General features: G+C 57.4%; 12 protein-coding genes across 27 annotated transcripts; 3 read left to right on the top strand and 9 right to left on the bottom strand.

The window, feature by feature from the left end:
- Positions 1-3,319: 3,319 nt before the first annotated feature.
- On the bottom strand, positions 3,320-11,974 carry ASB1 (ankyrin repeat and SOCS box containing 1). Its single transcript, XM_055120742.1, has 5 exons — positions 11,841-11,974; positions 9,567-9,708; positions 8,841-9,143; positions 4,085-4,470; positions 3,320-3,779 (listed from the first exon to the last, which is right to left on the bottom strand). Exons 1-5 carry the CDS (start codon positions 11,881-11,883, stop codon positions 3,652-3,654), a joined length of 1,002 nt encoding a protein of 333 aa, XP_054976717.1. The 5' UTR covers positions 11,884-11,974; the 3' UTR covers positions 3,320-3,651.
- A 3,020-nt stretch (positions 11,975-14,994) lies between these two features.
- Positions 14,995-46,714, bottom strand: TRAF3IP1 (TRAF3 interacting protein 1). Of its 6 annotated transcripts, XM_055120731.1 has the most exons (16): positions 46,501-46,714; positions 44,334-44,402; positions 43,947-44,108; positions 43,343-43,492; positions 42,889-43,260; positions 42,125-42,196; positions 41,749-41,824; positions 38,784-38,879; positions 37,045-37,146; positions 36,154-36,174; positions 35,481-35,556; positions 34,724-34,807; positions 34,511-34,634; positions 33,153-33,263; positions 18,006-18,229; positions 14,995-16,379 (listed from the first exon to the last, which is right to left on the bottom strand). In XM_055120731.1, the coding sequence occupies exons 1-16, from the start codon at positions 46,621-46,623 to the stop codon at positions 16,220-16,222; spliced, it is 2,022 nt and encodes a 673-aa protein (XP_054976706.1). In that variant the 5' UTR covers positions 46,624-46,714; the 3' UTR covers positions 14,995-16,219. The 6 variants fall into 6 exon arrangements, with proteins under 6 accessions (XP_054976706.1, XP_054976699.1, XP_054976700.1 ...); XM_055120724.1 differs by lacking the exon at positions 38,784-38,879 and having other exon boundaries at positions 18,006-18,250; positions 35,481-35,559; positions 46,501-46,713; XM_055120725.1 differs by lacking the exon at positions 38,784-38,879 and having other exon boundaries at positions 18,006-18,250; positions 46,501-46,713.
- A 23,520-nt stretch (positions 46,715-70,234) lies between these two features.
- Positions 70,235-71,463, top strand: HES6 (hes family bHLH transcription factor 6). The gene is made up of 3 exons (XM_055121184.1): positions 70,235-70,429; positions 70,498-70,579; positions 70,680-71,463. The coding sequence occupies exons 1-3, from the start codon at positions 70,235-70,237 to the stop codon at positions 71,105-71,107; spliced, it is 705 nt and encodes a 234-aa protein (XP_054977159.1). The 3' UTR covers positions 71,108-71,463.
- A 10,839-nt stretch (positions 71,464-82,302) lies between these two features.
- Positions 82,303-109,318, top strand: ILKAP (ILK associated serine/threonine phosphatase). Of its 3 annotated transcripts, none has more exons than XM_055120733.1 (12): positions 82,303-82,448; positions 89,715-89,780; positions 90,244-90,300; positions 93,061-93,180; positions 94,261-94,387; positions 96,218-96,324; positions 96,660-96,753; positions 97,100-97,187; positions 99,021-99,142; positions 107,580-107,699; positions 108,920-109,001; positions 109,112-109,318. In XM_055120733.1, exons 1-12 carry the CDS (start codon positions 82,394-82,396, stop codon positions 109,250-109,252), a joined length of 1,179 nt encoding a protein of 392 aa, XP_054976708.1. In that variant the 5' UTR covers positions 82,303-82,393; the 3' UTR covers positions 109,253-109,318. The 3 variants fall into 3 exon arrangements, with proteins under 3 accessions (XP_054976708.1, XP_054976710.1, XP_054976709.1); XM_055120735.1 differs by having other exon boundaries at positions 82,410-82,448; positions 89,715-89,803; XM_055120734.1 differs by lacking the exons at positions 82,303-82,448; positions 89,715-89,780 and adding an exon at positions 89,884-89,923.
- Positions 109,319-114,388: 5,070 nt separating this feature from the next.
- Positions 114,389-123,194, bottom strand: KLHL30 (kelch like family member 30). The gene is made up of 8 exons (XM_004620656.2): positions 123,115-123,194; positions 121,011-121,800; positions 119,437-119,572; positions 118,028-118,114; positions 117,254-117,409; positions 116,772-116,960; positions 116,014-116,159; positions 114,389-115,657 (listed from the first exon to the last, which is right to left on the bottom strand). The coding sequence occupies exons 2-8, from the start codon at positions 121,782-121,784 to the stop codon at positions 115,406-115,408; spliced, it is 1,740 nt and encodes a 579-aa protein (XP_004620713.1). The 5' UTR covers positions 121,785-121,800; positions 123,115-123,194; the 3' UTR covers positions 114,389-115,405.
- A 4,039-nt stretch (positions 123,195-127,233) lies between these two features.
- ESPNL (espin like) lies at positions 127,234-142,776 on the bottom strand. 2 transcript variants are annotated; one of them, XM_055120698.1, is made up of 9 exons: positions 142,483-142,776; positions 141,422-141,612; positions 140,005-140,191; positions 139,134-139,316; positions 135,978-136,109; positions 131,770-131,935; positions 131,717-131,736; positions 130,148-130,342; positions 127,234-128,664 (listed from the first exon to the last, which is right to left on the bottom strand). In XM_055120698.1, exons 1-9 carry the CDS (start codon positions 142,774-142,776, stop codon positions 127,234-127,236), a joined length of 2,799 nt encoding a protein of 932 aa, XP_054976673.1. The 2 variants fall into 2 exon arrangements, with proteins under 2 accessions (XP_054976673.1, XP_004620714.2); XM_004620657.2 differs by lacking the exon at positions 131,717-131,736 and adding an exon at positions 130,843-130,955 and having other exon boundaries at positions 131,821-131,935.
- Positions 142,777-143,536: 760 nt separating this feature from the next.
- SCLY (selenocysteine lyase) lies at positions 143,537-157,320 on the bottom strand. Of its 4 annotated transcripts, none has more exons than XR_008627262.1 (13): positions 157,180-157,320; positions 156,237-156,349; positions 154,981-155,081; positions 154,090-154,246; positions 153,185-153,312; positions 152,465-152,629; positions 152,231-152,337; positions 148,731-148,767; positions 147,321-147,404; positions 147,067-147,166; positions 146,328-146,403; positions 145,711-146,109; positions 143,537-144,957 (listed from the first exon to the last, which is right to left on the bottom strand). XR_008627262.1 is itself a non-coding variant. In XM_055120732.1 (12 exons), the coding sequence occupies exons 1-12, from the start codon at positions 157,230-157,232 to the stop codon at positions 145,938-145,940; spliced, it is 1,293 nt and encodes a 430-aa protein (XP_054976707.1). In that variant the 5' UTR covers positions 157,233-157,320; the 3' UTR covers positions 143,537-145,937. The 4 variants fall into 4 exon arrangements, 1 of the variants encoding a protein (XP_054976707.1); XR_008627264.1 differs by having other exon boundaries at positions 143,537-144,967; positions 145,870-146,109; XR_008627263.1 differs by having other exon boundaries at positions 145,870-146,109.
- A 2,356-nt stretch (positions 157,321-159,676) lies between these two features.
- On the bottom strand, positions 159,677-165,760 carry LOC129399688 (thymosin beta-10-like). Of its 4 annotated transcripts, XM_055120738.1 has the most exons (3): positions 165,369-165,760; positions 162,029-162,071; positions 159,677-160,161 (listed from the first exon to the last, which is right to left on the bottom strand). In XM_055120738.1, the coding sequence occupies exons 1-3, from the start codon at positions 165,608-165,610 to the stop codon at positions 159,949-159,951; spliced, it is 498 nt and encodes a 165-aa protein (XP_054976713.1). In that variant the 5' UTR covers positions 165,611-165,760; the 3' UTR covers positions 159,677-159,948. The 4 variants fall into 4 exon arrangements, with proteins under 4 accessions (XP_054976713.1, XP_054976714.1, XP_054976711.1 ...); XM_055120739.1 differs by lacking the exon at positions 162,029-162,071 and having other exon boundaries at positions 165,369-165,401; XM_055120736.1 differs by lacking the exons at positions 159,677-160,161; positions 162,029-162,071 and adding an exon at positions 163,308-165,273 and having other exon boundaries at positions 165,369-165,624.
- On the bottom strand, positions 165,632-182,045 carry UBE2F (ubiquitin conjugating enzyme E2 F (putative)). Of its 2 annotated transcripts, none has more exons than XM_055120746.1 (10): positions 181,781-181,922; positions 179,283-179,416; positions 176,943-176,972; positions 175,414-175,479; positions 169,395-169,462; positions 168,960-169,030; positions 167,696-167,753; positions 166,804-166,836; positions 166,328-166,390; positions 165,632-165,833 (listed from the first exon to the last, which is right to left on the bottom strand). In XM_055120746.1, the coding sequence occupies exons 2-10, from the start codon at positions 179,398-179,400 to the stop codon at positions 165,783-165,785; spliced, it is 558 nt and encodes a 185-aa protein (XP_054976721.1). In that variant the 5' UTR covers positions 179,401-179,416; positions 181,781-181,922; the 3' UTR covers positions 165,632-165,782. The 2 variants fall into 2 exon arrangements, with proteins under 2 accessions (XP_054976721.1, XP_054976722.1); XM_055120747.1 differs by lacking the exon at positions 181,781-181,922 and adding an exon at positions 181,933-182,045 and having other exon boundaries at positions 165,633-165,833.
- Positions 182,046-206,793: 24,748 nt separating this feature from the next.
- RAMP1 (receptor activity modifying protein 1) lies at positions 206,794-223,400 on the bottom strand. Its single transcript, XM_055120749.1, has 3 exons — positions 223,284-223,400; positions 217,428-217,566; positions 206,794-210,100 (listed from the first exon to the last, which is right to left on the bottom strand). Exons 1-3 carry the CDS (start codon positions 223,339-223,341, stop codon positions 209,845-209,847), a joined length of 453 nt encoding a protein of 150 aa, XP_054976724.1. The 5' UTR covers positions 223,342-223,400; the 3' UTR covers positions 206,794-209,844.
- A 7,841-nt stretch (positions 223,401-231,241) lies between these two features.
- Positions 231,242-262,631, bottom strand: RBM44 (RNA binding motif protein 44). Its single transcript, XM_004620660.1, is given in 14 exon segments — positions 231,242-231,383; positions 231,650-231,795; positions 235,522-235,807; positions 245,026-245,099; positions 245,201-245,277; positions 249,160-249,285; positions 249,968-250,079; positions 252,958-253,042; positions 253,161-253,183; positions 253,278-253,461; positions 254,717-254,893; positions 256,341-256,399; positions 258,789-260,360; positions 262,620-262,631. Coding segments are annotated over 14 exon segments (3,075 nt in total).
- LOC129399692 (ubiquitin-like protein 5) lies at positions 254,278-254,681 on the top strand. The gene has a single exon (XM_055120750.1). It carries the CDS (start codon positions 254,320-254,322, stop codon positions 254,539-254,541), a length of 222 nt encoding a protein of 73 aa, XP_054976725.1. The 5' UTR covers positions 254,278-254,319; the 3' UTR covers positions 254,542-254,681.
- Positions 262,632-276,871: the final 14,240 nt, after the last annotated feature.

Raw genomic sequence — 276,871 nt, 5'->3', positions numbered from 1 at the left:
TGTGTGTGTGCATATGTGCGTGTGCATGTGCGTGTTGGGGGGGGGGAGTCCCCCCAGGATTATCCCCCAGACCTGGGTGACAACACAAACCAGCCCGGGGTAGCCAGCTAGGCACTTGGCCCCTGACTCCCTGCCCGCCTGAGCCCCCGGACAGAGCACACCTGGGCACCAAGTGGGCTGGGCAAGCACCTGGCTCAGCTACGGTGGGAGGCCAGACAAGGCAACACGGGTGCCCCCAGGAGGCCCCTGAGAAAGGGAGCCCCCAGGGTACCCTTGAGCACTTGAGACTGCTCCAGGAGGAGAACCCCTGGGGACCACCCATGACTCCCAGGGGCAGCTGGCGGTGGCATGAGAGGAACTGGGGGAGGGAGTGTGCTGGCAGGATCCAAGGTGCCAGAAGGTTCTGCAGGCTCCAGGAGAGACAGCCCAGCTCTTATAGGTGTCTGGCTGCCAGGTGGGGGCAGGGGTGCACCTGCCAGTCTGCACCAGCCTCCTCCTGCACGCCGCACACACGGACACACACAGACACATGCCACATGGACACACACATGAACACATGCACACGGATATGCACACATATGCGCACAGACATGTACACATGCACACACGGGCACACACGCACACAGATAAGCACATACACACACACATGAACAAGCACACAGACACACAAGGTCAAGCACACAGACATGTACACACGTACACACATAATGCACACACACACATATACAGACACGAGCATGCACACATGCACCAGACATTTGCACACACGGGCACACGCACACAGAACCACGCACACATGGGCACAATCAACACAGACACATGCACATAGGGACACACACATGGACACACGCACACGCGCACGCACACACCGCACAGGGCTCACTGCGCCAAGTCCTGTGCCGGATCCGGCTGGGCCTTGGCAGCAACTGGCGGTTCTGTGCTGCTCCCCTCTCTGGGCCTGGCGCCCCAGCTCTCGCCCTCTGGGTTGGTGGTTCCGGCCCAGGGACCCACCCCCGCGCTCCTATTGGCCCACCCCACCGGTGACACAACCACGGGCAGGAACCGGCATCTCCAGGCCATGGGCCGGTCGCGCCCATCACACTCCTGCCAGCTGGTCTCTGGCCGAAAACCAGCGTCAGGCGGTGCGGGGCTCGGACACGGGCCGAGTGGCCGCTGCTCTGCCCTGCCACCCTCGCTTTCCTGTCCGCTGTGGCCACCGCGCGTTGGCCTCTGCTCTGTCCTGACTGTGGCGCTGGCCAAGCCCACCCTGTCTTCCCGCCGGTCTGTTTCCTGAGGCGGGGTGGCCCCTGGTCAGCTGCTGCTTCACCACATTCCTGAGCCTCTGTGGCCACCTGTCACCTTACCGCTCGGGTCCTGATAGGTTCCCAAACTTGGTGGCTACTCACGGTCACTCTAATGGTCTGTCCCTCTGTTCAGGGGGAAGGACCACGCCCAGCTGTGCTCGGGGCATACCCGGGCTCGGCCATCACTCCTGCTGGGGCTTGAGGGGTCCCTGTGAGGTGCTGGGGGTGGAGCCCGGGTTGGCCACGTACCGGGCAAGTCCCTCACTGTACCGTCTCTCTGGCCACAGTTGTCCTTCTAAAATCTATGAAAAACAGCCTGGAAAGGCCCCTTTGGCCGCCTCAATGCTGGGGACGGAGAGTCTGCGGGTCCAAGCATGGGCGCTGGCCACAGGTGGAGGCGGTGTGGGTGGAGGACACTCACCAGCCCCAGACCCAGCTGGCTGTCACGGTCACCGGGGCAGGCGAGGGCAGGGCAGGGTGCAAGCAGGAAGGAAACATCTGAAGAGCAGACAGCAGAGAGGATGCGTTTGTTTGCTCATTCCCAGGCACTACAGCGCCCTCACACACTCTCCACCGTCAAAGCCACGGGGGGACCGAGGCCACTCCCAGTGGCCCACTGGAAGGCAGTGTCACCCTGCTTGAAAGCCCTGGTCTCTTGGGGCACCCTTCTGAAATCAGAGACCCCCCCCCAAGTACAACAGGCTTATCTGGCAGCGTAACCGCAACATCCGGGGGGCCCTGGAGGATTCGAAGCCCCCTCCCCACAAGAGACTCCCCGGCTGGTGCATTTCACCTCCAAAGGCTTTTGCACACCTCCAAAGTGTGCAAAGGCTTTTCAGCAGGCCCTGATGCAGGGAAGGGTCAGGGCAACTAAGGCCCGAGGGGGAGGAAGCACAAAGCGCTTACTCAGCCGTGACGTCAGAAGTCCCTCAGCAGGCGCAGTGACGCCAGACGTCCCTCAGCAGGTGCAGGTGACGCCAGGATGCCAAGGGTGGAGAGGCAGCACGGGGATCATCCGTGCAGGCAGAGTGTTCTCTCTCTCCTTTCTCCTCTCCTCTCTCCTCTCTCTCTCTCTCTCCCCATGGGTGCTCGCACCCGCAAGCTCCACTCCAGCCAAGCACTGGCGCCTGGAGTGAGGTAGCAGAAATCACCCCCATCCTGTGAAGGTGCAGTTCCTGTCACCACTGCACCAGGAAAGGGGACGGCACCCCTGCCCCCCCCCCAACATGGGCACAGCAAAACCAGGCTGGGGAATAGGGGCCAGGGGTGATTCAGCTGAAGAGGCACCTCGGGGGAGAACCGCGCACTGGGCCCCCACCTGCCCGCCACTCTGTGCCGCGCAACACGGACCCAGAGATGGGTCCCATACAGCCCCCTCCCCACTCCCACCCAGCCCTGCAAGCACCCCACGGAGCCCCTGCCCTCAGAGCTTCCCAGACCCCCCAAGATCAGGAGGAGATGGCGGACAGACCCCGCTCAGACCAGCCCCTAACGCCCACGAGGTCGGCGGGAACGTGGCCCACAGGCTAAGCGGCTACAAGTCTTCTCGTGACAGACTCAAACCAAACCGGGTCTTGGTACCTGCCCACTTCTCCAGCCTGTGGCCCCAGGAGCAGCGGCCCAGGGTAGCCGCACCCTCGCGCTGGCAGATGCTGGAGCCCTGCCCAGGGCTGCAGCGGGGTGATTACAAACGACACACCCACATCCTACAGGCGGCACTCTGCCACCCTCTCTGGGATGGGGAGCCAGCTCAGGACGCAGCTCCAGGAGGGAAGGGCAATCGCTGGCCACGAGGGCTGAGCCAGGGCCCCCGGCCTCTCAATGGCCTCGTGAGCGGGAGCCCCTCGGCGGGCACACAGGCTGTCCTGGTCAGAACGGGCAGCGCTGCACAGCCGTCCCGAGATGTGCCAGGCCTGGGTCCTGCCTTGGAGCCGTCTTCGAGCCAGGAAACCATCTTTGAACGAGCAGCGTGTAGGTGGGTGGCAGAGAGGAAACAAACCGGCAAACTCAAGAAGTGCCTTTGTGGGGTCATCCCCTACCGGTCCCTTTCACCCAGGGACTGGAGCTTTAATGAACAGTCACAGAGGCCAGGCCAGACAGTGCGGTGGGGAGGGCGCTGGCCTGCACACGGCCGACCCGGGTCCCGTCCCCGAGTATTGCCAGGAGTAACTCCCGAGTGCGGCGATGGGAGGAACCCCTGAGCATCACTGGGGGTGGCCCCAAAACAAACCAAAGCGATCACCCGAACAAACCAGTAAAGCCCGTGGGTCTGCAAAGTGCTGGAGTCTCCCTGTGGGAGCAGGAGCCGCGGCCCCGCCAGAGTCACCGCACGCACAGCAGGGCGCCGCTACTCGTGCAGCAGGAACCTCTTCACGGCGTCGGGCAGGGGCAGCGCGGGGATGAGGTGCAGACGGGTCTTGCCCAGAGCGGCTCGCACAGCCACGCGGCACAGGTCCAGCAGGCTCCTGGGGACACCTGGGCAGTGGGAGGGAGGCACACGAGGGGCATCAGCTCCAGGGAAGGGGGCAGCGCCGGGGCTCCCCGTCTGTGCCCTCCTGCCGACCAACATGCTGTGTCCCCGCGAGCCCTGGCAATCACAGACGGGCACCGCGCAGGCAGGCGGCCACGGGCAGGCTCGCTGCAGTGGGGAGCTGAGACGCGCCCAGGGTGACGGGCCGTTCCGGGAGGTCGCGGCCCTGGGCGGGCTCACTGAGGGGTTCTTGCTGCCACGTGGCCCGCCCCCACCCGGCCCAGCAGCCCAGGCCGAAGGGGCCACTCACTTCTCGCCTCCTTAAAGACCTGCAGGGCCTCGGGGTCCACCTTCCGCCTGCCCCTCGACTCGGGGCCCAAGGCGTCCCACTCGACCAGGCTGAGGTCGGCGCCGAAGTCCACGAGCAGGCTCACGAAGGCCGCCTCGCAGCCGTGGCGCAGGACGGCGTCCAGCACGCAGCGCGGCGAGTCGCGGGGGAAGCTCTGCGTGAGCACGGGGCCGCTGCAGTTGAAGTCGGGGTTCGCGCCGGCCTGCAGCAGCAGCTTGAAGCACTGCAAGTTGTGGTAGGCGGCGCTGATGTATAGGGGGCAGACCACCAGCGAGGTCAGCCGCCGCGAGAAGGGGGGCCGGCTGTCGGGGCTCAGGTGGTGGCTCACGTCCACATCGGCCCCGTACCTGCGGGGAGACGGGAAAGCAGCTCGCCGCCACTCGGGCCCCTAGATGCGGCCTGGGCTTGGGAGCCCTAGGGAGTCCCTGGCACCACAGACATGGCCCAAAGTGGGGGCCCCAAGCCAACCCCCACCCCCGCAGTCAGGGTCTGAGCTCGGGGAGCCCCAGAAGCCCCCAGCACCTACGGACACGGCCCACAGATGGTGAGCACAGAGGCCGCAGTCTCCAGAGGCCCTGCTGGATGAGCCCGATGTGAGAGCAGAGAAATCTGCGTCCCTCACCCATGAAGCCCTGGGTCCCACCCGCAGCAACCATGGCCGGACCAAACGCGTGAGTCTGAGGTGGGCTGGGCAAACGGGAGGGCAGGAGCGTGGGAGGCAGGAGGGCAGGAGGGCAGGAGCGTGGGAGGCAGGAGGGCAGGAGGGCAGGAGGGTGGGAGGCAGGAGAGCAGGAGGGCAGGAGGGTGGGAAGGCAGGAGAGCAGGAGGGCAGGAGAGCGGGAGGGGGGAGGCAGGAGGGCGGAAGGGCAGGAGGGGGGAGGGGGGAGGGGGGAGGGGGAGGCCGGGAGGGCGGGAGGACAGGCTCGCAGCCCCTCGCAGCCCCAGACGGTAGGCTAGGGTACACAACTGCACAGCAAAAGAGACTCCTGGGCTGATTCGCTGGCGTCTGGAGGACAATCCAGCAGGCTGAGGTGCCTTCCCCAGGGCAGCCACGCCGGGCTCAATACCCAGCGCCCCAGAATCCCCTGGGTCCGCGAGGCACGATCCCTGAGCACAGAGGCAGGAGTAAGCTCTGAGCACTGCTGGGTGTAGCCCCAAATAACCAAAAAATTTCTATTTTAAGATCATGCCCAGCCTACACATGGCCCCTGAGCACCCACCGGAGTGGCCCCTAGTTAAAAACGAGAGAGGAAAATCAACCAAGCTCCCGTCACTGACGTACACACACTCCGGCGTCTCCTCTCTGTGACCGAGGGGCACTGCGCCACAAGTCCCTGGAAAGCAAGCGCAGAGCCAGCGCGGGGCACTGCAGGGATGGAGCCGTCAGTCAGAACCATCTAGACAGTCAGGCCCTCTCCAGAGACACGGGAGGAGACCGACAAACACACTGTGCGTATGCACAAGCTGCCTATGGGCGGTGAGGGGCCAGGATCCCTGACACAGTAAAGACGAACCTCGAGCAGAAGCCAGGGACCCACACCAGGAGCCAGCCTCTCCCTGAGGGTGCGGGACCGACACCAGGAGCCTCTCCCTGCGGGTGCGGGGACCGACACCAGGAGCCAGCCCCTCCCTGCGGGTGCTCACCTACTGAGCTGAAGGTGTGAGAGAGATCAACTGGGAAAGGAGCTGATTGAGACCGAAAGGGAAGGGGTGAACTGGCTCTAGTCTCTGAAGATGCGATCTGCCACGTGCAGTGAGTACCAGCTTGCGTCATGTCTCCAAGACAGCCCCGCGCTCTGGGGCCCCCTGGGGCCTCCCAGTCCTGAGGTCTGGGTGGGGAAGGGGAGACAGAGGACGGGGCAGGGCACCAACATGCAGGGCCGTGATGGAAACGGCCAGCCAACGCTCCCTCCGGTCTCCACAGCACTGTCCCCAGAGCCACCCTGGCGTCCAGGCAGCACGGGGGGGGGGGGGGGGGGGGACACGGAGACCCACACAATGTGCTGGCGTGACCACTGCAGACGCAACACCTCGGAGCTGCAAAGCGCAGCGTGACATCCCCACGACACTCCAGGAGGGCAGGAAGCAGGCCCAGGGCGGGGAGAGGCTGCAGGACGCCGCTGGCGACCCGGGGGAGCGCCTCTCACTCAGAAAGACACATGGCCAGGAGCCAGCTCACTGCACCCCGCGCGTCCCAGAACCCCCCACTTGAGTATCACTGGCACAGCCACCAGGCCCACGCCGTCCATCAACCTGACCCCGCACGCACAGGGACACCATCCCCACCTTCACACAAACATCGGTGACCCGACTCTGGGCATTTTCAGCAGCAAACGGGACCCACGAATGCCACCGTGCCTGCAGAAGCTGTGGGCAGCAGGCCTGGAGGAAGCTGTCCCCGCGCCTCCTGTCCAGGCCCCAGGCCTGCGGCCGGGCCACAGAATCCCACACACACCCCACTGAAAGGCCCAAAGGGATTCTGGAACCCCCACAGAATTCAGACTGACCCTACCCCAGGAAATTCCAGGCTGACTTTCCCTCTTCTGTCTTTCTCTCACACAAGACCAAGTTTTATTCCCCTTCACACACAGTACATGATGGTTCAGAACTAATAGTCCAGTAATCGTTAAAGAAAAGCAGATCAAATAGAGCTTGCCAATCCTTAAGCTTAAGTTTCCAGCAGAAATAAATAAAATCAAGGATTAGAACTGAGAATTGGTTCAGAATCTGAATCTGCCTTTTATTCGTTTTTCCGGCACACGACTTCAAAGACCCCAACTGTTCTCCTGCGTCTCGGGTACCGGTCAGCCTCTCCAAAGCAGGGAGGCCCTGGGGCCACCTTCTCACCCGCTAATGCAGTGTCTCCCACCGTGGGCTAGGAGGATCCAGCCGTGGCGTCAGCCTCAACACAACTGTGGGAGCACTAGGTGTCTGTTTCTAAAGGAAAGAATATTTCGGAGCCAGAGCCATAGGACAGCAAAAGGGTGTCGCCTTGCACACGGCCAACGCAGGCTCGATCCCCGGCATCCCATATGGTTCCCCAAGCCCGCCAGGAGTAATTCCTGAGTGCAGAGCCAGGAGGAATCCCTGAGCATCGCCGGTTGTGGTCCCCCAAAAAGTAGAAATAAATAAAAACGAAACTTCAAAAAACTAAATCAAATACTAAAAGGAAGAGTCTCTCCAGTGAAAAAGGGGGCGGCAGGCCCAATCCGTCCGGTAGCCCAACCGAAGCCACCTGAAGGGCGCCCACCTCCCCTCATGCGACATCGCCTGCCCTCCCCGCCCGGGCCCAGGGCTGAGTCCAGGCTGGGGAATCCACACCTGCCAGTCAACTTCCTTCCGGGCTGGCCTCCACGGCCCTGCTCTGTCCACCGCACCCGGAGCCGGGAGCTGTCCCTCAGCCTTTCCACACTGAGAACTGGCCCCTGACACTCTGTCTCTGTCGAGCCCCGGAGACACGCGACAGACAGGGAAGAGGCGTCAGCGTCACAGTGGGAAGAAGACATAAACCCTCTCCCGGCAACAAAACACAAACGAAACCGCCCACAAGATGAAGGGGTGGGGGCCGGAGAGACAGTCCCGCGGTGACAGTGACGAGACTCCCGCCAGGAGAAGCGCAAGCACCTCCAGGTGTGGCCGCGGCCTAAACCCAACAAAATCCTTGAGCACGGACGAAGCAGGCATGGGGGAGCCCAGGGAGGCAGGAGCGCAGGGCACGGCCACCACAGGCCGGCAGACACGCCCGCGCTGGTTCCAGCGCCCACAATGCTGTCTGACCCGAAAACTCAGTTTGGTTTTTCAGGGCTGCTACGGAGATCCCGGCCGGCCGAGAACTCAGCTTTCGATCCTCCCCTGAAGGCCCTCAATAAAATGCTTTGATTCCCCCTCAAATATATATTAGCATTAGCTTGGAGTTTCCTGGCTGTTTGGGCGGCTGCACCCGGCAGAGCTCAGGTTACTCCTGGATCCGCACTCAGGACCACTCTGGGCTCCGAGACACGCGGGCGGGCTGCTCGCGAGGCAGTCTGTACTCTCTGCCCCCAAATCAGTATTTCTGACAACTCAGAGAAGCCTCAAGCGGACAGGACTGGCCCGCGAGAGCTAAGAAAGCAGCACTCCTCAGCTTTTACACGTGTGACCGGCACCTGTCCTGCCTGCACTGTTCCGAAGGGGCGTGGACCAGGGGGAAGCCAGAACACACGCGCTCAGAATGCTCTGGTCGGTTCTTCCCAGAGGTGCTCAGGGGCGCATTCCCTCGACTCCTGACTGGGCACCCCAGCCCAGGGATGGTTGGGTGGGCAGGCCCAGCAGCGCAGGGGTCAGCATGCACGACCTGGCTCCCCAAGCTTGCGGACTCTTTATTGGGTGGGGTCCCCAGGCCAGCCTCGGACCTACCCCGGGCCGGCCATGGGCCAGGCAAACACCCACCCACTCTGCTACGCTCCAGCTTAAGTTCATCACCTTAATCAAAACTTTCTCCATAACCACAAAAACAAAGAGGAAGCCAACTTCCCTGGGGCAGGCAGAGCCCCACGGCAGTCCCCGGAGAGTCCCCTACCCGTGGGGGGGATCAAACACTCAACTTGGAAGCTCAAGAATCCGTGACATGAAAGTAAAATAAAATCAAGGAAAGTGGGGAGCGGGGAGATAAAGTCCACCAGGAAGCAGAGGGGCAGGCTGGGGAGCCAGGCGAGGGTGGGCCCCGGCCCCGACTGACCTGACCAGCACCTGCAGGATGTCGGCCCTGCCCACCCGCGCCGCATGGTACACGGGCGTGCTGCAGTGGTGCCGGCTGCCGTTGGGGTCAGCACCGGCCTCCAGGAGGATGCGCGCGCTCTCCAGATGCCCGTTCACCACGGCCATGTAGAGGGCGGTCTGGCCCTTGACGTCCACCAGGTCCACCTCGGCCCCCTTCCGGATCAGGAAGTCCACACAGTCGCCATGGCCGGCGGTGGCGGCAATGCGCAGCGGCGTGCAGGGGAGCCAGCCGCAGCACCACACGGACTTCTCGTTGATGCGGCTAGAGACAGGGAGCCGGGCGGTGAGGACAGGCGGCACCCCCTCGAAGGCCCTGGCGGCACTGCAGTGGGTCCCTTCTGCTCTGCCACAGCCACGCAGGCCCCACCCGGCACCTCCCCAGCCACTGGCAGAGGCACCCAGGGCAGCAAGCAGAGACCGAAGGACCGAGCCCCCCAGCTCTCTCCTGCAGCTGCGCACCACGGCTGTCAGCAAGGGGCCGAGCACGGGGGAGGGGCAGGAGCCATGAGAACGGGCACACTCCTGCCCCCTGCTCCTGGGGCCGTCGGCGGCCCAAGGCTCTCCCAGCCGCTCCCCACCGAAGCTGGCAGGGAAAGCGCCACCGGCCTGCAGTGATGAAACTGGCCCTGGGGGGCTGGGAGCAGCTCGGGAGCGCAGAGCAGACAGCGGGGGGCACGGCGCCCACCTCTGGTAGCCCTCCTCCTGCAGCAGGCGCCGCAGGGTCTGCAGGTCCCCCACGTAGGCCGCGTCATGGAGCCGCGTGTCGTCACAGTGCTCCAGCGGGTGGTCACAGAACTGCTCCCTCAGCCACTCCTTCAGGCGGGAACCTGCACTGGAGACGGAGGGCTCCCGTCACTGCACAGACTCAAGAACCCGAGGCAGGACGGCAGGCAGGGTACCGGCCCGGCACACGCTGACCTGGGCTCGATCCCCAGCACCCCAGAGCACCTCCCGGCCCGCTGGGAGTAGCTCTCAGTGCAGCCCCCAAAATACCCCCCACACCCAACTCTCCGGATCATCACCACTGCCGTGCTCCAGGAGCTTCCGGAGCAGGAAAAACCAATCCCCACAGCGGGAGGGCACCTGCCTTGCACGTGGCCGAGCCAGGTCTGATCGACACCACATGAGCCCCAGAGCCTGACAGGGCCAAGTCAGGCTGTGGCCGAAAGACAAAGAGAAAAGATCCCCCTCTCTAGCACACTCCTGACTGCAGGTATGAGGTGAGGGGGTGTGTGAATGAGCCAAACCTACTTAAGATCCTAAGCAAAATGTTGTAGCACTGTCGCACTGTCGTCCTATTGTTCACTGATCGATTTGCTCGAGCGGGCGCCAGTAGCATCTCCACTGTGAGACTTGTTACTATTTTTGGTTGTTACTATTTTGGGCATATCGAATACGCCATGGGGAGCTTGCCTGGCTCTGCTGTGCGGGCGAGATACTCTCGGTAGCTTGCCGGGCTCTCCGAGAGGGACGGAGGAATCGAACCCGGCTCAGCCGTGTGCAAGGCAAACGCCCTCCCCGCTGTGCTATCGCTCCAGCCTAAACAAAATATTAGCAAGGTGAAATGAAGCACATGCCCAAGTAAACTGACGCTAGTTTCCAAGAACGCAACATCTTAATACTGGACAAACATGCAACGGTCTCCTGTGCACAGAAGGACACCAGAGAGGGTATTCGATGGCACACGTTAGTACGTCTGAGGACTGGGGTCTGGCCCACAACCGCATGGCCTCCCGAGCACCAGCTGCCCCGACAATGGGAAGCAGGGGGAGGGGTGGCCCTGGACGCGGGAGGGAAGAACACTGACAGCTTAAAATTCAGCACCAAACACTGCCGCCTGTCTCTGTACTGGTGTGGGGAAAGCCAGAGCAGTGACCACAGGCCGCTCACTAAACTGTAACTGAGGGCTGGCACACCGCCCGCGAGAAGGTGCGGTGCCAGGAGATGCAAAGTGACCCCAGATAAATTAAGTGTCAACAAATGGGCCAGGAGTGATAGTGCAGCGGGGAGGGAGTTGGCCTCGACACGGCTGACCCGGGTTCCATCCCTGGCATGCTATATACTCCCGAGCACTGCCGGGAGTAATTCCTGAGTGCAGAGCCAGGAGAAACCCCTGAGCACTGCCAGGTGTGGCCCCAAAAAGCCAAAAGAAAACAAAGTTTCGACGAATCTCTTTACGGTTCTGATGTGAGATACATGATCCCCCCAAAAATTCAAAAAGTTCATCTGTGAATATGAAGACCTTGGTAGGAGCAACCTGGGCTACAACAAACCCTTTCGGGGTCGCGCTGGTATGATACAGGCACTTAGGCACGGTGACCTGCGCCCGGCGCTCCGGGGCGTGGCCCCCAGAGACGTAAACAAGGACACGAGTAAGGATTAAGATGACAAACGATTCTTATGGAAACGTGGGAAAATAGGACCGTGACTTTCAAGCGTCCAAAACGGTGTTCCCAGAGGGGAGGGGGCCGGCGGGACAGTGGTCGGCGCAGAGGCGGGAGGGGGCTGTGGGGGGTCGGGCCCGCAGAGGGGGTGTCGGGGCCCCGCAGTGGGGCTGGGGGGGGTCGGGCGCCGCAGGGGGGGTCGGGCCCCGCTGTGGGAGGGGGTTCGGGCGCCGCAGGGGGGGTCGGGCCCCGCAGAGGGAGGGGGGTCGGGCCCCACAGAGGGGGGTGTCGGGGCCCCGCAGTGGGAGGGGGGTCGGGCCCCGCAGGGAGGGGTCGGGCCCCGCAGAGGGAGGGGGTCGGGCCCCGCAGAGGGGTCGGGCCCCTGCCGCCCGGCTGCCCCCAGCACCCCCAGCCGCGACCCGGGCCCGGGAGGGCTCGCGGCGCTGGGGGGTCGCAGGGCTCCTGACACGCGCGGCCCGGCCGGTCAGCGCCCGCGGGGACCCCCGTCCTCCCGCGGCCACCCCAGGGCCCGGCCCGGCTCCCCGCCCCCTCGGCGGGTGGTCGCGCCACGTTACCTGCCGGCCCGGGCCGCAGCTCGGGGCCGCCGCCCTCCGCCATGGGCACCGCCAGCTCCGAGCCTCAGAGCAGCTGCTTCCGGGGCGCGACCCCCGCGGGGCGACTTCCGGCCGCGACCCGGACATCCGCTTCCGGGCCGTGGGGGCGGGCCTTCCGCCGGGCGTCTCCTCAGAGCCCGGCCGCGGACGCCCTGACGGCAGTTCCGGGGCCATCCCGGCCCGCCCCGACCCCCGAGCGTGGGCCCGAGTAGCCGGGACGCGCCACGCGTGACCCCAAAACATCCCGGCCCGTGGGAAAGCCGGGCGGCTGCCTCACGGCGGAGCCGGAGCCAGGGCGCGCGGGGAGGGCGTCGCCCGCCGGGCACAGCCCCCGCGTCACCCACTCGGACGCCGTGGCCGGAGGTCAGCGCGGGGACGCAGCACCGCTGGGTGCAGGCCCCCCGGGGCCAGGCCGACCTCCCTCCCGTCGGCCTCCTCCGGGGTCCCTCCTGGGGGACTTGGACACGGCGTCTGCCCCACTCGGCGCCCAGGAGAAAGCTCAGCCCGCATCTCTCCCGAGAGCCCTCCGGGGCCCTCTGCACGCCAGCAGCGCCAGCGTGAGGCCGGCCCCCTCCGAGCACCGGAGCAAGAGTCCCCGGAAACACGGGAAGGGAGCGGAGGAAGGGGCGAGAGGAGGCCGGCGCCTTCCTCCAGAGACGCTCTGACGGGGTAGATTTCTTTTCTCCAAGGTCACGAGCGGGAAACAGCCCGGGGGCGGGAGGCCTGGGCTGTCTGAGCCCTGCAGCCTCCCTGGGGCGCCACACGCCCCTCCCCTCTGGCCGGCCGCGCGCGCTAAGGGCTTGTAATCACATCCTGCGTTTCCTTTCCCAGCCAGAAAGCGTTCCGGGGAAATGCCGGGGCGCCTGTTTCCTCGAGGAAGTCTGTTTAGTGTAAGGCCCAGCTCCACAGGCGGAGGCAGCCCCGCCGAGAGCAGGCCAGCCGAGAGCAGGGGTGCCTGCCCACCTCTGCTGCCCTCCCACTGCCCTCCCACACAGCCAGAAGCATCGCGCGAGGAGAGGCTTCAAAGGTGCCTCTGGGGGGGACGGGTGCACAGGGGCCAAAGGGGGAACCCTGATGCAGCTCACGTGGGACCACTCCGCTGTCACTTACAGTCATCTCCCCCTCACTGAGGGTCCCTGAGACCGAGGTCAGTGGCACAGTGACATTCTGGCAGGTGCAGACTCGGATCCAGGAGCACCAGTTTGAAGGCCGTAGGAGGGGGGCTGTTGGTCTCAATCCTGGCCCGGCAGGGATAGTCCCTCTCCCCTCCCCTCCCCTCCCCTCCCCTCCCCTCTCCTCTCCTCTCTCTCTCTCCCCTCTCTCTCTCTCTCTCTCCTCTCTCTCTCTCTTTTTCTCTCTCTCTCTCCTCTCCCTCCCTCCCTCCCTCCCTCCCTTCTCTCTCTCTCCCCACAGAGCGTGCAGCTGTGACATCCCGCTCCCATGGCAGGGGACAGTGTGACCTGTCACAGGTCTGCTCTGGACACAAGGCTCCCAGGGGCGCAGGCCGGGCAGCAGCTGACAGGATGCCTGAGCAGGGACCCGGCAGGTGACTCGCATCACGCATGGTCGAGCTCAGTGGAGGGTCCCACAGCCCTCCCTACCCTGCCTGACCCTGGCACCACCAGCCCCTTCCGCTTTAGGGCTCCCGTGCACCCGCTCCTACCGGAAAGGCCAGCTGGCCCGGCTTCGGGTGACCACGGGGCAGACACTCCGTTTTCAGTGGAGTCTGAAAACTGGCACATTTCCTTCCTCCGCTGTGAAGTCGGGGTACGCTGATGACAGCCGAAGTGGGGGCCTGCACCCACTGGCTCTTCCACGCCCGACACCGCCCAGCTGGGAACTGCCAGAACCAAGGGCTCTGCGGTGACGGCTCTGGAGGCAGCACCCCGAGACCCACATCTAGGGGCACTGTACCGTGCAGGGCTGCTGAGCAGCTCAGGACCCGGAACTGGACACGGGCAATCCCTGTGCTGGCCAGAGTTTGAGGGTCACTCTGGCTCACTCACTGCACTGCCTCCTCATGGCGCTCCTGGAAAGGCGAGGTGAAGGCACAGCCAGGGGGTGGCACTGTAGGGAGCACCCCTGCCTGGGGAAGGACCCCAACACATCCCCTGTCCACGTCACTTGGCTTCACTCATTCCCGCCCACCCCATGCAAGGCTCAACACAGGGTCCCTCCCCCACAGGGACCCTGAGTCCGAGAGGACACTGGGATGTGGGCTCCAGGCATGGGGCCCCAGCACCCCCTGACCTCCGGCCCTGATGCCGTGGGTTGTGGGCTGATTTTTCTCCTTAGCAAGACAGTTAAATGACACGGAAAGGAGACTTCTGAAAGGAGCACTGCTATGGGAGACTGTGTCTGGTGCTTCGTGGAAACTAAGTATAAAAATCAAAGTGAAACGTCTCCAGGCGGCACTCGGGGCACAGTGCTGGACACCACCAGCCGCAGAAACCAAAATTGAGCACAAGAAACCAAACAGCTCAATTTTTTGTCTGAATCATTTTTCTCAAAAACTATTTCCTTTGGATATACCCTAGTGCCTTTTTGATTGTTTTCATTTGCTTTTGGGCTACACCCAGCGGTGCACAGGGGTTAGTCCTAGCTCTGCATTCAGGGTTCGCCCCTGGCAGGCTCAGGGGGCATGAGGGATGTCCAGGATTGAACAGGGGTCGGCAGCATGCAAGGCGGGCGCCCGCCCTATGGCCTACCGCTTGGCCCCACCAGCTCAACTTTTAAACTGAAATCCCTACAGCTGGATTTCAATCCTTCCCCCACACTTGTGAAACTGAAATAAAGCTTAAAAGAGATGAGACCCCTCCCCTCCAAGGGTTCTCAAGGTGGGACACAACAGTGGGACTGGAGCGGCCCAGGCAGGGACACACAGTGACCACACACAGTCTCCCGACACTGGATAAACACCCTGAGATTTCTCAAAACCATTTCACCTGTCTGAACTTCAGTTCACACAGAAAAGTGAAGTGTCACACTAGGAGTGAAAATGTGTGGATTCCCGAACTTCCTTAGGAAGAAAAATAAAATGCACGTTTCAAAATCAGAGTTCAGATGCATATACATTTTCTTTTCAGGTGCAAACTAAATTCCACAACCCAAAGGCTTAGAGAAAAAATACGTAATCATCTTTAATGATTCATGTATAAAACAAAAATAAACTTTATGATACGATTTGACAGACTACTTCATACAAAATCTTACTGGCATACAATGTGTGTCATTTTTTTTGGAAACACAAAAGTTCTAGCACAGATACAAATTCACGAAAAGTGGCGCTTTAACTGGAAGCAACTGGTGCAGACTGCTGTGCACACGCGCTGAGCGTGCGGGGCTCACGCAACACAGCAGGTGGCGGGGCTGTGCGGGTGCTGAGGAGAGACTAGCTTCCTGGCGCGAGACTTGGGCAATTGCTCGTGAACTGCCGGGCGGGTCGCAGGCCCACATGCAGAGCCTTAATTCCAGACCCTGACGAGCATGGGGCTCCCAGCAGTGTGAGGCGGGACCCCCTGAGCAATGCCAGGGACCCCCCTCGCCACGGGAAAAGAAACTAAATCATGCCATTTGTGGTGATCCTTCAACAAAATATTTTGGGATCATCCAAACACTTAACATGTCAGCTTTGGTCTCTGATGAGCAAGATGGAAAAACGGAAGAGTCAGGTCCATCAGGGATCTGCGTGGTGGGGTCCCCAACACCAGTGAAGGCCAGAACCGGCACTTACAGTATCAGACATGGGAAAAAGGAAACAAAAACCAGGTTTTAAAGACTCTTTGCTTTAAAAAACAATTTCCCCAAAAATGGTAACATAAAACATGTTGGGGATCAGAACATCCTTTCAGGAACAAGTGGCCCTGGACCACCTGTGTCGGGGTGCCGAGGGTGAACCCCAAAACTGGGCAAAAAAGCTCTTACAGAGAACTGGGTTCCTGCATGGGGTGCACCTGTGCCTCTGAAGGGGGCCCTGGGCCCAGCAGGGAAAGGGAACTGCAGTCCCTGACAGCCACAGCCTGGACACTGTCCACTCGGCTACGCTCTCTACTTGGTGACAGAAACCCGAGCGAGAGGGAAGAGGGGCCAGTCGGGAAAAGCTCCTGGAAACTGAGTGGACATGACCTTCAGGGACAAGAAAGTGTGCACGCTCCTCCCAGGGAGTGGACGCTCCCTGCGCCTCCGTCGCTGGCCGGCCAGACCCGGAAGCTGCCCTCTGTGTGCGCCACCAGTGCGACCTGGGGCCAACGTGCACGGAAACGCAAGAGCCCCGCAAAGAGACGCCTCACACCTGTGTCTGCAGGAGCGATTTATGGCGGGTAACGGGGGTCCCAGGACGCTCAGCGTCTGGCGCTCAGGGTGTAGACCAGCTTCTGGATCTTCTCGTCGTTCCTGAGGATGTTGGCCTTCACGGCGCAGATCTTGTCCTGCTGGTCTCTGATGAGCTGCTCCAGCTCCCCCAGCTCTGCCTTCAGTGGCTCCACGGCGCTGTCGGTAATGCTGGCGGGGACAGGGCAGCTCATCAGAGACCCCAGAAGCACTTTCTCCCCCAGAGGAAAGGGGTTTGGCCTGTGGGTACAAGATGCAGCAGACAGGGACGACCCCCCTCCTGGGGGCTCACCAGTCTCCCTGCGAGGGCTCGGCACAAGACAAACCGCCAAGGGGCTAACACTTCCAAAAAGGTGGGACACCCAGGGAAGGGGGGCCGGGCCCAGCAGCACCCAGAACCCCACCACAGAGCAGCCACCTTTCTGGCCGGAGGAATCCCCGGCTCGCTGCTGGCCAGGGTCTAGGACAAGGCTGAGAAGGTGCGGGTGGTAAGTGCCTGCCCACACTAGCCACCTACAGGGCACACACTGACCAGCTGGGCAGTGCCCATGGGCCCATTAATACCAGGTACAATGACGTTTTCGGCTCCCAAAGGAGAGCTGGGCTGATAATGAAAAGCAGTATGTCTGTGGGGCTGAACACACCCAGTGAACAGGCAGAACAGCGTGGCCTGGCACAAGAGCACTGGATGCAAGAGCTTTCACGGAGGCGAATCAAACCAAGTAAGAGTTGAGTGCTCCCTGCACCCGGACACACAGGCACAAACATGGACAGGCAAGCACAGTCGGGCAAATACGGGGTGCAAACAGGAAAGGGGGCAGAATCGGACAGACAAACACGAACAAGCAAACATGGGACACAAACACGGACGGGCAAACATGGACAAGCAAACATGGGACACAGATACAAACAGGCAAATATGGAGGGACAAAACAAGGCGCAAACACGGGCACAAACACGAATGGGCCAACATAGATGGGCAAACATGGGGGCAAACACAGGTGGATTAACACGGCCGGGCAAACAAGGGCTCAAACACGGGTGGGTCAACACAGCCGGGCAAACACGGGGCGCAAACACGGGTGGGTTAACACGGGCAGGCAAACATGGGGCGCAAACAACGGGTGGGTCAACACGGCCGGGCAAACACGGGGCACAAACACGGGTGGGTTAACACGGACAGGCAAACATGGGGCACAAACACGGGTGGGTTAACACGGCCGGGCAAACATGGAGAGCAAACACAGGTGGGTTAACACACGCAGGGAAACACGGGGCACAAACACGGGTGGGTAAACATGGCCGGGCAAATATGGGGCACAAACACAGACAGGCTAACGCAGACAGATGCGCAAAGCCTGCCCTGGAACACCCCCACGCTGTGCCGGCCAAAGCACGCCTGCAGCGCACACGCCAGCCGTCAGCTCCAGTAAGCCGGCAGGAGGCCCGCACGGTCCAGGCAGCTCTGAGCTCAGGGCAAACAGACCCTGCACCTGCGGGGCTCTCACCCATGCGGGGGGCGGGGGGCGCGGGGGCTCCCCAGTGGTGCTCAGGGTCACTCCTGGTACGACTGAGGGGCCAGGAGGTGTCAAGGATGGAACCAGGAGCAGCTGCGTACAAGGCTGGTGCCCCAGCCCTGTGCTCCTGCCAGCCCTGGCAGGACACCTCACCTGTGTGTGAAGCCCACCAAGATACGCCCTGTGCCAGCTAGTCTGGGGGTTCAGAGAGCAGGAGGGAGGGCCTGAGACTGCCCCGCCCCGCCCTTCCCTCCCACCCACTCCGCCCCTCCCCTCCCACCTCTGCTCCTTCTGCAGGGCCTCTGCGTGCTGCCGTCGCTCCTGGCGCCACAGGCCAAGCTCGTTGTGCATGGCGTCCACGTCCTCCTGGATGTAGTCCATGACCTTGCCCAGGGGCAGTGCACTCCTGCACAGGCTCTGGATGGAGGTGCGAAGCTTCTCGATCTCCTTGGTGACAATGTCCTTCTCCTTCTTCCACGCGGATTCAAAGACAAGCGACTTCTCCTGGGCGGGAGACACACGCGCCTTCAGTCAGGCGCAGGGGGGAGCACTGTGGCGAGCACCCACTGATCACACTGCCTGCCGGCATGGCTGGACACAGGGCTCTAGCAGGCTGCCACCCTCCCCAGTGACAGAGCGGAGGGGTGGGCTGGTGAGAAGGGTGGAGGCCTCGGACCCGCGTGTGTGGGGGGTGGGGGCAGGACAGACCAATGGAGACACACAGGGACAGAGTCCAGGGCGGGTGAGGGCCCGACCCACACCAGAACACAGAGACACGGGTTGGAGTAGCGTCACCGCCAGTGCCAGCGGTGTGTCAGGTGCAGACCGTGCGAGGACCAGGGCTGAGGCCCCTCCTGGTGCCAAGAGCCAAGTGGACAGTGGGCACCGATGCACACGGCCAGAGCAGCCTGGAGAGCTCACAGCCGGCAGAGAGAGCCCACCCCCACCTGGAGCTCAACAGAGGAAAGGTGAAGGCTGGGCACGTAGCAGGAGGGTGGGTGTCCCCCTGTGACGAGACCTGAATGGGGGACTCAGCAGAGTGGGCCCATCCTGGGGAAGGAGCTGACCCCGGGGTCACAGTGGCGAGTGTGAGCTGCAGGACGCATCTTGGGTCGGATGCCAGACAGAACCGGGAACTGGACACTGTGGAGATCCCTCCTACTCCTGCCGCAGGCCACAACACACCCAGGGCAGTGCCCTCTGCACACCCTGGCCCACCCCCCGGAGCCCCCAGACTGTCTCAGCTGAAAGCGCCCCATCCTCCGAGCCCAGGCCGCTCCCCTCGCCCAGAGGCCTACCGTGAAGGAGCGTGAGGCGCCCACTCGCCCTGCTGGGGGCTGAAAGCAGGAACGTCCGCGCTCCTCCGGACGCCCTGGCAGTCGGCTGGCTCTCCACCGCGTGGGGCTGTGCCCACCGGCTTCCCCCAGGACAGACTTTATTCCACTAGGAGTTTTAGAGGAAGATACGACGCAACTTACAACAAGTAAGATCAGCAATTCTTTTTTTTTTTTCTTTTTGGGTCACACCCAGCGATGCTCAGGGGTTACTCCTGGCTCTGCACTCAGGAATTACCCCTGGCGGTGCTCAGGGTACCATATGGGATGCTGGGGATCGAACCCGGGTCGGCCGCGTGCAAGGCAAACGCCCTACCTGCTGTGCTATCGCTCCAGCCCCAAGATCAGCAATTCTTAACCACGAACTTTTGTCCTCACGAGCATCCCTGATGGAATTCTAAAATGTATCGTAGCTATAGTTTAAATTCTATAATTCTTTTAAAATACACCAAATAGATTCTCGGTCCAAAGCATGCACCCGCCTGCGTGCCAGCAGCCCGGGCGGCCTCGCCTGCCCACTGTCCAAAGCCGGTCCCGTCCAGCCGCAACCCTAAGGCAGGGGCTGAGAACAAAGCAGTGGAGCGGTGCGGGGCAGGGGGCTCCCATGCAGGGCAGCAGAGTGGCAACCCCTCTTGAAGGCCCCTGCCCGCGGTGCCCGCCCAGGTCTACCCCAAACACAAGGGTGCCAGGAGCAGACCCCCGAGGGGCCTCCGAGTCGGCGGCTGCTCAGTCGCCTGGGCTCGGGCGGCAGAGAGTGTCTTGGGCACGAGGCTGGCCATGAGGGAGCAGGGGGGAGGCGCATGCAGGGCCCCACATCCAGCAGGGGCCTGGCACCACAGCCAGGGGGTGCCTATGCCCTGCCCCCACCACACATACGGCAGACACGCGACAAGAGAAGCAAAGAGGGGGCCTGAGACCCTGAGAAGGAACAGGATGGGCAGGATGGACAAGATGGATGGCCAGCAGTGCAGTGAGCCCATGAGAGGTCCCTGGCTGTCCACCAGTCACTCTGCCAGGCCTACAGGCCCCGCTGGAGGGGGCACAGCTGTAGGGAGCAGAGAAGGGCGGCACGCAAGGCACCTGCTCCCGCGCTCAGAAAGCAGCAGACTCGCTGGACCCCAGGACACGGAGAGTGACAAACCAACCTAAGACCTGGGGCACTGGGGCTTGCCTGGTGCAGCCCGGGGGCGGGGCCTGTTAGGGGCGGGGCCATGAGAGGCGGGACTGTTAGGGAGGGGCCGTGGTGGGCGGGGCCTGTTGTGGGCAGGGCCGTGAGGGGCGGGGCTGTTAGGGGTGGGGCCTTCCGGGGCTCTGTACCAAAACAGCTCAGCCATCAGGAAAAACCACACACAGAAGGAGCCGCTAACTACAGAGGGGGGGAGAGAGCTCATTACAGAAAGAGGGAGTGCGAGAGAGGGAGTGCGATCACACAAGGGCCGAGCAGCACTCCTGAAGGAGGCGAAGAATCCAACCCAAACATCCCTGGCAGGGGCCGAAGCGATAGTCCAGCAGGTGAGGGCGTTTCCTTGAGCACAGACGACAGGTTCAATCCCGGGCATGAACCCCGGCATCTCCTATGTCCCCTGAGCACGCCAGGAGTGATCCCTAAGTCTTAGGGTTCCCCCACGTCACAGTCTATTTCACTGTGAATTATACAGTGCAGAGCGGGAATCAGCTACGAGCACCCCCAGGTGTGGAACAAAACTAACAAAAAAAATAAAACCTTGGTGGCAAGACTCGAGCAGAGGTGCTCAGTGGGGCAGGCCGGGCAGGGCAGAAGAGTGACCCGGGCAGGGCAGAAGAGTGACCCCAGGTGAAGGACAGCAACTGCCAGAGAATCCTCTTCGCCAGACAGACGCGAAAGGCACCTGCCCTGCATACGGCCAAGCCCGGCTCAATCCCCGGCACCTCTTAGGGTTCCCTGACCATCACCAGGCGGGATCCCGAGCACAGAGTCGGGGGGCAGCCATGAGCTCCGCAGGGCGTGGCCCCCAACCAAAAGGAATAAAAAGTCCTAAATGCCACAGCAAGTGCAGGACGTGAGAATCAGGAGTCGAGGTGCTGCCCCGGGCCCTGTCACAGCCCCGAAGCTGCCCAATAACCCCGGAAGAAAGCCAGCAAGACAGGGGGATGCGGGGGGACAGTGAGGCCCTGGGCGTCCCATGGCTCCCAGTCGCCTGAGTGTGGGGCTCCACCCTCCCGACTGTAGGGTCCCACGACTCTGCCCTCACCCAAGGCAAGCCCAGCCCGGCCCCACTGAAATAACCTATTTTTCTTGCCCTCCAACTTGTCAAAGAAAGTCACGCCAAACTCTACCCTGGTCTTTGGGGCGGCAGAGCTGAGACCCGTCTGCACAGGCTGCGCAGACCCCGCCCCGCCAGCATGTCTGTCTGCAAGCGCTTACCTAGTTTTACCGAGCACACAACACATGAGTGAGCGCCGTTTGTGCTGTTCGAAATCTCCATTCCAGTGCCGGAGCGATAGCACAGCAGGTAGGGCATTTGCCTTGCACGCGGCCGACCCGGGTTCGATCCCCGGCATCCCATATGGTCCCCCAAGCACCGCCAGGAGTAGTTCCTGAGTGCAAAGCCAGGAGTAACCCCTGAGCATCGCTGGGTGTGACCCAAAAAGCAAAAAAAAAAAAGAAATCTCCATTCCAACATCGCTGCCAACTGTCATGAGCCCCTTCCCACCCCCCAGCTCACAGCAGGACCACTTCCTGCAGAACACCCCTGAACAATCCTGCCCCAGGCCAGGGGCTGGCTGCCTCTGGGCTCCAGCCCCCACCCTTCCCAAGCCTCACTTCCGTGTGGATGTCACACTGAGAGCTCCCAAAGCTCTGTGGGGGCCAGAGTCCAAAGGACACACTCCCTCTGCAGAGGGAGCCCCGGACGGGACCCCCAGTGCCCCTCAGGGAAAGCTCCTGGAACCCGCTGTGATCTCTGCACAGGGGGTCTGCAGTGCTCACACACCACAACTCCAAGCTGCCACAGAAATCCAGGTGGCCAAGGGTGTGCCAGGGCCAGGCCCCACCCGCCAGCCCCTCCCTCCCCAGCCTCGGGCAGACTCTGCTTCCTTCCCGAACAAGGGCCCTGTGGAGGCTACCCCACAGACCTCCCACAGCTCTGTCTACTTCCATGTGGGCACACACACACAAGAGAGAATACATGTGTGTGGGCATGCATGCATGTTAGCACATGCTAATACATGTATACGTGGGCACACATGCACATAAGAAAATACATCCATGTGGGCACACACACATGCTGACACATACCCATATGGACACACACATACATGCTGACACACATCCATGAAGGTGCACACACACATGCTGACCAACACCCATGTGGACACACATACACGTAGGTGCATAACCATTTGGGCTGACACACACCCATTTGGGTACACACACATGCTGACACCCACATGGGCACACACATGCTGACACACCTATGTACGCATATACATAAATGTTGACACACCGATGTGGGCAAATATGCATATGTGCACTAACACAGTGCACACTCACATGCATGCACATGTGTGCACTCACACAGGTGTATGTAACCGCACATGTACACACATACATGCACACATACGTGCCTTTCTTTTCTCTAGCTCTGATCTCTGAGAGGCCAGGGAGGCAGCCCCCGGAGCCGTGAGCAGACGCCCCTCAGGCAGGGCAGGGGCGTCAGCAAGGGAGGATCCTGAGGTGTGATGAGCAAGTGGAGAGACCCAGAACCTTAGGCTGAGGACAGGGCTCCGAGTGGGCTCCGGCCTGCATGGGTCAAGCCGGCGTTCAGCCGGCACCGGAAGGCGGAAAAGCAGAAGCTCCTTCGTAGGCCATTATGGTAAATGAAGGGAATCTGAGCAGCAAACCCACTGAACACACGTGAGGCCACACGAGATCCTAAGGGCACACGGGACACAGAACCTCGGGCCCCTAAGGGCACACGGGACACAAAACTGCGGGTCCCTAAGGGCATAGGGGACGCAAAACCGCGGGTCCCTATGGTACACGGGCTGTGAGACCACGGTCCCTCAGGAAGGAAGCAGCACAGACTAGCCTCAAGCTGCTTCAGAGCAGCCCAGGAGTGGCCGCAGAGCAAGGAGCCCATCCTGAGGTACCTGCGCAGGGCCAGACACTAGCACAGCTCTGGCTTAAAACCCTCACGGTGGGGAAAGGGGGGGCGGTGCCCCAGCAGGTCAACCTGGGGGGCGGGGGCGAGTGCATCAGCAGCCTGACACCCCAACACTGACACCCCAACATTGCCGCTGTGCCGCTGCTGGCCACACCTAACAACTCAGGACCAAGTGTCCCTAGAAATTAAACGGTCAAAGTCGGGCATGTGGGAGGCATGCCCACAGAGCACCTCCTCCCACCACACAGGCTTGTACAAGGCCTGGACCCCCCGAAACAGCGGCCGCGACCCCTCGGGCCAACGCCAGCGCCCCCACAGGAGCTCTTCCACCAGCCCTGCTCCAGAGACCCGTAAGTGAACCTCAGGAAGGTCAAACGTTGCAGTTACCCTCAGACCCGTGCAAGGCTGAACACACAGAGGTACGTCAGAGTGGGGTGGGTCAGCCTGGTGCCTGCCAAGCAGAGCCCAGCTGCCGCCTGCCCCACAGCCAGCGCCACCACCATGCCCTGGCCAAACTCCACCATCGAGAACAGCCCTCGATGTTCCTCGATGTTCCACATACTCTGCTGGAAAATTCGTATGTGGGCTTTTGTTTTGTTTTGTTTGCTTTTTGGGCCACACCCTGCGATGCTCAGGGGTTCCTCCTGGCCCTACACTCAGGAATGACTCCTGGCAGTGCTTGGGGGACCATATGGATGCCAGGGATTGAAACCAGGTTGGCCACATGCCAGGCAAAAGCCCTACCTGCTGTGCTATCGCTCCAGCCCATGTGTGGGTTTGTGACTGAAATCCCCAGGCTTTCTCAGGATCAGGACAGGCTATCTCCCCCCACTCCCCTCTACTTCCAGACGCCTCAGCAGTCACGTCCACACCCCAAAGTTGCCACCCAGTTAAAAAGCTATGCCAGCCTTACTGTCCTGATAAAAATACCAAACAAACACCATGAACAAACAAATGCCTTGGACAAACACCATGACCTCTTAGCACCTGTACTGCAACCATGGGCTGGAGCAATAGCACAATGGTAGGGCGTTTGCCTTTCACGCGGCCGACCCGGGTTCGATTCCTCCGCCCTTCTCGGAGAGCCCGGCAAGCTACCAAGAGTATCGAGCCCGCACGGCAGAGCCTGGCAAGCTACCCATGGCATATTGGATATGCCAAAAACAGTAACAATAATTCTCAAAATGAGAGACGTTACTGGTGCCCAGTCAAGCAAGTCAATGAGCAACGGAATGACAATGACAGTAACTGCAAACCATAATGCACAAAAGGAAAAGGAGAGAGAGAGCAAGAAAGAGGGACCCAGCCTCCCTGGAGGCTCCCTCCATACAGGAGACTGGGGGTCAGGGGTGGGGGGTGGGGAATGGTGGGAGGGAAACAGGGGACACTGGTGGTGGGAAATTTACACGGAGGGATGGGTGCTGATCCTGTATGACTGAAATTTAATCATGAACAGCTCTGTAAGGGTCTATCTCACGGATATTCAAGATATTAAAAAAAAAACAACACCTGACAGCTCAAGGCAGTACTGGTTAGAGCTCAAGGCCCAGAATGTTCTGTAGAAAATGGGTCCAGGGGCCGGAGCGATAGCACAGCGGGTAGGGCGTTCGCCTTGCACGCGGCCAACTTGGGTTCGATCCCGGGCATCCCATATGGTCCCCCAAGCACCGCCAGGAGTAATTCCTGAGTGCAAAGCCAGGAGTAACCCCTGAGCATCGCTTGGTGTGACCCAAAAAGCAAAAAAAAAAAAAAAAAAAAAAAAGAAAATGGGTCCAGTTCCAGGGTTCCAGGCCACCTGTAGCTCTGCTGAGGATGACAGGAGAGGAACCCTCGGGGGTTGGGCGTGAAGGGGGCGCTGTGCCCTCAGGGAATGCTGGGCCTTCTGGGGTCTGATGTGAAGGGGATGCTGAGCCCTCAGGGGAGTGTCACATGAACACGTGCTCACAGCATTGCGGACAAAAGGTAACAGTGAGGCCCAGGAGTCAGGGGGAGTGTCCAGACCTGGGCCCACCCAGTATCCATGACCTGCATGGTCAGGAGGAGCACAGGGGGAGTCAGAGAGACGGGGCTGGGGGGCCCACAGGGAACCCGGCAGCTCACACCCCTACCCGCCGTCATCGTCAGCTCAGATGACCAGAGAGGCCCAGAGCTGCCCTGGGCCCACCTCCACCCCCTTTTCCTCAAGAGCACCTTTGAAATAGGCCTCACCAGCCCCATCTCTCCACTTAGCAGGAGGCTTGGCCGGGTTCAAGGCCGGCCTCTGACTCACACCAGGACTATATAGGGCCCTGAGCACAGAGCGAGGAGTAAGGCCTGAGCACGGCTGAGTGTGGTCCAACCTCCCCTACAAAACAATACCACTTGTATCACTTGTCATCCCGTTGCTCATCAATTTGCTCAAGCGGGCGCCAGTAACATCTCCATTTGTCCCTGTCACATGCTAGTATAGTCCAATGGTGTCTGCTCGCTCCAGGAACACGAAGAGCCTCAAACCATTCGTTCAGGGTGCCACGCATTCTTTAGACATCCCGTGAAATCTAGTTAGTAAGAGCTCTAGTCAAGCAGTCATCTCTAAATCGCATCAGGTGTTCAGCCCATCTAATTTTTGACATCTTGACAAACGAGACAGCATCCCTGATTCTCAATTGTCGACAGAGGTCGGAACTCTGGATTCCTTCTCTCACTTGAGTGAAGCATGATACTCCAAGCATAGCTCTTTTGATTCCTCTTTGGGATACCCAAATAGCATTCTCATCCTGTTTGCATAGGGCCCAGATCTCTGAGGCATATGTTAGTGTAGGAAGAACAGTGGAGTTGAAAAGATGTGCCTGGAGCCAGAGGTTCTTCGTCCTCTTAACCACTTCTTCGAAACTCTTGAAGGTGTTCCACGCCACTGTCTTCCTCCTGCACAGTTCAGGTGCCAGGTCATTCATCATGTTGAGTTCTCAACCTAGGTACACATAACTGCTGCATTCGGAGATGTTCATTCCGTTGAGAGCAAAAGGAACATCAGGAACTAATCCATTTCTCATAAACATTGTCTTCGTGAGATTCAGTTGTAGTCTGGCCTTTCCACACTCATGGTTAAAGTCAGCCAGCATTCTTGCAGCTTGGCTAATGTTCGGTGTTATTAAAACGATGTCACCAGCGAAGCGGAGGTGGCGTAGTTGCTGACCATCTATCTTCACTCCCCTTCCTTCCCATTCCAGTTGTCACATGGTGATCTCAAGGATGGCACTGCAGAGTTTTGGTGAAATGGTACTGCCCTGCCGAACCCCCCTCTTTACGTCAACGATCACTTCCTTGTAGAATGGTGAGATCCTAGTGGTGAATCCATAATACAGCTCTTGGAGGATCCTGATGTACTGAGTTTGAACGCCCTGTTTGGCTAGGGCTTCAATGACCACTTCAGTCTCAACAGAATCGAGGGCCTTCTTTAAATCGATGAACGTTAGACAGAGCGGCATCTTGAACTCTTGCGAAACCTCAATGAGTTTGGTCACCATGTAGATATGGTCGATCATGTTGAATCCTTTCGGAACCCGGCTTGCTCGCATGGTTGTCCTTCGTCTAGTGTTCTGCCAATCCTATTCAGGATGACTCGAGTGAACAACTTGTAGACGATGGACAATGGGCAGATTGGGCGATAGTTGCCAATATCGTGTATGTCTTCCTTCAATAGGACCATCCTGTTGGTTTTCCATTGGGATGGAACCTTGCATTCAGACAGGTAGCGTGTGAAGAGCTGAGCCAGTGTATTGACGAGTACTGGCAGCAAATCCTTCAGGTGTTCGGGTCTTACCTTGTCTGGACCGGGTGCTATACGTGTCTTTACTGATGAAATGGCGTGTCAGATTTCGGAAGGGAATGACATATCCATCCTGCAGAATTTGTTTTGTGGGCAGGTAGACGTGGCTATTGAAGAGATCCAAGTAGAAGTCATGGATAAACTTTTCCATTGCCCTTCTGGAAGATGTGATATATCCTTCAGGACGTCAGAGGGCAGTCATCTTGGTCTTACACTTAGCGAAAGACAGGCGGGCGTTGCGAATACTTTTCCCGGCTTCTGCCGCATCAGCCAACACTGCTGCTCTTCTGTCTTTGAGGTATTCCTTTATTGCTTCTCTGCACAGCTTTGCGAGCTCGGACGTTAGCTTGTGATTGATTGCCTGAGGCTCTCACCAGACCACATTGGCAAATGAGCTCGAGAGTTTCCAAAGCAGGCGTCTGTTTGTGGCTTTCTCTCTCTTGGCATTCCTCGCACAATCATAGAGGTGCTGAACCAGTCAATCGTATTCCTCGTCCATGTTGTCAATGACAGTATCTTCCCATATTGCCACAATAGTGCCAGACAGATCCCAGTGGTGGTCGTTCTGGGAGTTCTCTTTTTAAACTTTGGAGTCCTTTCTCCCCACTATGTGAAGTACAATTTCGCATGAAGGAGACGGTGGTCTGATCCTGTTTGGAATTTTGAGACAATAGCATCATTGGTCAGGCAAAACCTTTGATTGAATATGATGTGGTCAATTTCATTGTGGAACTGTCCACCGGGAGACTCCCATGTCCAGCGTTTAGATTTGACCTTCTGGAACTATGAGTTACCATGGATGGTGTTGGTCAATATGATGAACTCAGACAGTCTCTCACCCTGTTCGTTCCATTCTAGGCCGTGGGTCCCAATGTGGAGTTCTCGGATGACCTTGTTGGTCCTATCTTGGCGTTAAAATCACCGACAATGATCTTGTAGATGGTGTAGTCTTTTTTTTTTGGGGGGGGGTCACACCCGGCAATGCACAGGGGTTACTCCTGGCAGTGCTCAGGGGACCATATGGGATGCTGGGAATCAAACCGGGTCGGCTGCATGCAAGGCAAATGCCCTACCCGCTGTGCTATTGCTCCAGCCCCCAGTGTGGTCTTCTTTATAGAACTTCTCCAGCTCCGTGTAGAACTTCTCAATTTCTTCTTCATCGTAGTTGGTTGTTGGTGCGTAGACAAAGACAGAAACTACCGGCAACAAGCCACATCTACTCAAACATAAGGGTCCAATCCGGGCTGTTAGACATTCGAACGAATCAATGCTCATGGCCAAGTTCGTGTTGATGAGGATACCGACACCACCGAGGCCTCTACTGTTGCATATTCCGATGAACAGTTCTTCTCCAGGGTCGAAAATAGCATGATGTGATCGATACCTTCCCATATCGGTCAATCCAATGACCTCGTACTTGATCTTCTGCTCTTGCACCATCAGGTCTCAATGGATGCTTCCAATGCCAACATCATGTGTTAAAATTGCAGACAGTCATTTTAATCCTTCTTCGTTTTGGCGGTCTAGTTCGGCCCTGAGACTTTAGCAGCCTCTCCTTGCGTCCTTCTCAACGCTGCCATATTGGGGGCTCTTCCAGGGTCAGGGCAATGGGCCTCATTCCCCTGACCCTACAAAACAAAACTGAAAAAACTGTTTCCTGTATACCAAACCAAACCAAAAATATTGAAAAGCAACAATTACCCCAACTCTCAAAATCTAACAAAACATGGACGCTCCCCTCGCTCGCACCCTGGAGTACAAAGTGTTCTGGACTTAGACAAATGAACGAAGAAAATGACGCAAACACATACACATACGGTCACATCACTTCCCCCTTCAAGGGACTGTGAATTTTCCTGGACATTCAGCATCACGTCCCAGCCACCCCACAGCTGAGTCAGTCCCCAGAAACGGCGTTGACGCCAGGACATCAGACAAGGCTGTCTGGCAGAGGGGTCGTGTGGCAGGACCCGGGCACTGGGCTGGGCCGGGGTACTCCCACGCTGAGCCCCACCCCCCACGTTCACTCCCTGCAGCAAATGGTAAACAGTTCCCAAGGGCAGGTAGAGCCGGGGCGGAAGGCAAAGCTCAGGCCGGGCAGGAGTCAGGGCCACCCACTTCCTCTCCGCCCTCTCTGGTTCCACCCAGGCAGCCCTCCACTGCCACCCCATCCGTGGAAATAGGGGCATGGGGCGCGGGGGTGGAGCGTGGGGCTGCCCCACGGCCATGTCCTGTGACCTCGAGGCCTGTTTGAGTCGTTACTGAGACTCCACCAACCGGTGAGACCCCGGCCACGGGCCACTGCCCCAGGCCCCTACGAAGAGCCACGAAGGCAGGGCCCAGCCCCCACTCACTGCCCACTGCGCCCCACATCACAGAGGCACGTCCTCCCAGAGCTCCCCCAGCTCAGGGTCCACACCCACGAGGGGGTCAGGGCACAGCCCCAGCACCGGAACAGCAGGCCCTGGAACCTGCCCCACCCAAGCCACGCCCCCAGACGCAGCAAGGACCCGCAGGCCCAGTCCCCACCCAGGCCCCGCCCCCACCCAGGCCCCGCCCCCACCCAGGCTCCGCCCCACCCAACAGGTCCCACCCCATCCACAGGCCCCATCCATCTCAGGCCCCGCCCTGCCCCATCCACCCCCCTCTCAAACACCACCACCCTGCACTGCAGGCCACCAACCGCCCCAGACAGTGAAGAAAATCCGTGCTGGCCACTGAGGAAGGCTGTGGGATGTGCTGGACTCGTGAACACAGAGGGTGTGGGCGGGACTCACCATGGCACTGTGGCTGGCACCAGGGCAGAAAGGAGCTGAAGTGTGGTGGGGGTGCTGCCTGGCACATGCCCACTCGGGTTCCATCCCTGCTCCCACAAATGAGCACCGAGCACCGCCGGGAGTGACCCCTGAGCACCGCCAGGTGTGGCCCACAAAACCCCGAAGTCTTGAGCGTCCCAAGAAAGGTGGGAGGCTGGGGTGAGGCAGGCGGAGCTCACGGCCTCTCAGTCCCAGGGGCATCACGCTTCCAGCAAAGGACACACACGGCCGCTTTCTCCACGAAGACCACTCGGTTGTCCTATGAAACCCAACTGAATTATCAAACCCCGCACTGGGGTTCCCATGGTTCCACGCTGCCTTTCCACTTCTGTGACACACGCATGGCATATGCCTGTACATGCCCTTGAGTGCTACTGTCCGTATCTCCGCCTTCTCTGCCTTCCTGGAGCGTGAGACAGTTACTGGAGCAATAGGACAGCGGGGAAGGCACTTGCTCTGCATGGAGACCACCCAAGTTAGGTCCTGGGCACTCCAACTGGCCCCTGAGCCTGCCAAGAGGGATCTTAGAGTGCACAGCCAGTAGTGAGCCCGGAGCACTGCTGAGTGTGGCCCCAAAACAAAACAAATAGAATAAAACACAAAGCTCTGACAAAAATCAATGTCAGCAGTTCAGCTTAGCTGTTATTAATTCACCAGACAAGAAATATCAATGTAACTTAAGTGAAAACAAAATTCCTAGGATAGAAAAGAATATCTGATGATGTTATATACAAGTACAAACATCTTTCCCAGAAATACTTTCCCGCTCCAGAAGGATCGGAAGAGCTTGTGCTCCGCGAAAGGATTTGTAGTGAAATTGCTCCATCTAATGACCAACATAAAAAATGTTTTGTTTTGTTTTGGGGTCACTCCTGGCAGCGTTGAGGGGTTACTGACTCTAGCTGCCACCCCTTACATGCTGTTTCTTATAATATTCATATAACACAACATACTTGGATAATTATAATGCAATTGTCATATTCTATGATAGAATCTGTTTACAATGTCATTTTATCCATCAAGAAACACTTCAAGATACAAGCAGCTCTCTCAGTCCCTGAAAGTCACTCCTTCCGGACTGTCTCCTGCTCTTGGCTGCCCTTGGCGGCAGTGACTCGACGGGAAGAGCTATCCAGCCTCCCCAGATACACCCCTCCCACAGAGGTGAGGCGAGGCATAGGAGCCCACAGAAAGATGCTGAGTCTGCGTCGAAGTCAAGAATCTAAGTGACCAGGACGGGTTCTACAGCGGGGCGGGCGTCTGCCTTACATGCCGCCAGCTGGTTCGATCCCTGACATCCCATTTGGTCCCGAGCACTGCCAGGAGTGATTCCTGAGCACAAAGCCCGAGTAAGCCCCGTGAGGGGATAGTGAGAGACAGCGAGGAACAGTGAGGGGACAGTGAGGGTGCTGTAAGGGACAGTGAGGGACCATGAAGGCGGCTGTGAGGGACGGTGAGCTGACAGTGAGCAACAGTGAGGGTGGCTATGAGAGGTGTTTAAGTGATAGAGTGGCTGTGAGAGGCAGTGAGGTGATAGTTAAGGCAGCTGTGGGGGACAGGTGACAAGTGAGGGCAGCTGGGAGGACACTGAGGGCATCTGTGAGGGATAGTGAGTTGACAGGAAGGGACAATGAGGGTAGCTGTGAAGGGCAATGAGAGAACACTGAGGGCAGTTGTGAAGGACAGTGAGCTGACAGGGTGGCTGTAGGGAATAGGGCGGTTGTGAGGGGTAGTGAGGGGACAGTGAGGGCGGCTGTGAGGGGCAGTGAGGGGACAGTGAGGGCGGCTGTGCGGCAGAGAGGTGACATGAGGGTGTCTGTGAGGGCTGAGAGGAGACAGTGAGGGCGGCTGTGGGGCAGAGAGGTGACATTGAGGGCGTCTGTGAGGGCAGTGAAGGGACAGTAAGGGCGTCAATGAGGAACAGTGAGGGGACAGTGAGGGTGTCTGTGAGGGGCAGTGAGGTGACAGTGAGGGCAGCTGTGGGGCAGTGAGGGAACAGTGAAGGGCGTCTGTGAGGGACAGTAAGGGGACAGTGAGGGCGTCTGTGAAGGACAGTAAGGGGACAGTGAGGGCGTCTGTGAGGGACAGTAAGGAGACAGTGAGGGCAGTGAGGGGCAGTGAGGGGACAGTGAGGACGGCTGTGGGGCAGAGTGGTGACAGTGTGGGCGGTGAGGGACTGCCATCCCAGCTGGAGGTACCTAAGAGCAGTGCCTCTGAAGCGTGCATCACCACCTGCCAAGGCCACTGGTCCCGTGACAGCAACGGGAAGGGAGGAAGGAAGAGGGAAAGGAAGCAGGACTAGGGCCCCGAGACAGTTCCGGGGCTGGGTCGGGCCTGTTCATCCCAGAAGCCCAGACCCTCCAGCACCACAACCCCGGGCCCAGCACCCAACACCGGCCTGGGGCGGGGTGTGGCCAGGAACGGGCCCCGAGATCCCATGAGCACCCACGTGGCCACCCATGAGCACTGGGGCCCTGCCAGAGGGTGCAGACACCAAGCCAGGGCACGTGACAGCAGCGCAGGGCCAGGAGAACGGGAGGCACGGCAGATGGGGGCAGAGGGACGCCACAGCAGGGCCGCCACCACGACGACCTGGGAACACGGGCTGGGCTTCAATATTCCTGCCCATTTCCATTTCCTGTCTCGTGAAACGGGGACCATGTGGTCTGACCAGACACAATGCCAGCAACACAGGAGGCTGTGACAGCGGCACGTGCCACAAAGCAAGCGCCTTCATCTCCTTCCCCTGCCAGGGTCTGAACTGCTCCAGAGCTGACCCGCCCAACCCAAGCCTCTTCAGGGGCAGCCACCTCTGCCACCTCAGTGGGGCACACGCAGCCCCACACCCCAGCACGCAGTCGCGTGAGGACCACAGGAACAACACCTGAGTGTCACAGAGACCGGGGGAGAGCACGGGAGGGCAGGGGAGGGCAGGGGAGGGCAGGGGAGGGCAGGGGAGGGCAGGGAAGAGCAGCATCTTTCTCAATGCGCATGCGGCACCCCGCACAGCGGCATCCAGCCAGGATGGACCAAGGAGCAGAGGGAGAAGAGGGGTCATTTCCCCAGAGCAGAGGCTGGACCTGGAGGAAAGGCAGCCCTGGGGTCCACTTAGTGGTTTGCTGGCCTTGTCCCCGACGCCACCCAGGAGAGAATGGGGACACGGCGAGGGAAGCGACATCTCACTAAGACCCCTGTTTCCTCCCTTCCCACTGGGTCGGGTGCCTAAGTGATGAACTTCCCCGGAGAGCCATCAGGGATGCCCGAAGGGAAGGGGGCGCTGAGAGCACAGGGAACGGGGACTCTGAGGCTGCAGGAACAGGCTACCTTCTCGCCGGGCCTCAGCTGCTGCACCTTCTCATAGTCCTTCTTGGTCTCCAGGATCTTTTTGACGAGCCCCCCGTGCCGCTCGTCCTCCTTCAGTTCCATGGCCGGTCCCTGAGGAAGGGCGCGAGAAGCACAGCTGGGGGCGTCGCAGTGTGCCGCCCACACCCCTCCCGCCCCCGGCACCACCGGGCACAGCCCCGACGGCCCCGGCCCCAACTCGGGCCCAGATACTCAAGCACCCCTGGCTGGTCGAGTATCACCAGGAGAGGCCTTGGGCCCCCGAGTAACGCCAGGAGACCCCCCAACCCCCCAAAACAGAGCCAGGCCTGGTTTGGTTTTGGGTTTTGGTATAATCAGCAGTTACTCCTGGCACTGTGCTCAAGAATCACGCCTGGTGGGCTGGAGTGACAGCACAGCAGGTAGGCTGTTTGCCTTGCACGCGGCCCACCCAGGTTCGAATCCCAGCATCCCATATGGTACCCTGAGCACCACCAGGAGGAATTTCTGAGTGCAGAGCCAGGAGTAACCCCTGTGCATCGCCGGGTGTGACCCAAAAAAAAGCAAAAACAAACAAACAAAGAATCACGCCTGGCAGTGCTCAGGGGACCATATGGGGTTCCAGGGATCGAACCCTCCCCCTGTGCTGTGGCTCCGGCCCCCAGAGTCAGGGTGCCGAACTCTCAAAGCCACACCTCTGGCACCGCTTCCGGGCAACTGCCAAGCCCAAGAAGATGGAAGGGACAGGATCAGAGGGACAGTGTGGGAGGACACAGGGACAGGAACAAATGGGCAGGGGGACACAGGCAGGCATCTCATGGCTCTGAGCACTGGTTGTGGCCCCTACGGAATATACACATTCACATAATACATACACTCACACAGCTTCTCACACACACACATACAAGCTTAAACACATATGTGAGCTCACTTGCCCATACATACAAGCTGACACACACATGCTCAGGATACAAACTCTCTCACACACACTAATACATACAAGCTCACACACACGCACATACAAATGAACTCACACATACACACATGCATCATATGAACTTACACATATACGTACAAGCTCACACATACTCATACGTATGAGCCCACACAAACTCATTGTACGAACTCTCACACATGCTCAACATACAAGCTCACACACACACTTATGCATGAGAGCTCACACAGACATGCTCATACGTATGAGCTCACACACATGCTCATATGTAGGAGCTCACACACACTCATGTACAAACACACTCACATAAACACTCATATGTACAAATTTGCGTGCGCGCGCGCGCGCACACACACACACACACACACACACGCACACACGCACACACTCGAGCGCTCCTGCTCACCGACTCCAGCTCAGCCAGCTCGGAGCCCTGGGGGGCAGCTTCCACCACGAACTGATCGTCATCTTCGCTGTCGGCGCCCTGACTGTCGACGATCACGTTGGAGACGGTCTTCCCGTTTCCAGCCCTGAGGAGGAAATCCCATGAGAGGCCGTGGGTGCCGAGCTCACCTCCGGGGTCAGCGCGGCCTCGAGCCCGCCCTCGGCTGGGTCTTACCTGTCGGCGGTCGGCACCTCGGCGCTATCCTGCCGTCGGACCCGGGGTGGAGCAGGCCGGGTGCTCCCCGGACGAGCTATCCTTCTGAACCAAATGTGGGCAAAGGGAGTGGGATGTCGGTCAGGCTGCTGGGGGCAGGCCGGAGAGCCAGCTGCTGCCCGACCCCCACTCCCTGCACACTGCCCCCTTGCCAGGCACTGCACCCCTGCGGCACATCAGATGGTGACGGTGCCGTGACGCCTGAGCCAATGTAGCTGTACCAGCATCACCCACATTTCTGAGACAGTCGGTCCCTCCTCCATCCCCCAGTCATATTAACAGTGTACAAACGGTTTCTCACCGTCATAAAAAAACACAAAGGTAGAGAGATGCAGGGCTGGAACAGGAAACCAGGGCGTAGGCCCCATGTGCGGCACGGGCAGGGGCGGAGGACGCAGACCCCACCAGTGCAGAGCAGGGGAGGGGGAGGGGAGCATGGAACCCCCAGTGTTGAGCAGGGATAGGGGAGGAGGCGGCAGAGCCCCTTCCCACGGTGCCGAGCAGGGGTGGGGGAGAACATAGAAACCCCAGTGCCCAGCAGGGCTGGGGGAGGTAGGCGCAGACCCCTCAGTGCCGAGCAGGGGTGGGGGAGGAGAACACGGAACCCCTAGTGCCAAGCAGGGCTGGTGGAGAGCGTGGACCCCACAGTGCCGTGCAGGGAAGGGGAGAAGGCGTGGAGCCCAAGCGCCGAGGCAGAGTAGAGGCGCAGGGGACAGACCTGACAGCAGAAGTCAGCTCAGTGGGCGCCTCTGGGTTCTCGGATGCCTCGGGCTTCCCCGGCACAGCCGCGCCCGCTTCTGCGCACAAGAGCAGCTGGTCAGGAAGGAGGGAGGGACGCGCCCTGGGGACTCCCTCCCTGCAGGGCCCTCGAGGGCAGGCGAGGCCAAGCCCTCCCGCCCTCCCGCACCCCTCAGGGCCCCTGCGGCCCGCCCCAGCAACTCGGACCTGCAAGGCCCCGGCTCAGGCGGAGACGCCCCAGCGCCACTTGCTGAGGCTCCCAACAAGCAAACAGAAAACTGGGGCTCCCCACAGCTCGCTAGGAAACAGCAGCAAGAAACGGGGTTTGTGGAACAGGAAACCAGGGCGTAGGCCCCATGTGCAGCAGGGGCAGGGGCGGAGGACGCGGACTCCACCAGTGCAGAGCAGAAAACTGGGGCTCCCAACAGCTCGCTAGGAAACAGCAGCAAGAAACGGGGTTTGTGCTGCTCTCGGTTCGCTTAAACGCGCACGAGGCAGCTCCCGCCAGCGCCAGCGAGAGAACCCAGATGTGAAGACGAAACTGAACTTCATCCCCTGGGAGAAACCCCTGAAACGGACCCTTCGGACACGTCGACCCGGGAGGGGTCTGAGCCTCGGGCACAGCACAGCGCCTGCCCCGGCCCGTCTCTCACCTGCGTCGCTCGGGGAGTCTCCTGGAAGAACATGGGACAGGTGAGAGCCCGCCACGGCACGCACTCAACCCTCCTGGGCCAGGCCGGGGCGCCGGGGCCTCAGCTGGCCCCTCCAGCCAGAAGTACGGGGGACCCCAGCAGGACCCCAGGACACTGAGGCCAGCTGAGGGGCCCAGCAGGGCGGTGAGCCCCACGCCGGCCTCTCTCCTGACATGTCCCCCCGGGTCTTCCACCCCCACCGCGACCAACCCCCCATCTCCATACCCAGGCACGCGTCCGGCGCCTGGGCAGACAGCCACGACCCACCCCTCTGCCCCTCAGCAGACAGACAGACAGCGCCCGCCTCTCCCCTCCGACCCCTCGTCAGACAGACACAGACACAGCCTGTCCCTCCCCTCCCGACCCCGGGGCTCCTGACCCTACTCCTTCCAGGTGAGCCCCGCACCCCCCAGTGACGCAAAGGTCCCCTCCCGTCATGCAGTCTGGGGGTCGCAGCTCAGACTGGGGAGCCCCGGCCCTGATTCTGAAACTTGTTTCTAGAAGATTCCAGCCCTGTCTAATGGGCCTGCGGCTCATCCTCTGAGAAATCAGGGGCCATAGGAGAGGCCATGAAAGGACAGAATGCCACGGCAGGACGAGCCGGGCACAGCGGCCCTGATGGCCGAGAGCTGGGGGAAGGGACAGGGTCGTCCCATGTGGGGACTCTGGGGGGACAGGGCCGTGCCAGTGTGGGGACTCTGGGGGGACAGGGCCATCCCATGTGGGGACTCTGGGGGGACAGGGCCGTCCCATGTGGGGACTCTGGGGGGACAGGGCCGTCCCAGTGTGGGGACTCTGGGGGGACAGGGCCGTCCCAGTGTGGGGACTCTGGGGGGACTGGGCCGTCCTTACCTTTCTGCTTCTCTGTGGCCTCTGGTTCGGAGTTCCCGGGCCACAGGCTGGCCGGGTGGCTCTCGGGAACACTGGGTGAGTGTCCATCGACATCCGCAGGCCCTGCCATGAAAAGACAGAGGGTCAGCACCCACACACAGGACGCTGTCCCCACACAGGCAAGCGACTGCCAAAGAGAGTGTCCCCCAGAGTGTCGCCCAGTGAGTGTCCCCACGCGTGGCATCTGGGCAGTGGTCACCCCTAGGTGCCCCACACAGAAGCGGGAGACAGATGGCATCCACACTGGAAACAGCCCAGGCGGGCCCCCGGCCTGTCGCCCTCCCCGGGGAGCTGCCAGGCCAGGAGAGGTGCGGGAGAGACACACCCACGGGTGACCCTTCCTTCGCGAGAAACAGGAAATGTGGGACCCGGGAAATCCAGCACCGAGGACAGTGTTCCGGAACACCCAGAGCTGCCCCATGAGCCTGGGAGACCCCCAGGTCGAGTGGCTGCAGCCGGGCTCACCCGACTAGGGCTCCAGAGTCCTGCTCCCCGTGGGCCACGCAGGCACCAGGGGGCTGGAAGACGGGGACACGCGGCAGGGAGAGGCAGCGCTCAGCCACCAGGGGGCACCCCACTGGGCATGCATGACCGCCTGTCACAGTGAACCCCTCCGCACGCCAGGGACAGGAGCCCGTGACAAATGTTGCTCCTCGCTCCTATTTCATAACAGCAGGACCTCTCAGGGGCGGGCAGGGCCCAGAGGACAGCGGGGACCCCTCTCTGGCTTCCCCCTGCCCAGCCCACACCCAGGGGAGCCAGAGAGGGGTCCTCACTGTCCTCCGGGCCCTGCCCACCCCCGAGGGGTCCCCGCTGTCCTCCGAGCCCTGCCCGCCCCCGAGAGGTCCCCGCTGTCCTCCAGGCCCTGCCTACCAATGAGGGGTCCCCCCACTGTCCTCCAGGCCCTGGCTTCCCCAGAGGGGTCCTCACTCTTGTCCTCTGTGGCATAACCCCGCTGTGCCCGAGTAATTGCAGGGACAGGCCTCCAGGGGCCTCCCGGCTGTGGCAGGCAGGGCAAAGCCCATGCACGTGGCCTGTGGGGAAAGAAAGCCCCTAGGAATGCCACCTCTGCCAGAGTGGCACTGGCCCGGGTCCCATGGGTCGGGGGTCACACACTGTGCGGGCACCAGGAACAGACCAAGGTGCGGCCCAACAGTTCAAAGGTCAGAGAATACACGCTGGCAGGAAAAAGGGTTTGTTTTCCCTCAAGTCATGGTTCACACCACGTGGTGCCCTGGACGCGCTCAGGACACCTCAGGTTCAGGGAGTTGGTGCAGCACAGCAACGGGAACCCCCAGACACTGGAGTGCAGGCCCCGTGCCCCGGGCACCCGCTAAGACACAGTCCCCGCCCCAGGAAAGGCCACTGAGACCATGGATGGACGCCAGCTGAGCTGAGCTCTCTGCGCCCTTGAGGGAGCCGCAAGACACGAGCAGCCATGCTGTGGGACACACACTGGGGATGGTGGCTTCCGGGACCGCAAGCTCAGAGCATCGCGGGACATGGCGGGGTCAGGGCCTCGCCCGGCGCTGGGACACGGGGCCAGATCAGGGCCTCGCCCGGCGCTGGGACACAGGACGGGGTCAGGGCCTCGCCCGGCGCTGGGACACGGGGCCGGATCAGGGCCTCGCCAGGCGCTGGGACACAGGACGGGGTCAGGGCCTCGCCCGGCGCTGGCCGCAGGCGCACGTGCTCCTTACCTATCTTTGGAGCTGCCACTTCCTGCTCTGCTCCGTGCCTCCCTCCGCGCGCTATGGGATCTAAGACTTTAGCTGAGATAAGAGCTTCCTTCCTTCCTGACAGCGAGACAGCGAAGAGCGTTAAGGGCTCAGGGCCTGTGCCTGCCAGCTCCCTGGCACTGGTGGGGTCTGTGCCCGGCCACCCAGGCCACCGGCTCCCTCTATGGTGAGCGCCAGTGTCCCCAGGCTGGGAGGCGCACCTGGACCCCGTCCCGACCGGCCTCCGGCTCCTCTGACCATCACGGTGCCCACGGGCGGGCAGGTCTCTGCTCAGACCCCGCAGACGCCACGTCCACCACAGCCTCTGGCCCCTTCCTGCCTCCGCCCCCACCTGCTAGCTCCCCCGCACATTCCCTATGGCTGAGGGGCCACCCAGTGTGTGACCCCAACCCATGGGACCCAGGCCAGTGCCCGCCAGCCCCGGAACTGTCCCCCTCCCTGCACACTGCCCACGGTGCCCCTGGCTCTGACGTGCACATACTGAGGAGAGCGCATGCCATGGCCGAGTCTCAGCCCATCTGCCCCAGCTCATGGGCCCCATACAGCCCCCGACACTGCACGGCCCCCTCACCCCAGCAGCTGTCTGCAGGACCCCAACTGGCCCCTCTATACAGAAGGGCCTCATGGCCCCCGGACTCTCATCACAAGGAGTCTTGAAGCTGCAGTGGCAAGGACAGCCTAGAGACAGACAGACAGATGGACGGACAGCCTAGAGACAGACGAACAGATGGACAGCCTAGAGACAGACGGACAGACGAATGGACAGCCTAGAGACAGACGAACAGATGGACAGCCTAGAGACAGACGGACAGACGAATGGATAGCCTAGAGACGGACAGATGGACAGCCTAGAGACAGACAGATGAACGGACAGCCTAGAGACAGACAGACAGATGGACAGCCTAGAGACAGAAGGACAGGTGGACGGATAGCCTAGAGACAGACGGACAGATGGACGGACAGCCTAGAGACAGACGAACAGATGGACAGCCTAGAGACAGACGGACAGACGAATGGACAGCCTAGAGACGGACAGATGGACAGCCTAGAGACTGACAGATGAACGGACAGCCTAGAGACAGATGGACAGATGGACAGCCTAGACAGAAGGACAGGTGGACGGATAGCCTAGAGACAGAAGGACAGGTGTACGGATAGCCTAGAGACAGACGGAGAGATGGATGGTCTATGGACAGATGGATGGACGGCCTAGAGACAGATGCACAGATGATCTAGCGACGGACGGCCAGATGGACAGATGAGTGTGCACATGTGAGCGTGCATGTGTGCATGTGCTGTGTGCACACACATGCTTGTGTACAGGAGAGATGTGTGGTTGAGAAACATCTGGATGCAGCAGCCAGTCAAGACTAGCTCGTGGGGCTGGAGCGACAGCACAGCGGGTAGGGCGTTTGCCTTGCACGAAGCCAACCCGGGTTCGATTCCCAGCATCCCATATGGTCTCCCGAGCAACACCAGGAGAAATTCCTGAGCGCAGAGCCAGGAAGGAGTAACCTCTGAGCATCGCTGAGTGTGACCCAAAAAGAAAAAAAAAAAAAAAAACTAGAAGAACAGCACGGGAAGGCAAGAGCGCAGCCACAGGAGCGTCATGAACCCGAACCCAGCAGGCGGGGACACAGGAGAGGGGCCCACACATAAGCCCAACTCTGGTCCCCACCACCATGGCCAGGAGAATGCCAGGTGCAAGCTCAAGGTGGGCCCTACTAGAGACTGGTCTTATTTTCAAAAAGGGCAAAAATAGGAATAAAATAAGTAATTCTGAGTCTCACTCTGTACCAGAAATTACTGACTAGAAAGATTAATGATGGAAACGTCTGACAAAGCACAGCTCCAGCTCTTAGTTCTCTGACAAACTACCAAGAGGAAGGAACAGTCTAGAATGGGAGTGGGGGGCCCGCATCCAGGGCGGGGCAGGATGTGGAGAGGAGACCCGAGAAGGCCGCACCCTCCCTGCCTCCTAGACAGGCCTGTGACAGAGCGCAGGACAGCTGCGGCCCAACATCCGCTGGGGAGTGTGCCCCCCTGACACCGTCCAGAGAAATGTCGGCGTCCCAGAGACGCTCACAGCACAAGGGGTACCCCACCTCAGGGTATCGTGTGTAGGGGCTCCCACCTCAGGGCATCATGTGTAGAGGCCTCCACCTCAGGGCATCACATGTAGAGGCCCCCACCTCAGGGCATCACGCGTAGGGGCCCCCACCTCAGGGCATCACGCGTAGGGGCCCCCACCTCAGGGCATCACGTGTAGAGGCCCCACCTCAGGGCATCACGCGTAGAGGCCCCCACCTCAGGGCATCACGTGTAGGGGTCCCCACCTCAGGGCATCACGTATAGGGGCCCCCACCTCAGGGCATCACGTGTAGAGGCCCCCACCTCAGGGTATCACGTGTAGAGGCCCCCACCGCTGGGCATCACGTGTAGGGGCCCTCACCTCAGGGCATCACGTGTAGGGGCCCCCACCTCAGGGCATCACGTGTAGGGGCCCCCACCTCAAGGAATCACGTGTAGGGGCACACACCTCAGGGCATCACGCGTAGGGGCCCCCACCTCAGGGCATCACGTGTAGAGGCCCCACCTCAGGGCATCACATGTAATAACCCCCACACCACAGGGCATCATGTGTGGGAGGCCCTACCTCAGGTCATCACCTATGGAGGGTTCCTGCCTCGGGGCATCACATGGGGGACCCACCTCAGGGCACACGCGCGGGGGACCCTGCCTCCCGGGCTTTCAATCCCACTTTGAAATGGCGACAAAACTCCACTCAGGAGCCACCAAACCTACATGGGCAGGCGGCACCTGCGCCTGCCCCCCTCCCACCCCTCGTCCCTCTGGCGCATCGTCCCTGCACCCCCAGCCTCCCCCCGCCCATGTCCTCACTGACAAAGGAGGAGGGTCCTGGTACCTTCCAGGGAGTTCTTGGGAAGCCGCTTTGACGCCTTAGTGACCATGGTCCTGGACGCCCTGCTGGACGGCTCGGCCTCCGAGAGAAGAGAACAGGCGATGTCGGCACAGCACGGACAGCACTGGCCTGTCACCCCCACCCACTGGATGCCTGCCCAGTGCCCTCCCGAGGTGCCTCACCCCTGCAGCCGCCGCCCTCGGCCACACATGCTCCATCGCACACGGGACAGCCCGGGACAGTCTAGTCCCCTCCTGGCGCCGGTCCCGCGACCGCCCGCGCCTTCCCCACACCCAGGCAGCACAGGGAGGTGAAGGAGAGGCTCCAGTCGGTGCCCAAGCCCACCCCGACTCGGCGCTGCCACGGGCAGGGCGCTCACCTCGGGGTCAGCCTGGCCATCCTTGAAGGCCCCGTCGAGCAGCTTCCTGCTCGTCTCCCCGCTGCCTGCAGACTGCGGGACAAAAGGCCTCCTCAGAGGCAGGGTGAAGCACCCGTGAGGGCAGGGGGAGCCCCCAGCGTCCGCCCCACACCCGCGGGCACAGGCAGAGAGCGTCTCAGACACCCCCGACGACTCTGCGCGGCTGCAGGCCGGACCCCAGCAGAAGCCGCCTCCCAGGCCCACAGCCCCCAGGGCGTTACAGAACAGGGACACCCCTCATGACGGGGCCTACTGAATGCAGCCCCTGTCCCTCAGGGGGTCCCCAGCACATCTCACCGACACCCAAATTCCTGCAGTGCATCACCACAAACACTCCACTGCTTCCCCAGCCCCTGCACAGCCATGCACACACCTCACAGCCCACATGGGCATACACGGACACGTGAGCATGTACACAGGGGCACATGCCCACTGACGGGGGTGACTCTGTACACAGGGGCACATGCCCACCGACGGGGGTGACTGTACACACGGGCACATGCCCACCGACGGGGGTGACTCTGTACACACGGGCACATGCCCACCGACGGGGGTGGCTCTGTACACACGGGCACACGCCCACCATCGGGGGTGACTGTACACATAGGCACATGCCCACCGATGGTGGTGGTTCTGTACACACGGGCACACACCCCTAACAAGGGTGACTGTACACCCGGGCACACGCCCACTGACAGGGGCGACTGCACACACGGGGGCCTCACCTTCTTGTCCGCTCGGTCGTGCTCCCTGCTCTTCTCCCGGTCAGGGTCCCGCATGTGCTCCCCGTTCCTGAGCCGCCGCCGGTCCCGGTCCCTGTCCCTACCCTTGTCCCGCTCACGCTCGCGGTCCCGGTCCTTCCACCGCTCCTTCTCCCGCCCGCCCTCGCTCCTGCGCTCCCGCTCGCGGTCCCCGTCCTTGGCCCGCTCCGTCCGGGTCCGGGCCCTCGTCCTCTCGCGCTCTCTCTCAGCCTCCTTGTGCCTCTCACGGTCGCCGTCCCTGGGCTTTTCCCGCGCGCGGCTCTCCTCCCTCGGCTCCTCCTTCCGCCTGTGCTCTCGGCCGGGGCTGGCCTCACCGGCCTCCGGGGCCCTCCTATCCTGCAGGGTCCAGCGGGTCACACGTGAGCGTCTGCGCATCGAGCCCTCCCCCCGCCCGCCCCCCAGGCCACTGGCCACTCACCTCCCCGTCCTGGCGCCCTCGCTCTCCGTCCTCCCGCGTGCTCCCACTCCTGCCGTCAGCCTCCTGCGGCCTGGAGGACACGGGCGGCCTTCCTCGGGCGTCCCCCTTTTCCCCGGCTAACACTCTCTTCACAGCCTCGTCACTGCTCAGCTGGCACCGGGTGGAAGGAGGTGGGGGACAAGGCTCAGCTCCCACCCACGCCGCCACCTCAGCCCCAACCCGGAGGATCCGCTATCCCGGGACCAGCCCTGAATGGACCGCCCGGAAGCGCCCAGTCAAGGCACACAAGCATCTCTCCAGGCCGCACACCCTCGGCCCCTCGCACACACTCAGGGGCCCGCGCCCACTCCCGCACTGTGTGGGCCGAGGAGCCGCACCCCTGCCCCGCAGCAGACGCGCCCAGGCCTGCTGGCCGGGACCCTGACTCCACCCCCAGGGCTGGCCACAGGCGTGGCCTTCATGTGACCAGAGCCCAGGAAGGCACACGGGGAGGGCTCGGAGGGGACATGGCCAGCCCCAGCAGGGGGAGAGAGACGCGGGGTGGGCGCAGGGAGCAGGGGTGTGTGCAGATTTGGTCCCTTGAGCCCAGCTGCCTGAGTCCCACCTGGTGGAGGCAGCAGCGCCCAATGGCCTGGAGCAGCTCGTTGGTTCTCTCGGGGTCATGGCCGGCCACAATGCGGGCGGGCCTGACTGACAGTGGCTCCCCGGTCACCAACACCACCACCTCGATGGCCTTCTGCAGGAAGCTCATTTTGGCATCTTTGTCCTACAAGGGCGGAAGGGGCAGACTCGCACCCCTGCATGAGATGCTTCGAGCCTCGCTGTGCCCCCGGAGTGCTCCGCTCGGGTCAGCTCAGAGAGCCACTCCCAGAGCAGGAACCCCGTGAACGCCCTTCGCCTGTCCCGGTCCCCCTGACCCACGAGGTACAAGCCCCGGGGGAAACACGCTGGCCAGGAGAGGACGGACTAGAAGGCGCTGGGGCCAAACTACCTTCACGTTGTCGGACTTCATCTCAGCGTCCGTGTACAGGCCCTTCATGAAGCCGGTCACCCGGATCACCTGAGAGAGAGCAGGGAGGTGCTAGAGGAGAGGGGGAGGGGAGAGAGGGAGGGAGGGAGGGAGGGCGGGAGAGGGAGAAGAGAGAAGGGAGGGAGGGAAGGAGGGAGGGAAATAGGGGGAGAGAGAAAGGGAGATGGAGGGAGGGAGAGGGAGGGAGAAGTAGGGAGAGGGAGGGAGGGAGAAGGGGAGGGAGAGGGAGGGAGAAGGGGAGGGAGAGAAGAAGGGAGTGAGGGAGAGGAAGGGAGAGGGAGGGAGTGAGGGAGAGGGAGGGAGAAGGGGAGGGAGAGGGGGAGGGAGAGCGCCCCTTTGGGAACCCCGGGCCCAGAGCCCCCAAAGGAACAGGTGTGCCTGGTGCAGGGTCGGGTGCGGGGTGGGGGCCACACAGGGTCACACAGGCTTGAGGAAAGCAGCCCAGCCCCAGCTCACTGCTGCCCACCCCCCAACCGACACGGTGGCCCCATTCACGCCCCGCCTGAGGCCAAGTTGGCGGGGCCTGAGGGGCCTGCACAGCCCTGGGGGCTGGAGAGCCCCGGGGAGCAAGAACACGGCGTCCCAGGAGGGTCACTGGCCCTCTCCGACCCCAAGGGAAGGAGGCATCGACCTGACCTTCAGCCCTATCGCTTCTGTCCTCTCCTGAGCCCGCAGTGTGTCCTCCAACCAACTCTGGGGGTGCGACCGTCCCTGTTCCTCCCGGCACACCCACGGGCCCCCCAGCACCATCACCAGACAGGGGAAGGCCAGACTGAGCAGGGCGCGGCTCCTGGCCAGTGCAGGGCCCTGTCTGGAGAAGGGGTGGGGGCGGAGGGCAGGGCAGACGGGGGAGGCCTCCAGGGGTCGCGGGCTCCACGCCCCTCAACCTGAGCAAGTGCCGCATCTCCGTCCCGGGCCTTCCACGCCTCCCCCCCGGGGTCTCCCGGGAACTGCGACCAAGAATCCTTCTGTGGCTTTCGGACCACAGCTGGCAGTGCTCAAGGCTGACTCCTGGCTCTGTGCTCAGGGACCTGATGGGCGTCGCGGACCAACCCAGGTGTCCAGGTCAGCCGGGCGAAGCAAGCGCCCTCCCCGCTGCACCACCTCCAGGGAACCAGCCCTCCCACGTGTGCAGCGAGCCTGGGGTTCTGGCGGGCGGCACTGCTCTGCGGGGCCAGAGGGCCAGCACGGCCCCCTCCCCACCCAGCAGGTGGCCACCCTGAGGAGGGGACGGGAGAGCACTCTGCCCCTGGCAGGCAGGGGGGACCAGACCACAGGGCGGCCACTGAGCCAGGAAGCCGGAGGATGGTGTGGGGGGGGCAGCGCCGGGAGCCCCAGCCCTGCTGGCCGCGCAGGGAGATGCAGAAGACGCGGCCGTTACCAGGAGCCCGGCGCCAACAGGGCACAGACACCTTCCCTCCGCACAGGCGGCCTGACCCCCGCCCCACGCACACACACACACACACACACACACACAGGCTCACCGGAGGGTTCTTACACACACACATGGAGATGCTCACACACACACACACGGAGGTGCTCTCTCTCTCTCTCTCTCTCTCTCTCTCTCTCTCTCTCTCTCTCTCTCTCACACACACACACACACACGGAGGTTCTCTCTCTCTCTCTCTCTCTCTCTCTCTCTCACACACACACACACACACACACACACAGGCTCACCGGAGGGTTCTTACACACACACATGGAGATGCTCACACACACACGGAGGTGCTCTCTCTCTCTATCTCTCTCTCTCTCTCTCTCACACACACACACACGGAGGTTCTCTCTCTCTCTCTCTCTCTCTCTCTCTCTCTCTCACACACACACACAGGCTCACCGGAGGGTTCTCACACACACACACACACACACACACACATACACACGGAGGTTCTCTCTCTCTCTCTCTCTCTCTCTCTCTCTCTCTCTCTCTCTCTCTCTCTCTCACACACACACACACACACACACACAGAGGCTCACCGGAGGGGCCGCCGGGGAAACGGCCCGGGGCAGGCCGGCGGGGCTGGGGGCTTAGGGAGAGGAGAGGGAGGGAAACCCGCGGGACCCCGGCCCGCCCCGACCCCGACCCCGACCCCGACCCCGGCCGGCCCCGCCGCGCCCCGCGCACCTCGGTGATGATGTCGTGCAGGTAGCGGAACGGCGGCTTGTTGAGCAGCTTCTCCGTCAGCGGCGGCCTCCGGATCACCTTGCCCAGCGCCTCCTGCGTGCGCCTCACCACGGCCGCGTTCATGGCGCCGCCCGCACACCCCGCGCCCCGGCCGCCCCGGCCCCGCAGCCCTCCGGCCTCCGCGGGCCGCTCCGCTCCCAGCGCGCAGCGCGCCGCGGCCCCACGGCGCAGGCGTGGGCCCGCCCCGTCGCCAGGGCGCCGCGGCCTTAGCAACGGGCGCGCGCGAGCCCCGTCCCACAGCGCAGGCGCGGTCTGCCCCGTCGCCAGGGCGCCGCGACCTTAGCAACGGGCGCGCGCGGGGGCCCTCCCCACAGCGCATGCGCGGGCCCGCCCCGTCGCCAAGGCGCCGCGGCCTTAGTGACGGGCGCGCGGGGCGCCCGGTTCCCGGCCGCCTTGGCGGTGCGCGCTACCCGAGGGAGGCGCCAGGCCCGGCCCTGCTGTCCCGGGACCCCGGCCCGGCCCCTCGGTGGTCGCTGGGCAGGCTTCGCCCCGACTCCGCAGCCACCGCCGGGCCCGGCTCACGGCGGCGCAGCTCCCGAGACTGGCCTGCGCCCCTGGGGCGCGTGCTCGGGGTCTCCAAGACAGAGCCGGGACATGGTCGGCGGGGCTCGCGCGGCTCCTCCCGCGCCTGCCCGCGCCTGCCCGCGCCGCACGGAGCCCGGAGCCCGGAGCGGGGCGGCCCGGCGGCCGCTCGCACCCGCCGCCATCGCCACCGTTTGCCCTGCTGTGCTTCCGTGCACGCAGAGCTCACCGGGATCCCACTCCGCCCTGACAGATGGGGGGTGGTCCCCGCACTGCCCTGACAGATGGGGTCTCGTCCCCCCACAGCGCTCGGGGGTCCTGGGCCCCACAACGCCCTGACAGACGGGGCCGGTGCCCCCCTCTCTGCCCTGACAGACGAGGCCGGTGCCCCCTCTCTGCCCTGACAGGAGGGGCTGGTGCCCCTCTCTGCCCTGACAGGAGGGGCCGGTGCCCCCTCTCTGCCCTGACAGACGGGGCCGGTGCCCCCTCTCTGCCCTGTCAGGGGGCCGGTGCCCCCCTCTCTGCCCTGACAGACGGGGCCGGTGCCCCCCTCTCTGCCCTGACAGACGAGGCCGGTGCCCCCAGCTCCGCCCTGACAGATGGAGGGCCGGGCTCCATAGCGCCCCCTACTCTCGGTGTTGGGGCGCTGGCTCTCTCCAGGATCACGCGCCTGGGGTCACCTACCTCATCCACGCAGCAGTGCCTGGCGCCTTTCCCACAGACCCTGGGACAGGCCGTGGGAAGATTTCGCAACATGGGCCACAGGAAGCCCCCAAGGGCTCTCTGAGTAATGAACTGTGCCTCTGCTTCCACAGCACCCCTCGGCCAGAGCACCCCGTCTTCTGTTCCATCTTCCAGGCCCCGAGAATGCCCCCACCTTTTCCCACAGCAGCCCTGTGAGGGCTGGGATGGTTCCAGCCCGGTGGGCAGGCTATGGCAGGGCCCACCGGGCTGCCCAAGGCCAGCCGGTCAGCAAAGCTCGCCAAAATCCATCCTGGCCCCACGGCGGTGCTGCTTCTGGACACGCTCAGAGTATGCAGCTCCCCGCTTCCCCCGCTGCCTGGACCCCTCAGCCAGGCAGGCATCGCAAGACCTGGGCCTCTGTCCCCCAAAGCTGACCCAGCAGTGGGTGGCCAAGGCCGCCGACATCCTGACCCACTCTGCTGTGGGGACAGAAGCAAGGGGTCATCATCCCCACCACAGAGGGGTGCACCAAGGCAGGGTGTGGCGGCCCCTGAGGTGGGGTGCCAGCCCAGTCTTGCACTGACCTCCCACCTGGCCATTCTGCGTCCCCAGAGACAGAGACTCCCGTGGGACGTGGCCACCTTGGAGCCCTGAACACGGCTGGAGATGGCTGTGACCCCAGCCCAGCCTTACACACGCTGCCCACATCTCCCTCCGGACGGGCCGCAGAGCAGGACTCCCCTTGGCAGGGCCTCAGGAGCAGAGTGGCGGGCAGCATGAGTGTTGGACCGAGGGAGACGTGGCCCTGGTAGCAAGCCCTGGGGCTCCCCTCGTGCCACCTTCTGAGACCAGAGCCCGGAAGGCCCCCGTGATCAGAGGGATGCCGGCGAGTTAACCCTCTGCCAGCCACATCTCGGGCAGTACTGGGACCTAGCCTGGGCTGGACAGATGAGTGGCCGCCACCAGAATGAATCCGAGGACAAGAGTGCAGTGGCAGCAGGTTTATCAGAGCAACAGCACAGTCGGGCGCGTCTGCTGAGGACGAGACCCCTGTCCCCGGGTGGGGGGACTCGGCCCTTGGGGGTCTCTACTGTGAACAGCCAAGAGCCGGAGACCAGCTGGGTGCTCGAGGACCGGCACAGGTGTCCTTGAGACGGGCTGACTGCTCTGTCCTCTCCGCTCCGCTGCCCGCAAACGCCCAGCCCGGGAGCCCTCAGACTGGGTCGCGCCTCTGTTTCTACAGCTGAGTCTGGGTGCACGCTGGCTGTTCCCAGTGGCTGGGTGGGGATCCCACAAGAGCCAGGCCTTGGGGTTCGGGTGAGGCACTTTGCTGGGCGAGCAGGGGCACACGGGCACAATTTGGTGGTGCTACAGTCTTCGGGCCTCGGACAATGTGGGGGGTTCGGGCCCCAGCACCACGTGGTCCCCCAAGCACCGTCTTAGGCTAAGCACCACCGGCTGCGGCCAGAAGAGGGAAATGAAGCCCAGGAGGATGTGCTTGTTCCTGTCACGTGTCTCACTAGAGTCTCATCACGCAGGGAGCTGCGGGCCACCTGTGTTTTGGACTTAATGAAGGAAAAGCCGAATCCTGGGTCTCTGTGTGTTCCATAGTGGGCTGAGCTGCTACCCAACACCCTCTCTCCGGGAGCCGCCACCGCTAGCCTGCAGTGCCAGGGTGTGAGGACCGAACCTGTGCCAAGCTTGCAGTGCCAGGGTGTAGAACCACAGCTGCTCCCGCTTCAGGGCCCAGGTGACACCATGGGACCAGGAATCAAGCTGTGTTTGGCCCCACACAAGGCAGGCAACTTTATCCCTGACTATCTCTCCAGCTGCCTTTGTGTTTCTTTTCATTATTATCCTTGTTTTCACACTTTAAACGCCCTAATTGACAAAGCTTTTCAGAAAACAGAAACAGCTATGCCAGGTGTCCAACGTTCCAGCCACTCCCCCCACCAGGTGCCCTGCCCTCCACCAACATCTCCAGCCCCCCTCTGAGCGGGCACAAAATAATTTCCTTTATGATGCTTGCAACAACATACATCTCATAGCGGTGTTACTCTCAGTCACCCTCAAAAGAGGATTCGCTGAGCTTTTGTTTGGGCTCATTGGCTCAGTGGCTTCTGCACAACTTCCCCATCTCTTCGCTGTGCCCCACTGGGCGGCGCAGCCGTGTGTGTGGCTCAGACTCCGGGAGCGGTAGAACTGGGGTGAGTTGGCAGCCCCGTTGTCTCTTCAGATGAGCTTGGAGCTATGAAGCTGTTTACATGCCTCGGGGGTGGGGCGCAATGGGCCTCTGGCCAGGGCAGAAGCTCAGCCTGCCCCGCCCGGCAGGCTCAGAGATCTCAGGCCGGGACCTGGGACAGGGCTTCCCTGGGCCTTCAGCAGCCATGAGATCAGCCCACCGTCGTGCTTCTGTGCTGCCCCACTGGGCACTGTCACTCACGACTCCCTGGCACTGGGACAAGGGGGCCCCAAGCACAGTCCACCCCCGCCCCCCCCCCCCCCCCGCTTCACGCTGGGGTCTAGGGAACACATTTCCTCATGGGAATCAGCAACCGCCCACACATCCAGTGCTCTGCGACCTGCTTTTGAATGAAGTGTAAGATCTTTTTTTTTTTTTTCTTTTTGGGTCACACCTGGCAATGCACAGGGGTTACTCCTGGCTCTGTACTCAGGAATTACCCCTGGCCGTGCTCAGGGGACCATATGGGATGCTGGGATTTGAACCCGGGTCGGCCGCATGCAAGGCAAACGCCCTACCCGCTGTGCTATCTCTCCAGCCCCTGAAGTGTAAGATCTTCATGGAAAAGCCCAAATCACAGGCTTGCTGTGTGTCCAGTGCCCAGTGGAGCCCCACCCTGGCTGTGCCCGTGAAAATGCAGGCCAGGCGGGGCTGGAGGCCCAAGGACCCATTTTAGGCACCCCCAGAACATGCTTGTATGTCCTGGGGGGACAGAGGACACCCAACCAGCCCTTCCATCTGCTCCAGTGCAAGGACGTTTGTCCACTGGCAGTCTGAGCTCGACGCCCCCGCCCAAGGTCTCCCTTCACGCCCCCTTTTGTTCATTCCCTCACCGCCGGCTTCACCCTTCCTCCTGAGCCCACATGATGGTGACACTTGTCCAGAGCTGCCGGGACCCTCAGCTTCCAAAGGGCCTTTCCGGGGACCGTATGTCGGTTGGAACGTTTGGCTAAAGAACTAGTGTCACTGGCACTACACGGAGCCACAAAACAAATGCTGCCCCAGCTCCTGTGCCCCTTAGTAGGGAGAGAAGTTTCCCTGAGCCCCAGGCAGTGCCATTCCAGGGAAAGCGCCCTCCTCTCTGCCATGGACTCGACATGCTCTCTCAGACACCCTCCCACACAGTCCCCTCCACACACACACACACACACACACACACACACACACACACTCCCTCACACTCACAGAATCCCCTCCTCACACACTCCCTCACACACAACCCCCTCCTCACACACTCCCTCACACTCACACAGTCCCCTCCTCACACACTCCCTCACACTCACACAGTCCCCTCCTCACACACTCCCTCACACTCACACAGTCCCCTCCTCACACACTCCCTCACACTCACACAGTCCCCTCCTCACACACTCCCTCACACTCACACAGTTCCCTCCTCACACACTCCCTTACACACAGTCCCCTCCACACACACTCCCTCACACTCACACAATCCCCTCCACACACTTTCCCTCACACACTCACAAACACTCACACACATACACGTATATATACTCTCACAATGCTCCCTCACACACACTCCCACATCTATATATTCCTTCACATACTTATCACACACTCCCACACACATTCCTCACATCTTCACAGTCCCTCCCTTACACTCATGCCTCTCACACTCCTTCACACACACACAGTCATACATACTCCCTCACATTTCATCCCTTACACATACATGCACCCCCCCACAATCTCCCCATCGCCCCATCTCCCCCCAATCCTCCCCCCACCCCAATACACCCCGCCCCCACCCCCCACCCTGTCATAAAGCCAGGTCCACCCGTGACTTGCATACACCAGAGCCTTTTGGGCTTCTTTGCAAACACTGACATCATCGGTGAGTTCTGTTGTTTTGGAAACAGGAGCAAACAGTTCATCTGTGCTCCAGAAACATCCTCCTCCTGTTACTATTTTCTTGGTCTTGCTCCATACTCAGCCTCTCGTCTCAGCCCCACCTTTACTGTTGTACTAACAGTTCTCTTGGGCATGATCAGGTGTGGGAGGCACTAGACTCACAGGCTCACACAATGACGCACGGGATGGAATCTGTTCAGTGCCTCTTGGCCGGGCTCCTCATCCTTGGGACTTCTACCCAGTCCAGACTGCTCGAGCGTACCTGAGGGCTGGGGAACTCTCGCTGGGTGCTTGCCTGTAAGGAGTCAGCAGAGCAGAAGGGGAGATGAGGCAGGTTTGGTGATGGGCCTAAGAAGTGGGCAACAGGGCTGGAGCCATAGCACAGCGGGGAGGGCGTTTGCCTTGCACGCGCCCGACCCGGGTTCGATTCCCAGCATCCCATAGGGTCCCCTGAGCACCACCAGGAGTAATTTCTGAGTGCAGAGCCAGGAGTAACCCCTGTGCATCACCGGGTGTGACCCAAAAAGAAAAAAAAAAAAAAAAAAGAAGTGGGCAACAGCCTCCGGCCCGATGCAGTGGGAGAAGACTGTGGCGTGCAGGGCCCTGGCAGCAGGCACGGCCTGGCCTGCAATCCCATTCTCACTGAACGAAGGTATGGACAGAGTTGGGGCCTTGTGGCTGGAGGAGGGGGAATAAACCCTTTGCCTCTCAGCCTACGCGCCTGGAAAGTGCTGGCCCAGGCCGGCAAGCCTAGTGCAGGGCTGTTGGCCCGGCCAACTGCTCTTGGCACAGAGGAGGCAGCTCCCGGCTGCCAGGAGAAGCCTCTGGGCCTCCAGCCTGCCCCAGAGACAGAGGCAGCTCTGCCAGGCCCCAGGCCAGCCCACCGCCCCGCCATGTATCGGCACCTAGCCAGGCCCAGCCTCTAGCCCCGGTCAGGCCACTCAGCGACCCTCCTCTCCTCTCGTGCTGTGGCCAGCTGTGACAGCTGCTCTGAGGCCGTGTTTCCACTCTCAGGGTCATGTAGTACTTCCTGGCATCGGTCAGCTGGGCTGTGAGAATGAGGCCGGGGGTGGGGGCAGCAGGGAACTGTCTGTAGAGGGGGCGGAACGCTCCTCTCCAGGGAGCCAGAGGGGTGCAGTCAGTTCCTCCAGCCCCCTCCTGGGGTACAGGGACACTGAGTTGGAGGAGGCCCTCAGTGCCCTGCCCGTCTCACCTCTGCATGGCCACTCAGAGCCCTGGCCCTGGGCTGGTGCAGTGGCACCTCCCAGCAGAAACCCCCTCAGCTGCTGTAGAGGTGCTGGGGTCAGGGGCTGAGTGTGTGGGGGGGTGCCCACTGTCCCGGGCGGGGGAAGGCCCCACAGCAGGCAGTGTCCAGACAGGCACCTCGTTTGGGTTTGGGGTGTCCCAGCTTGAGAGGACCAGTGCTAAACAGAGCATCCTCCACGGAGTCATCTGGGTTTTATTGCTTATTTGGGGGGGGGGGGGCAGGATGGGAACCAGGAATTATTCCTAGAGTGTCCCATGTGCAGGCCAAGTGCTTTTGCCTGACCAGTTTGAAATCAAACTGGTCTGGGAAAGCCGGCCCGGCAGGAGTGCGTGGGCACATGCACATGTGTGTGCTCAGGGCAGCTGTGCTGGTGCTGGGGGTATGTGTCCAGGCATGCTTAGCAGGCTGATGGGTGAAGTGTGCACATGTATGCACGTGTGTGCTTGTATAGGGAGGTACGTACACACATGCTGTCTGGGCCACGTGTGTCACCACGTGTGAACTTGCAGGTGCTCACAGGCCCGCAGGAAGCCAGAGACAGACCCAGGTACTGACGGCATCTCCCCTGGGACAGACTCAGACACGAGCTCGATGGCCTCCCAGGGCCTCTGTCCTTTGCGAAGGGGCTACCTCAGAGCTCAGGGCCCAGGGAGGATCAAGCACACCCTCAACACCCTCACCACAGTGCTGAACCAGGAAATAACAGGAGACCTTAGGGGTTCTGCTTTATTTTGGGGGTCCTGCCCACGGGTCCTGAAGATCACTTCCAGCAACCACTTGGTCAACGGTCACGTGATTCCATGTTCGCCTGCAGGAGGCAGCCCTGCTCTAGCCCTGTGCTCGTCCCGCAAGACAAGCCCCGACAACCTCCCTGCCGGCCGTGAGAGTCGGTAACCCAAAGGGGGGCATAAGCCCAGCCCCTCCCCCTCCTGGGGCGGAGGTGTCCTCTGGCCTCCCAGATATCCCAGGGGCCTTACATGCTCCCTGGGCTCAAGAAAGGCCACTCACCAGCTGCCTGCTGGGGGGCTCCCCTGCCCTCTGCCCTCCGCCAGGCAGAGTCCCAGGAGGCTGTCCCCTGGGGAGCAGTCGGAGCTGGGAAACTCACTGGAATTCCGGGTTGCCTCAGGAGGGGCAGTGGGCGGGACAGGGGCCCACGGGACCCTCCCCCTGCATCTGGGGCCCACGGGGGCCCACGGGACCCTCCCCCTGCATTTGGGGCCCACGTCCGTCACCACCTGGCCCTTCCAGAAAATCTCTGCTGCACTGTACCCCTCTCCTGGGGGGCCCAGCAGGGCCTGTGCTCACCACTTTGTGTGGGACAAGGGTGCAGGCGGAGTCAAGGTTTTGGGTCATCAGGAAGACTCGGAGTTTCCTGCAGAGCCCGAGGCTGGTGCTCTCCACCACAGAAAAGGAGCTGTGGTTAGCCGGGGTCACTGCCCCAGAGAGAGACACCGCAGCCACCAGGCCTGGGACAGGCTACAGGAGAAAGAGAAAAGCAGGTGATTCACCACAGACGCAAAGGCCAGAGTCACCAGGTTGGACTTTGTAAGCAACCAGGCCTGACTGGGGGGTTAGTACTGACAGTGAGAGGGGAAGCACCACGGAAGGTTGAAGATAAACTCCGGAGATTAGGGTGTGCCTAAGTAAGGGGCAGTTCACTGATGAAGCCTTAACATTCGGTGTTACAGGGCTGGAGCGATAGCACAGCGGGGCTTTTGCCTTGCACACTGCCGACCTGGGTTCGATTCCCAGCATCCCATATGGTGCCTGAGCACCGCCAGGGGTAATTCCTGAGTGAAGAGCCAGGAGTGGCTCCTGTGTATCGCCGGGTGTGACACTCCCCTCCCCCCCAAAAAAAACAACACTCAGCGTTACTATCCCAGGGCCAGGCCCTGCGCTCAGGCCCCGTGGCCAGCACTGTCGCATGAGCGAGCAGCCGGATCTCTCCCTCGCTTTCTGCTTCCACACGTGATGCAGGAGGTCACGCCAGGCTTGGCCACATGCCAGGCAGGTGCCCTCACCCGGAACTAGCCCTTGCTCCCTCTTTTTTTTTTTTTTTTGCTTTTTGGGTCACACCTGGCGATGCACAGGGGTTAGTCCTGGCTCTGCACTCAGGAATTCCTCCTGGCGGTGCTCGGGGAACCATATGGGATGCTGGGAATCGAACCCGGGTCGGGCGCCTGCAAGGCAAATGACCTACCCGCTGTGCTATCGCTCCAGCCCCCCTTCCTTTCCTATGGGATATTCTCTACTCCTCCACCTCTCCTCTCCTGTCCAACATTCAGGCCACCAAGACTTCGAGACTTCGGACCCCCAAGAAGAACCGAGAGCGGTCCCCACCACTCCTCGGGACACTGGGCACCAGGCCGCCAGGGCAGTGTGGCTCCCGGTGTGTGAACGTGGGATGCATGTGATGTCTGTGCTCATGTATACATGTGTAGGCAGGCATAGGTTGCACACATGTATGACACAGGTGCTATGATATCTACCATCTGTGGCACATGCTGCAAACGTGTACATACACACCTGTATGGCCTGTGCACATCTGTAGCACATGGTGCAGACATGTGTGTGCATGTATGGGGTATGATTGTAGTGCTGGCATGTGCACACATGCATGATGTGTGAAGCCTATGCCATGCTGTAGCATGGCATGTACATGGACATGTGTGGCATGCACATGTGACACAGGCATGTGCACATACATTATGCATGCACATGGTTTTATGTGCACACATGTAATGTGTGGCACATGCCTGGTGTTGATTTGTGCCATGTGGTGTGGCTTGGACATGGACACATGAAGTAAGTGGCATTTTCAGGGTGCCAACACAGGGGCACTCATCATATGTGCACACACATGTAGCATGTGGACGTGTACAGGAGAGGTCCCTGAGTACAGACAGGGTCAGGAGTAAGCCTGAGCACCAAAACCTGTGACCCAAAACCAAAATAATAATAATAATAACAATAATGATAATAATAGATAGCTTTACAGCATGGTGCCAACCCCCAGGGACTGAGGCGTCCACAGCAGCCCCCAGCCCCATGACCCAGGAGCAGGCTGTCAGGGTTTCCCACTGGCCACACGCGGGGCTGGGCCATGTGCAAGGCAAGTGCGCTACCCACTGTCCTCGCTCTCCGGCCCTCTCTGCACCAGACGCAGGACGCCTCTCCTCTAGTGCTCTCCGCAAAGGCCTGAGAAGGGGAGGACCTGCCCCCCCCCTCAGCCCTGGGACCCTGAAACGGCCACCGCCCACCCTGATCCCCAGAAGTGCTCCCTGCGGGGTGGGGGAGGCTGGAGCAGGCAGAGAGGCCCCAGCTTGCTCCTCACGTTCATGCTCCCTTTAGACGGGGCCTGGGGGGTCACACTCGCAGAGCTCAGGGGTCACCCCTGCAGGGTGCCAGGGTTGAACTGCGGAGGGTCGCCCGCCCGCCAGTGCCTTACCCGCTGTCCCCCTCTGGTTCCCATGTGCTGCTGGTGTCCCCCTCTGGGCTCTGTCCGCCTGCCCTCCTGAGACAGCCTCGAGTGTGCAGTGCCGGGCCAGGCCCAGTGATGGCGGATGGGGAGAAACGGGTTCTCGGCACCCCTGGACTCCCTTCTCCCTCGCCAGGCAGCAGCCTGGGCAAGAACCCTCGGGCCCCGCACCGGGCGGACCCTCCTCCAAGATCCATGATGACGCAGCTGGAGTCAGACAGCTTCCTGCTCTGCCTCAGTCCTGAAACGTTGTGGGAGTCGCGGGGACGGGGACACCCAGCGATGCTCAGGGGCTCCTCTGGCTCTGCACTCAGTAATCACTCCTGGCGGTGCTCTTCGGGCCATATGGGATGCCCGGGTCAAACCAGGTCGGCCGCGTGCCAGGCGAGCGCCCGTGTCACCTGTTGCTCCCCAGAACTGGGCAGGTGGCGGCTGGCCGTTTTGGGGGACTGGGTGGTTGGTGCCCCCAGCTCAGCCGCCTTTCACTGACCGCCAAGTCGGAACAGGAGCCATGGACACGCGGGGGATGGACAGAGCCGGGTGTGTGGCGGGGGGTTGTGGGGGCCGGGGGGACTCGAGAGTTTGCCCCTGGAGCTGTCCTGCCTTGGCACCAGGCTCCACCCGCCTCGTTCGGACTCTCTGGGCCGCCCCCGCCTTCCTCCCCTTCACGCCCGCCTGGCCCCTCTGAGGTGCCCTGTGCCCCGCCTCCCTGCCCGTGTCCCCAGAGGCCCCTGCACAATCCCACCCCTCCCTGGAGGAGAGAAAGCCAGAGACCCAGCAAGGAAGGGGACGTGCCCCACACCCCAGACCCGGTGCCTCAGCCCAGCCGCGTCACGCCCAGCTGCTGAGGCTGCCCCCACCCTAGGCGGGCCTCCCTGAGCCCCGCGGGGGCCCTGCAGGTGCCTGAGTGAGGGCCACTCGCTGTCCCCCTGCAGCGGCGAGCGGTCTGCCAAGGTGGGCACGCACAGGAGCTCATCTGCGGGGATGCTGACCACGGGGAGGAGCTAATCCAGAGGGAGGAGCTGATGGAGGGAGGAGCTGATGGGGGAGGAGCTGATCCAGGGAGGAGCTGATGGGGGAGGAGCTGATCGGGGGAGGAGCTGATGGGGGAGGAGCTGATCGGGGGGAGGAGCTGATCTGGGGGAGGAGCTAATCGGGGGAGGAGCTGATCCGGGGAGGAGCTGATCCGGGGGAGGAGCTAATCGGGGGAGGAGTTAATTGGGGGAAGGAGCTGATGGGGGAGGAGCTGATCGGGGGAGGAGTTGATCAGAGGAGGAGCTGATGGGGGAGGGCCGCTGACCTGGGGGCGTTGTGGACACTGCCTGCTCCCACCTCTGGCCGGTGCATACATGCACACACACCGTCTCCCCCCTGTGCTCTGCCCTCACCACCTCCAGGAAGCCCTCGGGGCCTCACTGGGGTCTACCATCTCCTTCTGGCCTTCACCAGGGAGGATGCGATTGCGCTCTGCTGGGTGTGGGACAAGTGAGGGGCAGCGAGCTGTTTGCGCTGGCCAAGGGCAGACCACGCAGCCCCCCACCATGCGGCCTTCCCTTAGGAGGATCGGGGCTTCTCGAGCCCTCGGGGAAGCGGGCCTGAGCTCAGGAGGCGCCAGGCAGTGCCCCTGCCCCGCGGGCTGTTCTCAGGTGAGACCCCGCGGGCCGGGCCGCCCCGCAGGCCTTTGGGGAGCTGACAGAGGAGGCGCCCTTTGGGGATGTTAGGGCGCAGATCGAGATCTCCCTATAACGACAAAGAGACTCCAGAGACTGCAAGCAGCAAGCAGGGTTGATTTTAAGACTGGCTAGCCAGGGTCCAGCCGCCTACACGGACACGCAGGTCCAGCAGGTTGGGCAAAAGACCCCGAGCTTCCCCAAAGGAGATCTTATATAGGCCTTTCCCGGCCGTTACAGCAGAGCCCGCGCATTTCATAGCCAATAGATTTGTAATATTGCAAACTTTCTTAACCAATCCATTTAAAAGGACATCACTCCTTAGCCTATGGTTTTAGAGATCAGTATTCGCGCCAATATTCAGGAATGTCCCGGTTCTGGGGGCAGTTCTGGGTCTTGTGATATGGGTCATGTGATATGGGTCTGGTTATCTGGTCTGACCACCACCCTTCACCCTTCTTGCGAACCGGGGTGCCTGTATCTGAATTCCTTGCTCAGGGGCAGAAAATCAAGTTATTCTAGAATGCGGGCTCCTGTAAAAAGAGTCTTAAGAAAGCTAAATAGATTCCTGTGGTCTGTCCTGGGCCAGATCCTCACAGGGGAGTTCTCCCTCCCGCTGATGTTGGTGGGCCCCACGGGTGACTTACGTGAAGTGGGGAGGAGAAAGACGGTCACTTTATCCCCAACCGCCTCTACCACCCGGGACCCAGAGTTACTGGGTTCTTGTCTCGCTCGCGGAAAAGAATTTCAGGAGTAGACGAGCAGTGAAGTAAATAGATTTTATTCAGAGGTTTCTGAGGGAAGGAGGAAGGGATAAGTGGAAAAGAAAAAACAGTAGGAGTAACGCGCTCAAGAGAGAACGCGGGCTTCTCCAAGGGTGGAGGAAGCTCTACACACATCCTAGCACTGGACACGAAAGCATGAAAGTACACATCTCAAGGGGAGAAATGCGGGCGACACATGTGCTCGGGCACCACATGTGCTCGGGCACCACATGTGCTCGGTGACACAAGCACGTGGGCACAAGCAGCACATGGGCTCAGGCAGCATATGTGCGCCCTTCCTTTGCTCAAGGTCTCTTTTATAGGGTTTCTTCAACCTGCCCCCACCCACATGGGGTTTCTTTCCAGGTAAAAGTTTGTTGCTAAGGTTACCAGGGAGGTTGGGAGTGGTGATGGCCTTCTTTGGGGAACCTCCTGGAGAGGGGTCCATTATCCTCAGGGTCTGCTGATGGTTTCCTCTGGGTCTTTTGTTTTCTTGAATCTGCAAGTCTTAAGAGTCTCCTTCCCAGAGACTCAGTTAAATCTCAATTTTCATTGCCAAGGACCGTTCCCTACCTGCCTGCATCACCGCCAGCCACAGGCCGTGAGCAGGGCGGGCCGTGTGCAGGACAGGCCCCGGGACACTGCTCCACAGACTGGACGGCCCTCAGCACACACCAAGGCCCCCCCATGACCAGACCCAGACCGGGTGCGGGTGTGGGTGCGGGCGGCCTCTGCTGCGGGGACAGACAAGGCTCAGGGTCAGCTACCTTCCTGCAGGCCAGCGGGGCAGCGCCACCCACAGGGCCGCGGCCAAGGCCGTGCAGGGACCAGCTCTGTGGGGCTCCTGAGCCCCGGCCGCGGGGTCTGTGGTCACCTGCCTGTGGGTGTGGGCACACCCTCATCACCCGCCAACAGGAGCTCTGCCCTGGGCACGGCCTGGCCTCCAGTGGCCTCTGTGGGAGGCTGGCCTCGGGCGTCCGGCCAGCGCGGCCAGCAGCACCCTCGTGCACACAGGCAACAGGCAGCCGGAGCCGGGCCAGGAACGCCGCGGGAATGGGCACGGAGCCTCGGCAGGTGCCGTCCAGTCCTTCTGCTTCTGTAAGCGCTTCTGCTTCTGTAAGCTCGGGCCTTGTGGCCTCACCGGGCAGTGCTCGGGCGCTGCGCCTGCTGCGGTGCTCAGGGGCCCAGGTGGTGCTGGGCATCGAGTCCACGAGCTGGGTTCACGCTTTAGCGCCCTGTGGGCCGCCTTGGGGCCACTGTCGAATTTCACTGGATCTTGGGCCGGAGAATAGCCCAGAGGGAAGGGGTTTGCCTGGCACGCAGCCCACCCGAGTTCCATACCAGGAATCCCAGAGGGTCCCCCACATCTCCAGGAGGAATTCCTGAGCACAGAGCCAGGAGTTACTCCTGAGCATCGCCAGGTGTGACCCAAAAAGAAAAAAAATTTTCCTCTGTCCCAGGGGGAAGTATGGAAGAACCCGGCCTTCAGGGCCCTGCTCTGCTGCCCTCTGCTGGCCGCCGCTGGCCCTGCCGCTCCCGCCCACCGGCTGCTTCCCAGGGTCCCAGGGTCGGAGCTCACAGCCGCCGGTGGGTGGAGCCCGGACTGGGGGCTGGAGGTGTGGGTGTGGGTGGGCCTGGCCCCCGTTTGCTCTCTCTGCAAAGACCTCGTGTCTCTCACGCTCCTGATCACAGCCCCCTCCCCGCCCAGGATGCCCACGCTCAGCCGGAGACAGAGGCCCCAGGCCCTGTAGTGGACGCTGCTCCTCTCCCCCACACTGGACGCTGCCCCTCCCCCACACTAGACGCTGCTCCTCTCCCCCACACTGGACGCTGGCCCTCCCCCACACTGTACGCTGCTCCTCTCCCCCGCCCCCACACTGGACGCTGCCCCTCCCCACCTTGTTCAGCTGCTTCTGGACTCCGGAACAGCCCTGGGGAGAGAACCGGAAGCTGGAGTCCAGACATGAAGCTGGTCCAAGGGCACCCGTGGGGGTGTCACAGCTAGACCTCAGCTCCACAGCCTGGGCAGCACGGGGCACCCCGGTCCAGCTGCCCCAGTGTCCTTCCCTGCCTCGTGCCAGCCCCCCACCCCCCGCCCGTGTTCCCAGCCCCGGCCACTTGCACCTCCCCAGGCTGCCTGCCCGTGTCCACAGTGGCCGTCCCGCCCTGGCCTGCCCTAGACCCGTGGTCCCAGTCCTGGCCCTGTGTTGCCCAGCTGTCTGCTGTCCTCACCTGGCCAGCCTGAGTCCCCCACTGCCGTGTGTCTGCCCCCAGGTGGAGCAGGGGCGCCACCTTCTCAGAGCGCGGCCATGGCAGGCGAGGGGTGCGGTGTGGGCAGGGCCGCCGTCCTGCTCGGGAGCCCAGCCTTGCCGAGGCGTGTCTCGTGTGTGGACCCCAGCACCCCCATGACTTACCAGGGGCCGCCCTCACCCGCCAGCCCCCTTCCTTCCCCGGTGCCGGGCCCACTCTAGCACGGACGGTCCACTGGCCAGGGTCCCGACCACGCGGTGTGGACAGGGTCCAGGGCGACCGTCCGTCCCGGGTGTGTCCTGCTCCACGTCTGAGAGATGCAGAAACCCAGGCGCAGAGCGCCAGCCCCTCGGGCTGCAGGGCAGGAAGCAGGGCGGTGATTAACCCTCCTGGGGACAGCCAGGCCTGGGGGAGTGTGCGCACCGCTGTGCCCGCTGCCAGGCCGAGGCTCCACCACCCAGGCCTGGCCAAAGCCTGCAGGAGCTGCCCTGAGCCTGACGTTCGAGAGCAGAACAGCGGCTCGGGGCGCTCCAGGGGCACGGCCGGCTATGCCGGGCTCCCTCCAGCGGGCGAGTTAGCCGAACGGAGAAATCACCGTTAAACAGAACCACGCTGGGTAAGGCTGGGAGTCGGCGGGAGGGCACGTGCCCAGCGTTGCCCGCCCTGGGTTCCACCCCGGCATGTCCTGAGCCCCACCACCCCGAGGGTGACGCTGGGTTCCCGCCAGCACTTGCTGGACTAAGCAGGTCAGGTGCGGCCCGCAGGAATAAACGGTAAAGCAGAAGATCCACGTACCTTGTTACTTATTGATTCAGCTCGTAGAAAGTGAGTGTGTTGGGGCCAGAGAGAGGGCACAGGGTTAAGGCGCTTGCTGGCATGCGGCCAGCCCAGTTCTGTCTCTGGCACTGCAGAAGGTCCCCTAAACCCCGCCAGGAATAAGTCTTGAGAACAAGCCAGGAGGGAGCCCCGAGCACAGAGCCAGGAGCGAGCCCTGAGCACAGAGCCGGGAGTGAGCCCTGAGCACAGAGCTGGGAATGAGCCCTGAGCACAGAGCCGGGAGTGAGCCCCGAGCACAGAGCCAGGAGCGAGCCCCGAGCACAGAGCCGGGAGTGAGCCCTGAGCACAGAGCCAGGAGTGAGCCCTGAGCACAGAGCAGGGAGTAAGCCCCGAGCACAGAGCCAAGAGTGAGCCCCAAGCACAGAGCCAGGAGTGAGCTCTGAGCACAGAACCGGGAGTGAGCCCCAAGCACAGAGCCTGGAGGGAGCCCCGAGCACAGAGCCAGGAGTCAGCCCTGAGCACAGAGTCGGGAGTGAGCCCTGAGCACAGAGCCGGGAGGGAGCCCTGAGCACAGTTGGGAGGGAGCCCTGAGCACAGAGCCGGGAGGGAGCCCTGAGCACAGAGCCGGGAGGGAGCCCTGAGCACAGTTGGGAGTGAGCCCTGAGCACAGAGCCGGGAGCGAGCCCCGAGCACAGAGCCGGGAGTGAGCCCTGAGCACAGAGCCGGGAGTGAGCCCTGAGCACAGAGCTGGGAGTGAGCCCTGAGCACAGAGCCGGGAGGGAGCCCTGAGCACAGAGCTGGGAATGAGCCCTGAGCACAGAGCCAAGAGTGAGCCCCAAGCACAGAGCCAGGAGTGAGCCCTGAGCACAGAGCCAGGAGTCAGCCCTGAGCACAGAGCCAGGAGTCAGCCCTGAGCACAGAACCGGGAGTGAGCCCCAAGCACAGAGCCTGGAGGGAGCCCCGAGCACAGAGCCTGGAGGGAGCCCCGAGCATAGAGCCGGGAGGGAGCCCTGAGCACAGTTGGGAGTGAGCCCTGAGCACAGAGCCGGGAGGGAGCCCTGAGCACAGTTGGGAGTGAGCCCTGAGCACAGAGCCGGGAGCGAGCCCCGAGCACAGAGCCGGGAGTGAGCCCCGAGCACAGAGCTGGGAGTGAGCCCCGAGCACAGAGCTGGGAGTGAGCCCTGAGCACAGAGCTGGGAGGGAGCCCTGAGCACAGAGCTGGGAATGAGCCCTGAGCACAGAGCCAAGAGTGAGCCCCAAGCACAGAGCCAGGAGTGAGCCCTGAGCACAGAGCCAGGAGTGAGCCCTGAGCACAGAGCCAGGAGTCAGCCCTGAGCACAGAACCGGGAGTGAGCCCCAAGCACAGAGCCTGGAGGGAGCCCCGAGCACAGAGCCAGGAGTCAGCCCTGAGCACAGAGTCGGGAGTGAGCCCTGAGCACAGAGCCGGGAGGGAGCCCTGAGCACAGTTGGGAGTGAGCCCTGAGCACAGAGCTGGGAGTGAGCCCTGAGCACAGAGCCGGGAGTGATCCCTGAGCACAGAACCGGGAGTAAGCCCTGAGCACAGAGTCAGGGAGCGAGCCCCGAGCACAGAGCCGTTTGTGAGCCCTGAGCACAGAGCAGGGAGTGAGCCCTGAGCACAGAGCTGGGAGTGAGCCCTGAGCACAGAGTTGGGAGTCAGCCCTGAACACAGAGCTGGGAGTCAGCCCTGAGCCCGGCCAGATGGCCAGGACCCCAGGCAGCCCCTGCACTGAGCCAGAGGCTGTCCCCAACCCCCTGCGCAGGAGCCCATCACGGTCCAGAGGGGCGACAGGGACATGCTGAAGAGCTGCGGGACCCGCGGGTGTAGGCGGGCGGCTGCCCTACCCCCTGTCCACTGCTGTGACCGGCACTGGAGGGCAGAGACTCTCAGAGAGGCCGGGTGGGGCCTGCGTGCCCGAGACCCGGGACCCCGCGCCTCGTGTCCCCAGCGTCCCCCAAGTGAACGCCGAGTGCCTCTGAGGATGGTCCCCAAGCCCAGAAGGAGTGGAAGGAAGGTCATGAGACCCGGCGAGGGCACTGCCCGCCTGGGACACCAGGGATTCTCCTGAAGCCTTTGCTGAAATCCGATTTTTTTTTCTATTTTTTATTTTTTTAAAGAGGCCAAGGAGGGGGCTGGAGCTATAGCACAGTGGGGAGGGCATTTGCCTTGCACGCGGCCGACCCGGGTTCAATCCCCGGCATACTATAGGGTCCCCCAGCACCGCCAGGAGTGATTCTTGCGTGCAGAGCCAGGAGTATCCCCTGAGCATCGCTGGGTGTGGCCCAAGAGCAAAAAACAAACAAACAAAAAAAGAGGCCGAGGAGGTGGTGCAGGGTTAGGGGCCTGGAAGGCACCCTGAGGTCCTGAGGTGTGTGTCCCCCAGCTCACATCCTTGGGCCGAGCACGGGACCACCTTCCCAGGCCCCTGAGTTCCGTGGGGAGCAACCCCAGGCCCCTGAGCACTGCTTGGGAGCCCCAAATAACAATGATAAGAAACAAATGTGTGAAAAAGCAGGGCGAGCGCGGGCAGAGGAGGGCGAGTGAGGGCACAGGAGGGTGGGTGTGGGCACAGGGAGAGCAGGCACGGGCACGGGAGGGTGGGTGCAGGCACAGGGAGAGCGGGCACGGGGCACGGGAGTGTGAGTGAGGGCCTGGGAGGGTGAGCGCGGGCACAGGAGGGTGAGTACACGGGAGGGTGAGCGCGGGCACCGGGCTCCGGCCCTTGCTGGGTACAGCCACCGTAGCTTTCTCCCCGGCACCCCATCAGGCAGAAACCAAACTGGCCGTGGCATCAGGGAGGAGAGTGGCCCTTGGGTTTGCCGGGGGCCCTCTGCTGTGATCGGGATCAGCCCCAGGCCCCTGAAGTGCTCCCTCTGGGCAGGGACCCTGTCCTGTCTGTGCAGGGAGCAAGGGTGGCCGCAGGCTCTCCACACTCATGTCCAGCACTCAAGGTCCGTGCGGTCAGCACTTCCTCCCCCCTTAGCGTGTGCCATGTCATCCCTGGGTGGTCCTGGGCTTTGGACCAGTGTGGGGGGCCGTGCTGACCATCCCATGGGGGTCTGCCCTCAGCATGCCCTGCCCGCCGGGCACTCCCATCCCCGTGCCCCTGGACAGCCACCCCAGTGGGTGCCTGTGACTTCCGGGAGGCACTGCCCAGGCTCCCCGCCCACCTGCTGTGACCTCTTTCCTGAGGCCCCCACTCCCTGTACCCCTCTCGTGCTCTGGTGCCCTCCGGAAGTGGGGATCAGTCCAGGGGTGCTGGCATGAAGGAAGGGCGTTCCGGTGAGTCTGGGCTTGGGCACAGGCAGCTCGGCGGGACCCAGTGTCCAGGCCACTGGCCGGTCTCTGCAGTGAATCGCCATCAGCTCGAGCAGAAAGCAGAGGTTGGTTGTCATAAAGTGAGGCTCCAGATACGGAGGTCTGGGCTCTGCTTCTGGCCTTGTGAGGCCCTGACCCCTGCACTGCAGACAGCGCCCGGGTGGCCACCATGTCCCTGTGTGCCCAACTGAGCGTTTGTGGCTGTGAGTTGGTGTCCCCCAGGTCACCAGCCTCTGGCAGGTCCACACGCTCCCCTCATCCCAGCAGACACCAGCCCTGTCCCCCCAGGGGACATGCCCGCCACTACTGGTGTCTTCTCCTGACTCTCGCCTTTTAGAGAATTGGCGGATGAGGCAAGGATGCTTTTATGTGCAGTTGCGTGTATCAAACACGGGCTGGGACCACGATTAAAGAAAGACTCATTTTGAAAATCTCATCAACGGCCAAGATCCAGAGACTATAAAATAAAGCTCCTGGAAGAGAGCGATGCAGAGTCTCCTGCCCCCCGTGCCTGGCTGTCTTCACTGGGGACCCCTCAGAGGGGGGCAGGTTGAATCTCCCTCCCCGCCCTAAGCAGAGCCCTGGCAGCCAAAAACCTCCAGAACCCAGCCACAGCCGTGCTCAAGGCCACTCTACACACACGGACAAGCCTCGCCTAAGAGGGAACCAGCAGGTATGTGGGACGTGGCTGAGATCGCCAAGCCTGCTCAGATGGGGACTGGGCCTCCTCCCCCCACGTCCCCAGTTTTCCAGGAGCTTGGCAGTCACACCCACAAACTGCCCCCAGTGCCGTGTAATCTCATCAACCACCAAGATCCAGAGACTACAAACCAAACTCCGGGAAGAGAGTGTCGCAGTATTTCCTGGAGCACGAGGCCACAAATACGGCCACGCGACCGCTTATACTCTAGCCCTCTGATGAACCTAAAGTAGCACACATTTGTTTGGTTTTGGCATACTTGCTTGTATTCTCTTATATAAAGGCTTTAATGGCCCCAGAATGAAATACAACAACCTTTGCACACTTCCCTTATTGTGGTGGGAAGATGCTCGCTGGGGGGAGGGTGGGTGTTTGAATATTATCTGTAATGAGCTGTTATGAACTACTGTATGAAAACAAAATGTATTAAAAAAAAAAGTCAAGTCTGGATTTCCTCTGACAGGGTTTACCCCCGAGAGGCGTGGCCTGCTTGAGGGGAGTGGCCTGTAAGATGGGCATGGTCTGATAGAAGGGCGTGGCTTGTTGGTGGGTGTGGCCTGTTTGAGGGGTGTGGCCTCTCCAAGAGGCGTGGTCTATAATGGGGCATGACCTGCTTGAGGGGCGTGGCTTGTCAGGTGGGGTGTGGCCTGCTGGAGGGACTCGGAGGCCCCCAAATCCTGCACCCAGCCCAGGCTCACTGTGGGCCTTACCCCTTGATCGGGCCTCGAGAGTGCCCCGAGGCCTCTCTGAGTCCCTTCCTTTGTCCCTCAGCCCTTCCCCGGTCTGGCTGTGCCCTGGGGCTCTGAAGTGTGTGTAACTCAGAGTGTGGGGCTGGAGGTCTGGGCTGTGCCCTCCTGCTGATGGGAGAAGGTGGAGGCCCCGGGGCAAAGTCCCAGCTTGCACCCAGGGCCCTGTGTGTGGTCCTGAGGGGTGGGCTCTGGCTCTGAGTTTCTGGGTGTGGGACCCCAGTGCCTTTCTGCTTCCTCATAGAGGTCAGGGGCACCCCTGCTCCCTGGGTCTGAACCCAGAGGAGCTCAGCACCCCTAGAGGTTGCCCCGGGGTGCCTGGGCCTGCACCAGGCTGACCCTGCCTCTGTCCCCTGCCTCTGTCCCTGAGGCCACAGTCCTGCCCATTGTCCCTGCCTCTGGGGAGATCAAAGGGGCCACACACCCAGGCTCAGGAAGTCTGTGTGTTGGCAGGGTTGGAAGGTGGAGCTGGTCCAGGGGACAAACAGGAAAATGTGCCTCCCCAGGGGAGGAACAGGAAGAGCGCTGCCCAAATGACAGTGGGGAGGGCACTTGCCCTATGTGTGGCCCACCTAGATTCAGTCCCTGGTGTCCCATGTTGTCCCCCAAGCCCTGCCAGGAGTGATCCCTGAGTGCTGAGCCAGGAGTCAGCCCTGAATCCTGCTAGGTAGGGGCCAAAACCTGAATAAAAAAAAAAAAGAAGTGGGGGGAGGAAGGGGCCTTTTCTGCCTCTTTGGGGTTTTTGTTTTTTTATTTTACCAATTCCACCTGACTTGTGTTGGCACACAGGTGACTCTGCCATGACCAAGCCTTCCTTGCCTTTTCCAATGCTTTCAAACGTTGACGCCCGGGGGTCAGTGCTGCAGGGTTGCATCTGGGCCCCAAGAGAGTGAGGGCCACACTCCTCCAAGCTGGAGACATGGCAGAGGGGTTAAGCCTGACTGGCAGGGCAGAGCAGTAGGACAGTGGGTAGGACGCTTGGTTCAGTCCCGGGACCCTAAAGGGCCCCCAGCACCACCAGGAGTATCCCTGAGTACAAACCGGGGTAACCCCTGGGCACCGCCAAATGTGGCCCCCAAACAAAACTAGACAAAAAGACGACTTGCACGAAGCCACCCCAGTTTCAGTCCTCAGCACCACATACAGTCCCCCCATCCTGCCAGGAGTGGTCCCCGAGCACGGTGCTCCAAATACCCCACCCCAAGAGCAAACTTTCCTTCTGGGGAAGCTTTTATTGCTTTTTCTAGAGTTACTCATGGTCTTTCTTTTCTTTCCCATTTCTAGTTTGTTTGCTCCAACCATTTGCCCTCACCGCATGCCCCTCCTCCCTCCCCGGTGTCCCTCTGGTCTTCCCAGAGCCTCCACCCTGCCCAGGGACAGCTCAGCCACCACCCCAGGCCGTGGCTTCTGGGCAGGTGTGAATCCAAGTTCATGAAATGTCACTGAGGGGCGAGAGTGATGGGACAGCGGGGAGGTCACTTGCCTTGCTGTGCACGGCCAGGAGTAATCCCCGTGTATAGAGCCAGGAGTAACCCCTCAACACTGGCTCTGGCCCAGAGACAAAAGAAACATCACTGAACTGATTTTTCCATTTCAGTTTCTCACGGGGACTCCTGGCTGACTAGTGAAGGCGGACCCTGTGGTTCTGGGGTGACCCTGAGCCCCTTCCCTGCTCCACCAGCCCTTCCGCTGGCCGGGGGAGGGCAGCCAGGTCCCTGAGCACTGGAGGTGGGGTGGGGGCAGGCAGAGCTGAGGAGCTTCTGGACCACAGGGAGGGAAGAGGCAGTTTCAGACCCAAACAGGCCGGGTGTGGGGGGAGGGCTCAGGGCCTGCTCCCTTGGCCTGGTGTTTGCAGAGACCAGTGAGAGGACGTTGGGGACTTTCAATCCTCTGTGCTCTTGTGATGACCACAGTTGGGGTCACTAGGGGTGTCTGGAGCCCACTCTCACCTCCCTGCTCTAGACTCGGGCCTCTCCTGGGAAAGAGGCCAGGCAGGGTCCAAGGCCAGAGCCTTTAGGGGCACAGCTGGAACCCTGGTCACCGGCCCAGGCTGGATGCGGGGGTCTGGGTGGGTACAGCGGGAGCAGGGGCAGAGAATAACGGGGAGCCCAGAGCCCACAGGGAGGAAGTCGCCCTGCTGGGCGGTGGGGTCCCGCCCTGCGGGAGGGGGGCCGGCGAGACGGGAGGGTGCGGGCTGCGCCTGGGGCCCTGGCAGATGGGCGGCCGGTCGTCTGGGGGACACGGGCGCGGCCGCCCGCGGACAAAGCGCCCAGACAAAGGCGCGACCAACACCTGTCGCTCTTGGCGCGGCGCTTTTCTCCCGAGCCGCTGCAGCTGCCAACTGTCACGGGCATCAAGTTACGGGGACCAGCCGGCGCGGGGGGGGGGGGCGGGGGGGGCGCGGGGCGGGGGGCGTGCACGGGCCGGCGGGGGGGCGAGATCGAGGGGGGCCGGAGCAGAAGGACAGTGGGGGGGGGCACGACTGCAGGAAAGCGGAGGAAGACAAGGAGCTAGGGGAGGGAGGGGCGACCCGGGGGGGAGGAGGGGTGCCGGCCCGCTAGGGTCCCCGCGCCGATTCCGGGTCGCGGAGTCAGTCTAAGGTTGGTGTCCCCACGCATCCGTGCAAAAGGAAAGGAAGGTGGACCGCGGGGCTCTCCTTCCCCGCCCAGCGCTGGCCGCACGGGATCCCCTTCTGGGCTCGATGACCGGCCTTTCCCCTAGGAACCCGACCTTGCAGGGGCTTCCCGAGATGAATGGATGGATGGAAGGAAGGGTGGATGGATGGAAGGATGGATGGATGGATGGATGGATGGATGGATGGATGGAAGGAAGGGTGGATGGAAGGAAGATGGATGGAAGATGGATGGAAGGGTGGGTAGGTGGAAGGAAGGTGCAGTGACCGGAAGGATGGGTGGTGGACGGATGGAAGGAGGGGTGGGTAAGTGGATGGATGGATGGGCAGCTGCATGGATGAGTGTAGGGACGGACGGACTGACGGACCGAGGGCCTCCGGCTCCCACGCACAGCACTCCTGGGGGGCTCGCCCGAGCAAGGAGGGACGCAAACACACCCCGGCCACAGCCCCCGCCGGGTCCCCGCCCCCGTCGCTGTGGGCCCCGCCCCGCGGGTCCCGGACCCGGAGCTGGGGACCACGCCCGGCCGCCACGCCCCGCCAGCTGCCGGCCGACGCGGCGGCCGGGCCAGACAAAGCGCGCGGCTCCCATTGGCCGAGGCGCGCCTCGCGGCCGGCGGCCCGGGGCCCCCGCGGCCAATGGGCGCATTGAGATGCAAATGAGGCGCTATAAGGCGGCGCGCGGGCGACGGGCGGGCGGCGCGCGGCTCTGGGCGCGCTCCGGGCCTCGGTCATGGCTCCGCCCCCGGCGGACGGCGGCGCGGCGCGCGGGGCCCGGGAGGCCGGCGCGGGCGCCGGGCGGGGCGGCGGGGCGGCCGCGGGGCCCGCGGGGCCCGCGCAGGCCCGGAAGCCGCTGGTGGAGAAGCGGCGGCGCGCGCGCATCAACGCGAGCCTGCGGGAGCTGCGGCAGCTGCTGGCGGGCGCGCAGGTGAGGCCCGGGCCGGCCGGGGGGTCCCGCGCGCGGCCCGAGGCTCACGCGTCCCCGCCCGCCCGCAGGTGCAGGCCAGGCTGGAGAACGCCGAGGTGCTGGAGCTGACGGTGCGGCGCGTGCAGGGCGCGCTGCGGGGCCGGGCGCGCGGTGAGTGGGCACGGGCGGGCCCGGGCGGGGCCGGGGGGCAGCGCGGGGGCCAGCCCGGGTTCGCTCACCGCCGCGCCGCTCTCTCCCCGCCCGCGCGCAGAGCGGGAGCAGCTGCGGGCCGAGGCCAGCGAGCGCTTCGCCGCCGGCTACATCCAGTGCATGCATGAGGTGCACACGTTCGTGTCCACGTGCCAGGCCATCGACGCCACCGTCGCCGCGCAGCTCCTCAACCACCTGCTGGAGTCCATGCCGCTGCGCGAGGGCAGCAGCTTCCGCGACCTGCTGGGGGACGCCCTGGCCGGACCCGCGGGAGGCCCCCCGGGCCAGAGCGCCTGGCCCCCGGGAGGGGCCCTGGGGTCCCCGCTGCCCAGCCCCCGGGGCCCCAATGACGACTTGTGCTCCGACCTGGAGGAGGCCCCAGAGGCTGAACTGAGCCGGGGCCCAGCCGAGGGCCTGGACTCGATGCCCAACGCCCTGGGCAGCCTGACCTCGGCCCGCCTGGCCCAGGGCGTCTGGAGGCCGTGGTGACGGGCCAGCCTTCCCTTCTCCCGGGGCCCAGATTAGGGGTTGTTGCTCTGCCCTCCTCCGGAGCAAGGCTGGAGGGGGCTGCCCGAGGGCATGTCCTGGGCACATCCTGCCCCAGGGTGAGGAGAGGGTCGGGGAGCAGCCGGTCGCTCGGGGAGTCACCTGCTGGAGCCAGGCAGGTCACCCCAGGGGTGCGGCCTCTCCCCTGGTGGCAGCTCTGGCCTGGCAGGAGCTGGACAGAGCCTGGGGCTGCAGCCGGCAGAGCAAGGCGAAGCCTCGAGTGTGGTGGGCACCAGGACACCGCATCTGTGCCAGCTGCCCGCAGGTGGTTAAATAAAGGACTCTGGAGAGTTGCTTGATCCTGAGGGTTTCTGAGTGAGGGAGGTTGGGGGGGGGGTGGGAATCCCCAGGGCGCCTTCCCTGGGTGGAGCAGCAGGCATCTGGACTGCAGTGTTGGCTTGGGGCCATCCCCAGAATCACCACGCCCTGGGGACTCCCTCTGCTCCCCAGCCTCAGGGGCCGAGGGATGTTCTCTCCAAGGTCGATTTTAGGGCCCAGGTACAAGGCACATAATGCAGTGGGCTTCGGTCAGTCACTCTGGCCCAAGGGAACGCTCTGTTGGAGGATGAAAAGTCCCACCCGGCCCCTGGCTGGATGTCAGAGCGGCACCATCCAGGCTGCCTGGACGTGGTCTGTGGGCCCAGAGGGCCAGAAGCCCCGGGAAGCTCGAATGGGTGGGAACTGGGTTGGGGACAGGCAGGCAGGACCGATGGTTGGTTTTACATCACTGCCACCACAGTCCAGTCCACAGAGGTCAGCCGACACGGTCAGCCCACTCATGCATCACTGTCACAGTCCAGCCCACACACCGCCTGCCCCAAAACTGCTCATTTTTGCCTTGGGAGGGGGGACCAGGATGGGGCCCCGGGTTCTGCTTCAGGAACATGGACCCCACTACCCTCTGTCCCTGCGGGCGTCTGGCTGTGTCCTCCCCTCCTGAACCAGCCCTGATCAGATGGTCCCGGTGAGGGGCCCAGGGCGGGTGCCCCCGGGGTCGTGCTCCTCACTGGGCTATACTGTGACAGATGTCCTGGGCACCAACCAGCAGGCCTGATGGCAGAGGCCTCTGCAAAGGCCCTGATGCCATCTGGGGGCGGCAGCCTCGGGCTGCTTTGAAGGTACCCTCCTCTGGCGACACCCTAGCAAGGCTCAGTAGGCCAAGGGAAGTCGGCGGCTGGTACCAGGCCCCTCTGGCCTGTGCTGCCTGCCCCAGGGCAGTGACCACTGCTGGGCAGGCCCGGGACGCCCTCCCTCCTGCCCTGTCACACCACCTCTGTCCCCGGGACCCCATCCCTGAGCACTGTCTACAGCTGTGAGGGGCCCTTCTGCCCTGGCAGTCTGCCTCTCCTGCTGGCTCTGCCTGCCCTCTGGCGCTGCCCTCCCACCCGCACCGTCCATTCCTCCCGCCAGGGGTCTTTGCCATAGGTCTACAAACAACTTGTAACACCTCCCCCGCCTGCAGTCTCAGCATCACCCTCTATCCAAAGGCCCAAATTTGGGCACCCCGTGCCGCTGACACCATGCATTCAGGGCAGTTCCCAGCGCCTCCATCCCCGGTACCCTCCTCCCGCTGTCCCCGGCCAGGTCCCAGGTCCCCGTTCCAGCGGCGATCTCTCTCCATCCCTGACCTCCCTGCAGCCAGACACCCGCCCCCTCCCCGTCACTCCTCCAACTCCGCATCTACCCGAGTCATCTCTGCCGGTCCCCACGCTCTTGTCTTGCATTGCAAACCAGAGAGAAGGTGGTGCCGGTTGTTCTCCCGGGGCAGGCGACCAGACTGGGCGCTGGAGGTGCTGGCAGAGCCTCACGGTGCTCAGGGACCCCCGCCAGGCGGCACTGGCAAACGCCGGGAGGCACCGAGCCGTGGCCACGCCCAGATCCCCGGCGCGCCGGGAGGGCGCCGCCAGGCTTTCTGGGAGGTGTAGTTCCGTCATGCTTCAAGGAACCCCGAGCTGGGACTACGAGTCCCAGAAGCCTCCGCGGCTCGACCCGCCCCCCTCCCCCCCCCCCCCCCCCCGCTGCCACCTGCGCGCGAGGCTGGGGCGCGCGGGCTCTGGGCTTCGCCGGCCTCGACGCGACCCGTCCGCCTGCCTGGCCCCAGCCGCTTCGGGCCACTGAGCCCCCCACGAACCTGCCCCCGCCCCCCTCTCCGTGGAACGTGCGGCCCCCCCCCCCCAGCCCCAGGTGCTCGGCCCAGTCTCCTGCACCGGCAGAGTGCTGGAAATTTCTCCCGTCGCGCTTCCTCGCGCAGGTGGCCGTCCTTCTCGACGTCCTGCAGGCCCGCGAGCCCCTGAGCCCCTGCCAGGTGGACTGTGCTCGTGCTGGCCCCATGCCCTCCCGCCCGCATCTCCGGGCAGCAGCTGGGGACGCCTACTGTCGGGGTCGGCCAGGACTTTCCACATGGCTGTGGGGGGCCACATGCCCCCAGCCCCCTCTGAGTGACCACCGCAACGGCGGAGAGAACGCTCGGAGCCCAGTCTCACCCCAGTCCTGGTGGGCTTTAGCCGAAGGTTTCTGCGGGTCCCTTCCAGGTGACCCCAAGTTCTTCAAGGTCACCAAGCGCAACCGTAAATACAGCTGCCCGTGCACCTGCGCCCCTGAGAACCCGGGGAACGCACAGCAGCGCGGCGCAGCCTGGCCCGCGTTGGCCCTCACGGACACCAGCCCCCCTCCCCCTTCCTGGTCCTGCCGCACTGCTCCCGGACTGGTTGGTGCCCGCGGTGGTCCTTAAGGCTGAGTCCAGGGCCTCAGCAGCACACGTGGGAGGCCTGAGCCCCACCAGGAAGGAACCCCCAGGCCCTGGGACGTCTCCAGATGACACGCTCCCCACCCCCCAAAAAACAACTAACCAGGGCTCTGGGACTCGGGACAGAAGAAGGTCCAGAGCCTGCTGGTCAGCAAGGCCTAGAGCCTTCAGACTGGCCTCTCCGCCTGTCCCTGCGCGCCCTTGCCAGGGCCCTGACCCACTGCTCTGGCCCTCTGCCCTACGTGCTGCCCGAGCCCCCTGGGCCGCCTTGCTGCTCTTTGGTCCTGAGCATGGTCCAGTCTTCCTGCTGCTGTGTGCTGGCCGCCGGGGTCAGGGCCCCTCCCCGGCTGTGGCTTGCTTGAGCCGGAGCTCATCTTGGGGAGCTGAGCTGGGTGATGTGTGGGAGCTCAGGGCAGGACAGCAGAGACCTGGAGGTGGTCAGCGAGTAGGACACTCGCTCTGCATTCTGCTGACCGGGGTTCAGTCCCCAGCATCCCATGTGGTTCTCTGAGCACTGCTAGGCGTGACTCTGGAGTGCAGAGCCAGGAGCAAGCCCCGAGTACTGCTGCATGTGGCCCAAAAGCCAAAAAGAAAGAGAGAGACAGGGTTATGGTGCCGCCAGCAGGTAAACCTGCACCTGTGGGGCGAGTGCATCATACCCCAACAACTTGGGGCCAAGTTTACCAAAAATTAAACAGGTAAAAGTTAGGTATGTGGGAGCCACGCATACCTAATGAGCTCAGCTATATAAGCTCATTTATTGGCCTTGTTTCAGAGACCCATAAATCTCGAAAGAGATCAAAAGATGCAGTTATGGTCTGTAGTGCAGAGGTAGGTGGGAACCCGTGGCTGAGAGCTCTAAGCTCTCTTGGATCAGGACTGGGCCTCCTCCCCACAGGTCCCCAGTTTTCCAAAAGCTTGGCAGTCACACCCACAAACTGCCCTTGGCACCATGTAATCTCATCAATGGCCAAGACCCAGATACTGTAAACGAAAGCTCCTGGAAGAGAATGACACAGAATTTCCTGGACATTATATTCTATCCATAACAAGCAATACAAAATAAATCGTCTAGCATTGCCTTTTCGGCAGGTTTGAGTGGTGGTGAGACTGGTGTCAAAATATCGAATGTAACCAAAGTAGAGAGAGAGTATGGGGGATGTTCCCACCACACAAGCAGGGGAAGGGTTGGAACAGGGTGGGGGGATACTGGGGATTTTGGTGGTGGAAAGTGTGCACTGGCGAAGGGATGGGTGTCTGATGATTATATGACCGAAGCTCAAGCAAACATGAAAGCTTGTAGCTGTATCTCATGGTGGATCAAAAAAAAGAGGGGGGAGGAATAATAATAAAATAAAGTTAACATTCAGAATAGGATAAAAAAGAGAAAGTAACGTGGAGTTCATGCCGAATTCAATCAGCTTAACCAATGGCTGAATAAATAGCAGTACTCCTACATTATTAGAAAAAAAAAAAGAAAAGAGAGAGAGGGAGGGAGGGGAGGTGGGTGCCCAGTTTATGCAAGCAACAGATGACAAGGGTGGAGCAAGCTCTGCCCAGGAAGGAACATTCTGGAAAGAGGAAGACACTGAGGCCTTGGAGGGTGGGGGTGCAGCTAGGCTGTAGAGCTTTTGGGGGGAAGGAGGAGACCTCCGGGGCTGCACAGAGCAGTGCCGGGGGTAGGGGACGACTGGAGGCCTGAAGCTAGGCAGGGAAAGCTCAGAGGCTGAGTCCGTGCCCAGTGGGCATGGGCCCCGGGTCATCTCTCCTGCACCACACAGTCCCAGAGCACACCACTGGGTGAACACTGAATGACTGAGCACTGAGCTGTCAGGCCGTTCAGGGGACCCCCATGCTGCCTGCAGCCCCCAGACACCACCCTTTGATTTCTTTTTTTTTCCTTTTTGGGTCACACCTGGCGATGCACAGGGATTACTCCTGGCTCTGCATTCAGGAATCACCCCTGGTGGTGCTCAGAGGACCATATGGGATGCTGGGAATCGAACCCAGGTCGGCCTCGTGCAAGGCAAACGCCCTACCCGCTGTGCTATTGCTCCAGCCCCCACCCTTTGATTTCATCCCAATTCTCTGCACCATAGTGCCGGGGCAAGGCACACTCAGCACCCACCTCCTCTGCTCCGCCCTGCCCGGTCCTGGAGTGTCACAGCAGGAGTGTCACAGCATCCCTGAGGCAGGTCCTTCCACTCCACACCCACAGGGGATGGACACAGGTCAGATTCAGGCCAAAACAGTGGAGGGGATGCAATGGCCTTGCATGACCGGTGCTTGAGAGCCGTGTTCTGGCCCCTCCCCCCGCCCCGCCCACTGAAGCTCCTTTCGTGGGGGCCGGAGCGATAGTACGTAGTGCAGTGGGCACCTCCTGGGGTTTCCCAAGTGGCCAGGAGTGATCCCTGAGTGCAGCGCCAGGGCCGCCAGGCAATCCTGTCACCCGTTAGAGGTTCAGAGCTGCTCGGGCTGTGCCACAGGGCGGTCAGTGCACGCAGGGGTGACCCAGGGGGCCCTATTTTCAGGTTTGAATGGAAACTTCATTTCCTTTCACTGGCAGGAATGCCCTGACGTGGTCTCCCAGGTGTCATCTGAAGTCTTGCCTCGCAGTCTCTGAGCTGCCTTGGGCGGGCATGGCACTGCGAGTTCCTTACGGTCACTTCTGAAGGAACTGACCAGCACTGGAACGCCACACGTCCTGTTATGGCACTGGGGACCATGCGTCCTGAGAGGCACTGGGGGCCACGCGTCCACGTTAGATGCATCAAACATGACATCCGTTTCCCATCTCAAAGTACTGCTGTTCAGTTATGCTTTGAACTGTCTGAAGGTCAGGAGATGGCTCAAGGGCTGGGTGAGACTCCTGTGCAGAAGCCCCGAGTTGGATCCCAGCACCCACAGCCTCCACCACCACACTGACCATCCGAGCACTGAGCTTTCATGCCTGCACCAAAATGCCTGCCCAGAAGCACAGGGATCTGCCCTGTGCCCACTGAGAACTGTTTGGGAGTAAAAAAAAAAACAACCTAAACTGATGAGATTTCTTTTTTAAAATTTTGGGCCACACCTGGTGGTGCCCGGGATTGCTCCTGACCTGGTGGGGCTCAGGGGACCAAGAGCAGGTGCTGGGTAGACCTGGGTTGGCAGTGTGCAAGGCAAAACCCTCCACACTGTGCTATTGCTCCAGCCCATTTTGTTCCTTAGAGTAGTTATTTTCTCTTTCAATGTTTTCATGGAGGCACCATGATTTACAATGCTATTAATGGTAGGGTTTCATGCATGCAGTATCCCAACACCTGCCCTCAACCAGGGTGTCCCCCCAACCTACATCTCCACCCCTACTCCCCCCGCACTTTAGGCTCAGTCCTGTAGACCAGTTTTCAGGTTCTGATTTGACAAATAAATTTCCTCAGCACGATCCTCTCCAGATTCATGCACGCTGCAGCAACTTGCAGGATTTCATCTTTTCTTGCGGCCGAGGAGCACTGCACTGGTCACGTACCAGTGTCTGTCCCGTCATCTGATTCTCAGCCTTCATTCTTGGTCCCATGCAGGAGTTCTGTTTTAAACGCAGGTATTAGAGGGGCCAGAGAGATAGATGAATCGATGAGAGCACATACTTCACATATAGGAATTCCAGATTTGATCCCATAACACACGGTCCCCTGAGCACCACCGGGAGCTACCCCAAATCTGAATGAAGAGTAACTCCTGAGTACCACCTGGGTGGCACAAAACAAAACAAAATCAAGATTTAAGATAGAGATGAAGGTGGCTGGAGCAATAGTACATATGGTCCCCTGAGCACCGCCAGGGGTGATTCTTGAGTGCAGAGCCACGAGTAACCCCTGTGCATCGCCGGGTGTGACCCAAAAAGCAAAAAAAAAAAAAAAAAAAAAGGACTAGAGATGAAAATATTCATTCCTGGGGCTTGGAGGGCTGGAGAGATAGTACAGCAAGTAAGGCTCTTGCCTTGCAAATGGCTGATAGGGGTTCAGTCCCAAGCAACCCAGATGGTCACTGGAGCGCCACCAGGAGTGACCCCTGAACAAAGAGCTAGGAGTAAGCCCTGAGCACTGCTAGCTCCAAATGAAACAACACAAATATCTTGACTTCAAATGATTTTATTAAAATACTTTTATTTTGGGGGCCAGGGTGATAGTGCCAGTGGACAGGGTGCTGGCCTTGCACACGGCCAAGCCGCTTCTATCCTGTCAGGAATAGACAGTCTGAGGAGAGGTGCTGAAGAGTGGTTTATGGGAACTTTACTTCCCAGAAAGTCGACATCCATAGTGAGAAAACTCCCTGATGGGGGGCCAGTAACCACTCGTATCTCACTACCTCTCCCAGAGAAGATTCCTTAGAGATAAAGTCCCTTTAGAGCCCCTCAGCTCCTATGCTCCTATGAGCCACGTAGTTCCTGCTGGCTTCGCCTGGGTAGATTTCTGTAAACAATTCTCCCTGTTCTTCCTCTGATTGTTGGTCAAAGGCAATAAAGTGGGGATGCGACAGGCTCTCACTCCCCAAGGCTGTGAGCCCGAGCCCGTGCTGTCACTTTCCTTTCTTACTGTCTTGTTTTGTTTTGGCGCCTCACTCTGATACTCAGGGCGTACTGCACTCACGGATCACCCCTGGCAGGCGTGGGGATACTGGGCATCAAATGCAGGTTGCTGTGTGCAAGGCGAATTCTCTGTACTATCTCTCCGGCTGCGTCGTTTTCTTTTTTTGAATTTTATTGAATCACAGTGAAATAGTTACAAGCTTTCATATTTGGGTTATAATCACACAATGATCAAACACCCATCCCTCCACAAGTGCACATTCCCCACCACCAATATCCCCAATATACCCCCCTTTCCCACCCTCCTCTTGTCTCCATGGCAGATAATATTCCCCATACTCTCTCTACTTCTGGGCATTATGGTTTTTTTTTTCTTTTTGGGTCACACCCGGCAATGCACAGGAGTCACTCCTGGCTCTTTACTCAGGAATTACCCACTGGCGGTGCTCGGGGGACCATATGGGATGCCGGGATTCGAACCCGGGTTGGCCGCGTGCAAGGCAAACGCCCTCCCCGCTGTGCTATTGCTCCAGCCCCCTACTTCTGGGCATTATGGTACATCTTGTTCTCTTTTCTGATTTGTTACTTTTATTTATTCGGGTTTTTATTCAATTTTATTTCATTGAACGTCTCATTTTCTTAATCCTCACAGCACCCATTCCTACTTGTTCACCTGGGGCTGGTCCCTGGCACTATCTCTGGCACCACATCTGATTCCCCTGAGTGCTGCCTGGAGTGATCCCTGAGTGCAGAGCCAGGAGAAAGCCCTGAGCACTGCTGGGTGTGGCCCAAAGTCCAACCAACCAAATAAATAAAATGCTTTTATTTTAGGGTTTGGAGTGATAATACAGTAGGTAGGGAGTTTGCCTTGCACGCAGCTGACCTGGGTTCAATCTCAGGCACCCCATATGGGCCCCTGAGCACTGTCAGGAGTGATTCCTTAGCACAGAGACAGAAGAAGCCCTGAATACAGCTGGGTATTGCCCTTCCCCAAAAACCCTTTTATCGCAAAGCATCAGCTATAATGGAAAATTATTAATAGCGTTCTAGTTTTTTGCTTGTTCATTGGACCAAGGGCTGGCAGTGCACAGGCTTAGCCCTGCTCTGCACACAGGCTCACTTCTGGCGGGGCTTGGGAGACATACCGAGTGTGGGGAATAAAACCAGGTCTCTGTGCAAGGGAAGCACCCTCCCTGCTGTGCTATGGCCCTGGCCCCTGTTGATAACACTCTAAATGGCTTCTTGCTTTTGCCCAATTCATGTCCACTAGTTTCTGAAGCTGCATACTTTTCATTTTATGAATACTTATCTCTGATCTCTGAATTTAATGGCAATTCTGCTCCAATAGGTCAGAAACTTAAAGGGACTTCATTGGGTGTCCTTGTTTGGGGTTTCCTTGAGTTCATGGTCAGATGCTGGCTGGGGCTGCTGGTTCCCCTGAGGGATTCACTGACTTGGACATCTGCCATAGTCCTGTCTTGGCTGGTGGCCCAGCGGCCAGGAGGAGGTTGTTGGATACAAGGCAACAGGTGACTCTGAGGCTGGGGAGCCTCAGGGGCTTGAGTTCTCACTTTGTGACTGGCTTCCCTCAGAGCAAGCAATGCCAGGGAGCAGGTCAAAGCTGCAGAATGTTTAAAAATCAAGGCTGAGTTGTGGAGACCATGGGATGGTGCCTGTCCAAACCCCATCAGTTAAAGGGTTCAGGGTCATGCAGAGAAGTCCCTGAACCTTCCACGGTATTGGAGGGGTGGCAAGGATACATTTTAGATGCAGGTGTACAAGGGGAGATATTCCTGCAGAACACTCTGGAACAGACTGCCTGCCCCCCCGGGATAGCTGGCAGTGCCTGTGATACCAGGAGCCTGCCCTGTCTCCAGATTATTCAAAATTTCAAGATGAAACATTTCTCATTTTCCTCGAAGACCAATCCTGGAGTGGATTTAGTTGACCTGGGCAGGCACAGAATGGGAAGCAGCCTCAGTTTCAGCTTTTATTAGCTCTAGGGTAGGAAGACTTGTGTCACACACGAGGAGCTGAAAACCTAGGCATGCCTACTATGTGCCGGGTGCTGGGAACTGAACTTCCAGGCCTTCTACAGCTCATATTCCAGTGAAGATTGTCTTAAATACAGAAATAAATGCAACACTACATCCATGACAGAAGCTCTACAGGAGACGTGTAAGGGGGTTTCACTTGAGTTTCCAAGAAAGATTTTCATGAGAAATGTTCATGTGCAATGCACCTGACAAATGTCCTGAGGTGAAAGCTTCAAGAGATGAAGAGAAAGCTTGAGAGGAAGCTGTTGACTGTGGGGACAGAGTAGATTCAAAGGACACTCTTAGGGGTGGAGAGTGCATTTGCTAGGACTTGGGGGTGGAGACACACACACATTTGGCATTTGCTATTTAGCACTGCAAAACACGACTAAAAATTCAGTGGTTCAAAGTCAGTTACACATTATCCTGCAAACTCTGTGACTCAGGAGTCAAGGCACAGTTGAATCTTCCGTAAGAAACCAAGGTTGGGGCCAGGCCTGAGGCGTGAGGGTCCAAGTCCCCTGACTACTGCTGGGGCTGGGTTTTCTTGGACGGAAAGCCTGCATCTTGGGGGCTTCAGCCCGTGATGGGTGCACCCGGTATCCCACGGGCCCTCCTGGAAGGGCGGCATCAGGAGTCGGTGCGAAGGACTCATGTTACCCAACCCAGGCTAGTTTCACACTCTTGCAAATGGGTTCTGGCACTTCCAAGTGAAGGAAGTCTCTCAGAAGCCCTATGTTGGGGCGGGGGCCATGGGGGCCACCTTGGAGTCCATCCACCATGAGGGGTCCAGGGTAGGAACCAGAGAAGCGTCAACCCTGGAAGGAGATAGGTGGGGAGTAGGGAAGTTTCAGTCGGAAGCGCTGAGTTGAGTCCTTGAGCCGTCAGGTCGCGCCGGGTGGGAACTGAGCTGGACGGTGGATGTGGAAGCCCAGGCGCGCTCGGTCCAGAGGCGACGCCGCCCCAGCACCGGGGTACCCGCCCAGAGGTGGCGCAGAATCTTGGACAGAAACCCATCATTACTGGGTGGGTGTGGGGGACACCGGGGGCGCCAGAGGCGGAAACGCACGCGAAGGGGCTAGTGCTGAAACGCTGTGAGCGAAACGCAGCCGTAAGCTCTCAGCTGCATCTGTGATCCCGTTTAAAACACATTAAAAAATAACAACGGTGTGTCGGAGGACAGCGCAGCGGGGAGGGCGCCCGCCTGGCACGCGGCCGACCGGGTTCGATCCCCGGCACCCCACAGGGTGCCCCGAGCACCGCCGCGAGTGACCCCTGGGCATCGCCGGGTGGGACCCAAAAAGCAAAATTAAATAAATAAGTAACCACGGCGCTGGGACTTGCCAAGATGACGACCCAGCTCTGGGCGACGGGGCGCGCGGTCCCCGGTGGGCTTCTGAGGAGCCTGCGGGTGGGGGGCGGGGGCGGGCGGCTCGGGCTCCGTCCCCTCAGGGCCACGCTCCGGCCCGCGCATCCGGGCCGCCTCGGGCCGTCGGCAGCAGCCGGGCGCCCCCACGGGCCCGACGGGCGCCTCCGAGGGAGCCCTCAGGGCGCGGGAACATGGCGGCCATGGCGAGCGGCCTGCGCCGAAGGCGCCAGCGCGCCTGCGCGGCCCGGGCCCCGCCCCCGGCCGCCCCGGGGCGCCCGCGCGCGGGATTCTGGGGCGCCCCGGCCACGCCGCGCGCCCATTGGTGGCGTTCGGGACCCGCCCCCAGGTGACTGACAGCGCCGGGCCGCCGCCGCCGCCGCCGACCCGCTGCCGCCGCCGCCGCCGCCGCCGCCGCCGCCGCCGCCGCCGCCGCCGCCGCCGCCGCCGCCGCCGCCGCCGCCGCCGCCGACTGTGGAGCCACCGCCGCCGCCGCCGCCGCCCAGCCTCCGCCATGGACCTGTTCGGGGACCTGCCGGAGCCCGAGCGCTCGCCGCGGCCGGCCGCTGGTGAGTGAGTGGGACACGGCCCTGAGGCGGCGGGGGCGGCGGCCGGGGCGGCCCGCGGCGGCCCGCGGGGGTCGGGCCCTGGCGCCGCACCGGAGCCCGCAGCGCCTCCGCCATCTTCGCTGGCCCCGGGCCCGCCGGCCTTTGTGTGCGGGGCCCCGCGCCCCCGACGGCCGCGCCGGGCCGCCGCGCTGAGGGGCGCCCAGGGACCCCGCGCCGCGCACGGCCAGGCTCGCGGAGCCCGCTGCCGCTCCCGCCGCCGGCGATGACACTTGCCCCGCCCCGCGCCCCCCTGGAGCCCGCGTGGCCGAGCGTTTCTAGATGGTTCTGCCCGCGGCTGTGGCGCTTGCCGGCCGTGCACGGGCCCACTCGGGGTCGCAAGGCCTCGCGGGTGCCGTCACGGGCCGCGCGGGGCGGGCTCCAGAGGGGACCCGCGCGCCCCGGAGCGGGCGGTCATGCGGGGCGCGGGGCGGCGCCACGCGGACGCTGTCCCTGAGCCGCCCGCTGCTCCGGAGGACCCTGAGAGCCCGAGGGGAAGAAACGCCGCGCCACTCAGATATGGCGCGTTTTGCTGAGTTTTTGATTTTGATTTTGATTAGGTTCTTTGTTACTTTTGTTATTTATTTGGGGGGGGGGCGTCAAGCAGTGCTCAGGACGCCTGGGGGTCCCTCTGCGGGTCTCAGCCCGTCAGAGGTTCAGTGCGAGGGACTGGGGATGCCATGCTGCTCCGCCCTATGCTGGCAGCTTCCAGAGCTGCACCCGGCTGTGCTTGGGGACCGCTCGGCACCAGGGATGGAACCTGCACGGCTGTGCTGCTGTCCTGTCTCTGGCCCCTCTCCAGGTTTTGAATCAGTTTCAGTGTTAGAGATGACAGACTGCAAAGTTGCCACACACAGCACGAGCACTCAGTGGCACTGAGTGCGTGCGGGACACCGGGCCTCTGGACTCATGGACAGCACGAGCGCTCAGTGGCACCGGGTGCGTGCGGGACACCGGGCCTCTGGATTCATGGCCATAAGCTTACGAGTTAAGCCCTCCTGTGACTATTCCTACAATGCCTTTATTTATTTAATTTTTTTTTCTTTTGCTTTTTGGGTCACACCCTCCGATGCACAGAGGTTACTCCTGGCTCATGCATTGGTGCCCGAGGGACCATATGGGATGCTGGGAATCAAACATGGGTTGGCTGCATGCAAGGCAAACACCCTCCTACCAACTGTGCTATTGCTCCAGCTCCCAATACCTTGGATTTTTTTCGCCAATAATTTTATTTTGTTTGGGGCTGTACCTGCCTCTGTGCTTGCAAGTTATTCCTGATGGTGCTCAGGAGATCTTATGCAGTGTTGGGGATCCAAGCAGGCCCTCCTGCATGCAGAACTTAAAGTCAGCTTGTTGACATACTCTTTTTAGGGGAGGATGTGGGATGGGGGTGGAACCTTTGGGTCACAGCGAATGATGTTCAGAACTTTGTCCTGGCTCTGTGCTCAGTGGTCACTCCTCACTCCGGGCAATGCTTGACGAACCACATGTTCCAGGTATTGAATTTGGGTCAGCCACATGCAATGTAAATGCTTTAATTACACTATTTTTCTGGGCCCCCCCCAACTTAATTTTTTTTTCTGGTGGTGGAGATGGAGCCAGGGCCTCATACGTGTAATGCATGTGCTCTATCGTTGAGTATTCCTGATCCCTGATCCCATTTGTTAGATTTTTTTTCTTTGTGGGGTTATATATTGGTGGGTTTTGGACCACACCTATAGGATTGCTCTTGCCTGTGTACTCAGGGTTGACTTCTGACAGTGCTTAGGGGTCAATATGCAGTGCCAGGAATTAAACCAGGGTCAGCTACCTACAAGGTAGCTTGTACTTACTAGCCTCAGGTGTTTGGTTTTGTTATAATGTCATAACTGACATATGCCCCTAACCCCAAGCCCCTTAAATTTTATAGTCTGCAGGAAGTGTAGGAAGAATGCCTAAATGGGGCCAGAGCAGTAGTACAGCGGGTAGGGCGGCACGTGCCTTACATGTGGCTGACCCAGGTTTTATCCCCAGCACCTCATAAATTCATCCTCTGAGCCCACCAGGAGCGATTCCTGAGCTTAGAGTCAGGAATAAGTCCTGAGCACTGCCAGGTGTGGCCCCTGAACAAAAAGAAAACCAAAGTATCACTAGGGCTAAAGAGAAATTGAAGGAAAATAATTGCAGTGCAAATTATTAAAAAACTTATAATTAAATTTTATAATTAAAAATTATAAAACTCAAGGCTGCTTTCCCTAGTAAGTGAGAGACTCCAAGGGCCGGTAGCACAGCAGGGAGGGCACTTGCCTTGCAACAGCCCACCTGGGTTTGATTCTCGGTCTCCTGACATCACCAGGTGTAATTCCTGAATCCAGAGCCAGTAGTAACCCTTCTGGGTATGGCCCAGGAACCAAAATAAAAATCAGTGAAAAAATAGGCTATCCTATGTATAGCCTATTAGAAGTAAAATTAAAGACTGAAGCTTAATTACAAGAATTGTAAGTGACCCAGCCACAGGGGCCAGTGTTTGCTTTTGTGAACGATTTCTAGCTTCTGTCACATTTAAACTATCGAGTGCTTGTTTCCTTAGTCACTGAGGAAAGGATTAGCAAATCACTGAGGTACCATGGTTTTGTGTGTCCCCCCCAACTTTTTTTTTGCTTTGGGGTTATACCTGGTTATCTGGTGGTCTCAGGGGAGATACTGAGAGGTGACTCCTGCTATGATATTATGGTTTGCTCCTGGTGGTACTGAGGGAACCATGTGGTGTCAGGATTGGACCTGGCCCCTGCGTGCAGAACATATGCTACAGCTTTTTGAACATCTCTCTGTACCTTGCTTTTTTACCAAGCATATTTGGAAAATTTACTACATTGAGGAGGTCAGGAAATGGACATTCATTTGTCCCTTTCCTTGTGTGGCAAGGAAAAAGACAAATGAATGGCAACTTCTATTCCTTGTGTTGGGAATGGAAGTTGCCATTACTTTTGTCATGTTTAAACTACTTTGGCGCTGACTTAGCAGACCCAGTAAAGACCTGTGTTTCAACATGTTCACTGTGGTATCGTTAGTTACTGGTTTGGCCTACAGCCCTCACTTAGAAAAAATTACTCAGTGGCCCCAGTCCCCTGGAAATCTCCCTTTTAAGTGAACAAACCTAGAGGGCCCCCTAGTTGCACGCAAGACCCCTTGGATTGTTCCATGATGCCACAACCCCCTTGAGGGCACTGTTGGCCACTTTGGGAAACTGCAGGAGTTCAGTGGACAATTGAACCTTTTTCTCTCCTTTTTCGCTTCGAGCAGTATACAGTGGTGTTGGGGGTTGCTCTTGGCTGGACTTGGGGGACTAGGTGGTGGTGTAGTAGAACCCAAGTTCTCCACTTGCAAAGCATTCACTCGGCCCGTTAAACTGCCATAAGCCTTTCTAGAGTTCTGTGTAACTATTTGAAAAGAAAATTCAGGTCTGAAAAACAGATCAGGCAAAAATATTTTGTGATTTTTGTTTTTGTTGTATGTTCTGTTTTTGGAGAGTTGGGAGCCGCACCAGGCAGTGTTCAGGGACACTCCTGTGCTCAGGAGTGAGTCCTTATTGCTCTAAGTGAAACCATACATGGTACCAGGGATTTCAGTGGGGTCAGCTGCATGCAAGGCAAGTGCCTCCCTCCTTTAACCTTACAGTGCATTTTATTGTACGTTTTGTTTCATTGTAGTCTGAAACAAGCTTTGGGTCACCTCAGTATGACCCACCCAACAGTATTTTTTCTCAAAGATAAATAATTTCTTAAAGTAGAGGGTACAATTTTCCATAGACCTCATTTCATTTCAGAATGTTAATTAAGAAAAAATCCTGGTTGAGGTTAACTCATGGAGATCTTGAGGTTTCTTCTGACGTTTTTTTTCTTTTTGGGTCACACCCAGCAATGCACAGGGGTTACTCCTGGCTCTGCACTCAGGAGTTACCCCTGGCAGTGCTGGGGGATCATATGGGATGCTGGGAATCGAACCTGGGTCGGCTGCGTGCAAGGCAAACGCCCTGCCTGCTGTGCTATTACTCCAACCCCTCCAGCCCCTCTTCTTCTGATTTCTTGAGTCTAGTTTCTTTTACCCCAAAATCTTCCCTTTGAGGTGGTGACTGTGTCCGGCTGTTGTGCCTCTGTGTGTGTGTGTGTGTGTGTGTGTGTGTGTGTGTGTGTGCGCGCGCACACAGGTACACATATATACGGGCTTACTCCTGGATCTGGATCTGTGCTCAAGAATCACTCCTGGCAGTGCTTGGGGGATCTTATGCAGTGCCAGGGATTGAACTAGGGTTATCCACTTGCAAGGTCAGTGTCCGTAACTCCTGTATGAGCTCTTTGGCCCTTTTGTTTTGAAGAAGTTGGATGCAAGCTTTTTTTAGAGGTGAAGGTGGAGGCACAGCAGTGCTCAGGAATTTCTCCTAGCAGTACTCAGGGGAGCATATGGTGCTGAGACTCCACCACATGCTTTGACCTTTTGACTTGAGGAACTGTGACAGTGATAGGAGTTTGGTTAAAGTGCTACTTTGTGATCTCTTTTACTCTTTCCCTAGACTCAGTCTTCCTTACCACCCCTTTCTTGAGCTGCTAGGCCAGCGCGGGCAACAGTAGATCCTTCAGCACATGGCCATGAGGACGGGCTGATAGCACTGTGACCACCAGTGGCACAGGTCAGGTGTGTGAGGTGCATTTTCACTGATGGTGTATTTCCAGTGTGTGGTGGGTTTATTGGTATGTAACACCAGTGTAAACTGAGGAAATGTGGATTCCCGGTGAGAAAGGAGGCTAGATAGGCCTTTCTTGAGGGAGTATGATGATTATTTAGGAGCACTGTCTTTTTTATTTTATTTTTATTTTATTTTATTTTGCTTTTTGGGTGACACCCTGCGATGCATAGGGGTTACTCCTGGCTCTGCACTCAAGAATTACTCCTGGCAGTGCTGGGGGACCATATGGGATGCTGGGAATCGAACCTGAGTTGGCTGCATGTGAGGCAAACGCCCTCCCTGCTGTGCTATCTCTCCAGCCCCTAGGAGCACTGTCTTTTTTTTTTGTTGTTGTTGTTGTTTTGGGGGGCACACCTGGCAATATTTGGGGGTTACTCCTGGCTCTGCTTGGGAGACCATATGGGATGCTGAGGATTGAACCAGGTCAGCCATGTTCATGGTAAACACTGTCCCCGCTGTAACATTCCTCCAGCCCAGGGTCACTGTCTTAATCCAAATTGCAGTCAAGAGGGAGAACCCGGGCTTTAGTGAATTGGTGATCTGTGACCCATTTACTTTGTTTTCAGGGGCTGTTTCTGGCTCTGTGCTTGGTGACCCTTCTCTTCCGTTGGTATGTGAGGGATCATGTGCAGGCCACTCTCAGCCCGTGGAAGCATCTGTCCAGCCCCTGAAGTATGGCTTGCCTCCCTGTGGTACTGCCCTTGGCTGTATAGGAGCATGTACACTGAACCATCACTCACAGTTTGGGTCTGTAGAGAACAGACATTGGATTAGACACTCCCAGATGGGTACCCTTTGGAGTGAACTCTTAGAGTATTAAGGATTCCTGTAACGGGGTGATATAAAGACTAAATGCTCATGCTAAGTTGCCTTTAATCTCTACTGCTGCTTTTCTAATACTTCCCATTTGATAAAAAATAGCGATTGGAGGGGAGGATGATAGTACAGCAGGCGGAGCACTTGCCTTGCATGCAGCCAACCTGGGTTGGATCCCCAGTGTACCATATGGTCCTCTGAGCCCCATCAGGAGTGACCTCAGAGTGCAGAGCCAGGTACAAACACCTGGGTGATCGGGGTGTTTGAACACCCTCCAATCGAAGAGTGTGTAATTTCTTTGTTAGAGTAATCCTGAGAGATGAAAATATAAGGGAGTTGATAGTTCCCGTTTGTGTTAACAATATAAAATGAAACCCTGAAGAAATTTTCTTCATTGGAGCTTTTCGTGTTTTTGTTTGTTTGTATTGTGGCCATATGCAGAGATGCTCAGGGGTTACTCCTGGCTCTGTGGACCACAAAAGGGGGTGTATCCCCCTGCAAGCACCTCAGCCGAAAAGGATTGGGTGCACCAGTGACCCCACAAACACAGCCACACCCCTTGTGCCTCGCTAAAGGCACCCTGAGGGGGTGCCAGTGTGCTAGTGAGCAAGAGCCCTCACTGTGACTTCCGGCAGCACCTATCCAATTCTGAGTGGACATGACCGATTTTACAAAGGATGTCCTTGAAAGCTATTTAATACACACATTCGTTTCAACAGTTACAGTCAACATAAAAACAATGTAAGAAGGGACCCAAGCAATAGTACAGGGGATAGGGTGTTTGCCTTGCAAGTGGTGACCCGGGTGCAATTCCTGCCACCCCCTAAGGTCCCCCAAGCCCACCAGTGTGATCTCTGAGTGTAGAGCCAGGAGTAAGACCTGAGTGGAACTTACCTCTTACCCTGGCCAGATGGAATCCCTGTCTTCACAACAACAAGAAAGGGAAGGGAGAAGGAGGGGAGCACTGTTAGTTCAGGGTCCCTGTGTGGTGCCTGCTATCTGACTGGGCCAGCTGCGTGCAAGGGAAGTGTCTAAGTCCCTGTTGGCTCTGCCCTCATCTTTCAAAGTCCTCAATGGGTCTTTAAGAGATCTGTCAGATCTTTTTTGTTTTGAGGCCATACCTGCTGGTGCTCTGGGCTTACTCCTTACTCTTGCTAAGAGATCACTCCTGGGGGGTTCAGGAGACGCTACTATAGGGTCCCAGGGATTGCACCCAGGCCTGACATGTACCCCGTCTACTGTTTTTTTTTGTTTGTTTGTTTTTGTGTTTTGTTGTTTTTTTTTCTTTTTTGGGGTCACATCAGCATTGCACAGGGGTAACTCCAGGCTCATGCGCTCAGGAATTACTCCTGGTGGTGCTTGGGGGACCATATGGGATGCTGGGGATTGAACCCGGATCAGCTGTATGCAAGGCAAATGCCCTACCCGCTGTGCTATCGCTCTAGGCCCCTGTCTGCTGTTCTATTCTCTGGTCCCTTCTTATGTTGTTTTTATGTTGACTGTAACTATAGGGAACAAATATATATATTAAATAGCTTTCAAGAAAATTCTTTGCAAAATCATTTATGTCCAATGAGGAGGAGAACATTTGAATTTACTATCAAACGTCTCAAAACCAGGGGAGATGTGTTCTCCCCTGAAAAGCTCTTCTGTCGGGCAGTACCCCATCTAAGCTGGTGTCCATGTTCCAGGGAAGGACGCACACACAGGATCGCTGCTCTTTGATGACCTCCCTCCGGCCAGCAGTGCTGACTCAGGTACAGTCTTCACGCTCTCCCAGGTGTGTGTCGACGTGTCATCTGGGATTGTAGTTGTCTCAATCTTTTTCCCTTTCCCCCATTTTCAATACACAGATGTTTTAGGTGTTGGACTGTCTTAAGTTTTGAATCCATGGCATCAGGTAAGGCAGAAAAATCCGCTAGTCGCTAGCCCAGAGAAGCTGCATAAGAACATTGAGCAGTTTTCTCTGGTTTATTTGAATGTCTCTCTTACGAGCTGAGATAGGATTTAACTCTGGAAGGCAGATTTTTGTTTCCTTAGAAATCATAGGACCTTAAAATAAAAGCTTCAACACGTTATTTATCACAGTATGAGTTGCCACTGGACTGACAACAAGGATTGAGTTTGTTTCGATAGCCTGCCTAGCTGTCCTGTGGGGTGAATTCTGAGACGTGTACCTTCTCCGGGCCAGGGCTCACCTGGTGCTCTGCTGTGTTTCAGGATCAGGGGGACCTTTGCTCTTTGACGATCTCCCACCAGCCAGCAGTGGCGAGTCAGGTAAGTGGAGGGAAGGCGCTCCATGGTTGGCTGATGGGGCTCAGAGTCCTTTTATGTGGCTTGACAGTCAGTCATAGTATGTCATGAAGTTAATTGACACTGAGTAGGCACCAGTAGGTGGAAGCCAGTAGGTTGGATAAATCCTGTAGTACTTTTTGGTGATCAGTCTCACCTTCCCAGGATTCTCAGCTTCTTGCGTCTGACTGTAAGAATGAAGAGATTAAGGACTGGGCTTTGGCTTGGGAGGTAGGGCACAGGCTGAGGCCTTTTGTTTTCTTTTTGTGTCACACCCAGAGGTGCTTAGGGGGTACTTCTGATAGTGCTTGGGGGATCATATCTGGGTCGGCCACATGCAAGGCAAACACCCTACCTGCTGTCACTCTAACCTCTGTGTGAGGCCTTGAGTTCTTAAGTTCAGTTCCTGTTACTTTGTGTCAGTGTCCTTCCCACCCCCACCCTGCCCCAGCACCTCTGGGCATTGTTCCCCAAGCACTGTAAAGTGTGCCCTCACACCCCCAAGGCTGTTCTGTTTGCCTCTTTATATTCCTGACAGGCTCAAATGTTTCTAGAATTGTCTGTGTAATGGATTTAATTTTCCCTACTATTCTGAACCCATTCATACAGATTAAATAGGTCTTCTGTTTCATGCCACAACATTAAAAATTCAAAACTAGAATCTAAATGATAGTGATTTAGTGACCCACACAGCAGTTTTCTTTTTTTTTGTTTTTGTTTTTTTGTTTTTTTGCTTTTTGGATCACACCTGGCGATGCTCAGGGGCTACTCCTGGCTTTGCACTCAGGAATCACTCCTGGCGGTGCTCAGGGGACCATATGGGATGCTGGGAATCGAACCCGGGTCGGCCGCGTGCAAGGCAAACGCCTTACCCGCTGTGCTATCTCTCCAGCCCCCCACACAGCAGTTTTCTTTAAAAGTCCTTATTGGCTCTCAAGATTCCATTTATTGATTGGATTCATTTTTGTCAAGCTCATTACTTAGACTGCAAATGTTTAGCATTTTTTTCATTCCCAGTTAAGTAGAACGGAAGGTTACTTCTTAATTCCTCTAGGTTATTGGAACAGCCAAATTATTACTCCTTTCTAGAGCTTTATTCACGAACCTCTAAAGGAGTAGGCGAGCTTGACTACAGACTGGCCTTTCCTTGGACATTTTTGTTGTTCTTTTGTTTTTTGGTCCACACTTGGTGGTATTCAGGGCTGACTCCTGCAGCAAGTGACAGGGACCGGAAATGTGCAGATTTTGCGCAGTCCTTTGCTTTATCATATGGTGAGTGTATGTGTCGGGCTTCTCTGCACGAGGAATCTCTCGCAGAGTCGTGACTCTTCAGGGCAGGGAGCTGTTCTTAATCTTCTCCTTGGTGTCACAGTGTGATTACATCAGTGGTGGTATACTTTTAATACTTCAGTGTCAGGAGTACTTAGCCACTTATAGCAACTCCTGCCGTTTTGGGGGGGCACTTGTGTACTGGCCATTGGGAAAACTTATTTATATACCTGTTTCATCTTTCTTTCTGGTGGGAGGGTGGTTTGGGCCATACCTGGCGGTGCTGAGGACTTACTCCTGATGCGATGCCGGGGATCGAATCTGGGTCAGCTGCGTACAAGGCCGGCACATTCCCCACGGTACTCACTCCCTGACCCTGTGTTTCCATAATTTTTATTTTTATTTTTATTTTTTTTTTGCTTTTTGGGTCACACCCAGCGATGCTCAGGGGTTACTCCTGGCTTTGCACTCAGGAATTACTCCTGGCGGTGCTGGGGGACCATATGGGATGCCGGGGATCGAACCCGGGTCGGCCGCGTGCAAGGCAAACGCCCTACCCGCTGTGCTATCGCTCCAGCCCCTCCATAATTTTTAAACAGTCCTCTATGATGATAGTATTTTTGTTCCCCAGGTTGTGGATGAAGAAATAGAGGCTGAATGGTGTATTTTTGCCTTAAGGGCACGTCTCTTCTGCATGGCAGAAGTAGGATCTGATGCTAGAATTAAACATATTTGCGTGGCAGCCCCTGTCAGCTCTGGCTCACTGTCACTTCATCTTCCTGTATGCCTCTACATTAACATGTGGATGTGGACCAGGCCCGTCCACCTTTCAGGATACACAGCAGTCTGAAAGCCAGCTAGATCTCATGTAAAGCCTTGTTTTGCTCATTTCTTCTGAAAGTTGTTTAAGACATGTCACTTGAAAGGTTTAAAGGTTATAAGGGAACATGAGTATAAAACGTAGCTGTGCTACAACTACAAAATATGCAAGTGCCTTGTGTGTGTGTGTGTGTGTACTCGCGTGCGTGTGCACATGCATATGCGCATGCGCGTGCATGGACGCACGTGCGCCACACTTGGTGGTTCTCAGTGCTTACTCCTGGCTCTGCGTTCAGGGGTCACTCCTGGCGAGGTTTGGGAGACCATGTGAGTTGCCAGGGATTAAACCTGGATTGACTGAGTGCAAGACAAGTGCCCTCCCTGCTGTCCTACGGCTCTGACCCCGCAAGTGCCTTTTGACTAACAAGGAGCCTCTTTCAGAACCTCCTTGTAGTGAGTCTGAGCAGTCTGGGACCTGAACTTGTATTCTCCGGCTGTGGTGCCCTGCCCACCCCCGGACTCAGCGCCAGGTCTGCACTGCCAGCCTCTGCCAGTCCATGCTCGAATTGCCCGTTTGTCTCAGGGCTGGGCTGGGTTGGTGCGGGGGACTCTTCCTAATGGTCTTGAGCATGTTTCTGTCTGGCTCTCTACTTCCAGGTTCTCTTGACACTTCAGTATCCCACATGGTAAAGAATGAAGGGAAAGGAACAAAGAGAAAAACTTCTGAAGAAGAAAAGAATGGCAGTGAAGAGCTTGTGGAAAAGAAAGTTTGTAAAGGTTTTCAGACAGTTTGAAAACAAATGTTTTAGACTTCATATTTTAAAAACCACCCAGAGTACCAACAAACTCAGCTTTCTGGTTCTAACATTTCCTCTTTCTGTCTGTATTTAAGCTGTGGGTAGGTTTCCTCCTGCAAGACATTTCCGTGTTTACTTCTGTGCCCTTTTCTCTGGACACTCCGTCCCTGTCTCTGATCCTCCCTCGGCTGTGCACCAGCATTGCCCCTCACGCAGTGGCCATCGTGGCTCCCCTCTTGATCAGTCTCTCTTGATCAGCTCTGGGAACCCCCGACTGGCTCAGTAGGCACTTTCCAAGAGAGGCTGGGAAAGAACAAGGGGAATTGAAGTCAGCTTTGTACCTTGTCAATGGAAGAAAGTGAAAAGTGTCAGCTTGAGAGCGAGAGTTGGGGATCGCCATGTATTGCCCTGCCCGAATCGGCGGCTGTGGGATGCCGTCTGGTGAGGGGACCCCCGACCCCCGGCACAGCTGTGGCTCAGCTTTACACCACTGTTGTTTGCTTTTCGGGTTGTACTTTTGGTGGTCCTGGGGGGTTGATTACAGCTCTGTGTTCTGGGAACCATGCGGTGCCAGGGGTCAAACCTGTGCCTGCTGTCACACAACTCATTCAGCCATGACTGTCACTGACCTGTCCAATAAAGACATAGATTTCTATGCCTGGACTGGGCGCCTTTATTCTCAGGTCATTGGGATAAAATGTTCATTGTATTTCTCCAAACTGGGAATCTTTCTGTCCTCATTAGATTGTTGACAAAACTAGATTTGCACCTGATTCTTTTCCCCAGAGTCAAATCCCCCTTCTGTGGGGTACCAGTGCCTTCCTTGCTCTGGGCCGTTCAGTACTAATTGGCTGTCGCCTCTCCCTGTGGGCCTTTCAGATGGCAGCCCAATGCCTCAGTGTCTGATCTTCTCAGACGGGCACCTTGGAGTGGGGGGGCCCTGGCACAGTCTCGAACCCTGGAGTGTGGCTAGTAAAGCGGCCTCAGCGCCTCTCGTGCTTGGGACTAGGGCTCTCGGGGCCGGGCGCAGACTTGTAGCGGCTCTTTGCTCTCTCCTCAGCCTCTTCGGTGATCTTCGGGCTGAAAGGCTATGTGGCCGAGCGCAAGGGGGAGCGGGAGGAGATGCAGGACGCCCACGTCATCCTGAACGACATCACCGAGGAGTGCAGTCCCCCGTCATCCCTCATGTGAGTGTCCCCACGCGGTTGGGCATCAGGACCTCCCAGCTGCAGTTGATTCACCCCAGCCTCTTTTTTAAAATTGGTCAAAGTGGGGACTGCTGGCATCTGGGGAAGGCTACATACGTCTGACAGTGGTCAGGTCTGATGCAAAGTACCATGCAGCCACAGTGCCAGCCCTGCTGTGGGCTGAGGACCCCGCGCTCTGGGCATTGGCTGTGTGAGCTTCCAGGAGCGGAAGAGCTGCTGGCAGGGCTGATCTGGTCTTCACCGTTGTTTTCCGTAGGGGCTACTCCCAGCAGTGCTCAAGGGGCTGGCATGGCTTCTGGGGATTTTCAGCCCTGTGGTGCTTGGGAGCTGCCACGGAGAGAGACATGTGGTGACACTTGGGTCCATACAATGCTGGGGTTGGCACTCGAGGTCTCCTGTATACTAGGCATATACCCTACTTCTGGAGCAATCTTTTTTGGCCCCAGGAGTTTTTCCTAATGGGGGACCCAGAAAATGAAGATGAAACCCTTAGAGCAGTGAGTGGTGATCAAGAATAACTGGAGTGGAGGGGGACCAATAAATTGGGAACAAAGAACAACAGCAGAAACTGTATCAAGGAGATAGAACATTGTGAAAATATTCTGCAAATTTATGAACTAAAACATAGCCTCTTGATTGAGTTCTTAGCGGGAGGAAAAGTGACCAGACGGTAGGACACTGAGTTGGTCATTTACATCCCTTCTGTAAGGGGAAGTCAATAGTACACACCTTCTGGTGGTAACTATGTTAGGGTGCTTGGTCCTCGGCCCCTTGGAGGTACAGGTGTGTACACACCTGCACACACATTTCCTTCCCCCCTCCACCTCCTATCCAGTTTGCTTTATGGTATAAATGCCGTATAAGTGGGTTTCTGGTTCAACTGGATGGGGATTAGAATTAGACTAAGATAATACTCTTCAAGAACCAGGTCTTTTTGAGTCAGTAACAGTTCTGGAGCTGCCCCTGGTGAAAAAATTTATAGACATTTCCATGCTTAGTGGCACACGCCCCCTGCCAACAGCTCCTGGACTCCTGCTGCCAACAGCTCCTGGACTCCTGGTAAAGTGGCACAGCCAAGCCCACCGTGGGAAGCCCTTGCCTCGTGCCCCTGTAGCAGGTTTTTCCGGCTTTGGGACTTGCAGTATAGTTGTGTAGCCACATAACTGTCCCAGTTGGTCACTTCATCAGTACGTTTTAGACTGAGTCTGCTAAATAGGAAAATTGTTTCAAACTCATCTTCAGTGTGGGTAAAAACTGCTAACGGATCCTGACTTTGAAAGCCAATTAGAATGTTTTTGTTCGGGGGTCATGCTTAGCTGGTCTCAGGTCTTACTCCTGGCTCTGTGCTCAGGGATCACTTCTGCTGGGCTTGGGGACCATTTGTGGTGATGGAGATGGCAGGCGCCCTCCCCACTGAACTCTAGCCCACAAATGGAAATTTTTATTTTAAAACTGAGTGACTCTGATGTTTGTTAGTTAATATCACAGGACCTTTCCCCATTTGTAACAGGTGGCTGGTGTCTTACCAGTCGGATGTCTTCTTACAATTTGAAGCAAGATTTGCAAGCTATATTGGAAGGTGTAATCTTGCTATCACTGTCACTGTCGTCCCGTTGCTCATCGATTTGCTCGAGCGGGCACCAGTAACGTCTCCATTGAGACTTGTTTGTTACTGTTTTTGGTATGTCGAATACGCCATGGGTAGCTTGCCGGGCTCTCCGAGAGGGCAGAGGAATCAAACCCAGGTCGGCTATGTGCAAGGCAAACACCCCACAATCTTGCTGTACCAATCTCATTTCATTCTTCCAGTACTCGGGTTTCATATTTTGCTGTTTTTGATGGACATGGAGGAATTCGAGCCTCAAAATTTGCTGCACAGAATTTGCACCAGAACTTAATCAGGAAGTTCCCTAAAGGTGAGACTGAGACTTCAACAGTTCCTGCTCCTCCTGCTGTCACTCTCTGTGGGACTTGGTGGTTGATGTCACAGCCAAGACTCAGTGGTGACCCATAGAAGAGTGGCGGGGCAGGGCCTGGGAGAGTGCTTCCCCGCGTGAGAGCGGTGGGGCAGCCATTCAGACCACGTCAGTGGCGCTGACCTGCATGAGAGAGTGGTTGCAGGCCAGGAACCAGGTTTGTTCGCACTCAAGCTTGATCCTAGTCGATGTGCAGATACCCAGTCTCACAGGGTGGCAGGTGGAGGAGGGCTGCTGGGCTGAAGCTCTGCTTTCATTCCTTTCTGCTGCAACAGGAGATGTAATCAGTGTGGAGAAAACTGTGAAGAGATGCCTTTTGGACACTTTCAAGCATACGGACGAAGAGTTCCTTAAACAAGCCTCGAGCCAGTAAGTCTAGCTGTGAAGATAGAAAAATTGTTTGGGATTTTAATTTTATCTTCAGTGGGAAAAAAAAAATCAATGCTACAGATCTGAGTTTGAAAGCCAGTGGGAGTGATTTTGTTTCGGGCCACACCTAGCTGTGATCCTGCCTTACTCCTGGCTCTCAGGAGGGAGTGGAGTGTGACTGTCCCTTCCTGCTCCTCTGCCTTCTCCTACGGCTCATCTTAACACTCTCTGTCCACAGGTGCCAAAGGAACGGCTTGTTGAAAGACTGAGACACTTCTGTTTGCTGGGAAGTCAGTCTCGGGGAGCCACGATGTTGGTGCTGACTGTTTCTCATGTGTTTCCCCAGGAAGCCTGCCTGGAAAGACGGGTCCACTGCAACGTGCGTTCTGGCTGTGGACAACGTTCTCTATATTGCCAACCTTGGAGATAGCCGGGTATGCAGGTCCCAGCCGCCCACTTAGAAACCAGCACATAACTGGGCACAGAACACTTATTCACTTAACTTACTTGATGCTAGCCACGTTGGCATCATTCTTGGGGGGTGGGGGGTTGGGGGGGTATTCCACAGTTGTGACTGCATTTAATTCTAAAATGAGGGCATAGCTAATTCTTTTGTCCATGTTTGTATCTGTGGTGTCTATATTCTCTCTAGGTAGGGCTTGGACTAGAACTTAACACCCTGGAGCCTGAGAGATAGTATAGGGGTTAATGCACTTGCCTTGCATGCAGGCAGGGGGCAGGTGTGATCCCTAAGAATTGCTGGATATGGCCCCAAAGATGTCTCCTCCAAAAAATAGTACAGAGGTTGAGCTTAAAGATTCTCTAACTTCTTTTCTCTGCTTCTAACTAAAATAATAATAACTAAATAGTATAAAGTTACTATTAGTATAAAATAGTAACTAAAATAATAATAATCCTACTTTTCAAAATTATTGATTATAAAATAATTCCAAACCTGTAGCTTAAAAACCTGCTAGATGCTCTGCCCTAGATCTCTTGAGCTCACTGCATGACCTGGAAGGGAAACCAGATAATTTCCCATTGGTGGCATGACTTAGAGTTAGAGGGTAGTACCCATCAGGCTCACTCTGCCTGTCTCCCACTACCCAGAAGTCTGTCCCATCCCTGTGTGGCTTTGTCAGTGGCCATTGCATGCTCCTCTGTCATCATAAGCAGGAGTCCTTTCTTCTCTTTATGATAGATGCTCCAGGCCCCCTAGCTTTTATTATTTAAAAAATCTCCCCCACCTCCTTTTTTAAATTAAATCATCGTGAGATACACAGTTACAAAGTTGTTCATGATTGGGTTTAAGTCATTCGATGTTCCATCACTCGTCCCTTCTCCAGTGTATATTTCCCACCACCCATGATCCCAGTTTCCCTCCTGCCAGCCCCATCCCTCTAGCCTGCCTCTGGCAGACATTTTGCACCCCCCTTTTATGTTTTTAAATTAAGAATTAATTCCATTTTATTTTATTATTTTTTAAACATCCAAGTTTTATTTTATTTGATTTATTTTGGGGTCACATCCAGCGATGCTCAGGGGTTACTCCTGACTGTGCATTCATGGGTGGACCATATGGGATGCTGGGAATCGAACCTGGGTCAACCGCATGCAAAGCAAATGCCCTCCCCACTACGCTATCACTTCAGCACCACCACCAACCCCCTTTAGATACTGTGGCTTGCAGTACTGAAAGGTTATTGTGTATATCCCTTTACCTCCTTTAGCACTCAGCTCTGTCCAGAGATCACTATCACTATTTCCAACTATCATTGTCATAGTGGTATCTTTTAGGGGACATTTTTCTATTCAGGAAACAAAGGGCAGGATCTGGAGGTAGAACTCATGTGTCAGGGACTGTCCCAGGCTCCATCCAGGAGCTGATGTCCGGGTGCTCACCAGGAGCCTGCCACAGTACACAGCTGTTTAGACCAGGTGACTCCAGATGAATGGGAGTGACAGTAAAGCAGCAAAAGAACTTTGGATTCAGACTGACAGTCGGACATGCCCTATGAAATAACTCGGACACGTGCTCAGCCTTTTGACTTCAGCTTCCTCCTCTTGGAAGTAGGGCTTTGCTGAGAAGTCACAGGGGCACATGCCGTTGCACTCTGTCGCCATGCCAGTCACTGCCCTGGGAGGTTTAAGGCCTGGCCTTTCCCGTCCGTGTAACTCCCCACCCTTGGCTATGTCCACTTCTCTGTGCTGACATCAGCCCTGTTCGTTGTGGACTGCTCACGACCCAGGTTGCTCTGTCTTGCCAGGCCATTCTGTGTCGTTACAACGAGGAGAGTCAAAAACATGCAGCCTTGAGCCTCAGCAAAGAACACAACCCAACACAGTACGAAGAGCGGATGCGGATACAGAAGGCGGGGGGCAATGTCAGGTAAGCCGGGTCTCAGGAGACTGACGTCTGCAGAGGTAAAGGGGGCCACGCGAGGGCCGCATGTATGTGCAGTGGGAGCAGAAGGCAGACACGAAACCAGCTTCCGGGCTGGGGGCAGCTCTGGCCGGCCGTGTGCCTCACCTGCATGGCATCAGAAAACAAGGCAGAAACTTCCCTTTCTGCTACAGAAGGGGAGAAGCCCGTCTCGGGGTCAGACTCACCATTTGCAGTGTTGTTTTTGCTCAGGAACTTACGTAGGGCTCAGTTCACAGTGCGCCAGTAGAGAGAAATATTTAGCATGTGCCTCTGGTCACTTGTCCATGGATGTCTAATTTCTCTTTGGGAAGTCTATTGTTGTTGTTTTTTTTATTTTATTTTATTTTATTTTATTTTGGCTTTTTTGGGTCACACCTGGCAATGCACAGGGGCCACTCCTGGCTCTGCACTCAGGAATTACCCCTGGCGGTGCTCAGGGGACCATATGGGATGCTGGGAATCGAGCCCAGGTCAGCCGCGTGCAAGGCAAACGCCCTACCCGCTGTGCTATCTCTCCAGCCCCTATCGTTGTTGTTTATTTTGGGGGCTGCACAGCTTCCTCCTGGCTCTGCGGGATTGCTGCAGTGCTTGGGAGACCGTAGTGTGCTGCCGGGGATTGAACCAGGTGGGCAGGTGTTATTCTCCAGCCCCAGGAAGTCTTTTTTTTTTTCCTGAGGGGGCATGAGGGACACACCTGTCTGTGCTCAGGGCTGACTCCCGGCTCTGCACTTAGGTGTCACTGCTGTCAGGGCTCACGGGACCCTATATGGTACTGGGCATGGAACCCAGGTCAGCCGTGTACAAGCCCCCTCCCCTCTGTCCTATCTCTCTGGCCCCCAGGAGTCTGTTACTGTGCCGGGTTCCTTTCAGCAGAGCTGCAGGACCTCTCTCGGGAGTGGGGGTGCGGGGGGGGGGGGCGGTACTCTGTTGGTTCAGAGCTGTCTCTGGAAAGACGGGGTGTTTCGGTGGTTGCCTTGCTTTTAGCTCCCACACCCCTGTCTCCCAAGTGCAGTCAGGGGAGACCCCCAGAGCACAGCCAGAACAGGAGCAACCCCCAGCATGTCCAGGTGTAATCCCCAGCACCCCTCAAAAGCATCTCTGTGGGTGGGGTTCTCGGGATAGCTCAAGGCACGAGGTGTCTTACAGGACTAAGGTCTGCACGAGCCCTACTTTGCTCCCCGGCACCACCCCGTGTGGTAGTTCTGTAGATCCCGGTGTCACGACCAGGTCCAGCCCCCTGGATTGGCACTTGGTGCACAGGCCCTGAGCACCACCAAGAACACCCCTCTCCCAACCCTACCCCTACCCCTCCTACCCCCGCCACCACCACCAAAATGCTCTGGTGACACCGGGATGAGCCTGGGCAGTGCAGTGCTGTGCAGAGTGATGGGTTGCTGGGCACTCACGCAGGGACTGCCCGTGTCAGTGCCGCCTGCCTGCCTTCTGCCCTTTGACTTGAATGTCCTACTTTTGCTGAGTGTCTGGAGAGACTGCACTGACAGTCCTCGCTGAATGGAGGACTGGCTGGCTGTGGGCCAAGGCATAGGATGGCGCTTCCCACCCCCTCAGCTCCTAGGAGTGTGTGTGTGCCCGGCCAGCAGCTGGACTCCTTTGAGTCTCTTCTGCCTGCCCCATTAGCAAACACTTAAACATTATTAAAAAAACTATTGGGTGGGGCTGGAGAGATAGCACAGCGGGTAGGGCGTTTGCCTTGCACGCGGCCGACCCGGGTTCAAGTCCCAGCATCCCATATGGTCCCCTGAGCACGGCCAGGGGTAATTCCTGAGTGCAGAGCCAGGAGTAACCACTGTGCATCGCCAGGTGTGACCCAAAAAGCAAAAAAAAAAAAAAAAAAAAAAAAACCTATTGGGGATAGAACCATTGTACAGTGCAGGGGCATGTGGCTGACTAGGGTTTGATCCGTACCCACCCCCCAGTAGGCTCCCTGAGTTCCATCAGGAGTGATCCCTGAGCACAGCCAGGTGTGGCCCTAAAACTAAAAACAAAAATTTTGATTTGGCTTTTGGGTCCCACCTAGCAGTGCTCACTTGCTACTCCCAGCTCTGTGTTCTAGCTGTGCTCAGGAGACTGTGTAAAACACAAAAATAAAAAGAAAGGGCGCGCAGGCGGCGAGGCAGGCGAAGGAAGGAAGAAGGCCAAACTGGTTGCTCGATCGGTTTATTTCATGTCCATCTCCATTCTCCTCTGATTCTCCCTCCTCCTGCTTCTTTCTCCCCCATCCTACTTCATTCTCTCTCTCTCTGCCTCTCTCCCGGCTCTCGGTCTCTCTCTTGATCTGTGGATCTGACCCCTGTGGATCTGGCCCCCGTGGATCTGGCCCCCGTGGATCTGGCCCCCGTGGATCTCGCCCCCAACCCACTCTTACAGCCTAGTTAAATCTCCACCGCATGAGGGGGTTGGGGCATACACATAGGTGTGGTCAGCAATAGGGTAAGGTTCTTTTCCCTCAGGGGATGCTTCTCCTAGGACTTAATTCTCTTTCAGCAGGAGGATCCACCCAAGGGCAGAGTCCCATGAATGTGTTTCTCTTCTCCTCAGCCAGCAAACATATAAGAATTCATATTAATTATTTTGTATAGACACAATAAGAGATGCATTAAAGCTTATAGAATTGCTCTCCTGGGGCCATCTCAATCTCAGACTACAGTGCTCAGGCCAGATCAGTCTTTCCTATCCCTGGCAGGGTCCCAGTCTCATAATTACTATTGGATCATGACAGCATTTGTCTATGATCAAGCTCTTAACTTATAGTTAAGAATTAGGCACTTTGGCCAGGCCCATCTCGATGCCAGGGTAGCACATAACTCACCGCTTGCCCTGGATCCTTCCCGTCCCACGTCGGGGACCCTACTTTGGGGTGCTAGGAACTGAGGGCAACTGAGGCTTAAGTGGAGAAAGCAGATGCCCAGGAGGGAATAATATTCGAGGCCAATAATATTCAATAATATTCGAGGTCTTAAGTTATAAAAGCATAATATTGTCTTCTTGTGTCTATACAAAAAAGACATAGCTTTAAAGTAAATTATTCAAAAGGCATAAAGAGGAGAGAAAGGCAATGTTATAATATTCAGTGTCCTAGGAAGTTCTGACCTTACCAATTAACAGAGTTTGATTAAGGGAAGAGCAGATAAACTGGTAGAAATGGTTACAGATAAACAAAGGAATGGGAGTGACTCGGGAGCACTTTGATGGGTGTGACTGATCAACCTAAGCTCCTAGTGGCAAGGGGGAAAGGACAAACCAATGATATCCAACAGGAGACCATAAGCAGTGCCAGGGATCACACGCCCCTGTCCCCTGGCACAGAGCTTGTGTTCAGAGAGATAGGACAGGCTGCTTAGGCACTTGCCTTTCACATGCCTGATCCAGGTTCAATCCTCAGCACCCCAGCGGGTCCCCTGAGCCCAGAGGAGTAAGCCCAGCGCATTGCCAGGTGTGGCTTAGAAGCAAGAAGTAAAGAAGTGTGTGTTCAGGGGACTGGAGCGATAGCACAGCGGGTAGGGCGTTTGCCTTGCACGCGGCCGACCCAGGTTTGAATCCCAGCATCCCATATGGTCCCCTGAGCACTGCCAGGAGTAATTCCTGAGTGTAGAACCAGGAGTAACCCCTGTGCATCGCCGGGTATGACCCAAAAAGCAAAAAAAAAAAAAGCGTGTGTTCAGCCCTTGGCTGTCACTCCAGCAGCGTTAGATATCTCCATACCCAGCCCCTCAATTCAGCATTTGATCACTTGCGTGGCGTGTTTGTGCCATGCCCAGGGGCTGTCCCAACGCGGGTGGGGGCTCGGATGCTCTGTGTAGTGCTATAGGTACTGTGGCAGTCATCTCCCGCCCATCGAGCTGTCTGTCTCTCAGGACCCTTTGGGTGTTGTTTGTTGGATGTGAGGGTGTGTTTCTTGTCTCAGTCCCAGCTCCCCGCCCGGGTCCATCCACCCATTGCTCTGAGGATTGCACCCTGGACCTCCTATGTCCAAGGCCTGCACCCGGTGCTCAGCACTCTGAACGTGATTGCAGGCACACTCCTTCGTTCACATCAGGCCACCTGAGAGTTCATTTTTCCCTTGTCCCCAGGGTGTCTCTGTTGGAACCAGGGTTCACTCAAAGTCACCCATACCTTGGCCTTGTCTCTTTTGTTTTGTTTTGGGGCTGCTCCAGGCAGTGCTCAAGGACCACTTGAAGCTTGGTTCTGGGGGAACTGTGCAGTGCTGGGGGCTTGGTCCTGGGTCTCATGTTGACAAAGCCCGTATTAGCGCCAGCCTCGCATGTTTCGGTGTAGAGGGTCTCGGGAGCAGGTGCTTTTCCAGGTCTAATGAGCACTAGTATGCTGTCACCTGTGTGTCTGAGTTTGTCTTCATCCGTGTCTCCTGGGCCTCAGGGATCCCATATGCCACTTACCCATCCAGCTCTGTCTTTAGAATCAGGTTGGCGAAAATACTGGCTTACAGGGATCGTCCTTCCCATTAGTGCCACCAGTTCTCTGCATAGACACGGGTACCAGCAGGTGCCCCCACGTGAAAGGTCACATTGGCCTGTGAATCTGCAGTGATCTGGGAAATGCACTCTGGCACTGTGACGATTGCCTGCCGGGCACCTGTCACCTGCTACACTAGTCCCCTTTCGTGATCCTGCACTGATTCTCTCTTTGCCTTAAGCTCTGGGTTCCACACATAGTAGCATCAGCAGGAAGGAATTCCCTTTGTCAGCAAGGATCAACCAACCAGAACCTTGCAAAGCAGGGTAATTGCTTGTTTAACAGTCCACCAGGAAACAGCCATCTACAGTGGTGGAGTGAGTGGGCTTCCCTTCTGCTCATGGCTCTCCTCTCCTGGCTGATTCCCGTTAAACAGGGGCCTCTGATGCTCACATTCCAGGGTACGGCCACCAGGGAAGGGGTCTCCTTCAAATCTATGCCTGTGACCTCCAGAGATTTGTGCTAGGGACTCGTGTCTTGTTGAGGTGTCATTCCTGTCTTGTCTGTTTGAGGGCAGAGCTGGAAAACTCATTTCCGGTTGTGCTTTCCGATCGTTGGCTGTTAGTTGTGTTTGATATTAGAGCGCCACTGGCCTGGCTAGGAGCAGAGGAGCAGTAGCCTGAGCTCTTTAGTGCTTCAATTCTGGGTTCTTAGTAACTGCATGTTTGCTAAAATAGCTTCAAAATCATTATATCAAAGTGAATGAAGTTTGAGTTCATTGTAGTTTACTTGTCCTTAGGCTAAGGATGTGTTTTCAAAAATAGAATCATCGAAAGGCAGGGAGACGGCTTGAAGGACTGGAACACAGGCGTTGCATGTAGGAGGCCCAGGTTTAGTTAGTTCCCTGAGCACTGCCAGGTATGATGACCCAAAAACATAAAAGAAATAACCACATGATCCAATAATTCCACTTCTGAGTTAGAGTTAGCTTTTTTTTTTTTTTGGGGGGGGGGTCACACCCGGCAATGCACAGGGGTTACTCCTGGCTCTTCACTCAGGAATTACCCCTGGCGGTGCTCAGGGGACCATATGGGATGCTGGGATTAGAACCCGGGTCGGCAGCGTGCAAGGCAAATGCCCTACCTGCTGTGCTATTGCTCCAGCCCCTAGAGTTAGCTTTTGAATGATAGAACATTTAGGGGGACACTGGCCACCCCATGCATTTAGAAGTGTAGCATGCATGAACCTGGTCTCCCATAACTTAACTAATAGCCCACGGTTGGCTAGAAGCCTCACACTAACAACTGACCGGCATATATTTTGTATGTTATACAAATTATTGACTGTGTTCTTACCTTAAAGCTAAACAAAAACTGTGTTAAGAAAATCATATGAGAAAATATATTGATGGTATTACACTATATTTATTGATGCTGTAAATTTGCATCAGCTGTTAACTAGGAAACATCTGTGTAATTGGACTTGCACAGTCCAGACCCGCTGCTCAAGGTCCACAGTATACCCAGAGAATTGAAAGCAGGAGTTTAAAGAGTTCCGCGATGCCTGTGTGACAGCAGTGTCCCTGACAGTAGCCTGAGACACTGAGCCCTGGGTGCTGCTCAGCCTTTAGAGGGAGGGAGCAGCGTGGTGGACAGTGAAGTGACCCAGTCACTGAGGAAGAAAGGAGCGTGTGAGCCCATCAGTCATGGCATCCATATGATCCCCGAGCCTCACCAGGAGTCATTTCTGAGCGCAGAGCCAGGATTAAGCCCCAAGCACTACCAGCTATGGCCCCCAAACCAAAACCACCACCACCACAATAAAACAACAACCAAAAAGTGCAGTATATTGTGAGGCTGGAGAAGTAGAACCACAGGTAAGACATTTGCTTTGCAGGTGGCCGATTCTTTTAGGATCAATCCTGGAACCCCTAGGGTCCCCCAGGCACTGGCAGGAGTAACCCCTGAGCAGTGCTGGGTGTGGTCTCAAAATAGGACAGTGATAGTGGTGGTGGTGGTGGTTTTGAGGGGAGTGCACCAAACAGTGCTCAGGGACTATTGGCGTGATTCTTGCAGCCATGCTGGGGAGCACTAGGTCCCGGGGACGGACCTGGGCCTCCAAACTGATACACGTGCTCCAGACCTTGGTGTCATTGCTTTACCCCATAAAGTGGCTTGGCTCTCTGGGTCATCCCTAGCGAGGCTCAGGGGTTACTTTGGCTCTGTGCTCAAGAATTAATCCTGGCAGTGCTCAGGGAACCATCTAGGATGCCAGGGATTAGCCCCAGTTCGATGACATACAAGACAAAATGCCCTACCGTGGTACTCTCCCTCTGGCCCAGTAAAGTGTATTTTTACCACAACGTTAAAAAATGGGCAAAAAAGGCAGGGGGTTGGAGAGCAGTATAGATGGTGGGGCGTTTGCATGTGACTGACCCAGGTCGATTCCTGACACCCCATATGGTCCCCTAAGCCTACCAGGAGTGGTTCCTGAGCACAGAGCCAGGAGTAACCTCTGAGCACTTCTGGCTGTGACCCTAAAACCAAAAGTAAAAAGAATTTTCACATTTACATGGTTAAATATATAAATTAAAAGCTCTGTTTATGAAGATGTTCTCATCTTGCACTTTACTCACGTTCATTACCATAGTGAAACCACATGTGTGCCTTTGTCCTTCTTCCTTCCTCTGAGGACAAATGCTGGGTGCAGCAGTGCGTGTGGCCTGGGAGCTCCCCTGCAGATGGTGGGAGACGCTGGTAGTTGACAAGGAAGGAGCCCGTGCTCAGGACAGCTCTCTGATAAGCACAGAAACGTCTCCTGTGTCAGCCTGTGGCATCAGTCATTGTGCGAGGTCAGGAGGAGATGGCCGCCCACCGTCCGGCTTGGCTTAGAAACCTTAGAAACCTGTGGCACCATCGTGTCCCGTGCTGGTGCCCAGGTGCCCAGAAGACTATAGTCGGCAGTGTCTAGCCTGTTCCAGCAGCTGTCTGCCCACACCCATCTCTGACTGCAGGAGAAACTGGACTTCCTGTCCTTTCCTAGGCCAGCAGACAGGTTTTTTTGACTGGGAGATGTTGAATGGCGCCCACCCCTGCACCCAGCTCTGCACCCAGCCCACATTTGGGCACGCTGATAGCAAGTTAATGCGCTGTCAGGCAGTGCCTGCACAGCATGGGTTACCATACAGAACCCCCTCCCCGTCCCCCCCGCAGCATGTCCTCCAGGGGACACTGGAAGGGGAGGGGAGGGGACTGAGCGGCAGTCAGGTGGGGCCTTGCTGGAGGAGCTGCTGGCTGCACGGGGGGCTGGCTCCCCACCTGTGACCTTGGTGCCGGGTCTGGGCGGGGTGTGGCGCTCTGAGCACCCCGTGCTGGCCTCTTGTGCAGACAGATTGCCAGGTCCTGGCCCTCCTGCGGCCCTGCCGAGACGCACAGTCCAAGCACCCAGGAGTTCCATGGGCAGCGTATCGGGAGGCCTGTGTTCTCCGGCCTGCGGGGTCTCTGTGCCACCCTCTGAGCGCTGTCGACTCTCCAGCAGCTGTCCTGTCTGGGTGCGACACTGGCTGGACTCTCACACCCCTCCATCAGTGCTGCTTCCGGGAAGATGCCACTGAGTCTCGGGAACTCAGACCACCCCTCTGCAGCCCTGCAGGGAGCCTGTGTCCCAGCTTTCCCACGAGGCCCCCATCTGGCCTGTTGGGTCCCTGGTCTCATTGACATTCTTTCACTTGGGGGCCCCTCGGACACACATATTGCCCCGGCTGAGAAATGCCAACCCGGAGCCCTGAAGATGTGGCACAGAATTACCGGACATGGGGCGTGTGTGAGGTTACATGTCAGTGCTGGTGAATGGGGGTTCCTCAGGCTGCACCGGAAATGTCAGTAGATGACATCTGCAGAACCAGCTTCTAGGTGTGGCCTGCAGCCACCTCCCATGTCAGCTGGAACCTGAATGTTTTCCCTCATTTTAGGGACGGGCGTGTCTTGGGCGTGCTGGAGGTGTCCCGCTCCATTGGGGATGGCCAGTACAAGCGCTGTGGGGTCACTTCTGTGCCAGATATCAGACGCTGCCAGCTGACCCCCAATGACAGGTAATGAGCACAGGGGAGTCCCACAGTCTGTATCACCCATTGGACGGGGCTGGGTGGCCCAGTGAAGAAAGTAGGGTCTGCGCGCCAGGCTGCCCGCAGGAGAATGCGAGAGAAGTGTGGGCTTCCAGTGGGGTGCGGGGTGCGGAGGGAGGTCTGAGGCCCTTGGGTTCCATGTTGAGGAGTCTGCTTAGCCTCTCACGAGGGATCACGGGAGGGTTTTATTTATTTATTTATTTTATTATTTTTTTTTTCACGGGAGGGTTTTAATCAGAGCTGCAGGAGGGGCCTCCTGGCCTCCTGTCTGAGCTGCAGCAGTGGGCGGCTCTGCTGGCCTGGGGAGCCCTCGGGAACTGGTCTGGGAGATGGAGATGGGGCCTGTTGGGAACTGAGGCCCAGGGAAGGCAGAATTGCTGAGAACAGGCCTCACGGGATGGCAGGGAGGTGACATGCCTGTGAAAGGGCTCGTTCCAGAACTACACAGGTGCCCCGACTTCAAGGGCCACCTGCTGCCCTGTGTCCCATGTCCCTGAGAGAGAGCGTTTGGGCAGGCTTCTGCTTCACCTGCAGTTGCCAGGTTACCTGGAGGTGTCTCAGGGGCCATGACATTCCTCTCAGAATCCAGGTGCCCACTGGACCTTGTGCCATGGGTGAATATCCAGGATCGGGAAGCAGTGGTGGCACCCAGAGGCTGCAGCTCAGCAGGCTTGGCGCAGGCAGCCAAAGGGGCTTCTGAGAGGGCACACCTGTCTTCCACCTCCCCGGCTGTCCCTGGCCTCCTGGCCCTCACAGCCACACAGCTCTCACAGGAAGAGCTCAGGAATGTGGTTTATCTGGAAGTTTAACTTTGTGACTTTGGAAGTGATATGTGATGGTGGAAATTTGGTGTGGATTTGCCGTAACCGCTGGTGTTTGGTGTTTGTTGGGCCACATGTGGCGGTGCCCAGTCTTATTCCTGCCACTGTGCACTCCTGGGGCCGGGCCAGGGGAGCGTATCTGAGGTTCTGGGCAGAGAGTCCAGCGTGGCCATACACAGGGAAAGTGTCCTGTCCACCGCACTGTTGCTCCAGCCCCACCCCTGCTGGTCTTAGGTAGTTTTCTTTGTATTTGTCTAAGAAACTACCATTTCAGTAGCTCTGACCTTTGTCTCTCGAGAGTGAAATTGTTGTCGATGCACGGCGTGGCCCTGAGTGGGCTGTGAGACCGTGTTCCCCCGGTGGCAGGTTTATCTTGCTGGCCTGTGATGGCCTCTTCAAAGTCTTTACTCCGGAAGAAGCTGTGAACTTCATCTTGTCCTGCCTCGAGGTAAGAGATCTCAGGAGGGCGTGGAGTCCTCCCTCTCGGTGGCGTGTGTCCCACCTGCCTCGTGGAGATGGGCCTCAGGAGATGCTTCACCGCCCCTTCCTGCCCACCAGGACGAGAAGATCCCAAGTCGGGAAGGGAAGCCCGCTGTGGACGCCCGCTACGAGGCGGCCTGCAACAGGCTGGCCAGCAAGGCGGTGCAGCGGGGCTCGGCTGACAACGTCACGGTGATGCTGGTGCGGGTGGGCAGCTGAGGCCCGGCGGGGCTGCTGTGCGCTCGGGCCTCCCAGGGCTGTAAATAAAGGATTCCTTTTTTTTTTTTCGTCTTTTGAGTGGTCACATTTTCAACAATTCTGGGCCCTTGAGAAGTCCTGTTTGCTTTGGAATGTTGGCACTGGGCCTCATTAAAGCCGTTCACTAGAGGGGGCCGGAGCGGTAGTACAGTAGGGCGGGCACTCGTCTGGCACCGGCTGACCCTGAGCGGTTGCAGGAGTGATCCCGAGCGCAGAGCCAGGAGGAAGCTTTGCCCCAAGCCCCGATTAAACTGTTTATTGTATGCGGGAATGACACCCTGGCCAGCTTGCTGCATGGTGTCAAATTCCCAGGCACTCACCTCCGCCTTTTGACCCTGGAGACGATGACGCTGGTGGCAATCGGCACCAGACAGACAAGTAGCCGGGGCTGTTGGTCGCTGTGGCTCAGCCAGAGAGGCTCGTGAGCGCAGTGCCCTGATGGCAGAGCTGCTCCGAGCGGCCACTGCGGTCTGTGGGCGAGCAGCTTGGGTGGAGGACTCCGGAGACCAAGCGTCCCCACGTCAGGTGTGCGGCTGCTGCCGGAGTGTGGCCTCTGGCCCAGCCCTGTGACGATGGTGCGTTCACAGTTCGGCTAGGCTGGGGTGGGTCTTCACCAAGACCCGTCCGGGGGAGCCTTGAGGTAAAGGCGAGATGAGCCTGCGCTGACAAGTGACACTTGCAACCCTTGGGTTGAGCCGCGGCGTCGCACCTGCCCTCTTGGGCCTCTGACGCGCAGCCTCTGAGGAAGCTGGTGGGTGCTGCTGGCGCCTGCCCTGCACACTGGGCAGCCGGCTCCCTGCTGTCCCTTCCCCAGAGGGCAGCTGTGTCCTATGTCCTGTGCAGCTGAGGATGCGGGGTACTAGAGTGACCTCACTGAGGAAAAGAACCTGGCGCCTCAAAGTCAGGAGACAGGTATATTCAGAAGCAGCTTCCCCACAGTCCAGTGCAGGCTGTGCCTCCCACCTGTGTCGTGGTCACCAATCCCAGAGCAGTCCCCTTGCCACTGTCTTTACAGGGTCTGGCCGCACCCTGGGGAGATTTTTGCCTGTGGGGGAGCTCACCCAACAGTGCTCAGGGATCAGTCCTGGTAGGGCTTGGTGGATACTCGGGGTGCCAGGGCTCAAACCCAGGTCAGATGCATGGAGGGCCAGTGCCTTGACGCTGTCCTGTCTTGCCAGCATCTTCCTATGTTCTTGAACTTTCTCTTGGGAGCAGGTCCCACCTGGCCCTTTGCACAATTAATATTTCAACTGCTTCTGGCACTCGATGCTGGGGAAGACAGATGTGTGGCATTCCCGAGGAAAGCCGCCACCTGCTCTAGGACGTGTCTGTAGGTGCGTGCCTTGCCCTGCCCCCATGGCCTGTGCCTCCTGGGCGGGTGGGTGCCAGGGATGGGGCTGGCTTCCAGGCAGGGCGCGCACTGCTGCCTGGAGGGGGTGTTTACTTTCAGCTCCAGGGTGTGTGGGTCCGGGGGGTGAGCTGGTGTCTGGGTGACATCCCTGGTTGCAGTGGGGCCCTGGCAGAGCCTCCTGCTCAGAGCCAGCCAGCTCCAGTGGGCACCTGTGCCCCCGGGGTCAGATGGGAGGACAGCCCCGGAGGCCATCTTCATCTGCCAGGCACCGGGGGCCGCAGAGGCTAGTCTAGAGAGGGTTCCAGAGAGGGGGTCGCTGCCTTTGAGCCCCTAGGGACTGTCCTTACTCCCACTGCTGTCCCCGGAGCACCCTCCGGCACAGTCCCGCAGGGCCCCAGCACCCAGGTAGAGGCCTCCGGCTTGACATCAGCCTCATCGTGCGCACGGGGTGAGGAGGGTGCGAGACGGCAGCCAGGACTGTGCTGAGCCCCAGCCAGAGTCCCCAACTCCTGCATGTCGTCCTGCAGGTCACCTGGTCAGCATGCTTTCTCCTGCATGTGGCCGCTACCACTCACAGCAGCCAGCCAGAGGTGGCAGGGCCCCAGGGGGGGGGGCCAGGCAGGCTTGCCCAGGACAGCTGACGGGGAGGGGGTGGGGAGCAGCTGCTGCTGTGGGAAGACAAAGGCGGCCTGCCCTGTTAACCCCCGACACTGCCGCTGCCACGCCCCCCTCTCCCCCCACCCCCCATGGCCCGGAGCCTTCCGGTGCCCCTCTCTGCACTCTCACAGGACCACAGAACCCTCTGAGTGGTCTCTGCTGCGCGTGGCACCCAGCCCTCACGCACATCTACGGACACGTCTTCAGAGTCGGCAGCAGGAGCCAGAGACCAGTGATCCTTGACGGTCCAGGCTCCGCTCTGTCCCCGCCTGTGCCTCATGATCTGACCAACTTGGCCTTCACTGCCAGGGCCAGGAGGGTGGTTGCTTGGGTTTGTGCAGGAAATGACACCTCCAGGCGTCCTGAGCCTCGCCCCTGTCTCCTCACATCCCCCAGGCGTCCTGAGCCTCGCCCCTGTCTCCTCAGGTCCCCCAAGGCATCTGGAAGTGGGGCCGCCACACAGGAGGAATTAGGGGATAGAGCCAGGGACGGGGCCTGTCCCCGTGCAGGCCGAGCACTGGCCCTGTGTCCCCTCAGTCCACACACCCGTGGCACTGCTGCCCAGGCCCACGACGGTCTCCAGGGAGCTGCGGCCAAAGAGGGTCAAGCCGTGCCCCAGACACAACCGCACCCACAGCCGCCACGGGCCAGAAAATGAGGCAGAGATGGGGTGGGCAGGTGGGGAAGGTGCCATGAACCGGGCACCCAGGAGACGGGCCAGTAGGAGAGGCCAGTGCCAAGGCAGGGGACAAAAGACTCCACTTGGGACCCTGTCAGCCAGCAGGTGTCTACGCAACCCCAGCATCTAGGCTTAGAAAGTAAATCTCAAACTCTGCCGAAAGTAAAGAAGATCCAGTCATGGTGTGGGACTCCGCAGGTGTCCGCAGGCAGGAGACTGGCTCAAGCGTGCACCACTGGGTGTGGCCCACCCCCTAAAGTCCATTCAAGGCAAGTTTTGGGGGTTTTTTTGGGCCATACTCAGCAGCGGTCAGGACCTTCTAGCCTGGCTCTGTGCTCAGGGATCACTCCCGTGGGTTCAGGGAGCCATACTGGATACTGGGCATTAAACCCAGGTGGGCTGAGTGCAAGGGGAGCACCCTGCCCGCTGTGCAGACCCTGGGTGGGCCGTGTGCAAGGGGAGCACCCTGCCTGCTATAGTGACTCTCCAGCTCTGTTTTGGTTTAGTTTTGGTTTGGGGGCCACATGGCTGTGCTCAGGAAGGTCAGGCTGCCAGGGGCTCTGCTTTTGGGGTGCACAGCCTGGCTGCACTGGGCAGGAGACATGCTGCTCTTGGCTATGTGCCATTTGGCCCGAACTACACCCCCATGGGTGAGGCTTAGGCAACCAAGGGGTCATGTGGGGACAGAGGAACCCCACTCAGGCCATTGTGTGACATCATTTCCATCCCTCAGCGGGTTATCCAGCTGGCCTGAGGTTAGCAGCAGTTTTCCCAATCAGAGGCCAACCTGGTGCTGTCCTGGACCTAGAACCCCGTGCCATTGGTTCTGGTGCCCACGTGTACCTGTGCACCCTGCCCTCCCCACACCCCCGCCAGGGCTCTGGATGATGTGCCCCCGTGTTTCAGGGTCACAGTTCCAGACAGCCTCAATCTCCCACAGCCCTTTCTTCAGCAAGGCCACCCTTGGGTTTGGGGGCTGCTGAGTCGCTGAGTGAGCGTGGTTGTCCCTGCCTGCAGGAGGCGCTCCAGCTGTCCCCACCAAGCTCCTCTCCAGTAATGAGGTCATGGAACTGGTGCGGCCTCATGGTGGCTGGGGCCGCACTGGAGGCCGCGAATTGTGTGACCTTGGGCGGGCAGGGCCCTGTGGCACCAGCCCTGCCCTGTGGGTCACCCCATGGCACACATGGATGGGGGCGATCTCGCCCCCACTAGGAGGCATCAGGCCTGCCTTGCAGCTGAGGCCGGTGACGCCAGGGGCCCACAGACTGCGCAGGCGTCACAGCCCACAGAGGCCCTGTTTGGGGTGGCAGTGGCTGTGGGGGAACGGGGGTCTTCTTCCCTCCCACCCAGAGGCCCCTGTGTAATGTTCTGATCTTTTCCTTGGATCCAATCACTGGGCAGTTAGGGGCGGCCTTGGTTTGGTTTTGGGCCACACCCAACTGTGCCCAAGGATCTCTCCTGGTGGGGCTCAGGGCACCTGATGGGGGGCCGGGGATCAAGCCCAGGCTGGCCGCATACGAGGCCAGCGCCTCCTGCTGGCTTTCTCCCTGGCCCTGATTAGTCTTGGTACCACCGCTCAACACTGGGGTGAGGATAGATTTGGGGGCGTTGGCCAGTTGTAAACACCACATTGAGTGTCTTGTTGGGGGTCGCCAGGGAGAGAATGGCTGGGTGCATAGAGAGCATGTGCTCTGCCACCGGGCCCCGGCGCCAAGAACCCACCCGTGCACCCAGCAGTGCTCAGGAACCGTGTGGTACCAGGATCGACCCCAGGCCTCTGCATCCCAAGCCCGAGTCAGCGCTTTGCCTCACCCTGGCCTCAGGACCCGATTCTTCCCTGTGCTTGGGACAAAGGTCCCCCAGCCCCTGGCCCTGATCGACCCCCTCTGGCACCCACAGCCGGATAGCTTTGAGGGAGCTACTGAGAGAACTGCCTCGTCACGCGCCCTGTGCACCAGGCCTAGGGGCCGGGAGACACCCCACGATGGCAGCCCCCTTCAGCGGGGCATGCGCACTGCTGCCTGGGCCGGGGGCCGCCCAGAGACAGCCCTGCCTGGGACATGGTGGTGACCACTGGGCCTCCCTGGGCGGTGCCGGAAGCTGTGGCAGGCTGGAGGCTGGCCCGGGCCTGGGGAGCTGAGGGGCCAGTTGGGGGCCACCCCCTCGTCTGCTGGGACCTGGACACCCCATTTGGCACATTCTAGCCTCCCTTCCCCCTTGCATCTAGCCCAGATGGGCCCCCCAGTCTGGTAAGGGAGGAGGGTGGGCTGGGCGCCCCACATCACATCATGGGAAGAGAACCTTCCCCTGGTGACCGTCACCCAGGTACGTCTGCACGACCCAGGAGCGCGAGGCACATGAAACTGGTCTGCGAACCAAAAGCTGGCAGTAAACCATAAAGAAATTTATTTCCAAACACATCCTGAAAATTTTCACGACCCCACATTCACTCATGCAGCCCCGTGTGGGGTAGAGAGCAGGGCTGGGCTCTGACACTGATGGGGTCCCCCTGGTCCTGCCCAGGTGGGGAGGACCGGGACCTCTGGCCCTCGGTCCCAGTGCAGTGGCCGTGCCTTGAAGTCCAGCGGGTGCCCCCGCCCAGGAAATCTTTGAGCCCGCAGGACGTTAATGGAAGCAAATTGCTCAGGAAACGGGGCTCCTGGCGGAGCACCCCTTCCTGCACCCCTCCCGGGAGCCTTTGCCGACCCTCACTCCCAGCCCCCACAGACAGAAGAACCTCCTCCCTCCTAGCGTGTCTGTGGGTGCCGCCCTCCGGGGGTCGTCACCGAGTCCGAGCAGCCTTTGCAGCCGTTGCCGGCAGAAGGTAGAGGGGCCCACCCTCGCCAACACCTAGGTGCAGCTCAGTGCTATCTCCTTTGGTGCAGTCCTCAAAAGGGCACCTGTGGGGAGGCTCCTCACAAAAGTTCTCCTGGCTCTCTGAAGCCTCAGACGCCTCAGCCCCACCCCTGGTCTCTAGCCCTACCTATGGGCCTCTGGCCACAGCCCACGATGCTCTTAGCCCCGCCCACGGGCATCTGGACATGCCCCTGGACCTCTCTAGCCCCACCCACGGGCATCTGGACATGCCCCTGGACCTCTCTAGCCCCACCCACGGGCATCTGGACACGCCCAGAGACCTTTCAGTCCCGCCCCTGGTCTCTAGCCCTACCTATGGGCCTCTGGCCACAGCCCACGATGCTCCTAGCCCCGCCCACGGGCATCTGGACACGCCCCTGGACATCTAGCCCCGCCCACGGGCATCTGGACACGCCCAGAGGCCTTTCAGCCCCGCCCCTGGTCTTGCGGCGAGGGCCAGCAGCTGCAGAGCCTGACCACTGCTCTCTCAAGTCCTCACGGGCGGGGCAGGGGAGCAAGCACAGGGAAAAGGGGGGGGTCAGGCTGCAGGGGCGGTATGGGGGCTCGGCACTCAGGGCTCCTGGCGGGCCCGGAAGGGCTGTGTCCACTTGCAGACGTCCAGGAAGACGGTGGAGGCGCCGTGGTAGAGCCAGAGGCGGGGCAGGGCGCCGTGGCGCACCCAGACGCCGCGCCCGCGGTCGTAGGCCTCCATCTCCACGCGGTAGTCGCCCTCCAGGCCCTGCCAGCGGCCCCCGGTCACGTAGAGCCGGTCACCCAAGGGCACCAGTGCCCCGTTCTCGTGCAGGCTGTGCAGGGGCGGCACCTGCGGGCCACAGGCGGTGTCCGGGCGACGGCGGGAGGGACAGGCGGGACGCCCAACACCCCCCAGACATGTGCTCCCTCTCCAACCTGCCTCCCACGGGGCTTGCTGTCCCCGACCCGTGTGTGCTCGTCGCAGTCGGGGGGGCGGGTGGGCGTGCTGCGCTGGCCCTCGGGGGCCCAGGCAGCAGGTCCCACCCTGCACCTGCTCTGTGGTCAGCCGAGCACTGACGCCAGGGGACAGCTGGGCGGCCACTCTCGGGGCTAGGGGCCCTGAGTCCCAGGCGTGCCCAGGCCACACGGGCGCTGGGCCGCATTTGGAAGAAACGGGGAAAGGCCAGGCACGGGGCAGAGGCCCACCTTCTGCCACAGGTTGGCCCCGGGGTCGTACACGTAGACCTTCTTGCTGTTGTCCCCGAGCAGGTAGAGGTCCCCGTGCAGCGCCGCGCAGCGCGGAGACGACACGTACTTGGGGAGGAAGGGCGACGCGATCACGCTCCAGCAGTCTGCGGGGACACGGGGCCGGGATGCCCACTGACCGCAGGGCCCGGAGCCCCGGGCGTGGCGCTGGAGGCGCAGACCCCTCCTGCTCCTGGGCACTCCCCGACCCCGCACCTACAGGCTGGGCCAAGGCAGGTCAAGCCCAGGGCCCCGCCCCCACCCAGGGCCCTGCCTCCACCCAACAGGCTCCCCCCACTCCCGCGGCTCTGTGAGCACCTGGGTCCCTGGCGGAAGGATCAGCTGCGTGCGGGGGAGACAGGCAAGTGGGGGTGGGCGTGACCCCGCCCACCCGGGCTCTTGGCTCCGCCCCTAGCACATGGGGATGAGTATGCTCCGCCCCCAGCACGAGGGGTGGTGTGGCCCCGCCCCGGCAGTGGGGTGCGTGTGGCCCCGCCCCCAGCACGTGGGGATGAGCATGCTCCGCCCCCAGCAGTGGGGTGGGGTGGCCCCGCCCCGGCACGTGGGTTGCTCGTGGCCACACTCCCAGCACGTGAGTTGCGTGTGGTCCCGCCCCGGCGCGTGGGGTGCGCTTAGCTCCGCCCCCGGCACGTGCGGGGTGCGGTGGCCCCGCCCGCCTGTCCTCATCCGCCCGCCTGTTCTAGGCCGCCCGGGCGCACCTGTGGCGGGGTGGTAGCTCTGCAGGGCCAGCGCGTTGTACTTGCAGGCGCTGGAGCCCACCAGGTAGAGGCGGCCGCGGCAGCCGGCGGCGGAGAAGTTGCTGACGTACTTGAGCGCGGGGCTGACGGGGGTCCAGGCGTCCGTGTAGGGGTCGTAGCGCTCCACCTCCACCACGTCCAGGGTGGTGCCTGGCGGCGGGGGCAGCTCTGTGGAGCCCAGGGGCCCGCCCCGACCGCCCTGGCGCCAGGAGGAACGGCCCGCCCGGGTCCGAGGAGCCCGAGAACGGGCCGGAAGGGGCCCCCAGGGGAGTGGGGCGCCCGCGGGGCTGAGGGCCATCTGAGGGGAGCCGTGCCCCTCGCCTAGCTCGGGGTAGGGACAGGGCCCTGCGCCCGGCGGGGGTCAGCGAGACTCACGCCTCAGGGCCGGCCCGAGGGCGCCGCGCGGGGGTGGGGGCGGCCGGGGTCCCCGGGGCTAGGCTCACCGCCCACGACGTAGATCTCCCCGTTGAGCGCGGCGCTCGTGTGGTTGGTGCGGGCCTTGAGCATGGGCGCCGCGGGCCGCCACGCGCCCTCCTGCAGCGGGAAGCACCAGGCCTCGGCGCTCGACCACGTGTCGGTGCGGCTGCCGCGGGACCCGCCTGCGTCAGGTAGGGAGACGCCACCTCCCTCAGAGGGCTCTTCCCCAGAGGCCCGACAGGCCACGCTGTCGGGCCCTCAGAGACGCCCACCCCCCCCTTTCCTCAGGGATGCCCCATCCCCCTGTTCCCTCAGGGACGCCCACCCCCCCCTTTCCTCAGGGATGCCCCACCCCCCTGTTCCCTCAGGGACGCCCCATCCTCCTGTTCCCTCAGGGACGCCCCACCTCCTCTGCTGTCAGAGACACTCCACCGGCCCCTCCCTCAGAGATGCCCCATCTCCCTGTTCCCTCAGGGACGCCCCACCTCCTGTTCCCTCAGGGACATCCCATCCCCCTGTTCCCTCAGGGACGCCCCACCTCCTGTGCTGTCAGAGATGCCCCACCGGCCCCTCCCTCAGAGACGCCCCATCTCCCTGTTCCCTCAGAGACTCCCCACCACCCCGTGCCTCAGAGACGTCCCTCCCCCCCTTCCTTCAGAGAGGCTCTGGGGTCCGGGCACGCAGAGGCTGCACCCACAGGTAACCCAGGAGGCTTCGTGTTTCCTCGGTGGAAGAGTCTGGAAGGCTTTGGAAGGGTCATGAGTGGGGGTCGTGGAGGAGCCGAGTGGCTGCCTGCCTACCTGTGACGTAGATCTGGTTGTTGAGCGCCGCCACAGAGAAGCCCCACTTGTGGTAGTCGGGGAAGTCAGGGAGCGCCATCCAGTTCTCTGGGGAGAGGGCGGGCATGGTGGGCTGAGCTGGGGCCACCCCTGCCCTCCCACTCCCAAGGCAGGGCCTTGACTGGCTGCAGAGGTGGGGTGACACCAGAACCACCCTGGGTACACTCTGCTGCTGACCCCCCGACTGTGACTGAGGCTGACAGGGATGGATGGGCACAGCTGACAGGTCTCGGGGACTTTCTCATTCCTGAGGGTGCACCCAGGAGGCGTTCAGGACCCCACTCCCCTCCCCCCGTGATTCTTGGTCATCCTGGCAGGGGTCTGAGGAGGCAGTGCTGCCTAGAGCCAGTGGTACCAGGGCCCTCAGGGCTGCACCCAGCGATGCATAGGAACCTTGTGGTGGAGGCATCAAACCGGGGTGGTGCATGTAGGCAGGTGCCTACAGCTGTGCCAGCTCCTGCCCCCACAGCAGACCCCACAGGGGCGCATATACCAGGTTGGTTTATATCCCAACCTTAGTTTCCCCCCTCAGCAGAAGGGGTCAGCGCTACATGGAATGGCGAGTGCCTGTCTTGTGGAGTGGGCACTGCTGGGCCAGAGTCCCTGGCAGCCTGGCTATCTTGAAGCTATGGGGTAAACTGAGGCAAGGTAAGACAATGGTTCGAGAAAAATTCAAATGGGGCACCGGCTCAGCGTGGACAGACATTGAGGTCCTATAAGGCAATCTGTTAGGGGGTGAGGAGGCTGTGGGGACCCAGACCCTGGGGTGCCTCTGGGAATGTTGCTGTCGAGTTTTCTGGCACGCTGGGCAGGACATGTCCCCCTGACTCATGCTTGTGTGACCAAGTGGGGACAGCTGCCAGAGTCCCCCCTGAGGGTTAGAGTTAGTCAGCACAGCACCTCCCCTGGCGTCAGCCCTCAGCCGGCCCGGCTTGTACACGCGGTGCTGATGCCGCAGGGTGGACCCAGCCAGCCCCGCTGCCCTCTGAGGGGTCCACAGTCTCTCATGCTGCGTCCCCTTGCCGGGGACCTGAGCCATCTCTGGCAGTGTGCGGACCCCCACCCCCTGCTCACAGCTGCCGTGCGCGCCTCTGGGATTGGCGCAAGCGCCCAGGCTCCCTGCACCCTCTTGTCCCCCCCACACAGACATGTTCCTGTGGGGCACAGGGAGCGGGTGCCAAGAGGAAGTGGAGGCAGCCACGTGCCCTGGGCCCAGGGTCCCCCGTGAAGGACAGCCTGGGCAGTGGTTCCTTCCTGGAGGTGAACTGGGCTGTGACTGGGGGGAGGCCCCATCCTCAGCCCTAGAGCTTCACGGTCCTCCTCAGGTCTGGCCCCGCTTGCTCCGCTCGTGCCTTGGGTGGGGAACTCACTGGCTTTGGGGTGATAGAAGGCGAAGTTGCCAAGGTGGGGAGCAGGCTCCTGGGTGCCCTCCTCGTCCTCTTCCAGTGCACGGCCGCCCACCACCACCAGGACCTCCTCCAGCTTCTGCAGGAGCGCCGGCAGCTCCTGGGGTGGGGGCAGAGGTCAGAGGGCAGGGCAGAGTGGGGCCCTGGGCAGCCTCAAGACGTTCTTCTTGGATTTGGTTTGTTTTGTTTTGGGGTCACAGCTGTGATGTTCGGGGGGTTACTCTTGCCTCTGCACTCAAGGATCACTCCTGGCAGGGGACCGTAGGGGATGCCGGAGACTGAACCCAGGCTGGCTGCATACAAGCCGGCGCCTGCCCACAGTCTGACTGCCCCGGCCCCTGCTCCCTTTGAACACGGCACCTCTGCCTGTTAACTGTCTCCTGGCTCAGGGTGTCTCTTGGGCAGGTTTGCTGATGTCTGGGGGCAGTGGCGGGTCGGAGTGTGGCCTGTGCCAGGCTTGTATGTGGGACACAAGTTCCAGTGTGCATATGTGTATGTGCACTGCACACACGTGTGTTTTGACATGTGTGCTATAGGACATGTGTGTGCTGTGGCATTTGTGTGCTGTGGGGTATGTCTGTTCTGTGGCATGTGTGTATGCACTGTGGTGTGTATGAGCTGTGATGTGTGTGCCATGGTATGTGTCCTCTGTGGCACATGTATGCTGTGTGGCATGCGTGTGCTTTGGGGCATATATTACTGTGGCATGTACGTGCTTTATGGCATTGTGTGCAGTGTCATGTGTGCTCCAGGGCATGTATGTGCCATGGCATGTGTGCTCTGTGGCGTGTGTATGCTGTGGTGTGTGCACTCTGGGGCACCCATGGTGGCAAACACCCAGCCTGGGAGGAGTAGCAAGTCTGTGGGTGATGCTCCCCTCCCAGCAATCACGATGTTTGGGGGGTCCAGACCCCAGAGTCTGGCCCCAGGCACACATGCCCCCCCACACCTGCCCCCAGGCCAGGACCAGCAGAAACGACCGTAGTTGGGGCACAAGCCGCGCGGTCTGGGGGGCCCTGAGCCAGAGACCCGCCGTGCCTGGTGGCTCAGAGGTGCGGGGCTGCGCCGTGGCATGGGTCAGCAGTTTTGTGGCTTCATGCGCCACTGGAGCCCTCCCAGCAGGGCCTGGGCATCTGCCCGCCAGCAGATGGACCAATGCCACACCCTGGCTGATCACCTCTCGGGGCCCTGCACCCTTCTGGCTCACAGCACCCCAGCAACGCTTGAGTGGCCTCGGGAGAGGTGGGTGGTAGCTGGCGCCCATGCCCTTTCTGCCCCTTGTTCTCCTCTGCCCCATGCACATCTTCCTGGTTCCTCCCTCCTCAGGAATAGCTCAGGTGCTGCCTCCCTCAGGGAGCCCTCCCTGACTGTCCACCCTTGGAGGCTGCCTCCACCCAGTGCTGGTCTTTCTCGTGCTGCCTGAGGGGAGGGTCCAGGTTGGTCCCCTGCTCCCCTGGGACAGAGGATGGAAATGAGTGAGGCGCCTCCCGATGCAGCCGCGAGGACGGCCCAGCTTAGGGTCCTGGCCCCACACTCACCCCTCCGTGGTCCTGCGACAGGGCAGCCTGGCAGGCCTCCGACGCTCGGATCAGTGGCTCCGTAGCCAGCAGCTGCTGCACGCAGGGTGTGGGCAGTGCGTCCAGGGGCACCAGGCTCAGCAGCGGGGGCAGGTGCTGGGCCCGGGCCTGCGGGTCGTGGCGTGCCCAGCGCAGCAGGGCCTCCAGACGGCTCTGCTCTGGCTGCGCCTGGAGCAGGTCACTGGTCAGACACGTGGACAGGCGGTCGGGGGCTAGCTGCAGGAACTCGTCCTCCTGGGCCACGGCCTCAAAGTTCTCCTGCAGGAAGGCCCGGGCCTTGGAGGCCACCCCCAGCAGGCCCTGCTGCTCCCCGAACTCCCAGATGCCCAGGCAGTTGGAGGCGTCCAGCTGCTGCTGCAGGTAGCGGCCACACACCTCCTGCACGGCCGGGAAGTGCAGGCGCGCGGCCGTGCGGGTCAGCGCCTCCACGTTGGCCTGCGTCACCGTCAGCCGGCCCGTGTACACGAAGTCCACCAGCTGCCCCACCACAGCCGCGTCCACGTCCCGCAGCTCCACGCGTGCCGAGAAGCTCTCGGCGAAGTCGCCCGTGAACATGGCGTGGAAGTAGGGGCTGCTGAGTGCCAGGAGGCCGCGGTGGCAGGGCAGCTCCTGGCCGTCCACCAGCAAGGTGACGTCGGCCAGCTTGGGCTGCGCGCGGAGCTGCAGCAGGCCGGCCAGCATGTCCTGCGCGTGGGATGGGAGCTGGAAGTGGAGGTCGTCTGTGGTCCGCACCATGGCTCCGCGGGGGCGCCTGGGGAGAGACGCTCACGTGCAGCGGGTGCTGAGGGCACCGTGCCCCGACCGTCTAGCAGAGGGGACAGGCCTGTCCCCGCCAGCTGTTCGGGGCTCAGCAGAGAAGACCTCAGCCCCAAGGCTGCCGGGGAGAACTTCCTGCCCCAGGATGCCTGAGGCTGCTCAGAACTTTGACCTTTGTGACCTTGGGGCACCACGCCCTGTTCTGCTCCTGCTTCCCTTCTCTGCAGACTGAGGTGGTCCCGGCAGCCCTGGTGGGCAGGTAGTGCCTTCTTGCGGGGGCGGGGAGGGTACACGTGTTTGGTTTGGGCACGTGCTCTGACTCTTGTGTGCATGTGGCTGGGAACCTGCCCAGGCAGTGACATCCCTGGGTGTGACTGTGCCTGTGTCAGGTGACCAGCTCTAGCCTTTCAGCCCAAGGAATAGGAATCAAAATTCTGAGCAGGGGCTGCACACTGCAGCGGGAGGGCATTTGCCTTGCGTGCAGCCAGCCCAGGTCCAGTCCCCGGCAGCCCACGTGGCCCCCCGAGCATCGGCAGGAGTGGTTCCTGAGCACAGAGCCAGGAATAAGCCCTGAGCACTTTGCCAGTGTGGCCCCCAAACCAAAAATTGCACAGAGGTCTTACAGAAGCAGCCCCACTTGGGGCACAAGCAGAGGCTGTGAAGGCCACACTGCCGTGCCCCCTCCCCCATAGCACCCCCCGCTGTGTTTGGGCCCCCTTAAAGAGCCTGATGAACCGCACTGAGTCAACGTGGGGGCCCGTGAGTTGCCTCTGTCCTGCAGAGCAGGTGCCCAGAATCCCACGAGCGGCCTCAGAACTGACAGGACGGGCCACCCCCCGCCCCATTAGTGTCCGTCTGTCTGACCCCTGCCGAGGAGGCTCCGGGCCAGGCTGAAGGCAGACGGGGAGGGACAGGAAATGATGTAGCGGCCACCACGTCTGCACATTCCTCTCATTCTGCCACCCCGGCCAGTGGCAACAGCTCCTGGCAGAGGGCCTGCAGGCAGGGGTGCCAGACAGCCCTGTGTGCCCCCACACCCGCCGACGCTGTGCAGGCTGGGGCGTCGGGTGTCCGGATGCAGGGCTGTGTGGAGCTGAGCCTGTGAGGGACATCTCCGTGAGGACTGGATGTTGCTGCCCACTGCGGTCGGGTACAGACATGCAACGCCCATTCGCACTGCAGTGGGACAGTGGGGGTCCCTCAGGCCGTCTCCCTGGGTGTCTGGCTGGCTGATGTGGGGGTCTCTTGCCAACATCCTGTCCCTCCTTCACTGCCCTCTGCCCAGCCCCTCCTCGGGCCCCTGCCTTACCTCTCGATCAGCCCCGGCCCGTAGCTGACGACTCCGGCTGCGTCCCTGGCTGTGAGGGACACCAGGCCTGCTGGACTGGCCAGGCGGCCACGTGGGCAGGAGGTATTTTTAGCATCTGTCTGCACTGGGGGGTGGGGCTGCCTCCCGGCTGTCACTCTGAAGCCCACGCTGGCCACGTCACTATCGGGTTAGGGCCCAGGACCCGCTGCCAGGCCAGCGACAGCAGGTGCATTCCTGGGCACAGCGTCGCTCAGTCAGTCCTGTTCCCTCACCTGCAAGAGGGGCCCATGGGGCTTCTCTGGAGACTTGGGGCCAGTTCCCCACTCCAGCCACGGCCCTCGAGGCCATGGGTGTGGGTGGGCTCTGCGTACTTCTGCTCTGCTGTGAAGAAGTGAGCAGCCGGTCCAGCGTGCAGGAAGCTCATGCCAGAGCCCCTGGCCCAGTGTCCCCCTTGGGTGGGCCTCGCTCTCCAGGGCAGAACTGGGCTCCACAGAAAGAGGGTGAAGCCCAGTGAGCACCACTGAAGGTGGGAGCACCACGGCCAGGCACGCGTGAACCCCCACAGGAACAGCAGCAGCAAAGGGAGGTGGGGGCCCGTGCCAGTTGGGCTGACTCCTGCAGCATGCGGCCGGCCTCCAGAGCATCACTGATGTAGCCCCGGAGACCCCCAGGCTAAGCTCCCCAAAGCCGCTGGGTGTAGCTTGGGAGGCCCAAGGAAAGAAACGAAATAGCAAAATAACTGGGGGTGCTTTTGAAATCTGGGGTCAGTGGGGGCGGGAGAGTCTTTGGCGCAAAAGGGGAGTCAGAGGCAAGGGGTGCCAGGTGCCCACCAGGCTGGGGACGGGGACGCCGCCCTGGGGCTCCATCTCTTGCCTAGGCCGCCTTGGCCTCGGGATGCCTGGTGGCTCCAAGTCTTGGGTGTCAAAGACATGAAGAAATGGGGGCACCTAAAAATACCCGGAGCCCTCGCGCCTGGCTCCACGGGCTCCTGGTGGGCCGGCGGGGAGCCCTGGGCTGGGGAGAGGGGAAGCGAGGCCTGCGGGGAGCCCTGGGACAGGTCCCGGTGTCATGTCCCTCATGCCAATGTCCAGAGCAAAGTTCCAGCCGTGGGCCTGTGGGTCCGAGGGGAGATGCCCTGGGTCCAGCAGGGTCTTCCTCACTGGGGTTTGTTCCTAGGGACCCCAGAGGGAGGGCAGGGAGTTCTCAGAGCACAGACGGGCTCGGGCGGCCTCAGGTGACAGCCCTCACTCCTGGCCACGGGACATGACCCCAGGGGTCCTGAGAGCCGGGCCCAGCCAGGACACCACTGAGTGCCGAGGGCTTGTGTGGTAGCCCGTCAGCTCTCAGGATGGTGATGAGCCTCTAGCTGGGGGTCCGTCCCTGACTCTGCCCTGCCCTGGATTCAGCATCAGCCCCTGCGTGGGTGGTCTCGCTCCCCATGTCCTGGGGGCAGGAAAGGGCAAGCCCCGCCCCCGGCTGCAGACATGAGGTCAGAGCTTAGGGAGCTGGCATGGGCCCAGGGGACAAGGCGGCTGCCAGTCTGGGAAACGCGACCCAGGCCGGGGCCAGCTCGGCTGCTGGGTGCTGCCTTGGACAGCGATTGCTCACATCCCCCAGGTGCCCCACTCTGTCTCCTTGGGGTCTTGTGACCGCCATCGCGTTCCCCGCGCCCACCCTGCTCCCTCTGGCTCACATGTCTGCTGTGCACGCAGGGGATAGACGTGATGTCACCAGGGCGGCGGGAGTGGCGTCCAGGCACCTCTAGGGACGTGCAGGGTGTGTCCTTAGGGACCATGGCCCCAAGAGCATGTCACCGTGTGCCAACAAGGAGAGTGACAGCACCAAGTTTGGGAGTGGCCCACCCTCTGTGTTGCTTTACTTCTGCGGTGCTGGGGATGGAGCCCAGGGCCTCACATGTGTGCAGCTCGTGCTGTGCCGCTGAGCCACAGCCCGGCCTCCCTGCCGTGCTTGGCGACTCCTGATTTTATCAATCACTGTTCTGGCAGTGGCCACACCGTGGTGCTGGGGACCAAATCCAGACCTTCTGCCTGCCAGGGCTGCGTGTCTAGTTTGCGACCGCTTTTTGCCCCCCCCACCCCCGCCTCCTGTTCTGCCTGATACTTATCAGGAGGAGGGGGTGGGTGCACAAGGTTGGACACCCACCCCCAAGTTTCCCACATACCCAGGACAGAGGTTGGGGGTTTTGGTTGTGGTTGTGTTTTTTTTTTTGCTTTTTTGGGTCACACCTGACGATGCACAGGGGTTACTCCTGGCTCTGCACTCAGGAATTACCCCTGGCGGTGCTCAGGGGACCATATGGGATGCTGGGATTTGAACCCGGGTCGGCCGCGTGCAAGGCAAACGCCCTACCCGCTGTGCTATCTCTCCAGCCCCGTGGTTGTGTTTTTTTGGGCCACACCCAGGGGTGCTCAGGGGTATCTCCTGGTGGGGCCTGGGGGACCATCGGTGATGCCAGGGATGGGCCTGGGTAGGCTGTGTGCAAAGCCGGCGCCTTCCCCGCTATGCCGTGGCTCCGGCCCCAGGACACTTTCCCGGCTGGCATGTGAGAAAGCTCAGGGGTCCTCGCTGCAGCCTGTCCTGCCTGCCGGGCAGAGCCAGCGGGTGGGAGCACCCCTCCAGGCCCGGTGTGCTTCCCTGACTCCCCAGCTGCCTCAGCCCTGTCCACTGAAGGTTTCTGGGGCCTCACGGGGTCACTGGCTGCACGGAAACATCCACACATTTAGGATCTCATTTCCACAGCTCACGGCACTTCCGAGGCCTTGGTGTCCTGCCACCCTGTGGGGCGTGAGGCTGGGGGTAGGGCGGGGCTGGCTGAGCACCTGGGAGGGGGCACCCCTCACTGCCTCTGCTCGCGGCTGCAGGGACTCCCCCACATTTGTGATGCTGAGGGGATTGCTTTCCGATCCTTCGGTGCAGACTTCTACTTTGTGTTCTGCACCTAGTTAGGGGTCGCCGGGAGAGACCCCCCCTGGTCACCTCCCCACAGAGTGATGCAGGATGGCGCTGGGCTGATGGCGGCTCAGGGACACCAGCAGGCCCAGGAAATGCCGAGACCCACCCCTGCCGCTGGGGCGCTGCTACCCAGGACCCCAAGAGTCTGGACTGTCCTGGAACAAACAAGCTGACCAGGCCTGGGCAGGTGGGGTCTGGACGTGTCCCTGGAATCAGTCTGGAGGTCACTGGAGTCTCCCTGGCGTGTCTCCCTGAGGCCAAGGCAGCCCCTTCGGGCCCTGGACTGGCCTGTCCCAGGGGCCTAGGGCGTGAGGAGGCTCCAGTCCCTGCCCAGTGTCCCCAGTGCCCCACCAACAGCAGGGCCCTGAGCTTCCAGCTCCTTCTGTAGCCCCTGGCGCCCCCCAGCCGCCCTCAGACCCATTTCCTCCAGGCTCACTCGTGACTAGGGGAGGCCTTACCCATTCATCGGGGGGTTCCCGATAAACCAACCCAGCTTCCCCACAGGCCCCACACTAGGGTGGGCCCTGCACCCCACTCACACAGGGGGCGGGCCGAGGGTGGGGGTCCCACCCCACAAGTGTTAATTGGGGAGCAGAGCAGAGCTTAGGAATGGGAGTTTATTCAGCAAACGCACTTGGGGGGCTCTGCAGGGCATCTCCCCCCGCCACCCTGCCCTGCCCGCCGCCCCTCGGGAACCCGATTCTGCTCGTCCGGGGGCTCAGTGCCCAGAGGGTGCGGTGGGGACATGACATGAGCCCCCCCCCACCCCAAGGGAAGATTCTGGAACCCTCCTCCCCACGTGCCAGGGTGGGACACACCCTCCTGGCTGCCGTGTCACAGCTGGACACAGGTGTGGAGAGGTGAGGAGACATAGCCCAGACCGGCAGCGGGAGCAGTGGGTGGGTGGACGGTCGTCCAGGCCGCTCAGCGCTTGGGGGAGGCCCATGGGAGCACGACCCTGGGTAGGGGGTGGACGGTAAGGGGCTCCCTGCGGGCAGGCTGTGAGGTGGGGCTCCCCTGCGCCCCCGGGGTGAGGTGGACGCTGCTGCGTCAGTGAGACGCTGGGGGCGTGCCCAGGACGGGGCGGGGACAGGGGGGCGAGTGCGAGTGGCTAGGACGGAGAGGAGCGTCGGCGGGCAGGCGCCCTCACTCGGCGAAGCTGAACATCTCGGCCTCCTTCTCCTTCCAGAAGGTGAAGCTGCGGTCGATGTAGCCGCAGATGTCCTCGTCGGCGACGCTGCCCGGCCGCGGGGCGGGCGCTGGGGGCTCGGGGTCGGGGGCCGGCACTGGCACTGCAGCCAGCGGCAGCGGCCTGAGCCGGGTCAGGCCCGATTTGCGCCTGGGCTCTGGGTCCCAGGCGGGACGGTGGCCGGAGCCAAAGAAGCGGGCCTTGATGTCCTCGAAGCCGTCGGTCCAGGCGCGGCGGCCCGCGGCCACCTCGTCGGTCACGGCCTTGTGGAAGGCGCGGGCGGCCTCCCAGCCGTGGGCGCGCAGGTGCTCGAAGACCTCGAAGCAGAGCAGGTGCCGCGCCTTGCGCTCGGCGGCCGGCAGGTCGCACTCCAGCAGCTGGAAGTAGCCCAGCATGAAGAGGTCCAGCGTGAGGCTGTCGTAGGGCAGGGGCGCACCGTCCACGTGCGGCAGGAACTGCTCGGGGGACAGCGGGCCGCGGGGCCGCCGGCTCAGCCGCCGCAGCTGGCGCGCGGGCACGAGGGCGAGGATGGCCTTCCAGCTGCCCAGCAGGTGGGCGATGACGCCCCGCTGCTGCCGCAGGTGGCCGAGGCGCGGGCCCAGCGCGGGGGTATAGGCCGACTTGCGCCAGTGGCTGAGGAAGAGCAGCACGATGCGCTCCTTGCGCAGGCTGGCCAGCTCGGGGCCCGGCGCCGCGCCCGCCTCGGACGGCGCCTCCTCGCAGCTGATGCCGGAGTCGCTGGCCTCCTCGGTGTCCGCCGACCCGGGCCCCGCCGCCCGCGGCGCGCCCAGCCAGCAGCCGCGGGGGCACTGCCCGGGCCGGGCCCCCCGCTCACAGGAGCTGGCGTTCGGGGGGGAGGGGGGACCCGGCGCGCACTCGAAGTTGCCCCGCAGGGTGCGCACGGACACCCCGCTCTCCTGGATCTCCCGCTGAGCCGCGCTCCGGAGCGGGGCGGCCGGGGCCTCCCGGGGGGCCGGCTGCCCCTCGCCCTGCGCCAGCCCGTTCATGCCCCTCAGCAGCACGGTCAGGCTGCGGACCAGCCGGGCGATGTGGCTGCACCAGAAGGGCAGGGGCTGCCCACCGGGCGCGGCCTCGGGGGGCCCCTCGGCAGGGAGCTCCGGCCCGCCTGGCCGCGGCAGGAAGTGGCTGTTGACGGTGATGCGGACCAGGGGCGCGGGCAGCAGGGCCTGCAGCTCGGCCGCCAGCCGGCCCAGCTCGCCCTCGTATTCCTGGCAGCGCCGCCGCAGCTGCAGGCTGGCCACCTGCGCCTCCAGGTGCAGCAGGTCGTCCTCGGTCAGCAGCTCCCCGAAGGGGCCCAGGATGGCCCGGTGGGCCTGCGAGAACCGCCAGGACGCCTGCTCCGGGGGCCCCAGCCTGCCGCTCTCGTCCTGGGCATGGGAGGCCAGGTCAGGGCTGGCCCAGGGCCCGGGCACCCGCCCACCCCGCCCCCGCAAGGAGCACAGCACGGGCCGCGTCTCCCCTTACATAGGCGACAAGGTGCCCGGGATCCCCTCCTGATCCCCTCCTCTTCCCCGCGTTCCTGGCCCCCCCACCTCCCCCAGATCCCAGATCGGGGCCCAGCCCCTGCACAGCCCTTGCCCCAGCTGCTCTGGCACCAGCTCTCCAGTCCCACTGTCCTGGGGCTCGGGGAGCTGCTGTGCCTGCAGAGGGGGGCCCAGGTGGGATGAACTGATGCCCCCGTCTCCCGCCTCCCTCCATCCTTATCCCCCCACCCCCGTCCTCCCCACCTCCCTCCCTTTCTGAGTCCTCCTGGTGTCACTCTGCAGGGCTTCCCTGTGGGACAGGAGGCCCCAATGTGGACTTCTGTGTGCTGACCAGGCCAGGCGGGGCCGTCAGACCAGCTCTACGACACTGCCCAGGGACGGGACGGAAACAGTGTCCACTGATCTAATATGTGAGTTTCGCTTTTCGGCATTCAGAAAGCTACAGGGGCTGGAAACTACAAGGATGAGGGCGCTCGCCCCCACCCTGGTCTGCACCCCCGCCAGGAGCACCCCTGAGCAGACATGGGAGTAGGCCTTGAGCACCGCCCGGCTGGCCCCGAAACCAAGCCCAAAGCCGGTGCTGGCAGTGTCATCAGACCCGGACTGAAGTCCAGGGGAAGTGACCGCTTCTCTGCTCAGCTTCCCCAAGGCGACTCCGGACCTCACCCTGCCGTGGCCGGGTCACTGCCCTCGGCCGCCCCCGGACGGGCAGTCCACCCTGCAGGGCCTGGCTCAGCACACGCTGGCCCCGACCTCACCTGTCCCTCCCTGCCTCCCGGCCTCCCCAAGGCCCCTTCACCGCTGCCCCCGAGTCCTGAGGTTGAGCGAGGGCAGGGCTGGTCCCTGCGGCCAGGCGGGGCAGGAACCGCGCTGACCCGGACGAGCCCGCGGGGAGAGCCGCTGGGCAGACGGGCGGCCACCTGCTTCCGCCTGGCCCTGCCCCTGCTGCTCACCGTGCCTGCAGGGCTCTGCCCGAGGGGCCCAACTAAATCACGGCCCCTCTTCCCGCCCCAGCTTCCCAGGCCCCGCCCCTCCAAGGCCCCGCCCTCTCCCGACCCTTCCCTTCTGCTCCAGCCCCACCCTCCCAGGCCCCGCCCTCCCGCCCTAGCCCCGCCCCTCCAAGTCCCTCCCCCAGACTCCGCCCTCCTGCCCCAGACTCACCCTTCCCCTAAGCCCCGCCCCCTCCCTGGGCCCTCCCTCCTGCCCCAACCCTGCTTTCTCCCCAGGCTCCTCCCTCCTGCCCCAGCCCTGCTCTTTCCCCAGGCTCCACCTCTGCTCCAGCCCCGCCCCCTCATCAGGCTCCGCCCTCCTGTCTCAGCCCCGCCCCTTCCTCAGGCTCCGCCCCCTCCGCCCTGCAGGGTCCCACCTGGTCCTCTGGTGGTGGCTTTGAACCCAGTCGCGCCTGCAGCTTCCGGACCATCACCTGCCGCTTCCACTCGGGTATGGGCCGGCCCCGCTCGTCCTGCGTGGGCACCAGCCCGTCCAGGTCGCCCAAGGGTGACCCATCCAGCTGCAGCAAAGCCAAACCATCTGGGGCATCCCCGGCTGTGGTCTCCAGCCCCTGACCAAAGGCAGGAGGGTCACCAGGCCATACAGGTTCCTGGCTGGTGACCTGGGACGATGGGGAGCAGGGGGGACAGGGACCTGGGGTGTCTCCCTGGGGATCCAGGCATGGAGAGTTACTGGCCAGTGACCAGAAGGGATCCCCGCTTCTGGGCATGACCAGGAAGATGTGCCCAGAGCATGCCAGTGGCTGGAAGATTCCCTGGAAGTTCTGAGCTGCAGGACTTGTCTGAGCCTTTAAGGCAGAGCACAGTCTGAGCTCTGAGTGTGCTCCTTGTCCTCCTGGTGAGCTCCAGGGCAGCTTGAGGGTGGGGGTGAGGGGCTGGGCCTCAGGGACTCGGGTCAGAGAGGGGTCCCTGTCTGCTCCCACCTCCTCACAGCTGAGTCCACTGCAGAGAAGGCCCTGGGCAGCGGCCTGCATTCCCGGAGGCCAGCCTGCGGAGGCCCTGGCTGGGACGGCTGGTCAGGGTCCTGCAGAGGGCCTGGGAGGGGGCTCACCGTGGTGACCACTGAAGCAGCAGCGGGGACCCTTGGGGACGCGTCTTCAGCCGCCTGCGCACTGGGGACCGGCTGGTCAGGCTGGGCGGGCCAGGCCGGGCTGAGCGACGAGGCTGCAGCAGGAGAGAAGGCGGGATCAGACCCTGCCCCAGGGCGGCCCTACAGTGTTGGTGGGGTGTCCCCCCACTCCGGTCCCTTCCCCAGTGCCCTCCTGGCCCACCCACACTCCAGGGAGCTCAGAACGGCCTGGAGTTCGAGATCTGAACCAGTGCCACCCCTCAGGACCAGAATGGTTCCTTCCCCACACACACACACGCACACACACGCACACCCCAGGTCCGTGTCCTGCATCTCACACAGTCACATTCATACTCTCCAACATACAGCCACACACACACAAACACATGACACCCACTTACACACTTTAATGCCCAGTCCTACTCACTCATGCTTATACCATCTGACACACACACCTGCTTACACATACACGCCCGTGCACATACAGCCGCAAGCACACACTCCCACACTCACGCACCCACTCTCACACACTCATGATTTATCTTGGGACCAGCTGAGGTCACACAGCAGGATCAGGGCCAGAGCTGGAGGGCTCCAAGGTGACAGAGCCCCCAAGGCCAGACAGGAGTTGTGATAGAAACTTCTAGAAAAGTTCATCCTCACTTCATCTATTTTTGGTTTGGGGGGTCACACCCCGTGGTGCTCCTGGGTCTGTGCAGATCCTGGAGGGGGTTGGGGTACCATACGTGGTGCCAGGGATGGGCCCAGGCCAGCCTGTTCCCAGCATGTGCCCCGCCGATGTCCACGTGTCTATGCCCCTCACTCCACTTTAAAAGGCTGCAACACTGAGGAGAACCTGCAAGGCGGAGGGTGTCGCTTCCCAGGGCCCAGCGCTGCTGCCCAGAAGACTCAGGCCGAGGCCAGCCCACTCCCGGGTCAGCGTCCCCGATGGGTACTCACGGGTGGGGCCCCTGAGACCGGCACCCCCACTCTTCTCATCTTCCGGGGCCTGCCGGGCGGCCAAGAGCGGCGGAGGGGGGAAGGGCGGCGGCGGGGGCGCCATCAGCAGCGGGCCCTGGGGCGGACAAGAGCGAAGCTCAGTGGGCAGGACAGAAGCTGCCCACGCTCGGGGGCGTCCAGAGGCCAGCCCGGCCGGCCCGCGGTCAGGGACTCCCAGACAGGGCAGCCGGGGGCTGTGCGTCAGGGCCCAGCTTATCTCCCACGTCACTGGAGTGACCAGGGCGCCGGGAAGAGGCCGGAGACCTGGCCAGGAGGTACCACTCACTGTGCCCCCAGCGCCAGCAGCTCCGCGGGCATCTCAGGTCTGGCTCGCAGGCGCCCTCTGGAGGCAGGGCGGGCCGGGGTGAGGGCGGGACAGGCACAAAGGGCCTGGGGTGCTGGGTGAGGATGGCGGGTCGTTCTGGCTGAGGTGCTGGGTTTAGGTTTGGGTGAGGGCCCTGGCCTCGAGCCTGGTGTCTGCCCTGTGTCCACCCGTAGGCGCCCTCCCGTCCCCAGCTTCTGTGCTGAGCGACGCTGGGGCTGAGGGGTCTCAGAGGGGAGGGGTCCCCAGCACAGAGTGAAACCACAGTTAACTTGGGGCTTCCCAGCCCACGTCGCATCCACTCACACACAGGGCACCCACAGGGCACCTTTGAGCCCCACCAGGAAGCACCAGGCTGGCACCTTCCCTGGGGATGGGCCCACATGGCCAGACCCAGAGACCCAGAGCTGGGGTTCTGGGACCCCCACTCCCCCCCACAGCCGGCCCCGTCAGGGAGGCCCCCATGGCAACCCTCTCTGCATCCCTCCCGGCACCCCCGAGCCAACCTGCTCAGAGCGGGCAGCCGGCTGGCGGGCACCAGGCTTCTCCTGACACCCCGGCTCCAGTCTCTGGGGCAGGCCTCCAGCGGAAGGCGGAGGGGGGCATGGCCCCGGGTCCCCAGCTGGGCCCTGGCGAGTGTCCTGGTGCTGGCACTGCCTGGCGCTGCCCCTCACTCTGCCCCAGGAGGTGCCAATGGCTCTGTCTGCCGAGATGCTCACGGGGCAGCTGCGGCACAAGCCTGAGCCCCTCGGGGGTCCCTGCTCGGCCAGAGGGCAGCCCTGCCCACCTGGCAAGGAGGCCATACCTCCCCTCAGCCTGGGGGTGTCCACTGACCCTGTCCTAGACCCTCGGCAGATTGCCGCCTGCGCCCAGGTACCTCTCTCCTGCTTGCGGGTCCAGGCGAGTGTGGGGTCCCAGCCCAGAGCGGCCGCCCCGGGAGAGGCTCATGAATAACTGAAGTGGTGTTGGGTGGCCGAGGGCGGGTGGGGTGTGGGATTCCTTACCCTGTACCTTAGCTCCCCCAGAGCAGGGTCTGGGGGCACAGCAGGGGGCCGGGGGAGATTCCCAGGTCAGGAGTCAGCAACCGCCAGGCCAGGGGCCCAGCCCTGCCTCCTGCTGCCCCCACAGCCCCCCGGTCCTGCCCCCAGCTCAGGCAACAGCAGGAGGACGGGGCAGGTGGTCTGGGGGCCGGGGGCTCCACGTGGAGGCTCTGCCCGGCCATTCTCAGGAACCAGAGGGGCAGGTGGGCCTCCGTGCTCCCCAGGGACTGGACACGCTGTGCTGAGACTGGGGGGCATGGGGACCCCAAAGCACTGCTGGCTTCACGCCCATGGCTTAGGTGGCATTGGCGGGGACTCAGACCCAGCCCGTGGCTTCTCTCCTGCTGACAGCGCGGGCAGCTCACGGGGGCACCGGCCGCCCTGCACACGGGGCCTCGCCGTCACCTCTGGCGCTGCAGCTCCTGGGGGCGGGGAGAGCCCTGTGCCCTGGTTCGGGCCCTGTGAGGTCTCGGGAGGCAGCGCCCGGGGTCCCGGCAGGCCTGTGCGTGTCTGGGGAGAGATTTGAGCAGTGGCCATGCATTATGCATGGGGACAGCCGCGGGAGCTCTGGGTTACGGCCTGGGATGCACCCGCCACCAAATCATGGCCACGGCGGGCTGCGGCCTCCACCGCATCTGAGATTCAGGGGCTGCTCAGCGGGGGCCTCGCTTCCCGTAGGGAAAGGGGTGCTCAGTGTACACTCCCGTTAGGTCTCGCAAGGCTCCAAGACCCCCTTACACATGGAACACTGAGACTCGGGTTGCTAGAACCGGCCACCCTTAGGGCGGGGGTGGGGGGCGCCCTAGGACAGAGGCAGAAGCGGGTGCCGTTGTGGGGAGGGGCGCGGCCCGCCAGACGGCTCGGGATTGCGTTTCCATCAATATTGCAGCAGCCTCCCCCGCCCCCCGCGGCCAGCCCGGCCTGCAGCTGCCACCTGCCCTCCTGTGGGGGCCGAGCCCAGCAGGGTCACACCATCACCCCTGAGCCCGGAGCCAGACTGTGACCCTGATCCGCTCTCCCCGGAGGGTCATGGTGGGCGCCCCCAGAGGCAGAGGCAGGGGCGTGGGCAGGCTGGACATGGCAGCTGGGGGGTGGGCACCTCCGGACGGGGGAGACGCCGTGATGGGTCCTTTGTGCCCAAACCCCTTTCCTGGAAGAGCTGGCGGAGCGGCTGGCAGTGGTGGCCTGGAGCGAGGGAGCACTGACAGGGATCACTGTAGCTGCCACACCAGAGACCACCCAGGACCTGAGGGATTTCGGTGGCCAGGTCCACATGGCAGCTACTGTGAGGTAATGTCCACCCACCAGGTCCCGGCAAGAAGCAGCAACCTCCGACGCCCGCCACGGAGCACCAGGCCCTGAGTCCCCACACAGCACACCAGGCCCAGAGACATGCTGGCAGGGGGGATGGAGCCAGTTGGCTATTCCCTGAGTGTCCCGTCGCTGTGCTCAGGAACTGAACCCTGAGCTGCCTGTGTGTGACAGCGACTCGTGCCTGGGGACAGTCCTGTGCCCATCCATTACCCCCACGTCTTTCCACAAAGGCTGGTGCCTTTTGTGTGGGGACAGCCCAGGAGGGGGACTGTGTCTTCACCCACCAAGGCAGCTCAGACACACGGACCCCAAGAGGCCACACAGGGAGGGATGGGGCTGACCTGCTCCCTCGCCAGGCCCCCCCTGGGACTGGGGTTCTCCTGTCTCAGTGGCACCAGAACGACCCCTGGATAGAGTCAAACACAAGCCCTGAGATGTTCCCTGTGACAGTCCTGTCTTATCCCTGTCATATCCCATTATGTCCTTGTCATAGTTCTGTCAGATTCTTATTACATAGCTGTCACATTCCTGACGTAGTCCAGTCACATTCTAGTCATCCCTGTCAATCCATCACAGTGCGATCATATACTTCATATCCCTGTCACAGTCCAGTCCTATTCCTGTCATAGTCCAATCACATCCATGTCACATCCCTGTCATAGTCCAGTCCTATCCCTGACATTTCCCTGTCACATCCCTGTTGTACCCTTGTCATATTCCAGTCACAGCCCTGTCACATCCCTGTTACAGTCCAGTCACAGTCCAGTCATATCTCTGTCACAGTCCAGTCATATTACTGTCAGTCTAGTCAGAGGCCTGTCACATCCCTGTCACATCCCTGACATATTCCTGTCACATCCTTGTTTTATTCTTGTCACAGTCCAATCATATCACTGGCATATCCCTGTCTCATCCCTGTCACATCCCTGTTATAGTCCAGTCACATTCCTGTCAAGTCCCTGTGATAGTCCAGTTATATCCCTGTCATGTCCCTGTCACATTCCTGCCATATCTTTATCACAGTCCAGTTATAGCCCTGTCACATCCCTGTCACAGTCTAGTCACAATCCGGTTATATCCCTGTCACAGTCTAGTTATAGCCCTGTCACTTTCCTGTCATAAATCTGACATATCCCTGTCAGCTCAGTTACAGTCCTGTCACATATCTGTCACATCCCTGTCATATCCTAGTCACAATCCAGTCATAGCCCTATCAAATTTCTGTCATATTCCTGTCACATCCCTGTCATATCCTTGGCATAGTTCAGTCACATCCTTGGCATATTCCTGTCATATCCCTGTCAGAGTCCAGTCACAGCCTTGTCACATCCCTGTCACACTCCTGACAGTGCCCTATTGTGGTCCTATCACAGTAGCCTCACACAGTGTCCCCATTGTGGCCAGAGCCCTGAGCAGAGGGTGTCGCCATGCCACGGGCTTACCGGCAGGGCTGTGTCCCGCAGGAACTGGGCGCAGTCCTGGTGTCCATGATACTCTGCCAGGTCAGCTGCCATGTAGCCATCCTCGTCCCGCAGGGAGGGGTCCACATGGTGGGACACCAGGGTCTGGCAGCACTGCGGTGAAGGGCACATGAGAACCACTGAGGCCCGGCCCTGCCCTGGCCTCGCCCTCACACATGCTGGTGCTGGGCCGTGCTCAGCCGCCCCGCAGCCCCAACCACAGGTGGAAACTGAGGCCCCGGAGCACTCCCATGGCCTGGGTGTGGGAACTGGGGCACCAGGCTGAGAGCATGCGCAGGGCTCAGCTGCCAGGTCAGTGGGACAGGGGGACTCCGGCCTGGACTCGCCCTGTAGCCCGAGCCCCGGGCTGGACACTCAGAGGCGTCTCCGTTTTCACAGCCCGCAGGAGGTGCCTCGAAAGCGATCAGGAAAGCACAGACGGCGCGGGCAGGCGGGGCCGGGGAGGGCCTGTGGCGACAGAGAGGGCCTGTGGCGACAGAGAGGGCCTGGGCGACAGAGAGTGCCGACTGCCCGCGAGCCCCACTCTACCCAGCCGCGACGAGCTTCCGGGTGGAGGGGGCAGAGCTGCGTGGCGGGGTCAGGGTTCCGGGCTCTGACAGGAGAGGACCCAGAGCGAGGCCCCAGCTCTCTCCGGCTGACAGAGCGTTTGCGGCACCAACTGCACAAACCAGACCCGCCCGGGCCACCTCCCAGGCCGCACCCTCGGCCTCCAGGGGTCCTGGCGGAACCCCACCTGGGCAGAAAGGAGTGATCTGATCACTGTGCTGCCTGTCCAGGAACACAGCCTCGTGGTCACCTGCCCGGTGGCCGTGTTCTGTGAGAGGAGGGGCGAGGGACGCCCCCGCGGGCTCCCCTCCACAACGCCCGGGTCCCACAGCGCATGCCGGCACTCTCACTCCTAAAACCAACGCTGCGGTGGTGGTAGCCTGGCGCGCGGCCTCAAGATACAGCGGGGGGCCGCCACTGTGGGCGCTTGCCTTGCAGGTGGCCAGTACAGGTCCGGTCTCTGGCACCCCCTGGGTCACCCAGGCCCCGCCAGGAGTGGGCCCTGGGCACCGCCAGGTGTAGCCCACAAACAAGCAAAGAAACCCCAAAGCTGCAGCTGACCCGCCCCGGGTGTCTGGGAACAGGTGTCGGAGCTGGCGTTGGTGAGCCCGGCAGAGCCGTCAGCGGGTCAGCAGAGCCTGGGGAGGGGACCGAGCTTGCTGGGCCGTGACAGTGTCTCATGGGCTGCTCACGTGGTCTCCAAGGCTGGCCAGCAGCAGCTCTCAGAGCCCAAATCCAGTGACCTTCGAGCCGGCGGCTGCAGCCCCTCTGCTCCGAGGCCCGGGCTTCCTACGCTGCAGACACCTGGTCCCCCAGTCCCCACTAGGAGGCATTTCTCTCGCCCCCATTTAGGGGGTCCACATCTGGTAATGCTCAGGGGTTATTCCTCGCTTTGTGCTCAGGAATCACTCCTGGTAGTGCTTGGGGGACCCGGTGGGGTGCCGGGGGTCAAACCCAGGCCCGCCACGTGGAAGGCCAGTGTCCTGCACGCGGTACCATTGCTCCCGCCCCAAGGCCCTGTTATTTTTAAAAAAAAATTTTTTTTTGCTTCTTTGCTTTTGGGTGGAGGCCCATCTGGTGATGCTCAAGGGTTACTCCTTGCCCCGGGGTGATGCTCAGGGATCACTCTTGGTGGGCTCAGGGGACCCTAGAGGGCACGGGATCAACCTGGGTCGGCCGTGTGCAAAGCAAGCTCCTTATCCACTCCGCTCTCTCCAGCCCAAAATTTAAAATAACTTCGGGCCTCATGGCCTGCGTGATAGCACAGCAGGTAGGGCGCTTGCCTTGCATGTGACAGACCCGAATTTGATCCCCAGCACCCCATAGGGTCCCCCGAGCCCACCCAGAGTGACTCCTGAGCCCTGAGCACCACTGGGTGTGGCTCACAAAACAAAACAAACAGAATGTTTGGGTCATACCCATTGGGACCCGGGTGCCTCTCCTGGCTCTGTGCTCAGGACTCCCTCCTGGCGCGACAGGGGTGGGGGCTGTATGGGATGGCAGGGACCAACCCTCGGCTGGCCATGTGCAGGGTAAAAGCCCCATCTCAGTATCCCTCTGGCTCCGCACCTAAGAACATTCTTTTTCTTTCTCTTTTTAAAGTTTTGGGGCTACATCAGGGTTACTCCTGGCTCTGCGCTCAGCAGCTACTGCTGACGGTGCTTGGGGAACATGGATGCCCGGGACTGAACCCGGCCGGCCGTGTGCCAGGCAAGCGCCCTCCTGCTATTGCTCCGGCCCCCTGAGGACAGTCCTGAGTGACTGCAGGTGTGGGGCCTCCTGAGCGCACCTGTGTGGAGGCCGCACCTGGGCTGGGGGGAGGCGCTGTGGGTGGGATGGCCCCGGGCTCCCTCACACTCGTCAGCTCTGCCCTCTGGGATCTTGGAGACGCCCTGCGGCCAAGCATGCATGAGTACCGCCACCAGACGAGTGGCTCCCTGAGCACTGGCGAGTGCTCAGAGAGCAGAGCTGAGTGGCTGCACCTGGCGGGCAAGTGTGCAAACACTCACCCTAAGGAGTGAGCACCAAGTGTGCAAGACCCCAGCAAGCCCGCAGCCGAGCTCCACACACCAGCGTGAGTACAGACCCCAGTCCGCAGGACAGCATGCCTCGGAGGACAGGAAGGACCCTGGGGCTCCTCCAAGGGGCTGACACCCGCCCACCAAGTCACATGCACCGTCCCTCTCCGCCTTGCTGCAGTCTCCACCAGCCTTGCTGGGCCGTTCTGACAGCCCTGAGGTGGGGGCCGTGGGGTGGGCGCAGCACGTGCCTCACGGGGGCAAAAGGGTGGGCGGGGCAGGAGAAGCCCCTCCCCTGATCCAGCTTCACCTCTGCAGGACGGCTGGGGGGGCGGTGTCCTGCAGGGGGGCTGAGCCTTGTATCCTTGGGGACCATCCAAGCCCAGCCCCTCTGGGCTCTGACCGGGAGAGCCCCCAAGTTTACTGAGGGGTCAACATCAGGCCCCTTGGGGTCAGTCTGGGAGGACAGTCCAGCCTGAACCCCAGGAGAGCGGGCCATGGGGGCGGGGCCCGGTCAGTCAGGGCAGTGCCCATCTCCAGAGGGGCCCCTTACCTCCAGGTGCCCATTCTCTGCCGCGTCGTGGAGGGGGGTCCCGCCCCACGAGTCTCTCACGATGGGGGCGCCCATCAGGAGCAGCCGGTCCAGGATGGGGGTGTGGCCGCCCCGGGCAGCGAAGTGCAGGGCCGTGGCCCCCTCATTGTCCTGCGCTGCCAGCCCCGCCTCTGTGAAGGTGACCTGGGGAGAGGCAGAGAGTGACACGGCCATCACGACACATGTTGCCCAGCCCCGGGCTCCCTCGGGCAGTGCTCAGGCCTCAGTGCCCGAGGCCCAAGGGTGAGGCGGGCGGGCCCAGCAGAGCTCTGGGGCTGTGCGGTGCTGAAATCAAACCTGCTCAGACAAGCGCTGTCCCCTGTCCCTCATCCCCAACCTCAACCTCCCTCCACGGTCAGTGACAACCTTGGCCGGCACTTGGACCCAGACCAGGGGCTGTTGATGGGGTCGGGGGACGCTCACCTTTGACCCAGGAACACAGACAGGTGATGCCAGGGATAAGTGGCTGGACCTGCCCCCCAGCCCGGGCAGGCCTGGCTCTCAGGTGAGTTAATGAGACCTGGAGGTAGGGACCCCGAAAGGCGCAGACCTTCCCCGTCCACTTGGCCCCGCCCCTCCCCGCCCATTGCCCAACCACACCCACTCCCACGCCCATTTCCCTGCCCACTATCCAACCCCGCCCCGCCCACCAACACACCACACCCACCGACACGCCCACTGCCCCGCCTCATGGCCCGCCCACCGACACGCCACCTCTACTTACACGCCCACTTCCCCGCCCCTCCCCACTTGCTGCCCAATCACGCCAGTTGCCACGCCCATCTCCCCGCCCACTGCTCCGCCCCCGGAAGGCCCCGCCCCGGCCTCTTACCAGCCACACGACCAGGGAGTAGTGGCCGCGGGCGGCCGCGGCGTGCAGCGCGCTCATGCCGTCCAGGGCGCGCAGGTGCACGTCGGCCCCGCAGTCCTTCACCAGGAACTGCGCCAGATGCAGATGGCCCTCCTGGCAGGCCAGGTAGAGCGGGGAGGCGCCGCTGCGCGTGCGCCGGTTCACGCCGCTGCGGGGAGGAGAGGTCCAGGCTCAGAGGGGCTGGTCCGTCCTTGGGGTGGCGCTGCCCTACCCAGGCCCAGATCGAAGGGTGTTTGCGCCCCCTCTTCCAACTGAGAGGCTCCCGCGGCCCCGGTGGCATTGCTTAGGTAGAGCACTGCGCAAGGGACATGGGAGCCACGCGCAGCACCAACTCCTAGTGTGGCGGGTGGGTGGCGCCGGGGCTCCCCGGCCAGGGGCGTCTAGTATGGGGCTCTGCAGTGAGTGACCCCCAGAGCCCAGCTGCTCTGTGATGGGACCTCAGTGAGCTGGGTGCAGCCTCTCCAGCCCCCAGTATAAGCCCCCTCTGCAGAGCGAGGTCAGAATCTTCCGTGCTCTTGGGGTCCTGGAGGGCCGGACAGGACGAATTTTAGGACCAGTGGGGGCAGGGCCGATCCCTTCCCCAACGCTGACCCCTCGCCAGGGACCAGACATCTCCTCTGGCTCCAGAGGTTGGTGCCAGGCGGGAACTAGGGGTGTTTCCCTTTAGTACCTGTATGTATGATGTGAGTGCATGTATTTGTCTGTGCACATGTGTGCATGTATGTCTGCATGTGTGTATGTGTCTGCATGTGTGCATGTATATGTCTGCATGTGTGTGCATGTATGTGTCTGTGCACATGTGTACACATATGAGTGTATGTGCATGTGCCTCTGGGCTTTCCGATGCTAAAAGCTATCATGGATTGTGTGAGCAGCTATAAGGGGCGTGAGCGGCTCCTGGAGGGGGTGCAGGGCCAGGGCCTGGGGTAGGCACGGGGAGGCACTGGCCTGGGTGCACCCCGAGTCTCCAGCCAGGTCCACGGCTGGGAGGCCACGTGCATGGCGTTGAGACTGGCCGTCACTGCACCCCTTGACCCTTGATGCCAGGAGAGGGGGCGCCCACCGTGGGGAAGGGATTTGGGCCACCGCCTGCTTCTGGCCTGGTCTGCCCCTCCCGCCCTACTCTCTACCTGCGGGCGGGTGGGCACCGGGCACCCCCACAGGGCACGTTCCTACTTGAGGGAACTCAGCCCCTGTCCACACGCCGCCAACGGGCTCTCAGGCCTGATTCGCTGTTCGCTGAGTGAGGCCCCGATGTCCAGGGCCGTCCACCTGCTCGCTGCTCTGCACGGCCAGACCCTGCACCCAGCTCACACCCGTGCCCCCTCAGTCCCGCCATGGGACCTGCCCTCTCCGCTCCCGGCCCGGGTCCCCTCACCTGTCGTGGGCGGCCGCCAGGAGCTTGAGGCAGGTGAGGTCCCCGCTGACGGCCGCGTGGTGCAGGGGCAGGGCCCCCTCCAGGGTCTCCAGAGTGGCCGCGTGGCCCTCCCGGAGCAGCCACTCCACCAGGGCCGGGTGTCCGAAGCGGGCGGCCAGGTGCAGTGGGGACACGCCCGAGGCGTCCTGGTCCTGTGGAGCAGCAGGCCATGGGGCGCAGGGTGGGGGGCCTACTGGCCTCCTGAGCCCCCTTCCCATCCCCACCCCCTGCCCACACCATGGCCCAGGACACTCCCCACAGGGCACTGCCTGCAGCTCCGGGGAGCGTGTCAGGCACCCCAGGGACCCGGTGTGCACGGGGACATGCCGGCCACCAGCCTGCCTGCTCTTGGGCATACTGGCCACTGGCTCTGCCTGCCATGGGGCGGGGAGGGGGCAGCCCAGGACAACGGCTGAGCCCGTCACGCCTGGGAGCCCGGGCGTCTTGTTGGCCCCATCCGACTTGACGGGGTGGATGAGAGTAACAGCTTGAGGCCCTCGGTCCCCACAGCCCTGAGCACTGGGAAGGAGCAAAGTCCCTTCCCGCGGACCTGTCCCTGCCACTGACCCCGCAGCGAGGGGACCCCAGGATGCCCTTAGCTGGAGCCCTGGGTTACAAAACATGACCAGAACCTCAGCTGGACACGCGGCAGGGAGCAGGTGCCCCTAGCAGCTCTGGGCTGGCACTGGGGGTCCCAGGTGGCCCCAGAGTTGGTCTTGGGTTTTGAGAATCTCAGGTGGGTTTGGGGTGTTAGGACAGGCTGGACAGTGCTGTGGGGTTTGCCTGGCCAGTTCCACCTGGCTCGGGCCTGCACCCACTTCCCAGGGTGCTGAAGACCCCACATCCCACCCCTGCACTGTCTCCCGTGCAGGCCCCAGCCCCTCCCCTGCAGACCACAGTCCCCGCCCCAAGTCTCAGCTCCCTCCCCTGGCCTCAACCCCCTCCCCTGGCTCAGCCCCTCCCCTGCAGACCACAGCCCCTACCCCAAGCCTCAGCCCCCTCCCCTGGCCTCAGCCCCTCACCTGCAGGCCGCAGCCCCCCTCGCGCACCAGCCATTGTAGCTCCGTGAGGCCACCCGTGGCCGCGGCGTCGTGGGCTGGGGTGGCCCCGTTGCAGGCCTGCTGGTTGCCGGGCAGCCCGGCCCGCTGCACCAGAAACTGGACGCAGGCCAGGTGGCCGGCGCGGGCGGCGTGGTGCACTAGGCCGGCCCCCAGGGTGTCGGTGATGCCGGGCCGCAGGACACCGGCCTCCAGCAGCCGCTCCAGCGTGGCCAGGTCCCCATCCTTGGCGGCGGCCAGTGCCCGCTGCTCCGCCATGCTCGGGCCTCGGCCGCCGTGTGTGGCCCGCCCGCCCGGCCTCTGGGCTCAGTGGCGCAGCGCGGGCTCCAGTTACCTGATAAGGCTGCGGGCAGATGGGAGGCGGCGGGCGGGCGGGCGGGCGCCCAGCCTGGCGGCTCTGCTGGTCTCCGTGTGCCGCTGCGGTGGGCGCTGGCCAGGCTGGACCCGCCTCTCCTGAGGGGACAGGGCGGGCGGGCGGACGGACGACGTGTCGGGGCCCCCACGGGTGTCGTCACCCACATTCTTGCCGGGAAGTGGCGCTCCAGCCTCTCCCGACCGCGCCTCCCCACAGGACTCCATCCTGGCCCCGGGAGCACTGTGGGGTGCTGGTGCACCCCCCGTCCACGCTGAAGCCCACCCCAGACGCTGCAGTGTGCGGGGACAGGGCTCCGTGGACACGAGCAGCACAGGGCGCTCTGGCGGAGCTCAGGGGCCACAGGACGGGCTCCGTGGTCGCAGTGGGAGGGCCCCGTGTCCGCGGGCACCAGCCCGCTGTCCAGATAGCTGTGTGGGGGGCCTCGTTCCCCCTGCAGCAGCAGAACCACACCCAGCAGTGCTCAGGAGTCACTCCTGGTGGTGTGTGAGTTGGCCACGTGCAAGGCCAGCGCTCTCCCCCAGCTGGAACTTTTTTAAATTTTTATTTGTATAAAGTCATTCAGGATTTATTACACTCCACATTCCAACACCAACCCCACCACCATCACATCTCCCCACCACCATTATTTCCCATTTTCCTGACCACCACACCCAAGCCTGCCCCAATAGCGGCCCCAAATGATATATTTTGTATTGCTCATGAATAATTCGCTAAAAATTATCAAAAAAGTTCCCTTAGCAGAAAGTGTGTGAAGGCTGTTACATCACCCTGGAAGGCCTTACAGGAGAGACCCCAGGCCCGTGGCACAGGCTAAGCCTTGTGCTACTCCCACTGTATCCGTGGTGTTGGAGATGTTGCTGACCTTGGGGTCAGGAGCATCTCTGCAGCTCGCTGATCTCTTTGGAGATTGATGCGAGTCTCTGGACCATGGCCGTTAACGAGCTGATATGGCACCAGAGGCAGTTCTGGGCGTGACCGCCCGTGTCTGCTATACCCAATCCTGGCGCCCCACCCCAAGGCTACGCTGGCAACCCTAACACCCCAAGAGAAACCCCAAACGTGCAGCATGATGTCGGCTTTTATTAGCTCCAATAGGTTCATCTCAGGGTCGCCTCCTCCAGGCAGTCAGCAGGGCTGCCCCGGGCTCCAGATGTGTGTGTGTCTGCAGACACAGTCACTCTGTGTGGCTGCATGAGCGTCAAGGTGAGCAGGACTCAGGTGGGGCTGAGCGGGGGCACACACGTCACCCCCACAGACCCAGCATGGCACACACCTGGCACCCAGATGAGGGGCCGGCTGGAGACCTCGACTGCAGATGCAAAGGAAGTACTGGGGCAGGGCAGTGTCCAGTGACTGACAGCCCGAGGATGCACGGACAGAAGCCTCCTCTCCTACAGTCGGCATGCCAGGGGCCGCTGGGGGGCACCGAGCAGAGCGTGGACCTTGCCTGGACCCACAGAGGAAGCATGGTGGGGGGTGGGGGATGGACAGGGGTTGTTGGGGGGCTGGAGTTGGGAGCAGGACGCGGCCTTCCTATGTCAGTGTCCCCGAGAGTTCCAGAGGTCAGGACATGGCCTTCCTATGTCAGAGTGTCCCCAAGAATTCCAGGGGACAGGATGCGGCCTTCCTATGTCAGTGTCCCCGAGTGTTCAGGGGACAGGACGCGGCCTTCCTATGTCAGTGTCCCCGAGTGTTCCAGGGGACAGGACGCGGCCTTCCTATGTCAGTGTCCCCGAGAGTTCCAGGGGACAGGATGCAGCCTTCCTATGTCAGTGTCCCTGAGAACTCCATGGTGGCCTTCCTATGTCACAGTGTCCTTGAGTCCAGTGGGGACAGGACGGCAGCTTTCCTGTGTCGCCAGCAGCTGATGGGCATCGCAGAGGCCAGCATTTCATACTGGACAGAGACGCCACCTTCCCGGGGGGGGTCACGCAACAGGCCCCCCTGGTTTCTGGGGGGCACAGATGCAACGATGTTTCCTGAGAGACCCATGGCAGTGACAGGAGCGTCCTCCCCTGGTGATGGGGCAGCTCCCCGGGCTGTGTGCCACCGCTGTTCCACTCCTGGAGAGGGCTCAAGGCACACACGAGCACACACATGAACACACACGCAAAGAGTGCACAAAGTGATACACATACATGAACACATGTACATACAGACACACATGCACATGTACACATACAAATGAGCAGAGCTGCAGTGACACACATGTGAACACAGTTGTGCACTATGTACACCAGAACATATATAAACACGTTCACATCAATACATATACACACGCACGCACACATTCCCACTGTGTTCATACACACATGCATGAACATGTGTGCAGTATGTGCAAATTCACATGAACACATGCAAACACCAACACACATGTAAATAAACAACAATGTTTACATGTGTGAAAGTACTGACACATGCATGAAACACATATGCAGCATGTGTACAACACACATGAAAACATGGGCACATGCATGGGCACATAAAAACTGCACTGACACAGGCATGAAAACATGTGTGTAGCATGTACACGGATGTGTACACACAGTGCACACACAAACATGCTGCACTGGGCCCACATATGCATGAGCCCATGTACACACATGTATACATGCACATGAGCACAAATGCCATGTTGCACACAAATACACATGAACATGAGCAACCACATGCAAGTATATTCACACAATACACATCTGAACACACATGCACAAGACATTGTGCACAAACACACATGAACACATGCACACTGTGTGTGCACATGGACAGTTGTACACAAACACAAGTGCATACAGTGTATGCACACTGACACGTACCCAGAACACCAACATGTAATTTACGTAGACGTGTGTGTCCGGATGCCTGGACACACACCCATCTGAACACCACACATGGACACACACGCCCACATACTGGACACGTCACTCTGGGCACGCCAGCACAGACAATGCACACGGGCAGACGTCTGCACGCACTGCCTGGCCGGGCACAGTGGGCAGGCGAGACCCGGAGGCTGGAGAGACTTGTGGGCTGGGCCGGCCCCCTATGGGGTGTCCTGGGCGCCGGGCCCGCCCTCCAGCTGGGCCACCGCCTGCTTCAGGTCCTGCACCACGAGGTCCACATCGGCCCGGGTGGTGCTGCGGCCCACGCTGAGCCGGAGCGCGTTCCTGGCGACGTCCGCCGGGATCCCGCAGCTCAGCAGCACGGGTGACGGGCTGGGGGGACACAGTGCTGTCACTGCTGCGCCCCCCGGCCCCTCACCCACGTGGGGATCACAACCTTCAACCCACCCGCACGGCCACCCAGAGGGCCCGGAGGAGCCACAGGCGGGGGTGGCTTGAGGCTGGGCAGAGTCTCAGGCCGCCTGCGGGGCCCTTCTGGCCAGGGCCGCTCGCCCCGCCCCCAGGCCCGGGGCTCGTAGGTGGCTACTCACCGGTCACCCTGGTCCGAGTGGCATGCGGCCCCCACACTGGCCAGCAGCGTCCGGCACCGCTCCAGCACCAGGCGGCCTGAGGAGACGCCAGAGCCAGCTTAGCCACCCCGACTCCTGCCGGGAGAGGACAGTGACCCCGGCCAGCCTGCCCCCTGGGAACCCCAATCTCCATGCTTGGCACGGCCTGCTGCCAGCGCAGGGATGGGGGAGGGCGCAGGTGAAGGGGAAGATGAGGGGACAGGGGAGGGCAAGGGAGGGGACAAGGGAAGGGACAGGGGAAGGGACAGGTGAGAGGATAGGTGAGGGTGCAGATGGGACGGTGGGGACAGGGGAGGGCACAGGGGAGAGGACAGGGGAGGGGACGGGGAGAGGACAGGGGAGCGTCCCTGCTGTGGCCATAGGCTGACCCATCTTCCTTATCGGGACACGCCGCTGTGACCAGGGAGACGAAGAGGGCTGTCATGGCTGCCGGGGGTCCTGTCTGCACTGCACATGCCCCCAACCTCCCCGACACGAGTGCCCACAGCAGGGCCCCAGCCCGGGGTGCTGGCACCAGCCACACCCCAAATGTCCCAACAGAGGCCAGGCCCGACTCCGTCACCTCCCCGGTCTCCCCCAGCAATGGGCAGATGGATTCGCGGGGGCTGGGGGCCCTGCCTCCTTTCAGGGGTCTGTCAGGGTCAGCACTGGGATGCCCTGGGGGCCCTCGGCAGGGGCGGCCAGGGGACACGGGCATCACCTTGCAGCTGGGGTCCCCGGATGGAGAAGTTACAGGTGTTGGGGAGTCGCTCGGTGCCTGGGAAGCGGCTGTTGAGGTGGATCCTTTGGCCGAACTCAGCCTGGGGGGCGCGAGGAGCGTCCGTCACCCGCGGCCCCCAAGCTCCACGCAAGGCACGGCCTATCGCCGGCGCAGGGCACCCGCTGTGTGGGAGCAGCCCCGCAGCCCGGCCCATCCTGCCCATCCCTCCTCCCCCCAGGCTCCCCCGCCCTCACCAGCAGCCTCTCCTCCAGGTAGTCGCGCACGGCTCCCATGTGGGCCTCGTAGGCTGCGCAGTTCTCGGTCACCAGCTCGGCCGCCTGGGGGTGCGGGACGCCGTGATATGGGGGGGGGCAAGGCACCCGCTGTAACCGGCCGAGACCTGGGCTTGGCCGCGTCCCCTCCCGACGGCATCTGAAGCCTCACAGGCCCTGGCTGTGCCGGGCTGTCCCCCAACTCGCTCAACAGGGAGTGTCCGGGGAGCAATCCTGGACCTCGTTCCAGATGGACGGACGGACGGTACGGGCAGAGCAGGCACCCCACCACCCCCCGGGGCGGCCGGACTCGGGGAGCCCAGGGGGACGCAGTGGCCAGGGGCCTGTCACCTGGGCTGGTGTCAGAGGGTGACCTGGGGGGCGTGGGGGCAGCACCCGGAACCCAGCGTCATGGCAGGGGTGGGAGCCCTGGGTGAGAGCAGGCAGTGGGGGCCGGTCGCCCGGGAGCAGGGGACGCCCCGGACAGGCCAGACCCCATCAGGTGGTGGCCGAGAGGCTGTGGGGGGCTGCTGGGCCGGGAGACCTGACCCCGCTATGGTGGCAGAGAACATTCTAGAAGGGAGGATGTGGGGTGGGAGCAGAGCAGGGCGGCCTCTTGCCGTGAGCAGCTGCCCCAGCTGAGGGGAGCCCCGGCGTTTGTTCACCACCTGTGCTCTTCCTCCTGGGGAAGGTGGTCTCAGAGGGCGTCGGAGTGGCCTCGGCCCCGCCCGCAGCATCTCCCTCCCTGGGGACCCGCCTTCAGGTGGGCACTGCCCAGCCCCCCTCCCCAAGCTCATTTCCAGGCCAAGCATCGAGGTTCAGGCGTCTCCACAGCATCGTTTATTGGCGCACCCCAGCGTGGGGCAGTCACGGGGACCGCGGGGGGAGTGGGTGGGAGGCTGCCCGGCTGGCCGCCCCTCCGGGCACAGGGCCCCGGGACCCACCACAGCCTGGGAGGGCACCCAGGGGCGTGAGGGACCCCTGGACCCCACTGACTTCGCCTGAAAGCTTTTAATTTTGGTTTTGGGGCCACACCTGGCAGTGCTCAGGAGGGGGCTGGGGGGCCCGAGGGACCACCTGGGATGCCGGGTCCACTATGCGTGGTCACAGCCACTGTACTCTCTGACGCCCCCTCGCCTCCCCAGGACACCCCACATGTGGGGTCCAGAGCTCCATCTCGTGCTCACCTGAGCTGGACAACGCTCCAATAGTGGCACCCCGGGACAGTCACGAAACCGTCACTCTGGGCTGGGGTCAGCTGGACGGGGACACGGCCCGGATCTGACTCTAAGGCCGTGGACTTGGCAAGCCCAGCCGACACCCTGCTGGGCCGAGGGTGCTGTGCCAGGCGGGACAGAGAAGCGGGGGCTGCGGAAGCATCCTGCCACCTACCTTGCCGAGGCCGGCGATCATTGGCGTGTTCTCGGTCCTGGAAGACACAAGGCAGCAGTGCCACGCGGGTGCCCACAGCGACGGGCAGGGCGACGCCATGCTCGCTGGACGCCTGTGCCCGCAGGAACATGAGGACGGCCCCAGCCCAGGGAGAGGGAGGCACGGCTAGGTTGTTCCACTTCGGGGGGCACATCCCACCGTCCTCAGGGTGGGCTCAGGGACTCTACAGTGCCGGACCCGGTGGGCGCGGCCTCCCGGTGCCACTGGGCGCCAGCAGTGTCATCCCCTCGGCGGCACCAGGTTCTCTGCTCGGCACTGCCCACGGGCTCCGCCAATGACAGGGCAGGGAGACGCGGGGACCCCATGTCCCGGGGGAAGGCCTCGGAGAAGGGCAGAAGTGGGCTCCGGGCACAAGGGCGGTGGTGCCCAGCTCCCCCTCCGTGGGTCCTTCCGCCACAGCCTGGCACCAGGACCCTGGCCCGGGCCCTTCCCCAGCGACACCCTCTCCCTTAGCCAACAACCTTGTCATGCGCACCCCAAGGCGCCAACAGCCCCCCCGCCCGTGTTCTGACCGGCCCGTCAGGGTGTGTGGGCTGTGGGGCCTCCTGCGTCAGAGCCACACTCTTGGGGAGGTTGTGGCTGTTGAGTTTTGGACTTTTATCATCTAGATTCGTCAGTGCTGAATCAGACGCATCCGTTCTTCCCAGGCTGCAGCTCTTCGCCAGGTCTGTGGCCCTGAGGATGCCGAGGTCAGTAACGGCCCAGCTTCCCCTTCCCGTTCAGGACGGTTCTTAGTGGCAACGGGGGCGGGAGGCCGACCACGGTGTCCGGCCAGCACAGGCCGCTCTGGCGCCCGGACACTGTGGTCTCCCTGACCTGCGTGCTGGGCTCTGGCCAGATCCAAGTGCCGGGCACTCTGGGACACTGTCACACTGTCCAGCAAGGTGCCTCACACGTCACGGGATCTCACGTTACAGCATCTTGCATGTGTCATGGTGTCTCACGTATCACAGCATCTCACATATATGTGGTCTCATGATGTCACCGGGGTCTCACACGTCATGGCATCTCAGTGTCATGGAATCATGCTTCCTGATGCGGGCCCTGGCGTGTCTTGTTCTGTTTGTACCCGAGCGTTATGTGTGTTTCAGGGCCACACCCTGGAGCTCAGGGGTCACCCTTGGTGCTGCCTCGGGACCCTTACACGGTGCCAGGGTTTGAAATGCGGCTGGCTGCATGAAGACTCCTTCCTTCTGGCCACACCAGTAGAGGCCCAGGGCACCGGCGAGTCGGCCGCGTAGGGCCAGCGCCCAGCGCCCCGCGCCCCTGCTCAGCGCCTCACAGCAGCTCGCCTCTGCCCTCACGCACAGGCCCTGCCTGCGGGTCAGGCGTCCCTAGGATGGTTCGGACCCGCCTCTGCCCCCAGGTCACTGTCCCTCCACCTTCCCCGTAGCCCTCGGGCCTTTCACACTCGAGGCCAAGGGTTTGCTTCGTGACACTGTGTGTTTCCTGTCTCACTACAAGCGAGTGACACCACCTGGCAACACGCGGCGTCTGCTCTTCTCCCGCGGGCTTAGTTCACCTGCCCTGGCGCGCTCCAGCTCCCCTCGTAGCAGGAAACGCAAGATTCCATCTTTGCTGAAACAGCCAACTGTGCGCTCATCTGCGGGGCACCCGGGAGACACGGCACCTGCGCCGAGGGCCCTTTCCCCCGGCGGGGTGATGGCCCGACCCTGGCCCGACCCTGACCCGCCCGCGGGCCTGTGGCCTGGGCTCCTTCACCCGCCGTGACTGCACCTACTTCCTCCTCCTCTCGCGGGGGCACCTCGGAGCTCTGGCCGAGTTTCCTCAGCCCCGGGTCCTTTAACCTTGGCGTAAGTTCATAGGGCCCCGCTGTAGTGCTCAGTTTTGCCATCTCGCCAGGAGCCGGTCACTACGGACAGCTCTGAGGCCACACTGGAGAGCCTGGCGCATTTCCCCTGTGTCCCATGGGTTCTGGTCTCATCGTGGGCTGTTCAGTCCCCTTCTGGGGGGCCGGGGGTCACATCCAGCTGTGCTCCAGCCTCCTCCTGGCTCAGGGACCACATGGAGTGCTGGGGACGGGATCCAGGCTGGCCGCGCGCCGGGCAAGCGCTCCCCACTGCACTGCACTGCCTCTCCGGCTCCCAGTGCGTCCGAGTTAGCTCTGTGTAGGGTCCGAGGCTCAGGGCTGTCCCCGGGCACCTGGCGAGGTGCTGACTCTGGTGTTCTTATCCGCATGCTGCTGTCTGCTCACAGGGTTTGCCCAGCCGTCCCTGAGACTGCCCAACCACTGCCCTCATGTCTGAGCTGCCGTGCACACGCGTGCTGGTGAGTGAGTCCCGCCGGGCTGTGCAGAGGCCTGGCCGCTGCCACTGGTTCACCTTCTCTCTCAACGGGGTCACATCTGGAGGCTTATTCTGGCAGGGCCAGGGGACACCTTACTCGCCCTCCTGTGCTCGGCCCATGCCCTGGACTTCCGCTGGGACTTCTGTCAGGTTCCGCCTGCTGAGGGCAGGGGACTGGCGGGCCCGTGAGTGGCCGCCTCTCCCCTCCCAGCTGCACTGAGTTTCGGGGCTCAGGGTTCCGTCTGGCCCCATCAGGACCCACCCTTGTCCCAGGAGCTTTCTCGGCCACCTGTTCCGGCACTGCTGACTGCTACTGTTACTCAAACTCTGTTACTCCCTGTTACTGTTACTCCCTCCTGTTACTCTGTAACTTCAGAGCTGGCCAGCCCTGCCTCCTGTGACAGATGCCCTGTAGGATGCCCTATGCAGTGCTCAGGGCTGACTCCTGGCGGACGGAGGCCCATGCAGGGTGTCCTTCTGGCCTTTCCTCTCCTCCATCACGTCCGAAGCGAGTTCCTGCAGCACCAGCTGGTTACTTCCGGGCGGTACCCTCCCTGTCCCATGAGGGTCACGTCCTTCAGGCACACGTTCCTCTGCTCAGCTACTCCCCGACTGCCCGCTGCGGCCACAGGCCACACACTCACTTGGACCCCGGCTTCCCCTGTCAGCTGCCTGGCCTCGCACTAGCCTTGGGTCCTGCTGCCCCTCGGCCCTGTGCAGGCCTGGGAGGGTCCTGAGCCGAGAGGGGGAGGTGTGGGGTCCCCCGGCTCCTTCCTCAGCCTCCTCATGCTTCTGAGGCCTCCTGGGCCTGCACCTGAGCCCGGGGGTATAAGGTGACGCAGGAAGGTCACCCCACGCCACTCCTGCGTCTGGTTTCTGACAAACATCCCACTGCCCGTGGGCCACCCTCATCGAGTGACGACGACGGGGACGCGGGCACCGGCGGCCAAGCCCAGGAATCTCACTGGGGCCCTTCCGGCACCAGCGCGGCCCTCAGTGGCCTAATGCCATGCCAGGGCCGGACGCCACGCAGCCGGCCAGCGGGGCCTCCCCTGACCGTTCCGCAGGCAGGGCCGCTCTGCGTGTCCCCACTTCCTGGACACAGGTAAGGGCCCTTGTCCCCCTCCACCTTACCCTGGCCTGAAGTTGCGCTCCTGGCCACCCCCGAACAGCATGGGGTACAGCGGGGTGAGGTCACCGAGCCCACGGATGTACAGCGCGCCGATCCTGGGACCGTAGAACTGAGAGGAAACGCCGGTCACTTGCCCGGCCGAGACCTTCTGGAACCCTCTATGCGCGTGTGCCGAGCTCCTGGGACACTGGCTCGGGGTCCGCATCCTGAGAGCCCGAGAGCCCCTCCCCACGCACCTTGTGACCCACGATGGTCAGGAAGTCCACGCCCAGCTCTCCCACGTCCACGCGCCGCTTCCCCAGGGCCTGGGCCGCGTCCGTGTGCAGCAGGATGGCCGGCAGCCCGGCCGCCACGCGCTGGGGGTTCAGGGCTGCGACGCGGCGGCTGATCTCGGGCACGGGCTGCGGGGACAAGCGGAGAGTGGCCGGCGGCGGGGAAGGGACCCAGGGCTGGAGATGGTGGGGCCTGAGGGGGACGGGGTGTGAGGGGACAGTGGGGCAGGTTTGAAGGTACACTGGATACAGGGTCTGAGGGGACTGCAGGAGACAGGGTCTGAGGAAAGAGCAGGGGATGGGCCTAAGGGAACAGTGAGGGACGGGGTCTGAGGGGACAGTGGGTCGGGGTATGAGTGGACAGTGGGTCGGGGTATGAGGGACAGTGGGTCGGGGTCTGAGGGGACAGTGTGGGAGGGGCCTGAGGGGACAGTGTGGGTGGGGTCTGAGGGGACAGTGGTTGGGGTCTGAGGGGACAGTGGGTTGGGGTCTGAGGGGACAGTGTGGGCGGGGCCTGAGGGGACAGTGGGCACGGTCTGAGGGGACAGTGGGTCGGGGTCTGAGGGGACAGTGTGGGCTGGGTCTGAGGGGACAGTGGGGTGACCCGTGGTATACAGGACAGGGCCTGTAGGTGTCGTGTGAAGTCTGGGGTAGAGAGTGGCCCTGGCCCTTCCCGTCACTCACCATGATGACGCCAGTCTCGTTGTTGGCCAGCATGATGGTCACCAGGCACGTGGCTGGGCGGACAGCAGCCAGGACGTCATCGGCTTCTGCCCGTGCACTCACCTTGGACACGGGGACGAAGGTGACCTCTGGGTGAAGACAAGAGACTCAAGTGAGCCCAGCCCGCTCTCACGCAGAGTGATAGACTGTGGGGGTCACCCCGGCCCCTGACCCGAGCCCACCCGCACCCTCATCACTGCCCCTCACTTGGCCCTGCGCCCCTGCCCGCCAGCCGCTCCTGTCCCCTGTCCCTGCGAAGCTGGACCATGGGGCTGGGGGACAAATGGACAGAGCTGAGACCAGAGAACTTTCTAGAAAACAGGAGAACCCCGCCCACACACTGGACGCGACCCCAGTGGCACTGAGTCCGGGGTCCCTGGTGCCACAGCTTAGTGCGGGGGGCATGCAGGCGGTGGACCTGCCGCAGAGGGCCCTGCAGAGCGGGCAGGAGCCCCGGGACAGCCGCGTGGTGGACAGGCCCCGGGGAAGGGTGGGGCTGGCCCTCTTCGCCATGTCCTGCCCCTCACTCACACGTGCCCAGGGGGCACACATCCCCGGAGACCCCTGGGCCTCAGCTGGGCTCCACCTCCGGCTCCTGCACCGCAGGGCCCCTCGCCCCGGACTTGCTCCGGGGGACCCTCCGTGGGACATGCCTGCCCTTCTGTCCCCGCATCCCCTCCCCGCCCTCAGACGACAACGGGCGAGGGGGGGCTCTGAGGAGCTCCTGTGCAGTGAGGGGTCAGTCAGTCGGGGGCTGTGAAGCCCATGGTGACGCTTCCTGGTAGCTGCCCCAACTCCGGGTCCGCGGGCAGCCCTGGGGCTCTGCCCACAGCGCGGGCTGGGCGGCCTGGGAGGGCGTCACTCACCGGCCACGCGCTCCCGCACCAGGTGCTCCAAGGGCAGGCGGACCGAGTCGTGCTCCACGGAGCAGGTGACGAAGTGGGGCAGGGTCCCCGCCACACGCTGCGGGCCGCACGCCTGCAGCCAGTGTCGCAGGGCCGAATGGATCACCAAGTTGTTGGACTGCGGGGAGGAGTGGCACGTCACGGCCGGCCCCTCCTCCGTCCCTCTCCCTGCCTGACGCTCCCCCACCGGACAGCCAGGAGAAAGCGCCTCGGGAAGCTCTTGGGGCAGAGGGGGGACGGAGCCCACCCAGCTGACCCGGCCCCACCCAGCCGGCTCCCCAGGCCCCGGGTCAGCCCTGAGCAGCGCCGGAGAGAGCCCCAGGCGGACTCCATAACTCCCGCGCTGCCCGGCCAGGAGGCTGGAGCCTGGAGACAGCTGCCCAGGCCAGCGGGGACGTCAGGGCCACCCTCTGGGCAAAGACGGCATCCCGCAGTCCCCAGCCTGGCCGTGTTGCAGCCGCAGGAGCTGAGGAAGCTGCAGGGCTTGTAGGGCCCCAGGGCAGCCCCGGACTCCTGCCCCGGGGGGTCAGTGGACGCCAGATTCCCGCCCGTGCACAGTTAATGGACACCAGATTCCTGCCCGTGCACGGGGTCAGTGGACACCAGCTTCTGCAGCGCCCTCCCGCTCAGCCCGCCCTGCTCTGGGCCCGCCCCTCCCTCCCTCCCCTCTCAGCTCTTTCGGATGCCCAGAGGGAGGGGGCGGGGCCTTCCTCACTAAGTCCTTTCACTTGGCCTGGGCGGCAAGAGGAACAGAGGGTGTCGGTCTCTCTTCAGTGCCCTTCGTCTCCCGATGACCAACTGTCCCTCCACGGTAGGCTGCCCAGGGCCCGCGCAGGCCGGGGAGACGCTCACCTCGGTGCCCCCAGAGGTGAAGACGATGTCCTGGGGCTTCCCGCCGACCATCCTGGCGAGATTCTCCCGCGCTGTCCTGATGATGTCCTTGGCCCTCCGACCTAGGGGCAAGGGGCAGGTGTCCACGCTCCCCGAGTCCACGCGCTGCCCCCCAGAACAGGGCATGCGCTCAAGCTCCCGCGGGCTGGAGGGGGGACAGCGGGGGGAAGGTGCTGGCCTGTATGTGGCCACCCTGGCCCGATCCCCGAGCACAGAGCCGGGAGCCTCGAGCACTCAGATACGGGCGAGCAGGCGCCCCCAGGGGGCACATACATGAGGACACGGTCCAGGAAGGGCCATGGACTATGTGGGCAGGCCCCGGGGCGTGGAGCCGGGTCCCACCCCCCACTGGCCTGGCCTCAGGCAGGGGAGCCCTGGGCCCCCCCAGGGAGGAGACCCTGTCGGGCAGCGGCTGTCCAGGTCTCAGGACAGCAGCTGGGAGAGAAGGCAGCTGGGCCTGGCGGGGCCTCAGGGAGAGGCGGGGGTGGGGGGGGGCGGGGACAGTGTTGGTGCCAGTCCCGGCAGGGCTCTGCAGTCTTCCTGGCCACACCCCGTCTCCCCCACTCCGCCCATCCCCCTCGGGCAGGGCTGGGGGAGACACCAGGGGCCGCCCTGTTCCCTGGGACCAGACCTTGCCTCCAGAAAGCCCACCAGGGATCAGAGGTCGGGGAGTCCTACAGGGGGCCTGGGCCAAGATGGCTCCCTCCCCCACCTCTTTCCCCCTGTCCCTCCCCGTCCCTCCCCCTGCCCTCCCTACACATGCCCATGGATGCCAGGGTTTTCCTGAACTCTCTTGCGCCCCGCTCGGGTCAGCTACTGGAATCAGGAGCCGAGGTCTGAGGGGGCAGCTGGTGTTAATGACTGACCAGCCTTCCGGGGCAGCTTGTGAAACTGAACAAGCGAGATGACAGCGCAGCCCACGACCGTGCCAGGAGCCAGGCCCCGGGCAGCGACCTGCTGGCGCCCCAACTGCTCTGCCGCCTTCAGCCCCTCCAAGAATAAACCAAAGCAAGGAAGAACTTTGGTTGGTTTCCAGCCGTCCTGGTGGGACTCGGCGACAGCAGGGTCAGCTGTGCGCAGGGCCACGCCTGAGCCTGGGCCGTCTGTCTGTCTGTCTGTCTGCAGGGCTCGTGTGTAGCAGGACGCTCTGCGCTCAGAACACGCTAGCCTGCCCCTGGACGGATGGTGCCGGCGCCCACCCGGCCCCACCTGGGTACCTGCGGGGTACGCGCTGCTGGGGTTCCCCCAGGCCCCCTGCATGGCCTCGGTCACCGCCTGCACCACCTCGGGCTCTGGGGGCGTCGTGGCGTTATAGTCCATGTACACCTGCCTGCGGGGCGAGAGGACGCTCAGGGAGGAAGCCCCCCAGGACCCCCCCAACCCCCTCCCACCCCTGCCCCGCCCCCTTGCCCAAGCCCCCTCCCACCCCTGCTGCTATTTGCCAGGCTCCCCTTGGGCACATCAGGGGTGGTGAAGGATCTCAAGCCTCCTTTTGAGGGGCCGAGACACAGCACAGGGTGGGGCTGACCCCGGCTCCCCAGCGCCTTGTGAAGTCCCGATCCTGAGCACAGGACCAGGAGCACGCGTGAGCACCACGAGGTGTGGGCCCAAACCAAAACCAAAACCAGCACCGCTGTGAGGTGGTGCCGGCGGCCCAGACCACACCTACCCGCGGAGGGTCTGCCTAGCGCCCACCCCGCAGAGACCCGGCCACACACTCGGCCCCCCCCCCCCGCCCCTCCCTCTGGCCTCAGCCCAGCCCCGCTGCCCGCCACGCCGCTGCCCACAGCGCCTCCCCCCAGCAGCACTGGCCAGCGCTGACCAGGCCCCTCAGGGAGCTGCCTGACCCCCAGCTGCCCCCCCAACTCCTCTCCCTCCCCCTCTCCTGACCAGACCAGGCCCAAGGCAGCGCCTCTGGGGTCCCTCCCGACCCGGGGGACCAGCCCTGCGGGACCGCGGACGGAGCCCACGGGCCGGCGTCCCGCAGGCCCCTGCGGGGGAGGGACACGCGGACGCGGGGGTGTCCAGCCTGGCGGGACCCCCGCCCCCAGGGGCCTCCTGCCCGAGTGGCCATCGGTCCCCTGGCCCCTCCGGTCTCCCTGGCCCTCGACAGCGCCCCGAGGGCTCCCCGGAGGGGGTGGGCGCAGCTCCTTCCCGCACCTGTGCGGCGGGCTCGGGTCCCCGCCGACGCCGGGAGGTCCCGCCGCGTCCATCCCGCCGCGTCCGTCGGGCAGCGCCGAGTCGGCGGCCGCCGCGCGTCCCGGCCGGCCGCAGGGGGCGGGGCCTCGAGGAGCGGGGCGCACCCGGATTGGCTGAGTCGCGCCAGGGGCCAATCAATCCCCCAATCCCTTCGCTTCAGCGGCCGCGGGCCCAAGGGAGGCGGGGCCTCCAGCGCCAGGCCACGGTGAAATATTGATTGGCCGCGCGGAGTCACGTGAGGGAGAGGAGTCGCGCGTCTCAGAGGGCGTGGCCACGCTGTCCAATGAGAGCGCTGCGTCCTCTCGGAGGCGGGCTGGGGGCGTGGCCTCCGCGGAGCCGGGAGCCCGGGAGTCCGCGGCTGCGCCCGGCTGTAGATTGCAGCCTCGGAGCTCGGGAAACGGGGCCTCCGCGCCCGCGTGCACCCCAGGGTCCCCGGGCGCCCGAGATCCGGCCTTGGGCCCCCGTGGAAGCAGGGCTGCGTGTGCGGGCGCGCGGGGGCTGGGCAGGGGCGCAGTGGACGGCTGTAGGCGGGAGGGGGGACGGCCCAGTGGGGCACGGAGCTGGGCAGTCGGTGCTAGGGGCACTCTGGGCCCGGGCGGGCGGGGCGAGGAGCCGGCGGAAGGGGCTGGCTCGCCCTCGGCTCGGCACCTTTTTCCTGGTGCTCCGGGAGCCCGTGCGGGTGGGTGGGGACGCCGTGCAGCTCCCGGCGCCCTCCGCTCGCCGTAGGGGTGACAGCTAACTCGGAGTCCTGCGCGGTGCCAGGCACCGGGCCGGGCACTCTGCACGGACTCTCCAGTCTCGACACTCGCCGCTGCCCCGTGGGCACTGTTGTCCCCATTTTATAGCCGAAGAAATTAAGGTACGCGAAAGTTTCGCATCGCACCCCAGTCCCTGCCACTGCGACGGCCCGACTGAGGCTGGGGATGCTTTCCTGGCCGAGGAACAGGGTGTACACTGGCCTTTCTGCAGGCGTTTGTGTATTTGATCTACTGTTGTGGTCCAGAAAATGTTGAGTGTTCTGGTACTGCGGCTCTCCACGGCCCTGGCTTCTGCGTTTCTTCTCTTGCAAACTGAGCTCATTTCTGGCCCAAAACAACACACGTGGGGCTGGAGCAATAGCACAGCGGGTAGGGCATTTGCCTTACACGAAGCCGACCTGGGGTCGATTCCCAGCATCCCATATGGCCCCCCCGAGCACTGTCAGGAGTAATTCTGAGCGCATGAGCCAGGAGTAACCCCTGTGCATATCCGGGTGTGACCCAAAAAGAAAAAAAAAACCAAACACATGAAGGAGCTGCCCAGTGGAAGCAGGTGACAGGCCAGGCAGGAGGGCAGGAGGGCAGGACACTGGGGAGTGGCATTATTTGGAAAGAAGGGGTGACCTCTTTCCCCCAGAAAGCTTAGGAGGAATCTGTGAGTTCGGGAAAGTAAACGTGGCTGGCCTGAGGTCGCCCCTCCCACCCCTGGCTCCCCGCACCCCGCCCTGTCTGATGGGTCAGCACTGGACCTAAAACTGGACACTTGCCCTGATAAGGAACCCGGGACCGTAGTGACGGTGGAAACTGTGCAGTGGAGCCGGCTTGACGTCGAGCCCTTGCTCTTCATCATGGCACCAGAAACACAGCAGTGACGTTTCTCTGCGTCTGCTGCACTCAAAGCACATGTCTGTTGCATGTTCTCAACTGTGCATGCGGTGATAGTACAGTGGGGAGGGCGTTTGCCTTGCATGCAGCAGACCCAGGTTCAACCCCATATAATCTCTGGGCCCAGCCCTGAGCATCGCCGGGTGTGGCCCCCAAACAAACGCCCTCTCTCTATCTGCCCCAGGTCTCTTGACTAACAGAGGGTGTCATGGACCTGAGAATGGGGACAGGATCAGGGTGGCCGCGAGCAGTCGGGAAAGTGTCAGCTGTGCCAACACAGCCACTGGTGTGTCAGGGAGACTTTCCCTTGGGGGCCCGCTGCTGGCGCAGAGCTGGGGACAGCCTGAGGGGCTGGAGAAAGCTGTGCAGGAAGCTGAGGGAGGAACGTTCTAGAGAAACAGCCGGTTTCTGGACAGGGGCAGGTAACAAGGAAACTGCAGATCAAAGAGCGAGCGAACGGCCACATCTCACAGGGGGGTGCGGGGTGGCCGGGGTCAGTGTCCCAGGCGCCAGAGTGATGGGGTGTGGGAGCTCCGGGGTGCTTCCCGGGTGGCACTGTTCAACCAGCCCCGGGGCCAGAGCGGTCGGGGTGGCACGTGTGTGGTGTCAGGGCCATCCGGTTGGGCAGCAGCCAGCCCCGGGGGTGGGGTTCCAACCCTGTCTAAAGGTCGTTGGATAACAGATAAGTGCGTTAAAGAGGGTGCAGGGAACGTCACCTGGGCAGTGCGAGTGACGGGGAGAAAGGCGGCGGCAGAAATGCCTGCCGTGAGATCTGGGCGTCTTTATTTATTTATTTATTTATTTATTTATTTATTTTTCCGAGCCACGAGGTGTGTTTTATTCTCACGAACCATACAAATCATTGTCTAGACCATCCCAGGGCGGACCGGAGAATTTGGCAGTCCCGAGGGGGAGGCGGGGGCGGGGGGCGGGGCGGGGTCCCTCGGAGCCCCCCGGGCCGGGGGCGCGCGCGCGGAGCGCCCGGGTTCACAGTGCAGCGTGTCGCTCGCGTCCATCTCGCAGGTGGCTCTTCCTCCGCAGCACGGCTGGGGGGTCCTCGCGGGGGCCGGGGGCGGGGCAGGGCGCCTTAGGAAATCTCACTCCGCTTCTCCTGCTCGATGGTCTCTTTGGTCGGCAGGGTGTTCTTCTCCTGCGTCTCCGTCTTCTTCAGCTTGGCCTTGTCGAAGCTGGCGATCTCCCCCATGTCCGGTTTGTCTGCCATTTTCTGCAAAGCCCGTGGGGTTCCCTCCAGCGCCGTCCGCCGCTCCCACTCGCGCCGCAGCAGCCGAGACCTGGGCGTCTTTATTTTTTAAATAGAAATTTACAAGAAAAAAAAAAAACTTGGAGGGGCTGGAGTGGTAGTACAGCGGGGAGGGCGTTTGCCTTGCACGCGGCCAACCCGGGTTCCATCCCCGGCATCCTATAGGGGTCCTCCGTGCGCAGCCAGGAATAATTCCTGAGCATTGCCAGGTGTGACCCAAAAAGATAAAAACCAAACAAAACTAAAACCAACTTGGGTATTAAAGCGTAGGAAAGGGTTAAAACCTCACCCAAGGGTGTCTGGGTTAAAGTGCTTTCCTGGCACGCAGCTGCAGGGCTCCAGCCCGGCACCCCACAGGAGCCCTGAGCACAGAGCCCTGAGCACTGCCCCCTCCCCCCCAAATCAACAAAACAATCCCTTCAGCTGAGGGCCCGGTGGGGATCAGCTGCGGAGCGAGTGTCTTAGGGCGTCCTCACTCGCCTCAGCACTGTTGGGTCCCAGCCAGAGTGACAGAGTGAGCCTCTGGCGCACTAGGGACTCAGCCGTTGGGGGTGCTGGGGAGGGCACTGAGGCGCGGGCGGCGATGGAGCAGCGGCAGAGGGGAGCTCGACTTTCCCAATTTTGCTGTGAACCTAAAACCATTCAAGGTACTTTACAAAAATCACCGGGTGCCGGAACAATAGTGCAGTGGGCGCTTGCCGGCTGGCCAGGCTTGGCCCCGCACCTCACAGGGTCCCCCAAGCCTCCCCAGGAGTGACCCCCGAGCTCAGTGTGTGGAGAAAGCCCCAGGCACTGCCAGGAGAGGCATGAAAACCAGAGAAGTCACTCGGTGGGCCGAGTGTGCACTGGGCCCGTGGGGGCAAGGGTCTGGGTCCCCGTGTTGGGCCGTGGGGGCGAGGGTTTGGGGCCTGCACTCAGGCCCCAGGCTCCAGGCCAGGAGTCTCTGAGCTCCAGGTGTCACCCAAAACCAATAGGAAAGAGGCTGGAGTGATAGCACATCGGGGAGGGCGTTTGCCTTGCACGTGGCCGACCCTGGTTCGATTCCCAGCATCCCATATGGTCCCCTGAGCACCGCCAGGAGTGTCCTGAGTGCAGAGCCAGGAGTGACCCCTGAGTAATCGCAACAAAAACCAATAGGGAATAATTCACCAGCCCACCAGGTGTTAAATCGTAGGAAAGGGTTAAAGCCTCACTCGAGGGCGTCTGGGTTAAAGTGCTTTCCTGGCACGCAGGAGCCCATCCCAGGCTCCTTTCCTACGATTTAATACAGCCCACCAGGTGGGCTGAGTTGGTAAAGCCGCTACGTGCCCTGCACGAGAACCCGCAGGTAAACAGCCCCCCCCTCCCCGCTTCATCCTGGAGCTGGCGGGGGCGTGAGGGGAGGCGTGGACAGCATAAGACCCTCTCCGTGGGGGCCCCGACAGGTGGCTGTCCGGTGCCTGCTCCGTAGAGGGCCCGCGCGGACACAGGCCGAGGTGCGCCTTGGGCATCCACTGCCTCACCGGCCAAGCTGCCCTGGCCCTGGCCGTGCCACGTGCTGGTGGCTCTGAGCCTAGCTCAGACCCCAGACTCTCGCGCCGGTTTTTCAGGGTATTTTGGTGGAGCACCCGGCAGTGCTCAGGGATCACTCCTGCAGAGCTTGTGGGGCGCCAGGCACCAAACCAGGGTCAGCTTTTGGACTCCCCGCAGCTTTCTAGGCGAGGGAGGCCTCCCCGCGCTACATGCACGGGCGCTGGCGCGGCAGGGCCTTGGAAGCACCTGCCGGGGAAGCCAGAGCTGGCGAGGCTCGTGGCTCTGCACAGGAACGCCTGGCGGTGCTCAGGACCGTACGCGGTGCCGGGGCCTGGGCCAGCTCCATACGAGGCGAGCCCCTCCCGCTGCCCCCGCCAGCCCCCACGCCACTCACCGCCGCCCCGAAGTAAAGGTCCACAGAAGGTCCAGCCTCACCTCTGAAACAGCGCAAAGGAGGGGTGTCGAATCACTCTGAGATATGCCCACCCGTGTCCCTAAAGTCTGCTCCAGCTCTAATCGAGGGACCTTGCTAAGTGGCCCCTGCTGCCAGCTGGCCTGTCCGGGCCCCACGTAAGCCTCAGCTTTCCAGCTACTGTATATGTAGACGGGGCACTGCCCCCCCCCACCCCCTCACTGTGAATCTACGAGACCTTTCGCCTCGTGGTGAGGACCCGGACCCCCATCGCTCTGCTGCCTTACTCCTGGGGACAAAGGTTCTAGGGCCAGAGCGCGCTGGCCTTGCACACGGCCAACGTGGGTTTGATCCCCGACACCCCCTCTGGTCCCCCAAGCCCACCAGGAGTGATCCTGAACACAGAGGGGTGTGCCCCCAAAATAAAAACTGTAAATGGCTTTTTCCGTCCTCTGTTTTGAAGAAGCTTGGCTGTGGTCCCTTCGTGCGTGGCCTCTGCCCTTCATCGGGCGTTTTCCGCCGGCTCCTGCAGGGCTGTGCGAGGGCCCCAGCCGGCCGTGGACACGAGCTGATGGCGTTTTGTTCAGGTCCTGCGCTTTGGAGTTGGCCTTCAAGAGCCTGCGGTATCCCTGTCCCTCTGTTCTCTGCTCTCCCCGCCGAGGGCCTCCCGGTCTCCCCTCGCCCGCCCGGGTCTTATTTCCTCCTGTTCTGTGTGTCCTAAGCTCCCCTAGTTCAGGAGACAGAAGTGGCTGATGTCACCAAGTGTGAGGTGCTGGTGTAGCAGCTGGACTTGCTATGTTGAGTCTCACAGCTGTAGCTACCGTGTGACCACGTACAAATAAGGAGAAAACTCAGCTTTTCCCAGAGTTCTGAACCCCCCGTGTGCGGCAGCCGAGCCCGGCGCAGGCCCAGCAGCCGTCAGCCGCCCCTGCAACCCCTCAGCTCTGTGCCGTGGGGGCAGCCTGGTACCTATCCCCGTCCTCCCGCCGATAAACTCCCAGTGACCATGCAGCAGGCAGGACGGTCCTGCCTCCCCCCACCCCTGGGGTGTTTGCGACCTAGTAACTACAGCACAGAAGCGTCGTCTCTGGCTTGGATGTGCTCTCGGGGCTCCGTGGTGCTTGCGGGTCCGTACGCACTGCCAGGGTCGGTCACATGGAACCAAGGGCCCGGAGGACCAGGACTCACGCCTGGCTGCAGTCCTGCTCGGGCGCGTGAGGGAGGCTGCTACTCTCACCGAGTAGGATACAAACGAGAAGTCTAAGAACTTTTCTGTAGTTTTTTATTTGGTTCTTTATAAACTTGCTTTGGCCTTGGGTGGGGAGCTCGGGTGCTCGCGTGGCTCTGCACTCAGGAGTCACTCCTGGCAGTTCTTGGGGGACCATATGGGGTGCATGGACTGGGCCCGCGTCGGCTGCGCACAAGACAGATGTCCCCCACCCCCGCTGCATTATCACACGGGCCCCTTTTTTGAGGTTGTCACTGACTCTTTGGGTGCAGGAGCCCTTTGAGGGTGGAGACTTAAGATCCCTGTGAAGTTGTCCTGAGTCCCCACGTCTCCTCACCTGTGTCTGGCACCTGTGACAGGAGGCTGAGCTCGAGGCCTGGGCTCGGGGGCAGTGGCCTCCTGCTGACCGTCCAGGCGGCGAGTAGGTGGGTGAGGGCAGAGTCCTGCCTGCTGGAAGCTGTGCCAGCAGGTGCCTGCCCTGTAGGATTCACCCAGCAGGGGTGGCCGCTGCCCGCTGCCCTGTACAGGTCTTGTGCCCACAGAGCCTTGGCTACTAGTGGCGACAGGCTGTTTGAAATCCATCTGTCTCCCAGGCAGTGCTCTGGAAAGGTGCTCCCATCTCTCCCCACGTCTCCCCCCGCCGTGGTCTCTGGGCCACACCCGGTGGTGCTGGGGAGTGAGCTGGCAAGTGCCGGGCACTGCGGCCTCCTACTCCTGCTCCTACCATGCCGGGCCCAGGGTTCTCTCCCCACGAAGACAGTGGCCCTGGGTCTGTCACCCGAGACTGGTGACCCAGCCCCGTCCTGCCCCCTGGATACTGCGCATTCCCAGCCCGTCCCCACTCTTGCCGCGGGTCACAGTCATGGACTTGTGCACCCCACCGTCTCAGGGATGCTCAGGTGCGATTTGCGTTCCCAGCGCGTGGCTGTGGTGGTCACGTCGTCCTGCAGTGCCTCCCTGCAGGCTGCCACTCCCGGCAGCCAGGAGGCGCTCTGCCCACGCGGCCCTGCTGCAGGTGCCTCGGCTGCCCACTGTGCAGGAAGGCGAGGCTCGCCCAGGACCCCCTGGCAGCACCTCTGGGGGTCTCGGCTCTGCAGGAAGACCGGCCCAACAGCGGGGGCCTGCACGTGGTGTGCGCCCCAGAACCCTCCGCAGCGGCCCGGATCAGTCCGGTGGCAGGACCAGCCCCAGCACCACCGTGTGTGTGACCCAACCCACCCCCCACCAAAGCAAAAGATGCTCAAGAAATCCCGCTTGATCTGTCGGGGAACAAAGGTGCCATTGGGGGCTGAAGGGCTGCGCGGGCGGGGGAGGTGCCAGCCCCCGCCAGCACCGTCGGAGTCCACACACTGGCTTCTGAGGGGGCCGGGCACTTGCCCGAAGGCTTGGTGCTGGGGGTCCCCGAGGTGGGCAGTGGCAAGGGGACGCCCGTGCAGGGAGAGGGTCGCCCACCCCACCTCCAGGCCCACACTTGCCCTGGGGTGGGAAACGCAGCCCTGGACAGCAGGGCGGGGGCCGGAAGCCGGGCTCCCTACCCACAGTGCCACGGGCCGTGCCAACAAGGGGTGGGGGAGGCCGAGTCCGTGGGTCACTGCAAGGACAGAGTCCAGCCCCAGACGCCAGGGCTCGTGGGCCCGTCCACCCCCTGTGCCGTGAGGACGCGCAGCTGCCCGTCCATGCTGGCAGCGGCTGCCCCGCCGGGGCTCCCTCACACGGGCCCCGCTGGCTGAGCGAGAGTGAGCCCGTGTGCACACACGTGTGTGTGGGGCTTGAACCCAGCGCCTCACACGTGCGAGGCAAGTGCTCAGCAGTGCGCCGCAGCCCAGAGCGCCACCTCCTGAGTGTTGTCTTTTGGGCTGAAGCCGCGGGATCCAGGGGTCCCCGGGGTGCGGGCGGGGCCTGGCCCCTGCGGTGTGTCCGGACACAGAGAATCATGTGTCTTTCACAGTTTCTTTGTATTTCCCTTCGACAGTTGCTCAGTGCAACATTTTTCTGCCTGCTTCGTACAATGAAAATACAAACTAAATGAGAATAGAAAAAATAATTAAAGCATTAAATCGTACAAATTACAAATCTGTTCCAAAATATACTTACATTCCATACAATGCGCATCTCAGTGAGGGGCTACAGCAGGTGGCGGCCCCGGGCGGGCGGGGCGGGTGGGGGGCATCACCCTCGGGCCGGGCCGCGGCGGCACCAGCTCGGCTGAGCAGGCTGAGGGGCAAACGGGAAGAAGCAAGCTGGAGGCGCGAGCCGGCCTCGTCCTTCTCCAGGCCCGTCCACGGCCGGAGCGGCAGAGTTGGAGTGACCGTGCGAGTGGACGCCTCAGCCACCATGCGCTCCGGCAGCGTCGGCGTGGACGCGCCACCCACGGCAGGCGGTCACCAAGAGGCGCTTCCTAGGACAACATGGTCACAGGACTCAGACGACCCGGTGGACTGAGGGGGCGCCAGGACAGGGCCCCTCGGCTTGAGTCGGACACACTGGACGCACATCTGCGGATGCGTATCATCTGGCGTAGCGCTTGATGTAGTCCTCCACCTTACTCCGGAAGTCGTCCTAGGGATGGCGGCGAGTGAGGAGGTAGGTGGGGCAGCTGTGTCCCCCCGCCCAGCACCGTCCACTCCACAGCCGGGGAACTGTGTCCACCCCGCCCAGCACTGTCCACTCCTGCAGCCGGGGAACTGTGTCCACCCCGCCCAGCACTGTCCACTCCTGCAGCCGGGCAGCTGTGTCCCCCTGCCCAGCGCCGTCCACTCCACAGCCGGGCAGCTGTGTGTCCCCATCACCCCAGTCCTTCCCTGGCCTCGCCTATCGTGGTGCTGGAAGCAGCCAGGGGAGAGGCCACAGAAGAGGAAGAGGAAGAGGAAGGAGCGGGCGGCCCCGGGCAGGGGCGCTGGCCGATGCTCTGCCTGGCTGCCCACTCCAGGCCCTGGTCAAACAGGTGTCACTGAGCGCAGCCAGAGGCCAGCTCTGACACTCTTGCCTCTCCCCAAAAGCAGCCCTGGCACCCGGGCACGCCCATCTCCAGTGACCGCACAGGCGCAATTCACCTTGTCCCGCAGGTGGTGTTCCGCTGCCTCGATGTTCAGAGGGTCATCGAAGTTCAGGAGATCCTGGGAGAGAAGCCCGTGAGCGGGGAGGGCCCGCACGGAGCCCCCTACGCCGCCCAGATGCGGCAGGACCCCCGCCACAGGGCCGCACGCCACAGCCCTGGCACGGCCTGGAGTTACTCCGTGAAGCCTCTCACGGCCAAAAGCAAAACCTCGCCGGGAAGAACCTGCTCGCACCAGCACCAGCTTCCAGCCGCGCCCCGCCCGAGAGGTGGGCAGGCGCCCGCTCCCCCCACCCACCAGTGTCCCCGAGGGACCCCGGGAAGAGCTGGGCAACAGGCACCTCCAGGAAGGGGGTCCCTGAGGGGCACAGGCTCTCCTGAGCCCCCCGCATGCCCCATGAGTCGCTGTCTGGGACTCGGCACGAGCGGGAGGCGACAGGGCTGCTGGCGGCCAGGCACAGGGAGAGTACTCACCGTGAACAGCGAGTTCAGACCCCAAACCACGTCCTGCAACAGAAGCAGGAAACACGGTCACGTGACCCGGTCACCCAGACAGATCCCCCACCCAGTCGTCCTGACTCAGCCCGGGCACCCGGCACCAGGACGCCTGACGCGTCTGCGCTGCGCTTCCTGGAGAGCGAAGCCGCCGCAGGGTGGGGCAGGCCGGGGCCAGGGAGGGGCGGGAGCACCCACTGCCCTGTCCAGAGCCCGGCCGGGTCCCCGGCACCCCCTATGGGCCCCCAAACACTGCCAGGAGTGACCCCTGAGCACCAGCTGGCGTGGCCCAAAAGTCAATAGCCAGAAACAAAACCCCCAACCCAAACCGCTGAGACACTGGCCAGAGCAGGGCCACGGGGCTGCACACGAGGCCCAGGACCGGGGGACAGCGGCCAGGTGACATGGACAGAGAGCAGCGCTGGGCTGTCCGTGCAGGGGCCCCGGGCTGCCCGAGTGAGGTGGGGGGCTAGCACTCTGGAGCTGGCTCTGCGGGACCCCCCCAATCCCTGAGCCGGCCTCCCCGGGCCAGGACTAGGGTCCCGAGGGGCCCTTCCTGCGGCAGGTGTGGGGACACCGCTGAGGGGCCCCCTTGGATATGGAGATGGAAAACGGAAAACTGCAAATGCCTGCACAGCCAGTGGAGATGCCCAGAGAACCAGGGGGGAGGGGCCGCGGGGAGGAGAGGTTGTGGGCCGTGTGTGGGGGAGTGTGTGTGGGGGCATGTGTGGGCCCGTGTGTGGGGGTGTGGGCCGTGTGTGGGGGGGGCATGTGTGGGCCCATGTGTGTGTGTGTGGGCCCGTGTGTGTGTGTGTGGGGCGCGTGTGTGTCGGGTCGTGTGGGCCTGTGTGACGAGCCGGGGCTCCCCTACCTTCAGTGTCCGTGTAGGCGCCCAGCCGGTGCCGTCGATGGAATGTTCTCTCAGCAAGCTACGAGACAGGCGGGAGCCCTGTCAGCCCCCCGGAGCCCGCTGGCAGGCAAGACCCCCAGAGCCTCCAAGTGCCAGCTCAGGGGCCGCGGGCAGCGGTTTCCTACAGGCACTGCGGGGCTGACCACCCTCTGCTGGGGTCCGAGCGGCAGCATGCTCGGGCCGGGCCCAGCGTGATGGGAGCGGGGACCCCGTGTGCCCACCCCACAGCCCAGCGAGGCCGCAGACGCTGGCCCCGGGGACTGCGGCCACACAGCCTCGGCCACTAGGCTCGAGCCAACAGTTCTCACCCGCGTCAACCGGGAACGAGACCAGCCAAACCAGAGCCTGTGGATCCCGTGGGCCACGGGCACGGCCCAGCTGGGCACGCGAGCCCGAGACCAGGCTGCGGAGAGACCCGGGAGCGGGGGTCCGCCAGCACCCGCCCAGCTGTGGGGGCCCCTCGCGGCACACTGTGCAGACGCCCACGCGGGCTGTATGCCCGCCGCCCACTGTTCTGGGCTGACCGGACCAACTGCAGCAGAGTGGGGGGTGGGTGGGGCACAGAGGGACAGTGCAGGGGAGGGCGCCTGCCGTGCACAGCCGACCAGGGTTCGGTCCCCAGCATCTCACAGGGCCCCGAGCACGGCCGGGAGCGATGCCTGAGGGCAGAGCCAGGAGCCAGCCCCGAGCGCCAATGGCTGTGATGCCACAAACAAAAAACAAGAAAAAGAAGAAGAGGGGCCGGAGCAGTGGTACAGCGGGGAGGGCGTTTGCTTGCCCGCGGTCGACCTTGGCTTGACCCCCAGCATCCCACATGGCCCCCCAACACTGCCAGGAGTGATGCCTGAGTGCGGAGCCAGGAGAAACCCTGAGCATCTCAGGGGTGAGCCAAAAAGCTCAAAAAGCAAAGCAAAGGAAGCGGGCAGGGGGGTGACCATGCCTGGCAGTGACGGGCTGCGTCTCCCCTAGGGGGCTGGGGCCTCTCTGTGGGCGGCAGGTGAGGGGGAGAGAAATGCCCAGCCTGCATGTGGGGGGCTGGGGGCTCACGGCTGCCCAGGGGCAGAAACAGCCCCGGGCCTCAGAGAGGGGGACAGACACGGAAAGTGGCCGACAACCAAAGCCCCACTCGGCCTCGCTGTGAGTGGACGGCCCCTGCCCTCGGCCAGGTTACTGGTGGGGGAGGGCGCAGGCGCAGTCTGGTGCGGGGGTTCTCGAGGGGCCGCACCTGAGGCAGATCTCGCCCGTCTCCGTGATGTTGGGGTGCCAGATCCGCGTCAAGCATCTCACTTTGGGCGGCTGCAACAGAGAAACGGTCACAGCTCACTCGAGGCGGCATGAAAGGGACCAGAGGAAGCAGGAGAGAAAGAGGCGCCCGGGGGCAGGACGTGGCAGGGGCCAGCGAGCGGGGGTGAGGGCGGCGGGTCCGGCGGCTGGCTCAGCCCACACGAGGCCCTGCGTCCGTCAGCAGTGTCGGCCACGCACCGCCCGGAACTCCCGGGCCCTTGCCGTGTCCCTCTGCTGCTCTCCCTTTGCTCCCCCTGTGCCCGAGTCGGGCGTGTGCAGGGCTGGGGGCACTCTGCGCGGAGCAGCGCCCGGGAGAGGACGGGCAGCTGGGGGGACAGTCACAGGCCCACAAGGGCAGGGCCAGGCCGGGACTCACCACCATGTTGTAAGCGTCAGGAACTTCAGTTTCAAACTGGAACTTGCCACCCTGGTAGTAACCCTCATCTGCAGGGAACAAAAAACAACAAAGCGGAGAAAGGAGACAGCGCCGACACAGCACGCAGGGGCGGGGCAGGCAGGGCCGAGACAGGCCCAGTGGCACCCGCTCTGCTGGAAACCCAGCATGGGCTCCGCTTCCCCGGGACTCAACAGCACTGAGCAGCGGGCACCAAGGCCCCTCACCAGGCTGCCCAGCCTCTGAGCCTGCGCACACGGAGAGGCCTCGCCTCACCGTCACGAAACCAACAGCTCAACTTCCAGGGCCGACATTGTTACGAAGCCTGAACTGGCACAGCCGGCGAGGGTGTGAGCCAGAGGGAGGGAGGGAGGGAGAGGGAGGAGGAGGGAGGGAGTAAGGGAGTGAGAGGGAAGGAGAGAGAGGGAGAGGGTGAGGAGGAGAGGGAGAGAGGGTGAGAGACAGGGAGAGTGGTGGGGGGGGAGAGGGAGAGCTGTGGGGTCTGGCTGCACCCAGAGGCCCGGGTACTGCACTGGTGCCCAGTGGGGGGGAGGGGCGGTGCCCCGGCCTCAGGTGATGCTGGCTGGGCCTCCCGCTGGCTCCCGAGGGCGGCCTCTGACCCTTCCCCTGGCCACCAGGTCCCGGTCTCTGGCCAGGAGGGCACAGCGGGGACGGTGCTGGCCTGGCACACGGCTGGTCGCAGCCGAACCAGGTTCAATCCCCGGCCGCCAGGACTGATCCCTGAGCCCAGAGCCAGTCAGCCCTGAGCACCCCTGGATGTGCGACCCCAAGACAAACAAACAAGGACACACCGCAGCTGCCACCCCAAGAATCCCGCCAAGACAACAGACTCCACTCCAGAGAACCCGAAGATCCGGCAGACGAAGGGAACAGACGGGAGCCGAGAGGCCCGGCCCCGGCAGAGCACGTTGGCAAATACTCGGAGAAAACAGACTGTTGCCCGCGAGAACCAACATATTTTCCGGCCAAAACATATGGAGGCGCCAGGGACTCGGAAGTCCAGGCTGGGACAGACGGAGCACACGCCCCCCCACGGCGGACCAGCCGGGGCCCGCAGGGGCGCAGGAGACAAGGAGCAGAGGAAGGGACACACGGTGTGGCAGGGAAGTGCCAGAGAACAGGCAACGGAATAGAAAGTTGGTTCTTTGCAGAGCCCAGGGAATAATTCATAATTAGCAAATTAATCAATAAAAGAAAATAATAATTTTGGTTCGATTCCTCTGTCTCTCTCGGAGAGCCCGGCAAGCTACCGAGAGTATCCCGCCCCGCACGGCAGAGCCTGGCAAGCTCCCCGTGGCGTATTCGATATGCCAAAAACAGTCACAAGTCTCACGATGGAGACATTGCTGGTGCCCACTCGAGCAAATCGATGAACAATGGGATGACATGGATGACGATGAATCATTTTGGGGGTCAGAGAGGTAGTACAGTGGGGAGGGCACTTCCCTTGTATTCAGTTGACCTGGGTTCGATCCCCTGGGCACTGCCAGGAGTAATTCCTGAGTGCAGAGCCAGGAGTGACCCCAAGTATCACCACGTGTGGCTCAAAACCAGACAAAAATAAATACATTTTCAACAAGCTACAGACCTTAAAAGGATATGAAAGTACAAACAAAACAAAACAAAAAACAACCTCATACCCATCGATACATTTGAAAACAGAAGAAAAATGTGAAAAATTCTCTGAAGGGGGCCGGAGCCATAGGACAGTGGGGAGGGCATTGGCCTTCCACGCGGATGACCCGGGTTTGATCCCCGGCATCCCAGATGGTCCCCGTGCACTGTCAGGAGTGGTCCCCTAGTGCAGAGCCGGGTGGACCCCTGAGCACTGCTGGAGGTGGCCCCCAACAAAGACGAAGTAAACGAAAAACCCACAAAACCCGGAACAACCGCCTTGAAGGCCACACATCCTGGAGGCCGCTTAGGAAGAGGGGCTGGAAGCGGGGGTCTGGGTTCACCTCTGGAGCTGTGTGGCCCCTATAGCACCACCTACAGGGGACCCCGAGAGCACAAAGCTGCCCGAGCACTGTGAGGAGGCCCCGAACCAAAGCAACACACACCAGAGCCGTGTCCACCACACAAGTCGCTTCACACTAACTCCCACTCAACACGAACAAACCCAGACAGCGCCGGCCACACTGCAGTTCCACCCCTCGGTGTCATCACACCGATTCCCCGTGAACTGCCGAGGCCCGAGGGGGGAGGAGCTGCTCCTCTCGCACTGCCTGGAAAGATGTGATTCAAGAGGCCTCAGGTCCGACGAGGAGAGGAGGCCAGGGCAGCCTGGAGCCAGGGGAGAACGCATGTGCCGCTGGCCAGACGCACAACCGCACTGCGGACAGACAGACGGACACGGACTCGGGGGTGTGCGGGGCAGAGGCACGCTCTCGCGCAGTGTGGCACCCCCAAAGCGAGGGGGTCATCTCCAAGCCGGGTCCCCGGGACTCACCCTCACCCCTCTGAGTTTCTCGAAGATTCTTCCTCTGCCTGGGAACAGGGTGAGGTCCCAGGAGCCTCAAAGCGCATCTGCTGGGGACGATGGTTCTGCCTGACACAACCCCACAGGAAATACTCGACCCCTGAAATGAGCATCGGGCCGAGGTCACAGCACAGATGATCCCCCGCGTCATTTGGCCCCAGAGCACTGGGCACTGCAGGGTGGCCCTGAGCACTGCTGGGCCCTCAAAGGCGACCTGGAGGCCCTGTTGGCAGAGTATCGCAGGAGGTGGTCCTAGGGCTGCTGGCGCTGCCCACCCCCCCCCCCCCGAAATGCAAAGAGAACCAGCACTGGGGGTGGGGGCAGCTCACAGGGGACCCCAGCACCCCTGCATACGGCCCTCACGGGGACCAACTGGCACCACAGTGGCCCCGAGCACTGGCAGGGCAGGGTGGGGCGCAGTGCCTGGGCACTGCCAGGGTGGCATCAAGGAAATGAAGAGTCAGGCTTATTATACGCTAGTAACAAAATGAAGATTTAAAACATCAGTTAAAGCAGCCGCCTCCCCACCCCACCCCTGTGCTATGACGCGTCTACAGGACTCACGTGGGGAAGCAACAAACACTGTGGGAAGGGACGGACAGAACGGACAGATGGGAAATGCCAAAAGCCGCAGGCCATCAGTGCCCCCCCCACCCCCCGCCTGCTGCCCACGGACCTAGAGCCCCGCCCCGCCGGTCTCAGGGGAACCCGAAGGTCCCGAGTGCCCCCAGCTCCCTGGGGGCAGCTCAGCAGGGCGCGTGCAAGGCCCGAGTCCAACTCCAGGCAACATACACATGCATGCACACATAGACCCCCCCCCCCCCAACACACAATCCCAGCTCTCTCACGCACACACAGTGCTGGACAGGGCCACTGGTCGCACAGGGAGAGGCTGACCCAAAGGCGAACACGGAGAAGCGGGCAGGATAAAGCTGACGGGGCTCACGGGCCCGATGCTAATGACGAGCGAAGTGACTCAACCCCCTCAACCAACAACTGAACAGACAGATGGAAACTCACGGGGCCTTTTCTCACACAAACGCCAATTTGAGAGGGGCTGACGGAAACAGTAGGAGGGCAGGGCAGCAGGGCCCAGGGACGAGGGTCCGTCCAGCCTGCCCGCTGCCTGCTCTGCTGTCCAAGGAGAGAGATGGGAGAAGTGAAGATTTCTTCAACAGGACAAAAAAGCACTAATCACTAACAAAATTATGTATTAGATATAAAATTGCAATTTTCTCAAAGGAAAAAACATTTAAAAGGAAGAAAGCCACAGAACGGAAGAAAACAACCCGAGCTCATGGGCCAGTCCGAGGACTTGTACTCGAAATAGAGAAAACAACAGAAATCAGCTAGATTTACTGTGTCGCTGTTTGAGCCCATGTGCTATCGGGGACCTCGGGTGCCAGGGCTGTCACCACACAGGCCGAGCCCCCCCGCCCCCCCGCCTTTCACATCCCCGGCACATTTGAAAAGGGGAAGAAAAGGGAAAACAAGCATTTCAGGGAAGATTATACACAAACCACCGCAAATACAGGAAAGACAGTTTGTCGCTGGAGGTGCCGGGGAGCCCCGATGGCGCGTTCCTCCCCCGCCGTGGCGGGCAGCGGGCGGCCGTGTGCACGCTCGACTCTGGGCATCTCTGAAGCCACCCCGTATCTTTAGCACGACAGGACTGAAGAAAAACGCAGGGGCCGGAGCGATAGCACAGTGGGTAGGGCGTTTGCCTTGCACGCGACCGACCCGGGTTCAATCCCCGGCATCCCATATGGTCCCCCGAGCACCGCCAGGAGTAATTCCTGAGTGCAAAGCCAGGAGTAACCCCTGAGCATTGCTGGGTGTGACCCAAAAACCAAAAAAAAAAAAAAAAAAAAAAAGAAAGAAAAACGCAGGCAGGGCAGGACGAGAGTGGACAGACTGTCCCCTGACAGCCCTCCAATGCGGGGCGGGAGACTGGGAGTGACAGACACGGACCCCAGGACGTGGGGCCCAACACGGGGCCCCAGGGAGGCCGAGCTACGCAGACAGACAGTCCCGGGACTCAGGGACTCCAAGAGAGGACAACACCGGTATGGGGACAGAAATGACTTCTGGACGAGGCGAGGACATTCCAGACCCTCCCAGGCTGTGGTCACACAGGTGACGCCTTTCCAGAGCTTTCAAACGAGCGCAGGTCTCTCTCGCCCTCTCCTTAGTCAGAAGGGGAGTGTGATACGGATTTTTTTTTTTTAATTTTCAAGTTTTTTTTTCCTGACCATTTTAAAAAACATTTTTATTCTTTTTATTTTTTTAATTTTTTTTCCTTTTTGGGTCACACCTGGAGATGCACAGGGGTTACTCCTGGCTCTGCATTCAGGAATTACCCCTGGTGGTGCTCAGGGGGCCATATGGGACACTGGGAATCGAACCCAGGTCGGCCGTGTGCAAGGCAAATGCCCTACCCGCTGTGCTATCACTCCAGCCCCCAAAAAACATTTTTAAAGCTAGCTCCAGTGGCTCACGCTGACACGGGTTCGATCCCTGCACCACAGGGTTCCCCAAACCTCGCCAGGATCGAGCTCTGAGTGAAGGGTCAGCAGGAACCGCTAAGTGTGGCCCCAAACCCAAACAAAACCACACAGGCCGCGGCACGGAAGTCTGGCCGCCGCTGGGCAGAGGGCACAGGGTTACAGGCGTCAGGACCCGGGCACGCGCCTCACGAGAACAAGGGCGCCAGCACCCCAGGTCAGTGAGCAGTCCTGTCCAGGGGCTCACCGCCCCACCTCCCTGTCACACTGGCAGAAATGACCAGTGGCTATAGCAGAGGGGGTGGAGACGCGCCCAGACCCCCAGGGGCGCAGAGCAGGAGCAAGCAGGCTTCCGAGGCCGTGTGGGGACCCCAAGACAGCGGGGTGACAGCAGCAGGGAGCACGGTCGTAGGGAGGAGCCCCCATGCCTCCTCCTTCTCACTAGCCCGTGCCGTGAGTCTCAGTGGCTCCAGAGCCCGGAACAGACGCTGGACAGATGCTGGTCAGGCCCTGCCGGCCCAGCCCCCCCCCCCCCCACACCGCCCGGGAGCCAGGGCAGCCCGATCCTGCCGCAGAAGGGGCCCAGGGTGTGAGCTCAGCGCCTCCGAGCCCACGAGCTCACGCAGGGACCGTGGGCACCAGGGCTGGTCACCGCACAGCTGCGCGCGTCCCCTCCCCGTGCCTTTCACACCGCCTTTGACACAAGCCGGCTGGAGTCAGGGCGCACGCCGCCCTGTGCCAACTGCCCAGGGCTCAATCCCAGCACCCCATAGGGCCCTGGCCTGCCAGGGTGACCCCTGAGCCCTGCTGGACACCCCCAAAGCCTCCCCAAACAAACCAAAAGCCCTGAGACCAGCTTTGGGGGCAGCGCATGGCGGAACGCAGCCCTGGCTCAAGTAAGGCCCTGAGTCGGCGCCCGCCCAGCAACGTGGGCACAGAGCACAGTAAAGTAGCATCTGCCATGGAATCCCCGATACCGACACAGCACGAGTGTTACCTGGGGTCACCGTGAGCTGAAAGCAATGGAGCTTGTTCGGGTCAGGAAAATGCACTTTGCAAGTACCTGCAAAAGAATCCACAGCGTCAGGGATGAATGTTACACAGCCTGGCGGCAGGCACCACACCAGAGACCCCTCTCCTGCCCCCACCCCAGCTCCAACAGGGGAGCCGTCTCCTCACTTCGCCGGGGTGCTGAGAGACCTGCCCGGCAACGGCAAGAGTGGACCATGCAGCTCTACAGCGGAAGCAGGATGCCTCCCTCAGGAGACGGGTGTGGGATTGCGGGTGATTGTGTGCGTGTGTGAATGCACGTGCGTGATGTCAAGAATGGATTATGTGGGCTGGAGCAATAGCACAGCGGGGAGGGCATTTGCCTTGCACATGGCCGACCCGGGTTCGATCCTCAGCATCCCATATGGTCCCCTGAACACCGCCAGGAGTGACTCCTGAGTGCAGAGCCAGGAGTGCCCCTGTGCATCGCCAGGTGTGACCCCCCCACAAAAAAAAGGATCATGTAACTCTACTGTGGAAGGAGAAACCCTCCCTCAGGGAGACGATGTGTGTGTGTGCGTGTGTGTGTGTGTGGCGGTGAGAGCTGCCTGTGTGTGGTGGTGGTGTGTGTGTGTGTGTGTGTGTGTGGTGCGGTGAGAGTTACCTGTGTGTGGTGGTGGTGTGTGTGTGTGTGTGTGTGTGTGTGTGTGGTGGTGTGTGTGTGTGTGTGCTGCGGGGGGAGTTGCCTACTCCTGTATCACGTCAAATAAACGAGCCCCGAGAGCGTGCATACTCCCAGAACAAACAGGCAGAGCGGAAAGGACTGCACTGAGGCATGGGCCGGACGTCGGCCACTCGAGCAGAGGCCACATTCCTGGGTGACCATTTCCTTCAGACCTACAGAAAGCAGCTGCTGACTCTGCAGCCACAGGCCTGTGCGCTGACCTGGAGTCTAGCACCCGGCCCCGGCCTGGCCCAGGGGCTGGGGAGGCCGGGAGGGGCAGGCCTGTGTTCGTCAGGACGTCCTCGGACAGCGTGGGCCTGGCCATGTCGCACTCCTTCCTTCCCTCTCCGTCCGGCCGTGCTCAGGGCTGACTCCTGGGCAGTGCTCGGGGGACCACGCGGGCTGGCAGGGGTCAGACCTGGGTCCTCACCCGGCCCGGCTCACTAGGTCTGAACATCACTAAACTCTGCTGCGTGGCAGGCAGCTGCCTTTATAGAAAGGCGAGGGGATTCGATGGCTCTGTTCCTGGGACCCCCGGGAGGACAGGAGGACAGTGGGGGCAGAGCAGCGCCCCGTGTCCGAGCAGGGGGGGCGGGGCAGCCCAGCCCAGCACGCCAGCACCAGCGCAGCTGCGGCCCTCCCCGCTCAGGGCTGGGCGAACCAGGGCCAGCAGAGCGAGGACAGCCGGCTGCTCGCTCCCGGCAGGGACCCCTGCAGCCCACTCGCACCCCGTTAGACTCCTTGAACTACACGGAAAACAGGCTCTTGCTGCCATGCTGAGTTTTTAAGACTGAAGTGAGCACCGTACTTACAAGGTAAATTAGCTTCAAGTTCTGCGACCTCTGGAGAGACAAAGAGACGAGCGTCAGCCTCAGCCGAGCCCCCCAGCCAGCCCCCGCCTGGCATGCGTCAGGCTGAGCTGTCACAGCACCTACGGGCTCAAGGAGCTGGCAGGTGGCGCCAAGGGCCCGAGAGTGACACGCCGGGCGTGGACTGGCACAGCCTGGCCTCCGTGCCGTCTCGCCCACCCACTCCTCCCTCCGGGCTCCCGTGACTCTGAGTGTGCCGAGCGCCCTCTGCCAGGAAAAGGTGTGACCCTCCTGCCTCCCCCTCCCCCCAGGAGCCCAGGAAGGCCACTGGACACGGCTCCTGCTGGCCACCTCGGCGCCTGGAAGCTGTGCCCTGGCTGCCCTCAGACCAGAGAACTGAGTCATCCGGGAGGGAGGGCGGGGTCACAGCATGCCGGGTGGTGGCGGGCCCTCACGCTGGGGACCCCTCGCCCCTGCCCCCCAAACCAGCCACCATGGACCAAGCCTGAGAGGCACAACAGCTCCCATTTCCGGCCAGGACTGGACTGTCAGGGCCCTCATCGCCCTCTCAGACACCAGCCCCCGCCCCGCCCCCTCCCAGGCCTACCCCCGGCCTCACCCCCAGACCCAGTCTGTGCCCAGCCGCAGACTCTGGCCTCTGGCTCCATGTGGCAGCCGAGGTGCCCAGGCCAAGCCAGCGCCCCAGGGAGGAAGCCAGCGCAGGGTCAGCAGCACCCTGTGCCCACACCCTGATCTGAGACCCTGAACCCACCCGGGAGCCCCCCACTGCTCCTCAACGTGGGAGTTAAGGCCGCAGCCCGGGACGGGAGGTGGGAACGACAGGTCAGCAGCTGAGGGTGTCTAGTGGTGAAGCCTCAGACCCGTCCAGCCCTGGCCCTGCAGCCCGTCCGTGGAAGGACAGCCGTGCTGCCCAATGTCCACCCTCCCAGTGCAGAGACGAGGGGCAGGAAGGCCCGGCAGCCCTGAGTCCCCGGCAACAGGAAGACGCTGGCAGCCCAGGGGCTTCTCAGCAACACGCTCACACAGCAGACGCCCGCCTGTCCTGCCTCCCCCGACCGAGACCCCCAGAGCGAAGGTGCCGCCATGTTCAACCATGCGAGGCGCAGACACGCGCCACCATGGGCTGCCCGGACCCCGTCAGGTCAGGTCACGCGGCAGCCCCGAGGGCACTTCCTCAGGCGGTCCCTCTGCGGCCGGAGTGCAGTGAGCTGGCACAGACCCCTGAGCACCCAGGGCCCAGGAGGGACGGGACCAGGAGGCCACACAGTGTGCTGGAGCCTCGGACCTCCCCAGCCCAGGGCAGCGCCGGCTCAGACAGGCCTGGGTCCGGCTCCCGACACCCCACGATTCCCCAGCACCCAGCCAGGTGTAGCCGCCGTCCCACGCCAGATGTGGCCCCAAACCAAAACAGAGAACTGCCCTAGAAAGTGCCGGGCTCATCTGGCCTCAGTGCTCAGCGCTCCACACTCCCAGCCAAGGGATCCGCCCCGCACACCCCGGGGCTCGGAATGGCCAGACCCGCCCTCAGAGGGCTCCGGGCTCAGCCACGCTGGGTCCTCATTCCACCCATCACCCACCAAGACCTGAGCCCTGGGCAGTCGAGGACAAGAGCCCCCACGACGCCCTCAGTTCTACTACGCCCAGGGCGAGCAGAGCCACCCTGTGCTCGGGAAGGCCACCAGCTGTCCTGCCATCGACAGGCTCCAGGACGCAGAGCCCGCAGTCCCCACAACGCCTGGCCAACACCAACCGCCCGGCCTGACTCCAGAGCCGACCGGTCATCCTCCAGACAGCACCTGTCACCTGCAGTGAGTGACAACAAGCGCTCCATACATGCACATGCACACCCCCCTGAGGACGGCACACGCTCCACAGATGCCTGCACGCATGCACACACCCCACAGATGCCCACACCACACATGCATGCACACAAACACATGCACACAGTGCAGTGAGGATATGCTCCAGAGGTTTGGCCACACACACAGCTCGGCAGACACCTACACCCCCCCCCACACACACACACAGCTCAGCAGACACCTACGCCACACACACACACACACACACACACACACACACACAGCTCAGTGCAGTTCACTTCTACATGCACACGCGGACACACGAGAGCTGAGGGAGGAACTCTCCAGATCCCACCCAAGGACACGCCATGGACTGGTGAGGAAACTCAGGCTCTGGTGTGATGGAGCCCGAAGCACCGAGTCCCTGCGACAGGGTGTCCGGAAGCGGAGCGACATCCTTCTACAGCCGACACCAGCGTCCTGCCTCACTGGCCCTCGGGCAGCAGCCCTCCCCCCGCCGTACCTTTCACCAGCAGCCGGTCCCTCACAGACACCCTCCTCGTGGAATCGGAGGCGGAGGCCGGCGCGCGGGAGCCGCGGAGCCCGTCATCCCGCTTCAGTTTGCTCGCCAGCGTCAGCATTCCTGCCGCCCGGACCCTGCAAGACGGGGGCAGGTGAGGGGTCTGCAGAGGCGCCAGTGGACAGGCCTCCTGCCCCACCCTCTGTCTGGGGCCCCGCTGAAGAGGTCGGAGATGGCCGGGAGTGAACACTGGCGACACTGCTGGGGACAAGCAACCCAGGAAGGCGCCCGGTTCCCTAGGCCCGTCACCTGCCCCACCTCCGGCCCCCGCCAGCCACAGGGGCTGAGAGTGACTCTGGCCCTGCTGCGCGAGAGCAGCCGGTCTAGCCCAAGGCTTCCACGGCCAGCTGCCGAGTGTCGCTCCCCCCACGGCCTCCTGCGTGGCTGCAGGGGACGGAGCAGGGCAGGAACTGGGTCTTTCACGGGCGGCCCAGCTTCCCAAAGCCAAGGGCCCACAATCCCCGGGGAACCTCGACAGCGAAAGACACCCGTGGCGGGGGAGCTGGTGCCCTGCACGCCTGAACTATTATTAGCAGGGCTGTAAGTCACGCCCAAATGAGAACCTTCGGGCAAGTTCACACCCAGCAGTGCTCTGTGCTCAGGGACCACTCCAGAGGGCTGGGGGTACTGGATGGGCGACCAGGGACTGACCCGGCCTGGCCACACGCGAGGCCGGGCTGTCCTCCCTGCTGACCTATGGCTCCAGCCCGCAGACGGGCAGAGCGTCTCATGCCATCTTCGTGTATCCCCGGAAGCCAGACTTCACTGTCAACTACTTGTATCACACACACGGCGTCTCCATGGGCTGGGGAGACTGGCAAAGGGCCCGTGCGGGCACTTCACAGGCGGGAGGGCCGGGTTCGAGCCCCAGGACTGCTCCAGCAGGAAGCTGGGTGTGGCTGGCAGAGCACCACCGGGTGTGGCCCCCAAACATGACATATCGCCTGGGGGCAGACACACACACCCTAATTCCTGTCACAGTGCCCCCAGCGCTGCCACCAGCACCAGGACTTCTGGGTCCCCTGGGCCACAAAGCCCTGAGGTCACCAGTGGCTGGAGCGGTGGCCACGAAACACCAGCTTCCCTTCCGGAGACGACAGGAAGTCCATCTGAGTGTGGCATGCGCCCCGCAGCGCCAAGCTCTTCTTGCAGTTCAGGGCACTTGAGTGACACTTCCATGGAGACACGGCGGCCGGGAACCCGCGTAGCTCCTTGGCCAAGTAGCTCCGCAGGGCCCACTTCTCAGCCCCACCCACCAGCAGCTAAAGGGCCGGGCGGGGGGCGGGGTTCCTAGCGCCCAGAGTCGGAACCGTCTGGTCAGCAACCCTTCAAGCCCAAAGCAAGACAAGCCCACCCTCCTGAAGCAAGCCCACACTCAGGCCCACCGGCCTGCCGAGCAGATGGGCCATCAGGGGCCACTCGGCCTTTACCCTCCGGCTCAACTCAGCAAGAGTGTGAGGACAGGGCAGAAACCCGCGTGGGAGCGAGTGCTGGCAGCGCCCTGGGGGCCACGGCGCAGAGGGTGCGAGGGAGAGGAGGGTGTGAGGGAGAGGAGGGTGTCTGGGAGGGGAGGGTGGGTGCCCGGGAGAGGAGGGTGCAAGGGAGAGGAGGGTTCGAGGGAGAGAAAGAAGGGTGCGAGGGAGAGGAGGGTGCCCGGGAGGGGAGGGTGGGTGCCGTGGAGGGGAGGGTGCCCAGGAGGGGAGGGTACCCGGGAGGGGAGGGTGCCCAGGAGAGGAGGGTGCCCGGGAGGGGAGGGTGCGTGCGAGGGAGGGGAGGGTGCGTGCGAGGGAGGGGAGGGTGTGAGGGAGGGGAGGGTGCCCAGGAGAGGAGGGTGCCCGGGAAGGGAGGGTGCGTGCGAGGGAGGGGAGGGTGTGAGGGAGGGGAGGGTGCCCGGGAGAGGGTTCGAGGGAGAGGAGGGTGCCCGGGAGGGGAGGGTGCCCGGGAGGGGAGGGTGCCCGGAGACTGCCCGGCCGCTCCCCCTGCGACTGCCCAGTGCGACCCCGGTGGGCAAGCCGGTGGCCGCCCTGGCAGTGGCGCCGGGCGCGCGGACAGGCTGAGGCCGGGGCTCTGCTCCCCTCCCGGCCGTGGACACCACCCCGCAGGCGTCACCGGGTCAGCTCAAAGCGCTCCGGCCAGACCCACACAAAGCGGCCGACATAGCACCGGGCCCGGCCCAGCTCCCCGGACCCTGGGCGCGCCCGGCGGCCCGGGGAGGGGTTAGCGCTGCCCCGGCCGGCCGGGTTCGCGGGCCGTCGCCCTGGAGAGGACAATCCCGAATACCCGAACCCGGGCCACCACCCGGGGCCGCGGGGCCGGCCCCCGTCACCGCCGGACACGGACTGTCCTTCCGCGCCCCCCGCCGGGCGCAGGGCGGTCCCGGGAGGGTCCCGGCCGCCCCCCGGCCCGTGCCCGGCCCTGGAAGCTCCTCCGGGCTGGAATACCTGCGTCCCCCGAGCCGCCGGGCCGCGGGGACCCCGCCCGCGGCCTTCCGGGCCCGGCCCGGCCCGGCCGGCCCGAACCCGCCGGAACCCCGCGCGGCCGCGCCCGCCGTTCCAGGCCCGCCCGGCCGTGACCTTGGGCCGCCCGCGCTCACCTGCCCGCCGCTGCCCGCCGCCGGCCGGCGGCCACCCAGCCTCGAGCGCGCGGCGGCGGGCGGAAGTGGCGGGGCGGGGCCTCGGCCGCGGCGGCGCGGACGCTTTAAAAAAAAAAGTTCAAAACCTCCCAGAACTTTATTTGCAGCCCTGCGCGAACAGCGGCGGCGCGGCGCGGCGCTCATTGGCGGAGGGCGAGGCGGGGGCGGGCACGCTGCCGGCGGCGCCCGCGGATTGGCGGGTGGAGGCGAGGGGGCGGGCGCTCGGCGTTCTCTAAGCTGGGTGCTGGGCCCGAAGACCCGGCCGGCCGTGCGGGGGGGTCGCTGCAGTGGGCCGAGAAGCGGCCCCTGGTCCGGGTCTTACGGGCGACTCAATGCTGCGAGGAAGCGCTGGACTGTGTTCCAGTGGCCGGCGAGCCCCCGAATTCCTCAGGCCTCGTTGGTGTCTCCGTGGGGCTGTTAGGGCCGCTGGGGAGGGGACAGGCTGGAGTGGACCGCGGGCAGGGCCTGCCGCACCCCTCCCCGGCAGTACTGGGGTGCCCCGCTAGCCCGCAGCCCTGAGGCCTGGCGTCCCACGGGGAGAATGGGCGGGAGGGGGGGGCGGCCCAAGCACACTTCACCCCCCACCCAGTCCCCGAGGACAGCCAGAGGTGGTGCAGGCTAACCACAGTGCTAACCAAGGTGCCGAAAGAACCAGGAGTGGGAGTTTCCTTCCCAGAAGCTCCCCGGAGGAGGCGCCGACACTAGAGCGTCAGGGCAGGCTCGGTTTCAAATACTGAGGTGATGGGCTGGAGACGCAATACAGGGGCTGAGTGGGAGTTTCGAAAGAAAAGCGCGGGGGACACGCAGGGGACGCGGGTATGTGGTAGCTGAGAGCCACTTCCCCAGGCCGGACTACGGGGGTCTCCAGACGAAGGACCCGGGAACAGAGAAACAGGGCCCTGGCTGGTGGGTCGGCAGCTTATTTCTCTCTCCTCCCTGCCTAGTCTGATCTCTGCCTCACAGCACAGCTGTAGTCGTAGTTTTGGTCGTAGTCCAAGTCATCCTAGTTCCATCATCCTAGTCTCCTCGTGGGCCTCAAAGTCCTCTTCATCACGGTCATCATTGTCATAGTCCCCAAATCCTAGTCTCCTCACAGTCCTCGGCCTCGGTATGTTTCCTTCCCAGTCTTAGTCGTCACAGCCCCCTCTTTCCCCTTACAGTTCTATAGGAACCATGCAGGGTGGGGGACACACGGTGGGGTTGAACACTGTCATAACAACAAGCAGAGGTGAAGGCCCTCCTTCAGCCGTTCTAGGGAATTAACTCCAGGACAAAATCTCACCTGAAGGTTCAGCTCTCCAGATTACTAGGAGATTCTCTCCTGGACGGGATTCCATCCAGGGTGTACTGCTTTCTCCTTTCCTCAGCTAGTCATCCATACAAGCAATCACAGTGAATTTACTTCTAATAATATTTCTAGTCATTTTTTTTTTTGCTTTTTGGGTCACACCCAGCAATGCACAGAGGTCACTCCTGGCTCATGCACTCAGGAATCACCCGTGGCGGTGCTCAGGGGACCATATGGGATGCGGGGATTTGAACCCGGGTCGGCCGCATGCAAGGCAAACGCCCTACCCACTGTGCTATCGCTCCAGCCCCTATTTCTAGTCATTTTGTATGAACATAGTAAGAGGTATATTAAGCTTAAAGGTTGGCTCTCCTTAGGACAGCTCGCTGTATATCCCAGACCACAGTCCTCAGGCCAGGTCAGTCTTTCCTAACCGCAGCAGGGCCCTTATTCAGTTTGAGTCATGACAGGGTTTGTCCCATGACCATGCTCTTAACTTATTATACTTACAGTGCTTACCTTGTCTCCTTTCGATACTAGGGTAGCTTATAGCTTGGCCTGGGTCCATCCAATCCCTTTGTCAGGACCCTCTTTTGGGGGGTGTTAAGAAGTAAGGGCAACTGAGGCTTAAGTCAGATAAATATGATGGATTCCTAGGAGTAAATATTATTTAGAGTCAATTAACTCCCGTGTTACAAAGCATAGCATCAACTGTCTCCTGTGTCTATACAAAAAGGAAATTGCTAAATAAACCATGCAAAGGACATAAAGGAAAGAGAAAAGAAATATAGGAAGGATTATTAGTGCTTGATGGAATTGGGTGTGCCTCAGGGGCACTGTTGTGGCAGTAATTCAATAAACCTAAGCTCCCTGAGGGAGGAGCAAGGACAACCTAATGTTATCCAACACTCAGCATGTGCCTCGTGCTCAGCCGAGCCAGGAGTGACCCCTGAGCACAGCAGAGTGTGCTTCAAAAACTAAACTAAATGCTGGAGTGAAAGTCAGTTTTCTGAAAGGAGTGTGTGTAGCAGGCGCCAGGGCCCCGGATTGTGCTGTTCTGAAACCGTAAAACCCAATGTGAAGTGAACCAGAGTGAGCCTTCCTGCCCAGCCCCAGCCCAGCAGACGGACCCAGCCTGGATTCAGACCCACCTGGGGCCCAGCATCCAGGGAGTGTTTGGCCTCACGAGGCTGAAGGACACCCCAGAGTTCTAAGGCCTTGGGAGTGGCCGAGCATAGAAGGCCTGGTGAGCGCCCTGCAGAGGGGCTTGGCAGTGGGTTTTGGTAAATAATAAAACCAAGATGTGATCTAAAAGGTTTCTGAATGCAACCCCCAAGTGTGAAGGTTGGACCCACACACACCCCCCTGCAGGTGCAGGATCTGAAGCCCGAGCACTGATGTTGGCACCAGCCTGAGAGGACCCTCACAGGAAAGGCCATACTCGGACAGGAAAAGAGAACCACCAAGGTCCGTGTCCAGCCCTGCTCCTACGAGAAAGCCCTGAATGGGGGCTCTGGAAAGCATGCCTCACTTGGCCAAAGTAAGTGGCCCTGCTCTGTTCTGGGGTCCCTTGCACCCCACATTAGGGTGCTCCACTTATTTCCGGGGTGTCTCTCACCCTGGAGAAGCCTGCCTTGGACATGTTGCCTTTGCTCTCTCCCCCTTCTGGCCCAGAACTCTACTTGGAATTGGCACAGCAAGCCTGGCACAGAAGTGCCCTGGAGTTGCCCATAATGGGCGTCAGAGCCCCTGTGTGTGGAGGGGGCGTCTTAGCCCCCTGCCCCTTTGTTCCCTGCGTGCCATTGTTATGCGGGTCACTGAGTTCCTCCTTCATGGGATGAACCCAGAGACAGTGCCGGCTCTCAGCAGCACTCGGCAGGCTGGCAGGGGATGGACTCACATCTACAGGAAGGGGTTTCAAGGGCAAGCCTGGGAGGAAGGGTGGCTGCAGAGTGAGGCCAGAGGGAACAATGAACCCCCTCTTGGGCTGGGCCCAGGACACCTCATCTGCAAACCAACAGGCCAAGCTTGACTTTTGGATAGACTGTTCTTCTTTTTTTCTTTTTTAATTGAGTTACCATGAGAACAGTTACAGGGCTTTTAGGATTGAGTCTCAGTCATACTATGCTCAAACACCCATCCCTTCACCAGTGCACATGTTCCACCACCAATAACCCCAGCATTACCCCCCCTCCCACTCCCCCTATGCCCGTGTGGCAGATGATTATCACTTTACTCTTTCCTTACTTTGATTACATTCAATTTTTGACAGGAAACTCACTATCATTATTTGGTGCTTTACCCCCAACAGTCAGACCTGTCAGAATGACATCATTAGATTGTATGTTTTCTTTTTCTTTTTTCTTTCTTTTTTTTTTTTTTGCTTTTTGGGTCACACCCAGCGATGCTCAGGGGTTACTCCTGGCTCTGCACTCAGGAATTACTCCTGGCGGTGCTTCGGGGACCATATGGGATGCCGGGGATCGAACCTGGGTCGGCCGCGTGCAAGGCAAACGCCCTACCCGCTGTGCTATCGCTCCGGCCCCTAGATTGCATGTTTTCTATTGTTGGTAACAAAGAGCATATGATGTTGCACGGTCACAAAGCGGTAGATAGGCAGTTCTTAAGTCTAGGTTTGGGAGGAACAAGTCCTGCAGGTGGCCAGACAAAGGGCCGTAGTGACCTTGGTGGCCAGTCTCTGCCTTCCTCCTCCCATGCCACACTCACCCTTGTGCCAGGGAGGTTCCGGACTGAAATCTGCCACAGCATCAGCTACAGCTGCCCTCAGCGATCACCAGACTGTGCCCCGGGCCTCTGGGGAGCCATGGAACAGGGACAGGAAGAGTATTTTGGCAGTTTTGCCAGTGCACCACTGTCCCATGCAGAAGGGAATTTCAGGAGGAGGCAAATGGTGAAATAAATGTTTTATTGAGAGAAGAGGATGGAAAGGGAGTGACGTGCTCAAGATAGGGAATGTGGGCTTCTGCAGAGGGCAGACAGCTGCGGGTGCCCACAGAGTAAAGGGGATCACAGGGGCTGCGGCGCTAGCATGTGGGTAAAGCCGTTACCTTGCAGTGGCCGGCCCACCCTGGCCTGACCCCCAACACTGAATACAGTCCCTCTGAGCACCACCAGGAGTGAACCCTGAACACAGCGCCCGGAGTGACCAGCACTTGGAAGTGTGCCCAAATAAAATTTCAGAGGTTTCACATGTCTTATCACAGCCTAGAGGGTTCCCACAGATGTCTGGCTAATTTAGGGCCATACGTGTTATTAAGATAAGATTAACATATGGCAGGACGTGTGTTTATTTAAGGTCTTTTAGGCTACTTATCTGACCATCTGCCCAATGCTGCCCCTTATCTCTTAGATCTCTTAGTCTCTTTGAGCAGAAGGCCTGGAACAGAATTTATGGTTTTGAGAAATTAAGCTTAGTCTTAGAGCCCAGCTTTTTTTTTTTTTTTGCCTGCATTTTGGGGTCACACCCAGAGACACACTCAGAGCTTACTCCGTCTCTATTCAGGGATTACTCCTGGCAGGGCTCAGAGGACCATAAGCAGTACCAGGGTGGAATAATAGTACAGCGGGTAGGGCACTTGCCTTGCACATGGTCGATCTGGTTCCAATTCCCAAAATGGTCCCCCAGGCCCCACTGAGTCATCTCAGAGTGCCGGGCCAGGATAAGTTCTGAGCACTGCTGGGTATGGCCTCCAAACAAAACCAAAACCCACATATATACTTTATAGGTTTAAATCTTTTTTTTTTTTTAAAGTACTCAAACCTATTACTAAACTTGGTTCAATTTTTGCTTTTGTTTGTTTAGGGTCACATCCAGCAGTGCTCAGGATTAATCCTGGCTCTGCCCTCAGGGTTACTCCTGTCTCTGGGTTACTCCTGCACTAAGGGTTACTCCTGGCTCTGTCCTCAGATTCTGTGGGGGGTGGGGACACACACAGGTGACCATGCTCAGTGCCAGGATGGTGCCTGGGTTGGGTGAATGCGAGGCAAGCACCAGTCTCAGAAACCTCCACAATAGTCACCAAGATTCAGTCATGGTTTGAGCTTTATTGGTACAGTCTTAATTCAGTCTGTCTGGAATCATCTTGCCTGAAATAATTGATATTTATTCTCTCATTAAGTAGCTCTAAAGAAGTTATCAAAAATCTCAAAAACTAAATATTCCTAGAGGTGTTTTTCTTTTCCCATCAGGAGGTTGGGGCGGGGAATGGTCATATCTGACCATGCTCAGGATTGACCCCTGGCTCTGAACTCAAGGATCGCTCCTAGTAGGCTTGGGAGGCTGCATGGGTTGCCAGAATCCAATGGCCACATGCAAGGTAGACTCCTCAGAGCAGTACTGTGGCTCAGGGTTCCTAGATAATCCTGTCCTTTTCTTTAATCCTTTACCTTTCAGGTGTCTACCTGACTTAGAAACTCCCTGGCATTGGCACAAGGGACTGGTCCTCTCCTTACTACTAGTCAGAGTGTTTCAAGATCCACTTTGTTACTTTCCCTACTTAGCTACATGGGCTGGAGTGATAGCACAGTGGTAGGGTGTTCGCCTTTCATGTGGCCGACCCGGGTTCAATTCCTCTGCCCCTCTCGAAGAGCCCGGCAAGTTACCGAGAGTATCGCGCCCACACGGCAGAGTCTGACAAGCTACCCGTGGCATATTGGATATGCCAAAAACAGTAACAATAAGTCTCACAATGAGAGATGTTACTGGTGCCCGCTCAAACAAATCGATGAGCAATGGGATAACAGTGACAGTGACTTAGCTACATAGGTGAATTCTGATTACTAAAATGACTAAGATAACTTTGTATTCAATGTAGAACCCTAGAGACCTGTGAGCAAAACCATTACATTTCAAACCAGCTCCCACTCACCAAAATGATCTCATCCCAGATATTCTAACAGTTGCACCAAGGAGCAAATCAGAAGTGGCTGAGAAAATATACCTTTAGACACAAAAAGGGGGTTGAGTTTTTTACTAAAATTAAAGATACTAATAAAACAAAGCAGTCTAAAAAAAAAGTACTGTTTTCTATTTCAATAACTTTTTACTTTTGTTTCAAGCTCTCTCCTTAAAGTTTCTGAACTCACCTTTATTTGAGTCTCAAAGAGAATCTAGTACCTAGTAGAAGCTGGGTTTTCCTACAAGATAAGCTCTACAGCTTTGGAGGCCTTTTTGAGATCAGAAATCAACCCCAGTTCGTGTCAACTAAGAGAAGAAGAAAGGAATGCAGTGAAAGGATTTTCCTTCCAAGAAGGTCACAAAAGATGATCACAGACAGAAGGCTGCATAGAAGGTAAACTGAGTCCTGGCTCACCTTCTGCAGTTCCAAGGCACAAATCATGCCCTTCCACTCCTTTTCCTGTAGATCCAAGATTTCAAACTGCTGTGTTGAGCAAGTTCACGCATCCCTGGTGGCATGTCCCTGACACCTAGCAGGCATTGGCGATATGTTAAAATAGAATCTCAGGTGTTAAGAATCTATGATATCTGCTACACAGGCAGAGGGGGAGTGGGAGGGGGGTATGCTGGGGTTATTGGTGGTGGAACATGTGCACTGGTAAAGGGATGGGTGTTTGAGCATAGTATGACTGAGACTCGATCCTAAAAGCCCTGTAACTGTTCTCACAGTAACTCAATTAAAAAATAAATTAAAAAAAAAAACACATGGGGCTGGAGCGATAGCACAGTGGGTAGGGTGTTTGCCTTGCACACGGCCGACCCAGGTTCGAATCCCAGCATCCCATATGGTCCCCTGAGCACCGCCAGGGGTGATTCCTGAGTGCATGAGCCAGGAGTGACCCCTGTGCATTGCCAGGTGTGACCCAAAAAGCAAAAAAAAAAAAAAAAAAAAAAAACATGATAGCCCTGATAGTCTTCCATTTCTTCAGGGGGAGGAGCTGAGCACACCTGGCAGTGCTCAGGGGTCAGGAGTGCCCCCTAGTGGAGGTCCACTTCTACCACAGGCAAGGGCCTCACCTGGCCTACCTCTCTCGCCTCTGCATCTCCTTACCTTTTGAATCCATTTAATCTGTTTCTAATGCAAAATTTGATCAAAAGCTCCACATTTTTCATAGTCCCAATAGTCAGTTTTAGAAGCCTTCCGATTTGTGAGCCAACAAATTGATAAACATCTTTCGTTTAGCCAAGAGATTCAAAGTTCCCTCACCGGCTAGACAGGACAAAAGGAGGTCTTCAACACGTCAACAGTGCCAGCTAAGCCCAGGGTTCTCTGGTACCTGAACAACACGCAGACCTGTGACACCTGCCGTTCTTGGCTTTCCTTCTTAGGAAAAGATGGCTCAAACCCCCAAACACATAAAGCTCAGAGACAGGCATGAAAAGAACTGTTGGAGCCTGAAGATTCACCGTTCCACCTGAAAACCAGCACCTACCACAAAACATGGCACGCAAATAAAGCACCCTGCCAGCTTCTCCTCACAGAGAGGCGCCATGGGGCGGAAACTGCCGGATGGCGCATGGCTCTGACCCACCTGTGAAAAACTAAAAATAAAAAGAAAGGCGCAAAGGCGGCGCCGCACCGGGGAGGTTGAGTGGCAATGACGAGGCAGGTGAAGGAAGGAACGGAGCCAAGATGGTTGGTCTCACCGCAGTTTATTCCAAACTTCTTTCTCCATTCTCCTCTGATTCTCCTCCTCTTCTTCCTCCCCCATCCTACTTCATTCTCTCTCTCTCTCTCCCTCTCTGGAACTCCCCCAGCCCCCTCATACAGCTACCTATCTCCCGCATCTGCCCGGATTCCCCAGGCCGCAGGCTGGGGCTTACACATAGGTGTGGTTACAATCCATAGGGGGTAAAGTTCTATCCCTTTCACTAGGACAGAATCTTTTTCAGAAGGACACCCACCCAAGAGCGGAATTCCATGGGTGTGTTTCTCCTCTCTTTGTCCGACTAAGTATTCATAAGTATTCATATTATAACTCATTTTGTAAGGACATAGCAAGAGACGCATTAAGCTTTTAGAATTGCTCTGGGGGGGTCACCTCGATCTCAGACTACAGCGCTCAGGCCAGATTAGTCTTTCCTAGCCCTAGCAAGGTCCTAGTCTCGTAGTTGCTTTTGGATCATGACAAGACAAGCCCATGACCAAGCTCTTAACATATAGTTAAGCATTAGGCGCTTTGGCCAGGCCCATCTCGATGCCAGGGTAGCACATAACTCACCGCTTGCCCTGGGTCTGTCTCGTCCCCCGTTGGGACCCTGCTTTTGAGGGTGCTAGGAAGCAAGGGCAGCTGAGGCTTAAGTCGAGAAAGCAGATGCCCGGGAATGAATAATATTTGAAGCCAATTAAATCCCATATTACCAAAGCATATTAATAAATGTCTTTCTTTGTCCATACAAAAAGGATATTATTTTAAGGTAAACTATTCTAAAGACATAAGAGAGGAGAAAGACAATATTAACTTAAAGACAATATTAACTTACACTGTCCTAGCAAGGTCTGACCTTACAAGTTAACAGAGTCTGATTAGGGGAAGAGCAGATAAACTGGTAGAAATGGTTACAGATAAACAAAGGAATGGGAGTGACTCAGGAGCACTTTGATGGGTGTGACTGATAAACCTAAGCTCCTAGTTGCAAGGAGAGCAGGATAAACCAATGATATCCAACACCCACCACTGTGATCAGGCCTGTCCTGTCCGCTTACTGGTTACACCAGAGCCGGGCACGACACCGTCCGTTCCGCACACTAACCCGGCCTCGACCTTCCTGAGTTTTCAGCAGGCGGTAGGGACGGTTTCCTTGAGGGGGTACAGCGGGCAGCGCTCGGGGCTGCTCCTGGCTCGGCTCAGGGGACCGTGCGCGGTGCTGGGACTCAGTGGGACGCGGCCTCGGGGCCCCTGCAAGGCGAGCGCCTTACCTCTGCTTCCAGTGCTCCGCCTGACTACCTCTGACGTCAGAACTGCCTTTTCTGAGCGCTCCTTAAACACAACTGGTCTCACACAGACAGACTGGCACGGGGAAACGCTCTCCCGCGCCGCTAGCGGGCAGGGCCCAGGCACGGCCCTGTCCTCCCCTCAGGGTCCTGGGCTCGGCCGCCAAGGGTCGGACCTGGGACAATTATTTGAGGGGGAAGGGAGTGAGCCCGGCCTCAGTACCCTTCAGTGAAAAGACGTGGAAACGTCTTTTTAAAATTATTATAATAATATTATTATCTTGGTTTAGTGAGCCGCGCAGGGCAGGCGCCTCGGCTCTGACGACACCCGCCCTGAGGTGAAGCTCACGCGCCAAGCACGCCAAGGGCCATGTGACCGCAGGGGCCAATCAAGCCAGAGACACGTGATAATATGGGCCCAATCAGAAGAAAGGCACCTGTACTGGTTGGCCAATGAAAGGAGAGGCACGTGAGCAGGAAAGAGTGTTATTGGCCACTCCCGGGCAGGGGCGGTGCCGACTCGTCCTTAAAGCAGCTGCCTGTGCGGGTGGCCTCAGGCAGGGGTGGAGCAGGGCAGCAGGGGAGAGGCCACTGGTGGGCCCGGTCCCTCTGAGAGCACAAAGCCAAGGTCAGGCGTTGCGGGTGCGGAGGGGTAAGTTGAGGCCAAGCTGCCTGATCTTTGGGCTTCGGGACAAGGGATGTTATCCAGGCGCGTTTCAGGGGCCAGTGGTATAAATTCAGTCACTTCCGTTTTGAGAGGCGTCAATTTAGAGTCATTGAACAAAATGTAGATAAATGACCTGTGGGGTCCCATCCTGTCCCGCAGGGAGGACCCTTCGTGGGGCTAAGGAGGGGACGTAACCGAATGAACAGACGCAGAGCCAGAAGGAGGAGGAGAGAGAGAGAGTTTATTCACAGCAGTTACAATACTTATACCTCTTGGTGGGAGGGGGCGGTATGCATGCTTGGACCCCCATAGGAACAATAGTAAAATGCAGATCAGGCATGGGCGTTGGGCAGATCAGGCATGGGCGTTGGCTAGTGAGAGGAATGGCCAACTGATAAGATCAGTAAGGTCAGCAGTGGTGACCTTGTTACAGGAATCCCAAGTAAGCCTCCACTTGACTAGAGGATAAGAGCCGGGCTTGTAAAATGGCTCCCTACAATGACCAAAAGAGCGTTTTTGGTGTCGAGGTGCGGGTTTGAGCGAGAGTCTGCCTGCGTTTTCTTCAGACGTTTCGGTGTTTTGTTACATCACCTCCGTCACCAGAGAGCAGGTCTAGACAGCAGGTCTCAGGCCCAATGAATGACTGGCTTATTTGTTTATTTCGAACCTGCCTCGTGTTCTGGCTGGGGCAGCTGCTGTGCGGCAGCTGAGGCTCTGGCCAGAGGACACAGCACTGTCCTCCCTGCAGTGCCAGGACTGACCTCAGGGCCCCTGAGAGGAAGACAGGCCTGTGCTCCAGCCCTTAGCTGTGTCCTGGGCACAAGTATGCGAAGGCTGCCACACAGTGGGAGAATAAATACAGACAAGCAGATTTCTGGGAACGGAGAGTTAAAGCCATTCAAGACAGCTTCATGGCCTCTCAGCATCCCAGGACACACACACGGTCGTTCTCAAAATACTGACTGCTGAGGGAGACGATGGGGCCTCAGATGGTAGGAGACAGAAAATGTAGGAACGTGTTTCATTCCCCAAAACTCTGAACAGATATTTTCTGTGGGAAAATGCAGTGGGGCCCAGCCCAGGGATCTGCCTGTGCGCGGAACTGTGGAGGCCATGTGGAGCAGGAGGATGAGGTGTGGACAACTCTGCTCCAGTCTTTTTAGGGGAGGTGGGGGTCAGGGCCACCCCTGTGGCAGTGCTCGGGGGCTGCTCTCAAGGATGCTTAGGAGAATGGTGCTGTTGGTGGCCACATGCTGGCAAGGGCCTTCAGTACTGTCTCTCTGCCCTGCTCTTCTTTTGTATACTGGACATTCTGTCAGATTCCAGGAGGCCGCGTCAGAAGCTGCGATTATTAGGAAGCAGCAGGCAGCACCTTCTGGGATGAGGTGGGGAGATCCACTCCCCAGAGGGTCCTAGACACAGCTGTCAAGGTTCTAAGGAAGTAAAAGTGATTGCAGACACCGACAGGGCCTCGCCAGCTTCCAAAGGAGCCGCAGAGCCAGAGCCTGCTGCCTACAAGAGACCTGAGTGGTCAGCTCCGCGCCTGCCCACCCCACATGCTGACATGGCCTGGCAAGGCTGGGGACTTCCCTGGCATGGACTCAAAAGTGCTTTGGGGCATGTAGGTCCTGGACAAGTGGGGGTGTGGGGCCTTGACAGAGCAGAACAAAGCCCTGACCAGCTTGTGTCAAGATGGCCCCTAAAGGTGACCCCGCGGTGCACTTTCCTTTCACTGTAAAATGAACAATTATGGAGATGGAACATCCATATGCCCCTGAAGTGGGGAGATGAGGTGCAGAAATGGGAATTCAGAGGCAGGACCCCTGTATGACTCATCCTAGGAGCTGGGCAGGGATGAATAGATCTAACCCAGAAGCTATGACCAGAACAGAGCAGAAGAATCAGAGCAATGTTTGCTTGAGTAGGCACGGATCAGGGTGCCGGAAATAATCAGTGAACGTCCATATGGAACTTAGGATGTATTTGTTCCAGATTGTACCAATCTTACTATGTTAACAGTTTGCATGTTTGATGAAAAAATTTCTCATAAGATTGACATATCCTATATCTGGTCTACAGAAGCTCTTCTTTTTTTGGAGGGGAGGGCTCACCCGCCAGTGCCCAGGGGTTACTCCTGGCTCTGTACTCAGGATTCACTCCTGTTGGTGCTCTGGGAACCATATGCTCTAGCACATGGGTGCATGCAAGGCAGACGCCATGGCCACTGCTCCACAGCTCCAGTCCTACCTACAGAAGAAATGTAGGCTGTGGTGGTTTCTCAGCCCTGTGGCCTTGCCCGGCCGAGTGCCACGTGTTAATGGATCAGGCCCCCTCTATTCTTCGTCAGCTGCTTCCTGGTCTGGCTTCTGCAACACCACAAGACTCTGCATGGCATGCTTTGGAGTTGGGAGAACACCATCTATGTGTGATTAGGAGCCTAGCGGGGGTCCTAGTGCCCCCTGCACTGAGAAGTCAGCCCCAGGGGTGCAAGCGTGTGAATCTACACACTTCAGGACCCCCAGGTCTCGGTGTTGAGAGGAAAGCTCAGTCCAAATTCCCTCCCAAATCCCACTGAGACAGGGAATGGGAGACCCGGTTCAACATCTAACAAACATATCAACAAGGAAAGGAAGCGGGCCGGGCAGACACAAGGTGTTGCGGGGGACGGACGCCAGGTGGCGCCTGTTCACCATGCTGTCTTGCCTGGGCTGCTCTGTGCATGGGGAGAAGGAGCCTGGACTGTCCTGGGGGCAGTGTCCTTGGAGGACGTCACAGAGAGCAGTCATAGCGAGCTCAGGCGCAGGCGTCCCTGGAGGCACCCCTGACCCAACAGAGTGAGAGTGTGGAGGGGGGCATGGTGGGCCTAACCCTGAGACTACCCAGGCCCAGCCCCTCACCAGAGAGTGACAAGAGAAATTTCTCTCCTTTCCATGATACCTTTTGGATGGTGACAAGATCAGGCCTGTGGGACCAAGAACCTCTGGGTGAGTAAGCAGGGGCTGCAGTTCCTACAGGAAAGCCAGCCCGAGACCAGGGGAACAAAGTCCACAGTAACTCCACAGGCACACCAGACACCGCTGCAGCCAGGCCAGCAGGGACCAAGAGCGGGGACCCCACATACACCCAGCTCCCACCCAGGAGAGGCTGAAGGTGGGTACACACCCAGATCCCCATGCAGTCATTCTGAGGCAACGCTCGGTGATCACCCCAAAAGCATTTGATCTACAGCTCTGTTCATCTGTCTTGAACCCAAGACTGTTTTTGATTTGTTTGTTTGCTTGTTTTTTGGCTACACCTAGCAGTGCTCAGGATTTACTCCTGGCTCTGTGCTCAGTGATCACTGCTGGTGGGGATCAGGGGACCATGTGGGATGCTGGGGATCAAACCCAGGTTGGCTGTGTGCAAGACAAGCTTCTCCCCCACCACTGCCTGACTTCACTCCGGCCCCTAACCCAATACTGTTTTGAAATGCAGTGCCTTGACACCTCGATCTTATCTGTGGTCGCTACCGGGGTTTCTGTCCAGGAATCTTTCACCACCGATGTGGTTCCTGATTGCTCAAGCATCCACTGGGATGTCCACTGCACACGAGCGCCACTTTCCACACCCAGCTAATGTGGAGGCAGGTGGGTGTTGTGCCAGTCCGAGCCCTGCCACAGGCACCTGCTATCAGGAGGCAGGGCAGGGGTGGAGGAAGAAATTTCTAACTTTGTGAGACTCCAGATTTTTCTGGAGTGGAAAACCAGATGGATTTTTTGGTGTGTGTGTGTAAACCACATGGATTTCCTAGGTTTCCTTTTCTCGCCTGGCCGCAGATGAACATACCACATTTCCCGTACCTGAGGGATGCCACCGGACAAAAGCAGCCCCGGGCCTTCCATGGCGGTGCCAAGGCAGTGTGTATGCAGACATGGTTTTCTGACCTGCCGTGGTCGCTGTGGGGTGTTTGCAGCCGACATGGTCTGAGTGGTCTCGGGCATTCTTAATTTGCATTCCCCAGGCATCACCCTCATGAACCCTTTTCCCTGTGGACTGGACAGGCGGAATCCCCCTCCTGGCCACAGCCTCTAGATATTTTTTTTTCTTTCTGGTTTGTAGTTCTTCACTTTTTCATATTTTTACACTGGTTGTGCTTAAAGCGTCCTGACTCTGTGCTCAGGACACTCCTGGCTGGGGTGTCTTGGGGGCCAAATCTGGGTTAGCCAGATGCAAGGCCAGCATCTTACCTGCTGGACTCTCTCTCCAGCCCTTGCTTTTTAAAAAACAACAATACTTGGGGCTGGAGTGACGTTACAACGGGCAGGGCGCTTGTGTTGCTCACAGCCAGCCCAGGCTCGATCCCCGGCACCCCATAGGGTTCCCTGAGCCCCGCCAGGATGGATCCCTGAGTGCAGAGCCAGGAGTCAGCCCTGGACACTGCCAGGTGTTGCCCCATCCCTCCTTCTCTAAACCTTAAAAAACCAAACAGAAGTTTCAAGCCGCCCTCTGACCTGGGAAGTGCTCAGTGAGGTAAAGGGAGGAGGAGGCAGCTCTGAGCAGCCCCGTCTCCTCACCGCACGCGGCAGGAAGCCTGTGTGAGCTCTCGGGGCTCCCAGATACCTCGGACCGGGCCACAGAACCTCAATGGGCCTCAGGGACATCTCAGCAAGAGCATGAGGACGGCGTTGGCACCTTTCCAGGCCCCGCCCTCCCTTCCAGGATAGACCTGTGGCTTCCTGCTGGCTGACGACCAGTGTCCGTCCATGCTAGGTGCAACCTGTGTGTATTTTCTGGGCAGGAAGGTCACCAGCGGACATCCATGGCCAGCCCAGCCCGAGCTCTCTTGGTCTTTTTCTCCTCCCTGGGCTCTCCAAAGGGAACTGGGCCAGGGCTTTGCAGAACTCGGAGGCATCTCCCTTCTTGAGTCGAGGGAGACGCTCCCTTCGCCCCGCGTCCCTTGCACCAGCCTCCTCCGCGCGCTCATGCATGGGGATGCACACTCTGCACAGCGCAGCAGGCAGCACTGGGAGGGCGCAGGGCCGGGGCCAGAGGGGCCCACCACTACCTGCAAGCTCCGGTCGGCACCACATGCTTAACCAGAAACATGTGAGTCACTTTAGTGACTAAGTTTTAAGCCTGTACCGTGGCTCCCAGCCAAGTTTCGGGTTTGGAAGCTGCAAGTGAGAACTGAAAGACAGCTCTGTTCCTCAAAGCAGGTGCTGCCTGACCGCCCCGCCTCACCCCCTGCTCAGCTGTGACTCAGGGACAGGGTGGGGGCCATGCCTAGAGCATCATGGCAACTGCGCTTCTTTTGGGGAGAGGCTGCTGGACAGCCAGTGCACCCCCCCTGCCCTCACCCGCATCACCGCTCCGGCTCGCTCCGTCACACCGAGAGCGGAGTGTTTGTTCTTGTTTTCTAAGCATAGAAGGGATCATTACTGGTAGCTGAAGTGATAACTAGTAGCTGGAGTTACTAGGGCTGGAGCGATAGCACAGCGAGTAGGGCATTTGCCTTGCCTGCGGCCAACTTGGGTTCGATTCCTCCATCCCTCTCGGAGAGCCCAGCAAGCTCCCGAGAGTATCTTGTCCATATGGCAGAGCCTGGCAAGCTACCCGTGGTGTATTCGATATGCCAAAAACAGTAACAAGTCTCACAATGTAAATGTTGTTGGTGCCCGCTCGAGCAAATTGATGAGCAACGGGATGACAGTGACTAGTAGCTGGATTTCCCCTCCCGTGCTTTAGGGCTGTTGCTAATGCAAGAATGGATTTGATTTCGCAAACAGTCAAGGATTTTATGACTGTGTGCAAGCGCTCCCGCTCCCTGTGAACAGGAGAAGTGAAAGCAGCAACAGAGCCAGTAGGAGCCCCCCCCCCAGATCCCCCCCGCCCCCCCCACCTCACCAGCTGTCATGGGCGTCCTCCCTGCTGTGATCTCACTGTCTCCCAGGTTTGAGACGCGCTGCTTTCATTAAACATGCTGTTGTGCAAACTTAGCTTTTCAGCCTCTTTATTGCATATAAAGCAGGGACCAGGGGATGGCGCCAAGGGCAGGAGCACCTGTGCTGGAGCCCAGGGCCTGATCCCCGGACTCAGGGTGCCAGGAACAGCAGGAGACAGTCCTGGGTGTGGGAATGGTGCCACCCAGTAGGTCAGCCTGTACCTGCGGGGCGACTGCATTGGCAGCTTGATGGTGCCCTCAAGCTTCCTGAAACCCCATCATTGCCGCTGTGCTGCTGGCTCGACCCCAACAACCAAATTCCCTGAGAAATTAAACAGCCAGAAGTTAGGTATATGGAAGTCATGCCCATAAACCACCCCTGGCTCAGCTATACAAGCTCAATGAACTGTTTAGCATCTGCCTAAGGGGCAGGCCGGAGTGGTAGTGGGAAGATTCATAGTAATGGTGCTGGAGAGGTGCAATGGTGGTGGGATTGGTGTTGAAATATTGATGTAAACAATTATTATGAACAACTTTATAAAAATTAAAAAAAAATAAAAATAAATTTCAGGTGCTACCAGCTCCTCCTGAGAGCAGGGATGGAATCCAAATAATTTTAAGACAAATGGATGCAATAATCAGCATGCCTTTGCAACCTCAGAGTGCCAGCTACCTGTTTAACCTCAGAGAGCCAGCACCTGTGTAACCTCAGAGAAACAGCACCTGTGTAACCTCAGGGAGCCAGCATCTGTGTAACCTCAGGGAGCCAGCACTTCCAAACAATTTTTATGAGGCAAATATCATCCTGATACCAGAAGCAGACAGAGATAGCACAAGAAAAGAGAATTCACCGATATCCCCGATGGACACAGATACAAAGTTTTCCAACAAAATACTAGCAAATAGAAGTCAACTAATCAGAAGGATCATATGCCATGACCAAGTGGGATTCATCCCGTGATGCAAGGATGTTTAACACAAGTCAGTGTAATACATCATATCAGTAAAAACAATAAAACATATGATCATACCAAAGATGCAAAAAAAAGCATTTGACAAGATCCAACAACTATTCATGATTAAAAGATGCTCAACAAAACGGGAATTGAAGGGACTTTCCTCAACATAGTCAAAGCCATTCACCACAAGCCCACAGCAAGCATTATTCTCAATGGGAAAAACAAAAGGCCTTCCCTCCAAGATCCGGCACAAGACAAATGTGCCCTTTCTCGCACTTCTATTCTATATGGCCCTGGAAATATTCATCATAGCAATTAGGCAAGGAAAAGATATTAAGGAAATCCAGATAGGAAATAAGGAAGTCAAGCTCTCACTACCTGCAGATGACATGGTACTGTCACTGTCACTGTCACTGTCATCTCATTGCTCATTGATTTGCTCGAGTGGGCACCAGTAATGTCTCCATTGTGAGACTTGTTGTTACTGTTTTTGGCATATTGAACATGCCATGGGTAGCTTGCCAGGCTCTGCCATGTGGGCAGGATACTCTCAGTAGCTTGCCAGGCTCTCTGAGAGGGACAGAGGAATCGAACCTGGGTTGACCGCATGCAAGGCAAATGCCCTACCCTCCTGTGCTATCACTTATCACTCTAGTTCAGATTTGTATAGTAAAGTTAAAATTAAGACACAAAGGTCCATGGCTTTCCTTTACATGAATAATGAAAGAGAAGATACACACACACATATATATGTATATGTATATATATATATGTATATATACATAACTCAGAAAATCAAGTACCTTGGAATCAACTTAACTGAAGACATAAAGGATCTATACAAAGAAATATTAAAGAGGACAGGAGTAAATGGAAACATATCTCCTACACATGGATTGGGAAGAGTAATATAATCAAAATGGCAATCTCCCCCAAAGCATTGCACAGAACCAATGCAGTCTCTACAAGGATACACATGACATGTTTCAAAGAAATAGATCAAGCACTCCTGAAATTCATGTGGAACAATAACCACTGACCCCCGATAGCTAAAGCACTCCTGGGGGAAAAGGAGATGGGAGGCATCACTTCCCCCAACTTCTAACTGTGCTACAAAGCGGCAATCACAACAGCTTGGTACTGGAATACCAAGTCAGGTCAGTGGGATAGAGTTGAATATCCTGGGACAGACCCTGAGGTATATGATTAGTTAATCTTCAATAAAGGAGCAAAAAACAAAGTGAGGCAAGGAAAAACCTCTTCAGCAAGTGGTGTTGGGAAAATTGATCAGCCACAAGCAAAGAAACTGGACTCTGACCTCTTTCTAATGTCAGGCACAAAAGTAAAATCAAAATGTTTTTTTTTTCCTTTTGGGGTCACACCTGGCAATACACAGGGGTTCCTCCTGGCTCTGCACTCAGGAATTACCCCTGGCGGTGCTCAGGGGACCATATGGGATACTGGGAATTGAACCCGGGTCAGCCGCGTTCAAGGCAAACGCCCTACCCACTGTGCTATCGCTCCAACCCCAAATCAAAATGTTTTAAAGACCTTGATATCAAACCCCAAACCATGAGGTACATAGAGGAAAATGTAGACAGAGCTCTCCATGATATAGAAGCTAAAAACATCTTCAAGGATGAAACATCACTGACCAAGCAAGTGGAAGCAAAGACCAATAAATGGGGCTACATTAAACTAAGAAGCTTCTGCACCTCAACGGAAACAACCAGAATCCAAAGACAGCCCACAGAATGGAGAAACTATTTACCTAACACTCATTTGATAAGAGGTTAATATCCAAGAGCTACAAGGCACTGAGAGAACTTTATAAGAAAAAACATTCAACCCTATCAAAAAATGAGAAGAGATGAACAGAAACCTCCTCAAAGAAGAAATCCAAAAGACCTAGAAGCACATGAAAAAATGCTCTACATCACTAATCATCAGGGAGATTCAAATCAAAACAACAATGTGATACCAACGTACACCACAGAGACTGGCACACATCAAAAAGAAAAACTAGGGGGCTGAAGCAATAGCACAGCGTGTAGGGCATTTGCCTTGCACGCGGCTGATCCGGGTTCAATTCCCAGCATCCCATATGGTCCCCTGAGCACCGCCAGGAGTAACTCCTGAGTGCAAAGCCAGGAGATAACCGCTGTGCATTGCCGGGTGTGACCCAAAAAGAAAAAAAAAAAAGAAAAACTAGTGCTGGCACAGATGCAGGGAGAAAGGAACTCTCATTCACAGCTAGTGGGAATTTGACTGGCCCAGTCTTTCTGGAAAACAATATGGATATTCCTAAAAAATCTAGGAATTGAGCTTCCATTTGACTCAGCAACCCGACTTCTTGGAATATTTCTGAAGGTCCAAAAACAAAGTGGAGAAAAGACATTCCACCCGATGTTCCTTGCAGCATTATTCACAGTAGCCCAAATCTGGAAACAACTTACGTGTTCAAGAATAGATGCCTGGATAAAGAAACTGTGGTATGTCTACACAGTGGAATATTACTTGGTCACAGAAAAGATTAAGTCATGCAGTTTGCTGCCACATGGAGGGACCTGGAGAGTCTCCCACTGAGTGAAGTGAGTCAGAGGGAGAGAGACAGATCACCTCTCGCATATGCGGGTGTAAGGAAACATAACGGAGACAGTGAATGCCCAAAGACAGTGAAACAAAGGCCACAAAAACTGGAACTCGGTCAGAAACACGCCACTGAAGGGGGCTAGGGGCAGGAAAGGAGGGGGCGGTGACTTAGGGTGAGGGACAGTCATACGGGAGGAGGAGGGGGTGCTGTAAGGGGGAAAGTGTCACCCTGTCAGCAACGGTGCAGCAGACCACAGTGTGAAAACATACCTATTTTAAAAAGTGCCCCTCATGGAGACAGATTGCGGGGAGGGAGACGAGTGGAGGGAGGGCAGTGGGCACTGGGGAGGGGATCGGTATGGAAACAACGTGAGCCTGAAACCCCCTCATGAATGACTTTATAATCTCACTGTCACTGTCACTGTCATACCATTGCTCATCGATTTGTTCGAGCGGGCACCAGTAACGTCTCATTGAGAGACTTATTGTTACTGTTTTTGGCATATCCAATACGCACGGGTAGCTTGCCAGGCTCTGCCATGTGGGCTCCATACTCTCGGTAGCTTGCCGGGCTCTCCGAGAGGGGTGGAGGAATCGAACATGGGTTGGCCTCATAAAAGGCGAAAGCCCAACCGCTGTGCTATCGCTCCAGCCCTATAATCTCACAGTGACTAAAAATTTTTTTGAAGGGATTTGGGGTTCGTCTGTGAATCCGAGGGTCTAGAGACTTCCCCCTCATACTTTGTGCCGCCTAGACTCTTTGAGCTGCTTTAAGAAGGAAGCCCTGGAGAACAAAACCGGCCAACACGTTGGTGGGCAGCGGGGGCCCTGGAGCTGCTGAACCACAGTGCTCAGGAAAGAAGTTAGAAATGGGCTGAGGAGGGCTCGGAGCTGCGGAAAGTGACCTGAGTCCCCGAGGTTCATCTTCCGGTGATGTTTGCGAGGGGAAAGGCCGTGAAGCTGGATTAAGATGTTTTGTTCTTGTGGACAAGATCTGGACTGATCTTTGATCTGAAAGATGAGTCAGAGCTGCCAGACTGACCGCACGGCCAAGTGCTGTGAGGATTTGGTTGTTTTTGTCTCACAAATGAATGTATGACTTCAGAAATACACATTTATTTTTAAAACGAGATTATTTTTTTCTGACAGGAAAGATATGATTAGCACAATAAGATTCCAGTACAAAATAAAATTTAATCTATTATGCTTGAGATGCCAGAGTTGAAAGCTTAGTTATGTAAATGAGGATATTATATTGTACTAAATGATTTGAATTTTCTTATTCACATTGGATAAAATCATTTAGCAATTAATCATTTCAAATTGACTTTTGATTTATTTTCTGATAATTCCATTTGCTGTTTCTTTAACTTTCGTTGGTGTAAACAGTATGAAATAAATTTGTTACATGCATGCCAGGGGTTGGAGCAATAGCACAGCATGTAGGGCATTTGCCTTGCACACGGCCAACCCAAGTTCGGTTCTTTCGCCCCTCTCAGAGAGCCCAGCAAGCTACCGAGAGTATCCCGCCCGCACGGCAGAGCCTGGCAAGCTACCCGTGGCATATTCAATATGCCAAAAACAGTAACAAGTCTCACAATGGAGACATTATTGGTGCCCGCTCAAGCAAATCGATGAGCAACGGGATGACAGTGATGACAGAGACATGCCTGCCAAGGTGGCAGGCTGGAGGATGGCAGGGACCCTGGGACCCTGGTGGTGGCATTAGTGCCGAAACATTGTATGCCTGAAACAATTTTATTATCAACAGCTTTGTAAATCACAGTGTTAATAAAAAATATAGCAAAATATTTTTCTCTTCCAAAGGATATTAAATAATCTCTACTGCATTTGACAATTAAAAAAAAAACTTGGGAATTAAGTTTATAGAGAGTAGAGACGTGAGCTTTAATAAGGAAGGTAGTGGGGGGCTGGAGTGATAGCACAGCGGGTAGGGCGTTTGCCTTGCACGCGGCCGACCCGGGTTCGAATCCTAGCATCCCATATGGTCCCCTGAGCACCGCCAGGAGTAATTCCTGAGTGCATGAGCCAGGAATAACCCCTGTGCATTGCCGGGTGTGACCCAAAAAGAAAAAAAAAAAAAAGGAAGGTAGTGGATGAAATTGAAATTATCCAGTGCTGCCTTAGAGTGAAGCTGGTTGTTTTTTGAAAAGCAAAACTGTTTTACTTAGGAAAGATAAGAGGAGAGAGAGATAGTGGGAAGAAAAGAAGAAGAAAAATGGGCGCATATGCTGCCTGAGCCCATGTGCTGCTTGTGCCCACGTGGCCGAGCACATGTGTCTCCCGAATCTCCCTTCTTGAGATGTGTACTTTCATGGTTTCCTGTCTAGTGCTAGGATGTGTGTAGAGCTCTCCACCCTTGGAGAAGCCCGCGTTCTCTCTTGAGCGCATTATTCTTATTATTCTCTCTCCCACTTATCCCTTCCTCCTTCACTCAAAAACCTCTAAATAAAATCTGTTTACTTCAAAAGAAAAAGAAGAAAAATGGTCCATCCCGGCAGGGGGATCTGGAATGATCGTACCGAGACTGGATTGAGATAAATTATAGAAGAGAAGGCGAATATTTCAAAAAGGCACAGAAGGGTTGATTCTGTTTTTGATTTTTGTGCCACACCCATAGTGCTTGGGGGCTACTCCTGGCTCTGCACTGAGGGATCACCCTGCCGGTGCTCAGGGGGACCATATGGGATTCTGAGGATCGAACTCCTGTTAGCTGCATGTAAGGCAAGTGCCCTGCCCACTGTACTATCTCCTTAGACCCTGCTGCAGAAAGTGTGTAAGGGGAACTTTTGGAGAGAGGCAACACCCAGCAGTGCTCAGGGTTTACTCCTGGCTCTGTGCTCAGGGATCACTCCTGCTGGTGCTTGGGGACCACATGCTTGAGAATCCAGTCTGCGTTACCTTATGCAAGCAAGCACCCTACCCACCGTACTGTTTGTCTGGCCCCTTATAAGAGAAATTTTAAGAAAAGAAACTTTGTGTGGCCAAGCTGAACATAATGTAAATGTTATATGATTTTAAGATTGTTTTAATATCTGCTGCATATTTGAGAAAGTCAGATTTAACTCTCCTTTGCTAACAGGGCAAAAGTTTTGTAAGATTAGGATCATGTTTTTCAGAATGAATTACTTACTCTGCCAAATAAATGAGGATATGTCATTAAAATAACTATATAGGGGCTGGAGCGATAGCACAGCGGGTAGGGCGTTTGCCTTGCACGCGGCCGACCCCGGTTCTAATCCCAGCATCCCATATGGTCCCCTGAGCACCGCCAGGGGTAATTCCTGAGTGAAGAGCCAGGAGTAACCCCTGTGCATCGCCGGGTGTGACCCAAAAAAAACAAAAACAAAAATAAAATAAAATAAAATAACTATATATGCCTCATGAGTTTTAAAGTCTTTAAATAAATCTAGTCTTGGTCTAAAAGAGTTGAATTTCATTTAAGATTTTGAAATCTTTGTTTCCTGATTATCTGTGTGAGTGTTTTAAACCTTTTAATATCTCTGATACAAAAGAAATTTCCAGAAATCAGAGTTCCTGGGAAAGAAAGAAATCTATGGAAAGAGAAATTTGGTCCATGTGGTATGTTGAAACTTTGCGGGAAGCATTTGTCTCACAAGAAGAAATGCTGAACATACGCACGGATGTGAGAATAAGGCTGTGCGAACGTCACGTGGAATTCCTAAAGACTCTATATTCCGGGCATTTTAGGAAACTGTGTCACAGAACTGAGCCAACTTCCCTGCCAACTGTTTTATAATAAGACCTCTAATTGTGAGTCGTTGAAAGCCTCTTGCCATTTATAGAATTGTTCTAAAGCCTGTGTTCAGAGAAGGCTGTGGGAAAAAAGACTTTGACAAATACTCGAGGGCACTGATTTGTCACGGAACCAAAGAGAAAACTGCAGAGCTTATGGAAAAAGTGACACTGAGCACAAGCCGGGCGGAACGTGATTTCTAAGTCTCCTTTTTTGTATGAATTCTTTATATTTTTACTTTTGCAGATCATTAAAAAAATGTTTTTCTCAGCCAGGGATGTAGCTGGGGGCAGAGCACTGGCTTGCGAGTGTGGGCCCAGGATTCTATCCCGGGCTCCACAGTGGAAAATCATTTCCTTTCCCGACCTCTGACAAGCTGGTGCAGGACATCTTGGGGCGAGAGCGTGGGATGAGTGTGACCATACCCCGGCTGCCAGGGGCCAGCACCCTGCCACCTGCCTCTCTGTCTGGCGGTGTTGCCCGAGGGAGCCCGTGTGGGTAGGGAGGGGTGAGGGGTGTGGGGAGGCTTACATCTGGACCACTTTGCTTTGTTCTGGGGCCCCCAAACTGAAACATGCTGGGAGTCCCCAGCCTTGGGGCTGTCTCCGGGGGCCCATGGGGAAGCCGAGTCCACAGAGCTCGGCTCTGTCTGGGCTGAGCCCGGGGCGGGTGGGGGGTACTGTGCCCCCAACACTATCGCGGACTCTGGCCTGAGGATCTCTTGGTTTGACCGTGGCCTGGCTCTCGTGCTGCTCTCAGCCCTGGCCTTCCTGACAGGCACGTCCAGCAGGGTCTGCGTCGAGCAATGGGGTCTCTGGGCCTCTGGGGTCCTGCCCCGTCTCTCTGCTCTTCCCTCCTGTGGCTGCAGCGTGCAGGAGGCTGGGGCCTGGTGGGGCCTGCGGCCTGGCCGCCAGGGTCAGCCTCTGCAGCCGTGCTGGCGCGTGGCAGGGACTTGAGTCTGGGCATCTGCGGTGGCTGTCCTGGTGGCTCTCGGGGTGACAGAGGCATGCGGCTCCTGTTCCAGGCCTGTCCCATGGAAACAGGAGTGGGGTGTGTGCTAGCACGGGGGCGGGCTGCACTGTGCTGGGGTCTGTCCCCGGGGGAGCCACATTTCACGTCGCCGTCACCCTCACAAGAGGTCACTGGGGTGCAAACAGACCTGGGCCTGTGGGTCCAAGCAGGGGTCCGGGCGTCCTCGCTGGTGGAGCCGGGGTGGGTGCTGCTGGGGTGAGGGCTGCCCGCTGCACCCTGGGGGGGGTGTCTAGCATGAAAATGAGGGGTGAGCCCTGAGGGTAAGCACCGGCCCCCACTGGCACAGGCTCAGTCCTCTTCCTTCTGGAAAGTTCTCTCTAGACTGGGCACCTCTAGCTCAGCCTTCCCTTGAGATAATGGGGCTTGTGGTGGATGGGGAAGGGCACAGGGACAGACCAGGCCGCTGGATCCTGGAGGCCAGCGGGCGGCGAGGGACAGACTGGGGATGTGTGATGGTGGACGGGGCAGTGAGGCACAGGATGAGTGACGCCTCTATGGGTCAGAGAGGCCTGGACACGGAGGGGCCCGACCCTGGACTCCAGCTTCCTCAGCCCGTCTGTGCATGGCCGTGGGCTTGGGGACCTTCCCCTCTGGGTTTGGTTTGGGGCCACACCCAGCTCTGCTCAGCTGGCTCTGGCTCTGTCCTCAGGGGTCTCTCCTGGCGGGCTTGGGGGGGCCCGGTGAGGAGCAGGGGAGCAACCCTGGGCTGGCCGTGCACAAAGCCAGCGCCCCACCTGTCCTGCCACAACTGTAGCAAGTGGTCAAGGCCCGGGGTGGGGTGTCCTGGGCCCAGCGGGAAACCCGGCCCCCCAAAGCTAGGGGCGGGCGTGGAGGAGGCCGCGCTGCCGACAGCAGGCGGCACCAGGCCAGACAAGCGCACAGACGCAACGGGAGGGGTGCAGCCGGGGCCACGCTCAGTGCTCAGAGCCTCGGGCGGGCTCCCTGTCACTGTCCTCCTGGCCAGGCCACTGGGCAGTGCCCAGGGACACCCGCAGGGCCTCGTAGCACACAGGTGATGACCCTCTGGTGTGGCCCGAGTCCCACCAGCCTCTAAGCTGGGGCTGGCAGGATCCAGAAGTGGGGTCAGGAGAAATGTGGGGGTCAGCGGCCCAGGGAGGGGCATGCAGGCCAGCGAGAAGGGAGACTCGACGTTGTCTCAAGGGGTAAAGCCCTTCCGGCTTGGTTGTGGTTTTCTTTGGAGCGATGTGGGGGCTGACGGGAATGACGGGGGTTCCTGCAGATGCCTGGGACTTGGCGGAGGCGGAGGGGGAGGGGCTGGTCCCGCTGGAAAGGGGGAAGTGACCCGGAACCGTCTAGTACAGAGTGAAAAGGGTTGTTGTTATTTAACTTTGTTTGTTTGGGGGCTACACCCGGCGGAGCTCGGGGGACCACGCGGGCCCTGAGGAGAACCCTCGGTCTGCCACCTACAGGGCCAGTGCCCGGCCCGCTGGAGTGTCTCACTGGCCCATCATACTGGGTTTTAAAATCTGATTTTACTTACTGGTTTTGGGGCCTTACCCGGCAGTGCTCAGGGCTTACTTCTAGTTCTGAGTTCAGGGATCACTCCTGGTGGTGCTTAGGGGACCATATGGGAGCCGGGGACTGAACCCAGGATGGCCGCGTGCAAGGCAAACGCCCACCCCGCTGTTGTATCACTTCGTGCCCCTCCAATACAATTTTAAAATAAATTTTTTCCAACATCTTAAAAAAAATGGTATCTTATTAAAAAATACTATTTTATTAATTTTGCTTTCTGGGTCACACCCACTGATGCTCAGGGGTTCCTCCAGGCTCTGCATTCAGGAATTACTCCTGGCGGTGCTCAGCAGACCTTTTGGGATGCCGGGGATCGAACCTGGGTTGGCTGCATGCAAGGCAAACGCCCTCCCCATTGTACTATCTGCTCCAGCTCCCCGTATCTCATTTCTTAACTTTCTAAAACCTTTCTTTTTTTTTCCTGCAGTGCCATGGAGGGACCAAAGGACCTCCAGGCCAGGGGACTGTCCCCAGCCGTGCCCTTCCGGGCCCTCATTATTAGTTGTTCACTGTCCCTCATCACAGAAGGGCAGTTTCCTGCCGCTGTCTGTCCCCTCGGCGCGGCTCCCTCCTCTCTCTGTTGGGGCTGAGGCAGAGTCTTCACTCACCTACAGAGGCGTGAGGGCCGACAGCTCGGGAGATCCAGCCCGGAGAGACGACAGAGCCACCGAGGAAAACGCGCAAAGACGCTAAAGGAACGAAGCACTTTGCGCATAAAATATGTTCCTGGGAGCACAGGGCCATGGAGAGTGGCGTTTCCGGGCCAGGGATGAGCCCGCCTGGTGGGTTCCTAAAGAAGCTTCTGGAAGCTTCTAGAAGCCAGGCTCACACGGAGGCAGGCTGCCCGGGAGGGGAGAGTTGTCGGGCCGGCGGGGGTGTGCAGCTTTGCCAGGGACAGCGGCACCTAGAGAAAGCGCCAGCGGGAGATGCACAGAACCTGAGGGCGGCCGGCGGGCTGTGTACCCCACACTGTGCGGGTGAGCCCAGGGCAGGGGCCAGACAGACGGACAGACGGACGTCCAGCTCCCAACAGACATGAACAAGCACCGAGGGCTTCATCCTTCCACTGAGCAGCAGCCCCAGGAATGGAGCCCTGATTCGGTGCCTGCAGCCACGCCTGCCCGGAAGCGCGTCCGCTGGAGAGAGCAGAGCGGGGGGCCCAGCCGGGCGCCCCGTGTCCCCTCGGTCTCCTGGGTCACCATGGGTGGGAGAGGGAAGGGTCGCAGCTGCAGGCTGGCGTTGATCCCCGCAGTGGTGCCCGGTGCCCCGTTTCCCTCTGCCAGCCTGGAGCTGCCCTGTGCAGGCTGCGGGGGGTGTCCGGGAGAGTGGACGGAGGTGGGGGGTCGCAGACCGGGGCCAGCAGTCCCCGCAGTCCACAGCCTGACCTGCGGCCCTGCCAGACTGGAGAGGGACCCGTTGCCAGCAGGAGGGATTCAGGCTGTGTCCGAGCAGCAGGTGACCCTTTTCCAGGCCTCGGCCAGGACTCCAGGACATGCCCCCCGATGGACAGAAGGGTCGAGAGCAGAGCCATCCACTGCTCTCGGAGGACACATCTCTGGGCTCCCGGGGGCCCGAGGCAGTGGCTGGCATGGTGCAGAGCATGGCGTGTACCCAGGCCTGGGAGGGGTGGACAGTCCTACACACGGCACACAGCCGGTGACCGGACCCTCTGCTCAGGGTGGGGACAGCCACGCGAGCACACACAGGAGCTGTCAGGGTGGAAGCGGGAACCGGCTCTGATGGGTGGGGAGGGACGGGCCCGGAGGGCTCAGGGCTCACCAGGTATCTATTGGCACAGTGCCAGGCCTCCAGAACCTTCCGGAAGCCTGGCTGTCAGTGGCTGGGGGAGCAGCAGAGGCTGGGGTGGGCTGAGGGCCACCCTTGGGGGAAGGAGATGAGTGACCTGCCCACAGGTGTGACGGTCAGTCCCCTCGGCCAGTGGTCCTGGAATCCGGGGGGGGGCACGACATGCCATGCTGCTGTCTCCCAGTTCCACCCCCAGCTCCTTGGTGGCCCGGGGTCAGGGAGCCACAGTGGGTGAGGGCCGCGAGCGCCCAACAGGGCAGGCACAGGTCCCAGCGTCCTTTAACCACAGCGGTCACAGTGCAAGGACAGTCCCCACTGCCCCCACGTCCTGGGTTCCTGCTGGCTCTCCTGGCCCGGGCTGGGAGCCGGGCACCCTGCCCGCCTACACCACGCGCTCCGAGCGCTGGCTCCGCCAGGCCACCAGCAGCGTCACCAGCAGGGTCACCAGCACGGGCACCGCGATGAAGGGGCAGAGGATGCTGCTGGGCGGGTCCTGCACGGCCCTGCCGGTTGCGGGGCAGGCCTGGAAGTAGAGGCGGTGCACGCCCACGAAGAAGCGGTCCACAGCCGCGCCGGGCCACGCGCAGCCCAGCTGCCCGGCCACCTGCCGGGTGCAGTTCCAGAGTTCCCAGTAGCTCCTGTGGACGGAAGAGGAGGGGTCAGTCTCTGGGCCAGCTCGGGCCCGCGGCCACCTGCCCCCCAGGGAAAGCCCCCAGGTCACCCTGTCCCCGGGGAAGCCCATGCGCCGCCCTGGCTCCGGCACTGCCCCCGGCCCTGTCCTGAGAAGGGGCGTCCTGGGACTCCCCCACAGGGCTCACGGCCCGCATCCGCCCCCCAGGGTCACTGCAGGCGCCTGAGGGCAAACGCACCCCCGCCGCCTGCATCCGGGACTGCAGCCCCACTGGGCGCCACCTCCCATATTTTTCCTGGTTTTCTTTTTGAATCGAACCTGCCAGGCGGTGCCGGGGGCCTGGGTCACACTCAGCCGCTCAGGCCTGATCCCCTGCGGTGCTTGGGGGCCACTACGCGCCCCAGCCCTGGCAGGGACGGGCACTGAGCCCAGGACCTCGTGCACGCGAAGCCCGCACCCGGTCCTGCCCGCCCTGAGTCTCAGCCCTCGGCGAGCACTGCTGGGGGCGCCGAGTCCCTCACAGCCAGCAGAAAGCTGCTCGGAGACCCTGCGGGAAGACAGTGCAAGAGGGGCCGCCTGCCTCCGAGCCCCAGCACCAGGAGGCCCCCCAGCCCTACCAGGAGTGATTCCTGGGGGCACCTCCGGGCGTGGCCCCCAAATGCACCCCCCCCAAAGAAAAGGAAACAAAATTAAAAAAAACAACCAACCAAAGATTCAGTGTTGAGGGGGTAATTAGAGCATCTTAGGCCTTTTCCCTGATTGGACGGAACCCTGCACGTCCTTGTTCCTGATTGGACAGGACCCTGCACGTCCTTGTTCCTGATTGGACAGATCTGGGGCGTCCTGTCCCTGATTGGACAGAACCCTGGGCATTCTTGTCCCTGATTGGGCAGAACCCTTTGGACAGAACCCTGGGCATCCTTGTCCCTGATTGGACAGAACCCTGGGCATCCCTGTCCCGAGTCCTGGCAGGACCCAGCCCCGCTGGTCTGCAGAGACCCTCGCAGGGGTACACGGAAGCTGCAGCAAAGAGAAGTGACGAGCTCAGTAACGACCAAGGGCTGGGCGCGGCCTCGAGGGCCAGCCTGGGGTCTCCGGGGCCACAGACCCCCGCGCAGTTCTGTGAGGCCGACAGATCTCGGGCACAGGGCAGGGCGCAGAGACCCCGAGCGCTACCCCCCGAGTGGGGAGAGAGAGTGTGGCTGGACGCTGGCCTGGACAAGCCGCCCCGGGGCCGGCCCTGCACCACAGCGCCCAGCCCCGCCAGGAGTGATCCCGAGCACTGCGGGGTTTCTTCTCACCCCAAAGAACCACTAGGTGAAGAGAGGCTGGGCCCGGAGGGTTGCAGCAACAACGAAGGAAGATGCCAGGCTGGAGCGGCAGCATGGCTGGGAGGGCGCTCGCCTGCACGCGCATGAACCGAGTTCAATCCTGGCATCCCATAGGGCCCCCTGAGCACTGTCAGGAGCCAGCCCTGAGTACACAGCCGGGAGTGACCCCTGAGCACAGAGCCGGGAGTCAGCCCCGAGCACAGAGCAGGGAGTGAGCCCTGAGCACAGAGCCAGGAGTGAGCCCTGAGCACAGTCAGGAGTGAGCCCTGGGCATCATCAGGTGTGACCCCCAAAACCAAACCAGAGGACTCTGGGGAGCAGACGGGCCTGCACCCAAGGGCCAACACCGAGACCCTGATTTCCTGATTCCCCAGTGCTGGAGCACCAGCCTCAGCCTCCCGCGTCCACTCTGTGGGGAGCATCTCCTGTGACGGGGAGGGGAAAGGCCGCCCGCCCTGCGGGACAGTAAAGGAAACTGCCAGGCTGAGCGTCCCACAGGACACAACACAGATTTCCAGCCCAAGCACAGCCTGGACTCCCTGTCAAGTGCTCTGAGGAGAGAGTGACTGCCACAGGAGAGCCCAGAGCACGACATGGGAACCCTGCTGTCACTGCTGGGGGAGCCACCCATCTGGGGGGTAACGGGGAGGTCACACCGCAGAACTCAACCTTAGAACTGGGCGCAGGCAGCCCCCACTAAGAGGCATTTCCTGGGGGCTCTGTTTATTTATTTATTTTTGCTTTTTGGGTCACACCCGGCAATGCTCAGGGGTTACTCCTGGCTCTGCACTCAGGAATCACTCCCGGCGGTGCTCAGGGGACCCTGTGGGAGGCTGGGGATTGAACCCGGGTCGGCTGCGTGCCAGGCAAACGCCCTCCCCGCGGTGCTATCCAGCCCCTCCTGGGGGCTCAGAAGGCAGCCCCAGACCCCAGGCCCTGCCCACCCCCCAGCCAGACTCGCACAAGCCCCAGAGCCGCTGATCATTTCCACGTTCCCACAAGCTCCATGTCCGCCCCTTCCCGAGGGCTGGAAGGCTCCGGGTTCCCTTCAGAGCCGCCGCCGCCCCCCACCCCCGCCCCATCCAAGGGCTGCAGGGAGGCAGAGCTCTCAGAGGCAAGAAGGGGCTTGTGGGGCGCAGGGAACAGCTGGAGAGTCTCAGCAGCTGATGGAAACTAAGAGTCAGAGAGACGCGGGCTGGGATCAGCGCAGGGCACCCGGGCCTGGCCCGAGGGAGGCCTGGCCCTCGGGAGGCCTCCCCACCGGGCCCTGCCCGCCCGGCCCTGCCCGCCCAGCTTTGCCCGCCCAGGCCGCCGCAGCACCGTGGCTGCCCCAGTGGTAATCAGAGAGAAACGCTTGAAGAAAACCCAGCCGCGCTGCTGGAGAATTTCTCTAATGGCAGCTGAGGAGGAAAGTTACTGACTTGGCAGGTCGGGAGTTTCCGATGCTGAAACACAGAGAAAAAGTGGCCCCCGAGGGCCGGTACCGTAACAGCCAGCGGCATCCACAGACTTGTGGTTTGAAAAACTCCAAAGCCTCGAGAGAAGATGGGGCAGGAACCACATGGAAAGAGGCAGGGCTGAAAACTCTCCACAGAGCGCAGACACCCACCCACCACCCCAGGCCAGGACCCCGCAGCGGGGAAGAAGAGGCCGCAGCAACGATGGTGTGGGCAGCCCAAGGGTCTCCTCAGAGTCAGGCCCCGGAGCCAGAGACAAGGGAGAGAGGCCCAAGAGGAAGCCGATTCTTATTTTTATTCATTATTTTTTTTGCTTTTGGGGTCACACCCGGAGATGCACAGGGGTTACTCCTGGCTCTGCACTCAGGAATTACTCCTGGCGGTGCTTGGGGGACCACAGGGGATGCTGGGATCGAACCCAGGTCAGCCGCGTGCAAGGCAAACGCCCTCCCCGCTGTGCTAACGCTCCAGCCTCTGAAGCCAATTCCTGTGTGGAGCTGGGAGCAGACAGAGCTCACGGCACTCGCCTTGCACGGTGCTGCGGCAGCGACCGTGGTTCGAATCTCAGGACCACCAGTGGTCCGGCGAGCACTGCCAGGTGTTCCCCCGAGCACCACCAGGAACAAAAGTAAAAGCACAAACAAGGCGAATCCTGGTGTCCAGGAGACCAGAGCAACAGCTGACCCTGTGCCAGGCTCTGCCAGCAGGTCCCCAGATGGGCCCCCAGAGCCAGTGTCACTTCCAGTGGGGTCACCCCCGCTCAGTACAGGGGAGAGCGAGAGTTCCCAGGGGCAGCTCGGCCTGACGCCGCGGGGCTCAAGTCGGGGTGTCCGGAGCGTCTTCTGCTGCCATTCACGGGGGGCGGCACACAGCCCAGAATTCCACCCCAGCAAAAACGGCTTCCAGGGAGGCGGGGCCAGTCTTCCCGTGGAACGAAGCTCAGAGCGGATGAACGGGCAGCAGCTAAGGAGCACGCCCCACTCAGGAGCAGAATGCTGGGCCCACACGAAGAAGCAAACTCTCCACACACAGCCGCAGTGAAGGTTCATTTTTGCTTCTTTGGGGGCCGGGGCAGCCTGGAGCAGGGACCGCCTGGCTCACGCCCAGCATCACTCAAACTGCAGCTCTGCCCCCGGCATGAGGGCACTGTCTCGTGGGTGTGGGGTGCATCACTTCTCAGGGGCTGTGCCTAGTTCCAGGGGTTGAACGAGGGGTTCCTGCATGCAACGCTTGTCGTCCAGACTTCGGAGCCATCGCCCGGCCTTAAGGATGAAGGTATCGGGGCTGGAGCGATAGCACAGCGGGTAGGGCGTTTGCCTTGCACGTGGCTGACCCGGGTTTGATTCCCAGCATCCCATATGGTCCCCTGAGCACCGCCAGGAGTGATTCCTGAGTGCAGAGCCAGGAGTGAGCCCTGTGTATCGCCAGGTGTGACCCAAAAAGTAAAAAAAAAAAGGATGAAGAGGTTCTGCAGAGTGGAGGCCACGGCCAGAGCAGAAGGGCTGCAGAAGCCTCTGCGACCCAGCGGCCGGGCCAGCAACAAGGACAGGCTTTGGGGTGGACCAAGGGGAGGAGGCGCAGGGAGGAGCGGGTGGGTAGAGCACAGGCCCACTGAGGCACGGTCTCTGTGCCCGGGGAGCTGGAGCTGCAAGCAGCAAAGGGAAGGAAAGACAAGGAAGTCTCGAAGGTGCTGGACTGGGAGGGACGGGACGCTGGCGTCCAGCCCAGTGCGAGGGAGGCTCCACGCTCGTGCCGGGCTCTGCTGTCTGAGTGACCAGCTCTGGGCAGGTGGCCACACGCAGGGTCCCTAAACCATGTCCCCTCCTGCCTTCTGGGCCGAGGCGTGGACAGGGGCAGCAGCCGGCCCCCGCTAAGCCGCTCCGGGTCTACTGGGAGCAAACCCTTCCCTGAAACCTCACCCCACAGCCCTCCGCCACCGCGGCTAAAAATACCCGGCACGGGCAGCGGCTGCCCACTTCATCCTGTTTATTTATACAGCAGTGACAGCTGAGACTCACAGTAAACACTGCGCGTCTGTGGCAGGGGGCTGGGAATTCCCCACGAGGGTGCTCAGCGCGGAGCGGTCCTCCCCTGCCCCCTGTCTGACTGAGCACCCCCAACACCCCCTCCCTGCACCATTTTTTTCTTGGCGGGACTTTCTGTTCTGGGTCCCTAATGAACTGTGGAATGTTCCAGAACACGGTGGGCGTTTCCCAGGAGGCTGGGGCCGTCGAGGACCCAGGCCCCACACGCACAGGCACAGGCTCCGACAGCCCTCGGGAGCTCTGTGGCCTTGCCCGACTGCCCCGTCTGCCGCCCTCAGGGCTACTGGCCAGCCCGACGCGGGGTCAGCCCTGCCCTCTCCGACACGCTTCCTGCCAGCGATCAGCAGCAGCAGCAGCCTGGGAGTCAAGGGAGCTTCTGGCTTAGTGGACGCCGTGGCCACACCTGGAGGTGCCCGGGCCCCTGGCTCTGTGCTCAGGGTGCCTGCCCTGCCCACGGTGCCATCTCTGGGCCCCAGACTCCATTCCTGGGAATCCTCCCAGTGACCGCACGAGCGCAAACAGCAGGGACATTCCCTAGGACCCGCCGGCACACAACCAGCCGTGTGAGTCCCAGCCATAGCCGGCGCCTGGCCGGGCAGGCGAGAGGACTCAGGGCCACCCCCGGGGACGCTCGGCCGCTGGGCGGGCAGGTCAGCCTCGGGCTGGTGCTGAGACAAGTGGGCACTGGGGAGGCAGCAGCCCTGGGCCACGTGGCCGCCTGCGAGCCAGGGTCTCGGGTGGAGGATCGGAGACGTGGCCCCCCACCCCACGAGGGCAGCATGCGTGTCCAGGGTGGCCCGAGAGGACGCTGCTTTCTCAGCCACAGGCAAAGCTGAGGAAGTGGCTGGAGCCCTGCCAGCAGCCCCTCCTCTCGCCCCTTCCTGGCCGGCCACGCTCCCGGGCGAGGCGTCTGCACCAAACCTGCAGCAGGTGCCAGGGCAACCGCAGGGCTGTGCCAGGCGAGCCCCGGACGGTGGGGCGGAGCCCCACGCAGGGCCTCAGCGCGGGGGGCCTCCGGGAACAGGACCCCTCTGCACCTCCCCTCCCCCAGCCGCCCCTGGAACACCTGCTGCTTCCCAGCTCACAGCTGCTGAAGGGAGAAGCTGAGACCCTGCGGCCTTTCCAGGATCAAAGGAAACCGTGTGTAGGGAAGGGGCGTGGGAGGGCGCTGAAGGCCACAGCCCCCAGCCTCAGCCCCTCAGCCCTTGCCTGGCCCGGCTCTGGGGGTGTTTCCTGGGGAGAAGCTGCCCCGCGGCCACACACCCTGCGGGTGGGGCCCCCGCTCCGGGCCGGGTGGTGGGAGCCCACGCAAGGGAGGTCTCGGGACTGGGACGGCGGGGAGGGGGCGGTCAGCAGCCCTGGACACGGCCCCCCACTCCGGATTCTCTCTGGGAGGAGCTGCACGCACCCCCCTCTCCTCAGCGAGGCCACTCCCCACGCGGCAGTCTCCACGCGCAAACTGCACTCGAGGACTCGGAGCCCGCAGGCCGGCTGCCCCCACATCTCTGCCTCCCGGGGGCACCTCGCAGCCGTGGGCAGGCTCGGGGGTCCGACTCCCAACTTCCCAACCCGAGTGGGGCACAAGACCACTTGGTGGGGCATGTGGCCCACCCTGAAAATGCAGGCCAGTCCCTGCCTCAGGGTCCACTGCTGAGTGACCACCCCCTTGTCCTCCACGGAGGCTAGCCCAGTTTCATAATGCACACACAGATAGAAGCACACACTCACACATACATGCACACACATACACACATACTCAAGAACATGCACTCACACAAGCACACACCCACACATACACACTCACACACACACACACATACTCACGCATGTGCACTCACACACATGCACACTCACATGCACACGCATGTGCACTCACACACATGCACACTCACATGCACACTCAAACACATACACATTCATACGCACACACATGCACACATACACACATGTATACTCACACACATGCACACACAAGCACACATGCATACTCAAACACATACACACTCATACATAGCCACATATGCACACTCATACACACATGCATAAACTCACATACATGTACTCACATGCACACACGTGCACACATACTCACACATGAATACATGCACAAATACATTCACACATGGATGCAGTCACACATGTGCACACAATAATACACGCACAAACACAACTCATACACATGACACACCCATGCACGCTCATTTACATGCTCACACATGCACACACACATACACATACTCACACATACATTCACATGTGCACTTACACCCTCTCTCCCCACCCCTGTGTGCTGTGACCCGGCACTCTGGCGCCTCTCGTCCCCTCCCTTCCCGACTGGATCCCGACAGATCCCTGGACGCCGGGGCTGACAGCAGAAAGCGGGCCACGGGGGCCGAGGGGTTGGGCAGTGAACCCCACTCATGGGAGCCCGTTGGGAGAGCGTGCCAATGTTCCCGGGGCCTCAGTGGACAGAGCCCCCCGCCCCCGCCCCCGAGACTCACCTCACGGTCTGGTCCCAGTCGCACCACAGCGCCTGTCCGATGGCGTCCATGTGGGCCCGGAAGGGCGCGAGGCACAGCTCCTGCAGGACGGGGCGGTACTCGGCGTCCCTGCAGGCGGTGGCCGCCAGGAGGTGGTGGGCTGCAAGACAGGCAGGGGTCACCCAGCTCCTAGGGCTGCCCGGGGGTGACCGACTCCCTGTCCCCCAGGGCCCTTCCCTGGATACACCGGGGGGCCCTCCTGTTGCGGCCCTCGGAGCTGCTCTATGCTGGCCCCAGGGTCTGTGAGGCACTCGGGGGACCCCAGGGTCTATGGGGCACTCGGGGGGGCAGGGTCTGTGAGGCACTCGGGGGACCCCAGGGTCTGTGAGGCATTGGGGGACCCCAGGGTCTATGGGGCACTGGGGGGGCCCAGGGTCTGTGAGGCACTCGGGGGACCCCAGGGTCTGTGAGGCACTCGGGGGACCCCAGGGTCTATGGGGCACTCGGGGGGGGCCAGGGTCTGTGAGGCACTCGGGGGACCCCAGGGTCTGTGAGGCACTCGGGGGACCCCAGGATCTATGGGGCACTCGGGGGACCCCAGGGTCTGTGAGGCACTCGGGGGACCCCAGGATCTATGGGGCACTCGGGGGACGGCCCAGGGTCTGTGAGGCACTCAGGGGACCCCAGGGTCTATGGGGCACTGGGGGGGGGCCAGGGTCTGTGAGGCACTCGGGGGACCCCAGGGTCTGTGAGGCACTCGGGGGACCCCAGGGTCTATGGGGCACTGGGGGGGGGCCCAAGGTCTGTGAGGCACTCGGGGGACGGCCCAGGGTCTATGGGGCACTCGGGGGGGCCAGGGTCTGTGAGGCACTCGGGGGACCCCAGGGTCTATGGGGCACTCGGGGGGGGGCAGGGTCTGTGAGGCACTTGGGGGACCCCAGGGTCTGTGAGGCACTCGGGGGACCCCAGGGTCTGTGAGGCACTTGGGGGACCCCTGAATCTGCGGGGCACTCGGGGGCCCCCGGGGAGCGCCCAGAGCATTATCTACTGCTGTATTTTGGGGGCACAGCTGCAGGGCTGGGGGTCTAGGGGATGCTGGCGGCTCTGGCCTCTGAGCATCTCCCAGGCCTACCCTCGGCTTTGTCCCCGCCTGCCACGGGGCACATATGTGTCCCCCACACGAGTGGGCTCAGGGCATGGTCTGTGGCCTTGCACATGGTCCCACCCCTGCGTGTCACGAGACCCGGTCACAGATGAGGAAACTGAGGCAGCCGCTCTCCCCTCCAGGCTCAGCGCCCTCAGCACCCACAGCTCCGGGGACCTGCTCACTTTGCCTGGTGGCAGCAGCCAGATGGGGGCGGGTGGGGGCCAGGTGGGGGCCAGGTGGGGGCCTCCCGAATGGGGAAGAGCCAGATATGCCCCGGGGGCGCCGAGGCAGGACAAACTCGAGCACTGCAGGAGGAGCCTCCCACTAGGCTATGGGGGGCAGCTCTGGGGCTCCTAGGGGGTGGCAGGACACCCCCCAGGTGTGATGCGGGTCTGCCCAGGCACGCCAGTCTAGGGGCCGGCCCAGCACCCCGGCCGAGCGTCTCCCATAGAACCAGGCAGTCCCCTGGGTGGAAGCGAGCACTGCGGCATCTGCAAACGGGAGCGCCAACGTTAAGGACTCAGTGCTTGTGCCCCACGCGCCCGCAGCCGGGCCTGCCAGTGGCCCGTGGCCCATCTTTTTGGGGGGCATATCTGGGTGGTGCTCGGGGGTCACTCCCGGCGGGGTCCAGGGGATGCCGCGGCACCGGATCTACCCTGGAAGGCCGCGTGCGAGGCCAGTGCCCACCTCCCCCTGCCTGTCTCACCACACCCTGTGCCATGCCCAAAGGCTGGGCACAAGCTCCCCAGGCAGGAGGCGGGGCCCCCCCAGCACCACGTGGCCCCCAAGCGCCCCGGCCGGGCTGCCTGCGAAGGCTGTGCCACTGGGTCCTGCCTGCGGTCAGGCGAGCAATGCAGCATCTCTCAGAGGGGCCTGGGGCCTGTGGGGGCCGCACCCGGGCGGAAGGGGCCTTCAGGCAGATGGGCATGAGGTCAGCAGCCGGGGTCGTGGGAGGGGCTCCTTAGGGCTGGAGAGGAGGGGGACAGGAGGGCAGGCGGCAGTTCGGACACTCCCAGGGCCGTGGGTGTGCGGGGCCCTGGGATTTGCAGACCATGAAGGAATTTTCACTGGATACACGGAGCTTGTCAGCCCCTTCCCGGTGTGCCTCAGCCCCTGCTGTAGCCACTTGACAGCAGCAAGCAGCTGGCCGAGTGGCGGGGGCGTGCACAGAGGGTGTCCAGAGAGGAGCTCAGGGCCCTGACTCCCACCTCAGTTTCCACATGTAAGGATCCCAGGCGACTCCTGAGGGCTCTGACCTCCGCACCTGCCCTGGCCCGCAACTCTGGGACCCACACACGGGCCTGTCACCAGGACCCATTGAACACGCTGCCCTGAGCCTGTGAAGGGAAACCAGAAGCACAGGCACTGGGTGGAGACGAGAGGCTGGATGTCCGGTGAAAACTCCTACTTAACCTACAAAACCCAGCGAGCCACAGCCTGCAGGGCTTATATTGTGTCCTGCAAGCACCCATTAAGGGTCTTTCCCTGCTGGGCTTCCCTCCCTGTAAGCCACACGAACAGGCTGATGAGCCTCTGGCTCACCGGGGCCACCCGCCCCTGCAGGGATGATGAGGGACCATCTGAGAGGAGGGGCGTCCCCGCAGGGCCTTCAGCAGGAGAGGGACCCCAGGTGGTGGCTGCAGACACCACCCACTGTCCTCTCTCTGCCCGAGGTGCTATCCGTGAAGGGCCCGCTGGGCTGGGCGTGGAAGAACCAGCCACAGGGCCCAGATCCGAGGGAAGTGGGGTGCCAGGCCAGGCTACCCCGACCCCAGCAAAGCTCCCAAATAACTCAGGAAAGGCCCCCACTACACGGCGGGTATGAGGAAGGGAGGGAGGAGGGGCGTGGGGGTCCCGGGCGGGAAGGCCAGGGAGAGATTAACTCTGCAGAGACGGGGCACCCATGGGTGGGGTCAGAGGGTCCCCACCAGCCCCCCCGCAGGGCACTGTCCGCAGACAGGGGGACACAGGTGCCCACCTCACAGGCCTCACCCACAGGTGCCGGGCGGGGTAGGAGCTGCCCCGGGAACCAGAATCCCCTGCCCTCAGGAGCAGACACCCCGGGGCTCAGGGACCCCCAAGGTTCTCAGGGGTCTTCTCCACCCAGGGCCCGCGGGCAGTTTTGAGGGTGAAACTGAAGCTCTTTCTTTTTTTTGTTTTTGTTTTTGGGTCACACCTGGCGATGCACAGGGGTGACTCCTGGCTCTTCACTCAGGAATTACTCCTGGTGGTGCTCAGGGGACCCTATGGGATGCTGGGATTAGAACCCGGGTCGGCCGCGTGCAAGGCAAACGCCCTCCCCGCTGTGCTATCGCTCCAGCCCCTGAAGCTCTTCCTGATTCAGGCCAATGCCTAGGCGTGAATCAAGGGGGGACGCAGGGGTCCCTGGCTTTGGGACGGGGGTGCTTCCCCACACGCCCTGAGGACACGCCTTCCCGTGGGACACCCTCCTGCCACCACCCGCAGAAGAAAGCACAGAGGCGGGGGTGCGGTGTCCACCAGCGGGAGCTGGACACCGGCCAGCAGTGGGTCCCTGCCGGCTGCCCCCGGGCCACGCAGACGCGCCCGACAGGAGCCGCTGCTGACTGGTGAGGGGCGGCCGGGGGTGCGCCTGGGTGAGGTTTGGGGGACTCACGCGCAGGGGCTGCGGCACAGGGGGGCAGTGGACGCAGGGGGGCGGGTCCACAGACCCCGCCAGACAGAGGCCACTCTGTGATCCAGCCAGGGACCCGCCAAGGCGACGCCTGGCAGCCCGGTGTGTGTCCAGGGACACGGCTGCTGACCCCGGAAGGAGCCGTGGGCGCCAGGCCCTGCGGCCCACAACGGCCTCATTATGTGGACCTGGCAGGGCGGGCTGCTGGCATGACCCTGGCAGGAAGCCAGCTCCGCCCGAGGCGCCAGGCACCTGGGGGTTCCCGCTGGCAGTGCTCAGCAAGGGGCCGGAACAGGCTGCTCTCCGGGGGGGGGGGTGGGCGTCTGCGTGTCCGTCATCTCCCCTGGCCCCGCGGGCAATAAGGACCCTGAGGTGGGGGGGTCCCTCGGCCCCAGATGCCCTTCCCGGCGCCCACAGGACACCTGTGCCCAGCAGTCTCCGTCCCCTGGTCCCTGCACAAGGCTCCCCAGGCTGCTGTGAGGACACGCGCTGGCCGGGATGGGGAGGCAGCCCCTCAGAGCTGCAGGGGGCGGGGTCTCAGCTCTCCCTGGCCCACCGTGCCACTTTGCCCAGGGAGACGGGCTGGGGCCTGCAGGGGGCCCGGGCAGCCACACCCGCGGGGTCACACCACACAGGGGGCCTCACTGAAGATCTGCCCACACCCAGCAGTGCTCCGGGGTACTCCTGGCTCTGTGCTCAGGAGAGAGCCTGGCAAGACTCAGGGCTGGGGACTGGGCCAGGGTCACCACGTGCTCACAAGTGCCTCCCCCCTGGCTCCCCCCAGGCCTCTGCTGGGGCCTCTCTTTTCTGAGCGTTCCCACACAGTGCTCAGGGCCAGGGACTGTCCCCGTGACTCGCGGGCCATCAGGTGGTTCCATGTGAGGGGCCCAGGAGTGAGGGATCAAGCCTGGCCACATGCAGGGGAGTGCCTGAACCCCAGACGCTGGTTCTGATGGACCCGAACCGTGGGACTGGCTCCTCCCATGAGCGAAGACTCAGAATAGTCAGAACACTCCGGCGACTTCCCCCTGGGGCCAGCCCCTCCTGTGCCCACTCCCGGGACTGACTGGCCGACTCGGGCAGCTGCCTCAGAAGGAGGCAAAACTCCAGAACGTTCCCCCACGGCTCCGTGGGGCCGGCCGGGGACAACCGCTGAGCAGACAGGCAACACCCTGCCCGATCCAAACAGAACCGGCTCCGACTGACCCAGCAACACCGCGGAGGCGCCACCTGCAGCCCTCCCTGGGTGCCGCCGCCGCTGCGGAAGTCCCACGAGCGAGTTTCAACACACCCAGTCCGGGGAGGCACCAGCCCACACGGACACACACGCGAGCGCGCGCGCGCACACACACACACACACACACACGCCCTGCCCGGGGAGGCGCCAGTCCACACGGACACACACACACATACTAACACACACATGCACACACACACACATACTAACACACACATACACACACACACACACACACACACACACACACACACACACACACACACACACACACACACACACACCCCACACGCCCTGTCCGGAGTGCGCGACCCAGAGCCTGCGGACTCGCCTGCTCATTAGGGAGCCTCCGCCGGCCACTCTGAAGGGGGCCGTGTCCACTGGGGGTCGCGGGGCTGCTCCCGGCCGGCGCCTGACCCCGATGCCGCGGGCACTGGCCAGCGCGGGCGCCGCGGGGTCTGCGGGCAGCGCCCTGTAAGCAGCCGCGGCCCCTCCCAGGCCCAGACAGTCCCAGCGGCACGGGCGTCCGCGGGGGTCGCAGCCCCTGCGCGGGGGCTGCAGAGCGGGTCCTGCCCTGGCCCGTCCAGCGGCCCCCGGGGACGAGGCGCCTGGGGGCAGCAGCGGCGCGGCCACCGCCGGCGGCTCTCAGGGGGTCCCCGGCCTCGGCCAAGGGCCCTCGGCCCTCACCGCGGGGCGGCGTGTCCAGCCCCCGCCCGGGCACCGCCCCCGCCCGCAGCCCGACCAGCGCGCTGACCCGCCGGACGCCGGGCGCGGGCTCAGGTGCCGCCGGGCCGCCCACCCGAGCCCCCGGCGGGCAGGGCGCGCCCCGCCCCCACTCACCCAGGAGCAGCCAGAGGCCGCGCCAAGGGAGGCCGCGCGGGCCGGGGGCCGAGGCCATGGTGCCGCCGCCTGACTGAGCCCGCCGCGAGGGGCCGCCCACCCGGCGGGGGGACGGGGCGGGGCGGGGCGGGGCGGGGCGGGGCCAGGGGCGGGCGCGGGCGGGGCGGGGCCTGGAGGGTGGGCGCGGGCGGGGCGGGGCTGCCCCGGACGGGTGGGCGCGGGGCGCGGGGTAGGGGGCGGCCCAGTCCACTGGCGGGCGGGCTGGCCCGGAGGGGTGGGTGCGGCGGGGCGGGGCCCGGAGGGGTGGGCGCAGCGGGGCGGGGCAAGGCCCGGCCCACTGACCAGGGAGGGGCAGGGGTGGGCGCGGGCGGGCGGGGCGGGTGGGCGCCCGCACTCCGGCTCCCCAGGGCCCGACTCCGAGTCGCCCTTGACGCGCCCCCGCCCCCGGGCCCGCCCCTGCGTCTCCCTGTCCCGGGGGTCTCCCAGTCACCGCGAGGGCCCGGGGGTCAGCAGGAAGCCCAGCCGGGCCGGACTGTCCCCACGGCTCGGGCAGAACTCGGGCGGGAGTCTGTGGCCCGCGGGGACCTGGGAGCGGCAGCGCAGGACTGAGTGTGACGGCCACATGTCCTTGGTAGCCTCGCAGTGCGGGGTCAGTCCCCGGGGCCGGAAGGGACAGCCTGACGGGAGGGCAGAGCCACCTGTTGGCCGCTGAGTCCAGGCGGCGCCGCCCTTTCCACTCCGGCCTGGGACACCGGGTGAGTGGCCACTGGGCAGCAGGGCCTTCTCCCGGAGCCTGCAGGGGACACGCTGGCCGCTGCCTTCAGCCGCCCTGGCCTGGGGTGCACACCCCCTCCTCCCCCAACAGAGCGGCCCAAACCCCCCAGCACTGCAGACAGGGGTCCATGCCAGGAGGGGCCACGTGAGGGGCCACCGCTGACCACTAGGTGGTGACTAGCCGGGCCTGCGCGGTCAGCCCCCAGGAAGTGGCCCATCTCAGCGGTGCCGCCTCCAAGCCGAGCCCTTCGCCTCGCACCCGTGTCCCCTCACAGCTTCCCTGAGCGGCCCCAGCCCCACACTGACCAGCTTCTCGGGTCGGGCCACTGAGCTCTCCGGGTGCCACCTCACCCCAACCCCGAACCACGCCAGGCGGCGCGCTCCTAGTGCTCTCAGGGCGGCACTGGGGGCACGGGCTGGCACACTGCCTCTCCCCTTCTCTGCTCCTCCGGCCTGACCGGCATCCCGAGTGGGCAACATCCTCATAGGCCCGGCCAGGGTGGGGGACACTCAGGTGCCACCAGGGGCAGTGCCAGGGTTGATTTCAGGTGGATTTCCAGGGGGCACCGAGCGATTTTTTTCTGGAAAGGGGTGGGAGGTGCCCTGAGCTCCAGAGGGTCAGCTGAGTGGCCCCAGCAGGCACCTAGGCTAAGCGCTGGGCTGGTGGACACTGCTGAAAGCCCGGCGTGACCACAGGGCAATTCCAGCCTCCCAACATAGCAGCTGACAGCGGCTGCCACCAGGGCCTGCAGGGTGAGGTGGCCCTGGCTGGCTGTGGAGAGCGCGGAAGGCCACTGCAGACAGAGCGGGACAGTCCTGACCTTGGCTGGCCTGTCACCATCCATCTCCGCTTCAGCTCCCCGTGGAGTCACTGGGCTGGGCAGAGACACCGGGCGGGACAGGCGCACAACCCTGAGGTCACTCCCGGCCAGCAGCAGCTCTCAGGGGACTCAGCACTAGAGGGGTGGCCCACGGCGACGCTCTGGCTGAGCTTCGAAAGGCTGCCCGGGCAGTTTCAGAGCACAAGTCACTGCTGCACTCCGCAAAGACCCTGGACAAGCCCCCGCCACTGCTCCAGACGGTGAGAACTTCAAGGGGTGCTCAAGGGGTGAGAACTTCAAGAACTCAAGGGACACGTGTCCCATGAGTCCCAGTGCAGACCTCCGTGCCCAGTGTGCAAGCCCGAGTGCCAGGAAGGCCCAGGCATCTGGTCCTGAGAAACCGCCTCCTGCTCATTCCCAGGAACCAGGGAGCGGAGCGCTGAAGAGCAAGAGAATGACACAGAGGGAGAGCAAGGCGGGCCCCAGCGCCCAGGACTGACGGAGAAACGGCACATGGCCTAGGGTGGGGGTGCCCGGCTGCCATGTGAGGAGCCCACCCCCAGCACCAGCCGGCCTCTGTCCCCCTAATCCAGCTGAACCGAGTGGCATCACTGACCTGAGCACTGGACCTTCAGGCCCACCCACGAGTAGCCCCTGGACCCCCGAGTACTTTCTGGGAGGCCCCGGCCACACAAAACAGAAATCCCAAAGCCCACCACCAAACAGCCGCCGAGTGTTCAAGTATTCGCTGACACAACTGAGAATCGCAGGCCAGCGCGTGATTCGGAGCCAGACTTTAGTCATCAGCGATGAAATCGTGGTGGAGAGAGGACGGCTGATAAGCAGAACAGCTGTTGGGGTGCCGCTGACCGCCATGAGTGTCCTGGGTACTCCAGTGGCTCCTCAGCCCAGGGCGTCCAACAACTGAAACCGGAACTGTGGGGTCTTGCAGGACCAACTGTGAGAACAGAACACCAGCTGCCCATCACTGCTCCCCACGTGCTCAACCACTCAGAACAGACCTGCCCCGCCACCTGCAGCTGCTCGCCTTCATCTTGCCTTCATCTCCCACCAGGTCCAGGTGGCCAGCGGGAGAAATCTGACCAGGGGTGACCAGGAACTGCCACCCGTCGAAATATTAATACCCTAGACATGAAAGATGGAAAAGCACCACGACATGCGTGATTTGAGACAGGAAGGGAGGCCTGTCCTGCAGATGGGACCAGCCCCCCGAGGGGAAACATGAGCCAGCACAGGGCGGGAAACTGAAGCCAAGGGAGAGCACTGCTGATGGAGGCCCAACTCCGCCCCACAGTCCCTCACAGAGAGGGGTGGGCCGTGGGATGCAAGTGCCAGGGCACAGGGCCAGCTCCAGCGGCAATGATGTACCCGCCACCTCGGCCACTAGCCCTCCTCCCTTATGAGGCGAGCAGACTGGCCAGCCCACACATATGGCCAAGCGGACAGGGACAGAGCGGCGCCTCAGAGGCCCAAGTGCTAAGTGTGCGGGATGCAGGCCCCTCCAAGCGGCCTCAGATAAATGCCAGGGCGGAGGTCTGTGGACACTAAGCCAGTGAGCAGTTTCCCGGAAGCACCCCGGCTCTCCCTCAGTCTACACGGTGAAACCTGGCAGGTCACCCTCACCAAGCGATGACAGAGAGCCCTGTGAGACAGCTGTCCCAGGGCCCCAAGCACAACCAAGTGCCTTGTCATTCCCGTGCTCTCCCTCACGCAAAGAAGGCCCCAAACCCACCAGTGAACTGAGTCAAACAGAAAACGGCCAACCAATACCCATCACCTGTGTCCAGTCACGAAGCCAGGAGATCGCTCAGACAAGACAGATGGACACAGTTACCGGGAATGAAGACGCAGTTCCTTGCACACCGTGGACCTAACTGTATGCCGGCGAGGATATGTGCTTAGGGGTCCATGGGAACTGTCACCATCAGGGGACAGGTGAAGTGTCCTACTGTCACAGTTCTTTGTGATTAAGTGTCCTCCAAGGAAATGGGCACTGCAGGCACCCTTCATTCTAAGAAAGCTGGGGGGGGGGTTAATAGACACAGAAGGAAATAGACCCACGAAAAGTGAGTTACAGGAAGGCTTCATGGGGAGGGGTCGTCCCTTAGCTCCTCTCGTACCCCACAACTGGGGCACAGGGAAATCTGAACTGCCCAAGATGGGCATGGGAACTGGAACCCACAAAATGACATTTTTTGGGGGGCATACCCAGCAGCACTAAGGGGTTACTCCTGGCTTTGCATTCAGGAATGAGCACAGGGTCGGGGGGCGCCAGAGAGCTAGCAGGGGGGTTGGCAGTTTGGCATGTGGTACACCTGGATCAAGTTCTGGCACCATGTGGTCCTCTGAGCATCACTGGGGGTGTCCAGGGAATCCCTGGTACCTTGGGGCCCGTCCTTCCCCGCACTGACCAGACAACCTAGTTCGTGGAGAATCATGAGGAGGGCCCCTCAGTCACCTGAGCACCACTTGGGAGCCGCCAATAAGAAAAGCATGCAAATAAGTAAGTTTATAAGTTAGGTTTTGAAATATACTCCAATTTACACTGTACTCAAAAAACATTAATACAAAATGATCATAAGCAAATAGGTAAAAATTTCAATTAAACACTTTCCCAAGCTACCGCATACTCAGGCGACCCAGTGAATACAGGGAAAATGCATCTAAATGGTCTAGAATGATGCCATGATATGTATCACAGCAGTAATTTAACTGCCTCACGAGTTAAAAAATGAACACTTCCTCACGCCCTCGACCCACCCTCGGCGCCATCTTGCCACATTCAACAGAGAAGCCGGGCGATCTGGTGAGCAACGCGACGGGAGAATGCTGGGACCCGAAACCAGGCCAGCAACACTGGGGATCCAGACGGAGGAGGTGCAGCCACCACACCCTCTCCAGATGGAGCCCCGGCGACACTGAGCAGCAACTAACACGGCTCCGGGATGCGGGACTGGGACAACTCTAGAAACTGAAAACATACAATCTTTTAATGGAAAACTAATTATCAAATGCTTCCTTGGTAGTAGAGCTGTCTTTCTTGGGGGGAAACTCCAACAATAGTGAGTTTTGTGTTGAAATATGGAACGTAATCAAGGTAAAGAGAAAATGAAGTGAAATACAGTTGGGGGTGGGGGGGCGGGGGGATATACTGGGGTTTTTGGTGGTGGAATATGGGCACTGGTGAAGGGATGGGTGTTTGAATATTGTATAACTGAGACATAAACCTGAGAACTTTGTAACTTTCCACATGGTGATTCAATAAAAATAAAAAAAAAATGTACACTTCCCAAAATGTTTATCTACAGATTCAATTTATTGGTATTCTATAATCCAGTAAGAATCTTAAGACAACTGAAAAACAAGAACTCCAGAAAAAAAACATTTTCCATGTATAAGTCATTTAACAAATTCTCAAAAAATAATAAACATTTTAATCAGTAACAGTTTTAAAAATGGGCACAACTATTTTTTTCTGAGCTAAAACATACAGCTTAAAATGTCTAAGTAAATTGTTTGAAATATAAAACTTAGAAACATTGAAGTTATTAAAATAATTTTAAGATTTTAATACTGTAGAAATGATGGCTATCAAGTAGAATGCAGGTGAATCCAATCGCTAAATTGTATCCACAACTTCTCCTAAGTTCTGTAGAACATTCTCTGTAGGAAGAAACTCAGGCTTTCTAAGGAAATACTATAGAAGAAGAAAAGACAAAAATCAATAAATGCTAAACTCCATATTCCAGGTAGGTGTAATTACTAGGATAGTATTAGTACAGCAATCACTGTGACTAAACTCATTTATCACCTTCATGAAATAATATGTATTTACATTCTATTCTATCTCTTGATTAACCTATCACTAAAACTATCACCAGGTCAGTAACAAAAATAGGTCATGTTATATTCTGTATTTTGAGTCATTCCTGGCTTGTGCTTAGTCATCAATCCTGGTGGTGCTGGGGCACCCGCTGGGTGTACCCTCGGCGAGCACTGCTCCCACTCGATCCCTTCATCCTGGGGAGAGGAAGACTGACTCTTCCCACAGCAGAGCAGGCTGAAGTCTTAAACGCTTGGTTAGACAGTCCTAAATTTGGTATTTTCACTGACTACATTTTTTGGTATTTTTTTAAAAGCTTTAATTGGTGGTGCTCAGTACTGTCTTCTGGCACAGTGCTCATGAAGCATGTGTGCTGGGGCTGAACTAGGGCTGGCCACACATGAGGTAAGCACCCTCGCTATGGCACTGACGCTAGTTTCTCTAACTTTATGTCCTGGTATCTACCAACTGTTTTAAATGGGGAAAGTCTGTATAAACTCTTTATTTAACTACAATCTAGATGCCAAAGAACATTGGGAGTTGTTTTCCTTCTCCAAATAAGTATACAGTTTGTTCTTTTTCCCTTGCCATGCTAGTTAGACGCTCTAGCACAACAATAAATAAAAACAATAAATAAAAATGATAGATGCTTCCATGCCAGTGCCTGTTTTCAAGGAGATTTTCTACTCTACCACAAAGTAAAATGTTTTTCCAAGAAGGGAAAATTTTCCACAGGTCTGTTCCAATTTTCACACATTTTGCCAGCAGAGGCACTGAAAAGTTGTTTTGGAGTTTTGTCTTTCCAGAAGTATGTGAAGCAGCAGCAAAGGCAGCGTCTCCCTGGGGCGTGCAGTTAGGTGTGCTGCGCCCACAGCAATGTGGCTCCCTCATGCAAGCCGGCACGGGCACGGCCTCTTTGGCCCGGAACAAAAACCCACAATCGAACTCTTCTAAAGTTGCTGGACTCTAATTGCTTAATTTTCGTTTGGGGGCCACGCCTGGCAGTGAAAGGAGCTCCAGGGGTCCAAGCCAGGTCTGCTGTATGCTAAGTGCCTCACTCACCGGACCATCTCTCCAGCCCCCAACCTTCCTTTCTTATGTATTTGCAGGCAGGACTATACTGATTTCTCAGGAAGTCTATTAAAACTCATATTCCTTCTTCCTTGTTTCGGAGTGTTCACCAATGTTGAAATTTGATTTTATTTTATGGGAGGAGCTTTATGATTCAATTTCTTTAAAACATTTGAGCACAGGACAATTTAATGTCGAGTATCTGTTTTTGTTAAGTAGTATTTCTCAGAAAGTTGCCCATTTAGTAGGAAACATTTATCTATTTTGGTCTACACTGAACCATGCCCAGGGCTTGCTCAGGTGTCACTCCTGACGGGGCTCAGGGAACCATACTCAACGCTGGGGACTGAACCCTGGTCAGTCGTGTGCAATGGGCCTATCTCTTTAGCCCTCATCTGAAGAAGGCAACTGGCTGGATGCTTCAGAGCTTAGTGGTGCTTCCTTTCACCGACACTGCAGCTCGAGTCCTGCTTGCTCCTTCCTCCTGCTGCCCAAGCAGCGCTTGAAGAGGCCCAAGTGAGGAAGAAACACTTGTGGTTAATAATGCAAGTGTTCCACAGTAGACCCTCGGCCACCACCGAAGCCCCTGGAGGAGAGAGCAGACCAACACCCTGACCGCAACACGACAGTCTCCACGCTCCACTCCCCCGCTGCACACTCATGACTTCTGAGCTGCAGAATCTAAGGCCTAAGCTGTGCAAGCTGATTAATCTGGGAGTTATTTGTTCACATTAATAATAACTAATATAGGTTTCTCTTTAGTTGTATAACATTACTTCAATTTTAAAAAATACTTAAAATTAAGTCTCTTGCCCGCACGCCTGGCTGTCTTCCCCGGGGCCCCTCGGAGGGGATGGGCTCCAGCTTTCCTCCCTGCCCTGAGCAGAGCTCCCGGTGGCCCAAGACCTCCGGAACCTAGCTACCGTCATGCTCAAGGCCCCTCTCCACACGTTCGGACAAGCCTCACGCATGAAGGTGCCGGCAGAGGAACCCAGGTGTGTGTAATCCCATCAATGGCCAACATCCAGAGACTTAAAACTAAGCTCCCAGAAGCAATATCTTATAAGCTACTTCTTCCTCTGGGAGAAACTGGCAAGCTACTGAGAGTTTACTGCCCACATGGGACAGCCTAGCAAGCTTCCCATGGTGTATTTATATGCTAAAGCCAGTAGCAAGTTGGATCTCATTCCCCTGACCCGGAAAGAGCCTCCAATGCGGCACCGTTGGGAAGGGCAGAGTCGAGAGAGGCTTCTAAAATCTCAGGGATAGGACGAATGGAGAGGTCACTGAGCCCGCTCGAGAAATCGACGATCAACGGGATTTCGTGATTCGTGACTTAAAATTAAAAAGCAAATTTAATGTTATTCTTTTTAATTAGATGAAAAAAGCTTCAAATTACACAGTAGTAGTAAAAAATAAAAAATGAGTTACCTGTACTCCATTTATTCCTAACTGGAGGGAGAATTTTTCAAGACCGAGGAAGTCATTTCCACAATAGTGTTAATGGATAAGCCATTTAGGAATCCTTTATGATTTTTTTTTCCTTTATGATTTGTTCGTACTTCTTGAAGTGCATCTATAATATGGTCTCTATGCAAAGGAAGACATACATGAGCTCTTGCCTTTTCCAAAGTAACACATTCTAAATGATCACTGTTACTGAACTGAACTATCTAACAATTTATTTCACATTTAGAGGTGCTCAGGGTACCGTACGGACCTGGGATTCAAACCGGAGTTGGTGATGTGCCAGACAAGCACGTGTGCTGCCACTGTCCTCTTTCTCAGGCTCAAAACAGAACTGTATTTTTACGTAAAAATATTACATTAAGCTAAACCATAGTCTCAGCCATCACCTGCTAGTCTGTGGGTGGAGCTCAGTCAGTCTATTCACGATCTTGGTGAAGCTGCGCAGGTTCAGTGTATTTGGAGGTATGAACTGGGCCGGAACATCTGGCAATGATTTGGCAGACTCCAGCTGCTTGCAATTCTTCTTGAGACCCTAATAAACATTTTAAAAGTTAAAAGAAATCAGTGACCATCACAGACAACCCAGAGTATTCTATTAAAACTGAAAACTAAATAGTAAAAACAGGAAGTCCTACCTCATTTATTTTGATTCAGGATTATTCTAAGCAGACTGAACTGAGCAATGTTAAGGGGGATGTAGGAAAAACCTCCCAACCAGGTTTTCTTATAGCAATCATAAAGTATGCAAAGAGAAGAAAGAACCTTTTTCACTCCAGATGGAAACCTAAACTTACTTGTTCAGTATTTATTTCAAGCACTTAGTACAAAGGGATTTTCTCTGATGTTGGTTACAAAATAACCCTAAAATGGATTCTGAATAGACATTAACAAGATGAGTAAATATTTACGTAGAAAGGGAGAGTCTAGACTGGATAAGATAATCTTGGAAAGTTAACTAATTTTCCACTAAGGTATTAAGATAATTAAATGGAGACAGGATAGTCTTTTCAACAATAATGCTCAATGGGGCTGGAGCGATAGCACAGCGGGTAGGGCCTTGCACACCTTGCACTCGGCAGACCCAAGTCCGAATCCCAGCATCCCATATGGTCCCCCGAGCACTGCCAGGAGTAATTCCTGAGTGCATGAGCCAGGAGTAACCCCTGTGCATCGCCGGGCATGACCCAAAAACCAAACCAAAACAAAACAAAAACAATAATGCTCAAATAATTCCATATGCAAAATAAAAACACAAACCACCTCAATTTTTGTACTGCATATCAAGTAAAAATTAAAAGTCTGTATGGTTATGGGTCATGTAAAGATTCCTTATGTACAACACTAGAAACACAATTAAAAAAGAATTGATCAGTTTTATTTCACCAAAGTGGGAAATCCCAGGGCTGGGAGATTACACAGCGTGTGGCGGTGGTCTGCATTCAGGAGGTCCAGACTTAATTCTTTTCACAGTCAAGGGTCTCCCAAGCACCACTAGGAGTGATACCAAGCACACAGCCGGGAGTAAGCCCCTAACACAGCATGATGTGGCCCCAAACAAAACAACAAACACAACTCCCCCACTCCGTCTCCAAGCAACAGCAACAAAGGAAAATTCCAGGTCTGGGAGACAGCTCAGGGCTCAGCAGTGTCTGCACTGCATGTGAAAGGTCCAAGTTTGATCCTCAGCAACAGGTGGGCACTGAGCACCCCGGGAAGAGCTCCCAGGGGCCCTCAAGCACTGTAGAAGCCCCTCCCCAAATTAAAGTACACTACTGAAAGATTGTAAAAAGACAAAATAGGGCTGGGGAAGATATTTGTAATCACAAATCTGAGTTTATATTCAGAACATTAAAAACGCTCAAAAGTCAGTAAAATACTAATCCCTCCATAGTAAAGACAAGTGAACTGATCACATAACATGTAGCAGTCTCCTATTTATTATAATAAATAAAAGAAGCCAGGTCTAGGTTACACAGTATTCCACCTACACAACATTCAGGAAAAGGTAAAAAGTTAGGGGCTGGAATTAAATACAGAGAGTAGCGCATTTGCCTTGCATGCAGTCAATCTGGGTTCCATCCCTGGCATCCGACAGGAGTGGTCTCCCAAAACCACCCAGAGTGATTCCTGAGCACAGAGCCAGAAATAAAACCCCGAGCATGGAAGGAAGTGGCCCCCAAATAATAAACCAAACAACACCCCTTCCACCCCAAAACCTAAAAAAGTAAAAATTATAAATAGGAAACAGAGAAGAGCATGACAGAATGTCTTAAGAATGATGGAACTAGGGCTGGAGCGATAGCACAACGGGTAGAGCATTTGCCTTGCATGTGTCTGACCTGGGTTTGATCCCCGGCCCCTACAGTTGCCTAGGAATGATTCGTAGGTGCAGGGCCAGGAGTAACCACTGTACCAGCGGGTGTGATCCAAAAAGAAGAAAACAAAAGAATGATGAAACTACTCTGTGGCTTAACTGCACTGGGTATTAGAAGCCTTTATTTTTGCCTAAACTCATAGGCACAATGTGAGTGATTTTACTCTAAAGATATTATTTGGGGAGGGGCTGGAATGATAGCACAGTGGGTAGGGCGTTTGCCTTGCATGTGGCCAACCTGGGTTCGATTCCTAGCATCCTATATGATCCCCTGAGTGCAGAGTCAGGAGTAACCCCTGTGTATTGCTGGGTGTGACCCAAAAAGCAAAAAAAAAAAAAATTGGAGAGGGATGTCTGCATCTGGCAGTACTCCTTACTTGGAGTAATTCTTAGGGGACCATATGCAGTGCTGGGGGATCAAAGCTCTCTATGCAAGGCAAGCGCTACCTCCTACACTAACTTTCTGGGCTACATACAAAATATTTTAAAACTCTGAAATGAAGGGGTACGGTGTCACCAGCAGGTCAACCAGTACCTGCGGGGCAAGTGCATCAGCAGGCTGATGGTGCCTTTAGGCTTCTTGCTATCCCCAAAGTGCTGCTGTCCCTCTGGCTAGACTCCAACAGCTAAGGACCAAGTTTCTAGAGAATTTAAACTGCCCAAAGTTAAGTATGGGGAGTTGTGGGGAGGTAGCCCATCCCAACCCTGAGAAAGCCTGGAGATTTCAGTGACAAAACCCACATACCAAATACCTCTGGATCAGTTATATAAGCTCCCATATCGGCTTTGCTGGAGAGACCCATACATAAATCTTGAAAGAGATTTAAAGCTGCAGTGAATCTCAGACCTGCACAAGGCCTGACAGGGGTAAATCAGAAGGGGGCGGGTCAGCCTGGTGCTCACCCAAGCAAAGCCCCTGGCACTGTTGGCTCCCACAAGCTGTAAGTACCCCGCCATGCCGCTGGCCAGACTCCACCATGGGCCTCACTGAGATATAATCTGCTGAAAATTCAAGTATGTGGGTTCTGAGACCTAAATTCTCCAGGCTTTCTCGGTGAGGGTGGGCCACCTCCCCACAACTCCTTGTACTTTCAGAAGCCTTGTCAGTCACGTCCACACTCCCAAAGCTGCCACCCAGTTAAAAAAGCTACTCCAACTTTATCTTCCCAATAAAAATACTGAATAAACACGACCTCTCAGTACTTGTATTGTAAACCATAATGCACAAAGAGAGAATGAAGAAAAGTGCCTGCCTCTGTGGAGGGTGGGGAGGGGAGTGTTGGGGCACGGTGGGAGGGAAACAGGGGACACTGGTGCTGAGAAATGTACACTGGAGGAGGGGTAGGGTTGGATCATTGTATGACTAAAACCCAACCATGAACAGTTCTGTAACAGTCTATCTCACGGATATTAAATAAAAATCTCTGAAATGCATAGGCATTTTGCTTAATAGGGGAAAGGTGTGAGAGGGGCAATTTGATCAAAGTAGTGTTTAAAATCTTAATGAACTCTAAGGATTGAAGTTTTAACAATTCTTAGATTAGCTGTTTGTGTGTGGGGGGTGGGGGGACAATGAGGCTATCATTAACTATTTGTAAAGTAGTGATGTCTAAGAGACAGAAAAAGATGGCAGAGGCTGGCAAAAAGTCTTGCTTCAGTTGAGGATTTCTGTCTGCAGAGAAGTAAATTTCTCTGCAGACAGAAATCCATTTTCTCCCAGGAGTAACTCGAGTTGTATAAACGTGGGTTAGGGAGGATCCAGCGTTAGACAGTGCATTAATGTGCTGCTCCTCCTTGAAAACCACTGACTGAGCTGCTTATTCTACCGAACTACTCCTGTGACACAACACAGAAACCACTGAGGGCTTCCTCCAGGAAGCTCACCTGCTCTAAAGGGAAGAGCTCTCTGTCCTGTTCTGATCCCAGGCGCCGTGGTCTAGTTTTGACCAACCGAGAAACAGAGGAGGCGGGGTTTGTTTCTTTACTGGTGCTTTGCTCCAAATTATTCCCACGGACTCGGTTTCCATTTTTTGGTGAAAGCGGTGATGTATAATCTCCAGGAGTTTTAACCAGTCGCACGTTCACTGATTTTCCATTGATTTCTGTCCCGTTCATTTCTTTCACTGCAGTCTTTGCATCACTGCTTTTCTGTAAAGTAAGAGATGCATACCTAAAATGCAAAAAACAGAAACCAAGATAGTTTCTTTTTTTTTTATATTTTTATTTATTTATTTTTTTTAATAGTTTATTTTTAATTAGTGAGTCAACGTGAGGGTACAGTTACAGATTTATACATTTTTGTGCTCATGTTTCTCCCTTACAAAGTTTGATAACCCATCCCTTCACCAGTGCCCATTCTCCACCACCAGTAAACCCAACATCCCACCCCCCCTTCCCAGTCCCGTCTCCCCCCACCCCACACTGCCACTATGGCAGGGTATTCTCTTTTGTTCTCTCTCTCTGGTTAGGTGTTGTGGTTTGCAATAAAGGTGTTGAGTGGCCATTGCGTTCAGTCTCTAGTCTATATTTGGCCCGCATCATCTTTCCCCCACATGACCAACAACCACATTTTACTTGCAGTTCCCTTCTCTGAGTTGCCCAGAATGAGAGAACAGCCTCCAAGCCATGGTGACAACCTCCTGGTACTTATTTCTACTATTCTTGGGTGTTCGTCTTATAGTCTATTATTCTATATTCCACAGATGAGTGCAATCTTTCTATGTCTGTCTCTCTCTTTCTGACTCATTTCACTTAGCATGATACTTTCCATGTAGATCCACTTATATGCAAACGTCATGACCTCATTTTTTCTAACAGCTGCATAGTATTCCATTGTATATATGTACCAGAGTTTCTTCAACCAGTCATCTGTTCTAGGGCACTCGGGTTTTTTCCAGATTCTGGCTATTGTAAACAGTGCTGCGGTGAACATATAAGTGCATATGTCACTTCGACTATACTTTTTGGCTTTTCTGGGATATATTCCCAGCAGTGGTATTGCTGGGTCAAATGGAAGCTCAACCTCAAGTTTTTTTTTTTTAATTTTTTTTTTTTTTTTTTTTTTTTTTTTTGCTTTTTGGGTCACACCTGGCGATGCACAGGGGTTACTCCTGGCTCTGCACTCAGGAATTACCCCTGGCTGTGCTCAGGGGACCATATGGGATGCTGGGATTTGAACCCGGGTCGGCCGCGTGCAAGGCAAACGCCCTACCCGCTGTGCTATCTCTCCAGCCCCTCAACCTCAAGTTTTTTGAGAATCGTCCATACTGTTTTCCAAAAGGGCTGAACTAGCCGGCATTCCCACCAGCAGTGTAGAAGGGTCCCTTTCTCCCCACATCCTCTCCAACAGCGGTTGCTTTTGTTCTTTTGGATGTGTGCTAGCCTCTGTGGTGTGAGGTGGTATCTCATGGTTGTTTTGATCTGCATCTCTCTGATGATTAGTGATGTAGAGCACTTTTTCATGTGTCTTTTGGCCATTCGTACCAAGATAGTTTCTTAAGGTTGCTTCAAACTTAGTTTCATAGCCACTGGCTAAGTATTTTCCACAACATTTTTTAAAAAATTGAATCACTGTGAGATTTTACAAAACTGTTTACTATTAGTTTTCAGTCGTAGAGTGTTCCAACATCCATCCCTCCACCAGTGTATATTTTACAGCACCTGTGTCCCCAGGTTCCCTCCATCACCCCTCAGCCTGACTCTATGGCAGGCACTTTTCTTCTGTCTGTCAACCGTTGGGTGTTGTGCTATGCAATGCTGATACTAAAAGGTTATCAAGAATATCGCTTTACCTACTACTTTTAACACTGAATTCTTGTCCAGCATGATCATTCCCAGCTATTATTGTCACACCTCTCTCCTCAATCTTCCCTACCCTCCACCCATCCACACACACTTGTGGTTGATTCCAACCACTGGCTAGTCTTCCTAGCCCGTTTTCCCTGGTCAAGGATGTTAGTCTTCTATATATATATATATGTGTGTGTGTGTGTGTGTGTATACACACATATACGCATATATATACATATGGGCTGGAGCAAAAGCACAGCAGGTAAGGTGTTTTGCCTTGCATGCGGCCAACCTGGGTTCAATTCCTCCACCCCTCTCAAAGAGCCTGGCAAGCTACCAAGTATCTTGCCCGCACGGCAGAGCCAAGCAAGCTACCCATGGCATATTAGATATGACAAAAACAGTAACAAGTCTCACAATGGAGACATTACTGGCACCCACTCCAGCAAATCGATGAGCAACTGTCATCCCACTGCTCATCGATGTGCTCGAGCGGGTGCCAGTAATGTTTCCATTTGTCCTAGCCCTGAGATTTTAGCAGCCTCTCTTTACTCGTTCTTCCCAGTGATGCCGCATTGGAGGCTCTTTCAGGGTCAGGGGAATGAGATTCATCATTGTTACTGTATCGTTCTGGGAGCGTTGTTTTAGTCTCTGGATCTTGGCTGTTAATATTCAAAATGAGCAATGGAAGATGAATTAGCACAGTGATACATATGTATGTATATATATTATACCACAAGTAAATGTAGTTACTCTATGTCCCTCTTCTTCTGACTCATTTCACTCAGCATGCTAGTCTCCATATCCATCCATTTATAGGCAAATTTCATGACTTCATTTTTCCTAACAGCTGCATAGTATTCCATTGTGTAGACATACCAGTTTCTTTATCCATTTGTCTGTTCTCGGGCACTCAGGTTGTTTCCAGATTCTGGCTATGGTAACATAGGAGTGCAGATCGTGTTTCTGCTGTGTTTTGGGGCCCCCAGGGTATATGTGTAAGTGGGTCAAATGGGAGCTCAATTTCTAGTTTTTTGAGAAACGTTCATAGGTTGGACCAGTCAGCATTCCCACCAGCAGTGAAGGAAAGTCCCTTTCTCCCCACATCCATGCCAGCACTGGTTGCTTATTCTTTTGGATGTGTGCCAGTGTCTGTGGTGAGATGATCTCATTGTTTTGATTTGCATATTCCTGATAATTAGTGAAGAACATTTTCTCATGCCTTCTGCCATTCAAATTTCTTCTTTGAGAAAGGATCTGTTCCTTTCATCGTCCCATTTTCTGATAAGGCTGGGTGTTTTTTCTTGTAGAGCTCTATCAGTGCCTTGTATATCTATGATATTAACCTCTTATAAGAGGGGCATTGGGTAAATAATCTTTCCCATTCTGTAGGCTATCTTTGTATCTTGGTCATTGTTTCTTTTTTTTAGCTTTTTGGGGTCACACTCGGTGATGCTCAGGGGTTACTTACTCCTGGCTCTGCACTCAGGAATTATTCCTGGCGGTGCTCAGGGGACCATATGGGATGCTGGAAATCGAACCTGGATCGGCCTCGTGCAAGGCAAACGCCCTACCCGCTGTGCTATCACTCCAGCCCCGGCCACTGTTTCTTTTGAGATGCAGAAGTGTCTTAGTTTAAGGTAGTCCTATATGTTTAGTATAGGACTAAATAGGTATAGGACTAATTAGTTTAAGGTAGTCCTATATGTTTAGTATAGGACTATAAGACTAAAAGGTAGTCTTTGCTTCCACTTGCTTGGTCAGTGGTGCTTTGTCTTTGAAGATACCTTTAGCTTCAATATTGTGGAGGGTTTTGCCTACCTTTTTTTCAATGTACCTATGGATTCTGGTCTGATATTGAGGTCTTTAATCCATTTTGATCTGTCTTTCATCTTTCATGCATGGTGTCAGAGGTCTGAGCCCTTTTTTTTTTTTAGCATGTAACTGTCCGGCTTTGACAGCACCACTCATTAAAAGAGGCTTTCCTTGCTGCACTTGGTATTTCTTGCTCCCTTATCAAAGATTAAATGATCATATATTTGAGGATGTGTCAAGACACTCAACCCTATTACATGGGTTGGCGGGTCTGTCTTTATTCCAACGCTATGCTGTTTTAATTATTACTGCTTTGTATTAGTTTAAAGTTGGGGAAGGTGATGCCTCCCATACCCCCTCCCCAGAATTGCTTGAACTACTCATGGGGGTTTATTGCCCCATATGAATTTCAGGAGTGTTTGAAAAGTTCAATTTCTTTGAAAAATATCATGGGTATCCTTATAGGGATCATACTGAATCTGTGTAATGCTTTGGGAAGTATTGCCATTTTGACAATGTTGATTCTCCCAATCCATGAGGAGGAGATATGTTCTATTTCTGTCCTCTTTAATTTCTTTTTTCTTTTTTTGCTTTTTGGGTCACACCTGGCGATGCACAGGGGTTACTCCTGGTTCTACACTCAGGAATTACTCCTGGCGGTGCTCAGGGGACCATATGGGATGCTGGGATTCGAACCCGGGTCAGCCGTGTGCAAGGCAAACTCCCTACCCGCTGTGCTATCGCTCCAGCCCCCTGTCCTCTTTAATTTCTTGAAGTAGTGTTTTGTAGTTTTCTTTGTACAGGTCATTTATTTCCTTAGTTAAGTTACGAGGTACTTAATTTTCTGAGGCATAATTATGAATGGAATTGCTTTTTTTCATATCACTTTATTCTCTTTCATTATTTGCCTATAGGAAAGCCACGGACTTTTTGGGTGTTGATTTTGTTGCCTGTCACTTTACTATATAAATCTATTATTTCTAGGACCTTCTTTTTTTTTTTTTGAAGTAAATAGATTTTATTTAGAGGTTTCTGAGGGAAGGATGAAGGGATAAGTGGGAAAGAAAAAACAGCAGGAGTAACGCATTCAAGAGAGAACGTGGGCTTCTCCAAGGGTGGAGGAAGCTCTACACACATCCTAGCACTGGACACGAAAGCATGAAAGTACACATCTCAAGGGGGGAGATGCGGGTGACACATGTGCTCAGGCACCACATGTGCTCAGCCACGAGGGCACAAGCAGCACACGGGTTCAGGCAGCATATGCGCCTTCTAGGACCTTCTTGGTAGGCTTTAGGGGGGTCTCTTAAGTACAGTATCATGTCATCTATAAACAGTGAGAGCTTGACTTCTTCCTTTCCTATCTTGATGCCCTTAATATATTTTTCCTTCTTAAGTGCTATGGGGCAAGTACTTCCAGTACTATGTTGAATAGAAATGGTGAGAGTGGGTATCCTTGTCGTGTCCCTGATCTTAGAGGGAAGGCTTTTAGGTTTTCCTTGTTGAGACTAATACTTGCCGTGGGCTTGTGGTAGATGGCTTTGACTATACTGAGGAAAAGTTCCTTCAATTCCCATTTTGCTAAGAGTTTTCATTATAAAACGGTGTTGGATCTTGTCAAATGCTTTCTCTGCATCTATGGATATGATCATATGATTATCTTTTACTAAAATGATGAATTATGTTGACTTGCAAATGTTAAACCATCCTTGCATTCTCATGCATTTAGACCATTGAGAGATTACCGTCATGGCATTTTGTGCTTTCTGTAGAGGTTTGTTGTGCTTGTGGAGTTTGCCTTGTCTTATAGTAGCCCCTTAAGTCCTTTTAAGGTTGGTTTTGAGTCTATGAAGTTCTGAACTATTATCTGTGAAGTACTGTATCATTCCTTTGAGTCTGAGTGAGGAGGCATTTATTCATTGAGCTTTTTCATGATATCCCATTACTGTCTTCGGGATTGGATGGTTTTATCTGATATGTCTACTGTAAATCTAAGGGATGCTCCTTTGTATGTTATTTCCTTCTTTGACCTTGCTGCTTACAGTATTCTCTCTCTAGCTATGGTATTCGTCATTCTGATTATGTCTTGGAGTCTTATTATTAGAGTCTTTTAGTTGGCACCCTTTGGGCTTCTTGGATCTGGATGCCTGCATTCTCCAGCTCTGGGAACTTCTCAGCAATGAAATCTTTTTTTTTTTCTTTTTGGGTCACACCCAATGATGCACAGGGGTTTCTCCTGGCTCTGCACTCAGGAATGACTCATGGCAGTGCTCAGGGGAACACACGGGATGCTGGGAATTGAACCCGGGTCGGCCATGTGCAAGGCAAACGCCCTACCCACTGTGCTATTGCTCCAGCCCCAGCAACAATATCTTTAACTCTTACTACCTCACTGGGGTTGCCTGTCATTCTTGTACTCTGATGATTCTATGTTGTTCCTCTTGAATTCATCCCATATCTCTCTTACTCACCCTTGAGTTATTTTGAGACCTTTTTCTATCTTCTGTTGTTGCCTGTGTATTTCTGCAGCTCATCTTCAAGCTCACTGATTCTGTCTTTGGCTGTTGTCATTCTATTATTGAGGGCACTCACTGAGTTTTCAGTTTCTTCTATCGATTTTTTTATTAGTGTCACTTCAGTTTGTAGCTTTCTTACTTCTGTTCATTTCTTCCTGTATTTTATTGGCTGTCCATTCCACTGTTTCATATTCTCCTGCATTTTACCAGATGTCTGTTCCACTGTTTCTTTGAGCTCATTGGACATCCTCACCATTTCATCTCTGAATTCTTCATCAGAGACTATGTATATGGGTATTTCCTGTTGAGGCTTCAAGGCTCTTTTCTTCATCCACTCCGTATGGTGGGGATCTGCACTGTTTCCCCATGCTGCTATAAAAATATGAAGGTGGATCCCTCCAATTCACTATCAGTGCCCCCCTCTCACTGCCAGGGAGGACTCTTGATGAGCTTGGTCAATGGTGGTCTCCTCTTTCCCCTTCAAGGATATTACCTCCCTCTTTGGTGCTCCTGTGACTTATATGCAGCCCCTAGTGCAGCTTCAGGGTATGTGTTCTTTTAGATTAGTTTTGTACAGCTTCTCGTGTTCACCATTAATTTGTTGAATTTTGGGAGCATTTTGATTGAAACAGGCTGGTGGACTACTGGCCTACTGTGGTTGGGGTAGCCAGGCTGTCCTCGTAAGAGTTAGGTAATGGAGGCTGAGATGAGTCCAATGCACTATGAACAGGGAAAATAACTGGCAACTGTGTGAGCAGTGGCCTCACTTTCCAAACAGTGCTCAAGGTTTCCACTCCAAGTGATTATTAGAATAATCCAGCCAGTCAATTCAGTGTTGGAACCCAGTGATGTTAAGGGAGCCTTTGGGTGTACATCCTGTGGTGCTCAAGGGCTAAAGGCTTGCTGCAGACTGAGTGTGCAATGCATGCGCCTCTGAAATCTGAAACCATCTTGCCACTTCCTCCTTTGTAAAAAATCTCAAAGGGCAGCGTGTGTGCGTGGGAGGGGGGAGACGCAATGATGTGTGGTGTCGTTCTGTTCTGTTGTCTGCAGGCACTAGGGGCAGTTCTCTCTCACACATGCCGCTCATGTTCGGTGCTCTCAAGCAGCTGTGTAAGGACCAGATCAGGACGGCTTCTCCTCGTGCTCTGGTTCTGTGTGTGCTGCTATGCCCTTTTTTGTCTGTCTCTGTAGTCTCTCCTGTCTTCTTCTTCTGTCTCCTCCGCTTCTGTGTCTTCCCGTATGTCTTCTGTGTCTTCTCTTGTGTGTCTTCTTCCTTCTCCCGTCAGTGCCCCACAGTCTTAGTTTATATAGCATATTACATAGGGTGGTGACACAAAGGTGGGTTGAACATTAACAAATCAACAAAGAAGGGTAAGACCATTTCTCAAGGAGATTAACAAAATCTCATCTAAGGAAATCTCATCAAGGAGATCCACTGAAGGGTGGTGGGGTCCAAACAAGGGTGTGTGAGGGTGTGAGCTAGTAATCTGCTTAAATAGTTATAGTAAATTTACTTCTATTATTTCTAGCAATGTCATTCTGTATGAGCACAGTAAGAGATATATCAGACTTAAAGTTTGGTTCTTCCTGGGGACATTCACTATATATTCCAGACCACAGTCCTCAGTCCAGGTTAGTCTTCCTAACCCCAGCAGGGTCCTAGTGTCGTTGTTACTTTTGGATCATAACAGCATTTGTCTATGACCATGCTCTCAACTTATAGTTGAGTATTGTGGTGCTTTGGCATGGCCCATTTCGATGCCAGGGTAGCTCACAGCTTGCCCTGGGTCCATTCCATCCCTTGTCAGGACCTTGCTAAGAGCAACTGAGTGGAGAAAACAGATATCCGGGAGTAAATATTATTGGAGTCAATCAGCTCCCAAGTTACAAAGCATAACATTAACTGTCTTCCTGTGTCCATACAGAAAGGACACTGCTTTAAGGCAAACTAAAAGGACAAACCCCATGTTATCCTACACTCCTCCTTCTCATCCTTATCCCAAATAAATACTTTCTAATTCAAAAAAATGTATATAAGCTTTTAAGAACAATTGTGAGCTCTGGGGCAGCATGCCAGGCAAGCAGCGACAGTGAATTAGAAGACCCCTCCTCAGCTAAAGTGCCCAAATGAACACCTAGATGATAGGGGACTCCTGTGGTTTTAGAAGTACACCAGAAGTAGAACTATAACCCAGGACCAACACCAACATGAAGGCTCTCCCTCATAGGTACTGTGGTGGAAGGGGTTGTGACCTCCCCAAAAAACTAAAAAATAAAAGTTATAAACACTTATTATTAATTACTCTAATTTTATATTTAATGGGAAATATTGGTAAAATGGGTAATGTGAAAGAATTGCATAGGTTCATAGCTTGGGACAAGTAGTTATCCATTCTAAAAAAATACCTCTAATACACAAACATAACCTACAGATATTTATATCAAAAGTTTAAATTTAATACAAATTTAATACAGGCAAAATTTAAAATAATTTAGTAGTACATGAGTTCTGATGATCATGTAGTAGAAAATATATAGGCCAAAGTAAATTAGAAAATCTCACCAAATAATCAAACCTGAGAGCAATTACAATTCTTCTCAAAGAACCAACCCTAGGTGGTGTAAATAGAACTGTAGCACTGTCGTCCTGTTGTTCACTGATTTGCTCAAGCAGGCACCAGTAACGTCTCCAGTGTGAGACTTCTTGTTACTATTTTTGGCATATAGAACACACCATGGGTAGCTTGCCAGGCTCTGCTGTGTGGGTGGGATACTCTTGGTAGCTTGCTGGGTTCTCCAAGAGGGATAGAGGAATCAAACCCAGGTCGGTAGTGTGCTAGGCAAACATCCTACCCACTATGCTATCACTCCAGTCTGGTGTAAATAGAAATACAGAAAAATCTAAAGAGTTTTTTTTTTAATTGTGACTGACTACAAGTAAATTCTTTGTAACTTCCTTTAAAAAATTTAACTACTAAATTTCTGCACTGAATGAAATAGAGTATTAAATAATACTCTTTGGATTACAATGCTGCTTTTATATAATAAAATGTATTTAAACATTTCATGAAAGAGATAAAGTAGAAAAACCCAGTAACTAAAATTTCATAAACTAAAAGGTATAAAGGAGGATCACAACAGCACCCATTCATGAGTGACATCTATCTGCGACTATGGCTGGAGAATGGCCTCTGAGCTGCCTTTTCTGTGGCAGATACACAGCAGATACCAGTAATTGCATATTTGCTCAATATGGGAAACATACCTGTAATCAGTAGAAGAATCATAAATTGAAATTTCACAAACTTGGTATTTTTGGAAATGAGCTCTTAAATCAGCCTAAGAGAACAGAAAAAAAATCTGTGAAAAGTAGAACAATAACCAGAACACGAGCAATGAACAGACTTGAAAATGATGCTAAAGTCCGAATCCTGGTATACCTCAGAGACTGTAGGGCAGAGACCACCAACATGTATCAAGTAACCTTTATCTCTTCGTAAGGGTTCATCCTTCACTTCTGCTGGAAGAGGATCTACAACAGAAGGTGACACAATACTCAACCAATGTGTTTTAGAAAACCCATGAACATTGTTAAATACGTCATTATTTTATGATCCCAATGTATACTATAACTTATTTGCAAATAGAAACACTAAAGACCAAAATTGTAGTTTTAAGATCTGGGGGGCTTTGTCACATAATCTTAAAAAAACAAAGAGGTCAGAACACAGGGAGATAGTTCTAAGGAATGGAGCACATACCTGGCACTGAAGAATTCCACACTGCATGGCCCCTCTCCTCACTGAGTACCAACAGGGAAGGTCCTGGTGATCCCAGCACTGTTGGGGCTGAGATCACCAGAAATGGCCCTGAGGTGCCCTGAAGACAGTTTTTGCTCTGACCCCACAAGAGGCTGAGGTTGGACTGGTAGCTAAGAAATGAAACAACTTCTAAGGCAGGGCTTCTGGAACTTTGTCTTTTGCAACTCCTTTTCACCCAAGAAATGCAACAGTGGTGAAGTGGACTGTAGAAACAGGTCTTGTTCATTATGGGACTCATCTTAAACCAATTTTCAGTTGTTATGTGCTCAGAAGCCAATTACTGTTGTCAAAGTTTTGTGATACCTGCTTTCCATTTTGTCATACCATATAGGATCACAACTTGTAACTGAAGAAGGTAGGATCTGCAGTAGTAAATCAGAGAAGGAGTTACCATAACTAAGGTAAGACAGGGAAGTTCAGAGATGCTGGACTCACGTAGGACCTGGTTTGTTTTTCCCCCCACCCCACAATCCTGATAAAACTTGCTAGGACCTTCTACAGAAAACCCTTTGCTAGAGATGTATCCTACATTAAGAAAATTTCCGAACTAGGAAGAATCTGGGCGTTCTGGTATGCCATGCAGGCCGGAGAATGCCCCAGACCCCAGACCGGGCCAGCAACATAGGGGAGCCAGGCGGAGGAGGTACAGCCGGTATGCCTTCTCCAGATGGAGCCCCGGTGACACTGAGCAGAAACTAACACAACTCCGGGATGCGGGACTGGGACATCTCCAAACCGTGCGCCTTTTCTGAAAAATGAAAACATACAATCTATTGATGCCATCCAGCATGTCTGACTGTTGGAGGAAAACCTCCAAATAATGAGATTCCTGTTGAAAACTGAAGGTAATCAAAGTAAGGAAAGAGTAAAGTGAAAAATGTCTGCCACACAGGCAGAGAGGGAGTGGGTGGGGGGTATTCGGGGTTTTGGTGGTGGATCAAATATGAAAACTTTGTAACTGTATTTCACAGTGATTCATTAAAAAATAATTTAAAAAAAAGAACCAGGAAAAAAAATTTCCAAACCAAACAAATACAGTATTAGAAGAAAGTTTATCATAATGGTATTAGAAAAACTTAGAGGAGTTTGTATGTACAAATAACTTGATTTAGACTGAAAACCAAACATTTTTCTTGACAAAAAACTTCAAAATTTTTTTCTTTTTGGGTCACACCTGGCGATTATCAGGGGTCACTCCTGGCTCTGCACTCAGAAACCACTCCTGGCGGTGCTCAGGGGACCATATGGGATGCTGGGAATCGAACCCGGGTCAGCCACTTGCAAGGCAAATGCCCTACCTGCTGTGCTATCACTCCAGCCCCAAACTTCAAAATTTTTAAGATGGAATTTCCTGGTCTCTTTTATTTTAAGGTCCCCACAGAACAGATCTGAGGCAATAGAGTCAGGAATCAAATTTTTTGTTTATTCTTGTTTGGGGGCCATACTTTGCAGTGCTCAGGGCTTACTCCCAAATCTGTGCTCAGGGCTTACTCCTGGCAGGTCTGCAGGGACCGTGCTACGGAAGCCGAATCAGCTGTGTTCAAGGCCAAGCTCTCTAGCTGCTGTACTATTTTCCTGAGCCCCACCAGGTGTTGGTGCTAAGTCAGGACATTAGGACAAGCTTCTGGATGCCGCCCTGCAAGCGGGAGGCAGAACCGAGGCCCCACTTTCAGTTAAGTGGGCAAGCTACACTTGTGAGTACCATGACCTGGAGAAGTACAGCATGCTCTCATATGCCCGCCTGATCATACATCATCTTGGCAGTACAAAGCAGCAATTTCCCCCTCTCTAACACATCCTTAACCTGGTTTGACTTCCAAGTATCAGTATAAGCCTTCTCTTTGCCCTACGTGCAACCGACCACAAGAATGCGAGGGATGTAATCTGTAGAGCCTATGTGTCCAGCTCTGTATCTTGCTCTGACATTTTAAATCATTACAACATAGCTTTGACAACATAACTGTGACAAGATAATGTATACCCTATGTTCTTTTGATGAATGCTTATCCTGTAACTTTGTACTCTTGTTAGTGAGTCTTTCTCTGTAATGAAGTCGTTAGGATGTAACTGATAAAAGATAAAATAAAATAAGGCCTCTGGCAGTTGCTCTTTGGTCCTTCGTGCTCTCTACATTCCTCTCATGTGTCTTGTCTTTGCGCCTCCGACTGAAAGAATATTCATGCAACATCAGGGATCAAATATACGCAGACAGGTGAAGTGCACTTGGGCCATCTCTGAGCCCCTCCTGATCTGTTTTGAAAAGAATCTTAAAGTAAAAAACGAAGCACTAAAATTGAAATATTTTTCAGGTTATTATGAAAACCTACACCTGTTACATAAAGAATGCACAAAAAATAGTTACTGGCAGCTCTTATATTTTTATACAATGAGATATGCTAATTTTAATTTTTCATTATATAATATGGAATGGAATGCAGGGTACAGCCCTATTGGTCCCTGAGAATGGCACCACCAGGAACACATCACCTCCCCACCAATTATGGAAAACCCAACACTTAATGAGTACCTGTGAAATGTTAGGCCATCAGCCAGACTCATTATTTTATACCCATCATTTAAAACAGGCCCCGAGGGGAACATTGGTACCATTTCCACTTTCCAGGTGAGAGTACTCCAGTCCTAGATGTTTAGGACACAGATCTAGGAAGCTGTGGTGTTGCCATTCAGGAGAATCTCTTGTTCTGTAATACCTACCCCTCATTAACTCACTTCACTGATCTAAGCATTCTGGTTTATAATTTACTGTACAGAGAAAACAATGAAAGCAATTATTTATCTGTGTAATTGATTTTTTTCCTCAGGGTGAGAAGGGAGCAAGTTTCTTAAAGTATAGCAAACACAGATAGTGAACAAGAACCAGAAGTAGTACGTTCTAGTCACTGCTTTTCACTAGTTCATCATAAAATACTGAATATTCCATGTGGAATTGAGGACAGACAGTGAAAACAAGACACTGACCTCACTGAAGAGCTGTGGAAGACAGCTAGCATATCACTACATGATGGGACAAGTTACAGAGGCAAGAATAATGCAGGGAAAGAAAGCAAGTAGTGAAAGATATGCCTGCACACACAGAAGAATGGTAAAAGGTATTAGTAATGGTGATCGCAGTGGGAGAGACTTCAGGTCATTCAAATTTTCTTGTCTTTGGTTTAAAAGTCTTAAGCAGGGCCGAAAGTGACAGAACAGCAGGTAGAGAGTCTGCCTTAACATGGATTGATTCCCAGCACCCCATGTCCCTCGAGCTGCCAGGTGCGACCCAGCCCCTAAGCCCCGATTTTAAGAAGCACTGTTTATTACACAAACATTGTGAGAAACTTAAAACTATTGAAATCTGTAAAGTAAAAGAAACATCCACAGAAGCAAAAATAAGGAAGGCAGCATTTTCCTTAGAAGCTAGAAGGTAAGTAATCAGACACCAGGGTGAAAACACTTCTCAAAGAGACTCAATTATTTAAACCTCAAAAAGCAATTTTCACCTTTCCTGTCTTCCCCCAGAAAGCATGTTTTACAGCTGAGTTAGGTTTGGGATTCTTAGTAAATTGGTAGGAACTCACCTTGTGTAACCTTTAGGTCCCCTTTGTCTTGTTCTGTTTGATTTTCTTGAATTCCTGAGAAGTCAGCTCCTGTCAGGTTCTCTCTAGCATCAAACCAATCTTCACCTACTCTATCATTTTTACAGCCTGAGAAATTAAGCGCAAGTAACTAAGAATTATGCATAAAGTTTAACCTGAGAAATTATCTTAAAAGCTCCTAGGAATAAACAAGCATGATGACAATGACTTGTTTTATGTAAAATCTGAAATAAATAGTACTGGAACAAGAGATCAAGTATAAATATTCTGAAAAGGGATTTTCAGTGGACCCTGATAAAAGGTACTTTTCCACCAGGATATTCTGCACCCTAGTTTTCCTGTGACACTGACTTCTGGTTTATCTATTATGGGAGAGACTTATATATAGAATTAACAGAGTTTTTATAAAATGGGATTAAGTAGTACTGTACTTTAAATTTTATTTAACATTGAATTAAAGTTCTTCTTGGACTGATCATAACCTCTTTTCAAAAACGACCAAAAGTTGAAAATATTCACCCCAACTTACATTAGATTTACAAAGTGGACAGAAGAAAAAAAATTCTGCTCTTTGCTTAAGACAAAAAACATGAACCAGAAAAATTAAACCTATTTTATTATTTACCAAGATCAGCTCAATTAAATAACCTTAAGGAAAAGGAGATGTACCAAAATATTTAATAAGAATAATATTCAATTAAAAGTATTTATATTTAATAAATGGACAACAGGGATATTTCAAACTATTTGCTTCTAGCAATGACAGAAGGTAATATGTTTTCATACTGACCTTTATCATCAAGTTTCAGCTGACTCAAATCTACATCTACCTCGCCATTTTTGAAGTCATTGTTGGGTGATCCATTCGGTACAGCATTACTACTGTCAGTCGCTACTGACACCTGAGGATGGAAACAGCAGAAACAACAACATGGTAACCAGGGACTAACAGTTCTTGTGCTCTATGTGAAAGGCGCTCTTCACTGATAGCCTCACCACAATGAAGATGACGTGAGAAAAGCCATTATCAACCTGCATTTACAGGGAGGCAAAAGTAATTTAAAGAATCTGTTGCTTTATGTCCATCACACACTTAGTTAGAAATGGAATATGAACCCTGTGTATGAAGCAGACAGAGTCCGTACTACCATTATTTAGGAAGAGTAAACTCAACACTATAAATATTTGGAGTACTTTTGAGGTATACAAATGTTTTTTTTCTATTAACAACAGTAACAAATTTAATATTTGTTTATGCATACATTGGTTTGTGCAAAGCAGTATTTTCTTGTATTACTCTTTACACATAAATTTATTTAAAAGGAGAATTAACAATCATATTCCTTATGATCTGAGCTTGTTTGGAGGTTCTAGCAGGGGAGCGCAGCTACTCGTATACCCTCAACTGAAGACTGGTCCGTCTCTATTCGGGGAAGGCTGTCCTCTTCGACTGAGCGTGCAACTACGGGAGTGACACACATGAGGGAGGAAGGGGACACCCGCCTAGCCAGCCAGATCAGCCAAATCAACCCTGGCGATCAATGGGGTGACAGATGTCACAGCCAGATTGCCCTCACATCCACTGGACTAGAGCTGTTACCAACTGAATTCCACGGGACATCAGAAGACCTCGTGGCCGCCCACCAACTAGATGGTCAGATTTCTTCGTCAAATCTCTGAACGAACAATTTGAGGCTCTTCCTGTTCCTAGAGCGAGCAAATATCATTGGGCTGCACTAGCTCGAGACAGGAACAAATGGAGACGTTACTGGTGCCCGCTCGAGCAAATCGAAGATCAACGGGACTACAAGTGATACAAGTGATTCCTTATGATTGCCCTCTACTAGAGGTAAGAAAGATCTATTACTCCTAACTTGCTAAAGGATTTTATACATTCACAAAAATAAATGACTATTTTATTTATACTGAGTGTTTTCTATCTGATGAGATTTTCTTTTTAACACCCAAAAGTCTTTTATTACAATCATTAACTTACTGATAAACACTTAAGCAGTACTGGTAGTAATATTTCCTTTCTTCTTTTTTGGGGCATTTTGAGCCACACCCAGCAGTGCTCAGAGCTTATTCCTGGCTCTATGCTCAGGGATCACTCCTAACTGTGCTTAAGAGATCACATGGAATGCAGATTGCACCTGGGTTTGCCGTCTGCAAGGCAATTGCCCTACTTGCTATACTACTGCTGAGACAGACCAGACTGAGACAGACAGAGCCACTGCACCCAACACATCCTACTGATGTTTGCCCACCAGGGATGCCAACTCTAAGTTTCCAATAAAAAATGGGCACACACGCACATGGGACTGGAGCATTTGGTGGCCGAGCTGCCTCCCCAGCTGGATGACAGGTGAGGGATAGGGGGAAGGATGGAGGAATCGGGCCCATGCTAGTTGGCAGTCAGTTTCTCTTGCCTCCCTGGCATCATCCAATCCCTCCCTTACGGTGAGTTGTAGTCGTCATTTTGGCCATAGTCCCAGTCATCAGTGTTCCATCATCCTAGTCTCCTCGTAGACCCCAAAGTCTCTCCTTTGTCATATCTCCTTCCTCATCTTGAGGGTAGTCTCACAGTCCTCTGCTTCCAGTCATCATCGTCATCTGGTTCTCCTTCCAGTCCCAAAGTCTCCAAAGTCTACGTTTTCCTTATCTTCAACGTCTTGTCATCAACCTTCTCATCCTCAACGTCTAGTCCTCAGCGTCTAGTCCCCAACGTCTGTTTCCAGTCTAATTTCCATCATCTTCAATAACAACTTCTTTCTTACCCCTTATAGCATAGTTATATAGAAATCATGAAGGGTGGGGATACAAAGGTGGTGTTGAACATTATCACAACAACAAAGAGATGTAGGGCCTCCACTTCAGATTAACTCAAGGACAAAATCTCATCTGAGGATTCAGCATTCCAGATTCCTAGGAGATCTGCCCAAGGGTGGGATTCCATAGTTTGTATTGCTTTCTCCTTTCCTCTGCTAGTAATCCATTTAAACAGTCATGGTAAATTTACTTATAATATTTCTAGCAATGTCATTTTACATGAACACAGTAAGAGATTTATTAAGCTTCAAGTTTGGTTCTTCCTGGGGACATCTCGCTATATATTCCAGACCACAGTCCTCAGGCCAGGTTAGTCTTTCCTAATCCCAGCCAGGGTCCTTATTCAGTTACTACTTGTTTTGGGTCATGGTAGAGTTTGTTCATGATCGTGCTCTTAACTTAGAGTTAAGTATTATGGCGCCTGGCCTGCCCCATTTTGATGCCAGAGTAGCTCATAGCTTGTCCTGGGTCCATCCAGTCTCTCGATGGACCAGGGACCCTGCTCTTGGAGTGCTAGGAACTAAGGGCAACTGAGGCTTAAGTCAAGTAAAAATGGATACTCAGGAGTAAATATTATTTTGGAGTCAATAACTCCCATGTTACTTAGCATAGAATCAACTGTCTTCCTGAGTCTGTGTCTATACAAAAAGAACATTACTAAATAAACTATGCAAATGACATAAAAGAAATAAAGCAATTATTATTAGTGCCTGATGGAATTGGGTGTGCCTCAGCTGCATTGTTGTGGGAGTTGCTCAATAAACCTTAAGCTCCCTATGGGAGCAGCAAGGACAACCCAATGTTATCCAACACATGTCCCTTCTAATCAGTCTTATTCCTCAAATAGTAGGATAAGGTGAGTGAGAAGGATGCAAAGGCTTTGGAAAATTATCAATTTACTTTGCTTAAATTACAAAATTAAGGATTTAGACTAACTTTTAAAAGTCTCACCTTAGAGAATGTCTTTTTTAGGTTTGATGAAATATCAGCATCATTTGTGTTCTGATGATCAAGTTCAGAATCTGCTCCTAAGACGCTAAACAGAGAAACATTTCATTAAATAACTGATCAATGTTCTGAATAAGTACAGAAAATTTAAATGCATTAAGCAATTTTTAAGATCTAGTGAATTCTAATTAGATGAAACAACTTACACAGGTGTGTCTTCTTTCATTAGCTGGAAGAGAAAAAAAAAGGGAAGAAAAATGTTCTATTTTAAAATGTTTTCTGTCCAGATGAAATAAAACCTTATTCCTGAAGTAACTACATACCCTGGAGGCAAAACAAGAGAAGGCAGCCAGTAATCTTGTCTCGAGTGCTAGTGGGGGCAGCTCCTCCAGAGGGGCACCACCCTTGATCTTCTCTTCCAGACGTGAACACCGGGCCTTCAGGTCTCCCGAAACAGACAGCAGTGCTGCTCCTACTTCCTTTTTAGCAAGATTATTCAATAAATCCCTGTTCAAATTTCACTAAATAAATTATCTGGAACCAGGTGAGTCATTCCAACTTAATAATATGCAGTATTTGATAATATTATACACTCAGTTCTACCATATTTTTAATATATTTTTCTATCAAGAATTTTCAGAAGTGTTTTCTAGGGGCAGTGAAAGCAACCCTTTATAAGTAACACAGAAAGATCTCCAGACTGTCAAGCAAAACCCTCCACCTTCATCTGTATTAAAAAGGAACATGAGATCAAACTTTTGAAATTCCTGTGGCAGTGCTGGGGACCATATGCAGGGCCCGCACTAAGCATGTGCTGAGTCCCAGTCCTGTAACATTTCACTCATCAGCCCAACATGTTCTGCTGGTTTTCATGGGATTAAAGCACACTACATATTCTTGTTTGTTTGGGAGACATCTAGCTCTGCTGGGGGCTATTTCTGTGCTCAGTGACACACACTCCCTAGGAGCATTGCTTGGGTACCATGGGATGCCAATGATGGAACCCAGGCCTCCTGCATGTAAAGCATGCACTCCCACTTCTGAGCCATCTCTTTGGCACCAAAGCACAACTTTTGTTTTATAGGCCACATCCTGGAGGTGCGCAGACCACCAAGTGAGGTGCCAAGGAAAAAGCTAGGGTTGGCTGCCCACAAGGCAAGTGCCTAAACTCCTGTACTAAGACACAGTTTTTAAAATAAGTCACCTCTCAGTCAAATCACAAAACCCAGTACAATCTACCCCAACTTGCCCCCCATCACAAATGAAAATTAAACAAATTTTCTAGAACAAAAATGTAATTATAAATGACAAAAACCTGGCGGTTGTGTTTTCGGCAGGTTCCAGGCGATTCGAGCACGGAACAGAATGATCGAGGTTGTGTGTAACGACCGTCTGGGCAAAAAAGTCCGTGTTAAGTGCAACACCGATGACACCATCGGCGATCTCAAGAAGCTGATTGCGGCCCAGACGGGAACCCGTTGGAACAAGATCGTGTTGAAGAAGTGGTACACGATTTTCAAGGACCACGTGTCTCTGGGGGACTATGAAATCCATGATGGCATGAACTTGGAGCTTTATTATCAGTAGAGCAGAATCACCCGCCCTCCTCCTTACCTCCCACTTGCCTTTTCCTGCCACCCTGACCCCCCTCACTGGTATGGCCGCCTGGCCTCCTGTTTTTAAAAAGAAAAACCCATGGTAATAAAAAATGCAAAAGTTAAAAAAAAAAAAAAGACAAAAACCTATAGAAACCAATAATCACATGTTTAATACTTTCCTATTTTGCATTACAAGTTGGTAAATATCATTACAATGGCGATGACACATCTGGTAGTGAACATGTAACAGGTGCAATTCTGCTTTAACGGCTCTCCGCATTATTTTCTGACAGCATTTTGAAGGCAAATCCTCCTCCATCTCATGGGCAAGTTCAAACTCCCTTTAAATTAAAAGACTACATTAGGCAAAATTCCATTCTGGGCTAATGACATGTCTTTTAATTTTGGGAGTGGTCACACCCGGCGATTCACAGGGATTACTGCACAGGGGTTAGTCCTGGCTCTGCACTCAAGAATTATTCCTGGCAGTGCTTGGGGGACCGAATGGGATGCTGGGAATCGAATCTGGGTCGGCTTCGTGCAAGGCAAACACCCTACTCACTGTGCTATTGCTCCAGCCCCCATGCCTTTAACTATTTAAAAAATTTCCCTGCAGGTTTAAACCAATTTCGACTAAAGCTGGAAGGCTGTAGGAAAAAACACACAGTAGTCTTAGAAGACAAAGATGTTGAGTCACACCTAAATAAATCATTTCTAAAAGCCAAGGAAGTGAAACATTCTTAAATTCATACTTCCCTTTTCAAAAAAAGAATTTCAATGTAAAGCATTGACTTTATCCAGAACCAATAGATTTTCAAACATGTGTTATTCTTTAAATAAAAAGCAGACCGAATTTGTGCTTTTCCTAATAATAGTCATTACTATAGCAACTTTTTGTGCTTTTATGTAAAAAAAAACTTGTTACTCATGTTTTGTTGAGTTAACAGTCTTGATCAGTCATTCCTCCTTGCTACTGTCATTTCTAGCTCTTTCAATACTTTTCTGTCTCTGGAAACATATTTAACTTCATTGGATTGAACTGGATTTAAACTGATTAGAAAAATTAAGAAATGATCTCAGAGTATAAAGGCAAATTTTGCTTTTCAGAATTCCCTATACATGCTCTGGCCTTCTGCTACTATATGAATTATAAGAGCATTTAATAATTTGAAATAAAACATTTAGTTAAAATAAATATTAAAATATCCCGTGAAAATAGCTATTTTACTCTTCAAATATATGACATTTTCCGAGGAAGCTAGTTTTAACCTTTATAGGGATCAAATCAAAGAAAATGAAGCTATACCTCATTATGTATTTGAGTTGGATAAATATGCCATAAACTTTTCAAGAATTACTGGGGTTGAAATTTCAGTCAGTGAAAATCTTTACTACACTGTCCTAATAATTTTTTGTTTTGGAGAACCTGGCAATGCTCAGGGGTTACTTCTGGTGGTGCTTGGGGGACCAAGGATACTGGGGATACTTACCTATTTCACTCTCTCTCTGGCCATTGTCCTAATAATGGATAATGGTTGAATCAGGTGATCTCTTAAAATCCCCTTTAACTGTATTGTTTGGGGAAGAGCACGCCCAGCAGTGCTCGGGGTTACTCCTGGCTCTGCCTGGGGACCATATATAGGGCCAGGGATCAAGCATGTATAAGGCATGAGCCTTAATCACGGTAATATCTCATTAATAACTTATTTAGAGTAGTTAAGTATACTATATGAAAACCAAATTATTACTCCCCCCATGTATATCTGCAAACTCAGACATTTAACTTACCCCTCAGGATGTTTCTTTAAATCTGTGTGATCACATGCTTTTCTTAATTCTAGTGACATCTGAAAATGTAATTTAAAAACAAATCAGAGATATCTGGTAAATAAATGAACAAAATTAAAAATTAATAAACATTTGGACTGTAAGACCAACTAGTGGCTACCAGAAGGGTAGGGGTAAAGACTGGGAAGAGGTGATCCTTGGTGTAAATTTGGAAAAAATGAAAACATGTTTCTTTTCTTTTTTTTTTTTGCTTTTAGGGTCATACCCGTCAATGCACAGGTGTTACCTCAGGAAACCACATGGGATGCTGGAAATCGAACCCGGGTCGGCTGCATGCAAGGCAAACGCCCTACCCCCTGTGCTATTGCTCCAGCCTCAAAACATTTATTTTCAATCTCATACATCTGAAATTTACAGGTTAGTGAACTACTCTGTGTCTATAGATCTCTGTATTTGTATCTCTGGTGTATAGAGAATCCATATAAAAGAAAAATACAGTAAACATCACATGCTGCACCTGGATTTCCAAACTGTCACTGTCATCCTGTAGCTCATTGATTTGCTCAAGTGGGCACCAGTAACGTCTCCATCATGAGACTTGTTACTGTTTTTGGCATATCGAATACATCACGGGTAGCTTGCCAGGCTCTCTGAGAGGAGTGGAGGAATCAAACCCGGGTCGGCCCCGTGCAAGGCAAACGCCCTACCGCTGTAAATGCCTTTGCTATTTTTTCACTGTTATCCTTTTAAGGAAAAGTTTTGATTTTTATTTTTTATAAGGGCTATGCCCCCTGGAGCTTAGAAGGGCTGGAAATAGTCCCAATATTGTTAGGCAAGCAATATGATGATGGTGACAAGGGATGCTCAGATCCGAGGCCACAGAGTCACCCCAAGGACAGAACTCTGGATCTCACACATTTCGTGCAAATCCTCTACCACTTAAGCCATCTTACCCAGTTCTAAAGTTATTTACTAATTTTTAATTTTATTTATTTATATGGTATTACAAATAAACTTATATATACAATTAATTTATCTATATGGCACTGGGATTGATCTCAGACATCAAATATGAAAAGCAAATGTTCAATTGCTGAGATATATTCCTGGTCCTTGAATCCTTTATTAAATAAAGACTCCCATTCTTTATTCTACTATTATTATCAGTGTTATTATTGAGAAGTCTGATGCCATTTATTTCTATTATTTTGCTATGAATTATTTTTCTTTCAAAACAAACTGAAACTAATTTGTTAAATATATAGAATACATATTAACTTAAAAGCAATTCCTGCTATCAGAGAGATGAAAAACTTAAAAGAAAGGTAAATACTACAATAAAAAGTAGTGAAATACTTGGTGAATTAGACAAATGCAATGATTTCAAGTGTTCAGAGGACAAGAAAACACCTTCATTTCTAAAGCAAAGAGTGGGAGAGCAAAATGGTTCACACAATGGTAGACATTTATTCTAAGAATTGAGTGAAACAGTTAAGAGAAAATACCAGCTCAAAAAAATAGCACAATATAAAGAAAAAAAAGAATGCAAAAGAAAATGCAGACAAGTGCTATTTTGACTACAGCATTAAGAAACATATAGATAGAAATGGAATGTACATACACAGCTATTCAAGTTGGCTGAGCACTCATGCTAAGGAGTCCAAAAGGACTATTAGCTCTGAAATTACCATTAGATCCATTTGGTATTTTGCACATTATAATTTAAAATGGATAACAATTAAAACAATATTGGAAGAAATGAGTTCAGGTTCAACTAACATTTATGATATGGACTTACATATGATTAGATCTCCTTCCTCTATTTGTTTTCTTTCCTATGACTGGAGTACCAAAGTGTTCAGGGTTGGTGAGTCTAATGTGAAATTAGACCAGCTCCCCATTCCAAACTGTAAAGCCAATTAATTACCTTTTGTTTTTGGGCCATAAGAAGTGCTGAGGAGCACCCTGGGAGTGTTTGGGGAACCTGCAGTGCTGGGACTGCACACAAGGCATGTGTTCCCGTTCTTGGACTCATCTCCCCAGGCCCAAAACCCAACTTCAAAAGAGTTTTTTGGGAACAGCTGCCACCAAAGAATAGGGCTGGTACAATCTGTCCGCCTTTTCCCTTCACTGAGCATTTTCTCCTCAAAGCCCCAGGAAGCCCTGCTAACTTTAGTAGATGAGAACATTAGTATTAGAGTAAGTACAGTACATCTTAATAGTCAAAATAGCAGCTTATTATTAATCTTTTTTTTTTTTTGGTTTTTGGGTCACACCCGGCGATGCACAGGGGTTACTCCTGGCTCTTCACTCAGAAATTACCCCTGGCGGTGCTCAGGGGACCATATGGGATGCTGGGATTAGAACCCGGGTCAGCCGTGTGCAAGGCAAACGCCCTACCCGCTGTGCTATCACTCCAGCCCCTATTATTAATCATATTAAGTTTACCTTATTAAGGAAATTTCCATTAGGTTTCAAGCTGTCAACTGAGAGAGATTTTCCCAACGAGCCCCTTGTCATCGGCATGTGGGAATCTTCGTTGTCTTGACTGCACGACCAGTCTGTATTACAAGCCACACTTCTTTGTGTCTCATGTTGCCATTCACCAGGCCGTTTCTTACTCATCATTGTTATCTCCGTGTTGCTTGATGTAGAGACCACAGAAGACCTTGTACTAGTTGCCCTGCTGGTTGTGAAGCAAGCCCTAAAGTCCGTAGTAACATCTACCATCTGGGTGACTGTGAGCACACCCCTATTCGCATCTGTCCTGGACTCACGGCGTTTCCCTTCCACACTGCGAAAGCAGGCTTTCTTGGTGGTACTGCCATTGGCAACTCTTAGGGAGTTCTCTTCTATTGCCTCATTATTTACCACAGAAATCTTTGGTAAAGTAGCAGAAAAGTCTAAGGCTTGGCTAGGGTTGTTTTGCATACTTTTATAGGGTGAACATGCATAGGCAGCTATTAGTGGTTCATCAAAAATAGAGGCCCAGAAAGTTTGGGCATCTTTACTGGGATGCAGCAATGTCTCTAATGCTTTGCCCTGTGCAACAATGCTAGGGTTTCCACGGTGCTGCACTGTTCTGTTATTAACAATTGCACTGCCACAAGAATCTTTACTTTTAGGTATTTGAGATTTGGCTGTACCAGTATCAATTTCTGTCTTTAAGGTCTTTTCAGGCTTCAAGAAACAACTTTTAGATTGAGATTCCTGTTTTTCAAGAGGACTGCACTTCAGTAAAAATTCATCAAATATTGTGTGGTACATTAAGCTCTTCTCTTTTTCCTTGCCTTTTTCATGCTTTGATTCAGGACTTTCTTTTAACATAACAGAATCCTGGGATACGGAGACATGAGATGAACCTTCTTGTTCATAAGCCTCAATGGAATCTAAAGAGATATTAGAACTACTTTCAAATTTAGCATATTTATCTTTTGGATTGTTAGCACCTTTAATAGCAGAACCTAAATTTCTTAACTCAACAGCTCCCAGACTGGCTGTTTTTTCTTGGTGGAAAGATAAATGGTTACTTCTATATTCTTGTTCTTCAGCACTGTGATATTCCTGCTGCGAATCTTCATCTATATCACAGTTTTTCACATCTTCAGCAGGTTTTTTACAATCATTTGAAATATTGTAGATTTTTTCCAAGTCAAAAGTCTTAATACCATGCTGTCCCAAAACATCCAAAAGATATTCCTCTCGTCTCTTCATTTCAGACTCTATTTCTGCATTTAACTGATTAAAACGTTCGTTATTTAGTTTTGACCCTGAATAAAGTATGGAATATGTTTCATTCAAGAAAGCATACTAAAGACTGTCTTCAAATGCACATGACTGTGAATGAGCGCTTCCTGTGTTATCTGGACTCACAGTAAAAGATGGCTCTGACAGATCTTTTTGGTCAGTTCTGTTGAGTTTTTTGTTATTAGCTCTCTGTTCCACTGCCAGGGAATCCCAGTCATCAAGAAAATTCATTTTGGCCTCATTACAATGATTGGAAGATAATAAATTTTCTTTCTTAGTATTAAAGGTTCATCTGATTTAAATGAGAAAAGGAGAAAATGTTAACATCATTCTGGAATCTAGACACCAAGAAAAGCCTCAGACATACTCTGGCCCACACTCTTCCCAGAGCAGAAATTAAAAGCTTTTAACATGATCTGTGTCCAATATCCGTGATGAATGGCTGCTGCTGCTGTAAACTGAATTGCGCTCTGCTCAAAATGTGTATGTTGAAGCCCTAACTTCCAACGTGGCAGTAATTATAGATTGGGCTACTGGGATAGATCACTGATCCCAAAATTTGTGTTCTTTTCAGAAAAAAAGAAATAATGCAGATGAGTGGATAAAGTACAACCACACAATGGAATAACACAGCTATTAGGAATGAAATCATGAAATTTGCCATACATGGATGTATATGGGGAATATCATGCTGAGTGTAAGTCAGAGACACAAAAAAAAATAGGAGGGAAGAAATAATGCAGTGCTTTCCTCAAGCAAGGAAAGAGAAACAGAATGATCACTCATTTGCAAGATATAAAGAAACACAAAAGGAGAAATATACTCAAAGGCAATAGAAATGAAGGCCACCAGGAATGGTCCTTAGTAAGGACCAATGTGAAGAGGGCAGTTAGCTCGGAGAGAGGGCCACCATGACAATGATAGTGGGAAGTGACCATCTGGACAAGAACTGGGTGCTGAAGTGATATGCATGATAACCCTTCAGTAATAGTATATATATGTATTGTTTTGTTTTTGGGGTCATAATCCGACGATGCACTCAGGAATTACTCCTGGAAGTGCTCAGGGGACCATATGGGATGCTAGGAATTGAACCTGGGTGGACTGTGTGCAAGGCAAACACCCTACCTGCTGTGCTATCGCTCCAGCCCCCTTCAGTAACAGTATTGCAAGTCACAGTACCTAAAAAGGAAAGGAGAATGAAAAGTGTCTGCCATAAAGGCAGGCTGGGGAGCAGGAGGGAAACTGTGGTCACTGGTGGAAGGTAGTGGACACTAGTAAAGAGACAAGTGCTTGAATACTGTACAACTGAAATTCAATCATGGACAACTTTGTAATTTTTTTTTTTTTTTTGCTTTTTGGGTCACACCCGGCGATGCATAAGGGTTACTCCTGGCTATGCACTCAGGAATTACCCCAGGAGGTGCTCAGGGGACCATATGGGATGCTGGGAATCGAACCCAGGTTGGCTGCATACAAGGCAAACGCCCTACCCACTATGTTATTGCTCCAGCCCCCAACTTTGTAACTTTGATTCTCACAATGATTCAATAAATTTTTTTTTTTGCTTTTTGGGTCACACCTGGCGATGCACAGGGGTTACTCCTGGCTCATGCACTCAGGAATTACTCCTGGCGGTGCTTGGGGGACCATATGTGATGCTGGGAATCGAACCCAGGTCGACCATGTACAAGGTAAATACCCTACCTGCTACCTGCTGTGCTATCGCTCTAGACTCAATTTAGTAAATTTTTAAAAAGGAAGCAAAAAACCAAAATAAAAACCAGCAATGGGGATGGAGCGATAGTACAGCTGGGTGTTTGCCTTGCACGAGGCCGACCCGGGTTCAATCCCCGGCATCCCATATGGTCCCCCAAGCACCGCCAGGAGTAATTCCTTAGTGCAGAGCCAGGAGTAACCCCTGAGCATCACTAGGTGTGACCCAAAAAGCAAAACAACAATAACAATAACAATGCAGTGCCTTTCTTAAGTAAGCAAATAGAAAGCACCCCCAATTACATTAGGGAAATAGGAAGCACCCCAACTGCAACACCCTCCCTCTGATGTTCCAGCATCTCCAGGGAGGTGGTATCCCCCACTTTGGGAAATACTTGGCTAGATGATGTCATGAAGGTGAGGTCCTTAGGATGGCCAACCCTAGGACTCTGGCCAGCAGAAAGTCCGTCTTTCCTGACCCACCTTTGCCCAGCAGAGTACGCACTGGCTCTGCTCTCCAGATTCCCTGGCAGACCTTTAGAAGGCCCACTCTAGGACCCCTGCAAATGGGAACTGCCAGATTTCTCCTGTCCCAGGTCGGGAACACTTACTCCTATGCTCAGCACAGAGCATGTGGGACACATTCATCCCCAAAACAACACAACTGTCTTTTTACCACATGCTATCTCCCTCCTCATCTTTCATGGGGAACACACTTTGGATTCTTACAGTGAATTCACTCTGGAGTGGCCTGGCTGCCCCAACCATATCATACTGATATGCTAGATCCCATAATCTTTTCCCACAAAAACTCACAAAAGCAGCCATGGTGATAAGAAATTGCAGAGCCCTAAATTATAGCCTGAGAAAGGCAGAGCCAATGACACTGAAAGCCTTCCTGAAACCCTAGTGTGAAAACAACTAGTTAATGACAAAATTGGTTGGGGTAGCCTGCACAGGGAAGAAAGAGGGGAAAATTCATCGGAATCCCTCAGAGAGCTGCCTGGTGGGGAACTGGGGACACAGGAGGTGAACTGCAAAGGCTCTCTGCCAGAGAGCAACACACATGCAATGGGGAAGCAATGGGAAACGCCACTAAGCCGACTGAGCGCAGAGAGCAACCTGAAGAGTCAAGTAGTGTTAGCAGGGCTCAAAGAAACAACGGTACAGGCACAGAAAGCATGAGGTCAGACAGGAGAAAACTACAACCAGAAGCGACAGAACTAAAGAACTTGGTAGGCGAAATAAGAAACGCAATGAAGGTCTTGGTAGCAGAGTGACAGCAGCTGAGCAGTGAGATCCAAATGGGATGCAGGAAAGTTCTGGAAAATAACACAAGATGGGAAAAAGTCTCAAAGTAAATGAACAGCATGTGAGAGAACTAAGCATAAGTTCAAGAGGAACGACATAAGAATTTCTGAATTCCCGGAGGAACAGGAAGGCAATTCTGATGAAGAATCATTGATTAGTCAAAGAAATCATTGCTGAGAAGTTCTGAGTTGAGGAGTGTATGCAGATTCAAGAGGCCCAAAGGGTCCTGTCTAAAGACATAAATAAAGCACTCCAAGACACATCATAATTAGGACTATGAAAGCCAAAGAGACAGAATATTAGAAGCAGCAAGATCTAAGAAGGAAAATTACATACAAAAGAGCTTCTTTCAAATTCACAGTAGATTTAACCAGTGAGACCCTGAAAGCCTTAAGAAAATGGTGGGATATAGTAAGACAACCAACAAAAAAGTCCCAAATAACTCAATGATACAAACACCTCAACAGCTAGATACTCTAACCAGCTAAATTATCTTTCAGACTTGAATGACAGCAGAGCTCCCCAGGAGAGTAACTGCTCAGAAACTTCACAGCCTTGCAACCAACATAGTAAGAAGCTTTGAGGGGCTTCTTTAAGACAACTTCACAAACACTTGTAACTCCTACCTAATGATGACAAAAATTACTTTATGTCAATAATACTTCTCAATGTCAGTAACCTAACTGCACCAATCAAAGGAAACAGAGTGGATGAAGGCAACTGAACCCAATTTTCTGCTGACTATAAGAGACTCATTTAAACAGTCATGACAAATACAGTCTCAAAGCCAGAAGTCAGAAAACAATATATCAAGCAAGTAACTCCTTTAAGGTCAGGGTGGCAAGACTTAGGCAACACCATCTTCCTTCAAGTTAAAAAAATTGAGGAGAGGGATAGTCATTTATTTAATTTATTTTTTTGCTTTTTTTGGGTCACACCTGGCGATGCACAGGGGCTACTCCTGACTCTGCACTTAGGAATTACTCCTGGCGGTGCTCAGGGGACCATATGGGATGCTGGGAATCGAACCCGGGTCGGCCTCGTGCAAGGCAAACGCCCTACCTGTTGTGCTATTGCTCCAACCCCGGGATAGTTATTTCTTAATGGCCAAGGAATAAATATAATGAAAAACTCTCTCCCAAACATTTATGCTAATGAGGGACCACCAAAATATTTAAAAATACTAACAGACCTGAAGGAAGATATTGACAAGCAATGAAGACTTCAACACTGCTTTATCATCCCCAGGCAGACCAACTAGACTAATAGTCCACAGAGTTCTGAAGGAAGAAATGGAAGAGATGAGATGAGCAGACAGATTTTCAGGCTAAAGAAATATCACTGAAATTCCAGAAACAGATTCTCAGGTATATGACAATTCAACTTTGATAAAAGAACAAAAATATGAAATGGAGCAAGGAACTTCAACCAGTAGTGCCAGAAAACTGGTATGTCACATTGAAAGAAAAAAAAAAATCCAGACCCCTAACATAGGCACTAAAGGCAAATCAAAATGAATTAACAACCTCACTATCAGACCCACAACAATAAATTATATTTAGAAAAACATAGGTAGAACCTTTCATGACATTAAATCTAGAGGTAACTTCAATCATTCAATGACACTGGGTGAAAAATGGAAGCTAAGATAAACAAATGAGACTACATCCAATTAAGAAGCTTCTGCACACCAAAGAACCAGAATAAAAAAAACAGCTCAAACACCAGCAGTAAATATTTGCCCATAGTTCATCTGATCAAGGACTGATATTCAAGATACATAAAGCACCTTGTAGAACTTAACAAGCAAACCACAACCAACCCCATCCAAAACTGAGGCTAGGGGAGACAGGAACAGAAATTTGCTCAAAGACAACAAAGATGGTCAAAATGTATATGAAAAATGCTCTCCATCACTTATTATCAAGGAAATACTAATCAAAACAATGAGATATCTCACACTAATGAAACTAGCACATATCACAAAAAAACAAAAAATCAGCAATGTTGGCATGGATGTGGGGACAAAGGGAACCTCATCCACTGCTGGTGGGAAATGTCTACTGGTTCAGCCCCTTTGGAAAATAATATGGATATTTCCCAAAGAAAAGAAATTAGGCTCCACATGATCCAGCAGTTCCACCCCATGGGCCCAAAAACTATTCAGAAGAACATTTGCACTGCAATGTTCGCGCAGCACTATTCACAAAAGTCAAATTCGCAAACAACCCAAATGTTCAAGGTAAGATGATTTGACAAAGAAACTGGTACTCAGGCACAATGGAGTACTACATGCTACAAAAGACAAAATCATATTATTTACTGCTATATGGATGTGGATGGATCTGGAGAGTTAAACTGAATGGAATTATCAGAGGCGAGGAACAGACACAGAATGATCTTTTTCATTGGTAAGACATAAAGAAGCATAGTAGGGGAATAACCAATGTCCAAAGGCAATAGAAAGTGAGAGCTTATCTTCAGCTGGAAGCTTACCACAGGGGAAGAACAGGCAAGGAATAGGATGAGGAGGGGACATTGACACAATGGTGGAGTAAAGTAGACCCTGGTGGAGGGTGAAGTGTGGGAATGTTTTATGCATGAAACTATCATAAACAATATTGGAGGGGGTATGGTGGGCCAGCGGGTCAATCTGTACCTGCGGGCGAGAACATCAGCAGCCTGATGGTGCTTTCAGGCTTCCTGATACCCCAAAACTGCTGCTGTGCCTTCAGCCAGACCCCAACAACTTGGGACCAAGTTTACCAAGAACGGCCAAAAGTTACACCCACAAACCACCTCTGGCTCAGCCATAAAGCTCATTTTTTGGCTTTATTTCAGAGACCCATAAATAAAACTAGAAAGAAATTAAAAGCCACAATTAATCTCGGACCCGCATGCTGAACAGACAGGGGTAAATCGGAAGGGTGTGGCTCAGCCTGAAGCCTGCCCAAGCAGAGCCTGTGGCAGCCACTTGCTTCCACAATCCAAAATTGCTGCCATACCCCCAGCCTGACTCCACTGTCTCAGGACAGACCTCACCAAGATATAATCTGCTGAAAATTTGGGTATATGGGTTTTGTGATTGCAATCTCCAGGCTTTCTCGGAGTTGGGATGGGCTACCTCCCCCGACTTCCCTGTACTTCGGAAGTCTCAACAGTTGCATCCATACCCCTGAGCTGCCACCCAATTGAAAAGCTACTCTAGCCTTACCATCCCGATAAAAATACTGAATGCCCTGAACAAAAACCATGACCTCTTAGCACCTATATTGCAAAGCATAATGCACAAAAGGAAGAGGAGAGAGAGCAAGAAGGAAAGTGTCTCCCATAGAGGGAAGCTGGGGATGGGGGATGAAGTGTTGGGGGATGGTAATAGGGAAACAGGGACATTGGTGGTGGCAAATGTACACTGTGGAAGGATGGGTCCAGGATCATTCTATGACTTAAACCCAATTATGAACAGCTTTTTAATCATCCATCGAATGGATATTCAATTAAAAATTTAAAAAGTAATGTGGAGTTCATGACCTATTCAATCAACTTAAACAGTGGCGGAATAAATAGCACTACTCCTACACTGAAAAAAAAAGTATTGAAAACCAGTGCATAAACTAAAAACTTTTAAAAAAGACACCAGAAAGCCTATCATCTCTTTTCATTCACTGCAAGAAGAGGTTGTCACTAGCAGGTGGAAGAGCACTTACAAAAACTCATCCATGCTAATACTCTAATTAAGGATTTCCAGCTTCCAGAACTTGTGCACTCACAAGTTTGTGTGTGTGTGTGTCTTTGTGTTGAGATCACAAAGTCTATGTGATTTTTCTATGACATATGATTGCTCCAGATGCCTAAGAGAGTAGACATAATTCTTCTAGGAGCGAGGTGTTTACTATTTATCTGGCTGTTTTTCCACTTGGGAGATATGGATGCTTTCTTGTGGAAGCCTGACCACTGGGGAACAAGAACAGGCAATCTGAATTCATACTCCAATACCATACTTAAGGCTCTCAAGGGTCCTAAGAAAAGCAGGGATATAATATTGTTTAAGAGGCTAAGAGTTATATTGACAAGCAAGTAAATATTTGAGAAGGAGCACTCTTCTACAGAAACTTAAGTGTTTTTTAAACAAAATAGGTATTTTTGAAGCAAAATCATTTTACTGAAATTTACTTAGAGAAATGTAAGGAACTATAAAGAGATACACAGGCTTCTCCAGAAGGGGGGAAAGTCCAAGATAGACATTTTTAAAGGAAAAAAATAGCATGTACAAAGTTAGCAGTATCAAAGAACATGGAATGTTCAGGAAAGTGTAAGCCAATTACCTGAGTGAAACAGCACAATGGCAATGACAGGAGCTGATAGGATAGACGAATAGAAAAGCGATCTTAAATTGTGATCCCAGAGATAGTCCTTTAGGTATATGGACAATCAAACTCCAACAAAGGAGCGAGGAACATGACTGCAGAGCAAAAAAAGCTTCTTCAACAAATGGTGATGAACAAACTTGTCAGTCCCATGTGAAAATATGAACTTTGACTCCTGTTTCACACCAGGAACAAAAACCAATTCAAAATGAATTAAAGACTTTGGTGTCAGACCTGAATTTATAAATCTCCTCATATATTATTTTGAAAAAAACAAAACAAAACACAACATAGGGAGAGCCCTTCATGATACTGATTCTAGAGGCAACTTCAATCACTCAATGTCACTGACCTAGCAAATTGATACAGATAAAAAAAAAGTGGGACAACACCAAATTGAGAAGCTTCTACACTGCAAAAGAAATGGACAAAATAAAAAGTCCCTCTCACACTGGGAGAAAATATTTGCTCACAATTCATCTGATCAAGGGTTGATATCCAAGATGTATAAAGCCTGGTAGAGCTTTAGAAGAAAAACAAGCCAACCCCATCCAAAAATTGCAGGAAGAGATAACAGAAACTTCCTCAAAGAAGACCTACAGATGGGCAGTAGCTACAAAAGAAAATGCTCTGCTTCACTTACAGGCAGATAAAGCAAACCAAAATGACAATGAGATATATGACCTCATAACACCGAGACTGACATGTAGGGAGCCAGAGCACGTGGAGCAAAGATGGCGCCGACTCCGGCTGCCCTAGGTAATAAATAACCTCCAGAGCGCGGGCACCGGCATCGCCCCCCATGGGGTGATTGGAAGGCAGCCAACTGGCGAGCAACACATCAGAAGTGAGGGGTCTTCTCTATAAAAAGGGTATCGCTCTGAGGGTCGGGGCCTTCCTCCCCCATTTGTGTAAGTGTGGAGATCTCCAATAAACTGCTGCAGAAGGACCCTCAACCGGTGTCGTCTCTCTTTGCTGGCGAAGGGAAACCGCGACAACGCGATTTACAACTGGTGCCGAAACCCGGGACGCCGGGTAAGTTTCATTCGCACCTTGGGGAAGGCCCCTTCGTTCCGAAGGGAGGGTTCAGAACTGCAGGGAAGAGGTGGCTCGGAGAGGCAGACTATAGTCTGTCAGAAACCGAGGGGTGGCTCGGAGAGGCAGACTACGGCCTGATTTCGTTGCCAGAGGTATGCCTGAGACCTAGGGGGTGGCAGCATTCTTTGTCCTCTTTCTGAGTATTGTGCTTTTGTTCTGCTTCTGCTGTTGGGACGCTGCCGCCGCACGTCAGCCTGACGTAGATAAGCAGCCGTGCTTGGCGGACTGAGGGCTCGGGAATACGGTCCCAACCATCATGGGGACCGTGCAATCTGTGCAGGAGACGCTTAACGATATCCTCCGTCAGAGGGACATTCGTATTGCCCGCCGGACACTGCACAGTTTTGTTAAGGAAGTAGACCGTGTTGCTCCATGGTATGCGGTCTCCGGGTCCCTTACCCTCCGTTGTTGGAACAAGCTAGGGAAGGACCTAGATGCAGAACATAAGAAGGGCACGTTAAGAAATGGCACTAAGGCTATATGGAAGATGGTCAAAAACTGTCTAGAGGATGAGGCTTGTTCCCTGGTCGTCAGTGAGACTCGGCAAATTTTAGAAAGGGTCCAGGATAGTCTGTCAGAAACCGAGCGGTCGGAAAGATTAAGCGCGCATGAAAGGGTACCCGGGATTAAGAAAAAAAAATTGCCCGATGATGGAGGCAAGGGCGAGGGAAGGGGGAGGGGAGAGTTCTCACCCCGCGCACTCGCAACCAAGGAAAAAGGACCACCCGGAGGGGGCGAGAATGAGACGGGAGAGGAGGAGGCCATACCTCCCCCCACAGTTTGCGTACTTGCAACCAAGGAAAAAGGACCGCCCGGAGGGGGCGAGAATGAGGCAGGAGAGGAGGAGGCCACACCTCCCCCCACAGTTTACACAACTTGCTCTAGGCCGGGTGGGCCGAGGAAAATCTATCCCTGGGGGGATATGGCTGCAGCCAGCCTGAAACCCAAGGAGAGCTCTTCAGAAGACTCCCTTTCGAGTTCTGAAGAAGAGCAAATTCTAGACCAGGAAGCGGCACGCTACAAAGTGGCACACCGCTACGAAGCGGCACGCTATCGCCCCCCTGACCTCTGTAATCGAAACCGAAGCAGCAGAGCGCACTTACCGCGCCCCGTACCCTCGGCTCCCCCACCCCCGCCGTACGCACGGGGAACGGAAGGAGCCCATGCATCCCAAACATCGTTACTTTCTGCTGAACTACATAAGCAGATGAGACTAGCCTTTCCTGTCTTTGAGGGAGATGGGAATGGAAGAGTTCATGCTCAGGTAGAATTCAATCAGATTAAAGAGTTGGCAGAAGCGGTCAGAAAATATGGGGCAAATGCCAATTATACCATTTCCCTACTTGAAAGACTGGCCCGGGATAGGATGACCCCCCCCCTTTTGCCTCTAGATTGCTAGCTTCTTATTAGAAAGAGCCTGATGTACATTGTAGCAACCCCATTGTCAGGGGGACAAGACCAAAGGTAATGTGGACTCCCGTAGGGCAGGTTTAAGAATTTCTGTGTGAATGTGCTGTGTTGGGTGCGCACCGGAATGAAAGAGGACCGGTCCGAATGAGTGCAGGAGTGTGATTTGTGCCAGTGCCTTTAGTGTGTGTGTATATTTGTCTTACTATATTTCTCTTAGTTATGCTTATTATTATGAGCAGAGAAGTCAGGAAAATGCAAGATCATGTGGTTGAGTGTTTAATAATATCAGGAATGAAAAAGAGTGTCGCTAAGGTGGTCTATCCACCTCAGAAGTAGTCTTGATCTTAAAATTGTAACATCTGACAACTTAGGTTTCAACAACTTTGTCATGGATTGTTTTGCCGGCTTGTATCAACAAAAGCGCTTTCTTGACCCGTTTTTAACAAGCAGGAAACTGGCTGGTCAGACAGAGAAACGGGGAGCAATGTTCCCAATCGGCCGACAGGGCTCAATTTGCCCTGGGGACTGCTCTTTCCTTTCTCTGTCTATCAGTTTTTCTCCCTGCCGTTTTTGAAGGGTCAGATCGATCGATCAAATGTATACATGTGCACATGTAGTGGTGTTTTTGTTAGTAAGTTCATTGTCTGTCTGTCTGTCTGTCTGTCTCTATGTGGAACACTTGAACTTGAGTGTTGGAGTCAGAGTGAAAATCAGCAGTAAAAATTAGACCAGGGAAAGCAGGATCACTACCAGAGATCAAAGTGGTATGTAGTCAAGCAATTTAAAGGGTTGAGGTGTTTTTTGGAACTTGTTAGACCAGGTTTAAACAAAGATTTCTTATCAGAATGTTGAGCCTACAGAGAATGCAAAATTCTCAATCTAGATTTCTTATTGGAAGAACATTAATGTTTATTAACAGTTGTAACCCTTCTGAAATTCGTAGTCTGTACTATCTAGGAAGAGCTGAGGAAGTAGCTCCTAAAACTAGCCTAAAACTAAAGTGAAATAACAATTCAGAGGATGCAAGGCTTTATCTTACAAGCCTCAGCTAATTTTAATGAAGAATTTAGCTGTTTTTAAAGCAACAGAGGTATAGAAACCACCAAAATAGACAAAGTTTTCTTATGTTTCCATAAACATTGATGGTCTGAGTTTTTTTTTTCTTTCTTTCTGTGCTAAAATCAAAGGTTGGTTTAAAAAAATAAATAAATAAATAAATAAAGGGGGGGGTGGAGGCTCTCTCTCTGTATTTGAAAGGATGTCTGTATGGTGGACTTGTTTAAAGTTAGAAAGCTCATGGTTTGAACTAACTAAGGTACGAGAACTATTGAACTTAAGTCAAAGAAGGTTTTACTGTGTTTCACAAAAATTGATGGTCCAGAGGTCTTATGCTAGAATACCAATGTATATGTTTGTATCTGCACTGGATTAGAATTATTTGACCTAGAGAATCTTGTGAGTTGAAATAACTGATATATGAAAACAGGCTCAAAGAGTAATGCTTAGGTTTAAAATATTATTTTCTAGAGTTGCAATATTGGTTGAAAAACTTATCGTACCTGTGTTTTATTAGATCTCTGAGATTTCCGGTAACAAAACTTTTTAAAGCTACTTAGCTCAGGGTAATGAAGGGTTAATCTTAGATGTCAGTTTGAGAGATTTTTTTTTAAGATTTTCCCTGGGTCTACCCATCCCCCTGCTTTTCCAGCTCAGCAGGCTCTGCCTCAGTCGGACTGGATATGCAGACCCTCCCTCAACAATGAATTCTAATTACAGGTTTGCCCAGCAAATAAGACTTGCTAATCGGGTTTCTTAACTCTTCCAGGTATCTGGTTCTTGCAACTTTGTGAATGAGAAAGGGTCTGGGAAAACAATTGATTCTTATGTTCGCATTAAAATCTGACAAACACACAAAAAAGAAATAGTGTGAAACCCCTTGTAGGAGGAAAAGTCTATGCTTATATTTTAACAGATAACACCTACTATGTACTCTGGGTCCTGCTATGGCTTGGCTTCATCTGGAGTAAACTTCATTTTCCTGATAAAGACCCCAAACCACCTCAAACAGACCTCAGCTGGAAGTCACAAGGAAATCTGAGGAAGAAAGAACAGGCCGAATTGGCCTGAGGACTTAGTCTGGGTTTTACGGTACCAACCTTATCCTGAACCTAGAGAACTTTGTATGCAAGTGTGAGATCCTTAATGTTTTATGGTAATCTATGAGTGTTTTAATCTTTATATTTGTGTTTTCCTAGAAATCAGAATTCTAAGATGTCTCCTGGTTAATTTCTAATGTGGAGTGAACCTTTGCCCAATGAATATGTTGTAAGAACTTTAGTTGTGAGCATCTTTAAAGTTGTTGAATATCTATAGAACTGACCTAATGCTTTTGAAATAACACTGAAAGTAGTTTTGTCATGTTAAATGAAATGATTGGTAATTTGTGCCCAAACTTGGAAGATCATGTTGTACTAAGTTCAGTAAAAATAAGAGTTTAAACTTGTGGGACTATAAAGAATATAGATGTATGTCTTAAGTCAGAAAGATAATGGATGCAGATATCATCAGTTGGAAAAAGGAAAGAAACTGATCACTGTTTTAAGAAACTCTTTAAATCACATGCAGAATTGTTCTAGTATGTTTTTGGTAGGATCTATGGAAAAGATATTGGATGGATTGTCTGGAACTCCTGTTACAGCGCTCTTAGATTATTGAATTCTTCAAAAGTTGTGGAAAATCAAGTGTTTTTTTTTTAAATGGGATTAAATGAATTAGACATGTTTAACTGTACACTGGACTCCCAGTACAGTGCTCTTATTAATGGGAAGTCAAGGTTTTCAACATGGAATTGAATGGGTTAAACATGATGTAAATTGTACACTTTTCCTCTACAGATTTTAGCTCCTTTGACTAGGACCTACAACAAATGGGTGTGTTGCATCTTACTGTGAGTAAAGTGAAATGTTTGCTTTTCTCTTCTTTTGTACCTTCAGTATGTTTTTGATGTTTCATGGCACTATGTTGGTTTGCATAAATCCAGATAAAAGTCTTTCCTCTCTGTAATAGGGTCCACCCCTCATGCAGACAGGAAAATCAGTTATGGGACCCCAAAACCCTCTTCCAGGGAAACAGCAAGGGATTGGTCTAAATGACAGGAGCATGTATTTAACAGGTACTGTTTCAAGTACCCTACAAACCTCAGGGAGACCCTAGAGGCAGGCCGGCTCAAGGAAAGAATGGAAATCATCACTGCTATGGAGAATGAGGAATCCGGAAATCTATGTGACTGACATGGCCTGGCCTACTCTCAGCATCAAGAAAAACCCTGGAAACTAGGATCTCTCCCAGCCCTGAAGAAGGGAGGGGAGGGACTCCTTTCTGCCAGGATGCCTCTATGGCAAATGAGGCTCAAGGTCACCTCCAGTTTAACCTGAAGACCTGAAGCCATCCAGTTCATCGTGGGACATTTATGGCCAGGCCTGGGTAACTCTGACGTGCCACATAAGATTAATGCCGTTATTGGTATGCCTCCTGTCTTTAGCCAACCCCCAGGACTTCTCAGTAAATAATGGGGTACCCCAAATGGAGAGTTCTCCAATCTTGCTGTGTTTATGCAAAATAACAAGTCAGATTTGTTAAGCCATCAGGCAAATTTTAAAATGAAGGTGGAGAGAAAACCATGTTTCTGTAACTTGCTTTTTAAAGAATCAGATTCAAATTCTACAGAGTAATCTAGTAAATGTATTCTAATCTGGATCTAAAAGGTATCCCTTTTGGGTAATTCAGGTATAATGTGTTTTGCTGACTGTAAAGTAAGCAGCCTAGTCTTTGGGACTCAATGTTGAAGATGCTGTCACTAGTCTGACCAGGGTATTGGAAGCCAGAGCTTTAGTGGGGGGAACCTCAGCTCAAAGTGCAGAATTAATGCTTTCCCCCAACCTGTCAATTGGCTACAGTGCCAAGTGTGGACATTTAAACTGGTTCTAAGTATTCACTTTTAGTTCTATGAACACAGTCATTTGGAGAGAACTAGAATTTTAACAGCTCTTAATTCTCGTTCCATCATGGGATTAATACCCCATCCAGAGAATACTCATCTAAGATACTCTGCAAAAGAGGACAATAGGCATTGGAACAATGTTTTCAAAAGGAAATTGATAGATAAAGGGTTAAGGAACTCAGAACTGTGCTTTCTGGTTCATTAATGAATTGTGGGCCTCCTTTCCAAACACTTGTAACTTCAAGGAACTTGCCGAGGAAAGGATTGGCAGATTGACATGCAAATGATCAAACGCTCATATTCAAGATACAAATATCTACTGGTTCCAATTGATAGCTTTAGTGGATGGATAGCTTTTCCAGTCTGAGAAGTAGCTTGGTGTTTCTATGCCACTAGAAAAATCTGGACATGAGAAGTCATTTTCTATCAACCATGGGTGAAGCAGTTATTCCTTTTTCATTGTATTTATAATAGAAATGGGTATGGCATTACGTTGCTTTGATTTCTGTTGCTTTAACTCTTATGTTTTCTAAGACAGCAAACTATTTTGTCCTTACTAGGTCAGAAAGGACCTTCCACATCTCCAGGGTCTAATCATTTCAAAGTGCCATCCCTCAGTCTAATTGATCTGATCTTTTCTTTCAGATAACTTCAGGATCCCAACCAGTTCATTGCCTGGGGCCCACTAAAACTAAGGTAGCATGAGGTTTCACCCCTTACATAGGCAGAGTCTGCGCCCATCTGTCAGCATGAAGCAGCTTCAGAAGATGGATCACCGACCATTTTCCCCTTAAAGATTTAAGGTGGTGAAATCTCTAGGGGGGAATATGATGTAGACAGGTAGATAGGAAAAGGCCCTTGGCAATGAAAATTGAGATTTAACAGAGTCTCTGGGAAGGAGGCTCTTAAGATGTGCAGATTCAAGAAAACAAAAGACCCGGAATCTCTTTTGGTCCTTGGGCATTCCAACGCCTAACTCAGTTTATTAAAGATCAGGTGAATGCCGTGACCTCACGCAAGGTGGAAGTGTACTATCACCGACTGGTACAAGCCTATCCAGAAGAAGAGTTTGCATGAATTTTGTACAATAGCCTATCCTGCATAATACTGTGCCTTGTTTTTGATTGCGTATAATACCGTGCCTTGTTTTTTGATTGCGTATAAGACCGTGCCTTGTTTTTGACTGAATCTTGGCAGAATGTAAGCTGGCGTAGGTGATGATGCCTAGTCTTTTTAGATCGTTTAGTCCCAATGGTTGCTCAGCCTAGGTGGTCTGTCCCCCCGCCAGAGGCATCGCTGCTTTAAATCAAGCTGCTCAGTGCTTTTTTTATGCTGAGTGTAGCCCCTGCACACTCGGGATCTGTGGATCCATTGCACGAGTTTGGGTGCACCGGCAATGGTCTCAGGGAAGGGTGTCAGACTAGATGGTACTGCACTGGGTCTCTCTCCTCCCTGACCCAGGGCGACGAGCCGCTTGCATAGGGCCGCCGTCGAAATTTTGCCCTGCCTGGAAAAGCGGACGGCGGGACAGGAGGAGCCTCATCGGATCCTGAAGAGGGACCCGTTGAGGCCACCTCAGTCCCTGATATTTTTACAGGCAGTGGTGTCCGTCGCCCCCTTTCTCGCAGAGACCGGCTCCTTAGTAAAGAGATAAGGGGGAGTTGTAGGGAGCCAGAGCACGTGGAGCAAAGATGGCGCCGACTCCGGCTGCCCTAGGTAATAAATAACCTCCAGAGCGCGGGCCCCGGCATCGCCCCCCATGGGGTGATTGGAAGGCAGCCAACTGGCGAGCAACACGTCAGAAGTGAGGGGTCTTCTCTATAAAAAGGGTATCGCTCTGAGGGTCGGGGCCTTCCTCCCCCATTTGTGTAAGTGTGGAGATCTCCAATAAACTGCTGCAGAAGGACCCTCAACCGGTGTCGTCTCTCTTTGCTGGCGAAGGGAAACCGCGACAACGCGATTTACACTGACACACATTAAAAAGAACAAAACCAGCTAGTGCTGGTGTTGGTGTGGGGAAAAAAGAAGGCAGGGTGTAGACTGATTCAACCATTTTGGAAAACACTACAGACATTTCTCAAAAGCTTGCACTTCTGTATGATCCAGCAATCCCTTCTTGGTATGTCTCCCAAGAGTCCAAAGTTATATTCTGAAAAGATATTTGAGCAATGTTCATTGCAGCACTGTTCACAACAAGCAGAATTTGCATCAACTCAAGTGTTCAAGATGACAAGATAAGGGGCTGGAGTGATAGCACAGTGGGTAGGGTGTTTGCCTTGCACGTGGCCGACCTGGGTTCGATTCCCAGCATCCCATATGGTCCCCCGAGCACTGCTACGAGTAATTCCTGAGTGCAGAACCAGGAGTAACCCCTGAGCACTGCCCGGTGTAATCCAAAAAGAAAAAAAAAGATGACAAGAAATTGGTATATATGGTCCCCTGGCTAAGACCTCGGGTTGACCATGGGAGGGGGGTGGGCTGGCAGCTGCACTCACACCCCAACAGCTGGCACCATGCCTGCAGCCAGACTTCACTGCATCACAAGTGAGCTCCAGGGACATCAAACTGCCAAAATGTCAGGTACACTTTTTTTTTGGGGGGGGGAGGGAGGGACAGAAAACTCTGAGCCTTCTCAGAGTGGCAGTGGCTAACCTCCCCTAACCCTCATACTTCGGGAAGCCCTGAGAGCAACATCTATGTTCTACTGCCTCTGCCATGTAATTATGCTCATCTGTTGGCCCTGCTCCAAAGACTCATGAATAAATCTCAAAAGAGATCAACTAGTTGCAAAATATTTCTCAGAAGGGGAGATCTCTGGAGGTGGACAGGGACTTAGGTGGGCAGGCCAAGTCCCCGCCCTCCTGAAGCCTCAATATCCACAC

This window comes from Sorex araneus, chromosome X (assembly GCF_027595985.1).
Source record: "Sorex araneus isolate mSorAra2 chromosome X, mSorAra2.pri, whole genome shotgun sequence".
NCBI lineage: Eukaryota > Metazoa > Chordata > Mammalia > Eulipotyphla > Soricidae > Sorex > Sorex araneus.
This window is presented reverse-complemented; position numbering and strand designations above follow the sequence as displayed.

Excerpts from the sequence above, each read along its gene's own strand:
- ASB1 (XM_055120742.1), bottom strand. The coding sequence starts at position 11,883 with ATGGCGGAGGGCGGCGGCCCCGAGCTGCGGCCCGGGCCGGCAG. Across the intron at positions 9,709-11,840 it reads GCTGCGGCCCGGGCCGGCAG|GTTCCCGCCTGAAGGAGTGG; the intron begins GTAACGTGGCGC and ends TCTCCAGTGCAG. Across the intron at positions 4,471-8,840 it reads ATCCTGCAGGTGCTGGTCAG|GTACGGGGCCGATGTGGACG; the intron begins GTCAGTCGGGGC and ends GTCTCCCCGCAG.
- TRAF3IP1 (XM_055120731.1), bottom strand. The coding sequence starts at position 46,623 with ATGAACGCGGCCGTGGTGAGGCGCACGCAGGAGGCGCTGGGCAAGGTG. Across the intron at positions 44,109-44,333 it reads TGAAGTCCGACAACGTGAAG|GACAAAGATGCCAAAATGAG; the intron begins GTAGTTTGGCCC and ends CCGCCCTTGTAG. Across the intron at positions 42,197-42,888 it reads ACGACCGAGCGGACAAGAAG|TCTGCAGGCAGCGGGGAGAC; the intron begins GTGAGGCCCCCG and ends TTTGTCCCGCAG.
- HES6 (XM_055121184.1), top strand. The coding sequence starts at position 70,235 with ATGGCTCCGCCCCCGGCGGACGGCGGCGCGGCGCGCGGGGCCCGGGAG. Across the intron at positions 70,430-70,497 it reads AGCTGCTGGCGGGCGCGCAG|GTGCAGGCCAGGCTGGAGAA; the intron begins GTGAGGCCCGGG and ends GCCCGCCCGCAG. Across the intron at positions 70,580-70,679 it reads GCTGCGGGGCCGGGCGCGCG|AGCGGGAGCAGCTGCGGGCC; the intron begins GTGAGTGGGCAC and ends GCCCGCGCGCAG.
- ILKAP (XM_055120733.1), top strand. The coding sequence starts at position 82,394 with ATGGACCTGTTCGGGGACCTGCCGGAGCCCGAGCGCTCGCCGCGGCCG. Across the intron at positions 96,325-96,659 it reads AATCAGGAAGTTCCCTAAAG|GAGATGTAATCAGTGTGGAG; the intron begins GTGAGACTGAGA and ends CTGCTGCAACAG. Across the intron at positions 96,754-97,099 it reads CTTAAACAAGCCTCGAGCCA|GAAGCCTGCCTGGAAAGACG; the intron begins GTAAGTCTAGCT and ends GTGTTTCCCCAG.
- KLHL30 (XM_004620656.2), bottom strand. The coding sequence starts at position 121,784 with ATGGTGCGGACCACAGACGACCTCCACTTCCAGCTCCCATCCCACGCG. Across the intron at positions 119,573-121,010 it reads TGTCGCAGGACCACGGAGGG|GAGCTGCCGGCGCTCCTGCA; the intron begins GTGAGTGTGGGG and ends CCCCCACCCCAG. Across the intron at positions 118,115-119,436 it reads CTTCTATCACCCCAAAGCCA|AGAACTGGATGGCGCTCCCT; the intron begins GTGAGTTCCCCA and ends CCCTCTCCCCAG.
- ESPNL (XM_004620657.2), bottom strand. The coding sequence starts at position 142,776 with ATGGCGGAGCAGCGGGCACTGGCCGCCGCCAAGGATGGGGACCTGGCC. Across the intron at positions 139,317-140,004 it reads ACTCCCTGGTCGTGTGGCTG|GTCACCTTCACAGAGGCGGG; the intron begins GTAAGAGGCCGG and ends GCCTCTCCCCAG. Across the intron at positions 130,343-130,842 it reads CTGCTTCAGTGGTCACCACG|GGGCTGGAGACCACAGCCGG; the intron begins GTGAGCCCCCTC and ends GCCTTTGGTCAG.
- SCLY (XM_055120732.1), bottom strand. The coding sequence starts at position 157,232 with ATGGACGCGGCGGGACCTCCCGGCGTCGGCGGGGACCCGAGCCCGCCG. Across the intron at positions 153,313-154,089 it reads GGTGCGGGAGCGCGTGGCCG|AGGTCACCTTCGTCCCCGTG; the intron begins GTGAGTGACGCC and ends GTCTTCACCCAG. Across the intron at positions 152,630-153,184 it reads ACGAGACTGGCGTCATCATG|CCCGTGCCCGAGATCAGCCG; the intron begins GTGAGTGACGGG and ends TTGTCCCCGCAG.
- LOC129399688 (XM_055120736.1), bottom strand. The coding sequence starts at position 165,610 with ATGGTGGCTGAGGCGTCCACTCGCACGGTCACTCCAACTCTGCCGCTC. Across the intron at positions 165,274-165,368 it reads AGATGCGCATTGTATGGAAT|CAGGCAGAAAAATGTTGCAC; the intron begins GTAAGTATATTT and ends CATTGTACGAAG.
- UBE2F (XM_055120747.1), bottom strand. The coding sequence starts at position 179,400 with ATGCTGACGCTGGCGAGCAAACTGAAGCGGGATGACGGGCTCCGCGGC. Across the intron at positions 176,973-179,282 it reads GGACCGGCTGCTGGTGAAAG|AGGTCGCAGAACTTGAAGCT; the intron begins GTACGGCGGGGG and ends TTGTCTCTCCAG. Across the intron at positions 167,754-168,959 it reads ACGGGCGAGATCTGCCTCAG|CTTGCTGAGAGAACATTCCA; the intron begins GTGCGGCCCCTC and ends CCTGTCTCGTAG.
- RAMP1 (XM_055120749.1), bottom strand. The coding sequence starts at position 223,341 with ATGGCCTCGGCCCCCGGCCCGCGCGGCCTCCCTTGGCGCGGCCTCTGG. Across the intron at positions 217,567-223,283 it reads CGGCCTCTGGCTGCTCCTGG|CCCACCACCTCCTGGCGGCC; the intron begins GTGAGTGGGGGC and ends CCTGTCTTGCAG. Across the intron at positions 210,101-217,427 it reads GACTGGGACCAGACCGTGAG|GAGCTACTGGGAACTCTGGA; the intron begins GTGAGTCTCGGG and ends TTCCGTCCACAG.
- LOC129399692 (XM_055120750.1), top strand. The coding sequence starts at position 254,320 with ATGATCGAGGTTGTGTGTAACGACCGTCTGGGCAAAAAAGTCCGTGTT.